The sequence below is a fragment of the Ictidomys tridecemlineatus genome, chromosome 16 (genome assembly GCF_052094955.1).
Source record: "Ictidomys tridecemlineatus isolate mIctTri1 chromosome 16, mIctTri1.hap1, whole genome shotgun sequence".
Classification (NCBI taxonomy): domain Eukaryota; kingdom Metazoa; phylum Chordata; class Mammalia; order Rodentia; family Sciuridae; genus Ictidomys; species Ictidomys tridecemlineatus.
This window is the reverse complement of record NC_135492.1, coordinates 38521374-38726605: the sequence shown is the minus strand read 5'-3', so window position 1 is coordinate 38726605 and position 205232 is coordinate 38521374. Positions and strand designations below refer to the sequence as shown.

General features: G+C 44.5%; 1 protein-coding gene, 1 long non-coding RNA gene and 1 other non-coding gene across 14 annotated transcripts; 1 reads left to right on the top strand and 2 right to left on the bottom strand.

The window, feature by feature from the left end:
* Positions 1-11664: 11664 nt before the first annotated feature.
* On the bottom strand, positions 11665-175967 carry Tmcc1 (transmembrane and coiled-coil domain family 1). 10 transcript variants are annotated; one of them, XM_078033424.1, is made up of 7 exons: positions 175848-175967; positions 164431-164679; positions 135551-135606; positions 131294-131980; positions 30070-31004; positions 17049-17184; positions 11665-15428 (listed from the first exon to the last, which is right to left on the bottom strand). In XM_078033424.1, exons 4-7 carry the CDS (start codon positions 131855-131857, stop codon positions 15114-15116), a joined length of 1950 nt encoding a protein of 649 aa, XP_077889550.1. In that variant the 5' UTR covers positions 131858-131980; positions 135551-135606; positions 164431-164679; positions 175848-175967; the 3' UTR covers positions 11665-15113. The 10 variants fall into 10 exon arrangements, with proteins under 10 accessions (XP_077889550.1, XP_077889554.1, XP_077889551.1 ...); XM_078033428.1 differs by having other exon boundaries at positions 131294-131556; XM_078033425.1 differs by having other exon boundaries at positions 164431-164682; positions 175848-175961.
* On the bottom strand, positions 151466-151537 carry Trnaa-agc (transfer RNA alanine (anticodon AGC)). The gene has a single exon. It is a non-coding gene; the product is annotated as a tRNA-Ala (tRNA).
* Positions 175968-176155: 188 nt separating the features above from the next.
* On the top strand, positions 176156-193632 carry LOC120891614 (uncharacterized). Of its 3 annotated transcripts, XR_013431305.1 has the most exons (7): positions 176156-176258; positions 177505-177691; positions 178354-178453; positions 182422-182552; positions 188226-188340; positions 189674-189743; positions 193416-193632. It is a non-coding gene; the product is annotated as an uncharacterized LOC120891614 (long non-coding RNA). The 3 variants fall into 3 exon arrangements; XR_013431303.1 differs by lacking the exons at positions 188226-188340; positions 189674-189743; XR_013431304.1 differs by lacking the exons at positions 188226-188340; positions 189674-189743 and having other exon boundaries at positions 177505-177695.
* Positions 193633-205232: the final 11600 nt, after the last annotated feature.

The window sequence follows — 205232 nt, the reverse complement described above, 5'->3', positions numbered from 1 at the left end:
TAGGTTTAATCCCCAGTCCCCAAAAAAAGGGGACCCTCCAGTCGTTCTTCCGTCCTCCCTGGTTTCCTTGGTGAACTCCTATGCATCCCCCAGAACCCAGTCCAGAGGGTCCTGCTTCTCCCCCGGCCTCCGCGCCCAAGCTAAGCCACGGTGCAGGGCCGAGCGCCAAGCACAGCTCTTCCTCCTTCCCTCCCCCTGCCCCCTTGTGGAGCCTTAGCTGAGCACCTACTGTGTGCCAGGGACTGGGGATAGCAGAGTGGTCCCACAGAGGCACGGGCCCTGGCCTCAGCCCACCTCAGGGGACACATTCTTAAATGACTCCGATCATTACATCACAGCAAAGGACCATGAGGGGTGAAACGAGGTCATTCTAGAACTTTCTCACTGCTGGACTTTGAACCCTTGAGGGGACTTTTGAGCTGAGATCTGCAGAGTGCGGAGAACTTGGGCAGGTGGAGAAAGGTGGAGGGAGGCTCCAGAAGGGGATCTTCCAGTCTTGGGCTTCACTGGCCTTGGATGGTCTAGCCTGGAACCCTGGATGGTCTGGCCTTGAATCATGGATGGTCTAGCCTGGAACCCTGGATGGTCTAGCCTGGAACCCTGGATGGTCTAGCCTTGAACCCAGGATGGTCTGGCCTTGAACCATGGATGGTCTAGCCTTGAAACATGGATGGTCTAGCCTGGAACCCTGGATGGTCTAGCCTCTAACCCTGGATGGTCTAGCCTCGGACCTTAGATGGTCCAGCCTCTGACCTCAGGTGTTCTCCTCTGCTCCTGGATGGTCCAGCCTCTGTCCTTGGGTGGTCCGGCTCTGGCCCCTGGGCAGCGTGGCTCAGGGTGTTCCTCAGGGACTTTTGAGTGACACCGTCCTCCTTACTCAAGAGCAGAGTCTCGGGATGAGCCACCCCTCGGCCTGGACTTCCCCCCGAGACTTCCCCGTCCTTACTGAGGACTGAGTGGAAAAGGCCCAGAAGTCTCCTGGCCTGCGGTCGGGGCCATCAGAGCCCTGGGCTCTCCGCCCACCTTGCCCCTGTGCCCTCCCAGGGCCGCCTGACCCCCTCCATCCAGGCTCCCGCGCCAGCCGGCAGGGAGGTCTGGGCCCTTTAGGGGGACGCCCACGTCCCCCATGTCACAGTGCAGAGCACGGAGGCTGCGGGGCCAGAGGGATCTGGGTTCGAATGCAGCGCTGCCCTCTCCTCCCTGTGGGGACTTGGGCGCAGCCTTCTCCCGGGAGCATCGATGTGTCCATCTGCATAATGGGCAGAAGCTGCTCCTGTGGGGTTGACAGGAGCCTGGTCACCCCGGGGCTCCCCTGGGCACACGGCAGAAGGCCGTCACCCACAGGTGGAAAGACCTGGTGGCATAAGAGCCGCTGATGCTCAGGAGCTTCCGGGGGCCGGGCCCTGTGGAGAGCCTGCCGAGGGTCCAGGTGGACCCCAGCAGCCGAGCGGGCGGCCCTTTCCAGGATCCCCACTTTACAGACAGGAGAGCTGAGGCTCGGCCAGTTGGTTGTCCAGGTCACAGGAGTCAATGGCTCTGGCCGGGCTCTGTCACAGGCTGTTGGTGACAACTGTGAGTGACCCAGAGCCCCTCCCAGGGGACAGGGCATGAGGGGACCCAGTTGGGGGGAGGAGCTGTGAGCAAGACAGTCACCCAGGGCCCCCTCTACCCCAGCAGCCAACACCGGCCACCCCCACCCTGGGGAGGCCACCGTAGGGGTGGAGGCCGGCCGTCTGTCCGGCCGTCCATGCAGGGGAGCTATTTCCAGGTCCCGGAAACAGGAAGGGCCCGGCCACCACCCAGGGCAGCAGGAAGGACAGGAAGGGGATGGGGGGACCCTCCTGGGCCACCGGCAGCGGGGGGGGGGGGGCACGGAAGCCGCTGAGGTCAGCGCAGATGGGCCGCCTGGCCATTGTCCTCTGCACCTGGGGCCTGTCAGGAGGTGGGGACACCAATCCGGGCCCTTCCATGGGCTGCGGCTGCGCTTATCACATCGGCTCCTCCCGTGAGCAGAGTCTCCCTGGCCCCATTTTATAGAGCACCAAAGAGAGGCCTGGAGGTGACCGCCAGGGTGTGGGGCTGGTGTCCAGGGCCCAGGCTTCTGGTTCCAGTTCCAGCTCTTATCTGCAGGGTCACACTAAGGTCAACGGTGGGCTCCGGGGCTCCAGGGCGCACGCCTGTCATCCCAGCAGTTCGGGAGGCTGAGGCAGGAGGATTGAAAGTTGGAGGCCAGCCTCAGCCTCTAAATAAAATCTAAAAAAGGGCTGGGGACGGGGCTCAGGGGTTAAGTGCCCCCAAGTTCAACCTCTGGTACCAAAAACCGAATAGCCCCAGGGTCTCTGAGGCTGGAAAGGGCCCTCTAGCTGCTAAGGGACCCTGTTTCTCCCTGTGCCACCCCCTGGGGCTCCTGGGCCCCCAGGATGGCACAGCTGGGAGCACCCCTCTGAGGTAGGGGCCAGGGCAGCCGCGGGCACATGTGTCAGAGGCAGGAGGTGGCCGGGCGCTCTCACTTCCTCCCTGGACCCGTGTCACCCCACCCCTGATCCTCCAGTCTCACTTCCGCCCCTTCCAGAGCCGCTGCCCTCCTCCAGGAAGCACCTGGGATTGGACGGGCCACACCAGGAGGGGGGTTCAGGGGGTCCCAGAGGTTTTATGAGGGGACACTCAGTCTGCCTTGGCCCAGCCCCCACTGGTGACCTCCCTAAAGCCCCTAGAGGAACAGACTCTCAGCCCCATCTGGCAGGTGAGGGGGACGGGCAGGCTCAGAGAAGCCCTTTGGAAAAATATATTTTGAGACAGGGTCTCAGTGGCTGAGGCTGGCCTCCAACTCTCGATCCTCCTGCCTCAGCCTCCTGAGCAGCTGGGATGACAGGCAGGCACCGATTTGGACCTGGGAAGCCCAGGCCTGAGCTGGACCCTTTGGACCTCTGGTTCCCACCTAAGGCTGGACCTGGTGTGGCCCAGGAGGGCCGGAGAGGTGAAGTGAGGTGGCTCTTAGAGCCTCTTAAATGCTTCCGCCAGAGCAGGATCTACAGCACTTGGAGTCCCCTCTGCCCATAATTCACTTCCTTTTGCAGGGCCATCTGCCCTACCCGGTTGGGAATCGGCTGGGAGAAGTGGGGGGTGAGCTATTTTTAGAACGCACGGTGGAGCTGGTGGGAGAGGATTTATGGGCAGGGGCTCTGCTCCCAGCCTCCTGGGGTCCTGGAGGTTCCCAACAGGACAGGCCACTGCCTGGGCACCCACCCCAGCTCCTGCCTCTGCTGAGCCAGGCCAGCCCTCTGCTTGTGCTGTGGCTGCTACCGAGTGCTGTGATCAGTCTCATTTTGCAAAGAAGAAAACAGGATCAGAGAGGCACACTCACTGCCTAAGGTCACACAGCCAGGAGTTTTTCCAGCCCTGGAGGCCCCACCCATCATTTTTCCCAGGTCATGGTGCCTGGGCTCCTTCCCTTCCCGCCCACGGCCTCCCCCTCTGTGGCTCCTCCAGAGGCCGGAAGGAAGCCGAGGTGGGAAGCGGCCCCTCTGTCCAGATGAGAAACTGCTTACAAGGAGGGAAAAACATCCATCCCATTGTCTCGCCTGCAGGCTTCGCCCCCAAAACAAAAACAACATCACACTCCAGCTGGGAGGGCGTCCGGGCGGCTCTGCACCATGTGGAACCTTCCAGCTCCCCGTCCTGCCTTGGTGCAGGGCTCCGTCCTGGGTGCAGTGCCCGACCCTCTTCCATGCTGTGCTGGTCCCAGCTCTGGACTTGACCCGGTGCAGCGTGAGATCAGTATCCAGGAAAGAGACTTGGAGGGACCTGCCACAGGCCATGAGGGCCCAGGCCTAGGCTGTGGCAAGGGCGATGATTAGAATACCCAGGTGCAACCAAGAATGGGGCCTTGCACATGCCCCGTGAATCCTAGCAACTGGGGAGGCTGAGGCAGGAGGATTGCAATTTGTGGAGGCCAGCCTCAGCCACTTAGCGAGACCCTAAGCAACTTAGTGAGACCCTGTCTCTAAAACGTAAAAAAAAAAAGGGCTGGGGATGGGGCTCCGTGGTTATAAAGGGCAGGTAGAGTCTGGACACTCCTAACCTAGAGGTCCCCAAAGGGCCTCTACTTGACCCCCCCAATTTTTTCCCTCACCCCCCCTCACAGAATCCCTGCTCTTGGTGGCAGGCCCCGGTGTGGACCAGGACAGGCCTGCCCACCCCCGTGCCAGGGCCCTGGGTGTCCCGTTCTTCCCACTTCCCTGCAGGGTGACCTCAGCAGACCCTGGTTGGGCTTTTCCCAGAGCCCAGGCCGGAAGCGCAGGTCTGAAGTGTTTGTTCAGGCCGCGGCCGGGCTCCGCGCAGGCGAGGCGGAAACAGCCCAAGCTGTTTGTCCAAGTGGGGGTCAGGCCTGTCCCTCCGGAAAAAGGAGGAAGGGCGGTGGGGGGGGGGGGCAGAAGGCCCGAGTCAGCAGCCCAGGGCCCGCTCTGCACCTCGCCTCCCCCCACCAGGAGGCCCAAGGCATACAGTAGGTGCCTACTGAAGGAATGATGGTTAAAGAGCAGCTGTCACCTCCTCAGACAGGGGCTCAGGAGTAGTCCCCGTCCCCCAGCCTCCTGTCTCCTCTGATGGATCCTTCTAGAACCTTCTCCCAGCCTCCTGTCTCCTCTGATGGATCCTTCTAGAACCTTCTCCCAGCCTCCTGTCTCCTCTGATGGATCCTTCTAGAACCTTCTCCCAGCCTCCTCTCTCCTCTGATGGATCCTTCTAGAACCTTCTCCCAGCCTCCTGTCTCCTCTGATGGATCCTTCTAGAACCCTGCGGCTGGCTCCCTGCTCCCTCGCTACCCCGAGCCAAGCCCATGGTCTCCCCAGTGCCAGCCTGCCCCTGTGGCCTGTCCTTCCCACAGCCCTGGGGGGGCCTACGGAGGTCACCACCCGCTCCTGCTCCTGGGGGCTCCTAGCACATAGTAGGTGCCCCAGAAAGATCTGCTGAGGGCAGACACCGGGCCCTTCCTGCCATCAGAATCTCGGGGCCCCTGTGGGGCCCCTGCAGGCCTCTGCACCTCACTTCCTGGGATCCTTCTAGAGGCTCCTTGTCGGGGACGGAGGCTGGGTGTCAGCCAGCAGGACGCAGCTCAAGGCTCAGCGCCCTCACTGTTGACTTGGGGACGCAGCGCAAGGGCCTCCCTCCTGGGGGCACAGGAAGATTGGCGCCTGCTCAGTCATGGGGCTGGGGGGTGGGTCTCTGGACACTTGCCTTTTAAATGTTTAAATTAACAAATATATTTTGGGGTACGAGGGGTGGAGCCTACGGTCACTCCAACACTCAGGCGCATCGCCAGTCTTTTGTAGTTTTTCTTTTTTGGTTTTGAGACACTGTCTCTCTAAATGGCAGAAGCTGGCCTTGAACTTGCGATCCTCCAGCCTTGGCCTCCAGAGTTGCTGGGATTACAGGCGGGCACCACTGCCCCCTGCTGGCGGGGAAGGGACTTGCCTTTCCATTTGTTGGCAGTTCCCCAGCCCCTGAAATTAGTAAGACCAACACCAGGTACTGGGCAGGACATGGGGGGACCGGACTCCTATACAGGGCTGCTGCAGGGAGGTGGGCTGAATGGTATTGTCACTCTGCAAAACGGTTGATCGGTTCCTTTCCTTTTTCTAAAGTCCAACATACGGCTGGGGGCGAAGCTCAGGAGAGGAGCAGCTTGTCCAGCATGTGGGGGGTCTCTGGGTTCCTAGTGACGCAGGCCTGTAATCCCAGTGATCTGGGAGACTAAGGCAGGAGGACTGATTGTCCATTGGAGGCCAGCCTCAGCAACTTGGCAAGATCCTGTTTCAAAGAAATAAATCTTAAAAAATTAAAATAATAATTTGTTTTAAAAAGGCTGGGCAGGTCACTCAGTGGTAAAGCACCTCTGGGTTCAATTCCTTGCCCTTGATCAAAAATACATAAATAAATAAATAAAAAGAAAGAAAGAAAAATTTTAAAAAAGATCCCACATAGACTTATACAACCCAACAATCCTATAGCGAGGTGTGACAATGAACGCCCAGATTCATAAACAACCTGTACCTGAAGGTGGGTCTCGGGGTACTCATAAGCTGGAGACGACATGACCCTTGCAATGGACGTGTCCCCTACCACCCACGACAAGACCCAGGTGTGGATGAGCCAGGCTGGGTGGGCCATGTTGCGCAGAGTCAGGGCCTCCCCGCAGGATACCCCACACCCTTTACCATCCTCAGGACAAGTGACTGATCTGTTGACAAGTGACCGATCTGGTTGCTAGCGGCTGGGGCTGGGGACAGGGATGGACAGGCCAAGGGACACCAGGGCATCTTCTGGGGGCCTTGGGAAGGGCGTCCAGGGCCTCAGGTGCAAAACTTCATCAGACTTCAAATTTCAGGCCTGTCCGTGTCCCTCCATGACAATGGCACTTCGGCCCCCAAACACAGAAGTTTTGGAGACGCCCCCGCCCGTCCCCGCGCGGCCCAGCCGGTGCCGCACCAGTTCCTGCACCAGGCGCCCGTGTCGCCAGGACAGCGGGTGTGGGGGACGCTGCGTGGCCAGGGGCGACCCAGGGAGGGCACCCGAGCCGGGGTCCAGGCTCCCAGACCCTCTGGCCGCCCGCCCAGGCCGAGGGAGGCCGGAAGCCGGGTGGGGACCGCTGGGCGGAGGTCGCGAGCCGGACGATTGTTCGCTCGCCCGCCGGCCCCGCCCCTGCCCCGCCCACCACATCGACGCCCCGCCCCGCCCACCCAGTGCCTCGATGCCCCGCCCCCCGTGGTCTCTACGCCCCACCCCGCCCCTTGCATCGACGCCCCGCCTCCGCCCCTGCCCCGCCCACCCAGTGCCTCGATGCCCCGCCCCCCGTGGTCTCTACGCCCCACCCCGCCCCTTGCATCGACGCCCCGCCCCTCCCCGCCCATTGTCTCGACGCCCCGCCCTCGCCCCGCCCGTCGTCTCTACGCCCCGCCCCTCCCACTGCCCCCTGGGAGCCTCTGCAAGTCTGAGTGGGGTCTAATCCCGCGTCCCGGGGCGGCTCCGAGGGTTGTGGCGGGTGGCACGCCACACGCTGTCACCGAGGTCCTCCGCCAGCGCGTCCCCCTCCCTGCTTGGAAGCGGGACGACAGCGGCGGGCGGAGCACGGGCTGCGGGTCCTCAGCCTCGGGGTCCCCGTTCTGGGGACGCTCCCGCTCCCTGAGCTCCCGGAGCCCGCGCTCCGCTCCGCGGGGTAGTGGCCGGGTCCCCCGCGCTCCTTTTCCGACCGTGCATGACGTAGGCACGCTGTCCCCAGAGGGCAGGGCCACCTTTAGCCTTCCCCACCCTCATTGGACACCCTTGGACTCTTGAGCGCCTCGGGGACCACGCTCCCTCGCGGATGGTTCCCTGGGAGCAAAGCGGGGGACTAAAGGATTTAGGGACAAACATTCCCGCCCTTGCGCAAGCACGCGCGCTGTCAGCTGTCATTGGGGACACGCGGGGAAACCAGAGAACTGGGAGTCCCTGGCGGCTAGTGACTGTTCGTTTGCATAGAAAGGGGGGACGGGGCGGGGGAGGGGGCTGATGGCTCCCGGGGAGGTGACACCAGCGGGAACCCAGGACCAAGAGGAAGCCCTGGAGCGAGGATGTACTTGGTGGGTGGCGGGGCGCGGGGTTCCGAAGGTGAGATCGGAGGTGACATTAGGGAGCCCAGACTGTAGGGAAGTTGCGGGATTTGAGTCGCATCCAAGGAGGAGCAGGGGGAGGGGGATGGGCCGGCTGTTTGTAGAGAAAAAAGGGAGTCAGGGAGGCTTTAGGGCCTCAGTTTCCCCGGTTGCACAAAGCGTCAGGGTTGACACTGGCACATTGTGGCTCCTGTGAAGGCGACTTCGCCCGGTTTGCATGAGACGTGGGCTCGCAGCGGTTCACAGGGGCAGCCAGACCTCAGCACGAGGGGGACTCGAACCCGCACCCGGAGGGACGCCCAGGGCGGGAGGCTCCTATGGGCAGGTGAGAGGCGCCCGGAGCCCAGTCCAATTGGGCGCAGGGTTTGAGGTCGGGGACGCGCAGGGTGCGCTCACCGAAATTGCCACCAGAGGGCGACAGAGACCAGGTTTTCTTTCCGTTGGCCATCATTTCAACAAGGACAGGACACTTGTGAGAACTGAACCCCGAGCCCCTGGTCCCCTCCTCTATTCAGATGCACCAGGTTTTAACTCTCTGCTCCCCACATCCGCCTGCGAGTTCACGCCTCCCTCCAAGCCCTGGAGGGAGAGGTGCAGAGGCCACGCCCCTTGAACCCTAAACCTCTCACAGGATTTCCCAAGAATAAGGACATTCTATGGCTCAGTCACTGCAGAATTCTCAAAATCAGGAGATCTGACCATGATGCAGTACTTACTCCTTACTCACATGTCACCAACTGTCCCCTGAGGGTTTTTTGTTTTTTTGGAACTGGGGATTGAACCCAGGGACACTTAACCACTGAGCCACGTCCCCAGCCCTTTTTATTTTTTATTTGGAGACAGGGTCTTGCTAAGTTGCTTAGGGCCTTGCTAAATTGCTGAGTCTGGCCTCCAACTTGCAGTCCTCCTGTCTCAGCCTCCCAAATTGCCAGGATTACAGGCACGTGCCACCGCGCCCAGCAAGAACAAATTTGTAGACACACGTTCCTGGCCTGAACTAGGTTAGGCTGAAAAGGGGATTATTTAGAAGTGGGCTGTTTTTCCCCATCACATGGTGGGGCATGTGTGTGGTGGCCACAGGGGAGCTGCCATAGCCCCGTGCTGTGGTGTGTGCTACTGCTCACCCTCTCACTTGCCTGGGGACCTTTTGCAGGGGCCAGCACTGGCCATGACCTCTCTCTGGTCCCAGGTTCTATAGCACAAGACTGAGAACGCAGAGGCTCCCAGGCAGACAGTGCCTCAGTTAGGGGAGGCATGGTCCTGGGAGGGAAGGGTGGTCCCTTACACTCCCCCATCAGCCAGGTCGCCTGGAGGCGAGTGACAAAGCCCGACTCAAACTAGCTTTGGCAATGGAGACAACTGGCGCGGTGGCGCAGGCCTGTAATTCCTGCGACTTGGGAGGCTGAGGAAGGAGGATTGCAAGTTGGAGACCAGCCTTGGCAATTTAGCGAGGCCCTGAACAACTTAGCAAGATCCTGTCTCAAAATCAAAAATAAAAAGGGCTGGGGAGGTGGGAGGTGGCTCCGTGGTGACGCGACCCTGGGTTCAATCCCCAGTACTGGACCCAGGGCTGCTGCCCTGCGGAGCTGGACTGGTTTATGGGGAACCTGACTCTCCCCTGGCCTGCCCCCCCCCCCCCCCGCCCCAGTGCCTTCAGGCAGGAAGGTGATCTCCTAGCTCCCAAGACAGGTAGCAGGAGTCGGATGGGCTGACTTGGATCAGGTACCCATTCTTTTTCCTTTCCTCCTGTCCTTCGGTCCTCTCTTTCCTTTTTGTGGTGCTGGGGATGGGACCCAGGACCTCACATGTGCCAGGCAGGTGCTCTGCCCCTGAGCTACACCCCAGCCCCAAGCTTCAGCTTTCACAAACGACACACTCTATGAAAATCAATCATCTAGGGGCTGTTGGGTATTTTATTTAGAGACAGGGTCTCACTGAGTGGCTTAGGACCTCCCTAAGTTGCTGAGGTTGGCCTCAAACTCATGATCCTCCTGCCTCAGCCTCCCGAGCTGTTGGGATTACAGGCGTGCCCCACCGCACCTGGTTTAAAGGGGTCGTAAAGGATATTGAGCCATATGGTAGTTCAAATCTTGCTAAGTTGCTTAGGGCATTGCTAAATTGCTGGCTGGCCTCCAATTTACGATCCTCCTCCCTTACCTCAGCCTCCTGAGTCACTGGGATTACGGCCGTGCTCCCTGTGCCCAGAGACATCTTGATGGGTTCTGAGTTTTGACCAGTCGAGTACAACTCACAAATTTCATGAAGAATAGAGAGGGGAGTTTGCCCAATTATTGTCTTAAGGTTCTAGTTCAAGTGGCATACGTCCACACTATGGTTGTTTTAGATCATGGAATGCTTTATGCAGTGGGAACACCAATGTACTCAGCGTCGTGTGGACAGTCATACCTTTGCTTCAAATCCCTCCCCCAGCTCCCTTCTGGCTCCCGGATCCTGGTGGGGTCTGCCTAGATCTCAACTACAGATGGCCCCCTGTCCTGTCTGATGCGGAGCCCTTCAAGTGTGCATGGCTCTTCACCGAGGGGACCAATACTTTATTGTTGGAGGAGAACTTTGGTGATTTTACAGCCAGGACATGGAGAGTCCAGAAAAAGGTGATTGACCTTCTCAAGGTCAAAAAAGGGCCTGGTACCCACTCTGCAAGTGGTGGACCAATAAGCTGGACCTTAAGTCCCCGAAACTCACTTCCTGTTCAGCAAAATAAAACAGCAGAAATAGCATGAGTTGGAGAGTCAAATTCAGCCAAGTTCAAATCCCGACTTTGCCATTTACTAATGAAATGTTGTGTCTGTAGGAAAAAATCCAAACCACCGAGTCTAGCTTTTCTTTTCCATTTGCAAAATGAAATTATACCACCTCAGCCAGGTGTGGTGGCACATGCTTGTAATCCCAGGGTCTCCGGAGGCTCAGGCAGGAGGATTGCAAGTTTGAGGTCAGACTCAGCAATTTAGGGAGGCCCTAAGCAACTCAGCAAGATTGTCTCTAAGTAAAAAAGAAAAACAGAGCTGGGGATGTGGCTCAGCGGGTAAGTGCCCCTAGGTCCAATTCTTGGTATTAAAAAAAAGGAAATTGGGAGTAGAAATCAGCATATTAATGCACATATTATCTAGTCCATTAGTGTCCACTCTGTCCCCCAGGGCCTGGGTGTCCTGCGGCTGCGTACCTGCAGGGCATTCTGTGACATGCTGATTTGCTTATTTTCTAGTTCCCCAAACCAACTCCAAGGCCAGGGCTGGCCCAAAGTCTGGCTCCTGGGCCTGTGCTGGGGCAGGATGGCAGATGTGGTGTGTCCTGACGTCAGCTGAGTGACACGGGGCCTGTTCTCAGGGAATCCTTCGTCTATAGACATTAATAACTGGGATCACCGTGAAGCATTTCCCTCTGGCCAGGTGCTGGGCGGTACACGGTGGTTTCAGTTAACCCTCACAACCTTGTCTTGAGGTGGAGTGGTTATTCTGATTCATGTTTTCATCATGGTTTACTGTACCTGTACTAGTCTTTTTTTTTTTTTTTTAAGTACTGGGGATTGAACCCTGCGGTGCTCAACCTCTGAGCTTCATCCCCAAACCTTATTTATTTAGAGATGGGGTCTTGCTACATGGCTGAGGCTGGCCTCTACCTTGTGATCCTCCTACCTCAGCCTCCTTGTAGCTAGCCTTATAGGGGTGCACCATGGGGCCAGGGTCTTTAAAGTTTTTAGCGGGTGAAAAGCAGACACTCTTCACTTTTGGGGTTTCTCTGTGTGCCCATTATTTATGGCTCAACTCTAGGCTAGGATGTTGACCCGTGTGGCCTATGTATGAAGCCTCTTGCAATTGCACAATGCACAACCTGCTGATCTGTGCATGGCAGCCTGGCAACACACATAGAATCTCTCTCTCTCACACACACACACACACTCTCTCTCTCCAATGTATACGCTAGTGGAAAGTCTTCAGATTGGCGCATCTGCTGCTGGACACCTGAAAGGCTGAAAACAAACCCAAGTCCAACCACCAGGTTAATAGCTGAGGTCTTTATTTCCGTTTGTATGTACAGTAAAAGTCCTGCTGCCCATCAGCAGCGGCCACACACAACATAAATCTCTCTCAACACATTAGCAGCTTAAGATCTATCAACTACAGTGTTAAAGTTCACGCGTTCACAAGTGTCATTTCTGTAACTTTTCAGTTCGTGCAAGTGAGTTTTTATTCTTACACACTTGGAGAAAACACGCTTACAGTCAGTCTAGTAGTCCAGCCCTACTGAGGGTGTCACCTGGCACACACGACACACAGCGCCAATGTCCACTCTCAGAGCCACACTCAAATCCCCAGGTTTCCTGTGGGCGGGAGGGCAGGGGCGTGGGAGCCGGGGCTTGGCCTTGGGGACCCGAGGGTTTGGTTTGGTTTTGGATGCATAGAATTCGGCATTTTCCCTGCTTCCTACTGTACCTCGGAGGGACGTGAAATTGGAAACACAACCAAATGCAGTGGGGACCACGTGGAAATGAGCTCACTGGAGGAGGACATGGCTGGTGAGGAGGGCTGCACCCCTGGTTCTGCTTGGCACCAGATTTGGACCCCAAGGGGGACAAGGGAGTGAGTGGGAGGACCCCAGTCAGTGGCCCAGATAAAATTCAGCCTCTTTTTGCATCTTAAGGAGCCAGGGGGTTCTGGAAAGACTTCCTCGCCAGGATGCACACAGGGTAACGGGTGATGGAGACTGGAGCCCACAGCCCTTGGATGGTGACACACGGGGGGAATCGTGGTCCTCCCGCAGCCTGAACCGAGTCACCCAGGCGAAGGTGGCCAGGCCCAGCAGGGACACAGAACTCAGGAATGGTCCATTTCAAAGAAAACGCACGCGGAGTCACTGAAGTGAGAGCGAGTCCTATAGAGAACAGTTAAGGGTGAGGTTCTAGAAGGGCTGGGGACACACCAGGGGACCTAGGAACGGCCACCCGGAGAGGAAACTGAAGGCAACAGGGGTGGTCAGCGTGGAGCACAGGCGGGCACCAACACATGGGTGGCTGCCGGGCGCGAGGGATGCACAGGGCGGCGGGAAGGCTTGGCGAGCCGTCAGGACACAGGGGACAGGAAGGCACAATCGCACCTGCCCTGAACTGCGGTGGAAGGGGAGTGGGCCTGTCCGGGGCAGCTCTGGGCCTTCCGTCGATAGGAACCGTCCCAAAGGCAAATGGGAACAACGTCAACCCGCGCGTCACAGTGCAGATCTCTGGAGCCACTAAGCAGCCGGAGACTCCAAGTTTGTCAGAAAAACTCCTGGGTTTCCGCGAGGGCATTTCTGGATTTTTCTTTTTGACTAACTCTGTAAGGCTCTCTTCTCTTCTCTGAGCGATGAAGCTACAGCAGCCTGTCAAGGTCACGGTGTCCTTTGGCACTCCTGCTCAAGTCGCTGCAGTGTTTCAGGCAAAGGTGACATGTTAAGGGTCTAGGCTTGGGGGCGATTTGTTTTTGGCATGAATGTGAATTGGTTCTGATGGTTTCTATTTCTTACAAAAGAAAACTCGCCCCCGTGGTCCCTGCGCTGGGGGCTCATGCTGAGGGAGGCGCACTACAATCATCTGGGGTTGGGGTGCGACTGGTACCTGAGTTATAGTATCAGTGGGTCCTGGAGACCGCCAGCTGACGGGGCAGGCCGCCTGGCCACAGCAAAAGAAGGCCAGGGCGGGCCCCGGCGCCACCCTTTCCCGCAGACAGGGCAACGCTGATGTGGTTCCAGAAGCAGCTCCTGGCGTGGGGACAGGCAAAGCGGGCTCTGCTCTCTCTCCAGGGTGTGGCCCAGGCCCCGAGCAGCACCTGGGCGCACAGACGGGGGGACGAGAGGGAATGGCATTGGGGACCGGCACTGCGCCAAGACGAACCAGGCTCTCCAGGCGAGCTCCGAGTCCAGGTCCCACCAGGGTGACGAGTGTCTCCAAAAGTCCACTGAGCACAGTTTGTGAAGACGTCAGTGTCGATGAAGAGGAAGCCGGCGACGGTGACACCCGAGACGTGGGTCCCCCAACCTGACGGTCCCTGGCTGCTGCGTGGAAGCCCCTTCAGCAGGTCCTCTGAGGCAGGCAGAATAAAGCTTTGAAATCCAGGGAGCCGGGCGAGGAGCAGACAGAGGACGCACGTCACTTTGGTTTCGGCCATCGGGGGTGTGACAATAAATTAAGGAAACACAAGGAATCGCTGTGACTCTCCATTTTTCCTAACTGACAGCCCCAGCTCAAGGTCACTGGGTGAATACTTCTTGGGGCCAAACAGTCCCCGCTGTAGCACGTGCTCTGGGGACACGGCCTCCCTGCCCCTGCGCACTCCCCACCTTGCTGAGCCGGGGACGAGTGGGGAGGGGTTGGCAGGACCCCACGAAGCAGCCGCCACAGCGGGGCGTTGAGGATACGTGTCAAGACAGGGCCTGGTCCCCAGCGAGTCCCCTCCTCACGCTGTGTCAGGACAAGAGGGAGCAGCACATTTAAATAGCCACACGTCTCCATTTAAAAACATCACTTCTTTATTTTAAAGGAAAAATAAAAGCCCCTCCCAACCCCCTTCCAAAAAAACCCAATAATAATAATAACAATAATAAAAAATCCTATTAGAAACCATAAGGAAGCACTGAGAGTTGGAGTAGTACATTCTTCAAGTATGCTGTTCGGGTGTTTTATTTTTAAGGTGGTAACTACGCACACACACACACGCGCACACACGCGCACACACACATATTAAAAACAAAAAAACAAAAACAAAAAAAACCCAACAACCTTAAAAGTGCGGCCAAGGGATTTTGCTGGAAATGACGGGTTTCGAGGATCTCCAGGGCTGCTTCATGACACTGCAGGAGGACTGGGCGGTGACCCTGTGGCACGAGGCTCTCACTTCTGTCTCCCAGCAACGAGAGGGGACCAGGTCCAGGAGTGACGGGGCTCCAGGGTGAGCGTGAATGGCCAACTGGGTGACAGTGCCAGGGAGGTCCACGTGCTCTTCCACGGATGAGGAAACGCCACCCTGAATCCAAAAACTCACACATGGAATGTGGCAGGTTTCACAGTAGAGTCCCCGGGCGGGCGGCAGGGCGGGAGGTGGCGCCCCGGGGCAGGCGAGGGGCTGTCGGTCTTTCTGCCAACTGGGTGTCGCGTCTGTTTAGTGGGTTAGTGAGTCCTTCAGGCCGCAGCTGAGATGCCCTTGGGTGCTCCGGTGGTGGCTGTGTTAGAGGACGGGGAGGATCTGCATCCCAAGGAAAATCATGCTACATAAAAATGATCCAAGATTTTCGCCCAAAAAACTTCTTGGATAAAATCTAAAAAATACTATTGCAATTGCGTCTCTTGAAGAAAAAAACATTATTCTAAATGTAAACAGATTCACTCGACTCTTGCTGTGGGGGCGACTGGAGCAGGTGAGCTGTCCCGCCCGCTCGCCCGCTGGCCGCCGTGTGCGCTCGAGAGGGCGCGGCCCAGCATCACCTGGGGGACGAGAAGAAGCGCTCCATGTAGCCCAGGAGGGCGTCCCAGTGCTTCCAGAGGAAGGCCACCAGGACCACGAGGAATAAAGTGCTGAACGTCCTGTTGCGCGTCTTCATGAGGGGGACCACGCAGTTGGCCACCGTGGACACGAAGACCAGGAGCACGGCCATGACGGCCAGCAGGATGTTGATGAGCTTGCCCAGCAGGTTCCGCGCCGTGGCGCTCTCCAGCCCCTCCAGCTGCACCACCTGCTGCTGCTGCTGCTGCAGCTCCATCTTGGAGATGCGGGTCTGGCAGGCCTCCAGCGCCTCCTGAGGGCCAAACAGGGACGTTAGTGCTGCTCCAGGCGGGAGTCGACACCCCTGGGCCAGCCCATGCATCCTGGGAGAAAAGACCATGGGCCCAGCTCCCCACCCAGTGGCCATCCCTCCCTCCACGGTCCCCCGGGACAGGGTCCCCTGGACAGTGGCCATGCTTGCCTTAATATGGTCTGCAGTATTTTAACGGCAAGACCTCAAATACAGGCTCTCTTTGAAGCATTAACTCAGCTGTAAACTCAGTGACTCGGACTCGGGAGGCAGAGGCAGGAGGATCTCAAGTTGGAGGCAGGCCTTAGGAACTTGGCAAGACCCCGCCCCTTCTTTTCTGGTACTGGGGACTGAACTAGAGGGTCTCCACCCGAGGCGCCCCCAGCCCTCTCTCTTCTCTTCTAAGACAGGATCTTGCTAAGTGGGTGAGGCTGGCCTTGAACTTGTGATCCTCTTGCCTCAGCCTCCCAAGGCCACCCAAGGCTACCTGGTTTCTGAATCAAGTCAGTGTCTGATTTCAGCCCAGAGGAACTGTGACCTGCCCTGATGGCTTTACACAGCCCTTCTGGGTTGATCTCTGTGTCACACGCTAGACAAACGTTAAAGTGATCTGTTCTCCTCAACACCAAGACCTTTGCCCTGAGTGTTTATGGTCTGCCAAGCATCCAGGGGACAGGGTCGATTTCCCTAGCCGTGGAGACACATCTTACAAAGCTGTGGCCTTGGGCTTTTCTGATCTTGGTTTCTTCTTTTTTTGGCACTAGGGATTGAACCTAGAGATACTTTACCACTGAGCTACATCTCGGGTCCTTTTTATTATAAGACGGGACCTCATTAAGTTGCTGAAGCTGGCTTCAAACTTGTAACCTCCTGTCCCAGCCTCCCGAGTCCCTGGGATTACAAGCGTGTGACACACAGCCTGCTCTGGCCTTGCTTTGATGGCTCTTGATCTGCCTGTGAGGCTCGGGCAGCTTTAGGCTGAAGCCAGCTAGAGGTGGAGCAGATCTGCCCAGTCCAGACCACCTTGAGGGGGAAAAACCCTAAAACGCAAGTAGAATTCCGGGTCCTGGAGAAAAACGCACCTGGGCAAGCTGTGGGGACATTCTTGGGCCCTGAGGCAGCTGTACCCCAGTTTCCCAGGCCACCTCCCTTCTCTAGACAAGCTTCTTTGAAGAGGCTTTCACCATGTGGCATCTGGTTCCCTGGGAAATACTCTCTACACAAATAAGGAAAAATCCCATCTTCTGTTCCTCCATGGAATACAGCAGCTCTTCACCTCCAACTCCTGCCTCAGGGGCTTCTGCCCAGCTGCGTGGCACATGTCTGCAGGAGTTCGCTCTGGACCTGGGAGCTAGGACAGGGCCCTCCTTCTCAGGGTGCAGAAGCCAGGCTGGGTGGCCCTCGCATGTGACAGAGCAGCAACCGACGGACGGAAGGCTCTGGTCTCCCATACAGAGCCTCCTGGGAGCCCAGGCACACTTCCACGACCCCGAGCAGTCTGCACCCCAAATGGCCCAGACCCGAGGGGCGCCTGGCCCGGAAGGGCGGGTGTACTGCAGCGGCAGGAGCTGCTCTGCACGCTCCAGCTGTCGCCCCGTCCTGTTCCGCCCTCCTGGCGCTCACCTGGATGTCCCGCGCCCGCTCGTAGGACTGGTACGCAATCTTCTCTTCCATACTGGCCAATTCCTGCTTCAAGTTCAAAATTTCGTTCTGGTGCAGTTCTGTCAGGTCATTTAGCTGCTCTTCCAACCGTTCACACCTGACAAGGGCAGAGAGGGAGAGTTTTATGCCTCCTGCAGCGAAAAATTTACATGCAATCCCCTGATGCATTCTGCAAGGGAAGAAAATAAACCCCTAAGAAACCAAGTGGCCGGGGGCATCGGGGCATGCCGGGTGCAGCTCCAGGCCTCAGCTTGTCATAGGCCAAGTCACACAGCAGCACCGCTTTCTAGGGTTTTCTTGGCGCACAACATTGCGGCCATCAGTCGCCAGGGTGGGCACAGCTGGGGACCTGAGGTGGAGCAGCACGTGGGAGGAGCATGATGGAGCCCGTGAGAACCCTCACCAGAGACCGGCAGCACCTGAGTGGAAGAGGACCTGCCAGCAGCCACCAGCGCCTGTCCCAGCACAGCCGCTCACCACCTGGGGGTCCGCCACTCAGGGCCCGAGGCCGGCCCCTCAGCAGCGCTGGGACATGGCATGATGTGTGGGAAGCAGGACAGCGCTTGCCCAGGAGGAAAAGTAAGACCAGCGGGTGACGGGGCAGACTGGCTGGAGGCCCGTGGGGCTGGACGGTCGGGGGGCTTCCTTCCTGTTCAGCAACGAGGGCGACGCTGAGTGACTGCGAAGCCTGCGGGTGAAGGGGGTTAGAGGTGTGGAGGGGAGGGGACCAGGCAGAAGTTCCCAGGACGGAAGCGCCTTAGCACGCGTGAGGGACAGGCAACAGGCCAGAGCGGAGGCGCTTAGCGAGGCCCAGGGAGGATGGAGACGGGCAGGTCCCCTGGGAGTCGGGGTGATTTTGCCCACGCTCTTCCCCAGCACTTAGGCGCACACAGGAAGGGTCCCTCCACACCAGGACGACCTGGGCAGGGAGTCTAAGAACCCACAGGATTAGGACAGGTTTACAGGACGGGATCAGAGATTCCAGGTGGGAAAAGAACATGGTCAAGGGCTGCAGGCAGCGATGCACAGAGTCACTAGAACAGTGATGGTGTCACATCCCACAAGGTGGGCAGAGCCGGGCGTGGTGGCGTATACCTGTCATCCCAGTCACTTGGGAGGCTGAGGCAGGAGGATTGCAAGTTGGAGGCCAGTCTCAGCAACTCAGCGAGGCCCTTCTCACAATAAAACATAATAAAAAGGGCTGGGGCTGGGCAGATTGTGGAATAGACAGTAAACGGGTCACAACGCAGATTACAGAGTGACGGGGGGGGGGGGTGTCACATGATGCTCACAGAAGAAAACCAGTAAGGAGTACACAGTGGGGTGGGCGGTGTGCGGAGGCCCAGGAGCCAAGGGGCTCAGTGGGTAAAAGGGCTAAAAACCACTTAAAGACACTGGAAAATGGTGAGAGAAAGGGAAGAAGAAATGTGCCCCCAGTTTCTGGTGACTAGGATGGAATCCACCGTGTTGGTCAGGGGGCAGTGGGGGGCTCACCCCACAGGGCAGCATCTACCACACCAAGGCAGCCCAGGGCTCTGCCTATGAACCTGGGGACTTCCAACTAAACAGGCACAGGCGCCCCACAATCGCCCCCTTTGAAAAGTCTTCACCAACTGTTTGCCCTTTAATAATGAGATAATAATGGCTCCGTCCTGAACTCAGTCCTTCTCCAAGAAACCAGGAGTAAAACCACTGAAGATCACTATCCAACCCTGTTCGCTGTGCTACTGAACTTAGATGTCCTCTACAGGCGCTGGGAGGTGGGACAGCGGCTGTGTGAGTGGCCACCAGCTGTAGGCTGACCACAGTGGCCCCTGGGCCACCTCTGGCACATGCTCCCTGGGCTGCTGCCTCAACTTCTTGGCCCTCAACCTGTGCGGTCTTGCAGGCTTGTCAGGGCCGCTGTGGAAGAGCCCGTCCACCTCTTCCCCTGGACAGGCGAGGAATCAAGGCTCCAAGAAGCGCCAGAGGACACCCAGCCGGGGAGCAGGGATTTGGATCTCCATCTGCTTGACTTTTAAAACCCAAGGTTTAAAAAAAAAAAACTGTTTCTGGTGCGATGGACGGAAGCCAGGGCGTGTGGTGGCAAGGCAGCCAAGACGGGCCCCCACCTGCTGCTGGGGGATCGTAGAATGGTGCCTCTGCTTTGGAAGGGTTTGGTGGCTCCTCAGAGAAGCAGAGTCCCCAAGGCCAGAGAAGCCGAGACTCATTTCGCACCCGGGGCCTTCCCACTGCACACGGCTCAGGGGCAGGAGGCACTGCCGTCCCCTCCCCTTGTCACCAGACCTTCTATAAGGTGCAGCGAAACCTGTCACGCAGCAAGGGCAGCTCCAGCACCCAGGCCGGGAGTGCTCTCTGGTAGCAGCTGCTGAGCGCGGCCTTGGCCTTGGCGTTAGCCACCTGGCCCCTGTGTCCACGCCCCAGATAAAGACCACACAACAGAAGGCAGCTTGTCCCCAAAGAGCAGGAGATCAAAGCAATCAGCAGCGTGGGTTCAGGACAGCATACAGTGCTCTACCCCCAGCGCTTCTGTTTTTTTGACACAGGGTGTCACCTGGTTGCTGAGGCTGGCCTTGAATTTGTCATCTTCTGCCTCAGCCTCCCGAGTCGCGGGGATTACAGGTGTGTGCCACCGTGTCCAGCTTCAAGATGACCTTGACATGACTCGGGAGGCTGAGGCAGGAGGGTCTGGAGCCACACACGCGTGTGTTTAATCAAGACACACAGGGGCTGCGGCTAGGGCTGGGGCTGAGCGGTAGAGAGCTCGTCTCCCACGTGGGAGGCCCTGGGTTCGATTCTCGGCAGCACATATAAATAAACGAATGACAGAAAGGTCCCACAACTAAACCACCAAAAGGCATCAGCTGACTAGATGTTCATTCTGTGAGGACAGGAAGTTACTACACCTTGATGAATTCAGGTGTCAAAAGTCACGGAGGTGAAGTAGTGGCTCCTAGGGACTGAGGGTCACAATTAAAAGTAGGTTTTAGTTCAGTTTTAGAAAGAAGAACTAATACTTGTGACTAAGACAATTAAAAAAAAAACTATCTTAAAGAAAATGAGACCTCGCTGCTGGAGGAATTCCAGGGGAGACTGCCTGTCGGGGTATTGTGGAAACACTGTTTATTGAAGGAGATCTAACCGATCCTGGGGAATGATCCCAGGTCTCCGGCATCTAGACAAGACTCTGCTACTGACTTCCTTCCCCGTCCTCTCCCGTCCTGGGACAGGGTCGCGCTAGTTGCCCAGGCTGACCCGGAACTCGGGATCCTCCTGCCTCAGCCTCCTGAGCAGCTAGGATTATTCAGATCTTTTCTGCCCCTAAACTGTGAAGAGTCTTTCTAGTTAAGGAACTTGTTTTTAATCTTTTGAACATTAAGTGCTGGCGCTATATTTCTCTCCACAACATTAATTTCAACAACTCCAAAGGAGGCAGGGAGACACATGAAATAGTGATAATGTATCATCTGCAGAATGGGAGTGAAACATCAGGATTTATTTGGCAGCATGGTGGTATGGACTGGTGATGAATATATATGGATCAGAAAGTACTTGTTTCCAAGACTCTTGAACCTCACAGAGAGGTCAATAATGAGTCAAAGGCTCTGGGAGCCATTCTCAGAGTGGGTTTGCTTTGCCCATGTCGTATCCAAAGCCTCCTGGTCTTGACTGCGTCCACTCCCGTTTCTATCAGCACCAGGTGGAGAATCTGCTCAGTGCACGTTTTGGATTCAAGCTCCAGCTCTGCATCTCACCAGCAGGGGACCTGTTCCTCTGCAAAGAGGAAATCCCTAGTCCATAGGGCAGCTGTGACAATGGGTAACAGAAGTCATGGGGCTGGGCAGAGATGGCTGTGGGGGTCAGCCGTGTGACCACGAGCACACGTCTGGTCTCATTTTTCTCTTTTGGAATTGTTGGAGAAACACCAGTCGGTACGTAGAAGGCCTTCTCCTTCCCGGTGGTGAGATTAGGAGGTGACTGACTAATGTGAAAGGCAGGAAGGGGACAGGGGAAACTGGTCACTTCCCTGGTCTCCAGTGGGGATCCACGCAGAGTGACCTGGTTGTGAAGGAATGGCCTCACCAGCCATCCCCAGAAGCTCCGTGTCTTGGGCAGTGACCTGCCCTGCCTACTCCCTGCTCCCGGGAGGGGTCCTCCGTTTTGCCCTGGTCTGCTCCCCAGGGCCCCTGCCAGCCTGGGCTGAGGGCCATCCTCCCAGCTCTCTCCCCATTGTCCCTGGTGAGGTCCTTTAAGGAGGCTGCCTGTTGGTCCCTGATGCTCTCTGGCTCCGCTCTTTCCACTTCTGGCTTGCTTCCTTCTCTCAGCCTCCATTTCTTCTGCTATCTCCATGATCTCAATTTTACGTGTTTTGGAATTTTCACGGTTTTCAGCATATTTTTGTCTGTTCTTTTTTTTTTTTTTGGTGACATCACACAATTGGGTCTGGTGGACACATCTCTGTCCTTCCAAGGGCAACAAGCCCTTCTCATAGCTTGCTCTGTCAGGAAGGCAAAGCACAGGCTGGCACCTGGTCCCTGAGGTCCCCTGGCTTGGGCTGGCCATACAATTCAACAAGTCGCCCTCCCCGGCCCATGTCAAGGTTGCCTTCACCTGGATGAAACTGTCTTACCTGTGTTCCTCTCATGGTGTGTGTGTGTGTGTGTGTGTGTATTTGTGTGTAAGAGAGACACAAGGGTCTCCAGTCAATTCTACCCTGATCTTTAAGACTGGGAAAGAGCCGAGTGGCCACTGTTAATCCTCCCCACGCCCTTGTAGAAAATACAGTCCTTCAGAGATGGAGCCATTTACTCACAAATGCTCCGTAAATTACTGGCAGGATCTCCTGAAGCCGAGCGCCTTCCCAAGTGGGGAGTGGTGTCTACTATTAGCCAGTAGTTAAATAGCAGAGCAGGGCTGGGGTAAGTGGGGTGAGCTCAATTTCCCAGCAAATGAAACAAGCAAATTACGAGGCTCGCCCAGGTGGTAACAGAGCCGTGGGACCCAGGGGGAAGCAGGACCCACGATGGTCGCGGTCACAGAGGACCCGTCCTCCTTAGTGCACCAACTGACAACCACCAGCAGCTAGTTCCTTCTTCCAAGTTGAAAGGATTACCGGGGGATCGTGGGCTTTCTGTCTTTCTTTACATTCATGTTTTAGCTGTCGGCTGACACAGTACCTCTATTTTCTTACGTGGTGCTGAGGACGGAACCCAGTGCCTCCCGCATGCTAGGCGAGCGCTCTGCCAGCCCCAGCCCAGCCCGGGAATGCGGCCTTCAGCTGTTACAGTGCAGACGACACCCATTAGACACCCATTACAGCCCCCAGACGGCTGGGCTGGCCTCCCCTCCTGAGCACCCCCAATCGGCAGGAAACACCAGGGAGGAAGCAGAGGGGGCCACTTGGCTGGAGGCTTTTGTATAAGATGATGAACAAAGAGCTTGGCGACATGCCCTGTGTCTTGGAATGCAGACCTGGGCTGGCTCAGCCCCTGAGGACCTCACTGCCTGTCCTTACAAACACTTTCCCTCGCTGTCCAGCGGCCTGGGAAGACGGTTCCCCAGCTCTTTCCACCAGCAGCCTGGGCACGCGCGGCCTGAACCAGCCCCCGGGTGGTTCTGTCACCCACCTGGGAAGCTCTGGCCTGCAAGGAGGCTAGCAGAGGGCCCAATACAAACAGGTGGAGTTTTGGGTGGAGGAGTGCGTGTGGGGGAGGAATTGGGGTCCAGCCCAATCCACTCAATCATCATAAGCACCAAGACATCAAAACACCAGCCCCAGGAACCACCGTGATGACCACCCTCCCTGCCCAGGGCTTTTCATGTGCAGCGTCTGCCTCCGAGGAACGCACCTTTATGAAGCTGCTTCTCCTCCAGTCCTTGCCCTCCGCCCTCCTCCGTGGGAGGCACTTTAGTTTTATAAGAAAGAAACAGGAGGCCCAGAAAGACCAGCGACTCCGGGTGAGCGAGTGAGGCCCAGTCAAGATCTGAACCGTGGGCTCAGGCCTGGCTCTGGATTTGCTTTCCTGTCAATCCTATTGATCAAATGCAAAACCTAACAGCAAAGAAAGCACCACCCTGCGCTCCTGGCCCCTCCCAGCACCTCCATGGCTGACTCTGCCCCTGTCCCTTGGTCACTGGCCGGCGGGCGGTCATCCTCTGTCTGATTCTAAAATGGAGACACCAGGTACCTTGGGAGTTCAGAGGAAGAACATCGCCATCTTTTATTAAATATTAACAACAAACCAAAAACGTAGGGGGGAAAAGAGAAGGGAAATAATTGTGTGCAGCCATCCACAAGAACTCCCCCTTCAGGATGAGACCCCTGTTCTCTGGACCTGCAAGGTGTGATGGGGTGGGCTGGCACATGCTGGTCAGGAATAAAACTAGCCCGAGATTACTAAGCTCATTTTTAGGATTTTTAGTCAGGGATCCTAATTCATCACGACCCAAATGAAGGAGACCTAAATATGGCCTGAGCTTAACTATTAGCAAACTAAAAAAGACTTATTAACATCTCACTTTTTAGAGAAAGTAGGTCATAGCGTATTTGGGCAGATGAGACCCATACTAAAAGCAAAACCTGACCCACTAAGGACGACACCATCCAGATTTGGTTGGAGGACAACAATCCACAGATGAATAGTGATCTTGCAAAAGTGTTCTGGTCACTGGATTGGTCAACCCAGCAGCAACCTTCCTTGATCAAAGATAGGCCAGGGCACTTCTGGGCTGAATTCCTGATGAATGAGAAAGTGGGTGAGGGCACCGCTGGGAACCAGCCAGCCTCTCCCGCAGGCCTGTCTGGGTGTGGCTCGGGGTCCGGTGCCACCCTGAGAGCCTCTGGTGCTTCCCTAGTTGGGCAACAGGTCACTGGGGCAGATGGCAGAAGCAACTTGTGGAGCAGGTACTGAGACAAACAGGAAGAACCAGGTCCCCGGCCGACACCCCCAGGTACCTCGGGAGCAGATTGCCGCTTCCTATCTACATGGAACCTTCTAGTAAGCACCCTGCCTTGGAGCTGCATCCCCAGCCCCAGATTTTGTATTTCCCCAGAAAACGAGGCACGGGAGGAGGCATTTGCTGAGCTCCTACTCTATTTTTCCACCCGTTTTCCGGTGCTGGGGATTGGATCCAGGGCTTCTTACACACCACACAGGATTCCATCCGACTAGCTCCAGCCCCTGCGCTCCTGCTCAAAGCCAGTACCTACGAGACGCTTCCATACATATGATCTCATTTAACAAGCTCCACAACCCTGTTCAACAATATCACCACCTTGTTGTTCACCGAGGCTCAGATGAATTACGGGACCCACTCAAGGCCACATGGGCTCAGGTGGTGTCAGAACCAGCAAGTCCGTTCAAGCCTGTCCAGCCCAATGAATTAGTGGGGGTCACAAATTTATCTTCTCCCTCCTCCCTCCTCTATTAGCTCTTTGGTGGCTAAGTTGGGAAGAGCTAACCCATACTATAGTAAACTTTTGCAAGATCATCATTCCTCTCTCTCTCTCTCTCTTTTTAACACAATGCCTTCATTTTTATGTGGTGCTGAGTATTGAACCCGGGTCCCTCCCGCGGTAGGCGAGTGCTCTACCGCTGAGCCACGATCCCAGCCCTACAAGTCTCTTTACAGGAGGTCCTACCCTGCAAAAGAACGTCTCCCTTATTTAGTTTTAGAGACACAGTCTCCTTAAGATGCCCAGGCTGGCCTTGAATTTGTGATCCTCCTGCTGCCTTGACCTCCTGAGTGGCTGGGATTACAGGTGTGTCCCCCACACACACGACAAGTGCATCTCTTAGGGAATTTTTTCAATATTTCATATTCTGTTTCTATTTCTAAATTATTGCCTAAATCTAGCCTACAACATAGTCTTTACTGACTCTCAGATCCATTTTCAGTTGACAGGCACTAACACTCTCAATAAGAGGGGCTAAAATAGCCATGTAACTACATCTCTCTGGTTTGCGTCCCATGATGCCAAAGTCACGTAAAATCACGTTTGACCACACTCCTCTCTTGCGTCCAACTCCTCTGGCCAGTGCTTGGCTAGGCTAGCACGGTCCCCACCTGTTCTACTGTGTGAGATGACCGCTCGTGGCGACTGCTTTCTTCCAAAGTTTTGCTTTTGTGACTCAGAGCAGTTTAAAATATCCCTGGGCGGAATACAAACACTCTCAGAAGCCGATTTCCAAGGAACAACAATCCCCTTAAAACACAAGCTTCCACAGTGACGCTGCTGCTCGTGAGCACTGGGAGGGTTTGCAGCCCGACTGTCCACGGCACTGCCCCGGATGGCAGGAACCACGGATCCCCTCAGGAAAGCCCTGGCGTCCCCCAGATCTTATTTTTAGTGCATTTCCCACGGCTGACCCTTTCCTTCGGGGACTCTATTAGTTACGCCACACCCCTGCGGGAACACACCTGGTCCTTGGATTTTAGCAGCAAATTAAGTACACGTGAAGCAGTGTCACGGTGTGACCCAGAGAGTCACTTTCTGTTCCTGGGTGTCAGTGTACTCGTCTTAAATTAGATTAAAATAGATATTTGAAGTCCCTTTCACCTCTGGAGGACTACAAACCCAGATGCCACTAATCAGCATGAGACAGCGCTTCACGGGGACGAAGGGACTGGCTGGACGGGAACAACCTGAAGTCAGCACGGACCTCATCACCCCAAACCTCGTCTCCCACCTCTGTCCAGTGTGCGCTCTCTCGCGTCTGTGAGAGCCAGAGCAAAGCTCGCAGACTAGGAGCCTGGCCCTGGCCAGAAGGGCTGAGGTGGTCTCAGGCCCAGCTCTGCTATGACGGCTTCCTGGCCTAAGTGTAGTCAGTCCTGGCACAAATTATGTGGGGAGACCACACACGCATGCACGCACATGCACGCGGTCCTCCACAGGCCTCGATGCTTCCGAGTACTCGAGAGTGAAGCAGATGGTCTTGGCAGTCATCTTGCCTGGTGCTACAGTGACGTACAGAGTAATGGAGGCACCCTGAGAGAGGGGCATTCCTGAGGAAGGATGTGGAAAACGGGAGTGGTGACTGCAGTAGGCATTTCTTTCTTCTTCTTCTTCTTCTGTGGCTGGGGATGGAGCTCAGGGCCCTCTGCGCATCAGGCAGCTGCTCTTCCTGAGCTATGTCCCAGCCCTGCGGGGGGTGGTGCTTTCCGATCCCCTGCACGGCTACGCTGCTTGAAAACCTTCTGGGAGCCTGCACACTTCACAGAATTTTAAGGAATATGTTTAAAACAGCGACTCAACTTTGAGTCAACACACATTTGACCTGGGAGAGACCAATACCCACGGCCCATGCAATGGGTGCTTCTGAGAACGAGGTGAGTCTTTCAACTACACAGAGTTCAGGGTTGAGCCCGAAACAACACCTGTCCTGCACTAGAAAGAGCACTGCAGTCAGAGTCAGGAAAAACTGCGCTTAAAGTGCGGCTTCACTACTCACTACCAGGTGGCCCATGGCTGATGTTGGCCTGAAGTTTCTCGTCTGAACTGGAGACAGGACGATGCACACCAGGACTGTTGTGAGGATGGACCTTTGCGTCTAAAGCCTCCAGGCCAGAGAGGTGGCCATGCCTGTAGTCCTGGGGACTTGGGAGCCTGAGGCAGGAGGATCCCAAGTTCGAGGCCAGCCTGGGCACCTGAATCAGGCCCTCAGCAACCTAACGAGACTGTGTCTCAAGAGAAAACATAACAAGGGCTGAAGATTTAGTTCAGTGCACCTCAGAGCACCCAAGGGTTTAAAACCAAACCAAAAAACCAGTATCTGGCATCATGCAGACCCGGGGGTTTGGTAATGTTATTAGTGACACTGTCACCACTGCTCTCACCAAACAACGAGCAGCAACACTGTGCATGGCCTCCCTTGTCAACTCAGATATTAGTTTTAAATTTTTTTTTGTAGTTGTAGATGGACAGCATGCCTTTATTTTATTTATTTATTTTTATGTGGTGCTGAGGATGGACCCCAGTACCTCATACATGCTAGGCAAGCGGTCTGCCACTGAGCTACAGCCCCAGTCCCAGATATTAGTTACGTACAAAACAAACAAACAAAAAACCCCCAACCAACCAACCAACCAAAAAAACAAACAAAGAAATAAACAAAAAAACCTACAGCATAGAAAGAAGCTTTTAAATGGCTCTATGGGCTAGGGATGTAACTTAGTGGGAGAGGATGTAGCCTGCCAGAGACCCAAATTCCAGGCCCAGCACTGCAAAAAAAAAAAAAAAAAAAAAAAAAAAAAAAAAAAAAAGGCAAAGAAATCTGGAGTATCTACATGGCCAAATGTGCATCCAATGGTCTTGGTCACACAAGAGTCCACTAAGTTTACCCTTAGTCTACCTCCTCGCTAGACAAAAGGAGAGCATGCGACAGAGCAGTCACAGGGCCAGTAGGCTGGAGCAAAGCCCTAGCTTTGATCCCCAGCACTCAGGGAAGAGGAAAAAATAAGAGAGAGACAGACACACACACACACACACACACACACACACACACACACACACACACACACACACACACACACGCGCGCGCACCCCCCACACTCACGGGGCCCGAGGAGGGAGGAGGAATTGCTGCAGACAGCCAAGAGTGAAGGAGAAATGGGAAGGGGAAGACACAAACTGTCAAAGTTGACGGATGAACTCAGAAGCCTAGGGTCATGTCTCATCTTCTGCAGACAAAGCCCACTAGCTCCGAGTGAGTCCCTCTGGGCAGGAAGCTGCTGTTCTAAGCTATTTTCATTGAGTTAGGTTCAGTGTATTTTGTCAAAAGGAGGCAGAGAGACTCTCCAAGAGCCTAAAATGTGGAAAGTTTTGGTGCTTAAAATAGGTTTCAGTGTGTGTGTGTGGGGAGAGGATCTCACTTATGTGAAACTACTCAAAGACCAACAAAGTTAGCAAATATATTCACTGTCAGAGACACTGAACAAACAAACAAATAAATCTAGTAATAATAAAAAAAGACACATGGGGCTGGGGTTGTGGATCAGTGGTGGAGCCTCACCTAGCATGTGCAAGGCACTGGGTTCGATCCTCAGCACCACATAAATACATAAAAATCAATAAATTAAATAAAGGTATTGTGTCCAACTACAACTAAAGAAAATTAAAAACAAAATAAAAGAGTCATTTACCTTCTACAGAGAACCCAAAGTGCAATGCAGTAAAAGCACTGCTCACACCTCCCACGTGAGGTGACAACGAGGAGCTCAAGTGCTGTTCTTGTCTGATTTATTTTAAATGGATACAAGCTAGTCCCTGGGAAACGTGGGGTATTTCCTCTGATTCTGTGACCCACATGGGATTTGAAGACAACAAGCTCTAGATGAATCGGAGGAGTCGGAACACTGCAATGTTTTGCTCTCCATTCAGAACAGGAGTGAAAGCAGGCAGTGTTTGTTAAGCCAATGGCCGAGCAATGCCAGGCAGAGGCTGGGTGGCAGCAGTTCCTGGCTGACATCATGAACGCCGTGGGTCAGGTGTTGAGCAACGTGTCTCACATAATTTCATTTAAATGTCACAATAATCTTGCGCAGGATCGTTGTTATTATTTCTATGTTAGAGATGAGGAAACCAAGACTTAGAGATGTTAGGAAACTTGCTGGTTTTCAGAGTTAGTAAGCAACCAGACTGGACCTGAACCTGGGACTTGGGTCCGAGTGTTCCAGAGTCCCGCCAAGCACTGGGATTGCTCACTACTTTACACATAAGTCCTCAGTGTATAAAGCACATGTGAAGCACTAAAATGAAAATAGCAACCTGTGCTCATGTTTAGAACTTTCTTTCCTCTACACACTTTTCTTCTCCCTTGAAGCCTTAAGTTGGAATTGAAGAAGAGTACAGCAGAGAGGCAGGGTTGACGCACTGTTACCATCTGAAAGAGCTTGTGGCTTTCACTCTCAGGGCCACTGACACAAGCCAACAATTTATTTCAGGCCCAAAGATTGTTTCATAAAAGTAAACTTTCAAAAACATCACTTTTATTTTTAAGAGGTGAAAGGGACCCTCAGAGATGGCTTGTTGAACCTCTGCTTTTATAGCAGAAGTACTCAGGGTTCCTTGAGTTAGTCCCCGTCACAGACCAAAACCCAGGTCCTTGGCTGAGCTGCAGGTCTGTGGCTCCCCCAAGGCCGGTCCTCAGCCTGCATCATGAGGTGGCCTGGGAGGATCTGAATGAGGACTCTGGGGGGACATTCTTTCTTTCTGCATGTGAAGAAAAGAAGGGAAAAGGACAGACACTTGCAGAAGCTGAGAGTCACCTAATAGAAATACTTAGTAGAATATAAAGCCCCCAAACATGCCTCGCTTGAGGCACAGCTCAGTGGCAGCATGTGTGGCTCCCAGGAGACCCTGGGACCAGTCCCCGGCCTGGTGGTGGGGCCATGGGGAAGAAACAGGCTTCTACCTTTGGCACCGATGATGCCTCAAGGCGTTCAGTCCTTTGGGACGCCCCACTGTGGAGCCACTGCATGTCTAAGTCTCCTCCCCTTCAAACATCTGCCAATTCATAATAGAAGCCACAGAAACCTATCTGGTCTGTTTTCAGTGTGATCTTTCTAACCAATTGCCCAGCTAATGTGCAAGGCCAAACACCCACAGGGTTCTCTGGTGGCTTGTACTTTGGTCCTGGAGTTCTGTCAACTAAGAGCTTTTGAATTCAATGGAGCTTTGGGGACCCAGTGTGGTTCTAGGATAGCAAGTAAACAGATGGACTGCCCCGGGGAGCGTGGGCTGCACTCTGAAGTCTTAAACAGGAATGGAAGACTGTGGCTCTGTCACCTGGCTGAGCGCTTCATCAGCGTGTGATCTGGGGACTCACTGACCCGCACTGGCTCTGTTTCACTGGCTGCGAAACCTGAACCTAATTCAGATGTCATACGACACACCTAACTGCTCTGGGCACTCTAGAGGAAGACAAAGCAAGGGCAGGGGCCACCCCCAAACAATTTAGGATTTTAATGTCCCACGACTCACCTATACCGTTCCTCCTGCAAGGTCTGCATTATTAGGGAATAGTCCCTCTGATAATGTTCCTTGAGGGTCTCAAAGGATTCCTCCAGTCTGGCCTGGGTATCCCGGATCTCCTGGATCTCGTGGAGTAGTGCATCAAATCCTGAGCTCTGCATGTCCAAGGTATTGGTTTTGGAGCTGGAAGCTCCTACAGCGAGGCCCCCCGTGGTGCTGTTGGCTCCCACTGAGCCTGAAGTGGCACTAGAACAATCTTCCTCGCTACCATATTTTGGGCTTGACTGGAAGTTCGAAATCACCCCCAGAGCCTTCCCCGCCTCGTCCACCTGCCCTTCCTCTAAAGAGTCCTTCAGGTTGGGGATGTTGTCGGCACTGCCAAATTTGTTCCGAATCAGCGACGCGATCTCCCTGGGTTTCGAGACCACGGCTCCTGCTGCCGAGTGGGTGGCCTGGGAGAAGCTGGACAATCCCCCTTTGACGCTGTCCACCACACCTTCGCTGAAGCCCGTCACCTTTGCTCCCACGTCCTTCAGACCCTGGTGCATGTCCCTGAAGACATCCTTGGGCTGCCGGGGGATCCCATTCTGCTCCACTTCCCGGAGCTTCCGGTGGTAGTGCTCGAGCTTCTTCTGCAGCTGGAGGATGGTCTGGGCGGACTTCTGGTTCTTCTTCTCGAAGACCTGCTTGATGCGGGCCGCCTGCTGCTTGTCGGCGCTGTTGGCCAACTTCAGGTACTCGGCCACGTTGTCGTCCCGGGCCGTCTGCGCGATCTTGATCTGCTCCGTGAGCTTCAGGATCTTCTGCTGCAGGTGAGCGATGGCAGCCTTCGTGCGCTGAGGGTCTGGAATGCCATCCACAGAGTCTGGGTGGATGCTGCCATCGGCGCTGGAGGCCACCGCACTGGACGTCTGCGCGAGGCTGCTTACTTCCAACCGCTCGATCTGCACACAAAAGCAAGAGGTGCACGTTAGAAGGAGCCCGAGAGGACCACCGGGCCAGGATGAATGGCCCAAAGCGTGCTGAAGCTTCACCGGCTCTCAGCTCCCAGCACAGAGAGCCAACCCATGCCCTCAGCAGCCTGCCCTGCTCCTGGGTACTGCCACACTCCGCTCAGCCACACAGACACAGTCTAGGAAAAAAAGACCTGCGCAGGCTGTAAACTGGGAGTATTTTTTTTTTGCTAGAGAATGCATCACAGTCTCTTTAAATAGCAAAGCTCCCTAAGTGGGTTAAGGCATGAATTAACTCACATTCTGTATGCAGAGTTTTGTTCAGAAGCACATTAGTGTACGACAGGGTACATCTGCTTTTCAACTTAATGGTAGGAAAACCACTGCAGCGTTTACACATCACTGTCACTCTGACCCATGCTTACACACTAGGGCTACTTGAAAATGCTGGAAACAACGGGTGTGTTAGGGCTGGGAAGGCAGGTCAGCAGAAGAGAACTGGCCCAGTGGGCAGAGCCCTGGGTTCCATCCCCAGCACGGCCTGGAGTGGGGTAGCATGGTGTATATATATAAATATTAAACTTTTTAATTATAATGTCTTCTTCTTTTTCTTATTTCCTCCCAGCAGTGGGGGAAGTGAACCCAGAGCCTTGCATATACTAGGCGCACACTCTGTCACTGAGCTACATTCCCACTCCTTTTTATTTTGTACTTCTAAACTTTATTTCATGGTACAGGGGGTTTAACCCAGGGCTGTTCTACCACTGCGCTACATTCTTAGCCCCCCTTTATATTTTTATTTTGAGACAGGGTCTTGCTAAATTGCTGAGGTGGTCTTGATTTGCAATCCTCCTGCTTCAGCCTCCTGGGGGCTGGGATTATAGGCGTGGGCTGCCAGCTTCCCGTGTCTTGGTGTCTTTTTATCTATGTCATGTTGAGGGTGAGGAGATCATTTTCGACTCCAATGAGGACATTGAATTGGTAGCTAGAGGCGAGCAGAGGTGAAGAGGAAGGCTCTGCTGAAAGTGGCAAAGGTGACTGTTACCAAATCACAAGTGCTGGGGATGAACCTGGTCACAATAACAGGAACGCCCAGGGACTGGGGCAGAAAGAGGTAAGGAGTCAACAGATCAAGGACTAAGGTCAGGTCTTCTGAAACTCACATTATTAAAGCTTTAGCTAGTCAAAGTTTTTGTTAGGCAGGTGCTCCAAGGCTCACCCTCTATCCTTTCTTGTATGGGTGAGAACCACTCAAAGGAACTCAAGGATAAAAAAAATTACCCCAAACTGCTCAGATTAAAAACTCAAGGCTAGTGCTCAGTGGTAAAGTGCTCCTGGATTCAATCCCTAGTCAAAAAAAAAAAAAAAAAAAAAAAAAAGTGTCCCAGCGCGTGGCTTGTGGTGGTGGATTAGAGCAGGGCACAAAGGAAAAGGCCTTAGAATCTGCTCTCTGCTGAGCACCGACAGAGTGAATAATGAAACCACCATCTCAAGGTGATGAACATTAACGGAACACATCAAATTACACATTCACCATCGTGGAGACAGACTAACATCATATCCTTTTTCTCTGGTTCCCATTAAAAATCTGCCTTTGCAGCAATCTGCTAGAAATAACTGCACAGAGGTTCCCCTGCTATACTGTCAGGATAATCATACACAAAATCCAAACACTCACAAAATGTCAACAATTCAGCCTAGAGAGGCATCCTCTTTTTTTTTGTGGTACCAGGAGCTGAACTCAGAGATGCTTACCACGAAGCCCCATCCCCAGCCCTTTTCTGTGTTTTATTGAGACGGGGTCTCACTGAGTTGCTGAACCTGCCACAGTTGGGAGGGGACACTGAGTAACCCGTGGCTCCTGGCTCCAGGTTCCTTATGGCGGGTTAGCTTCCCTTGGCAGCGAGCACCTTGTGTGCTGCAGGCTGTGCGAGGGAGGTCACCTGCGGCTTCCAGCAGCCCAAGTAGGACAGGGTCACACTAAAGACAGCCCAGTTGGTTTCCTTAGTTACTTTGTGGAGATTCCACATCTGCAATTTAATTATTTCATGTAAAATGGGCTCACTTTTAACAAGCAATTAGTTTATTAAAAGTTATTGTGATGGCTTGTATGCTCTATTTTTCTCTTAAGGTTCTCTGACACTGCAGCAAATGTTAATTCACATGTTGTGTGATTATTAAAGTAGCAGTGGTCCCGTCTGGAGCGTGCACTTCCTCCTTAAGGACCTGGTTCAGAAAGGGAAGTGCCTGCCTCTTGTGCCTGGGCTCGGGCTTCCCTCCTGCTCTGTGCCCACTCTTCCCCGTCTCCCTCTCACCCTCCCTTTCCTACCACTCCTACACCACTTCTCCACTTCTCCTCCTCTTCAAAACTAGAACCTGCCACACGCTCCAGATGGGAACAATGGTTCCGACTTAGTTTTGAGTGAAAGTCATCAAATGAAAAGTCTTTTTTTTTTTTTTTAAATGGCGTCTGTAGGCACACTGGGTTGTCCACGTACAACAAGCAAAATTCGATCGCTAACGCACTCCAACCTGACAATGAAGTTGTAAATGTGAAAAGCAAAATTAAAAACATTTCAAAGCCTGTACTCAAAAGAAGGGAGGAGTGTGTGTGTGTGTGTGTGTGTGCATATTGGTTGGTAGAAGTGGAACCCAGGGCCTTACTCATTAGGCAAGGGCTCTACTTCTGACATTCAGTCCCAGGATTTTCTTAAAAATATATGAAAAGTCACAAATCTGAAAAGGAGGTGACTGAGCGGGCTCCTTGAGGCGTGGCAGTGATGCACGCGTGGACTTTGGCATGAAGCGCACAGGTTCAAATCCTGACATCACCACTAGCTGCACAACTGGGTAAGTCGCTTGACCTCTGAACCCATTCCAGCTGTAAGTGGAGACAATGCTGGCTTCAGAAGACGTGTGAAGAGGAGATGAGTTGATAAACAGCAAAGTGTCAGAACTGTCCGTGCGCAGAGCACATTACATTGCTATTTTTGTAACGTGTGAGTATTCTTTTTAAAGATTCACATATAGACTCCCTTCCCAGCTCTCTCTGACTTCAGGCAGAACAAGGCAGATACAGGTTCTACCAGGAGCCCCGTCACTCAGCCCTACCCTGGGAGCAGGACAGTCCCCTGTGCACACAGCGCTGTGGCCCGCACCTGGCTGGCTGGCCGAACCCTCCCCAGCCTGCAAGCCACACTGTTGCCTCTAATTTACAAACAACCTGACTGCCAAGTGCCTCCCACCTCCAGTGATTGCAGAGAAGGGGAGGACAGTGACAGTGCCCCCTACTCAAGTCTTTTCTGATGGTCTCCGGGGGAGTGCATCTCTGATTATCCTGTGTCCTAAGAGCGGCCACGGGACTCGGGCAGCCACCATTCTGCTCTGCGGCCGTAACCAGCACACAGTGTCGCCTCCTCTGCATTTTTGACTCTTACTGTCAAGAACTCATTTGCCAGACTTTAATGACCTATTAACCGGTATGAATGAACTGGTTACAGAATAAATTTAAAAAGACCCAAGAGAAATTTTAAGCAGCACATCCAGGGCACAGCAGAACCATTGCAGCTGCACACAGAGCGCCTCTCACTGCAGCCTGCTTCCGCTAGGTGGACAGAAGGGTCAGCACCACAGGGCCCAGATGGACGGTCATGGTCAAGGAAAGGCGGTGGAAGCAGCGCTGGCCACAGCCAAGGGTCTGGGCTCACACTGGGCCTTACCAGACCATGTGTCTCTCTGGTCCCCTGCTTGTTCTCTTGGAGCCCGTCTCCCATGTGTATGACAGGTCCACGATCTTTTCATGAGATATTAAACATGTCCAATCAGGGGCTGGGGATGTGGCTCTGCAGGGAAGTGACTGCCTGGGAAGTAGCAGGTCCTGGGTTGGACCTCAGCCACCGCCAAAACAACACCAGCAGCAACAATGACGACAACAACAAAAATGGATCACGCCCGACACACTCAGTGCAGTCACAGGAGGGGACTGTCCAGGATCAGGTCCCTGCAAGAGGCCCAACAGACCAGGCTAGAAATCAAAATGGAGTCCCTCATGCTAAAGTTCCATGTCACCAGGCTGAGACTAAACTGCTGTTTGACTTTTCATCATGATTGGAGGTGACAACCCAATTTCCCAAACAGGTCACTTTCAATTGGCTTAAGAAGGAAGTTTCGGGGCTGGGGATGTGGCTCAAGCGGTAGCGCGCTCGCCTGGCATGCGTGCGGCCCGGGTTCGATCCTCAGCACCACAAACAAACAAAGATGTTGTGTCCGCCGAGAACTAAAGAATAAATGTTAAAATTATCTCTCTCTTAAAAAAAAAAAAAAAAGAAGAAGGAAGTTTCCAGGGCCAGGGCTGGGACTTAGCGGCAGAGCGCTTGCCAAGCATGCACAAGGCCCTGGGTTTGATCCTCAGCACCACACACAAAAAAAAACTTTAAAAATAAATAAATAAATAAATAAAGGTATTGTGTCCATCTACAACTAAAAATATATATATTAAAAAAAAGTTTCCTCTGCTTTAATCCTTGTACAAAAAAGGTAACCTAAACTAAGCTGATGTTAACAAATCAGTTATTTTTCTATTGCTCTGTCTTCCTGTCCCTGTTTTACAATGAAGTAACTTTGAATTGACCAACTCACTTTTTTTTGAAACATTTACTTGTTACTTGTGGGTGGATACAACGCCTTTACTTTATTTTTTATGTGCTGAGGATCAAGCCCAGTGTCTCCTGCAGGCTGGGCGAGTGCTCTTCCTCTGGGCCCCAGCCCCAGTCCTCACTTTTTGTTTTCTATTTCTTCAACTTTCTTCTGTCTGTCAAAACCTCTTCTGCTTAACTCACTGAAGCACTTATTCTAGTTTAGGGAATGAAGTGCTGTTTGATGACAGACCTGAAAATAAAGCCGGTTAAGATCATTAAACCACTGGTGTGGGGCACATGGGTGTGAGACTAGCTACTAAGGAGGCTGAGGCAGAAGGAGCAAGTTTGAGGCCAGCCTGGGCCACTTAGTGAGACCTGGCCTCAGTGGTCAAGCGCTTGCCTAGCATGCACTGGTTGAATCTGCAGGACCCAGGGGCAGGAAAAATATGATCACCAAACTAAGCTCTTGTAATGTTTTTGTCCTTTGACCACCCTCCCCCACCAACACACACACGAAAAACAAAGCTGACCTTCTTCTATCACTTAACCAGGCTGGCAGGTTCATGACCCAAAACCCAAGTACAGACTCATAACTATGAAAGATGAAGAAATCCCGACTTCACATCACTGTCCTCAATGGAAACCTGTGCTATCTACAGGATCTCAGCTCTTTTCAGAAATCTCATGTTCCACACACTAAATAATTCCTGAGACCAGTATCATCTCCACATACCTCTCGATGACCACCCTTCAGCAAGCTTCCTTTACAAGAAGAGCCTGAGACCCCCAAAGTGTGTGTCCCTCGAGACAGCATTCCACAGTCTCCCTTGTAGGCACCTCTGCTTTCCTATTACACATGTCCACGCCACTGACGGACGCGTCCTTACGTCATTTCTATAATGTTTTTCAAGGACCCCACTTGTCCTGAGTTGAGGTCCCCCTCTCTGGGAGATCTTGGATCTCCTCTGGTGACAGGATTACAGGCGTGCGCCACCACACCTGGCAGAATATCTGTCTTCCTCTTGGTCACTGTGTTCACCCGTCTCCACTGTTGCACTGTAGGGTGGCGTATCTGTCCCTGTCATTGATCAGAGCAATTTGCTGAGAACGTTCTCTTGTGTGCAATTGTGACTTGTAGTTTGCTGAGCTGGTACTGCACTGTGAACAGGCGGTGATCTCAAAAGGAGGGGATTACTAGAAAATAAAAGTGGACTAAGTTCTATTAGCCTCCAGACAGAAAGCTTTTCCCTAAACATTCCAGACTTTTCCACTTGAAGCAAAAAAAATCAAGATTCTGCTTAACGTCCAAAACCAGAGATTTATTCAATTGTCACAAAAACTTTCATTCACTTGATAAATAAATGTTGCGTAGACTGTGATGTTTCTTTTAAAAAAAATTTTTAAAGTCATAGGTGGACACAATATCTTTGTTTTATTTACTTATTTTTAATGTGGTGCTGAGATCAAACCCAGCGCCTCACACGTGCTGGGTGAGCGCTCTACTGCTGAGCCACAACCCCAGCCCCTGTAATGTTTCCTAAAAGATCCAGAAATCACTTTTTCACATTTTTATATAGAACTCTGGTCACAGGGAACCTTGCTGCATGGAGAAGTATCTGGGTCAACAGAGAAAAGTGGACCATGTAAGCCAGCAGGGCTCCTGCTAGACTCCCCTCCATCTAGGTTATGTGAGTGTTCTGGATAGAATTTCGCTTAGAAAAGGAGAAAATGAAACAAAGTTTCATTTTATGAAAATGACTTAATTATGTTTATGACTTAATTCCTAAAAGTTTCCAAAGGCAGTGATACACAAACAGTCCTGGTGACAACGACTCTGGTCACTTCTGAACGTGACACCACTACTGAGAGCCTCCCCAGCCCCTTTCTCTTCCCTACTAACAGCACTTTTCAGGTCCACCTTCCATAAAGAACAGAGTTTAGGATCATGTCATGGTGACACTGCATATGGGTGAAGAGCAGAGGGCACGTTCTTCTCCCCAGATTCCAGCTAGATCTGTGAGTTAGTTTTTAAAAACATTTAAGAAAGAATTTTTAGGGATTGAACCCAGAACCTCACACATAGTAGGTGCTCGACACAGAACTAGGTCCCCAACGCTTTTTTGTTTTATTTTGAGACAGGCTCTCGATAAGTCACCCTGACTGGCCTCCAACTCCTGATCCTCCAACGTCAGCCTCCTGAGTCACTGTGCAGGTGTGCACGTTCACACCTGGCTGGTGTGTTCGCTTTATAGCTAAAGATCTTATCACATGCCTTAGCCAAGTGACAAAGCAGCTGTGTGTGTGTGTGTGTGTGTGTAGGTGGAGGTGTGTGTGTGTGGTTTGTGGTGTGGTTCTTCTGAGGTGCTGCTGTCTGGCTCCCCCAGCCCTGTCCACGCAGTGCCTTGGTCAGGCGAGGGCATGGTCTCCTTTCCTCTTGTGGCTGATTCCTTGGTCAGCCCTCAAGGCTCAGTGAAGTGTAACTTCTTCCAGGAAAACCTTCCCTGACAACGTCCCTCTGCCAGGTGACCTCGCCTTCCCTTTATCTTCCCACATGCCTAGACACACATCTCCATCACTGTTTTGACCACATTATATTGAAACGGTTGCTTGGGTGTCTTGCCTCTATTTTGACTTGCGTTTCTGAGGACAGGGATTATGTCACATTCATCTTCGCCACCGTGAAGCTCGCACCACGCCTGGTATACAGAAGACCCCCAGTGAGTGTCTGTTTGGTATAAACACTTGTCGGTCCCCCCCTGCTCAACCTGGCCCTGCTAGACCTCACAGCTCACGCAGCACTCAGCCTGCATTCTGCAAGTGGTATCTAGTTTTTGCAAGAAAAAAAAAAATTTCCAATAAATGGTTCTTCCAAGGCTGCCAAGGAAAAATAACTGATTGGGTTGAATACCAGTTTAAATTATTAAAATCTTATCCAGTCCAATTCTTCCAACCCAAATGCAAAGTACCCATTAGAGCCAGGGCCAGCGCTGGGAACTGCCTTGTCACACGAGGGCAGGCTTCTGGGTGTGCGTGAAACAGGCTTCACCAAGGGCCAGCACTGCCGGGTGGACTTCAGGCTGCTGTCTGGACTTAATGGATCCATATAAGCCTGAGCACATGAACTTTCTCATTTGAAAAAAAAAAAAAATCCCCCTGTGTACAGGGTGTACGATAGGCAGGGAGACAGAAAACATATAAAATGATATTCTAGTACTTCTGCTAGTACTAGTGAGGATGTAGGCAGACAATACCACGTTAGTTTGCCAGGTGCTATTTTAAAGTACAGACTCTGAGCTAGGAAGAAACCTACTAGATCTTCCAGCTTAAAAATGTATCTTACAGATGACTAACAGACTTAAGTCTCTCCACGACAACTAATAGAAAAAGCAGGTGCATACTGAAGACGCGCACAGGAGCAGTGTTTCACCACACGGGCTGGGTGCGGTGGGGTTCATCAGCTGGCCTGTGCCACTAGAAGTATCCAGGAAGACTTCCTGCCTGCATGTTAAGAATGCCACAGGACACTAATGGAGAGCTGGAATGATGATCCAAGTTTCCTTCAAACCATAGAGTTTTAAACTTTTGTTTCAAAAGAATAGAGACACCCTGGCAACATTGTTAAAAAATCATTTTCACATTCAGATTGAAGTGTATGACTATTCTGAAGCACACGAATCTGTTAACCGAGGTTAAAACTAAAAATGATTTTCTGAAGTCAGGTGCAGTGGCACATTTTGTAATCCCAGCTACTCAAGAGGCTGAGAAAAGAGGATTTTAAATTTGAGGTTAGCCTGGGCAGCTTAGTAAGATCCTGTCTCAAAACAAAAATGTAAAAAAGGGTTGGAGACGTGGCAGTGGGAGAGCACTTGCTTAGGATGCACAAGGCCCTGGTTCAATCCCTAGCACCAAACCCCAAACCAACCCAACCTCCACCACCAACACAGAGCACTATGTGCTAACTAACAGGAGACGACACAAACAGGCTTTCACAGCACACACCAATCTAACTGCAAAACTGACACCCATGAGTGTCACCTATGTGTCACTGACATCAGTGAGTTAGTTACTTCTTGCTACAAGCATAGTACCTTTACAACTCAAAAGTCCTTAACCAAAAGATTTCTCAGTGTTACCTTGATGTTATTTACTTCAAGTAATTTTGATAAAACAAAACTCTAAAGTAATGACAAAATCTGAAAAAGGCCAAGTGCAATCTGATTTTTTTTGAACATTTGATATTCCAATGTATCATGAGAATCTAGAATGTAAGGTCCACACAGGGAGATACCTATGTGTTTTGTTCACTTTTGTTTAATAACTAAAACTGTGTGTGGCACTTAGTAGTTGCTCAAATATCAGTTGGAGACTCCCTGATATGGTTTCCAGGCTTCAATTCCCAACGCTCTAATGGCTACCCACATGCATCTCTTCCTGCTCCTCCTCTGACAAACCCAATCTGTGTGTCTCTGAGCATCTCCTTCTCCTCCCCCTAGCCCTCCAAAATGGGCTGGTCTTTTTTATTTTTTCCTTCCTGGTGTTGGATTTGGAACCTAGGGGCCCTCTACCACTAAGCCAACTCTTTGAGACAGAGTCTTGCTAAGTTGCTGAGGCTGGCCTTGAATTTGCAGTCCCTCCTGTGTCAGCCTCCCCTGTTACTGGGATCATAAGGGAGCACCACTTCCTATAAACCTGTTATAACCTTTTTCCCTTCAAATAACTGTAGGTAAAATCATGTTCCTGTCCTTTTCCCTTACCAAGCAGGTTTCAGGTCTGCTGGTTGCCCTTGTATAAACACTGCCTGTCAGTTCTCCTGCCCCCTATTCCAGGTCTCTTCCACCACGGTCACAGGACTACCTCAACTGCCTCCTTTTCCAGTCTGCCTAACGTCACAGTCTGTGAACGTTCCAAGGGTAGATTTCTCATTTTTTTTTTTTCTAACTTAGTGTCCCCAGTACCTAGTACATAGCTGTTAAGTAAACATCTGCTGAATGAACAGATTCTCAGTAATTTCCTCCATACAGGTGAAAATTGCATTTCCCAGTGTTACCTTGGCTTTTATGAGACTATCAATAACCTTCCAGTGTCTCTTACTTTGACATTCAATTATTTCCCTTAAAAAGCAAACCAAGAGGGGCTGGGGCTGGGGCTCAGCGGCAGAGCGCTTGCCTAGCATGTCTGAGGCACTGGGTTCATCCTCAGCAACACATAGGAATAAATAAAAAATAAAGGTATACCAACAACTTAAAAAAAAAAAAAAGGCAAACCAAGGTGATTTTGAGCCAGGGTCTTGCTAAATTGCTGAGGCTGGCCTTGAACTTGAGATCCTCTTCCTCCTCAGCCTCTAGAGTCGCTGGCACGACAGATATGTGCCACCATGCCCGGCCCCATCCATCCCCTTTGGGTGGGCGACGTGTTGCTACCCTGGATCTGAACTGCATACTGGACTTTATTCCAGGGACATCACTGAAGGTTTCCCACGGTAACAGTCAGGCTCCACTGGAATCTAAACTTACAGATCCAATAGGCTGCCTGATTATATCAAAATGTGCACGTCCAAAACCAGTCAACGTGATCCTTCTTCTAACTCTCACCTTATGTCAGGAAAAGCAATCCCTATTTATCAAGTTATACAAGTCAAAACCAAACCAAAGCCCAAAACATATTCTTGACATCTTCTGCATTCTACCCATGGCCTATCCAACAGCTAATTATCCCTTTTGCTCTCCAAATTCCTATCAATCTCTACGGCCACCTCCCTAAAGTGGTGGCATCCTCATGCTCTCTCTTCTGGCCACTCAGGTGGACTGGTCTACCTGCATTCACTTAGGTTCCCTCTGAAGCTGGAGGGGGAATCAGGGTCCTAAGTCACTCAGTGCTTGAACTCTTTTAGGAAGTGGCTTCCTACAAGGTTTAAAATAAAGAACAAGGATCTGAACAAGGTCTAGGAAACCCCACGTTTGGGCCCTGGATCTCTCTCTCTCTCGGGCTGCTTCTGCTTCTGCTGCTTTTTTTTTTTGTGGTGCTGGGGATGGAGCTTCGTGTTTATGATCCAGTTACTTCCCCTCCTGAGCCACACTGGCCACAGTCAGGTGCCGGTGCTCATCCCTCTGCCCACATCAGTGCCTACTTGTCCTTTCTTCCCTGCGCTGCCAGCCATTTGCTAGGTGCTGGGTGTGAGCTGACGGACAAACCAAGCCTCTGCCTCCATGAGGCTCATGGCTGAGTGACACAAAGTGGCAGAAAAAGCAGGGCTTCTTTCAATGGCACCTTCACTGCAGGCACAGGCGACATGGAGCCCCACCATTATGTACAGCTATATGCCCCAGTAAGAAGCGTGGGATGAGGAGAGAGCACAGAGGGGGAGGGGCGGCTCTGAACGGAGCCCTCAGAGACACAAGAGGAAGCGGGTCCTTCAAGCAGCTGCAAATGAGGAAAAGCTTTATGACTGTGGGCTTCCTGTGCCCAGAGAAGGAATCTGGGATTCTATCACAGTGAAGATGAAAATAAAGAAGGCGGCCATTCAGAAAGACAAGGAGAAAGGAGTCATTTATGGGCTGCTTCTTAGAATTTACTTGGTGAAAGGTTAAGACCATGTTACCAAAAAGGCTTATGGAAGCAGAGAGGGATCTGGGAGTGCGCAGGAGGGGGCCTCGGGCCTCCTAACCTGGCGGGCGCTGGAGTACACCCAGGGCGGGGGACCAGCTTACGTAACCAGTGAGTCAGCAGAGTCAGGTGTCAATGGAGCGCTCCAGATGGGAGGTGGGCTAATGGCAGGGTCATGGTCACGCACCTTTCAGAAACGCTTGCCTACATGAGGATCAGGAAAAGCCAACCACCTGGTCACCAAGACCCAAGAAACAGGACCCCACTGAAAGCAGACCAGAACAGGTGATTCTGGAAGGATTTCACTCGTCTGCAGAAAGGCATTTTTGTAACTTGCAATAAAGCACTTGGCACAGTTTCCAAAATCCAGACTCCCAGTTCTGCCGAGAGCAAAACCCAGATTGTTAAAAAGAAAGCCTCCCCATCTTCCCTGGAGTCTATAAATATTTCAGGGCTATTTTCTACAACCATGTTTCCCCTCCTGAAGGCTGTTAGGTACCAACAGCAACAGAAACAGGTCTCCCAGTGACAGAACTGGGTCTGGCAAAGAAAAAGACACAATGGAGAACACAAGAGGGGTTCAATGACAGCAGAGGGAAAAGACAGACCCATGACAACCACCCGACACCCTGGAGCCATGGCAATGCGCCCCCCGCACACCAGCAAGCGGCTCTCCCCAAATGGGCGCCTCCCATCCCGCCGCCTCCCCATGCCCGGGCTCCAGCCTACGCTGCTGCAGGGGCAATGCCAATGTGAGCAGGAGGCGGGAGCTGCTTTTCCTTCTCCACCTCAGGCCAGAGGCAAAGCTGCGAAAGGGGTAATTAAGACTCTACAGAGGAGAAAAGGCGCCTGCTCGCCAGCATTCTTTGCCTTGGAAACTCCTAGCTTCTGCCTGACATCGAGAGAACTTGAGGACTCTCTGAAGGTCACAACTTGAAGGTGCAGAAATAACGTCTTCCTTTCCGGCTCTCTCGGCCGTCTTTTCCCATCAAACCCAATTCTGCACACTGCCTTGGTTATTATTAAGATGCAAATTCTATGAAGCTGCTATATAGAAGTCAAAAAGCAAGCAAGCAAGACATCAGCACACAGGGATCTTACCCAAGCCCGTCAGGCAGTCTGCGGACTCTGCTCGCCACCCAGCTCGCCCTGCATGGTGCGCTGCCAGCCAGCTCGGGTGGTGACAACAAATCCCAGCGGCTCCTGGCTAGAAGCTCCTTCCATTTGTTCCAGCCTCCAGACTGCAGAGGAGCCGTGGCATAGTCTGTCACTGCTGCACAGGCTCCGACAATGACGCTGTAAACGAGGGCAGCTACGATGGGAACGCACCCCCTGCCCCCGCCCCCAAAAAAAAACAAGACCGTGACAGTGAAGCTTCCAGTGGATCCCTGGCCTCTCACCTTCTCAGTCTCTCAGAAGCGCCTTTCACAGACCAGGCGGGGTCACAGCAGGCGGGGACAGCCCTCCGAAGCGCCCACCAAGGCCTGGCCTTCCTACAAGCTCGGCTTCTGCCTCTCCATCAGCTCCTGGAGCTCTCTACATCTGGGCGCCGGGGAGGGCTCTGCTGAGTGAACACAGAGCCTCTGCCAACAGGCATCTGTGTGTGTGTGTGTGTGTGTGTGTGTGTGTGTGTGAGAGTGAGTGCGCGCACGCAGGCACAGTTTGCGGGGAGCTGCTCATGCAAATGAACAGTATGACTCTGGGAACGAGATCACAGACACTGTCTTCCTCTCTCCTCCAGCTGGGAGCATCGTTTATAAAAGACAAAAGCTCCCAATGGTTGGATTTAAAGCTGCAGGGCACGTATTCCACACCCACATTTGTCTTCTGGTTTGCATTAGATAAGGATGGGATCCAAATGGATTTAAAATGTTCTATGTAACATAAAACCATTTAGGTAGCTTGTTCAAAAACTACAAAGAAAAAGCCATCCACCCATGTTCTGACCCAAGGATCAGGATAGCTCCAGGACAGACTTCCAGGTTTTCCAAAGGTGTCTTCTCTCACTTTTCATCTCAGGTTCATAAAATCATTTAAATGAATATTAAGTAAGAGTAAGAAAATTGGACAAGAAACAGAAAACTCAGTATGAGAATCTAACTCACTACAAAGGGGAAAATACTTGTTATGAAAAGCAATGGTTCCCCAAATTATTCTTCTATCTCTAAAGGCACAGAATTCTGATCTGGACTTTGCAGAACTCTTACTGAGTAAATATTTATTTCAACAAAAACCCCAATCTAATCCTACCATCATCAAAACTAGCCACTGTAGCTGGATGAGGTGGCACACGACTGTAATCCCAGTGACTCAGGAGGCTGAAGCAGGAGGATCACATATTTGAGGCCAGCCTCAGCAAGTTTGCAAGACCCTCATCAACTTGAAGAGACCCTGTTTCAAAATAAAAAATAAAATGACTGAGAATGTAGCTCAGTGGTAAAATGCCCCAAAGTATTTTCTGTTGTTAAAAAATCAATAGTTCTTGTGATTTAAATTTGAAGGCTCCTGTAAGAATCCTATTTTTTTTTTCTACTTCTCTCAAAAATCATTTTGTAAAGCCGGGCATGGTGGTGCACGCTTGTAGCCGCAGTGACTCTCGAGGCTGAGGAGGGAGAATCACGAGTTCAAAGCCACCCTCTGCAACAGTGAGGCCCTAAGCAACTCAGTGAGACTCTATCTCTAAAAATACAAAATAGGGCTGGGAATGGGGTTCAGTGCTCGAGCAGCCTTGAGTTGAATCCCTGGGTACCCCCAATCCCCCCCAAATTACTTTGCGGGCCAGGTGCAGTGGTGTACATCTGTAATCCCAGCTACTTGGGAGGCTGCGGCAGGAGGGTGACAAGTTTGAGCCAGGCCTGGGCAACTTGGTGAGACCTTGTCTCAAAAAAGGTGGGGTGGGGACAGGCATGTACTTCAGTGATACAGTGTTTGCTTAGCAGGCAAGCCCCTGGGTTCAATCTCAGCACAGGGGTGGGGGGGGGGTGGGTTGGGGATCTTTTGATAGGAGCTTTCAAATGGGCCCTGAACTACTACTAATAAAACCCAGTACATAACTACTTTCTTCCTAATTGCATAGCTGAATGTTGGGGGATTTTATCTTCTCCCGGGGTAAGTACAATATTTAATCTTTTTAAAGGTTAACGTTTGTTATAACTCTAAGTAAAACTGGTACTGCTCATAGGTGTCTCAGTGCTCTGTCCCTTGCTAGACGTGCAGGACTACATTTCCCAGAGCTCCTGCAGTTAGGCAGGTCATGTGACTAGTCCTGACCAATGGGTTATGACAGCATTGCAACTGCTAATGTGAGGCGCTTCTGTCCTTTCTTTCCTTGCCACTGAGACCACTGTGGCATGTGTTGACACAGGTAGCAGAGACCCAGGGTGCCCTGGTGGGATGAGCCACCATATGGAGGACAGCTGCTTTGGAGAGGTCCCTGGGCTGAAAGAGGAATCTTTGCATGATAAATGTTCACTGTCTATTTATATGAATGTCATGATTTTATCATTTAAAAGGTAACCAACCCCTTCAGCAGGTTTAGGAGTTATATGGAGACATCAATGGATTTGTTGGAGAGAACCAAGTAAACAGAATTGCCAGAGAAGTCCCCATGACAGGCTGCTCTCACTGCCACCGTCTCCTTGACCCCAAAGTACATGCCAGTTCATCTTGGCTGACTCTCTGGTTCTCTAGATTTTTTCCTCTTGCGGATCTTGTTTTTCTTTTTGATTATGCTCCTTGATGACAGTACTGACTGAGAATTTGGTTTTTACAGTCTGACATCTATGTAGAATGACAGACACCTTGTTTCTGCCAGGCATGATATATAATGCTTTATTGTCATAATGATGAAAAAACCCAATAGTTTCTCACCCATGATCCTACCCTAAGCAAGGGCCTGAATCTCCTTTATTAATTATTTCAACTGTGTACTCTCTAGGACTGAATCCCAATTATAGAGGGGAAAAACCTTCTAGGGTGATTTTTTTTAAAAAAACTTTGTTTATTTATTTTTATATGCTGCTGAGGATTGAACCCAGTGCCTCTCACTTGCTGGGCCAGCGCTCCACCCCTGAGCCACACCCCAGCCTCTCAGAGTACTTTTATACCTAATGCTTTTGGGATTTCCCAATGTGTCTTTGGAAGTGCACAAAAAAATTTACACTACTAAAGAGAATTGCTAGAAATAATATATGCTCAAAACAATGATGTTTTCTTGGTGTGGTCCACATTTCTTAATCAGATTCATTTTTCCCTTGGATAATTTTGCACAAAATATGTTAATATACAGGAATTATGCACACACACATATGATGTTATTGGATGGACCTGGAGTTTTATCAATACCTTTGCTTTTTTTACCCAAGGGTAAAAGATTTTAAATTCTTACAAAATAATAGAGAACTTTACTCCATCCCATCCTGATGATATCAGTTTCTGTAATAAATCCATCTATATTATCAGCTATAGTTTCTGTTCCACTCTGCTGAAGGCTCTGCCAGCCAGTCTGTGTCCCCTATAACTCTCCCACTGCGTTCTGAGCTTCAGGGGTCTGAACTACAAACCCAGTGGAAAACTGCATAGGACAAAAAAGAACAGTCTGAGAGTCATGGAAAGAGCTGTGCCCTCAGCCACTGCTACTCCACAGAACAGAATCTTGGGCACTTGCTTCTGAGCTGACGTTGCTCAGACAACTTTTAGTCTGCACTGGGTCAGGGTTTGCATGATGCTTGTTAGTGGAGGAGCAGGTGTTCCATGAAGGCAGACTGTTCACCAAGAGAACTGACGAGATAGGAGCGAATAACCTAATGAGGGAATGACTGTGGTTACTGTTCAGAATCTTTTAATGTTACCTTAATGATTTATTCTTCGGTGGCTATACGAGGAAGTTCTTTCTCTTTCTCCTTAAATTACTTTTAGTGTGCGATACTGCCTTGTTTAATTATTCTTTTCAGATGCTTGACATCTTCAACTTCAATTAAGCATGACAATATCTTTAGGAAAGGAATCAATGAAGAGGATGACCAGGACAGCCACTATCTTGAAGCAAATCATCAGAGACCCTGTTCTAGGTTGACATTTCCTCCACATCACTAATCTTTTCATTCATTCTTTCACTCATTCAGTTATGAATAATTGTAAATTATTTTCCCTGAAGATATCATAAAAAATTGTTCAATGCACTGTGGAAATCCAGATACCCTGTCTTCAGAGTACTTCTCATCCACCAGCACAGTAACCCTGCTCATCCTTTTTTTTTTTTTTCAGAGTAGAAATTAGAAGTTTATTAAAGGACAGCAGAAAAGACTTCTCCCAGAGGAAGAAGGGGACCCAAGAGATGGAATCCCCCTGCTCATCCTTAAAGAGGCACCAACTATGCGCACAAGCAGGTCAGGACTGATGAAGAAGATAACTGAATCAAATGAGGAAACTCTTTGTAGAGGACATCAAGACCAGAGAATGCATGCAGTTTATGATGCAAGTATCTAAGAACCATCCAAAAACGTATCACTTCGGGGCTGGGGTTATAGCTCAGCGGTAGAGCGCTGGTCTTGCACTTGTGAGGTACTGGGTTCGATCCTCAGCACCACATAAAAATTAAATAAGTAAAATAAAGATATTGTGTCCATCTTTTAAAAAAATCTTAAAAACATGTATGACTTCATTTTTTAAAAAGTCTTTGCTTTTGTGTTAATGTATATTCATAGACATGATATTCATTTGAATATCCTAAAATCTAGAGTTCAGGAGAGGTTATCTGTAAACAGGACCTTATCTTGCATATGAGAAAATAAAAGCTCAGGCATGTTAACTGATTTCCCCAAGTTACTATCTAGCTGTGGCAGGGTTGGAACTAGAGAAGCCAGGTTCCTCCAGCTGCATCTCTCACTAATATCACACCTCACTGGAGAGTAAGTGAGGCCCTAGAGAAAACACAATCTTCAGTCCTTGCCTCCAGGGGGAATATGCTCACTCTGATTGGTCAGAGCCACAACCACTTGATCAGTGAGAACCAACAAGGTCTGCCTTACTCTAATCTTGTTTCATACCTGAAAGCATCTGAGAAGAGTTCTTTAGATCTGCTGACTTTTTGGAGGTGTCAACAGCTGCCAAGTACAAGTCCTGCAGTAGGCTTGATTCAACCCCCCCACCCCTACTTGCAGTAGGCTTGATTCAACCCCCCACCCCTACTTGGTTCCAAACTTCAGAGGTAATTTGGCATAGAATTCACTCAGTGGAGAACAGCAATGAACCTAGTGACTAAGCAATTTGCTGCAAGAAAAACAGGCAAAAATGGGATTGTTTCATTAAAGACTCATAAAACTTGGCAAAATGTATTTGATAAAATGTGTGCAGGATAAATGTCAGTGTGACCACCTAAAATGTAAAGGCAGCGTTAGTTTAGGAAATGCATAATAAAGTTCTGCCTTCCTTTGGTGCTTTCTCAACTTTTTGACCTGGTTCTATTTTCCAAAAGAAAAGTGAGCTTCTAGAAATTAAAGAATCATCTGAAGTAACATCATGGTAAACTTCCCTTAGACCACCTACTTCCCATTTCATTCTCACACACTGACCCTTTAATCCTTGTAGACTTTACCTTTTTTATTTGTGTGTGACACTGGGGACTGAATGCGCCCCTGTGCTACATCCCCAGCCCTTTTTATTTTGAGACATGATCTCACTAAATTGCCCAGACTGGCCCTGAAGTTAAGATCCTCCTGCATCAGCCTCCTGAGTTGATGACTTGCAACACCAAACTGGCTTAGGCTTCTTAATTTTTTAAAAATTAAAACAAACAAAAACCTTAACAGCTTCCTACTATGGCCCACTCTGTTCCTAACAGTTCTTGCATGAGGATCATCTCAGAGCATTGGATCTTCCATTCGGAACACCTCGTCCTCAATGGCAGCTATTAACAGAATAAATAAAAAGCCTTTATTTCTGGGGGTGGCGGGGGAGACTTCCTGTGAACTCATTGATAATTGTAAAACAGGACAACATGGAACACAGCTCCTCATTAGGGGAGGAAGACAGCACCACTTTTGAGAGAAGGGTTAGGGTAATGTCAAAGAGAGTGGTTACTGAACTTCCCTGGGCCATCGAAACAAATTCTTCCCATTTTATTTTTAATTCTTTTTCTTTTTTTGGTACTGGGGCATGAACATCAGAGTGCTTTACCTCTGAGCCACCCCTCCGGCCCTTTTCATTTTTATTTTGGGATAGGGTCTCACTAAGTTGCTTAGGCCTCACTAAGTTGCCCAAGCTGACCTTCTGATCCTCTCGCCAGCCTCCTGAATTGCTGGGATTATAGGCTTGTGACACTGCATCTGGCCCATTTTAAAATTATAGACAATACTGAAATTTTTCTGTGTGTGTGTGTGTGTGTGTGTTTTGGGTGGGTGCTGGGGACTGTACCCTGGGCCCCACCCGACATGCTAAGCAAGCACTTTACCACGAAGCTACAATGCACTTCCATACTTCTGTATCTCTTGGGGAACTTCTGTGGGTATACTGACTGTAAATTTCTAGCCGTGTTTCAGAGATGGAAACGACCAACTTGCTTTTCCAAAAGATTATGGCAATTTGCACCACTACCAACAGTGCCAGAATACTGCCAGCTTTACCACGTGTCAAACTTTTGTATTTTCATGAATCTGATAATTAAAGTGATACCTTATTTTTACTTATCATTTGCATTCCTTAAATTGTGGGTAAACTTTTTGGAGAGGGGTCTGGGGACCGAGCCACATACTAGTCTTTTCTTTAAAAAAATAAACAAAAACATTTTTTTTTTAAAGTTGTAAATGGACACAATGCCTTTATTCATTTCTTTTGATGTGGTGCTGAGGATTGATCGTACCCAGTGCCTCACATGTGCTAGTCAAGCACTCCAGTACTGAGCCCCGGCCCCAGCCCCAGCCCCTTTTCTTTTGTATTTTGAGACAGGGTCTCGCTAACTTGCCCAGGCTGGCCTCAAACTTATGATCTTCTGCCTCACTGGGATTGGAGGGAAGTGTCCAAACACACCCAGCAAATTATGGGTAATTGTAACCACCTTCTGATGTGTAATTTGATCATAAATATTTCCTCTTCTGTCAGCACCTCTGGACCCCTAAAAAGGAAATCTTTTATGAAGTTGCAATCAGGGTGCAAATAAAAGGTGGTCAGACAACAGATGATCTGCATGAGGTGTTGGTGGAATTGAAACAGAAAACCAAAACAGTAACAAAATGAGACGCTCCACTCCCAGAAATAACTCCCTATAAACTTTGTCATGTCTCTGGAAATTGAACCCAGGATGCTGAACCAGTGAGCCTCATTGCCAGCCTTTTAAAATTCTGAGACAGGGTCTCCCTTAGCTGCTGAGGCTGGTCTGGAATCCGCAGTTCTCACTGGGATTGCAGGTGTGTGCCACCGTGCCCAGCCTCTGAAGACTTTTCCTCACAAATTTCCACTAAGAACATGAATACTATCTTCCCTCCAAGAATCAGCCCAAACAATTTGCATTTTCTACTTATTCTCTGGTTGCAAGCAAGCACTACGCTTTTTACTAAAAGCAAAGGAGGGGCTGGGCTGTAGCTCAGCAGCAGAACGCTGGCCTAGCATGTGTGAGGCCCTGGGTTCCATCCTCAGCACCACGTAAAAGTAAACAAATAAAATAAAGGCATGCTGTCCATCTACAACTACTAAAAAAAGAAAAAAGAAAGGAAGGAAGAAAGAAAGAAAGAAAAGCAAATGAGACTAAAGCACACATTCTAACCATATTTCCTGGGATTACACATGTCAAAATTTCCTATTTTAAGTATCTGAAAACTAGTCCTGGGTGGTTTGGCAAATGGATTTTACATTGGAAAACAGGCTCTAGGTACATCTGACTGGTGGGGACGCTGCACTGTGGGTGCTGAGATGCACATGCAGCTCCCGCCCACCCACTTCTGCCACCCTCCCTTCTCCTTCTCGCCCTTACATACGGGGGCTAGGTCTGCAAGCACGCCCAGGACAGTTATGCGAACAAAGGAATTATTTCTGAGCCTCTCTCTTTCTTTCTTTTTTTTAAACATTTATTTGTTGAAAGCCAATAAGTCCCCCACCCCCGCAGGGCCTCACATGTGCTAGGCAAGTGCCTGACCGACCGCTGAGCCACATCCCAACCCCTTCTCTGTCTTTTCTGAAGAAAGAAATGGATCAGCTTTCCTTTCTGATGCATTACCTCCTGAGCCTAGGAGGGTCAGGTCTGCCATCTTGGTTCCGTTTCCTACGCTAGGCAGTGCCCCATTTCCCTCTCTTGATTTCAGGAAAGCCCATAAAAATTGTCTGAACTCATCGTTTCCCCATTCCTTTCTTCCTAATCTCAAACATGGTCAAGTGGCTTTTCTAATTAGTCCATGTGGAGGTGGCCAGTCGTCACCACATTACTGGCTGCCAGATAGGAACTTGGGAATAGAGAGAGACTCAGTTCTCAAAGGACGCGTCCCTGAGCCACTGAAATGTGGGACACCCCCAAGAACAAGTGCAACTCCCGGGCCACACGCTTCTGGCCCGCCCCCCTGCCCTGTGGCCCTGAAACATGAGGGGTGCAGGGGAAACTGGCGGGAAGCCTGCAGCTCTACCTGCTCCACATCTGGACCCCAGCACTGTCCCTCTCACAGGCTGCTGCCTCCTTCTCTGGAGCTGGCCCACCTTGTCCCCTGAGTGCGTGTTGCTTGCTCTACCCACAAAGGCGTCCCTCTGGAGACTCTTCCAATCTCCCTTCAACTTCTATCCACCTTCTCAAACACACCTCTGTCTAGGCCTCTGACTGGCAGGTGCTCAATGAAATTCTTTCCTTCAATGCCAAGAATCTGGCTGGTCCTGAGTCGAAGTCCCCTCTTCTCTGGGCGCTTCGCTCCTCAGTCCGTGCCTTGGAGACACCTCTTCTCCCCTGACAATTCCAAAGACGAGTTCTTGGAAGCTCATGCAGATCCCAGCCCCTTCCAAGTCCCCCCGTCTCTTGGAGCTCAGCCAGGCTTCTCTTTGGTCACCAACATGGCGCCCGTGCTCCGCCCTGCTCCTATACAACCTGTTCTTGGTATTCCAGCTTGCACAATCTTTTAAAAACCCAAGTCAAATCATGTCACACCTCTGCTTAAAATTCTTCAATGAATTTTTTACAGTCAAAGACAAAGTGCGCCCTTAAAGATGGCCTTCAAGGGCATGCCACACCTGGCCGTAGGTATACAGGGTGAGAGCCAGATTCATCCCACCTAGTAATTCCTTATAATTCTCACTCTCCCTTTCCTTTCATCAAGAGGTAGAATCTATCTGTCCCTCCTGGGATGGGAGACTGGCTTGACCATGGATTGCTTTGGCCAAATGAAATGTGAGCCCCTGAGATGCAGCAGAGGCCTGGGCAGTGCTTTCTACGTTGGGGTGGCCGCTCTTGCTGGCCAAGCCCTTCGGCCCACTTCCACTTCAGCTCAGGACAATGTGTCCCTCAGCTGCTCACAGAGGAAGACGCCCAGTGACATCAGTGCCAACAGCTAGCTGTGGGGAAGGGAGGCCACGTTAGACACCAGTAGTCCCACCACAGCCCCCACGGCGTAGCGACCCAGGGCAGGACCAGCAGGAGGGTCACCTGGCTGAGCTTGGCCCAACTGTAGGACTTGCAGAGTTGTAAGCAGATAAAAGTCGTCTTAAGTGACTGGACCTTGGGGTGGTTTGTTCCCTGGCAGTAGCTACTGAGCCACCCTGCTCCCTATAATCCCTCCCCTTGGTTCTGTGGTCACAGCAACCACTGGGAATACTCCTGTCTTGGCTCTGGCTGAACTTCTGCCCGGAGGTCGCTCCTCCTTGAATGACTCACCTGCTCACTTTTGAAGCCTTTGACGAGGCTCAAACTTTCCCCATTTAAAAGGGTGTCTGTCTGTCCCCAGCCCGCCTAGTCCCTCAGCTGCTTGCCTGACCTCCTCTAACCCGCTACGTGGCCCACTTACTAGGTTCATGACTTGTTGTCATCTCTCCCAACCAGAATGTGACTAATTTTCTTTCTTCCTTTTTACTTTGAGGTGCTGGGGATCATACGCATGCGAGGCAGGTGCCTTGTCACTCACTTATTTCCTCCTAACTAGGATGACTGTTTTCTGAAGATAAATCCCAAGTCCATCTAAACCCCTAAACCGCAGATACAGCAAATCCTCAGTAATTATTTGTTGAATGAACAAATTACTGGCTTGCAACCTTCAAGTTCAGACAGGATATACTGCAGCTGACATTTAATAATTTCTGGTATGAATTAAAATAATTGGTGACAAGTGTTTTTAAGCTTTAAGTCACAGTCCTTTTAATTTTTTTTACTTGTAGATGCACACAATATCTCTCTATTTTATTCACTTATTTTTATGTGGTGCTGAGGATCCAACCCAGTGGCTCACACATGCGAGACAAGTGCTTAACCACTGAGCCCCAGCCCCTAAGTCTCAGTTCTTGACCTTTGTTCTCTCTAGCATTCTTAAGGGACATGTACACTCTCATTGGCTCACTGATTGTATTTTTATTTTTGTGCCAGTGATTGAACCCAGGGATGCTTAACTATTGAGCTGCACCCTAGCCCTTTAAAAAAATTATAATTTTAAAATTTTGAGGCAGGGTATAAGTTGCTTAGTGTCTTATTAAGTTGCTGAGATTATAGGAGGGCGCCCTGCACCAGGGGCTCACTGATTTTCAAGAGATGATGAGAGGCACCTTGAACAGGGAACACCAACCGGAAACGGTCCTTTCCTCCCGCAGTGCTGTGTGCTAGTCACCACCTCCCAAATCACTGCTCCAGCTATTTCTTTTGAACCATATACAGTTAAAACTTCTACAAAACAGGGGCTGGGGCTGAGCGGTAGTGTGCTCGCCTAGGCACTGGGTTCGAACCTTAGCGCCACATAAAAATAAAAGAGATATTGTGTCCAACTACAGCTAAAAACAATTTAAAAATTTCTACAAAATAATGTGGAACAATTGCATTGTTCTTGCGGGATCTGACCGTTAAGTGGCATTAGGAGACCCATGGAATGACGGGATTGAGGGCAAGCTGTAGTTTGAAGGTTTACATGTGAAGGAAGGTTTTTTCTTTTGTGTCTTCCAAAAGTTCACGTTAATACAGTAACAGTCCAATGTAGATTAACTTTTTTAAAAAATAATTTTTAGATGTTGATAGACCTTTATTTCATTTATTTATACGCAGTGCTGAGAATCGAACCCAGTGCCTCAAACGTGCTAGGCAAGCGCTCTACCACTGAGCCACAATCCCAGCCCAGATTAATTTATTTTGAAAGCAGAGCATCAATATGAGACCAAGTGATTACACATGTATGTCCTAAATTGCCACCTTACACTTTAAGCATTTGTATAGAAAACTCTGATAATACGCAAGGAATGCTCCGGAGTGTCGGTATTATACAAATGGCTTTAACATAAACGTAAAGATGTGTGGTCCTGCAGGATTACTGAGAATGGAAAACGAAAATTATTCATTTTTAGAATTGGACCTCGGGGAATATTATAATCTTTTATATTAAAACATAGATGAGTTCAACAAATACAGTGAGTTCTACAGAATTCTGTTTAAAACACTTCCTTTACTTCCTTGAGCTGGCTACATTTTTCCCCTCAAGTCTACCTTCAAAATGTTACTCTGTTCTTTAGAAACCAATGTTCACAAAGCTTGTTGCAACCTCATGCAAGAAGGTGGGACATCATCCCCATCTAGAGCCACAAGGAGAACGTCAGATGCAGGAGGCAAGTACGTCATTTCAGAACACTGTTATCATCATTTCAATGAGAATAATTTAACTGAGTTGATTGTTGGAAGCAAGGAACCAGTTTAACCTAAAATTGTTCACTCAGCTTTAGAAAACTCTCTACTCTGGTAAATTAATTCAACCACTGGATACAAGAAAACCTGAGGCAGGAGGATTCAAGTTCAAAGCTGGCCTCTGCTACTTAGCAAGCTAAGCTAAGCAACTTACTGAGACCCTACCTCAAAACAAAGAAACAAAATTGTCTGGGGATGTAGCTTGGTGGTAAAGCACCCCTGTTAAGTCCCTAGAACCAATAAATAAATACAAAGGAAGGAAGGAAGGAGGGAGGGAAAGGAAGGTTGGAGATGGCACTCAGTGATAGTGTCCCTGGGTTCAATCCCCAGTACCACAAAAAAAAATTTTAAAGGGATTAAGTTATGTATTATGGTCCCCGTTCCCCAGTGTCACTAATGAAGAAAAAGAAAAAGGATGACTTTTCTTGGTGTTCATGGGATTGCCTCTCAATCTTTCCTTCTGACCATCACATCCACCCTGAGGAAGCACTCTTCATAAAGCAAGAGACGTAAACTGACCTTTCTAACTTCAGGGCCAACAGAGATGTGCCAGGGTTCTTGAATCCAAGATTCAGAACAAACAGAAAAAACAGGATACAGAGCAGAGGCACAAATCTGTTAACAGAGCTGGCATTTAAATGATCAAGCAGAAGGCCTAAGAGTAATTCAATATCAAACATCACAGTGACAAATCTAGATCTCAAATCCGACTGCTCAGTGACAAACAGTATTAATGCTCACTAACTTTGAAAACCTATAAAGAATCTGTTTATTTAGCAGATAATCTCTTAGTACCTATGTATCATTTATGGAACCAACTGAAAAATCCAGGTAAGATCAAGCCCCTGGCAATGCCTCTCCTGCGCGTGGGTGAAACGTGAGCCCTGGGTGTTGGGTAAAGCCGGATCATCTTCCCACCCAGCCGTGTCTCAGGCCTGCTCGGCTGATCTGAAGACACAAATTTAGCACTGAGACTTGTGCATGCTGCTTTAAAACTCACAAAACCATCAAGTCCTTGGGGGGAAATACTTTGAAAACAAGAGGCTGAGTGATAAGAACCTTTTTAGAAAAAAAAAAAAAAAGGGAGAAATATTTTCAAGGGGCTTTAACCCAAATTCTTATTTGTTCTGCATGCCTGGCACCGTCCAGTTTAACCCTAGCCTCTCCCAAACTGCCAAAGGCAGAGGACACTTCTATTCACTGAAGGAAACACTCCGGGGAGGGGGGGGGATCAGGACACTCGAGCATGGTCTGAGCATGCCCATACGGCTAGTGTGCCCTTTGCATTCTGCTCCAACAGCAGTGAGAAAAACGAACAATGAGGAATCAGACCACACCATGCTCCATGGGCCGGACCTTACTGTCTTAAAATAGCTCATGCACCTGGCTGAGATCTGCTGCTGAAAACGCCGAGTTCCAGCAGCCTGGGTCACTCCCTGACAGTCTGTCAACCAGCCCCCGCTAAAAGCTGTAGAAGGATAGGAAGAGGGTTTGAAAAAGAAAAAGACAGATACACACACATATACAACATACGGTTTCCGAGGAGAGTGAGGGTTCCATGCTTGTGAGGGAGAAGGAAGAGGATTATGCCGAATAACCCTCAGGTTTCTCCCAGATTTGAACATGCTGTGCTGTGGCATGAGGTCAGCAGAGACTGACTGCAGCCCTGTGAGGCTGGATTCCACCCTGACAAAGCAGTATCACTGTAATATGAAGCAGGAGGACCCAGGGCATGTTGGCAGCTGTACAGAATGGCCGTTCTAGAAAGTATTGGCAATTCCAAAACAAGAGATCTCGGCCGTCACATGAGATAATCTTCAGCCCAGTTAAGCAATGAGCAACAAAACCACTTTGAATCCCAAACCTAAGCAGCTCAAAATATTAAAAGGTAGGAAAAAAAAAAAAAACAAACTTTTCTCCTTGAACCAATTTGTGCCTGGGGGAAATGAACAGGAAGTGGGAGATGTGAAGGCCTTGGTTAATTGGATTTGTATCACAAACAATACGCTGATTCTGATCAGGGAGGAGGGGGGTGTGGCCTTCTGCTCCTGGACACTGTGACCTAGTTGAGGAGCCCCAAATCTTCTCTGTGACTTTCCTGTGCATAAGGGAGAATATTCTGAAAGCATATTTCTGGCAATGCACGTATTCCAGGACTGAAGGTGTGCTGAAAGCGCATTCCCACACACCCCAAAGGCAGACCTCACACCCAGCACCTGTTTCTAGTTCATCAAGAATGGATCCAAGCACCTTAGAAACACTTCCCCCAAAGGAGAGGGACACTAGCAGATCTAGAGCAGGAAGGGAGCCGCAGACGGAAGTTCTACCAAGAGAAAATGGGACAATACACAGACACCCTTTTATGTTTTGTGGTCTCCCTGATATCATGTAAGGTCTATTCTAGACAAAAGTGACCTGTAGACTTTTAGCAAATAAAAGCTAGAAATAGAAGAAAATGTAGGACAATGAGATAAAACACAAACCGCACCAACGGGAAGGCAAACCAAAGAACAGCCCATGGTTCAGTAAGAGCTCGCGCTGAAGGAAGTTGTTGTCTAATAAACTGAGACTTAGGTCATGATGATGTTTGAAAAAAAAAAATTTTTTTTTGAAAACTCTCATTACTTAGATCCAAACTCTGAGGTGTGTCACAAAAGGATCCTGATGATCGGTCCTGGTCTACCTTCCCCGTTTCATCTCCCTCCATGAACACTGTATTCCAGATGCTCAACCACCATTCTACCATGTGACAGGCAGAACAGTGGAAAAACAGAGAGGTGGTGACTTGCCCAGAGTCACCTGGCAGAGTAGGGCTGAGATTTGAAGACACAGCAACACCAACTCTTATCTATTCACACTCTTGTCTATCACACAGTTGGGTCTTTATAGGAATCAGTGGAGACAGAGGCACCAAAGATCAGAAAAGGAGTAAAGTGCCAGGCGGGGTGGCGTACACCCGAAGTCCCTCCCAGCTACTCAGGACCCCTTCAGATTGGGAGTCCAAGGCCAGCCTGGGCAGCACAGCGAGGCACTGTCTCAACCAATCAGAGAGAGGACATGTACCACTGTGGACGGGTGAAGAGCAGAAAAGAAAGAGGTAGAACTTGAGCTGAGCTGTTCATTCCCACATGTGAGGCCACTGCTCTAGGCTCTGGAGACACAGCCCAGAACAAACAATTCCAGCTACGGAAGGCAGAACCTGTCTTCATTAAAGACATAACATGGCACCTAATTTGTGTGTGTGTGTGTGTGTGTGTGTGTGTGTGTGTGTGCGCACAGGACCTCACATGTGCTAAGCACACAATCCACCTTTGAGATACACCACCTGCTGCAGCATTGAACTTTTTTAAGTCTAAGAAACCCAAAACATCCCCAAACAGAAAAAAATGGTTACTGAGTAGTTTCAGATAATGTAGCTTTAAAATTCCAGGTTATCAGTTTCTCACATTCTTAAATTTTGCTTTAGGTCACTTTATAGAGTTTTCTGAAAGAGTCATCTAGTTCACAATGGACTTTTGTGTTACAACCAGACTATCAAAGGAATATTGATTCCTCGGTCAGAATGCACTGAGAACAGTGCCCAGAGAGATGGTTATTACCCATGGAAAAGGAACAATCGCATACTTTTTTTGAGTTCTGAGCTTGCTTTCTGTGGTCTGGGGAAGTGAACCCAGGACCTCACACACACACTAGGCAAGCACTTTACCACACAGCGAAACACCCACCCTTTTTATTTTGAGACAAGGTCTTGCTAAATTGCCTAGGCTAACCTTGAACTTGCAACCCTCCTGCTGCCTCAGACTCGGGAGAAGCTGGAATTACATGTGTGCACCACTGCATCCGGCCTGAGCTTCTTTCTCAGTGATATTTTACCACAAGGGCCACAGAAGTCTGTGAAGGCAAGACAACGTTTTCCTGGTGATGGGTTTTAATCCACTGCCAAAGGCAGGAGACATGAACCAGCATTTTGCTTTCTCCTGTGAACAAGGACAGAAACAGAAGGGGGCATTTGACAATCACAGAAATCTGTGCAGGCAGATAAGACCCAGGACTCCACAGCTGCAGACTTCAGACCAAAGTGAACAGGTGTCCTGGAGCTCACCAGTCACACTTCACCTGTGGAGAGGTGGGACTACTGAAAGGACAGCACTGTGTCACTCCCTCTAACCCTCCTCAAAGTCCAACACGAAGCTTTCTGAAGGGGAGTGGTTCTGGATTAATTTATTCAATGGGGCTAACCTATGGGCCAGACACTGCTCTGGGGGGCATTTAGAGCTCCATCCACATAAGAGAACAGGTGTTTGCCCTCTGGTGACTGTCGCCGAGATCATCTGTTTGTTAACACCACCGTTTCGTGACATTTTTTAAAACCTCACATCTCGACAGCCCTGCCTCACCCTCTGCATGCTCCTGCAGCCTGGAATATTTCGTTGTGCTTTGCTTTTTGTAGTTTGCATTCTGCAAGTGAGAATTACGTTGACTCTGCTTTCTTCAAGCTACACATCTTCATCAGAAATTCTAATATCCAGAGCCTCCTGGGAATGCTAAGAATCACTGTTCAACTGGACACCTCACTGCCACCTCACTGCCACCGGAAGCCCAGAGCTCTGAGAGGGAGCGGAGGACACAGCCGTGGTGCTGGTCGTCCAGACTCCGCCTTCTCCAGCCCCACCTGAGTCTTCCCCACTTTGCTCTGTGGTCCCCTCCCAGAAATCTTGTTCTGACAAGATTCCATCCATGTCACACCAATCTGGTCTCTTAGGTCACCACTGCCTAAAGACAAAGGAATGAAGAATTGACCCAAACCCCCCAATTCCTCCATCTATACCATGTACTTGGTTTGCAGACAGGTTTCTGGTTCGGTATTCCTGCCTTGTGCCTTCACTATGTAAATCCTGGTGGCTGTTTTGGGACAAATGACCTCTTTGGATGGTATCTGACTGCGTGACCAGTAAGGTTTCTTTCCAACCCCAGAATTAATTCTGAGACTGTGTCAATGCTCTGAGAGCTCGTTTTGGAAACCCTTTCCTTAGAATGAGAATAAAATAAATGGTGGGAAGAATTTTGGGGGAAACAGATCAGGCACACAAAGAACGAAGTCAGGGAGGTTTCACTTTTTAAGTGTAATTAAAAATCCTTATAAAGCTGTTTATGATCATCAAAGCTTTCAGAAAAATATATTTTCACTACATTTAAAACGATCATGGTTTCTCTCTTTTTGCAATAGCAGGCAGTCTTTAATTTCTCCTTCTTAGAAACTACAGTTTTTGCGGAAGCCATACAGTTTCGCAGCATCTGAAGGAAAGCTATGTTACAACAAAATAAAAAACAAAAGCACTCACCATCCGTGAGGCAGTAATCTACAAGTCCCCAGGGAGTTCAAACTCCAGTGGAGAAGCCTGGTGCAGTCCCCTTCCCACAGGGACTCTTCTCTTGGTCATGTGACTAGCCAGAGCAAATAGGGCATTATCAAGAATGATGCCCACAGAGACCGGGGGAGCACCTGGAAACTGTGGGCTGTTCTTGAACACTCCAAAGAACCCAGCCGCCCTGCTCCCAGAAAGCCTAGCAAGCCATGTATAGAGTGATAACAGCAGGTGAAACAAGGTCTCTGGCCAAAAGCCACAGCTCAGTTTTGAGTCAGCAAAGAAAAGAAACCGCTAGCATTAGCTGGGTGCGTTGGTGCGCACCTACAGTTCCAGCCACTGGGGAGGCTGAGGCTGGAGGCCTGGTTCAGTCCAGGAGTCCAAGGCCATCCTGAGCAATACACTGAGACCCTGTCTCAACAACAGACAGAAAGGGGATGGGGAGGGGAGGAAGGGGAAGGGAAGGGAGGAAAGGGAAGAAGGGAGGGAGGGAGGGAAGGGGAGAAACTGCTAGCAGTTTGTGAGAAGGTTTTACAGTGAGTCTGAAAATCTAGGCAGAATAATTATTCCCTTGACTTTATTCTCCTTTTCCAACATGGTTTGGCTATTCTAGTTGTTCTGCCTTTCCATGTACATTTGAGAATACCCTTGTCTGTAGCTACAAAGTCCTGCTGAGATTTCTCATTGGAATTTTGTTAAGTATGTGGATCAACTGGGTAAAAATGATATCTTAACTACGCCGACTCTTCTAGTTCCTGAATATAACCTATCTATCTATGTATTCATTCATCCATTCATCCATTCACTATCTCCCGATTTATTTAGGTCTTCTTTAACTTCCTTCATCAGTGTTTTACAATTTCTACACACAGATCCACACATGATTTTTCAATTTATACCTAAATATTTTTCACTTGTTGCTTTTATAAATGGTACTTGGGGGAGGGGGTTCTAATTATTAATTATAAGAATATAGAAACTTGTTTGTGTGCATCGGCACTTAATCTTGCAAACCTACTAAACTCATCTAGTCCTTCTAGGAGCTTCTGATGGACTCCTTGGTTTTCTACACAATTAGGTAACCTGGAAATGGGGGCAGCTTCACTTCTTCCTTTCCCATCTGTATGCCTTTTACTTCTTTGCCCTGCCTTACTGTACTGACAATAACTGATAATGTTGAACAGGAGAATGGTGAACAGTGCTGAGTAGAAATGGTCACACAAGACAGTCGTACCCTATTCCCCAAAAGAATGAAAACATTAAGTATGAAGTTAGAGATAATCTTTTTTATATTGTTGTTGTTGTTAGATGCATTTAACAAGTTCAAGAGTTTCCTTCTATTCTAGTTTGTGGACAAGTTTTCAGAGTAGAAAGCTGTCACTGTTATGTGTCTTGGTACGACTGGTCCTTTTATCCTAATGCCGTGCCTTTACACCTGCTAATTTTCTTTACTCTGAAGTCTACTTAGATATTAGCAGAAGATACTCCAGTCTTCTTTTGATTAGTGTTTCCATGGTTTAACTTTTTTTATCTTTGTAATCTTATGTGTATTATTTATCTGAAGTGGATCTTTTAAAACAAACATAGAATCAGATTTTTTTCCCCCAAATTCGTTCTGATAACTTCTATCATTTACTTGGTGTGCTTATAACCATTTTTTTAAAGACAGGGTCCCCCTACGTTGCCCAGGCTGGCCCTGAACTCCCCCTGCCTGCGGCCTTCAGGTGGCTGCGACTCAGGCATGTAGCTCCCCGCTTAGCTCACACCACCTGTAGTTAGTGGACACTACTGATATGTTTGGACTTGATATATTAAGGGCTTCCATTTAATTGTTTTCTATTCTGTTTTTCTTTTCATTATTTCTCCCTCCTTTCCTGACTTCTTCTGGACTATTTGATCATTTTTAGTATTTCATTGAATATCTGTTTCTGACTTTTTGTTCAGTTTTACTAAGTAGCTGCCCTAGGTATCAAGATATTTATGTATCGCATTTCACGGCAACTTAGAGTCGATATTTCACTGCCTCAACTTGACCACCATCACAGGTTCTTTCACATTCCTCTCTCTGTGTTATTTCTAATTACACTGAAACTCCCATCCTCTAATGTTATAATTATTTTGAGGGAAGAACAAGAGTACTGTGTGTTATATTCAGGCAGATATCAATCATTTCTGTTGTTGTGTCTTCAATGCAGATGCTCCAAATTTTCTTTCAGTTCCAACAACTTCCTTTTAGTTTTGCTTCATCTGAGAATGTCTTGGCTTCAACCCTGTTGATTAAGGGTATTTCTGCTGGATATAAAATTGTGAGTTGACATTTCCACCCCCTCCCCAGCACATCACATCTTGATTTCACTCCTCCTGGCCCTAACAATTTCTGATGAGAAGTCTGCAGTCATCTGGAGGCTTGTTGCCCTTCTCTGCTTTCAAATATTCACCTTTAGTTTCCGTGTTGCTATAATTTTACTTTCGTGTGTCTGTGTGGGGTTTCTTGGTCTTTATCCTGGTTTAAGATTTTTTGAGTCTCCAGTTAGAAGCTTCCAGGCATTATTTCTTCAAGTCAGTTTCCTACAGTACTATTTCTCTTCTCTGTCGCTATGAGGGCTTGGATGTTATACCTTCTGTCACTGTCTCACAGGTCCAAGTTTCTCCCTTCCCCCTCAAGTTTTCTCCCAGACTGGAGAGTCTCTCCTCATCTGTCTTCATGCTCACCCACTCTCTCCACCATCTTCACTCTACTGCTCATCTCCCCCAGTGAAAGTTTTTCAGTTATATTTTTCAGTTGAAAAATTCCTATTTAGTTCTTTATGTCTTTCCTGAGAGTGTCCATTCTTTCTGTTTATTTCAGGAGTTTCGCCCTTACTTGTTGGAACATTTTATAACAGTGATGCTAACCTCTGTCCAATAAGCCAACATCCGTGTTCTCTTGGCATTGGTGTCTTCTGGGTTTTTCCATGTGAGTCAATTTTCCTACCCCCCACCCCACATAGGCCAAGAAGTATTTTTAAATTGTATCCTGAACATTTTGATTATTGTTACGAGATTTCTAGATCATCTTAAACTCCCAAAGAGAAAGTTGGCATTTCTACCTCAATGTGCATTAATCAACCTACTTGTCCTCTGGCTGGAACTTGTGACCAATCTTCTGTAGACAGCAGTTCCACTATCAGTTAAGATTTCAAAGTCTCTGCGCCCCACACATGCACCACACCCAGTGGCCAGCATGGGGCCTGGCAGTGGTTTAGGGCACATCTCATTTGTCAAAGTCCAGTTTTGTGATTTCAGGGTCACACTTCTGCATCACAACGCACAGGTAAGCCCAGGAGTTCATAATAAAGTTGAAGACTTTACTTCCCAAAGCTTCCCCAGTACTTTCCAGGTAAATGGGGCTGCCCTTCCTCATTACCTGGGCAGAAAGCTGGTATCTTATTTATGCTGCTGTCAGCCACAGAATCTATGATCGTCCCTGTTGGGAGGCAAGCAGGTGAAGGGGAGGGGATGTGGGGAGGAAGCAACTGGGGATCATTCCACCTCTTAGGATCACAGCTGCACTGATCACACACAATAGTTTCCTGCCCTGGAAATTTTAGGATCCTGCTAGATTCAACCCGCTGCCATGATAGGATTGCTTGAGTTTCACAGTGCAAGAAAGCAAACAGAAAAAATAAACAATAATTCCTCTACTTTCTCTGAGTATTATAATAATTCCTTCCATTCCTTCAGCCAGAATTTAGGATTTCTCCTAGAGTTCTCTATATTAATGCCCACTTCTGGGCTTTATGCTGTGTGGAGTTTAGGCCTGGGAATGAGAAAGAGGAGAAAATGAAGAATTCAACCCTGGTTCAGAAGGACTTCAAACTCTTCTTTCCCAGTCTACCTTTCAGAGTCCTCAAACAGCTGCTGTCTGCCAGGTGCTCTAGCTGAATGCAGTGGAAGACACTGGGTGAGCTGTTCGCTCCAGGACTAGAACCTTACCCACTCCGTTTTACACTCTTGTTGTTACACAGCAACAGGCAACGACCTGACTCAAGAAGCCACCATGCAGTGCACGTGAAATAACCCATTTTCTATATCTGTTCTGCAGGAAGGTCCCCAGATCTAACTCTAAGATAGCTGTGACCAGTTCCATGGCAGACCAGTCTCTGCTTTCTTATCTTGGCCCCCCCAAAAACAGATTCCTTATTGGAGTAATCGAAACAACAGCAGTGAAAACCATAGAGGACACTCACTTAGTCGATGGAGGGTCACTCTGCCGTCAGGTATAATGTGCTGGGAAGAGTTCTGACATCTCATTCTCTCATGCCCTGACTGCCTGACCATCAGTCAGAAGAGCTAAGAGAATCAGGGAGACAAATGCAAGGATAGGATAAAACTGGAAAGTGAAAATATCCTATGGGAAAAATTTCCCTCCAAGTTATTCTTGTATAGAATTCCCAAAAGAAGGGTTATTATGCCCTTGAAAATACAGCGTTTCACCAGCAAGCAGCATTTCATTCGGAATCGTCTGCGAATCTGTTTGTGTAGTTAAACACTCATTTTTCCTAAGGGAAAAATCGAGAGATGTCAATCAGCTCCTCTGGCTTTTATGAGCTTTGCCCAACAGAAGCAAATCACTAAGAAGCAGCTAACTGTGTGGATACCATTTCACACCTTCAGGGAGGAAAATATTGGAAGTGTTTGTGAAGATGAGTCAGCAGGAACTGTCCCGACACTAGTGATGGGAGTTTACACTGGTACAGTCACGAGGGACGGCAGCCTGGCAGTGTGTGGTTAACTGAAGATGACTATGCACGCAACCCTGCGATTCCATCCCCAGGTACAAATACAAAACTAGCTCTCACGTGTCACCATCAGGAGACCATATTGCTGAAAACAGCCTGTGTACCCCTAACACGATTCTCAGTCCAGAACTGTGGCTTATTCATAAAAGAGAACAATGCATAATAGTTACAATAAATAAAGCAGAGCTGTACGTATCAATGTAATTAAATTTCAAGACCATGATGCATGAAAAACAGTTGAATGTTCTATATACATTGAGAGATTTATATAAAATGGTAAAAGAATACTGTATAAACAATTGAAAACCATGTACTATATATTATTTTTGTAGTACAACCATGTATACATTATGTACTGTAACCACACACTATATATTATTATAGATATGCGGATGGTCATGTTTGCATAAAGACATTTCAGTTAACAAAGGACTGCATACACATCAGTCACCCCTAAGATTATAATGGAGGTGAGGTCACTTGCCATTGCCTAGTGACACTGATCTGACTGAGGTGCTATGGCGCAACACACTTCAGATGGGTTCATGGTGATGCGGGTACTAACAAAAATACTGCACTACCACGTGTATAAAAGTAGAGCACATATAATTAGGTGTAGCACATGCTACCTGAGAATAAATGACTATGTAGTCTCTATGCTATATATTTTTTTTAATTGTCAGGGCATACTTCTACCCCCTTTTTTTTTTTGTTAACTATAACATAGCCTCCGGGAGACCTTCAGGAGGTATTCCAGAAAACCATCTTGCTCTGTGAGCGTTATCTTCCAGTGAGACAAAATGTGGAAGACAGGGACACTGATGATCCCAACCCTATCCAGGCCTAGGCTAATGTTTGTGCCTTAGTTTTGTTTTGTTTTTAATACTTTTAGTTGTAGATGACTTTATATTTATTTTTCTATGAGGTGCTGAGGATTGAACTCAGAGCCTCACATGTGCTCTAACACCGAGCCACAACCCAGCCCTGTGCCTTAGTTTTTAACAAAAAAGTTTTAAAATAAATATCTTAACAATAGGAAAGACATATATATATAAAATGTCCAGAAACAAAAATATTTTTGTCCAGCTGTAAAACATGGGATTTTTTTTTCTTTGTGGTGTTGGGAGTCAAACCCAGGGCCCCCACGCCTGCCAGGCAAACACTATACCACTGAGCTGTACCCCCAGACCACGTGTTTGTGTTTTAAACTAAGTATATAAAAGAATCAGAAATTTAAATATTAAAATATTAATAGAGTCAGAAAAAATGTTAAGACGTGTAGGGCCACCTAAGTATGCAGTGATGACAAAGTCTGCAGTCGTGGACAGAATGTCCCCAGTCTTCTCGCTCACTCACCACCCACTGACTCACCCAGAGCAACCTCCAGGCCCATGCGCACCCACACGGGTGTACGATTTTGATTTTTTTATGGTGTATTTGCACTCTAGCTTTTCTATGTTTAGATATAGAAACACTACTGTGTTCACTTGTTTATAGTCTTCAGTGTAGTAACACTCTGCTCAGGACTGTGGCCTAGGACCCACAAACTGTACAGCACATTACCCGGGTGCACCGCAGGCTGGGTTTGTGTGAGTACACACTGCAATGATCACACATTGACAAAAGTTGCATTTTTTAGACTGGATCCCTGTTGCTAAGTGACACATGATGTGTATACGAAATAACTATATAAACACATACGTGTTAATGAAACTACTAAATTCAGGACAGTACTTGTTTGTAGAGATGGGGAGCAGGTTGAGGAATAATACACAAACATAAACCCTATCTAAAGCAAAAACGCTAAGTTTGAAAGGGCTTGGTATCAGTCCTTGAGTGTTTGCTGGAAGAATAATATTCTGAATAAAAGAATAAAATTCTGACAGTGGTTTAGCTATACGCCCAGACATGCACAGCTCAACCAGCAGAAGTGAGTCATACCTGACACTATACACTGCTGCACTCTACATGTTGGCGACCTCCCTCCCCAAGTAACACACTGGAACTTACACCCAATGTTTTATTATTAAGTGGAGGGGGGCTTGGGGAAGTGATTAAGTCACAGGATAACTGCACTTCAAAAAGTTCAATGAACTCTCTTCTCTTTCTGCCACATGAACACAAAAAGCAATGAGGCATCATCTATGAGGGACAGCCCCTCACCAGACAGTGAATCTCTGGTACTGTCACCTTGGACTTCCCAGGATCCAGAACATGGAGAACTGAGAAAAAAATTTCTGCTACAGTATTTTATTATAGCAGCCCCACCGCCTGAGCCACACCAAAATATTTCAGCATGTATTTCCAAACCTGAAGGTCATTTTCTTAAATAACTACAATATCATTCATTATCATAACTAGGGTAATTTTCTAATACCATATATCATCCATTGATATGAAAAAGTTCAAGATATACAACTGCCAGATGTCAGAGATTACAGGTTCAACAATCACTGACTGAAGGTACATATGGGACGTGTGGACTCGATCACTCACAGCATTTTGCTGTCACCAAGGGCCTAAGCCCTTAAACTGGGAATGTTTTGGTGTGCAATTCATATATTTCAGGGCAGGAAAAACTATATAATAAACTCCAGAACTATTGTTTCTTAAAATAAAGTTTTCAGCTTTCACATGTGGTTCTTAGTCCTAAAACACTGTATGTTTCAAAAAATCCATCTCTGCTCAGGTGCTGCATTAACATACTAAGGCCTGCAGCGACTCTTCATATACCACTGCACAATTCTGTTGCACTACCAGTTACTAATTCATAGCCTACCTCCAAAAATGATTTAAAATGACTAGTACAATTTATATGATTTTTGAAAACGTAATAAAAATTATAATTAAAGAATAAAGATACAAGTATTGGAAGATAGGGAGACAGATAACTGAACTAGAAATTTCAAATAACATTAGTTACTGTAATTAGACACTCGATTTTTCTGACGACCAAAGCAAAAATGGAGATATGATGGTTTTGTTGTATTTTTTTTCATTAGTTCTTAAAAACCGCTTAAGAATTAATCAGCATATTTGAACAAAGAAACTTGTACACAAATTTGTATGTTAAAAAAACTATTACATTTGTTAACAATGATTTTATAAAAGCTAGAAAAATATCCTTCATAGATGATCCTTATATACATCTGTATTAAAAAAAAAAAACCAAAAAACAAACAAACAAACAAAACAAGGGCTTATAATACAATCACAGTTCACTGAATGAGTTTCTATGTTACCTAAAGGAAGAGAGGTTAGGTGGGTAGCTTTCTGGCAATCTGACTTGATACTGAGAGAAAGTTTGAGGAACAGACAGACAATATGTCCCTCTGCATAATGTTGTCCAATGACAGGGACTGCACCCAGGTTTTAACTGAATTTGGTTTGCACACAGCACAAGTGTGTGCTCATTAGTGAGTGGTTTGCCAATCATCTCATAACCTCCATGTAGGAAGAGACTAAGAACACACCCCATAAACACACACCATTTTAATTTCCCTTCACTCCAAACAGGTTCAGTGTCCTGTTGCAGAAGGAAACGAACAAAGGAAGGATTTTTGAAACCTATGCAGACTAATTTGAGATCTCCTGATCTTAAAATCCACAGGAGAGAGGTAACCTAGTGTAAGAATCACACTGCACTCATCACATTAGACACACAGGTAAACGCATGAGTGCACATGCAAAATTAGCATGTGGTATCTGCTTCCTCTCAAATAATATTTCTCAACTCAACTGTCCTTTCTTCCTCTCAGCCCTACCTTTTTCTAAGAAGCAGAGCAGTGCATATGAAAACAGCTCAGGTCTCTGTGATCTGAGACTTCTTTATCTCATCCTCAAGTGCTTAGGATGGCCTCAAACTGAGCAGGGTTCAATGGATACGAGCTGACTCCCCTATTCCATGCTTGTATCTCAGATGTGTTCTCCTAGACACCAATCAACAAGGATTTCTATGCAGATATTCAAAGTTTGCTGATGAAAATTAGAGTTCAAAGTTCTCTGTGTCCTCTGTGCCAGGTGACGACATCTCCAACAGCTAGACATCAAAAAGAAGCATATCCAAATGCCTGATAACTCAGCAGCAGCAACAGCAGAGTAACAAATAAAGAGAGAAAGAATGAACTTTGTACTGGTTGTCAAAAACGCAAGGGCGCAGGACAGACCAATGAAGAAATACTGATGTGTGCTTTTTCTTTTTTTTTCTTTTTTTTTTTTTTTAGGTGGGTGGTAGGGGCTAATGAGGATTGAACCCAGGGGCCCTCAACCACTGAGCCCCATCCCCACCCCTATTTTGTATGCTATTCAGAGACAGGGTCTCCCTGAGTTGCTCAGGGCCTCACTTTTGCTGAGGCTGGCTTTGAACTCACGATCCTCCCACCTCAGCCCCCCAAGCCCCTGGGATGACAGGTGAGCGTCACCGTCCCGACTCCGTGCTCTTTTCTTGCACACACTCTTTTCCTATACGACATCGAGGCTTATATTCCCAAATACTGGTTCTCAGCTCAAGAGAATTCCCAACCTCAGGGAGAAGTATGCAGAGACCCACATACACTGTGCACATGTAAGTATCTAAGTTAACTAAAAAGGAAAATGAAGAGTATCAATAAAAAATTACTCCCAGGCTGAATCGATTTAAAAAATACATGTGTAAAAAGAAATGCACAAGGGCCCCAAGACCAGAGCTTCAGCACGAGTACTGAACAGGTGCTTAGATCCACGATTCCTGCAAATCCACCACAGGCCTTTAATGGCAGGGTGAGAAGGGTCTTCAAAGAGTATGGCCATACAATCCCCAAACAAGACCTCTTCTTAGCTCAGAGCCTCCCTTCTCCAGAGGGGAGCAGAGTGACAAATAAAGAAATAAAGAATGAACTTTGCACTAGTTGTCAAAAATGCAAGGGCAGAGGACAGACCCAGGCTGTTGTCAGTCCCCAGTACTCACCTGGGCTTCCCACTGTGCGCTCATTACCTTGTGGGTCTTCCTCTTCCCTCTCAGTTGAAGACTCCGAGACAGAAGTCTCAATGACTCCAGCGCACACGGATAAACCACTGTATGACTGGGCTCCAGAACACCCTGCTCTTCTGGGATTTACAGGCTAATCAATGGGATGGGACATACCTTTGACCTCATGACCACGTGACACCGTTCCACCTGACCTCTGAGGTCACCACTCTCAGGACACATCACCCTTCTAGAATTACAACTTTTTTTCTGGGTGGAGCTGGAGATCAAACTCAGGGCCTGGGCATACCAGGCAGGCACTGTACCACTGAGTGACATCCCCTGCCACGCCATAGATCTAATCTGTCTAATAATTTCAATCTCTTTGCTAATATCCCATTCCCTCCTGGCTCTCTACCCACCAGGACAAACTGTCTTTCAAGTCAAAGTCATGGTGACATAAAGAAATCAGGCAGAGGGCTGAAGATGTGGCTCAAGTGGTAGCGCGCTCGCCTGGCATGCGCATGGCGCTGGGTCCGATCCTCAGCACCACATAAAAATAAAATAAAAAGATGTTGTGTCCACCGAAAACTAAAAATAAATATTAAAAAAAAATTCTCTCTCTCTCTCTTTAAAAAAAAGAAATCAGGCAGAACTGGATTAATCATTGCTCTATTGACTGGTAATGGTACAACTTTCATAACCATGGAACACTCGTTTATTATCAAAGGGAGTAGACACGTGTATCTGCTGGCCACTGCCACCACCAGTCACCGGATACAGTCCCCACTGGCATTCCAGGGGAACTGGTTCTAATACCCTCCTTGGATGCCAAAATCCGTGGCTGCTCAAGTCCCTTTTATTAAACAGCACAGCATCTGCACAGAACCTATGCACATCCTCCCATCCACGTTTTAAGTCATCTCTAGATCACCTGCAACACCTGACAAAACAGAAGTGCTATGTGATTAACTGCCACACTGTATTGTTTAGGAAATAATAACAAGAAGAAAAAAGAAAGGTCTGTACTGTTCAGTACTGATACAATGGTTCTTCCCTGAGTATTTTTAATCCACAGTTGGTTGGATCCAGAGGCGTGGATGCAGCGGGGCCGGCTCTCATTTCCAAGTTTCAGGCACAGTAATCCCTCCTGTGTGTATGACTCTACAAAAGGCTTCTGAAGTAATTAATTCCATATCATTTTCATTTTACCAAAAAGAGGGGCTGAGGCTTGTGCATGATCCTCATCTGGCAGGGCCTAGGGAGATGTCAGCTGCTGCTCTCGAGGCCCGGGGCTTACTCAAGGCCATGTGCCTGCTGTGGGTTGGGACTGGAACCACAGACTCCTGACACTCCACTCACCTCTTCCACTACAGCTTCACTCTCTCATTCCACATTCCGCTCCTCTTTGGAAGATGCCTCATCTACTACTTGTGGCTTCCACCATCAGCCACTGGCAAATGCCTCTTTGGCCTAAAGATCTCATCCTGACCTCACTCTCTTCACATCGCTTACTCAGAAGCCTACTAGAATGTTCTCATTAACATCTCTCCCTTAAAAATAATGCTTAAGAGTCACCTCTCTTGTCAAGACAACTTATGGGGAAAAGAATGACAGTCTTTTTAAAATATGATGCTGGAACAACTTGCTACCAACATGCAGAAGAACAAGGCTGGACCCCGCCTCACACTACAGACCCAAACTGACCAGACCTAACATTAGAGCCTACATTAAAACATGAATGTCCTTGGGACCTTGCATTAGGCAATGGCTTCTTGGATATGATACTAAAAACATAAATGACAAAAGAAAAAGCACATAAGATGAGATTAAAATTTTGATTTCTCAAAAACAATACTTTGGAAAATGAACAGATGCCCACAGAATGGGGACTAAATCTTGTGAATTTTATGTCTGATAAGGGACTTAGAGACAAAATATATACAGACCTGTTACAACTCAGTATTCAAAAGACAATCCAATTAAAAAATGGGAAAAGGGCCTGAATAGACATTTCTCTAAATAAGATACAGAAATGGCCAAGAAACACTTAAAAATATGATCAACCTCATCATTAGCCACCGAAGAAAGTAAATCAAAGTCAAAGTGTGAGGGCTGAGGGTACAGCTCAGGAGTAGAGCACTAGCCTGGCAGGTGAGGAAGGGGTTCCACCCCATCCCCATCCCCACCCCAGGAGGTGATGCTACCACGTGACACTAGGATGGCTGGAACAAAAGACAGAGACAGACGGGTCCTCAAATGATCCACTGGGAAGGAAGAGTCACCATGGGATCCAGAGTTCCAAGTGCAGACCCAAGGGAAGCGAAGCCTGAGCTGCACAAACCTACATCCACACATTCACAGCAGCATTCACTGTGACCGAAATAAATGTCCATCAACTGGCAAATGGATAAGTAAGGTGTGAGCCACCCATGATTCCATTTACCTAAACGTCCAGAACAGGCAAATCTGTACAGAAACCAGGTTAGCAGTTGTCTACAGCTAAGGGGGACAGAGAGGCCAGTGGTGGGTAAAGAATATGGGGTTTCTTTTTGGGGTCACAGAAATGTTCTAAAATTCACTGTTGATGATTGTACAACTCTGTAGGCGAACTAAAAGCCATGGATGTATACTTTCAATGGATGATGACAGGTGTATTATATTACAAAACACTACTAAAAAAAAACAAAACAAAACAACAACAACAAAAAAAACACAAAACATCCTTTATGAAGCATTTCCTAGTAGGACTTGCTCTTTCCCCAGCCACCAACTCTTAAGATCAACAAGCTTTAATGCAGAGCTGTAGCTAGTTGATTTGAGGAGAATGGAACATATTTTTTAAAAAGAGTCCTAGCCTTGAAGAGAAGAAAACAGATCCAAAACTAGTTTGGACACCAACTACCTATACAGCCAAGTCCCACCAAGCCTTGGTTCCCTCGTGTTTGAGCTCCTTCCTTGGCTAAATCAAGTCTTGGGAGATAGTGTAATCTGTGCAACTCTGAACTTCGCAATGAGTTGGGAATTCTAGGGGATTGGGATGAGGAAAGAATTCAATGTTCTCACAAGAGACTTCTTCAGGAAAGTGCCACCGTACTCCATGGTGCTTTGCTAAATCTGGAAGATAAGCAGATGCTCCTCTATGTGCAAAATCTTAAATCGTGAAGCAAGAAGACAGCTGCCGTCGCATAACACAAATAGCGAGGCAGACTATGTGTGAGTGGAATAAGAATTAGAAATATTTATGACACTATTTTACTACTATGTACCATGGGATAAAGAAAGGCCTCCTCACCCTCAACAGTGAGTTTATTAAAAGCCCTACCGATCCCCACTAGAAGAGCAGAGGTCATTTGTGTGCCAGGCGCTTCATACACGTTACTTCCTTCAAACTTCAAACACTCTGCAACTTACTTACTGTTGTGTTCATTTTTAAAGAAGATGGAGGCCGAGGGAAGGCAAGTCATCTGCTCACCTTCCAATGTGCTTCCAGCTGGCTTCTGGGGTCCCCACAGGGGACTGCCTCAGAGGACAAGTCAAATGCCAGGGACATGCTTGATTCTAGATCTTAACCTGTATGTTCCAAAGAAAGCGGACGACCTGGCCAGTTTCATTTTTGTTCCACTCTTTTGAACCACACTGTGACAGCCGCTCATCAATACCAGAGGCTGGTCACCACTGTATGACACTCACATGGTGTCTGTCACCTCCCAAGCGTCTGTCACCACTCCAGCTCACCCTTCTCCATCCTGCTGTCCACCCACACCCTCTGGCCTCGAAAGCCCAGCTGTTTGCCCACGTGGAGCTCTCTCGGGGCACCCTTTGTGGCAATTCTCTTCCTCTTTCCAACTCCCATGGCGTTTCTTGAGTAACAGTGAACCGCCCACCCTGAGCCAGGCGTCCCGGTGGGCTCAGAGTTACTCAGGATTTCTTCACTGCACAGCTGCGGGCCAAGGGGTTCGTCCTATGCATGTTACAGCCTGTGTATAAAAACTGCCCAACAGGCTAACAAGCCTGCAAAAAGCTCTTTTCTGCTAAAGAAAAAAATCTTGGGCTGCAGATGTAGCTTGGTGGTAAAGGGAGACAGATGGCTTAGCACAGGCGAGGTCCTGGGTTGGATCCTCAGGCCTGAAAAGGGGAAAAAGAGCTGGGGGAGGGGGGGTAGGGATCAGAGAAGGAACAACACTTGACTGGTACTTAAAAAAACTAAAGTTAACTGAGGGTGAAAGGCCTTCTTGGGTTCAGTTTATGAACTCCAAGAAAAACAATCTGCCTGCCATTTATTAATTTATTCTCAATTTGAGTTTTAAAAAATATCTCCACTGTTTCACAAAATGTAAATCAAAGCTTTTCTTGCATCTTTGGTAGATTTCCCAAGTTGCACTTATTTTTAAAAAACAACTATATTAGGAATAATATCTAATGAAGATGTCCACAGTAAAAAGCATCTTACAGAATCCAAAAATTCCAAAAAGTACTAAAAGAATCTCTGAACTCATCCAAGTTTTCAGATATTGACCAATACTGTGTTCCATGGACCAAAATCAGATGCAAAATGAATGCTTACACTGCTGATAAGACATGAACCTTACAATTTCACATTATAACTTTAATGCTGGCACCACATGGGTGTTTAGAGATCAAAGAGTTTTGCTAGCAATTTCAGGGGAAAATGTAGGAAAGGGCCTCAGAGGCTGAGCATGACTTTTTAGGAAATCCAGGTTTTTTTTTTTTTTTTTTTGGTCCCCTGTCCCTCTGTACTGTGAACTGAACCCAGGGGCTTGCTCATACTAGGCAAGTGCTCTACCACTGAGCTACACCCCCACCTCTTCTAATTTTTTTTTTTAAACACTTGAGCCAGGGAATAAGTTGCTGAGGTTGACCTTGAACTTGGGATCCTCCTACTTTAGACTTCTGAGTAGCTGGGATTACAGGTGTGCACCAATATACCCAGCAAAAATCAGTATTTAAAAATTTTATCTTCAACAGTTTCTAAAGAAAATAAATGTACAAGTATGTACTATTCTTCCTTATCATCATCAAGGTTGCCAATCACACATATTTAATACATGATCTTAGTATATATTACTGTATAAAAAGAATATATGTGTAGTTGATATGATTCTAACAGTCCCTGATGTATTACTACTTTCCTCAACTCAAAGATTAAGCTGGGAGGACAAGAAACTTGCACAAGTTAACATAACTGATAGGTAATAAAGAATTAGAAACTAGGTTTTCCAGCTTCTAAGGCCTACCTGAGCTTTCAATTATGATAACTTTGGTTAGTCATTTAGACTGCAGAAAGAATCTTCATTACTGCACAAAAGGACAAAACTCACATTTCAGAAAGTCCAAAAGACTTCTCCAGCATTCCACAATAATAAAGAGAGTAGGGCTGGGGTTGTGGCTCAGCGGTAGAGCGCTCGCCTGGCACATGCAAGGCCCTGGGTTCGATCCTCAGCACCACATAAAAATACATAAATAAAACAAAGGTATTACTAAAAATTAAATATTTTTTAAAAATAAAGAGTAAAATTTCTTAGGAAATGTGCAATGCATGAGCGTATGCCCAACAAAATTAAACTAGATTTCAAGGTACCAGCTACTATTGCTGCAGGTATTGCAATCCAGTAGGAAGATTCTTTTATTCAAGTGCACAAAACCCCCAAATAAACCACCACCCTCATCACCATCACCAACATTAAAAACAGAAAAGTTTCCTTATAGTTTTAAACATGCATTCACATTTTTTGAAACTCACTCTTTGTCTCTGTGGCTTGTATGAGGAGATTACAAAACATTTTGTTGTCATGTCCTCAGCCACCCTGCTCCTTCTGCTCCTTCTCCTGAGGATGCATAGTCAAACACAGACGGCTTTCTCAGCCACAGGACTGGGCTGAGCTCGGGACATTTCTAAGCCTAGTTGTTCTCACAAGAATCCCTGCCTTCAGAGCAAAAGCCCTGATGGGAAACACTGTGCGTCTACAGCCATGGAGCGTGGCCCCTAGGGCAACGTTGCCAGACATTCTGGATCCTAAGGGTTTTGGTTTCCCCAGCTCACACCCGCCCTGTTTCAGTGACACAAAGTGTGTCCTTGCTACCAAAAGGAGAGCGGCAGGAGACTGACTAGACATGGATGGACTCTTCTTCCTCCCTCCCTCCCTTCAAAAACTATTCACATTTTTTTGGAAACAGGCACATTCACGAATACTGTATGGTATCAAGTGTCACCAAACCTGGTTCTAAAGCTTTGATCCTGCTACTGGACTGTCTGAGCCCATTCACCCGAATCCTCCGCCTCACTGTGCCTGTGTGTAGTAGATGTTTTTCCATACGGCCTGGGGAGACTTAAATAAGGGAATCCCATAAAACACTGCGGGCTTTCTTATTCTTCTTAACTTATTTGTTGCAGTGCTGGGGGCGGAACTGCAAGAGCTGCCACCCTGGGCTGCACCCTAGTTCCAGCACTGCGGGCACTGTTTAAAGAGGTGAGAGGCTGGGCTTGTGGCTCAGTGTCAAGCACTCGTCTTGCATGTGGAAGGCACCGGGTTCCATCCTCAGCACCACATAAAAATCAAATAAAGGCACTGTATCCATTGACAACTAAAAAATATATATATATTAAAAAAAGAAGGTGAACCAAAATTAAGTACATGATCACTAATTTTAAAATTAGAGCAAGTCATCCTAGTTTTGTAATTCTCTACATTCCTTCTCCTAATCTTTTTGAGGGCTGAGGGGCAAGGTTCTGCTGTGATCAATTTTATGTTACTAGCAACTGGCACAATGCCCCAAATACAGCAGGTATGAGGCTGGAGAGAACAGTCTGGAGGAGCAGAAGGAACCCCGGCACCTCACATGGCCTCCTGTTAGCTTGGAAATGTTGGGTGGGGTCTTCAATTTCAGTTTGTTTCCTCACCAGAACAAAAGGAAGAGTGACTTTGCGTCACTGATGAGATACTGAAATAGACCACTGCGTGAGTGCACTCTTTTCTCTTGCAGGCATGTAAAAGGCATTCAATAAAATGCTGATTCCTGACATATTTGAATACTCATCTAAACTCTACATTTCATTCTGCAATACGTGCTCCATTAACGTGGCTGCAGAGGGATTTCTAAAAATGAACTCAGACTCTGTTACAGACTCCTCTTTAAAATACCTATTCATTTGTGAAGTTCATAAAAAAATATTCCTGCTCCAGGAAATTTTTTATGTGATTCTAGGAAATCCATGAACCCAAAGTTAATATACCGTATGTGACCTTTTCCTCTGGACACCAGGAAGCTCAGGGCTGAAACGAATCCACCGTCATCCATGAGTTCCTCATGGTCTAGAGATCTATGTTCTTCCTGTCCTTTTTTATTTTTAAAAGTTCTATTGTATGCTTAAAAGAATTTCTGTCTATGGGAGGCCAATCCAGAAGATTTAATTTTAGATTTTATAACATTCAATTTATAAAGCTGAAAATTTAGAAATCAGTTTTTCCTGAAGCTTCTAGGATTGGCTTGTAAACCATATGGTTCTTTTCAAAGCTCAGCAAACTTTGGCAACCCTTTTAAGGGTATGTACATAATATTTGGTTCCATTTATAAACTTATATTCCTTTCTTTTAAGCTACGTTAAGCTTTATTTTATTCTAGTATTGAAAAATGATTTTTAAATTATTTAAATAACTTGAAATATTAAACAATTTTTGAAACTACAATATTCCCACCAATACCACAGGTTCAGTATAACTTTCTTCCTTTCCATATTTGAAACTTCCTTCTCTGATCACAGAGAGCAACTTGGCTCCCCTTGTCCCCAACACACTAATCCACGTAGCTTGTCAACCCCCTCCCTCCCTGTGTGACCAGTCTTCCACCGATGCAGCGGTCTCCTCTTGTGGCGTATGCCCTGCTCACCGGCTCAGGCTGACCCCTTCCCAGGCTGTCCAGCTACACAAACCCACTCCCGATACCTTGGGGCTGACGCATCCAGTACGAGCCTGTGTCCACCACTGCATCCCATCCTGCTCCTGAGTAGACAGGCCCTGCTTCTCTCCTGTAATGACTTTGGGGAACCCTGCAGACTCAATGCAACCAGGGAGAGGCCTTGAAAATACCTGGGAGGAGAACTAGAAGAAAAATTGAAACCATTTTCCCACCAGATGAGATCTGGAATAGCATTATTTTGAATAACGAGGGAAACATGCCCCTATCTGACACTAAGATGAGCAAGCAGGGCCATGATGGGGTAGGAACCCGTCAGCACCTGTCCAAGGTCTGGAGTTGTTCAGGGCAAGGGTCCGGATGGTGGCAATTTCCAAGTGGACCCTGTCAGTAGGGAGGGGGAGCTGGGCTAAAGTGTGGGGACACCAGGTGGTCTGCTGACAAGTCCATGGCCCGCTGCTGTACCTGTCTCAGGTGCCCTTCTGCTCGTATGCTTCTGGTGAGGGATTTGCATCATTTTTTTGTTCTGGTGAGCTTGGTCAATTAAAAAGCCTGATTTCTATGATCTGGGGCTGATACGCCCGTGCATCCGTGTGCCTCTGATTTCATTTGGTGAGCTCACAGGTGGTCATTTTTTATTAGCACGATGAATGTCTTTATCATTTTGTGCCTTATGATTGTGCTGCGTAGCTGGAGATTATATTCTGATAAACTCTGTGTGCCTAACATGTTGGTGGTTACTGGGCTACCACCTCATTCTGCCTGAGCACTTGCACTCAAGATGCAGTAGCTCAAAGCTACTCCTCAAAATGGAGGAACGCAAGGCCAGGCACAGCTGGGAAACTGCTGTCCTACCAAACACGCAGCAACTCAGAGCAGGGCACAGTCCCTTCTCCACACAGAGATAAGCCAAAGGCACAGGCAAGAATGAACTTTGTGATGCCAGATCAGAGCTGGAGATGGCAAATGAATGTCTAAAGAGATGCTTAGCTTAACAGTTGTACAGCTGGACGCAGAAACACTGAGGTGAACGGAGACATGTTTAGTGTACCGACTGCTGGTCCACTTAGCCTGGTGCCCTCCTGGTCCATGCATTCGCAGCATGTGCCAGGATTTACTTCCCGTTAAGACGAGGTAATAAGCCAGGTGTGGTGGAGCACACCTGAAAGCCCCACATTTGGGCAGTCTGAGGCAGGAGGATCAAAAGTTTGAGGTTGACCTCGGCAATGTCCCATGCAACTGGGCAAAACTTTCAAAACAAAAAATAAGGCAGGCCAGGGCCAGCATAAAGTACTTCTGGGTTCAATCCTCAGTCCAAAACAAAACGATAAAGTCATAGTCCATTTTATCTACGTGCGTAATAGCAACGGACACCTGGGCTGCGTCCATCTTGATTACTGTGAGCAATGCTGGATTGTGTGGTTAAAAACAAAGTTAAAACAAATTTATTTCTTGAAAATACTAGGTACCCCATGCTCGTCACATTATTCTTCCATAACCAGCTCTAAGCTCCAATCGACTTGACACATATCAACCCCTAAAATCACTGTCTCAACTCTTACACTTGTGAAAATTTAATGCCATTTTTGAGATTTTTGTTCTTACATTGTATGCTTTCTCAACAATTTCACTTGAAGATTGCAGAAATAATATTCCTGTGTCTGTCTGTCTCCTTTCTCATTTTAGTGTTGGGGACTAAATTTAGGGCCTTGGGTATGCGAAGCACCCCCTCTACCACTAACCTATACTCCAAAGTAATTTCACCACTGGATTCTTAGGTAAAGAAGTGACTCCATTAACAGATGAAAGAGTCAGTTACTGGTAGAATGAGATTAATCTGTGTATGTGTATATGGTGGGGATTTAACCCAGGAGTATTTGCCACTGAGCTATATAATTCCTCCAGCCCTTTTTATTTTGAGACAAGGGCTCATTCAGCTGCCTAGGATGGTCTCGAACTTGTGATCCTCCTGCCTCAGCCTTCTGAGGAGCTGGATTAACAGGCCCGCCCCCACCATGCCTAACAAAACCTTCACAGTTACAGAGAACTGTGATACGACAGGAACTATGCTCAGAATACAGTAACATCCTTGGCCTCTAAGAGCTTATACTTTAATGGAAGAGAAAGATATTATAATACACAGCAACAGGTAGCAAATGCATGTCTACGATTTCATAATGAGGCCATTATGCTAAGTGAAATAGTCTGATACAGATAAACACAAAATACTGCAGAATTATAGAGGAGGAATATAAGTTGAGACAAGGTAAGAGGGATGGAAGTAGAGGTGAGAAGTAGGGACGCATGCTCAGTGTGCAGGAGGTGCTTCAATTACTCTCAGCAGCACTAAAAGTGGGGCTAGGCAGGTAGGTAGGTAGGTGTGTGTGAGTCAGAGCAAGCCATTTCCTGAAGCAGCAACACAGAGAAATATTACTAACCCACTGAAATTCTGGAATTCTGGACCACTGGTAGGTTTAACAACAAATCCAACTAGCCACAGCTATTTACACTGACAATTATACAAGAATTTGTTTTCTAGGAATCAACTTGTACCTTATGAAGATCTTAATAACATTTCTGCCTTAGTAATTAAGCTTTCCTTGTCTGCTTCTAAAATACAAATTTTAAAGATGATTGACAGTGGCAGAGCACTTGCCCAGAATACTTGAGGTGAGACTGAACCTCAGTTTTGAGAAGAAAAAATTTTAAAAGGATGTTTTATAGTAAGACATTAAAATGAGGATAAGAAGACATGAACTATGTAAAATGAACTGGACAAATAATTTATAAACAGACTACGGTATTACAGGACTTGCTAAAATTTGATCTGAAGTTCAAGTCAAATTCTTCCTGGTACACAAAACAAAAATCTAATGCTCTATTTGCATTGTTTCTCACATAAAAACTAATTAATCCCCCCCCCACTTTTTCATTTGTTTTTTTTAACTGGGGATTGAACCTAGGGGCACTTAACCCCTGAGCCAAATCCCCAGCCCTTTATATATTTTGTTTAGAGAAAGGGTCTTGTTGAGTTGCTTAGGGCCTCACTAAGTTGCTTAGGCTGGCCTCTAACTTGTGATCCTCCTGCCTCAGCCTCCTAGCCGCTGGGATTATAGGCATGTGCAACCATACCAGGCTAACAAATTCTTTTAAAATTGGATTGCTTTTTTCCTTCTATTATATGTTTATATCTCCATTGTGTTTCCACATCTGGAAAACATCACTACTGAGCTTCTACTGCTGGTCACTGAAAAGCAAGACAACTTCATGATTTGCTAAGTCTCAAAATAAAAATGACAACACGTGCTCTCTTCACACTTTTTAAACAAGACTGTCATAGTCTTAAATGGAACCAAAGCTTTCCTTTATGCATCTGCTGATATTCCACACAGGGCCATGGCGGTTTCCCCACTGCTACCATATATTTAAGCACCTCCTTTCATTTTCATTATGAAAACAATGATATAACTTCTCACTTCCTAATAATGATGATGATATATTAGATAGGTGAAGAAGTATGATACAATCAAGCAGATTGCAATCAATACAGTAATAGCTTCTAAGATTTTAGAAGAAAAGTTTATTGACTCAATCTGTTTTATTTTTATTTTTTAGTTGTAGTTGGACACAATACCTTTATTTATTTATTTATTTTTAGGTGGTGCTGAGGATCAATCCCAGGTCCCCACACATGCTAGGCGAGCACTCTACTGCTGATCCACAACCCCAGCCCCCTCATCCTTTTTTTAAGCGTATTTTTTTTAGTTACAGATGGAAACATTATCTTTATTTGTTTACTTTTAGATCAGCAAGCTTTATTCAGTAGCGGAATCAATTCGTGGAATCTGGAGTGGCTCATTTTCAGGGTAGAAAATGGTCGTTACCTTTATTTTTATTTATTCATTTTTATGTGATGCTGAGGATGGAACCCAGTGCCTCACACTTGCTAGGCAAGTGCTCTACCACTGAGCCACTACCCCAGCCCCTGAGTCTAAGCCCTTTATATAAATGATATCTAAAAAGATGCCTGTTGAGTTTAGAATAACTATGAGTGGTGAATAAAATCTAATTGTCATAATCTGGTAATTAGCAGCACAGACTGAAAGACAGCTGTCTTCCAGGTGGCTGAGAACTTGAAGAGAAATAGATGGTCTCTATGGCAGAGCAACCTCCACCCCAGGTCAGGTGGCCCTCAGGATTCCAGGGGGTTCAGCTTGTGAAGCTGAATTCTATTCTTTGTGACTTTGGTCATCATCCAACTAATTACCTTAATTCAATTGTCTGAAAATAGGAAGAAACCAGGATTTTGTGGGAGGGAGGGAGGAAAGAAGGGAATGAGGGAGAAGTGCAAGGAAGCAATGGAGGAGACTAGTTGGTCCACCGCTGCAGGAGATTCCGAGGCATTTTGTTGGACTCAGGTTCAAGCCCAGTCAAGGCCAAACGTGGACTAGTGATCTTAGAAAATCTGCAGAAGGGTTAACCGCCCCCCATCAGGAGTAAACCTAAAGGCTGAAAGTGAAGACGGGCTGTGCCAACGACTGAAATGAGGAGCAAAGGAGAACAGGCAGTGCACCAGCTCGGCGGGCCTAAGAACAGACCAGGGAGCATCCTGATGTGCCAGGGTCCAGGCCAGGACGCTTGCTTCTGAGCACGACACTCATCTTTTCATCCACATACAGTCGTTCCAATATTTTGAACGTGCTGTTTGTGAAGCTCTGTGCCAGCACGAACAGAGGATGCACAACACGATCCTGATGCTGAAAAAGCTACGCAGAAACTGAACCCTGGTGCAAGGAAACGCAGACTTTATCAGCAGGAAGCCTGGCATGTAACATGTGATTGACACATGCCAACCACGGTTCCGAAAAATTCAAGTGGTTTAGGGCATGTAACAATGTTCACTATTTAAACAGATCTTACAAGTGCTTTTGTAAACAGCCTCATGGTTTTGTGCAGAGTCACAGCTGGGCAACCCTCATCACTGTCAACTTTGGTACGTTTTTATCCCTTAGCCACCCCCCTCCTCCCCATGCCTCCCTGCCCACACACCCTCTATGGACTTTCTGTCCCTGTGGACTGGCCCGTCCAGGGTGTTTCATATAAAGAGAATCACCTAACGTGTGGCCCTTTGCATCTGCTTTCTGTTTTTAAGGTTCACCCGTGACGCAGCACGCATGAGCGCGCGCCTGAATGCGCTATTCAAAGCGAAAAAATCTTTTGTAAAGCAAATAATCATTCCTTGGCTCAAATAAATATATATTTCAGTTTACTTGAGGTGTGTTACAATGGATAGTAGGCCACAGGTCTCCCTTCTAATCCTGTATGATGTTTCATTGCAAAACAAAATAAGACCCCAAATCCAAACAACTTCTGAAAGTTGTTTTTACCAATGTCCACCTACCTAGACATAAGCACCTTAAGGTGTCCCTGAGAGAGGAGTACCTAGTAGAAATGACCTCAGCAACTAGATCTAGGGACTTTGTTTTCATTTACTGTAAATCCCACTGATCAGATGTGTTTGTTTCCCTCTCCTATTGTCCTCTGCCCTGAGAATTAAAACCATTCATTCTTTGTCTAACTCAAAAATACAGTTTGGAGACTCAATTGTAAAGAAAAACAAAGATCTAAGCTGTACATCAGAGTCCCACGTGAAATCAATACAGCCTTCAAGAGAAAATGAGGATAAAATATGACACTGGTATTTATTTAGTTCAAAGTATTTTTCTTCTCACATTCCATGGAGGCAGGACTTGCTCATCTATAAAATCAAGGGGTGGGTTACATAATCTTCCTCAAGGCTGCGCCCAATTTATTCTGGTGTCTGCACAGCCCTGTTTACAGGAGCACGATTCACAACAGCCAAGCTGTGGAACCAGCAGTGTGGCGGCCCTCAACAGACGAAAGGATACAAAAAGAGGGAAATATATACACAATGGGGTTGTATCCAGTCATAAAAAATTAAATCATGTCATTCGTAGGAAAATGGATGGAGCTTGAGAACATTATGTTGAGCAAAATGAGCCAAACACAGTAAGCCAAGGGTGGCCATATTTTCTCTCCTGTGTGGTATGGAAGTAGAGAGGGAAAGGGAAAAGGGGTGTGGGGTGGGGGTGGAGACCTCATGAAAATGGAAGGGAGATGAGCAGAGTGGAGGAAAAGGACCAGGGGGACGGGGGAGGGGGGGACGGTGACATTGGCCCAAGGATCCTGCTGTGTCGTGTGCAGGTACAATATGGAGCCACAAATCCCACCACTATGTACAACTGTGATGCACCAATAAAAAATGTGGAAAAACTAAAGTACCTCAGGTTACATCTCCTACACGAGGTTCTTACACTGGAATCTGTGTAAGAAACGATATGAATCTTGGATGTTCTACATTTTTACTCTTAGTTGGGGATAAAAGTTAACCAAGATAATTATTAAAGCTCACTTCTTTCTCACGGGACTAGGCTGTGTGGACTGCAAGGGACAAAAATATTTTTTAAATGCTCTTTGTTTCTCATCATGAACTTGCTCGGGATCAAAAGCAACAGAATATTTTCTTTACCTTTTTCCTTTAGTAATTTAAGATATCTGTACAAAGTTATAATAACCAAAGGATCATTTCGGCCGAGATACTCTCAATTTTTCATTTTGTCGCATGTCATAAATTCAAGTGGCCAGCTTTGCCCTGCATTTTTTGGTACAAAATGGAACTTTTATTTCCCTTTATTATTATTAAAGGGGAACATGTTGTCCTTGGCAAGCAAACAATTTTTTTCTGAGATTGATAACTATTTGGGGCTCTCAGGGATTCTGTAATTATCTTGGGTCCAATTAAAACCAAAGAGCAAAAATTCAAATTGAAGATGTATTTACTGAGGCATTCAGAAAAGAGGTCTGATACAATATTTAAAACATCATCAAAACTCTCCTGAGCTGTGGATTTTAACTCTACAACTTCATCCACCCATTGTGCCTGGAGACTGAGAATTTCCTCACACCTCACTCAGGAGGCACAATGTGAACTGGGGTTCAGGGACACGCACAGGCTTTGCCAGTACGATCTGCGCACGTGAAGAAAAGGCTGAGCACGGTTAGGATGAAGCTCAAGTTAAATGTCTGGTCCCCCAAACAGTCATAACTGCCTCTCTAACAAAAACTAAAGAGATGGGGGAAAAATTATACGGGCATTGCCTGGGGGAGATTAAGCTGATCATTTCAAAGAGAATATGTGAGGCACTACAAGGTGGCAGCATTTGATACTGGGTTAAGAATGTGTAAAATGTGGATAAGGAGACTGCAGGAGAGCAGGATTGGGAAGGGAAAAGAAGAATAAAATGGTCCAGGCTGGAAGAAAAACCTGGAGTGAAAAACAAAGCAAACACCTCTGGAGCACTAAGGAGCAAGGAGCACCTGGGCGTGGGTGGCTGGGCCGAGTTATCAAGGGCCCGACACCAAGCTGGGCTTGAATGCAGTAAACAAAGAGAGCCGTGTTCTGCGTGGCAGGAGATGGACTATGGGAGACAGAGTTTAGAAAGATCTGGGTGGTGCGTGGGCAGAGCAGGTGTGTGGAAAGCAAACCTGAACCTAGTGGGAGCAGTTGAAAACCCACTATAATTGTCTGAACTAGGCTGGTGGCAACAGGAAGGGACAGACAAGAACATGCAGACATAAAAAGAAGTGAATACAAGTGGCCTCTAAACACGAGAAGATCTCACCGCTCACAATAAAACATACAAATTAAAATTATAGGGGCTGGGGATGTGGCTCAAGCGGTAGCGCGCTCGCCTGGCATGCGTGTGGCCCAGGTTCGATCCTCAGCACCACGTACAAACAAAGGTGTCCGCCAAAAACTAAAAAATAAATATTAAAACTCTCTTTAAAAAAAATTATATTAAGACACCAAGTTATAATGCCCTCTACATAAGAGGCATTTCCAAAAATTGTTGGTGGGAATGTAAAATACTACTACCCCCTGAGATAGAAATATTGCAGAGTCTAGCAAAGCCACTCACAACTGAACCCAAAGACTCTGGCATAAGCCAACTATACCAGGTGTATTTGCGAAAGCAACAGCCTGTGGACAAATCAAATGTCCAAAAGGAGGTGTGCTGCAACAAGCGATGTTTCAAATTAAATTTGAAATTAAAAAAAAAAAAAACAAAAAACCTGAATGTGAAAAGTGAGATGGAAAAAAAAGCCCAATCAACATCGAGTTGGCAAATTAACACAGGGAAGAGAAGCACTGCTCTCAGTTGTCCTGTTAGCACAACACAGTGGCCCGGGCACGCTCAGTGCTCCAAATGCTCCCTAAATCTATCTCCACTAAAGGGAACCGAGGCTTCTTGAAGGAACATCTTGACTCTAGGCCTGGAGAAGCAAAAATATAAGCATTAACATGGCGGTTGCTACAGTTACATAAACACTGCTGGGGTCGTGTCAAAAAGACTCGTGGGTCATTTCCAAGAATAACACTGTTCAGGGCACTGACCAGTTGGTCATTTGTCAGAGGTATCGGATTATGGCCTATGTATACTGAAATTCTTCCTATAAACATGTCAGAGCTCGAATGCCCACTATGTCCTGAGGGTTCCAGGATCACACTCCTGTTCTTAACAGCTCACCTTCATGACATATAAATGAGGCCCCTGGACGTCAGAGGTGCACTGATGAACATGGAGCAGACCATCTCTAGCTTCAAGAAGTTTTAGTCTAGTGGAAAATGCAGGCCATTCAAAATATGCCCTAGTGCCATGGGGTAAGGAACAGCGCCAGGGGAACACAAAGGACACAACCAGAGCTCCCGGGTCAGAACAACACCTGGACAGAGACCCAGAGGACACTGGAAAACTTTGCCCGCTGGCTTGTGATTGAAGTGGAGGGTGGAGAGTGGGCATGAGAGAGGGAGGAGGAAGAAGACCGAGTGCAGAAACAGCTCCCACCACTCACTGAGGGCAAGGCGGGGGCGAGTGTGGGGAGCAGGCACGACCAGGTCATAGGAAGGGAGGGTGACAGATCACATCACGGGGTCTCAGGACTATCCGTGGGGAGTCAGTGGAGAATCGCCAGCAGAGAAAACGCTGTTATTAAAGCCATCTGCAGAATCCACAATGGATCAGCCAGGGGGAGGGTGCGGGAGGTGAGGGGACCAGGTGGAAGTCGGCCACAGTGATCAGGATGGGACACTAGGTGAGGTGGCTCTTCAGGATGAGAGCACACGGCAGCAGAGCCATTCACCCCAGGGTCAGGGGCAACAGGGGAAGGACAAGAGATCAGGGCCTTGCAGTCCCTGTGAGGAGATGCCCAGCAACCTGACGCCCTCTGCTAGGCCCCCCTCCCAACAGCACTGAGCTGGGGACCAGGCCTTGACACCTGGCTTTTGGGGACATTCCTGATCCTACTCAACAACAAAAATGGAGGGCTGCTGCTGAGTGGTAGAGCACTTGCCTAGCACGTGCGAGGTCCTGGGTTCCATCCTCAGCACCACATAATACATAAAATAAAGGTATGTGTCCAACCACATCTAAAAAATATTAAAAAAGAAAAATGGTAAAGTGTGTTTGGGGGAAGAAAGGGAGGGAGGACGGATGTAGTCAGAGGCCCCCTAGAAGAGATGCCACACAGCCAAGTGTCTGTGTCCCCTCATTTCCACATTTAATCGGTTGCAAACCCTGTCAAGCTCCCCACACAAACACGTCTGCTTCTCTTCCTCTCTACTGTCACCTCCCTACTGCAGAATGTCATCGTTTCCCTCCAGTCCTCATACAAAGAGTCATCTTTTCAAAATATGGGTCAGTCAGATCATGCTACTCCCTACTGAAGCCCAGGAAGGTGTTCTTAATGAATTTTAACATGAATTGAAGTACCTCTCGGAGCCCCAACCCCACAGGAGGAGTATTCTGTCATCAACTGCTCTCACCAATCACGGCCCCTCGATTGGGTGGGTCTTGGCACGACGAACCTGCTGCACCTGCCGTCCCTCTGAACACACCTCACCTTCCTGCTTTTTTACCTTCGGATTTTAACTCAAACATCACTTCATCAGAGAGTCTTTCCCTGACCACTCTCTGTCACATTAACCCAATCCACTGTCTTGTTTGTTCCCCACCAGCTTCTTCAGCACAGAAACCCCAAGTATCTTCTTCACTGCGACACTCTGCATAATGATGTTGAGTTGATCTTCAATAAATGTTTGCTGACGACTTAAATAAATGGTAAAATATGTAGAACAAATAAAGCTCAGCTTGTGAGACAGACCGTGGCATCTTGATGCGGGCATCTTGCACACGTGAATGGCAAATGACACCTCTTAGATACTGCCTGGGGGAAATGCAGAGAGTGAGCAAGGGTCTACAACAAGAGCCCCAAGGACTGTGAACACCTCAAAAATGAACAGAATGGGGGGGGGCAAAAAAGAAGGGCCAGAGAAAACAGTTAACCACACAGAAGTTGCAAAGTACTGGAAGCTACAGGAGTATTCAAGGCTGCTCAGCATTAGGGAAAAGCATGTCGCCATGAAGTCAGACACATATTCAATCAATAGTGATTGCCATGTGCCGGGAACTATGCCAGCAGCTGGAATATGATATGAAACCATAAAAAAGGGAAAGACTATTTAGATAATGGTACAATCTTAACTAAAAAGAATTCAAAAACAATTTTTAAATGGTACAATCTTCTCTAAGTGTAACTTCTCTAAGTCTCAACGTGAACCTTAATTTTCATAACTGCTAGGAGGATTGAATGAGATCTTGTGCACCAAGTGCCGAGTACAACATCTGTAATACAACAGGTGCCCAATAAATTACGGCTACCACTGAAAAGGTGATCTTCCCTTCCCTGAGGAAAAAATAGCACAAAACACCAGCACGGTACAGAGATTTACAGTGATCTTCCTAGGGCAGTAATGTGAGCTGAAGATCCAAAGCTCTTCCAAGAAAAAAAGAACACGAAAACAAGCCCAGCGAGGGTTCTTCATGAAGCAACGATAGAGAGCTCTCCTCCAAGATTCCAGTTTTAGCAAATGGATGAAAACATTTAAGTGACTTAAAAGTAGGTCACCAGGGGCTGGGCTTGTGGCTCAGCGGTAGAGAGCTCACCTAGTATGCGCAGGGCCCTGAGTTCGATCCTCAACACCACATAAATAAATAGATGAATAGATAGATAAATAAACAAACAAATCGAAGGTATTAAAAAAGGGAGGGGGGAAGGTCACCAAACCCAGGCTAGTGGCACACACCTGAAATTCCAGCTACTCAGGAGGCTGGGCCTCAAGATGGAGGCCAGCCTCCGAAACATAGTGACCCTCCATTTTCAAAAATAAGTAAGTTGCCAGACTCACTTCGGTGCAGGCAATTTAGTTTCCAGGAAACTCCTGGGTATGGCTGAGGGAGGACTCCGTACTTTCCCCTCCAAACACAACATCCTTGGGCTTTGCTTATTCCAGAACAAGACCTCTTGACTGTCCTAAAACTACACAGGTTAGAAGAAGGTTAGAAGAAAAGAATACAGCACCACAGACTCTCATTTTTCTGGAGCTCTTCCTTTGTTACATCATATCCTCTGGCTGTCCCTTGGTGGGAACCAAGAGGCTTGGCGTTTTGAAGTCAACAACAACAACAAACTGAGCTGAAAACAAGATTCCTCAGCAACCCTGGGCTAGAGGAGAATGCCAGAATGTGTCCTGTTCAGACCTAACTGGGAACACAAGGGTGAAGCCCCGCTGGCCAATGGGAACCCTTAGCCCGCATGCCTGGTGATCCAGCCCAGCCCCTGCGCCGCCCTCCCACAGCACACACTGCTCCCTATTGATTGCCCTCTGCTTTGGTTTGGGCCTGAACTCTGGCCATCGAGGCTCCAGTGGTATCTTCCGGCCAAAAGAAAATTATTTTCCTTGCTTCTCTTTGTTCCTCTCTAACAAACTGCTGGTTCTTCTGTACAGACAATGTGGGCAGCAGGGCTAGAGGCCTCATGCCAGTCATACATGCTTAGCAAGCAAAAAGTAAACAAGACACATTCTTCTAAGCTGAAAAGTTCTACAAAGCAAACTACAGCGTTTAGAATGCTGAAAATTCCCAGAGAGCAGTCCATTTCCTACAGTATATTAATAGACCAGGGTATACATTAAGAAAAAAAATTTAAACCCAGAGCAAAATTTTCCTTTTAACATTAAGGCCAAAAGAATATGAAATGGGAAGGCAAGAGACAGGATTCTGGGTTTTTTTGGGGGGCTGGGGGTACTTGGGATTGTCCTTTACCACAAAGCCACATCCCCAGCACTTTTTATTTTTTGTTTTGGGACAAGGTCTCTAAGTTGCTGAGGTTGGTCTTGAACTTTCAATCCTCCTGCCTCACCTCTGAGTCACTGGGATCACAAGTGTGCGCCATGATCCTGGCTTTCGTGACCTACTTTTTAAGTCACTTAAATGCTTGGGTGCATTTGCTAAAACTAGAATCTTGGAGGAGATGCCCAGCAAGAGGCACGGTTACTAATCAATTGTTGTTTGTGCTGTTGTTTCCTCACTGCTTTAAAAAAAAAAAAAAAAAAAGGCTCATGATGCTTTTTCCTTTCCTGCTGTAAGTATAGATTGGATTTCATAATTCCTGTAGGGCAGCATAATTGCTGGAAGTATGCTATTCTCCCAAGGTAAAATACTCTCATGAAAGAAACAATCAATAGAGGCTAGGTCCATCCAAACTGGGTTTTTTGTTGTTGTTGTTGTTCTTGTGTGTGTGTGTTTGTGTGTGGTGGTGGTGGTGGTGGTGGTGGTGGTGGTGGATCATTAGAGACTCTGGCCTCAAACAACTCTACCTTGATTTGCCAGTTCATTCAGAATTCAGTGACTGCAAGCAGAAGCACCGTGTCCTCCAGAATCACATACAGAGGCTCCCTGGCAGCAGCAAATCAACTTGTGCAAGTGCTCTCAGCAATGAGGAGGTTCAGAAAACCAAAACCAACCTGATTTCCAAACCCCCTGGTTACATTTCCCTCCTAAGACACCCAGACACTGTTGCAAAACTAAACCATCTCTTATATTTAAACATTTCATCTTCCCACAGGGTTAAAGCCAAGGAATTTAATCTGAAGATATTTTTTCTAATAAATTATAATATAAAAGTCTTCCGAGTCCTTAGCGATCTGAAATTCTCTTTTTCCAGGTTGTACCCTTGTCACCTGCATTCACTGCGTCATCAAGACTCTCTTTCCCATTTGACATCCTATTTTAAAGATGGAAATGAGTACCATTTATTGGACGTTTCATTTACACAACAGTTGGTCCTTTAGTATCATGGTAAATATTCTCAAAGTGGTAATTTAGTAATTAAAAGTTAATCAAAGAAGTACTCAAAATGTCTGTGCTAAAGATTTGCCTCTTGGCATCTTTTTAGGCCTGAGCAGATCAAGTGACCTTGATGGCCAAATCAAAAACAGGAAACATGAAGATGTACCTTTCCAAGTAAAGTGCCAAGCACACCAACAACCGGCATCTTGAAGACACCTGGAACAAAGTGACCCTTTCCCACTTCTGGCTTCACTAGGATCTTGAATTAAGCACTTCATCTTGCTGGTAGTATTAGAGGAGATGATACCATTGTGTCACTTTTATTCCTTGCTGTCACGCTGGGAAAGTTTATTCAATGTTATTTCTGGTATTGAAACAATTCTGATTGGCTTTCGCTCCCTCGCGCTGTTCCAGCCGTCTTTTTCGCTTCCAAACTGCTCAAAGAGGTGCCCACACTAGTTACTCCACGTCCCCACCCACGCTCCCCCTTCTCATCACTAGGACATTACCTAGTGTCCATCTGCTCTACTGAAATCTTACTTCTAAGACTTAATGCTTTGCCAACATAGTAGGAAAAATGGTAAATCAAAATGGTCAGCACAGAATTTAGGTTCCAGATCTCAATTTGATGTTTATAAGATGTGGGAACATGAGCATCTCATTCCATACCTCTGAGTGTCACTTTCCTCGGTGGTAAAATGAATGGCTTAGAAGACGATCTTTGGGGTCTCTTCCTTTACTGAACCTGCGGCAACTACATTCAACCAGTTTTTGTTTCTACTTCCTCTTTGCCATGTGACATTAATCGCCACCTTCACTGTATTTACTCAAAACCCTTCCATCAAGAGTTTGATTACTAAAGGGGGAAGAGGGGAAGGGAGAGGGCAAGGGGTAAGGAAGACAGTGAAAGGAGATGGACGTCCCTACTCTAAGTGCATGTGTGCAGACACGAATGGTGTGACTCGACTTTGTGTGCAACCAGAGACACGAAAAATTGTGCTCTGTATGTGTGTAATATGAATTGTAATGCATTCTGCTGTCAGGTATAACAAACTAGAATAAATAAATAAATTTTTAAAAAAAGAGAGTTCAACTATTGTCCGTAAGCTAGTGTCACCATTCCAAATCCCAAATTCTCTATTTCCATACACAAAAATCTCTCTATTTAGCCATTCTACCTTCACCAAAGACAGAATATAATCAAACTCGAACTCTGGGGCTATGTTGCCAACAAATTAACCTTCAGCTCACCCCAAATCTATTTCCTTAACAATTGATTCCTTATTACTCAAGAGTTTTGGCTTCAAATACAAACCTACAGACTTCCTTCTTTTGGTGTGACATCTCATTTTCATTAAATTCTGTTGGTCTTCCTTCTAAGTAACTGTTACATTCCTTTTTAAAACTTCATTATTCTAAAACCCTACTACTTGTCCTCTCAACCGTACTCTGTTCACTCCCCACACATCCAGGATTCTCTCACACCGTCCATTATGGTAGCCAATAAATACAGGGGACTTTTTAAATTAAAGTTAATTAAAATTAAATAAAATTATAAACAGTTCCTCGGCACTAGCCAGCACAAAACAGATACATTCTTAGTCCCCTAGAAAGTTCTACTGGCAGGGCTGGGGCTGGGGCTGAGTGGTAGAGCGCTCTCCGAGCACATGTATGGCCCTGGGTTCGAGCCTCAGCACCATATTAAAATAAATAAACAAAATAAAAGTATTGTGCCCATCGACAACCAAAAACAATATTTTTAAAAGTAAAGAATGAAAGTTCTACTGGAAGGCTCTGTAGTCTTACAAAAAAAACCTCTGAGTACACCATTTGAACCACAAGTTTTCTTCTATTCAAGAACATGGCTGGTTTTCTAACACTCATCTAAACTACCACAGCATCTTTATTCAAGCATCCAGGCTTGGCTCCCTCGAACACCTTCACACATTTTTCTTTGCCAGCATATACTATGGTCAGGCTGCTTTCCCTGATCACGTAGGACAGCACATAAATAAACAATGTGCACAACACAGGTCCTGGGGAACAGCAGAGAATAAAACAGACGGGGTTCCTCCTTGTTCCTTCTCCTGTGGCTGGCCCTCTGCACACCGCAGGTTCCCCTAGTGTACTTTCCCCTCTCCAAGCTCCCGGGGACCTGTATGCAGCCCACGGAGACAGTACACAGCTCAACAGAACTTAGGGTTTCTCTTCTTTCATGCTGTCTCCCAGCTAGAACCTCAACTGCTGAAGCAAGCTGGTGACAAACAGCCAGGGTCGGGCTAGAGTAGAACTCCTGGGGAGATCACACGGAGAATGGCAGAGAGTGTCCTCTGGACAGACAGACAGACGTACAGGGTGTTAGAGGCCACGCAGGACTGGGCGGGAGAAGGCAGCGCTGGAGGGCTTCCGTCACAGGGTAATACCACTGTCTTAAGTTCTATGCATGTCACTCTGGCTCCTATGTGAAGGATAAATGTGGGGCAAGAATGGTTGCTGGGAGACAAGGAGACTCAATGAAGGTGGTGAGAAAGAGCCATATCATCTTGGAGACGTTTAAGAAGTGGTGCCAAGAGGATCTGCATATATCTTGCAAATAAGAAAGAGGTATTTTGACTCAAAAGATTTTGGACAAGGGAGGTGCAATTAACTGAAAACCCAAAAGAAGGAGAGGATATCAGGAGCTTAAGTCAGTCTTGGACATATTAAGTTCTCAATGTCTATCAGACATCCTAAGAGAGATAAGTAGGTAAATAAACACACACTCTAGAATTCAAGGGAAGAGCAAGACTGGAAATATTCATTTGAGGACTGTCAACATACGTGTGGCATTTAAGACTGGATGGCATCACCAAGAAAGTAGTAAACTGGACTGAGCCTGGACAAAGCAATATGAATTAATTTTGACCACGTTTGCTTTGGTGACCTGTTTAAAAAATACCTGACAGTTACAAAAAACGTGGTCAAACCATTACCCTATATTTAAGAGTTAAATGCCATGCCAAGTATATTCACAGCCATTGTCTCACTTGCTCCTATGGGCAAGCAGCACTATGTCATTTTAAGAAGAAGGGCTGGGGCAAAGAGAAACTGATTTGTCTAAAATCAGACAGAACAACTCGAGACTTCTACTTTGGGTTCTTCTCATCACACCAAAAAGACGAATTTAGAAATGCAGACACCTGTAACTAATTTATTGCCGTTTCTGATATTCAGACTTGTCTGACATCTGGGAAAAAAGATAACATTAGCAGAGACCATGATATTTATCTTTCAGAAAGATTGAACTGATATTTATTTGGGGTCTACCATGTGCCTGGGCCTTATCAAACATGATACCACTCACTGTGCAGCAAATAAAAGCTGGATTAGAAGTAGTGGAGGGGGCAATCATATGGGAGGAGATGCGGCGGAGGAAATGGAAGACTAGCCAATTCTGTAATTATTGTTTGTCAAATTCATTTATAAATTTATTTTTTCATTTTTTTAGCAATTATTATTTTTAAGCACTTATTTGGTACCAGATACTGTTCTATGTTCCTGGATACAGAAGTAACTAAAATAGACAAAATTCCTTATCATAAAGTATATATACACTAGGGGAGGGGAGTGCAGACAAAAATGAAAGAAAAATATATACTATGTCACAGAATGAAAAACACACTGGAGGAGGAAAGGAAAGAAACTGGGCTGAGAGATAAGAAGATGGAGAAAGACGTGTGTGGGGGACTGGTTTTGTTGTTTTAAAGAGAACAGCCAGTCAGCACCTCCTGAAGAGGTGACATCTAGGCTGAGACCTGAAAGAAGGGGGAGAGTGACCCATGCAGGTATCTGGGGGCGACGCTTTCCAGGCAGAGGGGAGGACAAGGAGCAAGGACTAGCGGCAAATGTGGTACATTTAATAACAGCAAGGACCGAATGTACCCACCTTGGCAGGAGTAAAGAAGAGCAGTTGGAAGCAAAGCAAAAGTTCACCTTTGTGTGTGTGTGTGTGTGTGTGTGTGTGTGTGTGTGTGTGTGCGCGCGTGTGTGTGGTGCTGGGGACTGGACCCAGGTCCCTGTGCGTGCAAGGCAAGCACTCTACCAACTGAGCTCTATCCCCAGCCCATTTTAATGTAACTTTCTCCCCCCTACTTGCATGTTCTAAGTTCTCTCCAACTTGAAGAGTCTGCACAGAATTAATATTATATACTTTAAATTTTTCTCAAAGTCCCAGTGGTTGGGTGTTATCCAAATACAGGGACCAACAACATGATCTCATAAGAATCAAATGCAAATAACCAGTCACCACTCCTGAATCTACTGGGTCAGGTTTCCAGTAGTGTCCAGAGAGAACTTGTTAAAGGAGGCCTATCTTTATATCTACTTTCCTAGGTCTCAATGCTCACAGTACAACATACTACACAGAAAAGGGGACGTTACAGTTTGTATAACTTTTGATGCATCATCTTCAAATGCTTAGAAAACAGCAAAAAAAAAACAGTAGACAAGTATATCAGGCCTTCCAGTTAAAGCTCCACACACTAAGGAGCAATGAGAGGCAACCTATATGTTATGCAGAACTCCATTCCCTCCACTGAGGACATTCAGCTTGAGAACCTATTACCTTAAATACTCTACAGAATTAGAAACTCACTCTCAGATTAGGTTTTGGAAGGCTATTCCCATTAGAACATCTTCAAAAGAACAGACATGAAACACGGCATGCTCCTCTCAACCAAACCCTACCTAGTGATCTTGCCACCTTCCTGGACAATTTCCTGCCTGCCCTTCACCTCTCAGTGATTTGCAAAGCCAAGGATTCCTCTGGGATTAGACACCAGAATGGGAGGCTTTCTCAAACACCTTCCAAACGGCTGCTGTAATCCAAGTCACATTCTTGAGAAATCCTGGGAGTTATAGGGAAAGTTGGGAACCCTGTTGGGAATTCCTCTACAGGGTTTTGTAAGCTCCCTCCAGGTTCAAAAGAACCTCCTCCCAATGCACTCTCCCCCCTTCCAAATTCATGTCATTTGCTATTAATTTCACAGAAAGAAAAAGCTTGCTTTAAACTTTTTATCTGTTTTATATTCTCAGATATTATCAACTTTTCCTTCAGATTTGGAGCAGCCAGCTCTCAGAAGGCACATAAGTTCCAACATACCATCGGAGGAAGAAAATTTTGTTTTATATGAGGTGAATTTCAACTTCAAAGAATGGCTCTTTTCATAAAGAAACTTCATCTTGCAACTCGGCAGGCTGAGGCAGGAGGATTGCAAGTTCAAGTCCAGGCTCAGCAACTTGGCCAGGCCCTGTCTCAAATTAAGAAATAAAAAGGGCCAAGGATGTGTAGCTCAGGAGGAAAGCAATCCTGGTTCAATCCCCAGCATGAAAAAAAAAAAAAAAAAGAAAGAAAGAAAAAAAGGGAACTTCAAATTTTCTTTTGAGAGAATGAGATAGAAGGAATGTGTCTAGTAAGCATATTGTGAGTTTGCCTTCTAATCTCAGAATCAATTATCCAGAGCCGGCTAGACACTAACCACTAAACCCACCCACTAAAATCATGAATTTATTTATTTACTTTCACCAACTACCACCACATAAGATTAGGTCCCTCCGACAGAAAGCTGGATGTCTTCTTGGGTGTTTGCTATGGAGAGTCACTGAGTGTGTGGGGAGCCCCGGGGTGTGCGTGTGTGGGGGTTGTGGGGGGTAGGGAGCACGAAACAGAGCATCAGCAAATACATCACTAAGGTGTCCTAGATAATGCTTTTCAGGTGAAGAGAAACCTTCACAGGTCAGATGACTTGTCCCAAGCCACATAGCCAGCCATGTTTTACTTAATTTCAGTCACAAAACCTTTGGGGAAAAAATTTATTAGTGGTGAGAAGGGAAGCCACAGAGTACTTTCTATTCTGCGGGCTACCTTTGGATTACAGACACAGCTGGGTTGAAGATGGAATCTTCTCAAACACTACACTTCCAATGAAGAAAGGTGAAGTGAATGTTTCTTATGGAGCAAATGATGGAACAAACTGAAACTTAAAGATTTCTGGTGCTGCCAAAGGCAAGTTCTATTTGTGTTGCTTTCTTCTTATTCTGCATAGTTGACAGTAGACTTATGTTAGAATTCCTCGTATACAGCAGACACTGAGTCCCACCTCAGCCCAGAGTGTCCAAGAGAGCAAATTCTTTTTTTCCCATTCTCATGTAAGCCAAAATGATTCAAGAAAAAAAAAAAATCAAACTATTTTATACTATTAACTATTACATGTAGCTTCAGTAGAAAGATAAAACAAATAAAATGTGTTCCTACATTTATCTACAATTCAAAAAAATGTGCTTTCAGAACAGTAATTTAACCAAAATAAATTCATTCAAAAAAATCTGTTAAAGAGTTAGTGATTCTAGATCACAAATACATGTGTAACACACAAAGGTTATCTTCAATCTGATTAACGTGCATGGTCGTGGCAAAGTTCTAAACCCAGAGAATATCACCTTTCAACACTGACCTCTAAGTAAACTATTGGCAACGGTTTTCTCTTAAGAATTATAAGTCTGGGGCTGGGGATCTAGTTCAATTGGTAGAGTGCTTGCCTCGAATGCACAAGGCCCTGGGTTCAAACCCCAGCCTCCCACCCCACAGAATTATTAGTCTGAAATTTTACTTCTGCAAGTCTCCCTCAATCCCAAGTTTCTCAGATGCTCTTCTCAAAGGCAATCACTATACCTTCCCAGAGACAGTTTATGTGCATACAAAAAACTCCACGTAAGACTGAATGAAAAATTATGTGTGTATTCTCAAGCAGTTTTTAAAAACACTCACATCTTTTAAATAATACCAGTAGAAAGACAGAATAATAAAAATACCATCACTTTAAGTTCTCAAAATAATACAGTCCTTATAGTTTTCAAAGCACTTCCAAATGTATCTGCTCATTGATTTTCAAAACTAACATAAGACTCATTTAACATATCAATAGCTCTTGAAAAAACAATCCTCAAATCAACTAGCTGTGTACTTAAACAACAAAAACAAACAAAAATGGGGCACACTTTCAAGGTGTTTCAACTATCTTCTCAAGGGGAACATGTTCTTCTACATGGTCAATCACTTACTATTATTAGCAGTATTTAAAAATTTTAATCCAGGGTCGCTATCACAAAAGCATTTCAGAATGATAGCATACACATTCCTAAATTTAAGTCTCTTTATTTTAGTATATTAATTCCCAATGCGTCTACAGAGGAAGGCCATCCTCTGTTACCACCATAGGCAGAACATATGGAATCGATTCTACAGGAGTCACATTTGATGTAAGAGAAGAAACTCGTCAGTCTTCCTATTTTGGTTTTGTGACATATGGAATGGTCCTATCATGCTGATGGTCCTTGAAGAGTCAAGACAATTAGAACATGATTTTAGTTTCTCAAAACCAAGTTGATTAACAGGGAGACATTGTTATGTAAGATAAAATTGCAGAACATTACATTTCCAAGTATGAAGCTAGCTAACATATAGAGACACTGAAAATTAATTTAAAAAAGCACAAAAAGAAATAATGTATGTTCTTCCGTTATTTAAAGGCATCCATCCATTAGTGACTCCCTATCTATGTGTATTTGGGTTTTGTTTTATTTTCCTTTGTTTATATGCAACACTAGGGATCGAACCCAGGGGTACTCTGCCACTGAGCTACATTCTTAGCCTTTGCCGTTTTTATTTTGAGACAGGCTCTCACCGAGTTGCATAGGCTGGTCTTGCATTTGTGATCCTCCTGCGTTAGCTACCCAAGTACTGAGATTCCAGGTGTTCGCCACCCACCCAATTGGGGTTAGGAATGATCTAGAACACACTATTTTACTGTATGTTCATAGTGTCCATCACTGAAGGGGCTCAACACATTTTCGTAAGTTGCAGTAAAACGTACTTAGTATAAAATTTGTCATTTAGTCACCAAATACTGTTAAATGACCCTATTTAATCTACTTCAAACGGAAATAAGAAATATTCCCCCGCGCCCCAAAAAAAGAAAGAAAGAAATCCCTACTTTCTTTTGATGAAGACACAGTCACAGGAAGATTAAGTCAGTCATATAAATCAGCACAGGTCATAAATCCAAAAGAAATCAGGTGGGTATTCTAAAGAAACTACTTCTGAAAAACAGGGTTTGATCAAAAATATAAATTATTATCAACATTTCTCTAATTCTCAAGTTTCTTTGGCTGATATCAGACTGACACCAAATAACAGTACACTGAGCAATGTGGAAAGGGCAAAGATAAGCTTGACAAATCTAGATTAGAGGATTTCAACAGATCAACGGCCAATGGGAGGAGCTGATCTCCCAACTCTTACTTTTCAGCCATTACTCTCTTTACAGGCCAACCCATGAAACAGTGATGTGGTTTTTATTTTCTCTGTTTTCTCACCAAATGAAAAATTTGAACAGAACAAAAAGAACTCTCAAATGGAATGAGAAAAATGTTGAATGACTGAAAAAGAATCATGGCTGTCATTGACTATTCCAGAAATAAACGCGAAACCCAAACTGAGTTAACTATTCATATCCATGTGTAGAAAATGAAGTTTAGGGTATTACCTTAAAATAAATGGACAGCATGTTTTTATGATGCTATAAAGTGAAGGAAATGGATGTTACATTTGTTCATGGATCCATAAACAACAGTGGAGGGACAGACAGAAACAGGGCTTACCCATGGAAGCAGGGGTGTGGAATGCATGAAAAGAAATGGCTAGAAGATTTCAGTTATTCAATTTTTATTTTGGGGAGGGGGCACTGAAGATTGAACCCTGGGGCTCTTTACCACTGAGCTACATTCCCAGTCCTTAAGTTGCAGAAGGTCTGAGTTACTGAGGCTGGCCTTGAACTTGTGACCTGATTCCTGTTTCCTGAGTTGCTGGGATGACGACATTACATGATGTCATCTCAACATGTACATGGTGCATTACAAGTGTGTGCCACCCTGCCCAGTTAGATCTTTACTTTTTGAAACGTGGAAATAATTACCATTCAAAAGTGAAGTAAAATAGCATTTTACTGAAATCATTCATCTTAAAAAAGTTTTTTTCACAAAGACTTTTATCATTAACTTTTTTGAAATTCCTGGAAAAGAGGGAATTCAACTGATTCCTTTTACCCATAAAAAATTTTAGAGAAAATTCTCCTTTGATCAGAAAGCAAAAGAAGTAAAAAAGACTTTCTGAATGTCTAACCCTCTGCTTTTCATCTCTTAACATTACTACAGAAACTCACGAGTAAAATTTTTCTCCTTCCTATGAAAAAAAATTTTAAACGCAGCACTGTTTAGAGGTTCTTATAAATACAGGCAGTTAAACTTCAACTTGTATTTAATTACTTCACATTTACTATGGCTTTATTAATTCAAATTGATATTTCTCTGGCCAATGAAAACAACTTTATTTGAGGGAAACACTTTATTAAGTTTGGTGAGTTCAAACTCTATTGCGTATATAGTTCAGCTCCGTGGGAAAGGGCTGCTCTAGGGTGTTGCCCAAGTCACTTATTATACTGTTTTCTGTAAACCTGGCTCAACATGTGGAGAAATACCAGAGACCATGGCGGTGAGAAGGACCAGCATGGTGGAGATTGCAGGCGGCCATTCATGGGGAAGCTGAACCCGGGTCTGCAGTGAGATCTGTCTGAACTCATGCTGATGGAAGGCAGATGACTTGACTTCTCTGAAACTCAATTTCTTGAGTAACAAATCAAAGTGGATACCACCCACCTCAAGGTTTGCCGGAGAATTAAACGAAATGTCCCTACTCACAGGTTCTAGACTGTTTTGGCTGGCTCACACAAGAGATGGAGGGCAGGAAGAAAAAGCTTTCCTTAGTGAATCTTTCTGAAGTACCAGAAGAGAGGTACCAAAGAACATAATCTGAACAGGCAATGAAACTGAAGAGCTGTTCTGAGAGGTACTAGAGTCCATCAAAGAGAACAGGTGACCATCTCTGTTAAAAACTGAAGATTTTGACTTCACCTGTGTCTTAATTTACTTCCTCTTTCTTAGTTCAGATGTCAATGACCACCAGCCTGCAGCAATCATTTCAGTACTACAGGGGGAATGTCCAGGGTAAGTTAAGGATAGCGACATCAAAGTTAAAAAGCATATAAGGTAGATAGTGGGTAAAAGTCACTGCAGACTTTACAAATAAGTTCTTTCAGAAAATTTCTAACAGAATCTAAAGATGATCACATCAACACTTCTTTTTATTAAAATAGGAAATTGATATCAAAACTCTGAGATTGGGCTAGGGATGTGGCTTGGTGGCAGAACACTTGCCCAACATGTGCAAAGGCCCTGTGCTTGATCCCTAGCACTAAAAAACAAATTCTGGGATCATCTTAAGAAAATCTTTTTCTTGTGGCACATTATTATTATTATTATGCTGGGAATTGAAGCCGGGGCCTTGTGCATGAGAGGGAAACACTCCACCAACTTAGCTATATCCCTAGCCCTTGTGACAGATTATTTCTTATCAGCAAAAATACTTGTTACTAAAGTTGGAACCGTATGAAACTGTCACTATGCAACTCTTTTGATCTGTGAAAAACCAGTTGCATTTTGTCCTCAATGTATGCCAAGAATATCACATAATGGGGTATAACAGGTTCTCTGCTCTTGGGTAACCTATGGGTTCAGTTGAAAAGATGGAATGAAAGTACGGTTTTTATTTTTTAAATCTCAGCATATCAACAACTTACTGACATAACTATTCAGTTTCTCCTTCGTATTCAAGTGCCTTACAGGTTGAAGCAATTCAAAGTATCTTTCAGTTCACTACTGAACATATCATATGTCAAGGGCACTTGACAGAAAACAAAATTCCTTACATTTGGTCCCAACCATCTATTATAGGACCCATAAATCATGTTAAAATAGGGGAGAGGGTTTTAGAGAAAGGAATGAAATGAGTTACTTTCTTGAGTGTTTTTTATATAATGTACCTTTTATTTCTTTGTATTATAGGGAGAATGTGCTCCTGCTCTCATTCTACACACAAGCCTTCTTTCTGTAAATCGCTGTCACACGTACAGTCACTAACGAAAAAGAGCACAGTTAAAAGAGTATTTGGGAGAGGAGTATTGTTAGGAAAACACCTAGAATACAGTAACTTCTAGTCACTATTATCCTGGCTCTCAACGATCAGACATTCTAGGGCAGGAATGTCCCTGCCCTAAGAATCTCTAACAGCTTCTGCTTTTTAAATGTACTGAACATTTGAAAATACATGTGTTAGAGAACATGGGGCCACAAAAATGATCCTCTGCATTGTTTAGAAGTCTGGGGGTTTCCCGGGCCACTCCCTTGGACCTGGCATAGCAGGGAAGAAAAATATATTTTAATATTCTCAAAAAGTCGCTGTTAGGCTTTGAGGTCCAGGAGAAGTTCAGCAATTTGAGACGGGGATGATGACAAACACTTTGCTCCTTTTTGCTTCAGTGCACACCCTCTCCACTGGGGTCACCTGCAAAGAGCTTAAGGCTTGCCCTTCAGATCCAGCACATTTCAGGACTTAATTCTGACCAAGAGTCAAGTAAGTAAAGAATGAATACTGATTTACTATTCAGGCTTCTTGTCTGTAGAGAATGAACTATGACAGAATTTAGCCACCAAGTGCTACATCTTTCAAACAGAGCTTTAAAGGACACCAGGGGTTATGAAATAAAGCTCAGCTCTTTCCACATCTCTTTCCACACAGGTCCCTATTGGAACTAAGGCAAGGACTCAATCCTGGATAGAGGAGAGTGGCCCCGACCACAGCCCATTCATAAAATCACCATCTCCTCTTCCAATAAGTGACTGCCATTTTTATTTTTTTATTTGAAGTTTGATTTTTATCAGATCTAAAAGAACTTTTACCCCAAAGCAGCACACGCAAAACCTGCTTTTCAATTAGAACTCTGTAAAAACTGCCTGGTGAGCGTCCTGGTAATTGCTTTTTACACACTTCTTCATTAAGTATGCAACACTCCACAGGGCCCTCATTTTAACATTTTCCTGAGGGTCTTGCTCAGGGAACTCTTTTGTGATCATTTCCCTGGTTTGTGGTGAGATCTATATGACAGCCCTGATTCTGCCCACCAAGGTCCTCTCCTCTTGGTCCATAAGCTGCTAGATTTATTGCTAATTCTATTCGTGCTTTGGACCTACAATTCTCTCCCTCACCCACACTCTTCTGGAAATTCGATGTGGGGAGCAGAGTACAACTTCATCCCAATCCACAAATGACAGCTACAGTGTTCCTAAAACCCCATCCTGGGTCGCCAGTGCAGCCAGCCTTGGAGCTTTGTGTCTGTCAGATGAAAGAACAAAAGGCAGCGCTTCCTCCCAGCCCCTCCTTAGCGCTAGAGGAAGGCAGGCTTGACAGACGGACGGAGGGACGGGGAGAAAGGAGCCCTGGCGGCCGGTGAGAGCTCCCGGCTCGGGCTCGCCCAACCGACCCACCTTGGAGAGCTGCCTCCGGAGGCTGAAACGCTGAACCATGGTCACCCCGGGATCTTCAGACAAAGCGATCCACCGAGGAAGGGCTTTCTAAAACCCGGCTTCTGGGGAGAGTCGCCGGCAGAGCATGGTGACGGCGGTCCCCGGAGTCCCAGGCATGTCCCTAGGAGTCCGGGCGAACTTGGAGGCACTTCATTGTTCTGCCGGCAGATCGGGCACCGCCGACGTGGGAACCGGCTCGGGCGGGGCGGTCCTGGAGCGGCGCCGGCTGCCGGGCTCTCCCAGCACTTCCTGTGAGTCAGCCGCGAGGGGTCCAGCCGCAAGGACCACCCCTTCCCTTCCCACCAGACCACTAGGCGAGGATGCGCCCGCCGGTGCCACCTGAGACTCGCTGGGGGCGGGACGGCCCTCCCGATCGGCGGGTGTGGACGGGGAGTGGCGCTGGGACACAGAGCCTGGCCTCCAGGAGGAGGCGACCTCCGCCCGCTCCGCTGCCCCTTCCTGGCCCTGCAGCCCAGGTGACCGCGGGGTGGACAGTGGGGAGAGGAGCCGGCCCTGCTCTAGGAAACCCCTCCCAGGCGCGGGGCGGGCGTCTGGCACCCGCGAGCCTTTCCTCGTATTCACGGGGAGGGTGCTGCCCGGCCAGGAATGTCAGGTGCCTCTCCAGCATACCCCGACGGTGACAGGGACGGTGACTGCAACGAGGGCCCAAGGGAAACATGCTGAGGTGGCCTCTAGAAGCGATTGCCCTCTCTCCTTGGAACAAAGTGATTTTTTTTAATCACCCACAAAAGGAACAACTCGGAGTGCCCGGATGCACGCGGGCGGGCAGGCGGTGGGAAAGGGCCGTGGCGGGGAGAGGCAGTGCCAGATCAGGTACCTGCCATCACTGCTCGGCCTCCTCCCTCCTCGGAGGCGGCTCCCAGCCAACCACTCGGGGGATAAAGTTGCATTTTCAGGGAATTTCCCACTCCGGGTGCTCCTCTCCACCTCGTCCAGTGTTGGTGATGGGATTTAGTAACCAACTAGGAAAACCTGGTGGCCCAGCGTCACCTGCTCCGGGGCCTCTCAGCTTCCAGGGAGCAGGACCCCACTACGGGCTTGCAGCCTTGGTTGGAATGAACCTACTAGGTGCATCGCTGTGAGGCCTTTCACGCCTATAATCGCACCGATTTCTTTAAAAAGAAAAAAATGTTTTTAGTTGTAGGTGGACACAATACCTTTATTTTATTTCTTTTTACACGTGGTGCTGAGGACTAGACCCGGGCCCCACAGGTACTAGAGCTCTCCCAGTAGGCCAAACCCCAGCCACTCCCGCTGGTTTCTTAAAATAGCCCTGAGAAATTTGTATCAATATCCTAACTCTTCCAATAAGCAAAGCACGAACCTCCAAAACCCAGATACCGTGAGAACTCCAGATAGTACTATTAATTTCTTCTTCAGGCAAGAAAAGTGAAACACAATGATCCTCTGTGCAACGACTATTTCTCAATTACACCCCTGTCACATGCCACTGGCCTCCAGTGGTAGTGAACAAATAAATAAATATGATGCACAGTTTTCTGAATTCACCTAAAAAAAGACAGTATATTTCATACCATCTTAGGAAGAGTAAAGATGCACCCATTTCCAACCACCAGGATGCCAAGGCTCAGAAAAATACTCCAGAAATGTATGTCAAACTTTCATTCTTAAAAATCTTAAACAAGGTGACTTTTGGTAAAACAAGTTTACCTTTTGTAAACTTCCAAAGCTTAAAAAAAAAACTTTCAGATCAACTACTGCCAAAAAGTAAAGTTTCCTTCATGTCTAGGGTGCGCAGTATGCAATGTAACCTAATATTTAAACTGAGAGAAATTTAATTCTAAATGGAAAGGAGATTGACAGAGGTTCTTGAGTTCATTTTTGTTTCTAGATGATAAGAGCACCAGGGTCATTTTTGTCCTGCAGAAAATGAAACAAAGTACTCTGAAATCTCCTGGGAAAGCAGGCAGGATTAATGAGATGCTGACGTAGTAATAATGAAATTCCTGATTAAAAAATACGCTATCTTAGGAATGAGGTGTTCCTAGGTAACTATCACTGCTATAAGATACTATCAAACTAATGAGAGAAAAGGAAGCAGGAAAAATGCCAAAAGACTACAGACCCAGGAACACATCAATCACGAACTGAAAAGGGTATAAATCCTTACAGTTCCAGGACTTCTGGATTAAAAATATGGCATCTGTATTCTAGTGGGAACTTACTTCTTTTTTGCCCATTAAGATAAAAGAAAGTCTCAATGCCTGGATGCAATGAATCCTGTTAAACTCATTTGTGTATGACTATAATCCAGCCACGTTTTAAAAAATGGAAAACAGAAAAGATCTTCAATAAACTAAGCTGTTAGGGGAAAAAATAATCACAATTTTAAAATCTGGTCTGTTTGGGGGAGTGTGGTCTTAGTCTTATAAAAAATAAGACTAAGAACAAAGGTTAAGGTGGGTGGCACAAGCCTAATCCCAGTAGCTCAGGAGGCTGAGGCAGGAGGATGACAAGTTCAACAACTTAGTGAGGCCCTGTCTCAAAATAAAAAGGGGTGGGAATGTGGCTCAGTGTTAGGCACCACTGGATTCAGTCCCTGGTACCAAAAATAACTAACTAATTAATTAATTAAAATGAAAAAAATAAACAGGTTCAAAAATAATAGCAGGAAGCAGAGAAATATATAACCTGGAGAAAAGTCAACAGTCTTGCAATCATTCTCCAGGACCCAAACAATGTCCTTTTTAAAGCCTGTGACCAAAAATCCACAATCCTTTATAATATGTGTGGGAACAGACCAGAACCATCCATGGGTTCTTAATCTTTTCTGAATCATACATTCTGTGTGAATTAGAGGCTGTGGACTCAGTTCCTGGATAAGCATGAAGGACACGGATGGACACAGTATTTTAGATACAATTCCAAGTGGCCCACAGACCCCATCTTAGAACCCTGCTCTAGCCATGACTAAAGAGGAGGTGAACGGCAGCCGCTGTGCAGTCTTGTCTTCACTTTTCAACATCAGTAACACTTCTTAGTAAAACTGGGAAACAGAAAAATACTTGTCTGATATTTTGGCCCCGGATCCCAGCGCCCTACTTGTCAAATAACCTGCGTCCAAAGTGGCATATGGTCTGTGTGTCACTGTGGGTTTGTCGGAAGTCTTTTAGGTTTTTCTTCATTATCATTCTAGGAAGAAAAAAATCATTCTTTTTGAAATAGCATGTTGAACCCCACACTGAAAACAATATTTATTATTTTATTAATTAAAATAATAAATATTTTTTAATTAATATTAATTAAAATTAATTTTCCTGGATGTTTGGCTATACATGTATAAATGTATTTTTTAATTGAAGATGGACTCAATACCTTTATTTTATTTGTTTGATTTATTTATTATTTTTTTTTGTATGTGGTGCTGGGGAGCGAACCCAGTGCCCCATGCATCCCAGGCAAGCACTCTACCACTGAGCCACCATCCCGGCCCTCTAAATGTATGCTTTTTTAAAATATATAGATTATTCTGTTCTGTGATTTATTTTTTTATCAAAACATAAGTTTTATAACTATATATGTACAGGTAACGTATGTTTTGTATATATTACCTGTACATATATATAAAACGTGAATATGAAGGCACACATATCATGAATATTTTGAATGAATACTTAGGAATTCCAAATAATCACCCTAATTTAGCTGCTTTTTTTGATTCAAAATACTTGTACCTCCCCTTGAAATAACTCAATTCTCAAAATCCTATACAAACACGTTTTAAAAATAAATTAATATTAAAGTTTTATACTTTTGAAGGTCAACTAATACAATCTATACTTTTACAGAGAAGGAAACTCCAGTTCAAAGAGGTTTCAAGCTTGCCCCAAATCACTATTAGAGCTGGGACTAGTATTCAAAGTGCCCAACTCTCACTACAATGCATTTCCATTACATCAGACTTCCTCCTATTTTTAATAATTTTAAATGCACTAAGAATGCTATTTAAGACAATCATGGAAAGTTTTTGGTAAACTGAATAATCATTCCTTTTTTAAAAAATTTTTTTGTAGTTGGACCGAATGCCTTTATTTCATTTGTTAATTTTTATGTGGTGCTGAGGATAGAACCCTGTGCCTCACGCATGCTAGGCAAGCACTTTGCCACTGAGCTACAGCCCCAACCCTAATCATTCCATTTTTAAAGATTAAACTTTTACACATTCAGTTATGAGTGAGTTTACTACACTTTAAGACAAGTTAGTTTCTTTCCACCTGAAATAATACAATTGAAGGTCCCTCTCTTATCTTTTTGGTGCTCAGTCTTGAAACAAAGTTATCTTAAATAAATTTTATTGATCAAACATCATTGTAGGTTTTGACCAGCTTCCTGTGATAATCTAGAAGATGTAACTGTGCAGCAGCAACTCCAATTAATCATTAAAATTATAAGAGCCTCAGAGCCTTTTGATTATGCAATACACTGTCACTTCAGAACAAGCGTTTAGGATACCAGACAAGGGGAGGTATGGAATGAAGCACCCCGTTTCATGACAGAGGTCACAGCCTAGAAAGGAAACAGAAAACTTAAGCTGTCACACAACATATAAATGGTATACCAGCAGTGATAATTGGTAGGGAAGGCCAGGTGTACTAGGGCACACTGGTAATCCCAGTGACTGGGGAAGCTGAGGCAAGAGGGTTAAAAGTTGTAGGCCAGCCTCAGCAACCCAGCAAGGCCCTAACTCAAAATAAAAAATGAAAAGGACTGGGGATGTGGCTCAGTGGTAAAGCACCCCTGGGCTGATTCCTCCATACCTCCCCCTCCCCAAAACTTAGTGGGGTCATTTATAGCACAAGGAAGGAAAGATAAACGTTGTTTGTAACAGCAGAAGTCTTAAAGTTAGAGTCTTTAAACTTACGTAGGAATTCTGCGAGGTAGGAAAGGGCAAGACCATTATGGGCAGTGGAGAAACACAAGTCAAACCACAGAGGTGTGAAAGGACCGGTCAGAAGAAAGTCCTTCCACACTAACAAGGCAGCGTGTCATGGTTACAGGATGGGAATGTAACACTAACAACATTCAGTTATTTTTCCTTTCAAAATTGCACACATTTGTAAACTACCTTTCTACAAACTGCCCACATGGAAACAAGTCACCATTAACAATTATTAATGGGACAGACTCCCTCATTCAGAAATTATGTTTTCATTAGAGTCCACCCTTAAAGCAAGGAAGAACAACTATTTCCAAAAAGAAGACTCAATAATTCTGTCAACTTTAGGGTTCCCTGTGGTGATTCAGGCCCCCTTAAATGGTAGATTTTTATTTTACAAAAACTGATTTCTTTTGGCAATCCCACAATAGGTAACATACATATAACATTTTATCAACTTGGAATTTAATTAATTTAGGTAATTATTTACCAAAGCTCAAGCAACTTTCAATACAAATAGCCCTGAAAGTAATGTCCTTAATATTAAGTAGTAAGAAGTTAAAAGAAGTTGATGATCAAAAGGTTTGAGGACCTAACAGTATTTAATTCCACAACCAATTTCAATGGTTGATTTAAAGAGCAACCAAACTCGCCAAAGTCTTCACCTTGGTGATCTGGACGTGGCTCTTCCAAGTACACTAAATTGTCTGTTTCCTTTCATAAAAGTAATGAGGTGGGCTCTCTATTTGTTTCTCCCTCACACTCAAGGTACACATTACCTTCAGTAAATGCACGGAAGGAAGCAATAGTGGGTGAGCAATAGTGAGTGAGGGAGACTCATAAGGCTTTCTTCCAGTTCCTTTGCATCCAGGGGACTCACTCACTGAACAAGGACCTTGCCTAGCCAGCCTATAAAGGTGCTTTTCAGAGCTGGAATAGCCACATCCCCCTGGATCATCTCTCATGAAGGTTTTATGGTCAAGGCATTAATTTTCTAAATACACCCTTACTTTAAACCCATTTTCTCTTATTAGATTCTCTATGAAGACCATTTCTTGAAATTACATAAATGCACATCTTAAGAGTTCATCAATGAATCTGTTCACGTGTGTGTCTGTGTGTGTGTGTGTGTGTGTGTGTATGTACAAATAAACGCTTCTTTTGCTCATCATCTTTGCAATCCACATATTGTAAATAAGTTGTTACTGCTATGTAATCACCATGGATGAATATTTCATTCAGTAAATGAAACGAACCCAGACGAACATACAAATTCACTGCTTGGTACACACGTACTGCTATACATAAACAAACGTGAAGATGTAGAACATTTATTTCCATATGAAAATACAGAATATCTCCAGTTCCAGAGAGTTCCTAAACTTCTTATTGCTCTCTCCTGTCCCCTAAAGGTAACCACATACTTAAAATTCACAAAGAACCTCTTGTGTCTGACTCCTTTTACACATCTTATCTTTGCCCAGGCTGACCTCAAACTTGCAATCCTCCCCCTCAGCCTCTGGAGCTGCTGGATTACAGGCGAACACCACTAAGCCTGGCTCTTCAGTTATCTTTTTAAGTTTCTTAGAACTTTCCTTTGTACTCTCAGACAAAGCTGTTTCTCAGATCTTTTAAAGTCAGTTCTGTTCCTCTTCTCATTTCCTCTATGTATTCTTCCATGTATTTATGGAATGCTAGTCTCCTTGACTATTAGCATTGTTCTCCACACAAATTTAGTGCATTGCTATTTCACCTTTCAGCGTGACTAACCATTCATTCCATTAGTGTTTACTATGTGCCTACTGAGTGCCAGATGACTGACATGATTATTGTTTACTATGTAGCAAAGAATAGCAGGATTATATATATGAAAAATTTAACAACTATCAAATCCAGGCCCTAAAAATATCTACAGGGAGTTCAAGAGCTGGTCTCCACTTTCTTGCAATAGACACTTCCCACTACTCTGACCTAAACTCCAAGACCTCAGCTCAGGTTCTGTTCCTTCTCTATCAGCCTCACCAACACCTTTCCTGACTTGACCCATCGATTCTTTCTTACTACACTCTGTTGTAATTTGCTGCCTACATCTGATCATCAGAATTGTAGGTTCCTTTGGGACAGAAACCCAGCAGAATCAAACCTGCATATTTTATTTATTTATTTTTGGTGCTGGGGATTGAACCCAGAGCCTTATGCATGCAAGGCAAGCCCTCTACCAACTGAGCTAAATCCTCAGCCCAAACTGGTATATTTAAATGAATGGCTTAAAAATACAAAGAAGTGTTCAATGGTTCTATACAACTTAAATAATTTCTGACACCCTGAATTTCTTTCTCTCTCCCTCATCCACCTACCCTTATTTGCAAAATTTGTTCCACTTGCTCTTCTTTTCCATTGCAAGGATTAATTTTTATTAGATTTTTGTCATTTATTTCCCATTTGTAAATAAGTCTTTATCATTTAACACTTTCCAGTAAGATATGTTCCTTATAAGAATTAAGAGAATACACTGAATATAAATAAGATTAAATTTATTCATAATAATCATGTAGAAATAACCACCACTAGAATTTTCATAAACTTCCATTTGGGCTTTTTTGTTTAGTTTTAATCATATAAATAAATTATAAAAGTTAGTTACTATAACCACTGTTATCAAAATATCCTTTGTTTACTATGAATTTGTATAATTGTATATGCATAAGATTATAGGGTATTATTTGTAGGTGAGTTTAATTTGTATTATAAACCAACTAAAGTCAATATACTATCTGCAACCTCATTTGTAAGAGGGGTGGAGTTTGCAGAAATATTGGTCACAGGACACAAAATTTCAGTTAGATAAGAGGAATTAACTTCAAGGGATCTGTTATACAACATGGTAACTAAAAATAAATAAACAATGTATCATTGAATTACTAAAAATACTAAGAGTAAATTTTAAATGTTCTTACAAAAATGATAACTATTTGAGAGGATTCGCTTTAGCTATTCCATAATGTCTATTTTGCATCATGATGTACAAGATAAATATGTACAATGCTGTCAATTAAATTATAAAATGCTTAAACCATAAAATTTCAATTATTTAAAATTTTTCTTTCAACACATACGTAGTCTACACTATTTGCTTTACATACATATTTTAAAAATGCTGCAAAGTATTTTGTGGTGTAGACAGAATAGTTTATGTAGCCACTCTCTTGATGAGACTTAGATTATTTCCACATTTCTGCTAATACAAACAGCACTGCCTGAGCATGCTTGCTTTGCACAGTGAGTCTTTCTCCAGGGTAGATACTAAGATAGGATCCACACTCAAGGTCCAGTCCACATTCATTTTCTCTAGCAGCAAGCCCAACCTCTTCAGCTCCTTGTCATTTCTGTTACTTAATTCGCAACACAGTCTCTGGAAACCTGATCCATGTGCAGTGAGTTCTTGTGCTACTACATTTGCTACATAACCCCAACTATTCAGGAAACTGGACCACAAGTTATGCCCGGGAAACTTAGCAAGACCCCACTCAAAAGAAACAAAAATTAAAAAGAACTGGTGGTGTAGCTCAATGGTGGAGCACTTGTCTAGCATGCAGGAGGCCCTGGGTTCAATCCTCAGCTGCACCCATGGGTGCGCACGCATGGCACTTTGAAGGACTGCCTTTTTTTTTCTTATCTCAATTGCACAGTGACTTACACATACTAGACGTTCAATAAATATGTGTAGAATGCTGGGCAATCCTTAAAAGAAAATATAGTCTCGTCTTATGGGATTAATGTTACTATTTATTTCTTTATCGCAATGGAAAAGATCCCATCAACAATTGTTGGGATATATCAATGCTTTAGACTTAGTTTCGTTTGTATATAAAGTACAAAATCAAATGCCATACTCAAGTTTAAAGTATTGATTCTCTTTTACTTACAAGTATTATACAAAGAAATAAATTATCTTTCCAGATATGGTGGCACATGCCTGTAATCCCAGCCATTCAGGAGGCTGAGGGAGGAGGATCTTGAGTTCAAAGCCAGCCTCAGCAACAGTGAGGCCCTAAGCAACTCAGTGAGACCCTGTCTCTGAATAAAAGACAAAATAGGGCTGGGGATGTGCTCAGTGGTTGTGTGCCTAAGTTCAATTTCTGGTACTCACCCCCCCCCCAAAAAAAAAAGAAAGAAAGAAATAAGTTATCTGGCAAAATTTTGTGCTTTAAAAAGTTCTGCAAGGTAGAGTGAGACATGGTGACTAGGAAGCTATAGATACAGGCCCTCCTTCCTCCAGGGAGAGGAGCTCAAAACAAAATACAGACGACAGAATCAGCTAGGACACTGTGAAACCAAGATGGTAGCCAAGCCAAAAGAGCAGGGAAATGCACAGCATTTGGTGTGGCTGTTCATACCTCCCCTCAACACAACACAGCACTGAACCGCCGCCCAGCGGGATCAGAACACACTATCCCAACACGCCACAGTGGCATTTTAGAAAGAAAACCACCAAACCACCAAGCAGGAAGCTCTCTCCAACCTCCTGCCACCCTTCTCCACTGAAGCTGGTCTTAAAACCTAAGGACTCTTCTTCTGACCTTCCACTGAAGCACGTCCTAAAACCCAACGTGAGTCCCCAGACGTTATATGAGAAACAGCCTTCTCTCTGAAGATGAAGGGTCCCAGAATGAATCTCAAGAAACAGGCCTTGCTGAGCTTCCTCTAGTTCAGCACTCTCACATCATACTCTGTCAATCCTACTTCTCTACAACGAGCAATGTCTTAATAAAAACCAAGTAAAAAATACACAAACTGAATCATTTTCTATGGGTTTTCATTTCCTCGTGAGGGTCCCCATGTCAGATAAAACTTACATTAAATAAATCTGTACGCTTTTCTCTTATTCTTCTACTTCTTTTCCCTCTCTTATTACTGCTTCACTGTACCAGGGCCGCTTCCTTGACATGTGAATAGAAGTATGGACGAGCCTTCCACATCCCAGCTCACCTAAGGCTCAAGTAAAACCAACCAACCACAAGACCATGTGGTTCCTGCATCTGAGGTATCTAAAGCAGGCAGTCAGAGAAAGGTGAATGGCAGTTAGCATGGGCTGGAGGAGAGGGGAAGGGGGAGTTTTATGATCACTTTAGAGTTTCAGATTTGAAGGTGAAAAAGTTCTGGAGATGTGTTTTACATGTGAATACACTTAACATTACCACACTGGACACTTAATGTTTATGATGGTTAAGTTTTATGTTAAATGTTTGTTATGAGAGTAAAAAAGGGATAATCAATGCATTTCTGTCCATTTTCAGGTGCGCTCCATGACTTGTACTTTAAATTTTGTTTCCCTAATCTCTCTCTTTTTCTTGCACTTGGACACGCAGTTCAACAAGTTGGGATTTTGTTTGTTTTGTACCAGGATTGAACTCAAGGACGCTTAACCATTGAGCCAAATCCTTAGTTCCATTTTATTTTTTGAGACAGGGCCTCACTAAATTGCAGAGGCTGGCTTTGAACTTGCAGTCCTCCTACCTCAGCCTCCCGAGCTGCTGGGATTACAGGTGTGCACCACCATGCCCGAATCAACAACAGATCTTTTTCAGCAGGGTGTGGTGGCACACACTTGGGAAGCTGAGACAGGAAGATCTCAAAGTCAAAGCCAGCCTGGGTAAACTTAGCAAGACTCTCTCTCAAAGTCAAATAAAAAGGCTGGGGATATAGTTCAGTTGCAGAATGATCTGGATTCAATCCCCCATCCTGCAACAACAATAGACCTTTTCCCAGAAAAATAATCTTCTCTAAGTAGTAATTGGGTGTTTTCTCTACAAAGACGTGCAGAGTTTTGACACAGCAATGCAGAGCTTTATAGATTCAGGGAAAAAAAAAAAAAAAAGACTTATTGTCAAGAACTAAAACCTACTCCTTTCTGATTTGTTCTTTGCAATATCTTAGTCCTTTTAGTCACATAATGTTAAAAATGATTCTTTAAAAACAATCAACTTCTTAGTCTTCATCTAAATTCCATTTCTCATACTTGGCATTTTAAAAAGGATTAAGAATTTCATTTTTTAAAAATCTACAACATTAAGTGAGATGACTCTGTCTGGGATTCTTCTCTCAGGGGGTTCCCTTCACAATCGTTTGCAAGCCCCAGAGCATGGAGGAAAGGGCCCTGCAGGTAGAAGGCGTGGTGGGGAAATGAGCAAGCAGCAGCCAATTCACACCTACACTACAGTCCTGAGGTTGGGACTTATAAGGTACCAGGGCTGCTCTAAAAACAGGACCCTGAGGTGGGCCTGGAAACAGGAGGACTGGTTAAAAGTATTTATAATGAACAGTTAGACCAACAGATCATTCTCCTAACACATGATGGTGAGCTTCCATTTTTTTTTTTTTTAATCTAGTGGGACTCAAACAATAAACCAGAAGGACTTGAGACCAGGCTGGGGTGAGGGATCATCCTGAGGAGCTGTAGGATTAAACCAATAGATAGAAATTGCAGTCCTCTCCCCCTGGTCTCTAGAACAGCCAGCCAGGCTTATCACCCAACGCTATCTACCCAAAGGCAAGGGTCTCAACAATTTCTCTAGAAAAATTGACTAGAGAAAAAAACCTACAAATACTAATAATTGGGAGGCCCTCAATAAACTGCTCTTTACTTTTTAATGCTCTTCAGTAAAATCTATCAACCCGTAAGTCTTCACAAAGAGAATTCCCCACCATGTTAATGTTGCTCGAATGTTAGGAGAAAGCCAGGGTTAACCAAATATCTCAGAAAAGTCTATAACGTAAAAAAGAGACTAACACCTCCAGAGGGGGCGAAAAAAGAAAGAAGTAAAAGAAAACAACCTCAGACAAAAGAAAACAAATCCATAAAATAACAAGAAGATGCTGCAAAAAATAAGTAGATAACAACAAAAAGAAAAATCACTCAGGAAATTTAAAATTATTGCAGAAATATTTAGTAAAGTACTGGAAAATAAGTTTTATGGGAAGTCTCAGAAATTAGAACAGAAAACAAAATTTTCTTAAAAAAAAAACACTAAAGGGTAAGTCAGGGGCATAACCTCTGACTGTCAAAAAGAGAAAAGAAATATAGGTGTAGGAAGGAATTAAATAAACAATATAAACAAACTATAGCTATGTGCAATGACATGGATCAATCTTAGGAACATTTCTTTGCATAAAAAGCAAACCCTAAAATACTACACTAACTATAAGACCATTTTACAAAACCCCCAAACAGGTATAACTGAACAATAGTTTGTTTAGTGCCCAACACATATGTAATTAATTCTTCTTTTTTTTCCCCAAAGTCAGGGCCATGAAACACGAAGTTTACAACAGTAGGAAAATCACACATGCAGCAGAGTTCAGCAATATTCCCATTCTTAGGTTGTGTGGCAGCTCACAGGTAGTTCATTACTGGGTCACAGCTTACATACATTCATTTTTATGTGAACAAAATATTACATGATAAAACATTTAAAATATGGAATCACAAAGACTAACAAGTAAGTTTTCTAAAACAAATGCTTCCAGATCAAGAAACCTGCAAGTTCCTAGCCTCACAAATGCCCCGAAGACCCACAAGGAGGTACATCATTATAAAACCTCAGGACAATAGAGGAAGACTTTTTAAATTCCAGGGAGTAAAAGAGGCGATGGTAAGAGGATCAAGGATGAGAAAAGCAGCAGATTTTTCAACAGCAATCCCAGAAGCAGGGATGATTCACAGGCACATAGAATGTTTCACACTATTAATGTTTCCTACTATTGAAAAGGAAATACCATTTTTGAATTCTTGGTTTCAACAATTCACTGAGAGACTGAGGAGGAGGCTGCGGATCTGAGACATTCATTTCTTACTGTCAATTGTTCCTATAGTCTAAGCCTTGTCAATAGTCTAAGGTCACAATTCAGTCTTCCTTTGTCAGAAGGCTTTTCAGAGCTTCCAGCTGTGGTTTTAAAATGGTGCTAGGACAATACAGAATTGTGAAGCCAGAGACAGTGAATGACACAGACACAAACTGACAGAAAGGAAAAAAATCACCAGGGAATAAATCTTAAAGGAAGGAGAAAAAGACAGTACTTAATAAAAAATACATGCTTAAAATATTCAAACTTATACAACAAAAGAATGGCTTTTGACATGTTCCACAATGAACATCAAAGCCTTTTACAGGTGAATCATTATAAAACCTCAGGCCAGGTTCAAGGATATTTAATTCTTTATTTTTTTAACCTTATTTTTAAATTAATCCCACCAAAATAGTAAAAAAAAATTAATGCTATGCATTAAAGACAGATGTGAAAAACGGTTATACTTAAATAACCCTAAATATACTAAATAAATCAATAAAATAAAAATGAGAATTGATTTTATTGATTTATTTAGGAAAACACTAGAAATACAAATACTCATAGTTATGAAAAATTTAAAAGTCCAAGTTGTCTTAGATATCTGTACCAATATACAGATCTCTGGACCTTAATACAACAAAAAGGCATACAGAATCATAAGCCAAAAATAAGGGACACACATCATAACTAGTACATCGATCCACAGTAGGTAATTTATATTCTGGCTACGAACCTAGCTGAGCTATAATCTGATCATAAAACCTCACTTCCCGTTCTCACCAAGCTGACAAAAGAAACAGCCTCCATTCCCCCTTCACTTAGAGGAACTTCAGTTTCCCCTGGGCCTTATGCCCTCCAGGCCAACCCTCTCCATTTCACAAGAGTTCATTCTGCCTGGTATAGCAAATGATGTAAGACAGCCCACGACACACAGGGAATATGGAAAACGCAAGTTCATTACAGATATGACTTGTCAAAAAAAAAAAGAAAAGAAAAGAAATGGTTTGTCATAAAGAATCACATCGACATAACAAAGTTGGGTAGTCTTTTTCTGTTTGGGGGGTTTGTTTCTGTTTGCATCATTATAAAGGACAACAGGTTCCAAGGAATACAAAACCTTGAGTGTTGCTCTTTGGCCTAGACAATCTATAATTGTTAAAAATATACTGTTGGAAAGTTTTGTTTTAATATTTTTAGTTGTAGATGGACACAATACCTTTATTTCATTTATTTATCTTTCTGTGGCGCTGAGGATCAAACCCAGTGCCTCACGCACGAAAGGCAAGCGCTGTACACTGAGCTCCAGTCCCAGCCCAACTGCTGGAAAGTTTTAAGACAAAAACAAGCTTCCCTTTCACTGGCGGTCTAGCCAACACCTTGCTCAGAGCGTCACAGGAGGTCGCCTTCAGCAACTCTGATGCACTACTCCACTATGATGCTTCTTATAGAAATGCTCAGAAGCAGATTAGAATCAGGACTCTTTTTTCCCCCACTTTTAGGTGGTTCATTTTGAACAGTACACACACTTTGTAACTGGCATATTATAATTGTACTTAACAGTGGTGATCATCATGCCACCTTTGATCCATGTCATTCCATTCCCTCCTATAATCCACTTGCTCTATCCTACTAACTGCTTCTACTTTATTCATTCTTTTTAAAAAAATGTATTTTTAGTCATAGACCGATACAATATCTTTATTTTATTTACTTATTTTCATGTGGTGCTGAGGGTTGAGCCCAGGGCCTCATGCATGCTGGGCACATGCTCTGCCAATGAGCCCCAGCCCAGCCCTATTCTATGCTTACTGCAGTGCTGCAGAGATGGAGATCTTAACAAACCTTCTAAAGGAAGACGACCTATCCATTAAAAAAAGAAAATCTCAAGTTTTGTTGATGCTTAAGGATCTGACACTCAGATTTGCTGATGCAGAAGAGCTTCACGCTTCTATGTTAATAACAAGAAAGAACAGGGCATTACCTAAACCAGCAAAGAGGAAACCAACCAACGGAGAAACTCCAGCCAGTCCTCTGCAGCATGGGAGGCGCACCCACGGCTCGCGGCAGTCCTCTGCTGATGCCTGGAGTCTCCTTTTAAGAGCCCCACTTCCAAAACTTACCCTGGAAACCTATACATTTATAACTGGTTCACCTGGCCTGCCAGGTTTCACAAAACAACTGCCCATGGGTGGCGGGGAAGGGGCTAGAAAAAGAAAAAAGAAGGTGGGGAGGAGTGTGCTCAAGTTTTTGTTTTTAAGGTGATAACAATTTGAGCTTAAAAAGATGAACTGCAGATTATTCTTAATGAAACAGTACCTGCGTGCGTTAGAACTTATTTATATATCATCTGGGATGCTCTACACTGCAATCATCCATTCTAAATCTGTTCCCGAGTCTCCCTCCCGCCATGCATCATGAAGCAGGTTAAGTGACAAAGCCTAATGCTGAACTATACTTATGTATTTATCATCCTACGTGGTCAGGCTGTATGTAAGAAGCATTAAAACTTTTTCCTATGCAGACATGGCTTGAAGATCTGAGGCCATCGAATTTCTAAACAAGACAATAAGAGTTCTGAGCAGATCTGAATGAAGAAGTCAATTTCCCAGCACACTCCTGAGGCAGACCTTCACCCACAGCCTGACTCTCCAACAGTGTTATACTCATCCTGTGAATCCCCACAGTCACAGAAACTCAAAGGAATCTGGCTTAGTCCAACTCTGAGTTGTGGCTGTGTGGCTCCTTGGCCTCTGCTTACTCATCTTTGAGCTGGTGACCTCTCCAGTACAGATCACCTCAACTGAAACAGTTCTGATGTAAATTCTGTTCTTGTGTTACTGTCATATCCTAAGTCAAACATAAATGATTTTTATATTATCCAAAAATTCCTCAGGGAGAAGCTACTCCTTTTATCTTGGTCTAAATACACACCCAAGAGTATATTGCAAGGCAATCAATGGGTTACGGGAAGAAAACATTACAATTTCCATTTATATTTTTTATTTCTATCTCTGTGTTACGTGATGTACATAGTATGCAGGAACGATTATACATGTATAATTTATAACTAAACAGACACATGCTCAAAGAAGCAGATGAACAATATAATTTAGAAGCCATTAGTTTAAATGAATAGATAATGTCCTTTCCTTTATGTTTTGGAATATCAGGTCACAGGGGTCACATGTATGACTAAGGATCCTCAGTAAACATTAAATATTCATCATCAGTGCACCATCCACCATGCACAAGTAAACATTTAGCATGAGAAATAAATAGCACTCATATAATCTTCCAAAATGTCAAAATAATAAAAAATTTTCTTGGTAAAAGTTCACAGCAACTTAAGAGTAACAGATTATTCTGCTCTCCTTTAAGCTTACACTGCACGATGAGGCTTTTAATAATCTATAATCATGTGCACACACATCCCCACCCAGAGAACAGAGACTTGTGAAGAGATCTTTCATTATCCCTCTAAACCAAGAATTAAACCTGCTTTGATTGGATTTATCTACATTTAAAGGTCTAAGCTGGATTCCTCAGAATATTATGCAGTGGAAATGAAAAGAAGATATAGTCCATTTCAATTAATATTTAAAATATAATATTCTTACCTAGAATTAGCTTTTCAAGATATTAACATTTAGGTCATATCAAAAATTCTGTCCCAGGGGCTGGGATTGAAGCTCAGTGGCAGAATGCTTGCCTGGCATGTGTGAAGCTCTGGGTTTGATCCTCAGCACCACATATAAATAAATAAATAAAGGTCAATCGAATGTATATATATATATATAATATATACACATTCTATCCAAATGTTTTAACAAGGATACAGGAAACGCTTAAGAGTTTTTAAAGAAAATACTCATGTTGTCATAAGTCATATTCTAAAAAGAAAGCAAAGAATGGAAGAATGAGCCAGTGTGGTGGCACATGCCTATAATCTCAACGACTTGTGAGTCCCTAAGCAACTCAGTGAGACCCTGTCTCAAAATAAAAAATAGAATATGCTGAGGATGCAGCTTGATGGTAAAGCACTTCTAGGGTTGATCCTCAGGACAAAAAAAAAAAAAAATTGAAGAATAAAAAGCTTTGGAAAGCTGCCATATCTAGAATCTTTAAAAAGTAAACACACTTAAATCAGGTTTCCAAGGCAAACTGTCAACTTTCTACTACTTAGAACCCAAACAACTTACTGAAAGCTTTCAAGTTATTTACTAACTTCGAAGTTCTGGATTTAGACCAACATTTGTTAAGAATTGGTCTCATACTCTGGTTAGTAATTCAAAACAAGATTTTTTTGTGATCATATTAAGATTAACCAATAAAACTGTTTTGTTTCATTTTTTTTAAGAAATTTCTTTTAAAGTAACACTGCAGAACTATTGGCCAAGTTCATCACAGAACACTCTCAGCAGCACCAGAATGTACCAGCAGAGGGCCTGCAGCATTCATGATTACTGAAGTTTCTTAAAAACAGCTTTCCCAAGTTCCAGGGAACCAACAACTGATCAAGGCTGTAGCTCAAAAATTAAATACGGGAATTTCCGTATAAAACAATTCATGCCCATAATTCATCCATTAAAAAAACCCAATATTCAAATGTCAAAACTTTCGACTCTACGTTGCAGGATCAAATTCTTTCTAAGAAGAAAGCACCAGTTCTTTAGAATACTATTTTTTTGAAAAATCTGTATGAACTTTTTAAAGATCAGGAAACCATCAGCTCTCAAAGTATAATGGGGAAGCAATATTTACTATTATTATCCTAAAAGAAATAAATGCTTAGAATAATTCTTCCTTTGAGGCTCCTAGAGACTGTCATCCACTCTGTGACTTGTGAGAGGCTGCAGTTTCTATTGAGTTGGGGAAGAGCAAAGGATGATGGGAGGGAGAGGAAAGGGAAGAGAGAGAGAAGGAAAAAAAAGAGGGGGGAGGAAAGAGGTGAAGGAGAGAACAAGGAGAAAAAAGAACCTTCCTTGGTTTTCAGAGATCATAAATTAATAAAGACAAATTTTTGATGGTAAAAAAAAGGAGCAGTAATTAAAAAGCAAAAGCACCTGTATTGGCTTCTTAAAAAGAGGCACACAGTTCTTTAGAGTCAAGGCTCAGCTCAGCTGCTGTTACCCCTGCACCCAGATCTGGCCAATTCATTTTCTGTCAGATACCACAGTTTAAGAATAATGAAGGGCTGGGCGAGTTGACAGATCAATTTAACTAAGCACTCAAAACTGTGATGTGAAAAAATTTCCCAGCATTCACTGAAGCAGCACATTCCCTAAACTGGCCATTCAGAGAATACTAGCATGACCCCTTCACAAAGGTAAGATCAACACTGGTGAAGCACTCTGTACTTTTCATGGACTCAGGGGTTCTTAGTGAACTGCTGAAACCACCAACTATAATGTGACTACAACAATCTACGTGATGTGGAGTTTTCTGTTAGAAGCCAGGGAAGATCCAAATACTTCAGGCTCCAAGAACCACAGTGTCTCTTACCCTAAGAGATGTTTTAAGCTGTTTTTAAGTCGGCCTTCCCCTTGAGCTGTCTACACCAGGCCTTGCAGCTGGCTGCTGGACTATTCTTGGTAAGACCCACAGAATCCAGTACAAACTTCTGACCAACTGTGTGAACAGAACATGTCCCCTCATTCCAACCTCATTTCAGTTTCTTATGGTAATACTTCACAGTGTATCTGTCTGCAGTGAGGATTCACTCTTATGTCCCCACCACTTAGAAATGCCTGGGTCAACAGATATTTGTTAAGGTGAAGACAATATATCACAAGCACTAGGAATTATTAGCCTGCCAAACAGACTATCCAGGAGAGATGCACTGCAAAGAGAATTCATACCTACAGCAGCAACTCGGCAAGACTCTGTCTCAAAAAAAGGGGTTGGTGGTGGCTAGGATGGGGCTCTCTGGTAAAGCAACCCTGGTCTGATCCCCAGTACCAAAAAAAAAAAAAAAAAAAAAGACCCAGCTTAAGATGCTAGATGTGTCTAACAGAGTCGGGAGCAGAATAGGCTGTCTGGGACACCTAAAAGACCACACAGCCCCTTGAGGAGAACATCACACAATTGAGTTGATGGAGCAATTCCTCCCCACCTAAGATTTTGTGGTAATGAAAAGCTCGAAAGGAAAAGTGGAATTTCCTTAGGATGGTGCTCCCTCCCTCTTATCTAACTTCCAGATGGTCAGCAACACAGCAGGGGTGAGATGGGGGGACAGAATAAAACATATTCACTGCTACGAACAACCACATTACCCACTAGTAACAGTGTGAGCCAAGGCAAACCAACCAACCACCACTCACTTGCTACTTATAAGCACTGTTTGGAAGTTAGACAGTGGTGACACTTCCAGCAATTGCATCATGATCATTCGGGGAAAGCAATGGGAAATTTACCTTTTTATCTAAATTTCTACTGTAAGAGTTCATCATCAGGCCTCAAACCTGCTTCAATTCATGAAGACCAACTTTTTTCTTTTGATTTAGGAAAATTAGTTGGCAGGCTACCAATTCTTTGGCAAACTAGATCCTTTTGTAACCACCAATGCTTTCTGACTTCAGCTTATACTTCCCACACTGAAGTGCAGGAGAACCAGCAAAGGACTAGAATCAGCCATGGTCTCCGGCAAGCTGAACATTTTCCCTAAGACTTAATCATCTGTTTAAAAAAAAAAAAAAAACTACCAATGATATGGAAAAAGAGTCTCAATTACCACATGATTCATCAAAATTCAGTTAAGGCTGGTTTCTTGGTGACTTAAGGCAAGAAGATAACAGAGGGATGGTTCTTACCTTCATTTACCTTTCTTAATTCTCCAACATTATACAATGGTTCATGTGAGACCTTAATAATGGGCTTTCTCCATAAATAAAATTATGGCATTTGCAGGTAAATGGATGGAATTGGAGAATATCATGCTAAGCAAAGTAAGCCAGTCCCAAAAAACCAAAGGTCAAATGGTTTCTTTGATATGAAGATGCAGACTCATAATGGCAATTGGGGGGCAGGGGACATGGGAGGAATGGAGGAACTTTAGACAGGGCAAAGGGGAAGGGGTGTGGGCTAGATACGTGTATTACTGTACACACGGGACAACTCTGCATCACGTACAAAGTTGTGCTCCACTTGTGTAACAATGAACAGAAATGCATTCTGCTGTCATGTGTAACTAACTAGAACAAATAAAAACAATGGGCTTTCTTTTCTACCCCAGCTCAATCTCAAAATGCAGAAAGAGCTCCATGAAGACTGGTTATTAAACTGACCACCTCACTAAATAAAAACGTTGCTTTATTAGACACTGTAAATTACTTGTTCATTATTATTTCATTTAAACATACTAAAGTACAGAATCTTATTGCCCATATTTTAATAAACTATTAAATATAACCAGGAAATCATTACATTATTTTATTTTTATTGCTACCCATCTGAAAAAGATGAGTGTTCAAAAATAATAACATTAGAAACCAAAAAAGGGGTAATGATAAAAATCACTCTGCCAGTGCCCTTAGATTTCTGCCTTTGTTCAAACAAATTGATCTAGTAACTAATTTTTGAAAAAAAAGGAAAAACTATTTGACAGATTTGATACTTTCCAACTTCTGACATATCCATTAGGGTAAAGAAGCAAGAATGCTGAACAGGGATGTGGAGGAGCCCAGGGACATGGTCCTGGCATTCCTCATAATAGCCATGTGACCTCTGGCAGGTTTTCACACTCCATAAGGTGAGGAGTCCAATTAGGGTTTGAAGACACAACAGCTCTTAGCTCATCATTTGGCAACAACCAGTGACCTATTGACTAAAAGTCAGAAGTGTTGCAAGGGACTCATTTTGCAACCCAAGGTTGTTAAATTCTGGGTTTCCACATTATTACAATTTTGAAATCTGAGCTATGGCTTCTAATCCCAGTAAGAATTTTGGGGGGAAGGGTGGGGGCAGGGCAGCGCCGGGGACTGAACCCAGCAGCATTTTACCACTGAACTAGATCCCCAGTTCTTTTTATTTTGAGACAGATCTTGCTAAATTACTAAAGCTAGCCTCCACCCTGCCACCCTGCCTTAGCCTTCCAAATCGCTAGGATTACCAGTAAGATGTTACAATGATACAATAAGATGTATTTGGTCAGTTCTTAAATATTTGACTTCATCTTTAGTTGGAGATGTGAATATTTTTGTACTACATCTACACCAAGAAGCCCTTGCTTTTTTTGAGTTTTTTCTTTCACAATACCTTTATTTGATTTATTTACTTTTTTGTGGTGCTGAGGATCGAACCCAGTGCCTCACACATGCTAAGCAAGAGCTCTACCACTAAGCCACAACCCCAGTCCCCTTTGCTAATCTTCCATCAGATTTTTTAAATTAAACATCTATTTATTGAAAAACGATTCTATTGAGCAGAGTGGAGCACACCTATAATCCCAGCAATTCAGAAGGCTGAGGCAGGAGAATGGGAAGTTCAAGAACAGTCTCAGCAATTTAGCAAGACCCTGTCATAAAAGAAAAAAGAAAAAAGAACAGGGAATGTAGTTCAGTGGTAAAGTACCCCTGGGTTCTATCCTCAGTACCAAAAAAGTATATCAATAAAATGATTGTAATGTTGTGAACAACCAATAAAAAAAAAAAATGATTCTACCTAGGATTCTACTTAAATGTTTTCAAAGTTTATTTACAAAATGAGAGACTCAAATTAATGAATAATGTGTATTAATTGTGACCCTGAAATATCAAAGTTCAAAAGTAAAATCTACTCTGCTTATATGACCAAGAGGATCAGGTCATGATGATGTAATATCAAAACAAGTCATTAGTCAACTCTAAACAAATACTTAACTAAGTTCAATTTTGTGTTAACTTGCCAAAGTTGCCTATCTTTCTTGAGATAAAATGCTGTACTGTCATTTCAGAAGAAAAACTAATCTGTTCCAGCAATACCTTATATAACATGATATGATCTTGATCTGTCCCTTTGTCTGAGTCTATGAAGGAGGACCTTGCATCTGTGTTTTGGACATTGGGTGCCGAAATTCTCCTCCTGACTCTTAAGATTCAAAGATACTAATAAAGTACCCAACTCTCTGGGGTACAGATGGGGAGGCAGAAAGTGGGTCGCCTGCTATTTTCCTTTATGGGTCTCATTACCCTAAAGCCTGTGCCTGTTCTGTAGGACAAAGGAAAGTAGGTTAGATTTCATTTAAAAAAGTGAACTCTACTTTTTATTATGTTAAGTCTTCAACATAAATTCTGCTGCTTCTGAACAGAAGGAATGCAACTCAAATTTGAAAACAAAACATTTAAAGAAACATCCCTGTTAAACTTTATATAACAAATTTATCAAGGTCAAGAATAGGACATCTGTATCTTCACTTCCACTCATTAAACCACCATATTTAACCTTGAAATAGATCATCAAGGATAATCAAAAAATGGTGGGGGCAGGTGGGATGTAGCCATATACTTCTGGCTCCAAGGGTCAATAAACCTATGTAAGTCACCTGCTATGACAATCAAGCTTTGGAAAGAACAATTAAAAAGCCAAAATATTTTCATTTCCAACTCAAGGCTACTTTTCCAGTCCCATGTTATTATCAACTGCCTGTAAGAGATTCCCTCAACAGTGTTGGTAACTCCACTGACACTAAGTAAGTAAAAAAGTGAGCTCTCTATTGGGTTTCATCAACACAATTTTTTGACTATTTCGTGGAAAACCAACACTATTTTTTTTACTGGTTCTCCCAAGCAAATCTTGGGATTAAAATTTTCTGTTTGTTTTAACCTTTGATTTCCTATATGCTTTTCTATTATCTATTCTATTTATTTCCACAGTAACCAATTCGATATTTACAAGAACACCTGCTACCTTATCTTAGTCACTTAGCCTTTATCCTAATGATCTCCTGTATAGGTTACTTCTCAAAATATCATCCACAATTAAGGTCCAGTCAGGACGGTCACCCCTCACTTCCACCTACCAGTGCTTGGCCTAGGGCACCATCTGGTGGTCAGCAACAGGAATTATCTTTTTTCTTGACACCTTATCCTCTTGGAAGTAAGCACAGCTCGCTTTCTGGTTTTGCTCATAGCTCAACTAATTCAATCACAGAAATTTCTTTATTTGAACACACACAGTCCTGTCCTCTTTATACTCCAGTTACTAGCCACACACTACCAAAAAATTCTTTTTCTTTGTCCATATTTTAAGTTATCCAAAACAAGTCTCTAATGTAGCCTATTAAAGATAAATATGCCTATGAAGAGGAAAATAATGTAGTGAGCTCTAAAGTGATGTCTTTTTTAAAAAAAGTCACTTCCAACCTTCCCTTTAGAAGATCAAGTTTGGATCTACTGTCTCATTTTTCCCTCTAAATCTTTTCTATCTCAAAATTTATGACAAAAATATTGCATTCATTCTTAGTATTTTATAAAACAAGAGGTATTTTTTAATAGTGCCTTCCTGTAATCCAAGTACCTTGGGAGGCTGAGGCAAGAGGATCAAAAGTTCAAGGCCAGCCTCAGCTATTTAGTAAGGCCCTGTCTTAAAAGGGGGAGGTAGGGGGGGAAAGCAGTTGGGAATGTAGCTAAGTGGTACAGTGCCCTTGGACTCATCATCGCCAGTACCCCTCCCCACAAAGGAGCAATTTAAATGGCATCAATTTATACTGTTTACTATGTAGTTACTATTGCAATAGTGGCATAGTTACAATATTTCAACTAGGTTTTGGAGGAATGCACCTTTTGGACTAAACTGGAAATCTACAAACCATTTCTAACACTGAAATTCAGAACGACTTCTCCCACAGAAATGAACAACTGAGTACGTTTTATAAGTTGACAGATTCTATGCTACATGACAATGACTTCTCAGTAAAGTTGTCTGGTACCTTAGATGGGTTTTTCCCATTTTATTCTGTCTTCAACATAGTAAATTTCCATCTTAAGCAGTTATTTTTTAAAAATTTGGTGTGTGTGTGTGTGTGTGTGTGTGAGAGAGAGAGAGAGAGAGAGAGAGAGGGGGAATGAGAATGAACCCAGGGGCAATTCTACCTCTGAGCTACATCCCCAGCCTTTTTTTTTTTTTTTTTTTGAGAAAGAGAGAGAGTTTTTTAATATTTATTTTTTAGTTTTCGGCAGATACAACATCTTTTTATGTGGTGCTGAGGTTCGAACCCGGGCCGTATGCATGCCAGGCGAGCGTGCTACCGTTTAAGCCACATCCCCAGCCCCAGCCTATTTTATTTTTGAGACAAGGTCTCTTTAAGTGGCTGAAGCTGGTCTTGAACTTGAGATCCTCATGCCTCAGTCTCCCAAGTCACCAGGATTACAGAAGTGCGCCTCTGTGCCTAGCTAATATATTTTTTAACATGTGATCCCTCTGCCTTAAAAAAATCTCAGTATTTCCTATTTTCAGTCAAATCATCAAAATTTAGTTTCACATTCATATTCCTAAATAAAAAACCTCTTCCCTAAACTGAAATTTGAAAAATAAGCTATATATAATTATATATTTTCCTAACTTATCTCTTATTGCTTCCCCTAAGTGTCTGGCTAACCCTTGTCAACCGGCAGACCCCAGGGTTCTCTATGTGGGAGAGACACACAACTAATTGCCATGCATGGTCCTAGCTCTCCAGAGACTCACAACTGGGGTGTTGTGTTGTTGTTTGCATCTCAACTATTTTTGAAGCCTAATTATTTGCTTATATTGTGTCATTATATAATGGGAAAGATCTGTACTGACTGGAAAGATCTGTACTGAAGATCTGTCGTCTGACATGCTGTCCAGTGCACCTTTTCCACACAGCCCTAGACTGAGCTCTTCTTGGGCCTTCTACCATCTTAATTTCAATAACATCTGATCCATGTTGTTCTCTACTGAAGCTTTTTACTTGCTGAGAATGGACTAAAAGTATGTTGCAGGCACTGGTTAACTCAGTTCTCCAGGTGGGCTCGCACAGCCTCAGGCCACAATCAACTGCCTCAGCCCTAGACAATCAGTTCCCCCTGCTTGCTGTCTGGATTTTAACTTTCTGTGCATGCCATGAAAAAAATGGGAAATACAGTAAGTTTAATTTATAGTATTTTCAGATGAGAAACAACATTAAATATTATTTACTGAAATGACCTCATCTTGAAACTGAAGGAAATGAAACCTAGAGAGTTTAATTTTCTTAAGGTCACATGGATACTTAATTACAGAAGTAACTGGAATCTAAAACCACAAGCTCCTGACTTCTGAGCTTCGTTACATTATATCATGCTGCTTCTCAAACTGCCACTTTATGTAATTCCTGCCTCCTTAACAAGATGGTAAGGTCTCTGAGCATGATAACATGACAGAAATCTCTCATCCTCAAATTGCTAATCCAAACTACAAATACTGAAGAGACAGTTATTGGTAGAATAAAGTCTTTGTTATAAAGAAATTTAATGAAACTGACAGGGCAGAAATCTGTGTGAACAGTATAAATATTTGTGTGTTATCATGCATGTACTTGTAGAGACTGAAAAAAGGAACAAATTACCCTGAGAGGAAGGGTGACAACTTAACATGATGACAGCTACAGATAGATAAGCACATGAAGTGAAGAGTCTTAATGCTCAAACCACAAGAGAGGTTTAAATACTATTTACAGATCAAATTCTTATTAGTAAGAGCTGTCCCAAGTGGCGCTCCTTACTCATCTGGCACACACATGACTTTTGGGTCTGTGTTCGTCTGTTTTCAGTACCGTGCATTTTTTGAGACAGGGTCTTGCTAAGTTGCTTAGGACCTCGCTAAATTGCTGAGGTTGGGCCTCGAATTTGCAATTCTCCTGCCTCAGCCTCCTGAGCTGCTGAGATTACAGGCATGTGCCAGGGCATGTGGCCTGACTTATGATCTTGAAGTGCAGTATCATCCTCTCATTTTAGTGCTGAGAAAAAAACAATTTCAATACCATTTCTTTATAGTGCAGGTCTCTGGGAGATGCTCATGTGCCCTTCCTTCTGCCTGGCATGCTCTTTCCCCAGACACCTGAGTGGCTTGGTTTGCTCCCTCACATCCTTCGGGTCTTGGTCATGGATGGCACTCTCAGTGACATTCAACCTGACCATTCTACTTTACAGTTCTCATCTTTCTTTACAACTCTTGTACTCTGTATTTTACTTACATGTTTTATTCAAATCTTCCCCTTCTACACAGTAAACTCCATAAAAGGCAAAGATTTTTATCTGTTTTACTCATTCACATGTTGAGTACCTAACACAGGAGCCAGCAAGCATGGCCTGTAAGCCCAGGTAACATCCACTGGCTAAGCCAGGCAGGCTCATTCACACACCCGACAGCACGCAGCTGGGCTGCTGCACAGAGTTGAAAACATTTACTGTTTAAAGGAAGGTCTGCAGATCTCTGACCTCAAACAATCGTAGGCCAAACAATAAGTACTTATGGATTGAATATATGAACAAATGACACTGGGGATAAACCTTTTGATCCGCTGTGTTTTATTAAAAAAAAAAAAATTAACAAAAGAGCATGTAAAATTCAGAATCACCACGCAGGTTTCAGCATGATCAACCTGGCTTCCACTCTTAGTCATACACTGCTCATCAATTCACTTTAGGGAAATCCTATTCAGGAACTTCAAAAATCTGTCACCCTATGATTTCTTCTGCTGTGATGTCTCTACCTGCCTTTTTGGAGGGTGGGGGAGCGCTGGGGACTAAACCCAGGACCTTGCACATGCTGGAAAGCACTGGATCACTGTGCTACATCCACAGTCCCAACTGCTCTAAAACTCTGGTTTCAGTCATCACCATCTCTTGCCAAGACTATCACAGACTCCTTACTGCTCTCCTGGCTCCCACCCCGACCTGCTGCAAGTCTGTCCACACCGTAACCAGAGAGATGCCTTTAGAAATATGAGTCAGACCACACCCTCTCATGCTCAGAGTCCTCAATGGCTCCCCATCTCACTGGGCATACAAAGGCCTCACTAACCCTACAAAGCCCTACCTGTGACCCCCCTGGCCTCGTCTCTTATGACTGCACACAAGGCTCTCCCACACCAGCCTCCTTACTATTCCTTGACAACTCAGGCAGTCCCGCCCTCGGGCTGCTTCACCTGCCTGGAGCGCTAGTGCCCAGTCGCCACATCTCTGCAGGTCTTCCCTCAAGTGTCCTCTTCTCAGTGAGGCCCACACTCCTCATCTCTCCTCCTATTCTATTTCTTCTCCACAGTGCTGATCACACAATCCACCTCCTCTCCCTGGGGCACGCTGTCTCCCCCAATACAAAGCAAGCCGCAGGGCAGAAACCTTTGTTGTGTCTCTTGATGTCCCCTAACTACCTGGACCATCACCTCGTACACAGCAGGTATTAATAAGTACTAGTGAATGACTGATGAAAGCTTACCCCATTTCAAAAACCCATCCATGCGCAGTTTCCAATTAGACCTCCCGTCTTGCTGTCCTACGTCTATTTTCCACTAACCCAAAGTCAAGTACACTCAGGCACCAGGAGGCGGCTTTCCCCACAATGGATATGCCAGAAAATCAACCAACACCTGTCTTAAGGCTGTGCACACACACCCAAGTCTACAAGAAAAAGGAAACCTGGAGGACTCACCCGCTCCACGGATGCCTCGTCTCCCGGGAGACACGCCGCAGCCGCACAAGCGATCTCCATCATGGCGGAGCTGGTGGGAGCATCGGTCGTGGAGGAAGACCTGGGTCGGCCTACCTGCAGAACAGCGGTCATCTCCTGGCCAGACTTCCTGTTGATCTGCGGACTTCCTTTCGGGGCCTCTGGCTTGCCCCGCCTACTGTGCAAGCTCGTTCCTCTCTTCATCTTGGGTGGCACGCGGATCTGCTGCAGAACCCGATTCAGAGCTGTGGGGTGGGTGGGGACACCGTCAATCTCTGCACATGCGTTCTGGCTCTCCAGATCCACCTCGGGTTCTGGATCAGTCTGAATCTGCTGCACATCATGTGGAGACACTGATGACCTCCTGCGCTGGTGCTGGAAGAGATGCTTCAAGCCTTGGCCAATCACATTAATGTTCTCCAAAGCATTGTGGGTCATTTTAGATAACTTTTGTTCAGATTCTGTCTGCTTTCTGGCCTCAGCATCTTGGGATTTGCCTCCAGGATCAGGGTCCTCATATAACTGTTCACTGCCCGAAGGCTCCATCAGGAGACTTAATAAGCTTATTTGCAAACTCAAGAAATTTTAAACACACCAAGACTGTCAAATTAGGTAGGCATTTGCTTCAACAGCGACTATGCATGCAGCTGTGAGACGGAGGCTTCATGCCTATCTAATGTTAAGAAAGAAAGAAAGAAAGAAAAAGAAAAGAACCTTATATCATAAGTTCATGCAGAAACTCCAGTGTTAAAACAAAGAAAAACATGCCATTAACCAAACAAAGAGGCACTATCATCAAGCAATCTTTAATCAAAAGATTAAAAGATAGTTTTCTAGATAGTGAATAATGACTATTTTCTAGAAAGAGGGGGAAAAGCCCAGAACAAATACACAGGAAATGAAAACAGCAACATTTTAAAAAAATGTTTCAATATGTGAAGAATCCCACAGCAGATTCACCATCTTGGAAGAGACACAGTAGTAGCTGACAGAACAGTGGCTGTTTAGGAGATTAAGACAAAAGCTGTCCAAAGCTTATTCTGGATGCAACAATTTAATTCCTGTCATTCAAAACTACAGTTAATTATCCACATGCTGAAACTCAGGAAATTCAAAGAATAATAGTGAGAAGTGAATAGCCAAGTCTAAGATCCGTGGATTGCAATGGCATACAAGAATCTGTTGTTACCATTCATTCATCAAGCTCACTGGTAATCAGAGGTGACAGGCTTGCTCTTTTGAGAGGACAACAGGAATAAAAATCTTATAGGCTGAAGTCTCTGCTGAAGCACAAACGACTTTTCTGGCACCGTGTGGACAAACAGGCCAGACAGAAACAGTCTTCAGAGAGACTAGAGCTTTGCCCAGTAGCAGCTTTCAAGAAAGGAGACTCAAAGACAATCCCCTTCTCAACAGTACCATGCCCGACAGAGGCGTCCTGTGTATCTACACAAATTCAAAGGCAAAGACGTCACACAGTAACTGGACATGATGGAAGGACAGAAAAGGAGAGGTCAAACAGCAACCATACACCAGTGTTAGATGCAGGAAGTTAAAAGGAAGCACAAACCAAGAGGGGTCAAGTCAGCATCATTGCCATGGTTACTGAGATCACATGCTGAAGGGGATTGGGGGGAGGGATGAGATTTCTCCTTAGTAAAAAGTGTTTATTTATTTTTTTATTGAGTTTGTAAAAATATACAATTGCATAAACTCGCAGAAGCTGCTGGTGAGGCCAAAACATGACACAGGAAGTTCTTTATACCCAGATTTTCTCTCAACCTTTGGTTCAGAAATCTTTTAAGCTGTCTACATTCCCAAGTACTAAGTCATACCAATGAAGCAGTGTGCGGATCACATTTTGGGGACACGCAGACACCTTTTCCCCAAGTGGCTCTCTAGGAGCTCTAAATTAGCTGGATGTCAGGGTTTGCTGCGAATGAATTCAAACTCTCTAGAGGTTTCTTCCTAGTGACTACTCAGAAGACCTTCTTGGCCTATTGCAAGGACACTGTCACGGGGACTCCACTGTCCCTGTTCATTCATGCCCATTTCCTCATCCTCTCAGGAGCACAAACAGGGCGACAGTGTTAAAGACACTGGTCTCTCACCTGTACCTTCCTGCTTTCTAAATACCATAAAATTTTTTGCATCTTAAAAAAAAAAAAAAGCAAATGCAGAACAGCAATAATAGGAAATTTCACTGCCTTTTGCTCAAATTCTTTGAGGTGCCACTGAAATCTTGCCATCCTCCTGTGGCCTCTGATCCTTTCCCTGATTGCCTATTTGCCTTTTCTCTGTCCCTTTGGGACAGCCCAGAAAGAACCCCTTAACTCTTAATTAGATTAATGAATGTCCTGGGCTCTGGTGCACTTTTTTGGGTGGGGTCCTTTTGGGCAGAAGTTTTGCCCATAATGTATGTATTTAATTATCTTCCCCTTCCTTGGAGTTTGTCTGGCAGACTAGTAGTTATTGAATTATTTGTAATCTCCTGAGAGGAAAAGGCTGTGGAGCCAAGATAATCCAGTAAAGTGGACACCAACTAATCTCTCTGTACAGTGGCCACCTAGACTCTAAAAAGATGGCAGGACGTCAGAGCTGCAGGCTGACAGTGAAGACGTGGCCTGGTCCTCCCTTATTTGCGCTGCATTAACTAATATGACAACTCACTTTTTTGTTGTTACTGTTGTAAGTAAATTGTATAAAGTAAATTTATCCCCTGAGATTAAAGGAAAACATGAATAAAAGAATGTCAAGGTTGGGGCTGGGGATGTGGCTCAAGCGGTAGCGCGCTCGCCTGGCATGCGTGCGGCCCGGGTTCGATCCTCAGCACCACATACCAACAAAGATGTTGTGTCCGCCGAGAACTAAAAAATAAAAATATTAAAAATTCTCTCTCTCTCTCTCTCTCTCTTTAAAAAAAAAAAAAAGAATGTCAAGGTTAGCTGAAAAACTAAATGACCTACTTGTCTCATATATATAGGTATTAGGAAATTATTATCCAACAAATCTTTCTTTGGGCAGTGTTATAAACTAATCAAGTGACCATCTGTTTCTCTCCTATTTAAAACACGGACAATATGGTACATTTTAAATGTCACTAATTTTGTCTGAGATTTCATCACTAGCATGTGTCTATTATTTATTTTCAAATAATCTGCAATGATGACTGATGACAAGGAAATATTAGCATTCTCTGGGAAAACCTGAAGTGGCGTCAATTTCTAAGCTGAGTCTTGCAGAGCTAAGGCCTCTAAACCAAGGCTCCCTTCCCAGTTCCAAGGATTAGGTCGCAGAGTATGATGGATTTCAGGATTTCCGAAGGCATGACTTATCTTAATGTTATTAACGCACCTTAATGAGCTCTAAGCATTAAATTACCAGATAAAAATTTGGAAAAACAACCTATAACTTTTATTATAAAATGTCATCTGGTACTTACACTTGTAGCTATAATCTGCATTACTGCTGTGCTATCAGCACCAACAAGAATCATGGCCACCGTTTTGAAGGTTCCTTAAATTTTCTATACAAAAAGCCTTTAGGGACCCTTTCAATATATGCCAAATATTAAGGAAAGTCAAAAGTTATTAGCAGAACCACATGCAATGATAATAGTGTAATAATTATGGCAATAGAACTGCTGATATTGTAAGAATGCAAGCATGAAAGAAATTCAATAACCTCAAAGTTTTTTAGTGCTTCCCTATTTTCTTCTGAGTTTATAAAACTCCCCAATTATCTGTATTAGATCCCGGCTCAAGTTCAACTGTGCAAAGCCAACTGTAGTTTTAAAAAGAGGGAAACAGGAAATGATGGCTCCTCCTTTATTCACTGAGACTCTCTAAAAAATGAAGTTCTTTTAAGTAAACCACAGGAAGTGGAAAAGGGGGAAAAGAAACAAAGCAATGTGAGAGAAAGGGGTGAAGAGGAAAGAGTGAAAGTTGGGAACAGACGAGGCAATAGCAGCTATCGTTGACCAGGCTCTTCAGATAATTTTGTTAAACTCTTAGAATATCCAACAATTAATCTTCCCACCACAGTTTTACTAAAAACATACCAAGCTGTTAGTTAACAGGAAACAAGTTACTTTGAACCAATATAAGTGAAAAGGTCGTTACAAATGTTTTGGAGGGTGCTCCACCAACCACCCCCATTACACACCAACGACCTTTGTCTTTTTATTCTACTTTTCCTTTCCAAGTGAACTGCACTGACTAGAACAGACTCAATACTTGCCTTCATCACTCTTCCTCAAGCACTTCCAGGTTGTACAGGAATCCTGTCAGGAAAAGCTGAAAAACAAGCATTAAGAATTATTTTTTTTCCGCATTTTTTTATTGGGGTATTATAGTGGTACATAATGGTGGTGTTGGGGTTTGTTTTTACATATTCATACATGCACACAATAAAGCAGGAAGAATTACAAAGTGAGAAACTCACGAGGAAACTGACCTATTACAGAAAAAAAATTAAAGAACATACAACAAAAATGTTAATGGTCCTTATCTTGCACTGGTAAAAAGAAGTAGGGTCATTTTTTGCTAGTGCTACTCGGTATTTTCTAATTTTTCAAAAATATAATCAAGAAAAAATGAGTTTTCAGGGGGCACAGTACTGCATGCCTATAATCCCAATGACTCAGGAGGCTGAGGCAGGAGGCTCATAAATTTGAGGCCAGACACAGCAACTCAATTTGAGGCCCTTAGCAACCTGGCAAGACTCTGTCTCCAAACAAAAAATAAAAAGGGCTGGGGATGTGGCTCAGTAATAAAGTGCCACTGGTATCCCCCCTAAAAAAACATTTTGGAAAAAAAAAAAAGATTATTAATCTGTGAGCACATAAAAAAGAAAAAGTGACCAATGTTGTAGTTTGCACTGAATATTTTTACACTATCATAACTGTACAAGAAATGGACATTCTACTAGCTCTAGCCTTAAAGTAACATGCAATACAAAATAAGTATACAGAAATACAACTCAGATTTTTTTCAAGCAGCTTCTAACACTGTATCTGTGATTTTTATTTTAAGGCAATTTTTAAAATCTATATTTAAAAAAAGAATATGAAAAACAGACAAACAAACAAAAACCTTACATATACAAGTGAGAATCAAAAGGCACCAAAATTGAACTTTCTTGGCAAACTAGTTTCTAACAGCACAGTTCGGTGCTGAAGTGTGGGGAGGACAGTGATTATCATCAGAAGTCGGAAGATCAGTTAGGACTGGATGTGTCAGGGACAGCTTGATGAAAGAGGAGGCTGTAACTGAGCTCTGAAGGCTGAGGGGACAGACGATGAAGCAGCAGGATGTGGGCCAAGACGTCCAGCCAGAAAGTGAAACACACAATATGTCTGGGGCCAGTGGAGAGGCCACAGGACCTACTGGGGGTGCCCAGTTTATAATAGAGGAAATAAAATTCAATGGGTAAGGCTGGAAAGTTAAAGGAGGGCTTTAAATGTCAGAATAATTATCTGACAGCCTGCATATGTCAGGCAATAAAATGCACCAAGGCAACCAGCGCCTTACCTCCAGCCCTCACACACCCTGCCGGAGGAGGGTAAGGTCACTACCCCCAATTCACAGCGGAGACTCTTAAGGCCAAAAGAGGTCCAGTGATGAAAAACTTTACTTAATATCATAGACAATCAAGAGCTGCTATAAGATTTTGAGGCTATAAGGGTGTTTTAGGACTAATAATCCGATGGCATGGGAGAGATGCAAGAAGGGGGAAAGGCCATCAACAGAGAAATTAGGTAAGAGAATTAATAACAACTTAGAAAAAGGTGATGAGGATGAGCTAAACCCAGAGATATGGCTGGGAGTGGGTGATTAGAAGGCAAATGGAAAGGAGTCAACGTGCAAAAGGTACAGAGGAGCCAATGGGAGCTCCCGCATCACCCTGATGCAAGTTTTTAAAAGATTAGATAAAACTGATCATGTTATACACAAGATATTCGTACTTATCAGATAGAGAGTTACTTAGCAAAGCAACCATCCATTTGGGCCTCCTGTGTCTGACTTCAACAGTAAAAACACCAGGCAGACTTCACTAGCTCAAAACCCCCGCAACTGTTCTCTTCAGCAAGCCTCCTGGGCTCCCTACGCCTGGTGAGGGCTTCTTCCCCCACCCAGTCTCACAGACAGACCTAGCTCCTGAGACCTACAGGAGCTCAAGGATCATGCTGGTGTGTTGCTTGTTTTAATATTTCTCCACCATTTCCCCCTCCTGGCCCAAGAGTTCACAACTATAAAATTTCATTTTTCTGTTCTCTCACCTCTCACAAGCCAGGATAAAATGGAAAAATTTTAATTACATAACAAAGCTTATCTATCTTCCCTTAGATTCCTTTGAAATCCCTTTTCCTAAAGTCCTTAGTAAACATCCTCTTATGACCAGTGTTTCTTATTCATGGTGTATTTTCATGCTGTCAAATTTTTTTTCTTTTCAGAGATGATTTATAAATCAGTCCAATCCTTTTAGACCTTCTTGTAGGTTTTTTTTTTTTAATTTTTAAGTGACAGAGGCTTTCATCTGTCAGCACATGGATAGTTTACACTAAAAAATTATCCAGCTTAACTTGTCCCAACCCAGAGAGAAAGATACTGCTTCTGACATCATCAGAGATGTAAATAATGAAATTAGTATATATTACCATAGTTTTTAAAAGTTAGTACATACTGAATATACGTGCTCAGACTATTTCATCCTGAAGGTGACCGATTATTATATTACCCCAGAGGGAGAACTACTACACTAACAGAAAGGAAAAACAGAATTTAAATACTGTTTTTTTTTTCACATCCAAATAAATATTAGGAGAAAAAGCAAGATCATAGAACAAGTAAAATGCATAAATCATAACACTATGTCAGACAAATTCAAATATACTAATTAAATGCAACTGGTGCAAAAGACAAAAATTATACTAAATGAAAAGAACAAGGATAATGCTTAAAATATAACCAGAGAAAATAGCAAAAAGTAAAAAGTATAGGAAAAAAAATCATACAAACTAAAAGAAAGCTGTTCTAGCTATAATACTCAAAGCCGCAAGAGAGAGATAACTCACAGGATTCAAAGTATAATTCATCAGGAAAATATCGTTTCAAATTAGTTATGTATGTAATAAAATCACTCCAATTATACAAAGCAACACTTAGAGATTTGCAAAGACAAATTTAAAAACTCCATAGTCATGGGAAAGTTTTTTTAACAATTCTCAGTAATTAATAGATCATGATCAATAAACTGGACCTAAATAGACATTAACATAAAACACAGCACCCAACAACTGTAGAATAAATGCGCTTTGAAGCACAATGAGATCATTTACAAAAATTGACCATATGCTGAACCCTGGGGCGAGTCTCACAGATCGATGAGAGGCTGAAAGGCTGGAGTGCGCTCTCTGGCCACAAGGTGGATCTCTAAGGCTCAGCCAGGGGCAGGAGGCACATTTTTCTCCCTGTTTTCTTTTTTTCCTGTTTTCTTCTGTCTTAGCCTTTTCAGGAGGGAAGGGACAAGGCTAAGGCTGAAAAGACACCTAAGAGCTTCCTCTCTGACCAAAGGAAACAGTCCTAGGAGTACCCAGGCATCCATCCCATGCAGTTAGGAAGAAGAACCAGAGACCCTGACAAACTGTTGCAGACTAAATGTGGGCTGGCATCTGAGTCAGCCCTGGGGCTGCAATCGGGAGGAGTGTCCATTCTTTGTGGACTTTTCCCTCCAGAAACCTGAAAAGGCTCTCTGGGGCAGGGGACAGGAGGGAGAAAGCCTCTCTCCAGCCCTGCGGAGCCTGGGGAAGGAAGAGCAGCCAATGTCAGGCCATTCCAGACGCACTTCCCCCATCTCCCCCATCTTCCCCATCTCCCCCGTGGAACAAAACGGTTAATCTGCAGAGAGAGATTAACCATGGCCAGCACTTGCGCTGGGAGAATTCCACTAGAGCACCAGGAAGGGGAAGGAGGCCCACACCTTATCTTTACCCACGTCCACTCTCTCCCTGAAGTTACACCCACCTCAGTGTGCGGGGAAGGCTGCAGAGACAGGCTGAGCACACCTAGTGAACTGCCATTAGGGGAAAAGAAAGCAGGTGAAGGGCACGGGGTCTTGTGAAGGCCACACCCCAAGATCCAGTGCTCCCACAAATCTGATGCTTGATCAGAAGTCACAGAGCTCCTGTCACCCTCACTACCAGGAACAATCTTGAACAATGGGAGACAGTGGGAGAGTGCAAGAGACCGACCCCCTCTGAGAAACAGCCTACCAGGAAAACTCAGAGACAAGGAACAAGGTATTACTAGGGAAATCTGAAGCCTCTGGTCCCCATGGCAACAACAAATGTCAACTCCAGTAACCATAGTGATAATAAACATCAAACACAGCAGAATCCCTGAATAGATCAACACAGATCCCCACCCTAAAGGACTAGGAGAAGGCAACAGTCAAATGTATCCATTTTAAATGCCAACCTCAGTTTCTCCTATTGCATACAAAACATACACCTTTCGACAAAAACATCCTGAAGCCTTCTAAAGGCAGTAGTAAAAACACCCTGAAGAGACAAGGTAATCAGCAGAGCCAGAGTCACACATGACAAGTTCTGACGCCATCAGGAATTTAAAGCATGATGGATAATCAAAGACTCTAATGGAAAAGACAGACAGCACGTGAGACCAGACGGGTAATTTCAAAGAGAAACGGAAACCATAAGGAAGAGTGCGGTGGAAACGCTAGAAATAAGAACACAGTAACAGATCACACATGCCTTCCATAGATAATTATATAGATACGGAAAGAGCAGACTTGAAACAACTGGAAAAAGATCCAGTGAACTTCAAAACAGTCTAGTAAAAATAATCCAAGCTGAGGACTCAAGGGGAAGACAAATTTTCCTACTTGGAGGACATCCAAAAGCTATGGGAAAATAAACACTGCTACATACACATACTTAGAAGTTCAGGAGAGAACGGAACGAAAGAAATAGCCAAATGGCCAAGAGCTTCACAAAATTAGTAAACTCCAAATTTAGAAACTCTGAAAACACTGAACAGGATAAATACCCAAAAAACAAGACCAGACATCATGTTCAAGTCGTCAAAGGCAAAGAGAAAAATCCTAAAGGCAGCCAGAGAAGGGAAAATGTCTTACATACACAGGAACGGTGACCAAGCCCACAAAGTCCCCTTAGAAACTTCACAAGTGAGCCATGGACTGAGGAATTTCAAGTGCAGAAAGAAAACAACTGCCCATCCCATATTCCACACCCGGTGGAAATACCCCTCAGGAGGAAGCAGAAATACAAACGCTTCCCCAAAAAAAAACGAGAACCAAGAACCTACTGTCAGCAAATCCTCCCCTGCAGGAGGACTAGAGCAAGCTCCTCAGGCAGGAGCGGGGAGGCTAGAGCTGGGTTCCACCAAAGAAGAATCAATGGAGGGAAAGCATCATCTGTTATTTTTCAGATTTTGAAGTGCTCTAAATGACAGCTGCTGAAAGCAGGAGCAATGTACCGGTGCCTATAAAGCAAGAAAGGGATGTCCATCAACAGGAGGCGAGGGAAGAGGCAAGAAATGGGAGCACTCCAGCCACACTCCACATGTGACAGGGTAAAACACTGCTGGAAGGTAAACTCAAAGTTTGTTTAAGAATATATCCTGTAAACCCTAAGACCGTCAACCACTAAAAAACTTTTTTAAAAGGAATGTCAATAATAAGGGAAGAGTTGATAGAATTTTTTAAAAGTTCAGTTTGCACCAGAAAATGTGAAAGAAAAAAGAAACGAGTGCAGCACCAACAACAAGAAGACGAGCAGGAGGTAGGTTTCCATCTACCTATGTTAATAGTCACTGTTAAGTGTGAGCAGACTAAACAAACCAGTGAAAAACCAGACTGTCAGGGTGGATGGAGAAGAAAAGCCAAGCTAAGTTCAAGAAGCCCACTAAATATAAAGATTTAGGTAGGAAAAAAAAGGAGAAAAATATAGCACACAAACACTGATCAAAAGAAAGCTGGTATAGCCAAATTAATTGTAAAGATGATTTCAGAAGAAGAAATGCAAAGAGGGGCATGACACAATGATGAAGAAGTCACTTCTCCAAACAGATGGAACACTCCTGGATCTTGAGTGTCCCCCAAAAGTCATATGTTAAAGATTTGGTTCTCAGCTTATGATATTGAGGGGTGGGGAGACTCGTGTGTGTGTGTGTGTGTGTGTGTGTGTGTGTGTGTGTGTGTGTGTGTAAACTTTATGAGATGAGGCCTATCTATAGGGAAGTTCCAGGTTCCTAGGGGCATGCCCTCAAAGGGGACCTTTGGACCCCAGTCTCTTCCTCTTTTTCTTTTTCACAGCAGGACCTGAAGCTGAGTACCGGGGCTCTGCCTGAGGTGGCTGACCATGGTGTGCTATGTTGCTAAAGCTTCAAAGCAACGAGGCCAACTGATCAAGGACTGATTTCCAAAATAAGACTTTTCTCTTTATAAGCTGATTTACCTCAGGTATTTGTTACAGTACTGTGAAGCTGAGTAACCCAACCAAGTTCTAAACACTTATGAACCTGAAACCAAAGATTCAAACTACATGAGGCAAAAACTGGAAGGATCTTAGGCTGGGTTGTAGCTCAGTGGCAGAGCACCTGCATAGCATGTGTGAGGCACTGGGTTAAATTCTCAGCACCTCATAAAAATAAGTAAAATAAAGGTCCACTGACAACTAAAAAATATTAAAAACAAACAAACAAACAAAAAAAAAACGGAAAGATCTGGTAAGACAAGTCCACAATTCCTGGGACAGACTTCCAAGGCTTGTCTCTTAGTAATTGATAAAACAAATGGACAGAAAATCAGGAAGGAGCTAGCCCTTGCTAGGCAAACATTCCCCACTAGGCTACATCCCCAACCCTTTATTTCACACCTAGAAATACAGCTGAGACTCAGTGAAGATGGTGTTTTCCTTAAGACAGTGAACCTCATAAACTTAGTTTTGCCCGATCAACATTTTTTTAAAATGGGCTTCTAGATGGTAACAGTCAACAAATACAAAGGATTAGTGACACGAATGGATGACAATATTTTATACATGTAGTGATGGGGACAGACAGACATGAGTGGTGGGAAAATGAGACTGAAAAAAAAATTCAGAAAGGATACAGGTGGCCTCAACAGTTGAGCACTATCACCCAATTTAATCAAGGTGACGTTTGTAGGGCACACCATGGAACAACAGTTGAATATACATTCTCTTCAAGTGCACATGGAATATTCACAAAGACATGCCAGATTTAGATCAATAAAAATGACCCTTAAAATTCAAAAAATAGATGTGATACAGAGTATATTCTTAGACCATAATGGAACTGAACCAAAACCAACAGCAAAAGTTACTGGAGAAGCCCTCCCCCCACACAAATATTTGAATATTAAACAATATACTTCTATATAACTATAACTCATAGTTACAAGAGGAAGTCTAAGGCTGGGGCTGGGTCTGGGGCTCAGTGGTAGAGCGCTCGCCTCACACATATGAGGCCCTGGGTTTGATCCTCAGCACCACATAAAAATAAATAAAATAAAGGTATTGTGTCCATCTACAACTAAAAAAAAAAAAAAAAAAGAGGAAGTCTAAAGAAAAGTTTTAAAATAGTTGCAAGAAAATGAAAACAGAACATACCAAATTTATGCAATGCATCCAAAACAAGGATTAAAGGAGAATTTATAGTTTTAAACACATATATTAGGAAAGGAGATCTGAAATCAATAACCAAAGTTTCTACCTTAGGAAACTGGGGAGAATAAATTAAACCTATATCAAACAGAAGGAAGGAAATAATAAGAATTTAAGCATAATGAATAAAACTGACAACAGAAACAAAATGGAGACAATTTGATGAAAGCAAAAGTTAATTTTTGAAAAATAATAAACTTCTAGTCAGGCCAACCAAGAAATAGACAACAAATAGATATAGATTATCAGTATCAAGAATCAAAGAGAGGAAACAGTAGCAAAGATACAACAAAAATCAAAAAGACAATAAGCCAGGTGCAGTGGCACACACCTGTAATACCAGCCACTGAGGAGGCTGAGGCAGGAGGATCATGAATCCAAAGCCAGACTCAGTAATGTAACAAGGCCTTATCTCAAAAAATAAAACAGGCTAGAGATGTGGATCGGTGGATGAACACCCCTGGTTTCAGTCTCTGGTACCAAAGAGAGAGAGAGAGAGAGAGAGAGAGAGAGAGAGAGAGAGAGAGACACACACACACACACACACACACACACACACATTCAGAGATACCGTAAACACCTGTCTGACCCTAAATAGTGAAATACACCAATTCTTTAAAAGATGACACAAACTACAAACACCATGGGAAAATACATATCTAAATAAAACAAAGTGAATTTATTGTTCCAAGTCTTCCAAAGAGGAAAACTCCAGACCCCCAGATGCTTTTACTGATTAATTCTATCAATCATTTAAAGAAGAAACAGCAATTCTACAGTCTCTTTCAGGAAAGAGGTGGGAACATTTCCCAACTAATTTTGTGCAACCAATATTACTGTTACATCAACACAAAAGTTAAAAAAATTAAGAAGAAAACTACACACCAACAACTTAATGAACTTATATGCAAAAAACTTAATGAATTATTAGCAAACCAAACACTGCCACTATATTAAAAAAATGAGACAGTAAATCAAGACCAAGTAGGGTTTACCTCAGAGACGCAGGACTAGTTCAACATTCCAAAATCAATCACTGTAACTCACCACATTAACAGGCTAAACAAAAAAAAAATCGAAGGATCACAACAACACAAAAAAAGCATCAACTAAATCCAACATGAATTTATGATAAAATAATTCCCTCAACTAAACCCAACATTGAACTACGATAGTCTCAACATATTAAGAACACACAGGAACTCCCTTAAAAGGCATTTAGGAGAAATCTACACAATCTAGAAAAATAATATTCTAAACAGAAACAACACTGCCATGATTTTAGGAGTAAATGAAGATTCAAGAATAAACATGAAGAAGGTGGAGGGGAAACAATTAAAATGTTTGAAGCCTACAAATCCTATGTATATGGAAAAAATTCCAGCAATACACGTTTTTAAACACTTTTTACTTTTAACCTTCATTTTCAGAAATCCACAAATTAAATCCACGGTTTGCAATAGAAGGTTCGCCTGGCCCTCCCTGCCTCCTCCTTCCTCTCACCATTCCTGAGGGTTTCCACAACCTCTCAGGTCCTTCTTCCTGAGCCTCGGGCTTCCTGCCCATTTTGCTGTAAGGACCTCCATCTTTTGATCTGTAACCCAAAATTGTCTCTAGGCAGCTGACCGAACTGAATTCTTTATTTAAGCTTTCTGATTTAAGTCCTGAACTAGTGAAAAAGAGAAGCTCTTAACCCTCAAAGTAACTCTTTCTCTGGTACAATCTGGTAAAATCTGTGTAAGGGGCCAGAAAAAAAAGAGAGGCGTGTCTTCCAAATATTTGTAAGTACAACCAAAAGGACTTGGGGGGTGGTGTTTTCATTTCAAACTAAGAATAAAAACCTGTAAGATTTCCCCTGCAGCAGTCCTTACCCCCCCAAGCATATGTAAAAGAAACTTGATACACACACACACACACACACACACACACACACATATGTATACACACCTAAAGCTACTTTTATCGTTACACATATCAACCAATGCTTTGAGACAATGAAAATTTTATCATACTGTTTTACAAGAGCCTTCCATCAAAAGGACTATAAATTGAAATTCCTGTTAACCTTGATTAACACAGGAATTAAGGAATAGAATAAATAACTGAGCCAACTAAAGACAATTCCTATTAAAAATCAATGAAAATACAGGAAAGGCCAAAATAGATTCTGCATATTTTCCTGTAGAATTTACATTTTAAACCTTGAAGAGTTTGTCTCTTAAAAATCTTAATTTCAGTCAAGTAGTTTGTCTTCCACATATGAGCCAGGAGACATTAAAAAATATGTAACGCTAACCAACTGGGCATGATGGTGCATGCCTGTAATCCCAGCTACTTAGGAGACTGAGGCAGGAGGATCATCAAAAGTTCAAGGCCAGCCTCAGAAACCTAGTGAGACTCCCTTCTCAAAGTAAAAAATAAAAAGGGCTGGGGATGTGGCTCAGTGATTAAAGCATCCCGAGGTTCAATCCCTGGTACCCGCCCCTCGGCCAAAAAAAATTCCTAATTTCAAATATCTTATATCATCAAGAACTCACCATTTGTCATTTGAAACAGGAAAAAGAATACTCATAATAAACACGTTACACTTCAACATACCTTCAGTATGTGAAATTCTGTACAAACAGCCCCAGAGCTTACCTTAAATTTGTGTGTACAGTAAATGAACGAATGTGAAGTTACAGAACTAAAACAGCCATGTTTCTCATATTTTAAAAAAGTCTCCAATTTATGTTTTCTCCTTCACTGTAGAGGTCATATGAGATGGTTTCAAGGGTAACACATACTTTATGCTTTGCTACACTGAAAATTTATTCAACAGTTCTATTCTCGAAGTCATTATTTCTTCTAATGCTTCTGCTTTATAAAGGGCGACATTTTTCCAGCCGCCTAAGGGATTCCTGATTTAGCCACAGCCTTTCCCACCCCAGCCCTTCACTCTCCACTCTTTCTCTTGACCTCTGTTTTACAAAACGCCACTGATAAAGTGCACAGATAAGAAACCCAAGAACTGAGACAGAAATGAGGAAGATGTAATCGAGCCCAGCAGACATTCACTGCTTGGAAGAATGTTCTCTCTTCAGTCATGAGTACCATTTTATTAAACTTCTTTGGGTTGACTGTACTCTCGACGTGACCAGAGAGAGCGTCACAAAAGCAGTGACTACAGAGAGCACACAGGCACAGCGCCTCGGCTCAAAAAGATGCTGAACAAGTGTCTTAGGAATGAACAAACCAGCAAACACGAGAATATAAAGTAAGTCGGTGTAGCACTAAGGTGCCAAAGAGGGTCAAATACACTAGCAGTATTTGATAATTCAGAGATTCATTTCATAGGCTGTAATTTATTTAAATATTCTATTTATTCCTGATTATTATTATTTTTGTTTAAGTCATATGCTCATGATGGGCTTAGAAATCTATTGTGTTGTCTAGTAATGGTTCTCCTAACCAAGAAAAACACTTCAAAAACGTGTGTGTATTTCACTGAACAGTGCCCCGCAATTCTCCAATAAGAGGTTAGGGTATTTATGCACCTTTATCTTCTCCGGGACCAATGAACACTTGAGGGAACCTTTTTATTAAGTCCTGGAAATGGCTGATTTATTAACAAACAAGAAACTCAAAGTGGCTAAGAGCTTAAGCTTCCAAGTAAGACAATTACTAAAATTGTTTATGAGCTGTGTATCTCTGGGCAAGGTCTTAGATGCCGAGCCTCAGTTTCCTCGTTTGTAAAATGGCAACAAGATGCACTTCCTCAAGTTGTGAAAATTAAATCAGAGAACGCACAGAACATATTTCAACGGTTCCTGGAAAGAACAGTAGCAATAAGAAGAAGGAAAGAAAAAAGGGGTAAAATATGGAAGCACAAAGCTATCTCTTTCTTGTAACAACGACCTTCACCCTCTCCCAGCATCTCTCCCAATCACCGAAAAAAGTGTGTATATTAGAAATACCTAGACAGGGCTGGGGCTGGGACTCAGTGATAGAGCGCTCGTCTAGCATGTGAGAGGCCCTGGGTTCGATCCTCAGCACCACATAAAAATAAATAAAATAAAGGTATTGTGTCCAACTACTTCTAAAAAATAAATATTAAAAAAAAGAAAAAGAAATACCTAGACAGGATGACCAGGAAACTACAAGCCAATCAAGTATTGTAAGTTTCTAACATACAGCATAACCATTCTATTTCCATAATTTTTATGATATTTTAACTTCTAAGACCTTCACCAGATAAATTTAAATTCAGGCAATTAATTCGCTTTTTAATTTAACATAATATTTACACGTTCAGTGAACTGTGGAGGTCAGTCCCCAAGAATGTTCAGGCAAACAGGAACAAAGTTGTCATTGGCAAATGTGGTGGGACATTCTAAATGTTCAAAACATTATTACTGCAAAATACAACTGTCATTTAAAATATAAAATATAAAATGTCAGAATTTTAGCTCCAAAACCTTAGTATTTATCCAAATAAGCATTTTTACCCTATTAACTTGGTTTGTAGCAACATTATCCAAAGGCACCAAACTCTATCCAACTTTGTTAGAATTAAAAACATAACATCTGCAAGAAACTAAAAACTATAACAGAAAAAACACACACTAATAAGAACTCCGAAGATAAATTTATTACATGATAATAAGCATTATATTTGAAAGCATGATTGATTCTACCACCCTGCTGGTTCTTGTACAGTTTTGTACCTGTTTAACATATGTAATTTGGTGAATTTACATACATGATCATAAAATGAACATTTCCAAGACTCCCAAAAGTTTCCTCAAGCCCCTTAGCAACCCAGACCAATTTTACCATCATCCCCTGAAATGCTTAATCATCTATTTACTAACATTATAGATTAGTTTGCATTTTCTAGACTTTAACTAAGTGACATCATAATGTATACTTTTCTTAAGTCTGGCTTCCTTCTTTAAGCTTAAATGTCAAAATCCAAACATGATACTGAGAGTACTATTCTTTTCTTTTTATAACTAAGTAGTATTTCACTGTATAGATACATCAAAATTTATCCATACACTTATTGATGGGCATGTAGGCTATTTGGGGCTGTAACAAAGCTACTATGAACATTTGTGTACAAGTCTTTGGACATATGCTTTGGTTTCTTATCTTGGATAAATACTTAGAAATGGACTGGATGAGTCATATGGCAGGTTTACATTTAAGTTTGGGAGGTGGGGACTGGATTTAACCCAAGGGTAATTTACTACTGAGCTACATGCCCAGGTCTTTTTATATTTTATTTTGAGACAAGGTCTAAGTTGCTTGGGACCTCACTAAATTGCTGAAGCTGGCCTTGAACTTCCAATCCTCCTGCCTCAGCCTGGGATTACAGACATGCACCACCACACCAGCTACACTGAAATTTTAATGAAACTGCCCAGCTGTCTTCCATTTAACCTTCCCACCAGCTATGTATGAGAATTCCAGAAGATGATCCTCATTCTTGCCAAATGTCAACCAATTCTTTTAATTACAGCCATTCCAGAGAGTACACAGAAGTATCTTATTATGATTTAAATTTAATATCCTTAATGACTTATGAAGTCTTTTTGGGTGCTTATTTGACATCCACTTATATTCTCTGATGAGTTTTCTATTAAAGTTTTTTTTACCTCCTTTTAATGGGGTAATCTGTCTTCTTATTCTTGAATTGCACAAGTTATATATTCTGGACACACATCCTCTGCCAGGTACATGCACAAGACAAAGGAGACTTTTCATTTTGTTAACGGTGCCTTTTGAAGACCAGAGTGTTTAATTTTGATCAAACACAATTCAGTGATACACCCACACACATTCATATTCATTCTCATTCTCTCTCTCTTTTTTTCTCCATGCATTCTAGGTCTTCAGAATTCTTTGCCTCGTCCAAGGTCACTAAGATTTTCTTCTGTATTTTCTACTACAAGTTTCTGGGGTTACCTCTAGGTCTATGTTCATTCATTTGAGGTTAGTCTCTATGTACAGTGTTAGGAAAGAGTTGAGGTTTTGTTGTGTACACGAATCTCTATACACCATTTGTGGAACAGAGTGGCTATTCACAGAAAAACAACTTCATTTCTATTCTATTCAATCCTTTCTTAAAAGAAGTCCCTGCTTAGTGTCTATGGGCGGTCATTAAAAACACTGCATTGCATACATGCTCTACTTCTTGGCCTTCTTCCTTCAAATAACTGCAAAACTCTACTCCTAGATAACGCCCCTGCCCCTACCCATCTCTCTCTCTCTCCCTCCCTCTCCCTCTCCCTCTCTCCATGTATGTTTATATAGATGTATAGATAAATATTATGCATTTTTGTGAACTCCAAGTATATGTGTGTGCACATCCATTAGAAAGAATTACATTTAAGGCAAGACTGTACATTCTATTAACATACTTTTATTTACACACCTGCCTTTCTTGAAGATGTCACAAAATCTTGAACCAAGTTTAAAAATGTGGAAGGATACTACCTCATGCTACATACTCTGCTCAAAAAATGAAATGCCCTATTCTTTCGTCTGTCCTTTCTCCTAATTCTACAAATGTCTGTATTAGACTGTATTAGAGATAACACATTACACTATTTTAACTAAGTCAACAGAAATTATAAAAGAATGCTACTTTTGTCCGCTAGGCTTTACTAATACTGAAAAGAGGAGAGTTTCTTCCACATTTAAGGCTGGGGGTGTACCTCAGTGGTAAAGCACATGTTTTAGCAGGTGGGAGACCCTAGCTTTAAAAATCATAGTATGTATTTTTAAGCCCAGACCTAAGACCTAATACTTAATTTCACATTCTGTCTTCCTATCAGAGTCCCTTCTGTGAAATAACTTGCCTCCACAACATTGGCATTTGTTCCAAAGGCTTAATTACTGGACAACATTCACAGAAGATGAAACCAGTGGACTTCAGATCTGTTTGACACTGGTGTTTCTGTTCCCCCCTGAGCAACCGAGACGAGTTTTTCAAACAATACTCATAGTGCATTCACTCCCAGGATCACTACTCAGAAGCATATAAATAAATCAGTGCACACAGAGTGAGAGCCATCCAAATATGTTCTGACAGATCCAGGCCAACCAATTGCAAAGCTTCCGAGCACGCACGCCCCACAGGCCTATGTGGTACCAGCCTTTGGCTCCAGCGTATGTTCCCTTCCTTCCTGTAAGCCTGGTTTTAGCTTTTGAGGAAAGAAAAATAAAGCTGTCATTTGAGTGGCCTCAAACTTCCACAAAGTAAAAAGACTTACATAAACCCCATTAAACAACCCTACGCTCAGCAAGCACGCAAGCAACTCAATTATGAGAGACAGAACAACAAAAACTCCATGGATAGCTGGCCCTTCACACCTGCAGGTCCACATCTGCAGACCCAACCAGCCTCAGAGCAAAGCATCCAAAGGAGAACAGTCCAAAGTTCACAGTCTGCAGGAATCCCTACAGACATTTTTCTTGTCACTATTCCTTTCACAATACAGTACAACTACTATTTACATAGTATTTACACTTTATTAGGTATTGTATACAATCCAGAGATGAATTAAATTAATAAAGGTATATGTACATTTTAAGCAAATACTATGCCATTTTGTACTTGAGCATATGCAGATTTTTAAAAATATTTATTTATTTATTTATTAGGCATAGATAGACACAAGACAATGCCTTTATTTTTATGTGGTGCTGAGGATCGAACCCGGGTCCTGCGCGTGCTAGGCCAGCACTCTACTGCTGAGCCACAATCCCAGCCCCCACATGCAGATTTTGACACGGGGGAGGAGCCTGGAATCAAGGCCTCACAGACAGATAGGAACAAGTGTAACCGCTTTCTTTTTCTGGTGTGAGGGATCAGAAAATCCCCAGCTCATGCTACGAACACACCCGTCTATCACTAAGCTAACCCCCAGCCCTGTATTTTCATATTTTTAAGAATCAAAAGAATAAGAAAATATTCAGATATGCTTTAATCCAAGTATAAACCAGCTACCACCTTACATAATTACAAATACCATAAAAAATAAATAAACAGAAGATAACTTGTCAAGTATGTGGAGAAATTAGGACCTTTGTAACCTGTTGATCAGAATATAAACTGGTAGAGCCACTGTTAAAAATAGTATGACAGTTTCTCAAGAGATTAAAAATAGAATTAGCATATGATCCAGAAATTCTACTTCCAGGAATATACCCCCAAAGAACTGAAAGCAGAGTCTGCATGTCCATACCAAAATTATTCACGATAGCTAAAATATTAGCAACTCAAATGTCCATCAATGTATGAAAGGGCGAACAGAATGTGGTATAAAAAGACAATGGAATGCAGTCCATTGATAAAGGAAAGAGAATTCTTTATTTTTTTAATATTTATTTCTTAGTTGTAGTTGGACACAATACCTTTATTCCATTCATTTATTTTTATGTGGTGCTGAGGATCGAACCCAGGGCCCTGCGCATGCTAGGCGAATGCTCTACCACTGAGCCACAACCCAAACCCAAGGAAAGAGAATTCTGCAACACGCTTCAACATAAATGAGCCTTGAAGACATTTTACTAAGTGAACTAAGCCACACACAAACATTGTCTAAAACTCCACTAACACGAGATGCTGAGAACAGTTAAAATCATAGACAAGAAAGCAGAATGGCAGTTGTCCAGGACTAGAGAAAGGGAGGATGGGAGTCACTGTTTAATGGATTTAGGGTTTCCGTTTTCCAAGACCAAGAGAGCAACACATGGGGACGGTGGTGACGGCTGGACAATGTTATGAGTGTATTTAACACCACTGAACAGCACACTGAAAGCGGTAAAGATGGCAGATTTTTACTATGCAATGCTACCACCATTTTTAAAAATGGAAAAAAAAGTTAAGAAAATTATAAACCATCTAACAAGAGAACACAGCTCATTTCTGTCTGCTCTACCAGATCCTATAGGACAAGGTATCACATCGGTTTTGGCTCTGATTTACCCTCAGTGTCTAGGGGGCTCAATAAAAATGTACTATGCCCAAGAATCCTCCAACATGGTCCAGATAGCCTACACTAAAGTTCAGCTGCTAGGGGCTGGAGCTGGAGCTCCGTGGTGGAGCGAGTGTCCCTGAGCTCAGTTCGCGACATTCCAGAAGGTGACTGCCAGCAAACACGAAACGCTCAACACCAGGCCATGCTCCCTGGTCGTGATCGTAGTGAGGATCATGTTTTGATTCCTTGAACAGGATCCCTTTAGCTGCCATATGAAATTTATTTACAAAAGGCCTTCATTTGATTGTGTCCTACTTACATGAAGAAATTATCAAAAACTCAAACTTCACTGAATAATCTAAAAATAAAGCAATCTCAATCTGTTTGACTGCAGTCTTCATAACACAATAACTAGTATTTTTTATTATCTCCTTGTCAAGTCCCCATGTAAAGACAAAACCCCCATTTGTCTTGAAATCGGAACCTCTTCAACTTATCCTGTAATGTAAGTCGATCAAAAAATAACATTTAAAGAAATTAAAATCTTTAGACACTTAAAAAGTAAGTTAAAAGGGTGGTGGTGGGGGGAGCTCAGTGGGAAAAGGAGAAGAAACCAGGGCAATGTTTGGATGAAAACCCTGTTCCACCACACAAAACAAGACGGACATCTTCCCCATGAGTTCTGGCAAGGTCAATTCGCAGCCTTATTCACAAAATTCTTGGATAGCTTCCGTGGCCTAAAAAACCCCCTCGCTATTTCACAGCGCTATTCTAAAGCCCGAGTATGGATATAGTTGCTCAGGGGAATTGCCTATTTTGATGGTAAACAAAGTTTTTTCAATGGTATCTGAACAATTCTAACACATAAAAACGGTGGCTGCTGGAATTCATGACAATGTAAAAAGGAATAAAAACCTTAAAATCCTATTATAAACAGAAGCTGTACTGTCACCATTACTAACAATTTAGGGAAAAAATAAATCTCCAGAGAAATGACAACTAAAGAGCAAGAAACCATCTCTTCATCTTCCCGCTTAACTCAATCATCAAAGTTGTCTCTTCAAACAAGGTCGATGAAACACTGCCACAGCAAACAAGCTAGAACAACTAATTTTATTCTTCTGAGAATAACCACATATGAAAATAATGTCAACGCACAGAGCTTTCATTTAATGATTTTTTTCCTACATAAATTTTTCTTAAGTTTTCTGTCATTAACACCACTTATACATACTAAAAGAATGAACAAAGAATAAGAGAATATTGGTGATCTCATATTGATAGCAGGGGTGTAAAAGGATAAAGCTGATCTGGAGAAGTGTGGCAGTTTCTTATAAAATTAGATATTCAGTTGCCATACATCGCAGTAACTGATGATCTTAGAAACAATCTTAAACAAGCTTAAAGATATGCATATCTGCAAAAACTTTTTATTTCTTCCCAACTATCAAAGCAATAATATGACTTACACAAACATGGTAGCTGGTAAACTGACAGAAAAATAACCTGAGGCAAATAAATATAGAAGTAATCTAAGAACAAAACAATCTTGTAGTCCACGGCTAATTTCTATTAAGGTCCTGATTTCTCCATAGTTTCATTTCCCTCATTTTGCCATAAACCCTGCATGCAATATTTTCAATATTCTACTCTAATACATTTAAACCTTTGATAAGGAGAAAAAGGTGATGTGTCAAAGTCACAGTTCCTGGTCACTGTAGCCATGTTTTGAAAAACAATACAGAGATACAATACCTTTTAACTGTTTTTCTCAAAAGTAATTTGACACTGTCTTCCTCCCATTGCTTGCCTGAAAAAGGAACTTTCCATTAATCACAAGCACACCATAGTCTAGCACCCATGATTTGAGGATACAGGGCAGTTTGCCTCCCTATGCCAGTAAAACTGCGTGATTTTTAATTTCTCAATCACCAATGACAACTGAAAAAAACAATGTCTGAGGCATTAACAAAAACACTTGATGACATAAAACAAAGCAGGAAATAATCACCAATAGTTGATTTAATTGATGACTATCTAATAATCTTAAAAAATACATATGCTAAACAGCTGAACATTTCCCACCCATTTACCTTCATTAAGAAGGAACAGGTTCAAAAAAAAAGCAGTATGCACACTACCATCCACATCAAATACATGTATAAAGGCAGTATGCACCTGAGACTACAACCTACACATGTATCAAAATGACACTGGTTATTGCTGAAAATTATGAGAAATGATAGCTTTCTGATTAATATTTATCCGAGCCTTTTCCAATATTTTCTTTCTTTTTGGGGTGGGGTGGGGTGGGGGATACTGGGGACTGAACTCCGGGGCACTAGACTACTGAGCCCCATCTCCAGCCCTATTGTGTATTTTATTAGAGACAGGGTCTCACTGAGTTGCTTAGCACCTCGCCTTTGCTGAAGTTGGCTTTGAACTCGCAATCCTCCTGCCTCAGCCTCCCGAGCTGCTAGGATTACAAGCATGTGCCACCACACCCAGGCTTTCCTAAATTTTCTATAACAAATATATTATTACTTTACTTATTTAATTTTGGTTTTTTAGCACAGTACTGGGGATTGAACCCAGGGGCACCCTACAACTGAGCTACATCTCCAGCCCTTAATGTTTTTTATTTTGAGACAGGGTCTAAGTTGCCCAGGCTGAACTTGAACTTGCGATCCTTCTCCCAAGTAGGCCAGCAATAACATGTTACTACTTTTATATCAAAAAGAAAATAAATCACTTTTTAAAAACTTTAATCTATTGAACTAGGAATGTGTAGACTATCTAGAACTCAAAACAGTTTTTCCAACCACCTATATGTAGTCAATCCTTAGCACCACAAAAATAAAGAAATAAAATAAAGGTACTGTGTCCAACTACAAAAAAGAATTAAAAGAAAAAGATAATTAGGAAAACCTAATTTAATAAAAAGAATCTGAATAAACATTTCTCCAAAAATATGCAAATGGCTAATATAATCCTTTAAAAACTGCTCATCTGCTAGTCTTTAGGGAAATGCAAATGAAAACCACACCCATTTCACATCCACTAGAATAGTTAAGTCAAAATATAACAAAGGTAAAGGTACAGTGGCCCAAGCACTTTGGCAGTCTGGCAGATGCTCACAATGCTCAACAAGAGGCACCCTAAGACTCGGCAATTCCACTGCTGGAGACATGTGTGTGCCTGGAAACTTGCACATAAGTGTTCACAGCAGCATTATTCCTAACAACCAAAAAGTGGAATCAAACTAAATGTAGATCAACTGATAAATGTACAGACAAAATGTGGCATATGCACAGAATGGAATATTATTTGGCAACAACAACAACAAAAAAAAATTCTGATGCATGCTACAAAATGGATAAACCTTAAAAATATGCAAATTGAAAAAAGCCAATAACAGAAGACTTCACAATGCATGATTCCGATTATATGATGTATCCAGAGCAGGCAAATCCCAGAAAAAGAAAAAAAAGATTAGTGTTTATTCAAGACTAGGGTGAGAGAAAATTGGAAATGACTATTCAATGCATACAGGGTTTCTTTTAGGATTGATGAAAATATACTGAAATTAGATATTAGCTAAAATGCTGTGTTCTTATTTATAAAAGATGAGTTTATTTTCACCCAGAACTAACTGTGAATGCAAAAGAAGTTCTCAAGTTCATGCTCCCTCTAAAAACTATTACAGTGCCACCTTGGGCTTCCTTCTATAGTTTTGCTAAAGTATCCTGCAGTGCTATACATTTCTGTTATTCTTGCACTTCTTAAAATAAGCATATATTATGTTTTTAACTAGGTGCAATAAGGATGGCTACCCCAGTACCCAACAGGGGTGGAAATAAAGGAAGAAAGCTCAGACTATAAACTCTACAAGGAAATAATGTCTTATTTTTCACTACATCCCTAGTATCCTGTACAGTGCCTCATAGATAAAAGGGGCTCAACAGATGAGTCAGAATAAAACAAAGTAAACGTGTGAACAAAGAAACATTCTAAAGTCTCAGTAAAAAATATTTGAGAAGTTAAAAAAAAGAGGAAGAAATCAAAGATGATTCCAAATTTTATGTACTGGTTAAGTGAATGATGAGGCATTGAAGAAGATAAGCAAAACCTGAGGAGGCAGAAGTACATGGGCATGCAGAGATGGGAGATAAAACAGAGAGAGAAAGGGAGGGAGAGAGAGAAAGGGAGAGAGGGAGAGGGGTGAGAGCTATCCAGCAGGCAGTAGGATGGTAGGCAAAAGATGCAGATTTGGGAGTCAGCCATACAAAGCTTATATAAGAGATCGCAGCTACCACACACCATATTTTAAGGACACTCACTGCTCTTAATCAACAGCAGAATAGGAGATGCAGATCAAATTGGAATGCACTCACTATTCTGGATGACTTCACATCCTAGCCTGACCTTTACCCCACCGATTTCTAAATTTAGATTATGAAATAAATACACTCTATGCTTCAGAGTCTTCCGCCTTTCATCTGCTTCCTAATGGTACACCGAGGCCACAGCTGTATTCTGTAGTTTCACTATTTGCTACAGACAGAATTCTTGGCTCCCACATACAGGAAAGACAGAAATTCAATACATTAGCATTATCTGCAATAAAGACATAAAGCGCACATACTGGTTTTATTGACTATGAACTGGCAAATTATCATAAAGTAGTTTGTCACATGCTGATTTTTTTTTAAAGTTCCAGTTTGAAACTTGAAAGACTTTTGAAAAAACAGATATCTTAAGAGAGCAATCATTTCCTTTTCTGAAGTTTTCTGCTTCTGTTTTGTAGTGGGGTCTGGCTGTATTGCTGAGGCTGGGCTTGAACTCCTGGACTCCAGGACCCCTCACCTAGCTGGGACTGCAGGTGTGCACCTCCACACCTAACTGAGACAGAAATTTTTCTTCACAGCATTTTCACAGATGTATATTCTCAGCATATGACACAATTTTTTTAATATATTTCTTTCACACAATTTCAGGATTAGAACATCTTGACACTTCCACCGTCCTCACCTGCATAAGCCCACCGATGAATAAAAAAAAAAAAATCAAATGAGAAAAACCATTCTATAAGAAAGAAAGAAAGCCAGCCCTCCTTTGTTTCAACTCTCCTTCTCAGTTCAGATTTTAAACTGACCTTACTCAGTATCTTCAAAAGGTCAAGGATGAGTTAGGCTCATTTTGTAGATGCAGTGTAAGATGAGTCTGTCTCTGTGCTGTCGTTCATGCTGATTTTCATATGAACGATGTCATCCCTTTTCTCCAACATATGTTTGAACAAATGTAAATACAGGCCACGGATCAACACCTTTCTACCCACCTCAGTATTCACCAGGTCTCCTTTTTTTGCATTTCCATCATACAAACCATGTGGCCTCTAATAGTTATTCTTAATGGTTTCCTCTTTCCTTGCTGGAATGTAAGGTTCTTGAAGACTAGTGACATGTCAAATCCCAACTTCCTAACAAAACTGAGCAGGGTTGGCATCAGTAAATACTCCCTCAATGGCAGGTCTAAAGCTGCATCCTTGATGAGGCTTCCTAACCCTCCTTTGCCTCCACACCACAGTTGGGCTCAGGAAACAATACCTCAAAATATGCAGTTTTCAACTGGGTGTGGTGGCACATGCCTGTAATCCCAGAGGCAAGGTCAAAGCCAGCCTGAGCAACTTGGCGGGACCCAATCTCAAAATTTAAAAAAATGAAAAGGGTTAAGGAAGTGGCTCAAGGGTTAACAGCCCCTGGGTTCAATCCCTAGTATTGAGAGAGAAAGAGAGAGAGAGAGAGAGAGAGAGAGAGAGAGAGAGAATGAGAATGCATGCTGCACACACACTGCTTCAGACTTCATGCTGAGACCACCAGCAGAAAAAGAGAAAGCAAGGGTAGGCTTTCTCTGGAGGTCTACTTAAAAACTGGATCCACCAAAGAACACAACTGCCTCCAGTCTTCTTACTGAAATGTCACTGAGCAAGGAAGGTTAAAGTCAGACCACAGAAGAGGAGACTAAAATTCAAACACCACACCTATAGCCCAGAGGAACTTGATCCCAAGTCACAGTCTGTCCTGCAGGTTCATTCTGTATCCAAAAACCACGATCTACCCTCTAAAATAGCCCAGCTACCTCTCCTCTGTGAAGATGAGGGTACCCATCAGCCTCCCCCGTCAGCTATCTATCCCTTTATTTGGTGGCTCCTCTGCACACTGCACGTGCACGCTGCTCACTGGTTAATCTGCCTACTGTCCATTTGTTTCAGCAGACTCAACTGAGCCTTCAGGAGGAGGAATTGCTCTCCAGGATACCAGAAAAAAAAAAGTATAGTATGCAGCTTTCTTTGAACTAGCGGATATTAGACTTAGAAGAATGTTAACAATGAGACTCTCAACAGTGACATCAATTTTAAGTCTAAAGGCATTAAATAATCTGGGGAAGGGGTCCTCTCCTCCTTTTTAATGGTTGTCTCTTTTTAGGGTGCAGCAAAGAAAATCCTAACTACCAAAACATGGAGGAAAAGTTATTTCTGCAAGGTGGAAACAAAACAACTGTATTTCACAATATTTGAGAGCATGCTAATTCTCTAAGTAATAGAGAAAAAAATCAAGCAAATGTGAAATAAAACCAGATTCAACATTGGACAATCATAATGCTATACTTCTTCAGAATACTTACAATCACTGTCAAATATGAAATGTAAAAACATAGGAAAATACATGAAAAATGTGAAAAGTTTTGCTCAACTGGCCAGATTTTTCTAAACCTGTCTTAAGAAAAACTTTTTTCAAATAATAGTCTTTCTCATGGCCATGAACCATCTGCACAAGGTACTGTTTAAGCATATAGGGGAAAAAATTCAGCCTCTGAAACTTCCACTCTATCCTGTCTGGGCAGGTGCTAAGAAATCTACTTGTTTTCTAAATATCTGGCCTGAAACTGGTACAGATAGAAAATGTAAAGCTATTCTTCAAGAGCAAATAAAGAACAAAGAGCTAAGCTAATAACAGGCCACACAGGGTAAGTAATTTCACAACACTTCCCAAGTCAACCTATCTGATGATGACTCTGCACTTGCTTGTTTTCAACAGAGTGACTTAAAGGCCACAGGAAAGGCACATTTTTAAAAATAAGAATAAGAATGATCTGAGTCACTGAATCAGAGTAAAACAGGATTCCAGTGATTTTCGAAATAAGAAATGGATTTCCATTTGGTCACACAGGTAGACCATACAAAGACTAGAAGAGACACTTGAAACTCTTAGCAGAGCAAAATGTTTATTGAATGCCTAATAAGTGCCAAGAACTCTGCTAGGTACTAGGTGAGACTAGAGCTTGCTCTTGTACACTGGATATTTTAAAACATTTAAAGCCAGGGAGTGTAGCTCATGCCTCTAATCCTATTACTCAACAGGATCATCACAAGTTCCAGGACAGCCTGGGCATCACAACAAGACCCTGTCTCAAATATTAAAAGGGCTGGAGGGGCTGGGGTTGGAGCTCGTTGGTAAAGCATTTGCCTAATGTGTGTGAGGCACTGGGTTCCATCCTCAGCACCACATATAAATAAATAAAATAAAGGTCCATTGACAACTAAAAAAAATATTAAAAAGTGGGGGCGTGGGGGCGGGAGTAGATACAGCCTAGTGATACAGCACCTCCCTAGCATACACAAGGCCCTATGATTGATTCCCAGTAAAATACACACATTCACAGATTAAAATATTAATTTAAGGCTTATACCATAAGGAAACTCCTGTATTTGAACAAGACAATGTATATCTCTCTCACTCAGCATATTAAAACAGGCAGATGGAGGAAGAGGGACCTGTACCAGCAGGAAAGACTTTAGAAATTCCAAAGAATTCATCTTTCTCCTCTTTTGACTATGGAAATTCACATACTGTTTACCATGAAAGAGATTAAGAGCCAGGCATGGTGGTTCACGCCTGTAATCCCAGCTGAAGACCCTAGGTTCAATCCCTAGTATCACAGAAAAGAAAAGACTAAGACCATCAAAAGGGATTTCAACCCAAATTTCATGACCCAATAGTTTAAGAAAAATGAGCCTCGTTCCTGTCAGAAAAGTGATCTGTTTTTGTCACATCACACTGCAGAATCAGCTCCGTCACAGGATTAGAGTACAGCCATCTGAGGACAAAAGTCTAAGCAAAAAGAAACAATACTGGATACTGGAATTTGATAAAGACTCTCACACCTTTCTTCTAAGGATCTCAGAGACAAATGTTATTTACATTACCAACAATCCAAGCAGTGGCGCCATGACCAAATAAAGGACCTATCAATGGCCTACAGAAATTCAACACTGAAGTTCTCCCCCCAGCCCTCTGGCCTAAAAGCAAGATCCAGTTTTAAGTAATAGTAGTGTGGTTTAAGAAAAATTTGGTTTTCCCCCTTGGGTTCCTGGCACACAGCTCCTAAAAACCCTTGGTATTTCATCAGTGATAGAACCATCTTGTTATTCAGGTTCCTTTTGACCACACTGAGTTCACACTGATGAAGTGACTCTAGGTAGACCTCCAGATAGCTTCAGAATGGGGGTGGTTGCCAAGAGAGCTAACCTGAGACTGGACAGTTGTCCTGAACCTTTAACCCCTGGAGAAGGGAGAGGAGCTGGAGATGACTAATGATGGGGTCTGAGAGCTTCTGAGCTGGTGAACACAAGGGTGAGGGGCACATAGAAGCGCTGCATCCCACCCACGCCCTGCCCGGGCTCTCTTTTCTTGAGTTATACCCTCGATAGTAAATCAGTAAACATTAAGCAAAGTGTTTCCCAGAGTTCTAGGAGTCCTTCTAGTCGATTATGAACCTCAGGGAAAGTATGGGAACCCCTGAATCTGCAACCAAGGTGGACAGAAGTGTGGGTGGCCAGGGACTAGTTACTGGCATCTAAAGTTTGTGGGACTCAGCCCTTTAACTTGTGAGATCTGAGATCAACTACAGGCAGACAGTGTCAGAACTAAATGGAATTGCTGGACACCTAGCAGGGTGCTGGACAGCTGAAGAACCTGGTCATGGTGCAGAAGAAACACACAAGCAGCAACTTCCAGTTTATGTTTATAAAGCTCAAAGACACAGCAGATTTGCTGATATAACCAACCTCCCAGCTTACCTTGCTGCAATGTATAAACAGAAAAAGAGAAAAATGTAAGCAATGCTGTCCGAATACTTGCTACCAAAAAGAATTGGCATTAATTTTATGTCGTCTACGTGCCAGGCATTAAGTTAGCATAAATTATATGGAGTGTACAAAACTCTGGGACGTAGATATTGTCCGCAAGAGCAGAAGGAAAATTAAATCTCATAAATTTCCCACTGCACACAGCAAACAGCAGTAACTGGAAACTAAATCTAGTTGTTTTTTTTTTTTTCTTTTTTTTGTGGTGCTGGGGATTGAACCCAAGGCCTTGTGCGTGTGAGGCAAGCGCTTTACCAACTGAGCCCTATCCCCAGCCCCTAAACCTAGTTATAATACACAAATCCCTGCCACCTTCCACTATTTTTCTTTTTTAAACAGTCCTGGGGATCGAACCCGGTGTGTCATTAAGCTACAACCCCAGCCCTTTTCATTTTCAATTCTGAGACAGTTCTCCCCAAGTAGCCCAGACTCCCTTGAATTTCCTGCCTCTGCCTCCCCAGTAGCTGGGATTACAGGTGTGCACCACATACCTGGCTTTCCACCTTCTACATGATACTCTGTATTATGTAGTGTAAAATTATAAACTCTAACATTCTTTGAAGAAAACATGTCCCCAGGACATCTTTAAGAGTCTTGAAAGACTGTCTCTAACTCTGCACATGACCTGTAGTAGTGTCCCCAGGCTACTTTTACTTCCTTTCAAAATTTCTTTTGTGGTTAAACGTGCATGATGTAAAATCTATTATCTTAACCACTGCTAAGCTTAAAGTGCAGTCCCGTCAAGTCCACTCATAATCTTGTGCAGCCATCGGCCATCGTTACCATTCATTTCCAGAAAGACCTCTTCCCTCCAAACCTGTTTTTCTTTCAGTCTTTCCCATCTCAACAAGTAGCAACCACATACTCCAAGATCTGCCCCAACTCCACTTTCTTTCACAGCACCTATTCAATCTACCCATGAAACCTGTTGACTACACTTGAAAACTATCAGACTATGTTGTTACCACAGTCACTGATACCTTCTAGTGAAACCTGCAGTCTTTTTTTTTGGGGGGGGGGGGAGACTAAGGATTAAACAAGGAGCACTTTAACTACTGAGCCCCATTCCCAGCCCTATTTTGTATTTTATCTAGAGACAGAGTCTCCCTGAGTTGGTTAGCGCCTCACTGTTGCTGAGGATGGCTTTGAACTCGCAATCCTCTTTCCTCAGCCTCCTGAGCTGCTGGGATGACAGGTGTGCGCTCCCTGGTGCAAACTGTCATTTTTTTCTTTCAATTATAATAACAAACTCCTAAGTGGTCCTCCTGCTTTTGCCTTTGCATCTAACCACCAGTTCGATGACCACCAACACAGCAGTCATAGGAGGGATGATGTCAAATTGGAAATCAGACCATGTCGTCCAACTACCCCAAACCTCCAAAGACTTCCCATTTACTCAGGGTAAAAGCTCAAGTCTCACAAAGCAACAGCAGCCTCAGCAGCACCAGGGAGCTTATTGGAAATGCGCTCCCCTTCACCTCAGACCTATGAAATCAGAATCTAAATTAAAGGAGGATCTCCAAGGTAATTCACGAGCATGCTAAAGTTTAAAAGCCTTTCAATATGGCACCACAAAAGAAAGCAGCCACCCTCACCCCACCCTAGTCATCCCTCAGCCACATTTCAGCCTCAGGGCCTTGACACTTGCCATTCGCCTTGTCCAGAGGGCTCTTTATATCTGTGTGACTCACTCCCTCACCTCTGCTAAGCCTATACTCAAATGTCATCTGTGAGGCCTGTGCCACCTATAATCACTTGATTCCCTCAACAGAACCTTTTCCTGCTCTTACTTTTCTCACTAGACCTTGTCATAAATTTTAAAACTGGCAGGGATGGAGGCAGTTTTTAATCCCGATGACTCAGGAGGCTGAGACAGAAAGATCACAAGTTCAAGGCCAGCATAAGCAATTTAAAACAAATGTTTCCGGTTGGGGCTGGGGCTCAGTGGTAGAGCGCCTGCCTCGGGCCTGGGTTAGATCCTCAGCACCAGTAAAAACAAACAAATAGACTTTTTAAAAAAAGTTTACAAGCTGCATTGTTACATTTAATCTTTACCTTATTTACTCTATGTCCCTATATAACATACAATATAAGCTCTACAGAAGCAAAGAATTTTGTCAGTACCCAGAACACAATGACCATTCAAAAGTTGTCAAATACACAAAATAATAAAACAAATGAGTTTCCTCTTCAAAGCAGTGTCTGCTAGACCTTCATAAATGGTTCCTTATTAAAAAGGTGCCTTTTCTTAACATCACATTCAACAAATCCACTCTTCAAACTACAGTACACTTGAGCACCTATTCGGTAAAAACTTAAGCACTAGAAAAACTTCTGTGCACCCATGATTAAGAATGGAGATTTAGCAGTCTGCTTCAAGACTGCAGCAGGCTTATACCATCAGAAAGGCGACAGGAAGAAAGCTGAGGCTTTGTGTGAAAAGAACAGACAAGCCTACAGCTCCACAATGCAGCAACGATCCTTCCTATTGATGACATTTTCTCACTTGATTCTTTTTTTTTAAATATATACAATAACTTTAATTAATTCTCTTATTTTTATGTGGTGCTGAGGATCGAACCCAGGGCCTTGCCCATGCTAGATGAGCACTCTACTGCTGAGCCACAACCCCAGCCCCTCACTTGATTCTTAACAACCCTACGAGACACATAAAACAAGTAACAATTTGCCCATTTTAGAGGTTAGAAAACAAATATATAATTGAATTCTCAAAGCATGGCAGTAATAATGTCAAAACTGAAGTCTGAAGACTCTCAATTTTTAGTTCACAATCAACATTATCACACTTCCTCATGCAAATTATGCAAATGAAACTGAACCAAACCATAAAATCATATATCCTTCTATTATGCTGTAGATACGACTTTTGCCCAAACCATTGAAGTTTATGCAGAATGAGAATAAAGTTCATCAAAGTCAGAATCTCAACTTAAGGAATTAAGATTCAAACTGCTTCCTGTTACTTCTAAGTCTAATCCAGTGTTGAATAACATTCAGCAAGAATGTTAAGAAATGAGCTAATATAGCGTATATGGTCAAAAAAAGTTCTTGTTTAGCTATAGAAAAAAAATGAAAATGGGAGAAAGGAAATTGTCACAGTGACTGAAAGAGAGGAAGGTGTCATGGCTGGGTCATTATTTTGTACTTCTGTCAGTGCCTCACTGATGTGATTTTTGCAGAAGAAAAAAAGACATACCTCCTCAAAATCCCAGCAATATCTTTCCTTTCTTTGCATAGATGAGGATGAACAGTTGTAATCAAAAATGTTTCCCAAAAAAGTTCTTTTTAAAAAAGACATAGAAATAGAAGATCCATACAAAAAGAGATCCAATCTGGGAGGATGGACTCTGTCTTCTAAATCTTGTGACCAAGAGCAGCTGTTCACCAAGTGTCAACATCTGAAGGAAGTACTAACTGTGGGTGTGTCTTCTCCAGAGGGGAACACCTGCTGGGACAGAGGGGCAAGAGAAGGAGAAAGAAATTCTACTGAATGCAAATGACTGGCTGATAAACAATTACCAATTTTCAGGCTGCAAAATTTTTCAACTTAATATTAGCCAACATTAAAAGATCACAGCGGCAATACAAAGAGCCAAGTCAGCTGGCACTGGGGGGGTTATCAATGACAGCAACAACCAAAGGGATATTTCAGAAGGTAATCCAACTCTCTGGTTACTAACAAATAAGCATGATGGTAAATAAAATATGAAAATCTGTTTCATGTTTTTTATAGCAAGATGATAGTTGTATCCCACAAACAAACAAGCATAGGTACATGTAGGTAGTCTGCCAAGCAGACCAAGCATTCTGGTACTTTAAAAATAAACAGTGAACAAATACTAATGGGAATGACTATGTCAGCAGAAAAGGTAGCCTAATCATGCCAATAAATGCATATGTGGGTTTGGCAGAGAAACAACATGGAAACTGAGGGACATCAAAGATAATTTAACACACAGAGTGGTTTGGGGCACCTTTATTGGAGATCGTATAGAACTAGAAATCTGTTCTATTTTGGCAACAAATTCCGTTAATTTCTTGATATCTACCACATCACTGCACTTCTAGAAAACTCCAGATTGCAGAATATGCCTAGTAGGCTGAAGTTAAATACAGTGCATGGGGTTAACGCAGAAGAGAAGTAAATGTAAAGACACAGCAAGAGAAACTAAGCAAAATGAAACTGAGAAAACCACAGGACAGGAGAAAAAGAGCAGAGCACCCTTGAGCTATGGGATGATCTCCAGCAGGAGATGTATAACTGGAATGAGAGAAATAATAACCAAAGATTTTCCAAATTTGATGAAAACTGTAAGATCACAGATTCAAAAAGCTCAATACACACCAATGTCAAAATAAAACATGTGCAAAGAGCTAAAACTTCACCAAAGCACATGAAAATCAAATTACTTAAAATCAGAGACAAGGAAAAATCTTAAAAGGAGCCAGAAGAAAATGGAATGGGAGAAATTTCAAAATCGTATATGTAAATAGTGATTTATATCCAAAGAACCCTTAAAACTCAACAATGACAACAAAAAGCAAACAATTTGACTCAAAAACAGAAAACCAGGCTGGATGTTAATCAGTGGGAAAGTAAGAATCTAGCACGTGTGAGGCCTGGGGTTCAATTGCCATCACTGAAAAACACACACACACACACACACACACACACACACACACACACACACACACAGACACACAGGACCTGAACTGACATTTCTAACACAGAAGATACAAGAATGGCCAATAAATACATAAAAAGATGCTCAAAACCTCCAACAGAGAAATGCAAATCAGAATTATAATGCAAATCAAAACCACCTCATATCAATTAGGATGGTTACTATAAAAAAATATAAATATGTGTGTATTGGTGAGGATGTGAAGAAACCGGATACCCTTGTGAACTATTGGTGGGAAGGTACAATGGTAAAATCTCTGTGGGAAACTATACTGCAGTTTCTCAAAAAAAAATTGAATGTAATTCAATCCCCAGCATCAAAACAGAAAAAGAAAATATACATGTATGCACATGCGTACACACACACAAACAGAATTATTACATGATCCAACAATTCCACTCTGGTTACATACCCAAAGACTGAAAGCAGGGTCTTTAAGAGATACTTGCATACTCGTGTTCACAGAAGCATTACTCCTAACAGCTAAAATAAGGAAGCAACCCAAGCATTCATCCTGAATGAATGGATATGAATGGATAAGCAAATGTATATGTGGAATATATATATATATGTGGAATATACATATATGTATATGTGGAATATATATATAATGGAATATTATTCAGTCTTAAAAGGAAAAAAATTTTTATACATGCCACAACATGAATGAACCCTGAGTACATTATGTACATTATTTTGTCACAAACACTGTCTGATTCCTCTTATATGAAGTACGTAGAGTAGTCACATTCACAGGTAAATGCCAGGAGCTGAGAGATGGGAATTGGGCTATTAGAGTTTATTAGGTACCAAGTTTTAACTCTGCAAGATGAAAGAGTTCTGGGAGTGGATATAAGAATGGCTACAACATTAAGAGTGTACTTCATGCCAATGAACTGTATGCTTGAAAATGGTTAATATAACAGATTTTACATCATGTGCATTTAACTACAAAAAAAAAATCTTTGAAAGGAAAATAAAAGTAGCCCAAGGAAAACAATCACACATCATGAACACAGGAAGAAACAGTAAACCCAGTGACGGCAGACTTCTCAGAAACCATGAAGAGCAGATGCAGATCAACATCGTTAAAGTGCTAAAAAAATAAATCCATCAACCTAGAATTCTATACCCAATGAACATAGTGCCTACAAATGAAGGCAAATTAAACACGCCTTCAGAAATGCAAGCTAAAAGGATTCATCACCAGCAAACCTGCATTACAAGAAGTCCTCTGGGCTGGGGTTGTGGCTCAGTGGTAGAGTGCTCGCCTAGAACATGTGAGGCACTGGGTTCAATCCTTAACACCACATAAAAAGAAATAAATAACATAAAGGTATTGAGTCCATCTACAACTAAAAAAAAGTAATATCACACAGAAACCTGAAACTACACAAAAGAATGAAGAGTCCTGGAAATGATAAATACACACACACACACACACACACACACACGCACACACACACACACGCACACACACACACACACACACAGAGACAGGGATTTTTATTATAATGACACATTATTACAAAAAATAGCACTTTGAAGAATTTTCACAAACCAACTGCAGTGAAGCACACTTGTAATCCCATCAACTCAGGAGGCTGAGGCAGGAGGATCACAAGCCTGGGCAATTTAGCAAGGCCCTGTCTCAAAATAAAATAAAAAGGGCTACAGATCTGGGTCAGTGGTAGTTCAATTCCAAGTACTGCAAAAAGAAAAAAAATTACAATAAACTATCTGCCAATATGCCCATCTTCCAAAATTCAAAATATTGTGATTAATGGAACTCATTTACCATCACACTTTGCTATAAATTAGAATCAATATCATTCCTTTTTTAGAAGGAGGAGCTCTATGAGCTGGGGATGTCGCTCAGTGCTCTAGCACTTGCCCAGCATGCTCAAGGGCCTGGGCTCAATTGCTGCAGCACCTTATTAAAAAAAAAAAAAAAAAAAAAAAAAAGCTCTAAGGTACAAGCTAGCTACTTGTCTGAATAGAGTCCATTTTTTGAAGAAATAAAATTAAAACTAAAATCTTCTTTAGCCATCCCCACATTCTATTATACAGGCACTGGTCTGACACGCCTCGGAAGGGACTGCCTACAGAACTGGGCATGATGGCACATGCCTGTGATCCCAGCTACCGGGGAACTGAGGCAGGAGGATCTTGGATTGGAGGCCTGCCTGGGAAATAAAGTGAGACCCTCATCTAAAAAAAGATTAAAAAAAAAAAGAAAAAGAAAAGAAAAAAACTGAAGGGGTTGCCTATAGAGAAATTCCTTTAGAGCAAGTGTGGTGGTGGTCAATATATAATCTACCTAGTTTTCAGTGTCTCCAGGGAACCCAGAAGTCACTTAGAAATGAGTTACAAGGATAGCAAAGAATGTTCCCTGTTTTGAAGTCTGAAAAACAACATTAAGTTTCAATGAATTGGTCAGGATGCCCCAAACTGGCAAGAGGAGAAAACTTTTGCCAAGTCTTCCTGAAGAAAATGAATTTGTCAAAGCAAAAGCTTCAAAATGAAGCTTCAGGGTCAGAGGCTGAAACAGGAAAAGAAAAACAACAATATTTGACACTATTATAGTTCAAACACCAGGGGAAATGTGGTTAGTGAGAATAAAATCACTGTAATACAATATCCCTGATGCCAAACAGATTACAGGATGGGAATCCTGCCTACTATCCCTCTGAATACATAATGAGAAATACAATTCCTACAGTGAAATTCCTTAAGACCATTAACAACCTTTTTTTTTTCTTTTCTTTTCTTTTTCGTCCTGGTACTGGAGACTGAACTCAGGAACTTTACCACTGAACTACATCCCAAGCCTCTTAGATTTTTGAGACAGGGTTTCTGTATGTGCTGGTTGGGCTGGGGCTGTGGCTCAGTGGTAGAGCACTTACCTAGCTTGTGTGAGGCACTGGGTTCGATTCTCAGCATCACATATAAATAAACAAAGTCCACTGACAACTAAAAAAAAATAATTAAAAAAAAAAAAAAAAAAAGCCTGCCCTAGTTGGCAACTCAAACTTATGATCCTCCTGTGGTAGCCTGAGGAGCTGGGATCACAGGCATGTGCCACCACACCCAGCTTCACCAGTAGATCTTATTTACAACTTCTTGTGAGAGATCATTTGCTATTTTCAGAGAGAAAACTGAGTGATACATAATTCAGGATGTTTCTGTGACAGAATTCCAGAGGAAGTCTACCTACTGTTACCTCATCTGAACCAAAATTCTCCATTCTATAAAATGGGAGTCAAGACAACAAGAAAACTACGTGAATTCAGTAGTCACTGAATACCATGTCAGGGAGAAGTAGCAATCTTCCAGCATTTTACCCCAAGTCAAAACACTGGGTAACATTCCACTTTATAAGACAACAAATTTATCCTAAGAAATACACAGGTTACATGTGCAGGAGAATTGACAACATATGTTCAAACAAAGTACACAACAATGTTCAGGGCAGATTTGTTTGGTTTTTTTTTTAAGGTACTGGGAATTGAACCGAGGGGCAATTTACCACTGAATTACATCCCTAGACCTTTATTTTGAGATAGGAATAGGGCCTTCAACCTGTGATCCTCCTGCCTCAGCCTCCTGAGTCCTGGGATGACAGGTATGGCCACCATACTCAGCTCCAAATGTTAGTATTTGTATTTCCCACTACTTGAAAAAATGCCTTGCTAGTTTAAAAAAGAAAGAAGGAAGGAAAACACTTAAAATTTTTAACATAGTTATTCTAGAAAAGGCAAAACTATAGAGATAATAAACAGATCAGCGAATGGCTGCCAACAGCTGTTGTGGGAGAAGCAAACAGGTGTGACCCAAATCTTTTTAGTGCTGTGAAACTACTCTGTAATGGTGAATGTGAGCTACTGAAAGGCTATCAAAAGTTAAAGAACTTGATAGCATAAAAAGTAAACCTAAGGGCTGGGGTTATGGCTCAGCGGTACAGCGCTCACCTAGCACGTGCGAGGCCCTAGGTTCGATCCTCAGCACCACATAAAAATAAATAAACAAAATAAATGTATTGTGTACAACTAAAAGACAAATAAAAAATAAAAAAAATAAACCTAAATGAATGCAAACCCTTAAGGAATTAGAAAGTATGGGCATCTCAACATGGAGTACAGAACCAGACAGAAGCATCTCAGTCAGTCAGGCATGATGATGCAGGCCATCCAGCAACTCTAGATCGCAAGTTCCAGGCCAGCCTGGGCAATTTAACCAGACTCCATCTCAAAACAAAAAGGGCTGAGGATGTAGTTCAGAGGTAGAGTGCCCCTGGATTTAATTCTCAGTACCACCACCAACACACACACACAAACACACACACACACACCACACATACACACACACACACAATCAAAATCTTTCACAACTACATGACACAGACTCAGGAAGAAGCAAGAAGAACAAGTGCTGTCCTAAGAAAGACTGGAGGTGCTGGGGCTCAGGAGTAGCACACTTGCCTGGTATGTGTAAGGCACTGGGTTCAATTCTCAGCACTGCATAAAAATTAATAAAGTAAAGGTTGATCAACAACTATTAAAAAAAGGAAAGAACGAAAGAAAGAAAGAAAGACTGAAAATGAGCAGTGTCTGTGAGACCAAAGGCAAAAGGAACTATCCAGGAGCACTGTATTATTCTAGCTGAGAAAGTCGTTTCCCAGACTCCACAGTAGGTGAACACTGGAATTGAAGAATTAAGTCAGTGCATGCACAGTGCGAGCCAGGTTTCTCACTGTGAAGCCAGAAGTGAATTGTCCATGTGGCAATTAAGAGTTGGAGACATCATGAACTCATGCTTAGCTTCATATCAATGTAGACAGTAACATACACAAATATCTATAGATACATGAAATTAAAAGGTGAATATGCACACACATAGCTCCTTCATCTGTCACCTGAAGACAGCCTAGAAGCAATTACACTCTGGTAGCAACAAGCACACCCAACACCCAGACCCTGCCTTCTAATACCACTCTCCAATAAAATCAATCAGGATTCCTTGGAGAAATGACTGATTATAGGACTGGAGCAGAGAATATGCAAAATGAACCCAGAAGCATCTTACACTGACAAGAGAGTAACCCAAAACACACACACAATGACTGAGTATGTCACAAAGAAGAGACAAGTGGCCAAAGATAGAACAATCTGAACAACAAAATTTTTGTAGAAGCTAGGGATGGTGGTGCACATCTAGGAGGCTGAGGCAGGAGGATCTTAAATTAAAGGCCAGCCTCAGCAACTTACCAAGACCCTGTCTCAAAATACAAAATAAAAATAACAGAGGATGTAGTTCAGTGGCAGAGCATTCTGAGTTCAATCTCTGGTACTGGGGGTAAGGAAAGAGGGACCCACAGTGCCAAGGGAAGTCTGGGAAACTTTCACAAACAAGAGGAATTAAAGAAATATGACTGTGAAAACGTACTCTGGATGGGATGGGATCCTAGAATGGAAAAAGGACATTAGGGAAAAACTAGAAATATGAATAAAGCATGGACTTAGTAATAATGCATCAATATTGGTTCATTGTGATAAATGAACCACATTGATATGTTTTTAAAAAGGGGGAAACTGGGTGCAAGGTAGACAGGAATTCTCACTGGTGATCTTCATAACATTTCTGTAAATCTAACACTGTTCTAAAAACATTTGTTCTTAATGTTTATTTTTTAAAATGAAATACACATGATGGACTATATACTTATAATTTCACTTAGTGCACCTAGGACACAAATGATGCTAAAATATGATCTCTGCCTTGCAGTCTCACTGTGAGTAGACAGATACTCATGAAAGATACAGAAATAAGAAAATAGTAAATGAGAAGTATAGTTAAAAGCATATTAGAAACACAGAGGAGGAAAAGAGTTGTGAAGGAAGGCTTCAAGGATGAAAGAAAACTTGAGTTTGTACCTTAAAATGTACTGCAGGGTACCAAAGTAAAAAAGAAGATAAACAGGTACACTCCTAAGGACAACCAGAAGGGAGATAAGAAAAAGTTAAAAGAGGTTTAATTTAAAAATTTAGACCTGAAAAATAAAGCCTTAAATGAGGGACATAATAGCAATGTTCAAATACTTTAAGGGTCACATGGTTAAAAAATGGTTACATCATATACCCATTTAACTTACAAGCTGACCTCTGGTGAAATGTGCCCACATTCAAGGACAAAGAAAGTGACAGCTGTTCATTACAGCCACAACAGGAAATGCCAATATGGAAAGATAGGAAGCAGGTGGCCAAGTTCTTCTCCACAACTTTTCAAAGGATGGTGCATATGTGAACCCAATAAAGCAAAAATCTAGATTCAGATCCTGCAAACAGGCTAGCAGCTACACTGTATGTGCCACATCCTTTCCTATATATTAGCTTGTTTAAGATTCACAGTACATCTATAAACATTAATGTAGTAAAGGTTTAATGTAAAAAGAGAATTTGATGCTGCATGGAAGCAGGAACATATTAGAATTCTTCTCTATCCCTCACTCTCTGAAGAGCAAATAGTTTATAGGCCTAGATATCTACGTAACTAATTCCCCTTGTTCCTTCCTTTGGTAGAGTGCAGTGTCTCTCTCTCAGGCTTTAGTGTGCATAAAAACTATACAGGAGCTGGGTGCAGTGGTGCAGGGCTGTAATCCCAGCAACTTGGGAGGCTGAGACAGGAGGATCACAGCTTCAAGGGGAGCCTCAGAAACTCAGTGAGACTCTATGCAACTTAACAAGACTCTTAGTTAAAATAACAAGAATGGGGGATATAGTTCAATGGGTTCAATCTCTAGTACCAAACAAAACCACAAAAAACAAACAAAACAAAGTAAACGCTTTATACAGTTATAAACACAAAAACACGCACACTATTTGAGCAATTTAAGAAATTTTCAAGTACAGTTTTCACCTTAAGTGATTTTTGCCTTGCCCCATGCACTAATTTGAGGACCTAATCCTGGAATGAAGCACCACTCCACTGCAGGCTTACTTGAGACAGGAAAGTCAAATCCTACAAGAAAAATATTCTAACAATTAAGTCTAAAATGAATTTTCTGTCAGAAAAGGTGTTCAGAGACTGAAAAATCACAAAGAACATTTTAGGAAAGAAGAACTGGGTGAGAAGATCTCTTTCAAGTCCTGAATTCTAGAAAAGGGTAGAATTTAAAATCCAATAAGAGGAAAGCAACAAAATAAAAGGCAAGAATGACTGTTATGTGGGGGGGGGGAAGCTCAATACTGGGGAACACAGGCACTCATTTCTACAGGTAGAGAAGCTCTTCCATCTTTCAGAGGACTACTCACACCCGTCTGCCGATGAGGCCTCCCTCACTTAGCAACCCTTCCCCACCCCACCCCCAGTCACTCACTAGTCACACAGGCTTGTTTAATTTCCTTCAGAGCTTCTATCCGGGGTCAGTAAACTTTTTCTATAAAAGGCCAGACTTACATGCAGGCCAAATCAGCTTGTTCCATGTGTTTGAATGGCCTGTAAGCTAAGAATAGTTTTACATATTTAAGAGGTTGGGGGAGATTGTTTAAATGAATATTTCATGATGTGAAAATTACATGAAATTCAAATTTTGTTGTCCAAATTTAATTGGAAAATAGGCATGCTAATTTTTCTACTGTCTAGGCTGCCTCTGCACTCAAAGTTGAACTGCTGCAACAGAAGTTGTATGGTCCACCAAGCCTAAAATATTGACTTTTTTGACTTTACAAAAGTACTGGTTGCTGGGTATATTATTATCTGAGGTGGTCTTCTCTATTTGCTTTTCTATTCCTCATTCTCTCAGAGACATAGAATAAAGCACAGTGAGGGCAGAGACCCTTGTCTGTTTTGTTCCCATCCTGAAGCTCAATTCTTAGAAAAAAATTCTGGAACAAAGTAAGGATTCAATAAATATTTGATGAAAAAAATTAATAAATGGCTTATGGACCTGAAAAGTTTAAACTTCTACCAAGCCTAAGGTATAATGTGTCACCACATATTATATGAAGTCTTCAATCATCATAGGTTTTAGGCTGTGAACAAACTCTTAAAGAAAATGGGAAATATTCTAGTAGAGAGAGAAATAAAGTAATAATGTTAGTCACCAGCTAGTCCAGGACAGGGGGATTCTTCAGGAAATTGTAGACTACAAAGTTGCTCATGAAAGGTCCTCTGAATTAGAGCAAGGTGCCAAACCACTGTCAGCTGACTGGGCTCCTGTTTATCTTAAGATGCAAATACTTAAGAAATCACATCTCCTAAACATAGTACAGAGCATCAACACCATGCCACATCTTAATAAATGCTCATAATTATAGCAGATCCAGATCACACTTGCTAATGAATTTCTGATATCTAAATTTTTCTATGCTGCTGATCAGCATCTATTCTGTAAGCAGTTGAAAACTCTTTAGAAAATTAAAAGGTTACCGCCCACAGACCAGAAGCAGCTTTTTAATCTTTCTATACTAGCCAGAGAGTGGGTGTGTAATTTCAAAAAAAAAAAAATACAAGCCAACTCTGTTGGTGCAGGACCAGGTACTGTTGAGTTCAAATCCCACCTATAAGCATTGTTTGTTATGTGACACTAGTACAACTACCACCTACTTACAATTTGAGTCTCAATCTTCTGATCTATACAAATGGAGGGGAAAAAAAATGTACCCACCTCCTGGAGGAATTTTATGTCATTAACATTTTTCACAAGATTCTTTCCTTCAGGCTTTGGGATAATTACTATTCACAGGTCCTTCAAAAAGATAAGGGTTTGGCTTGAGCAATCACTTCCAAAAATTTAAGAGAATGTACCTATTAAAGTCTGTACAAATCCAACTTTTTTTTTTTTAAAGTAGCCTACTGTTTTTTCAAGACCTGGAATGGTTTAGCTTTTTTTTTTTTTTAACAGTAAACTAAAAAAAAATAATCATCATCATAAAGATGCTTAGGGCACAGGTACCTCTGAAGAGTAAGTCAGACTTCTAGAATCACTTTGGATGGGAGGCCAGGGTCCACTTCTCTAACAAGTCAGGATGGAGGCAGCCTGCAAGCACAAGCTAGGATCTACCAAGCCTCAGGCAGAATGTGTCACCAAAGCAAAAGACAATTGGCCAAATGACTCAAGTGGCCAAATGCCTCTAGAGGAACTTGGCCACAGAAGCACATGGGGGATCCTCACCATCCATGCTGTTCAGGGATGAATCCACCCAGCCCCTGGACCACCAGCACACACACCTTCCCTTAGGCTGCAGAAGCAGGGATTTGCAAGCCACAGAGGGATCTCTGGCCTTTAGGGGGGGAGGTGTGACTCACTTCTTCGCCCCCTTCCCTCTTTCTAAAAAAGGGGTTCACAAAGGGCACCCCCGGGGCCAAACCCAACCAGCCGGGACCCTCACCCCACCTCGCACCACCCCGTGCTCCCCAGGACGACGGGCTCCCTCCTCCCCGACAAAACAAGTTCCAAATCAAAACAAAAGGCACAGAACTGGTTTCAGGTGGCAACGGCCTGAGCCCTGGTGGCCAACTTCTGGAGACCCAGGCGACCCACGGCTCAGACCCCCCGCCCCCAAGGGAGCCGGCTCCCGACCGCTCCGTCCTCGGGCCTCGGCCCCAGTCCTCCCGGCCCCTGCCTCACCTCAGCCCCGGGGCTCAGGAAGGGGGTGCGGTGAGGGGTGGGCGAGGGAGCCCCGGGGTCGACCTGACAGGACCCCGAGCCGAGGACCGAAACCAGGCCCAGGGGTCGAGCCCTAGGCCCGGGGCTTCGGCGCGAACCGGGGCGACCGAGGGTCTGAGCCGCGCCAGGCCGCGAGCGGGAGGCCGGGCCCGCAGCAGCGGCGGCGGCCCCGGGCCCCGCTCCCGCACCGCACTCTTCCCCCCACCCGGCCGAGGGGCCGCCCGTGAGGGGACCGCGGCCGCGACGGGGGCGCTCACTCACCGGCGGGGAGGGGAGGAGCAGCCGGCGTCTCCGCCAGCGCCGTCGCTCGAGCTCAAGCGCCGGCTCCTGCCGCTGCAGCCGCCGCGCCGGGTCCATCCCCCCCAACCACCCCCCTCCCGGCCCTCCCCCCGCGCCGCTGCCGCCGCCGCCGCCGCCGCCGCCGCCTTCACCCCGGCGCGGGAGCGCGAACCGGCGCGAGGGAGCGAGAGCGCGCGCGCCACCGCCACCACCGCCGCCGCCCACAACCTCCGCCCCCGGCCGACGGCGCCTGCGCGGAGGCGCGCGCACGCCGCGAGGGGGCGGAGCCGAGGGCTATATAAGCCGACGCCCCACCCACCCTGGTCCGCCCACCCACGCGGTGCCTGGCCGACTCCGCCCGGCGGCCGCAGGTGTGTCGCGGAGCGGTTCCAGGTGAGCGTCTCCCGACCTAAAGCTGCGGGAACCGAGCTCCTGAGGGAGAACCCCATTTCTGGAGAACGACGCCCCTTGAGCAGCGCAGTTTTGCGCGGATTTCTGGGTGACGCTCCGGCTCCCGCGCTTCTGCTCCCTACCTTAGTCGCGAAGGCCTTCCTTCCGCCTAGCGGGCTGCTGGGAAAAGGGCAAAGGCTGTTATTTTACATCAGATATAAGAACTTAACTGCTGAAGAAATCGCAAGCAGCCAGCACCAGCCCGTCCTTTGATTTTTTTTTTTTATTTTACTTGATTTATCTGTAGGTGTTGCCCAGGATCGAACCCTGTGCCTCTGTGTGCTAGGCAGGCGCTCTACCCCAGAGCCACAACCCCAGCCCAGCCCCTCCTTTTATTATTCCCAATTTCCCCAATTCATTTTTTTTTTTAGGTCATCACTTAAAGGTTTCTTCCATGTTAGAGGAGCTGGGAGTACAGTGTGCGGGTGTCAGGGAGTCCTTGGCCTCTTGAAACCTTGAGAGCCGATGGAGAAGGAAAACGTGCATGGGGGAATCAGATAAAATTAAATTTGAAATTAGTAATCACTCCCCTGAGAGATCCGTGGTGCTGGAAGAACCTTTATGGGGGAGACTAATTGAGAAGGATGGAGCTACAATCCAAAAGCCGAACGGGAAGGGCTAACTTGGTGGGAGGGTGGACAGTATCAACATTGGCAGAAGAGGTTTTGAAAGACGACCCCCCACCACCACCAATGTGGAGCAGACTCAGTGTAGGAAGAAGTAAGTGATTTGGGATTTTGAGAGTTTGAGGAACCCTTTGAGGATTTTTCCAGCATGGTCACAGGGAGTGTAACTTGATCGTTACATCTCTTTTTAAATGATTGCTCAGCAGTGTGGGGGTGTTAAATGGTCTCAGAGTTGGGGCAGGGAGGCCAGTTAGCCAGCCACAGGGTGTGTCATCAAGGCAAGAGAGGAGGGCGACAGTAGGGAAGAACTCTATTTAGCAAGTAAAATGGACAGGCTTATGGATGAATGGTGAAGGAGTGAAGGTAGGTAGCAAGATTGACTCCAAGTTGAAGGTCATAGGAGATTCATTTATAGATTCCAGAAGCATCGAAGGACACCCCTGAGAAAAGTGACCTGAAATGATTGATCAATCTAAATGTAAAAGCCAAAACTATTAATTTTTAGAAGAAAACACAGGAAAAAAGATCTGTGACTTCGAGATGGGCAAATTTTTTTTTTCTAGCAAACAAAAAGCATGAACCCTAAATGAAATGATTGACAGATTGAGTTTTTTCAAATTGAAGTTTTGCTCCTGGAAGAACACTATTAAGAAAAGGAATCCAGAGCCTGGCCCGGTGACCCATACCTATGTCATCCCAGCTACCTGAGAGGCTAGAAGCAAGAGGACTGCACATTTGAGGCCAGCCTGGGCAAGTTAGCAACACCTTGTCTCAAATAAACCAGTTAATGAAAGGGCTGGGGATGTAGCTCAATATTAAAACACCCCTGGGACCAATCCTCAGGACTGAAAGAAAAAAAAAAGGCCAATTGGGGGCGGGGGCGATGTAGAAGAGGGGAGGACCAGGAAGAGCACATAGATTTTAAACATGGGAAATTTGGGTTGGGGGTCTAGGTCATTGGTACCACACCTCCTTACCATCCCAGCACCAAAAATACATGAGGGGGGGCAGGGCGGGGAGTATGCCCATGCTGTTTTGAAAACATTATCTAAATTGTTCTGATTTGGGTGAGGCAATATTTAGCCTTCAGACATTTACTAATTAATTTTAAGCATATGAAAACTGGAACATTATTTGGCAAAATTTGGTATCATCAAATTAGAATATTTATGCAGAAAACAAACATCACCAAAAAACGAGTACATTTTGTTACTCGGGTTGATATACAAAGCCCATTATAGTAATTAAAATGTTAACAGATTCTGTCAAATACTTTGGACTAAAGTAAGAAACGGTAAAATTGCTCTTTATTTTAGATGAAGGTATCTAATGCTTGATATGAGCCACTTAGCCTCATATAATAATTATGGTTAGTGATAAAGATTGCTAAACTCTTTTTTTTTTTTAAATAGGAAAAGACATCTGGGGCTGGGATTGTGGCTCAGCGGTAGAGCGCTCGCCTAGCATGCGCGGGTCCCTGGGTTCGATCCTCAGCACCACATAAAAATAAAGGTATTGTGTCCAACTACAACTAAAAATAATTTTAAAATTTTAAAAATAGGAAAAGATATTCAACAAAGATTTACTGGTTAAAAAAAACGTGAAAAAATGCTCTATGAAATTATCCAAATGATGTTGTGTGCATTTTAAATATGTGACAACATGTCCCACTATTATGTATAACTATAATGCAACAATAAAATTATTTTGTTTAAATAAATCAGGAGGCATTAGAGAAGAATAGCTTTACCTTAGATTAGGTAGAGGGAAGTGAGGGGAGGGAAGGGGATATGGGGATAGGAAAGATAGAAGAATGAAACAGACATTATTACTTTATATGTGACTGCATGACCAATGTGATTCTACAACATATACATTCAGAAAAATGAGAAATTATATCTTATCTATGTATTAGCATACAAAGTGTATAAATGCATTCAACTGTCATGTATAACTAATTAAAACAAAAAAAAGTTAATAAAGGGGCTGGGGTTATGGCTCAGTGGTAGAGTGCTCATCTAGCACATGTGAGGCACTGGGTTTGATCCTCAGCACCACATAAAAATGAAATAAAGATATTATGTCCACCTACAACTAAAAAAATATATTAAAAATAATAAAAAATTATTTTGTTTAATGTTCAACATCAAGAATCCCAAGGGAAATGTAATTGAAACCTTAGAAAGATAGCAGGAAAATTTAAAGGGCTGGGCTGGGGTTGTGGCTCAGTGATAGTGCTTGCCTAGCACATGTGAGGCAATAGGTTCAACCCTCAGCACCGCATAAAAATAAATCAACAAAATAAAGGCATTGTGTCCATCTACTACTAAGACAAAAAAAATTTTTTTTTTAATTTAAAAGGCTAAAATTAAAGATGGACCAGACTATGTACTGGCAGGGGTGTAGAATTGGAAACTCACATACCCTGCTAGTGGAAAAACAAAAAGGAACAACTGTTTTAATCACAGTTTAGCAGTTTCTCTAAAAATTAAACATTTGGCCAGGCATGAGGGCACACACTTGTAATCTCAGTGACTCTGGAGGCTGAGATAGGAGGTTCACAAGTTGGAGGTCAGCCTTAGCAACTTAACAAGACTATCAGCAGGTAAAGCACCCCTGGATTCAATCCCCAATACCAAAAAGCCAACAAACAAATAAATTAAACATTCAACTACCCTGTGACTTGGACACTACCATCTGAATTCTTAACAAGAAAAAGGAAACAATAATAAGAGAAAATATATGTTCAACATGAGCTTTATTTGCAACAAAAACTAACACAAATGTTCAAAATCTGATGAATGAATAAATAGTGGTATGTCCACAGGATAGAATACATTTAGCAATAAAAAGAATGATATACTTACATAAACTTTGTTGATTAATCTCAAAATAATTACAGAGCATGAAGAAAACCAGAAAAAAAAAGGAAACATTTTAAGGATTCTAATCATACAAAATTATATAAAGCACAAAACATCTATTGTAAAGAAAAATGAATGTATAATCTCTCTTCTGGGAAGAGAGATTATAAGGCATGGTGGGACATCCTTCTTATCCCAGTTTGTGAGGCCAGGAAGAGCACTCGAAGCTAGCCTCAGCAACTTAGCAAGGCCCTAAGTAATTTAGTGAGACCCTGTCTCAAAAATAAAAATAAAAAGGACTGCGGATGTGGCTCAGTGGTTAGTGCCCCTGGTACAAAAAAGAAAAAAAAAAAAACTATTGTTAAGCATGAGATGAGAAAATTGAATTGGAACTATCATGCCAGCAAAAATTCAATTACAAAGAGTATGCAGTCCTCTTTGTTATGACAATATTAATAAAGGATACAGATTGTAAAATACCATCCAAAATTCGACTTTCAAATCTCTCAGCTGGTTAGCTTTGTACTGGCTGGGTATGACGCTTTATGTAAATCTGATGATTAAGTCAAATGATGCACAAAAAGAATTCCGTGTACCAAAAAAAAAAAAAATTAAACATGCATAATGATCTCAAAAATCTCAGAGTAAGACATTCTCAAGGGGAAAAAAAAATCTTGGGCTTGGTGATGCGCCCCTGTAATCCTAGCTCCTCAGGAGGCTGAGTTAGGAGGATTGTAAGTTTGAGGCCAGCCTCACCAACGTAGAGGGATCCTGTGTCAATATAAAAACTAAAGAGGACTGGGGACTCGGTGACAGAGCACTCCTAGGTTCAATCTCCAATATGGCCAAAAAAGAAAATTCTTGAAGAAAAACTAATGATGCTTACAAAAAATAGATTACTGGGGCTGGGGTTGTGGTTCAGTGGTTAGAGCACTTGTCTAGCACATGGGCGGCACTGGGTTCCATCCTCAGCACCACATAAAAATAAATAAATGAAATAAAGGTATTGTGTCCATCTTCAACTAAAAAAAATTTTAAATAGATTACTGATTTTAAATGTCTTGACTTTCATTTCACTCTCCCTATGATAGAAAACACTAGAAAAATATTTCAGTTGCAACTCTATTATCCCACCTATGAAAAAAACTAAATTTTCAAATCAATTTCTTCTTTATCTACATTAAAAACTGCAATGTAATTTTTTTTTGTGTGTGTGGTGCTAGGAATTCAATGCTGGGCAAGTCCTCTACTACTGAGATATATCCCCAGCTCCTACATTATCATTTTTAAAATAAATTACAGGAGCTGGCAATGTAGCTCGGTGGTAGAGCACATTCTTGACATGCAAAAGGTCCTGGATTCAATCCCCAGCAGCCCCATCCCAATCTCACAAAATAGTTTACAATAATGAAAGAAACTAAGGCCTTTTTCTTTCCTGGTCTTCTAATGTAAAACTTCACTATTCCCAGCATGAGCTCTAAGCCGGGTATGGAGGCGCACAACTGTGATTCCAGCTATTCAGGAGGTTGAAGCAGGAGGATTGCAAGTTTGAGGCCAGCCTCAGCAACTCAGCAAGGCCCTAAGCAACTCAGCAAGACCTTGTCTCAAAAAAAAAAAAAAAAAAAAACCAACAAAAAAACCCACAATGTGGTTCCAGGACCAGCAACATTAGCATCATCTAGAAATGGGGCAAACTCTCGGTCCCCTTCCAGATCGGCTTCAAAGTCTCCCGGGACATAACTTGGTAGCTGAGTGCTTTCATGGTGTGTGTGAGGCTCTGGGGTTCCAACCCCAGCACTGCAAGAAAAAAGATAGGCAGGCAGAAAGAAAGGAAGGATGGAGAAATGTAGCTTCACAAAATTCAAATGCAGTAGAAACTAATTAAGATTTAGAGTGACCAAAAAAGACTGTTATATCTACTGACCATGATACAGAGAACGCAGTGACTCAGGAGGCTGAGGCAGGAGGATCAAAAGTTCAAGGTCAGCCTCAGCAGCTTAGTGAAATCCTAAGCAACTTAGCAAGACCCTGTCTCAAAATAAAAAATTAAAAAGGTCTGGGGATGTGGCTCAGTTAAAGAACCCCTGGGTTCAATCTCCAGTACCCAGACCCAAAGAATTTATTTCCATGTCAGCAAGACAAATAACTGTTAGATAACAAATCATCATATGCTAAGTGACTTCTAATTTCTAATTATTTTACTAGTTTCTCTCTCTCACCCCAGGGCCTTTGCTTCAGCTGTTTTCTGGTTGTGTACAACTTTCTCTCCAACAGAGGTGACCTTTTGGTTCTCAGCTTAAATGTCATTTCATTGGGGAAGTCTTCCTTCACCCCACAGCAAAGGTCAACTTCTCCCATGATGCATTTTCAAAACATCCTGAACTTCTGTTTTCTTATCCCCATAAGCATGAAACTTCCCCTTAAATCTCTTCCTTCTTCTCTGGACAGTGAACTCCTTGAGTGCAGGGACTTTATCTCTGCCATTCTGAATCCCACCAACCCTTCATATACCTTTAGGGGTTCCATAAATATTCTTGAAATTAATAAATGCACAAATGAAAATTTTGTTCTTTAAGACAAGGTCTTATTTTTTATTTTTTTATTTTATTTTTTAAGACAAGGTCTCGCCATTTTGCTGAGGCTGGCCTCGAACTTGTGATCCTCCTGCCTCAGCCTCCTGATTCACAGAAATTACAGGCCTGTGTCACAGCACCGAGCAGATGAGACCGCCTGCCTCTCAGGCACAGGTATGAATTGGAATGGATGATTTGTCTTCCAATAACTCTGCCACTCCACATCTAGGTCTCAAGTAAGTTACTTCAATGCTTTCTACCCGAGTTCTTTTATTTGTACTTACCTCAAAGGTAAACTACAAGCAGTAAGTGAATATATACATGTAAAGGACTTGGATATCTATTGTTGCAAGAGTATCATGCAGATCAAGAGTATTGGGGACAATATTAGATTTGGCAGCACACACTTATAATGCCAGCTACTCAAGAGACTGAGGCAGGAAGATCACAATTTCCAGACCAGCCTGGGCAACTTAACAAGACTCTGTCTAACTAAAATAAAATAAGGGTGGTGATGTAGCTCAGTGATAGAGCACTTACCTAACCCTCAGGAAGCCCTGGATCCATTCCCCAGTATTGAATAAAAAGCGGGGGGACCCTCAATATTTTTTTGAGTGGGAGAAACTAGACACAAAGTGTGATTCCATGAAGTTCAAGGACAGGCAGAACTCACAAATGAGAACCGGGTTTGATGGCACAGACCTGTAATCCCAGCAGCTCAGGAGGTTGAGGCAGGAGGATCGCAATTCGAGGCCAGCCTCAGCAACTTAGCCAGGACCTGTCTCAAAATAAAACATAAAAAGGGCTGGAGATGTGGCTCAGTGATTAAGCACCGCTGGGCTCAGTCCCCAGTACCACCACAACACCACCAAACTACCAGGAAGATGGAGGTAGATCAGATTAGTAAGGAGTGACTGGAAAGAGTCCAAAGAAGTCTTGGGTGCTGAAAACGTTCTGTGTGTTGACGTGCATCGTGGTTATACAGCCCAATGCATACATATAAATGCATCTTAAATACATGTGCATGCTGGTGTGGTGATACACACCTACACCCAGAAACCCAGGTACTCAGGAGGCTGAGGCAGGAGGATAAGGCATCTTATTGAGACCCTGTCTCAAAATTTAAAAATAAAAAACATAAAAAAGGCCAGGGTTTGTAGCTCAGTGGTAGAGCACCCCTGAATTTCATCCCCTGTACTGCAAAATAGATGATTAATTTTAAAAAATAAAATTTGTGCACTTTGGACAGGGGATGCGGCTTGGTAGTAGAGCACTTTACTAGGCCCTAGTTTCCATTTCTAGCACTGGAAAAAAAATTATATAAAGTACACAAATCTTTTTTTGAGGGGTATGGGGGTGGCATGCTGGGAATCCAGCCAAAGGCCTCAGAGGTGCTAGGCATCACTCTACCACTGAGCTATACCCACAGCGGTACTGTATGCAATTTATATCTCATTAAAAAAAATTTTTTTTTGGTAACTGGGTGCAGTGGCAAACACCTGTCATCCCTGCAGCTCAGGAGGCTGAGGCAGGAGGATCACGAGTTTAAAGCCAGCCTCAGCAATGGCAAGGAGCTAAGCAACTCAGTGAGACCCTGTCTCTAAATAAAGAGATTGTGTCCATATACAACTAAAAAGATATTAAACAATTTTTTTTTTGAGAAAAGAAATGGATCAAGAGCACTCTCTTTCTGTTGGCATTGAGAAGACTCGTCAGCCTCCCCCCAGCACCTCAGAGGGGAACCTAATGTGGTTCAAGCCCCTCCCCTTGTTCCTGCTGATACCCATAAACCACAGCTTCCTGCCACTGACCTGACCTTCACCTGAGACAAGGAGGCCGTGTACATGTCCCAGGAGGCCCAGCAGGGTAGATGGGGACAGGAACACAGATGGCCTTATTCATAACCTAAAGACCAGTGTCCTCCATGTGAATCAGAGCCGATGGACTGAGGACCCTGCCAGTCAGCAGGAGGGGAACAGAGCCCCAGTAGTGGCCTTGCTGGGGATCATCATCTCAGCTATATTGGCCTATTTTATTTTCAAGTGGTAGAAATGCAAAGCGATATGCTTCCAGGAAAAAAGAGCGACTTATTGGAAGGAGATTGATGTGTGTAGGAAAGGTAAGGGTCTCAGCCACCTGTGCTTCTAGGACATTCTCTCTGTTTCTGGTCTACATAAACCCCTAAAACCACAGAACCCCATCCCCAGCCCTATCTTGTATTTTATTAGAGACAGGGTCTCGCTGAGTTGCTTAGTGCCTCGCTGTTGCTGAGGTTGGCTTTGAACTTGCAATCCTCCTGCCTCAGCCTCCCGAGCTGCTGGGATTACAAGCAAGAGCCACCATGCTGGACTTAACTCTTCATTCTTTGTGTAGGCTTTATTCTTTCAATTCAGGAAGAACCCTGAAAGAAGAACTCAGCGTTAGGTTGTTGGAGGGAGCTACTCCTGAGAGCTGTAGTAGTTAGTTTTCAGTTAGGAGACCCCTATAGCTTTATGCGGGCTCTTACTTGCCTGGTGCAGGGGAGAATTTAGCTTTATTCCAAAACTCCGGTTTCAGGAGAAAATTGTTGGGTGAGCTACAACATTGGGGGGCGTGGCCTGCCATTTGCTGGTGCAAGGCTGAAGAATGTGGACCATGGCCTAGAGCTGCAACAGGGGGTGGTGTGGCCCATGAGACCTGCAGTGCTGGAGGGTGTGGCCAGATGTTAACAGCTGCAACACTTGAGCAGGAAGAGGCCTGCAACTTCACACAGACTCCACGTGTCACTACAAGCCGGGAAATCAACTTTTAGTAGCCCCCCCCCATAAGCCTCAATGCTGAATGAACAAAATGTCAAAGGTGACCTTGAAACCAAAGTTTGGAGAGACTGTTGGCAGCTGAGGAGTCCCTGAATTCTGATCAGTGGGATGTGCATAAGGTTCCAAGACTCTGAAGCTGAGAACTTGGGCAGTTCTTCATTCATTCATTCCTGGTTCTGAATTTGAAGAATGAAATTCTTGGGTAAAAATGAGTGAGTGTAGTAGATTTATTAAAAAACAAGTCCAGCATGGTGGTGAATGCCTGTCATCCCAGCAACTCGGGAGGCTGAGGCAGGAGGATCGAGAGTTCAAAGCCAGCCTCAGCAATAGCGAGGCCCTAAGCAACTCAGTGAGACCCTGTCTCTAAATAAAACACAAAATAGGGCTGGGATGTGGCTCAGTGGTCGAGTGCCCTGAGTTCAATCCCTGGTACCAAATAAAGAAATAAATAAGGAACATTTGAACCTCAAGTGCAAGTGGGGAGCTGCAGAGCTGATTTTCTCCCATTGAGAGTGCTACTCTGGGGTTTTATGTACCACTTTTATCATAGCTGTTGGTTCCAACTCCGATTTGGGTTTGGAAGACTAATAATCCTGTTAGCCCTGTCCAGATTTGCCTTCCATTTTCTCCCTGCTTAGGGGAAATGAGAGATTGAAACAATTGAATTGCATGTATTTGGTGGAGGCTGTGGAGCTGCATTGCTGCACAGAGAGCACTTGAAAGGACTCCACGGTTGCTCCAAAATTATGCTAATTCGGATTTGGAAATGTACAAATGCTGTTGGTTGATGAGTCCCAGCTTAGGTCTGCCCCACTTCCATTTTCTCCTAGCTGATGAGGAAGGCGGGTGGGGTCTTCAGACAGGGATTTCTGCAGCAGACTGAGCCATGCAAATATGTCACCAAAGAAGAGTGACATCCCCAAGGAAGGTCAGATAGAAAATAAGCCGATAGAAACATGTTCTGCATCATGTCATTGTGGAATTGCAAATTATAACAAGATAGCTCCTACGTACCTATCACAATGACCAAAACCCAACACGGGCAACACCAAATAGCAACATGGATAGAGAGCTGCAGGAACTGTCGTTCATTGCTGGTGGGAATGCAAAATGACTCAGCCGCTTGGGAAGGCCGCTGGGCAACTTCTTTCAAAAAGAAACCTTCTCTGATCATCTGATCATCAAATGCACTCCTCAGCACATTCCCAAAGGAGTTGAGAACCTGCTCCCACAGAAAAACCTGCACAGATACTTAGAACAACCCCATGAATTGGCAGAACTTGACCCAGAGAGCTTAGAGAAGAATAAAGGGTGGTGCATTCCGACAATGGAATATTTATTATTCAGCACCAAAAAAGAAATCAGCTCCAAGGAAAGACAAGGAGGAGACTTGAATGGATATGATGAAGGAAGCCAATTTGAAAAGGCTATGATCATGATTCCAAGTATAAGACCTTCTGGCAAAGACAAAATTTTGAAGGCAGTAACAGGGAGGGCTCTCCCACTGCCAAGTCACACAGCTGATCTACTTGTCCCTGCTGAGAAGTAGCAGCAGAGCTATGGAGCCGGGTAGCAGTGGCCAGAGTGCGTTGGAGCATCTGGATGCCTGGAGCCCGTCACAAAGCCATTGCAGGCCTGAGGCATGGCGAACCAGCGCCCAGGCAAGCCAAGGAGCGCCAACCTGTCACCTGGGCACTGTACGGACGCCTGCTACAGAGGCCTGCTCCATGCAGTGCTACAGACCAAGCCAAGACCTCAAGCTCCTGCCTTCTGACCTGGGGTCACACAGAGGGAGTGGGGCTAGATGAGGAAGATTCCAAAAATCTGGACCAATAGCGTTAGTAGGTTTCCAAACTCTAATTAGCACAAGTCCGAACCAGTCCTACTGGTGCTTTTTGCAAGCCCTAATTACCGTGAGTTTGGACGAACAGCCACATGACAGTAGATTTTGCATTTTACAGGCAGGTGACAATCTGCAGAAGCCAGATCACTTCTGCATACCAGCAATGTCACAACTGTGTCACTGTGTCCCGCAGGCAATACTGTCTAAATATGCAGGTATTTGACCAGCTACACCTACCGGTCTTGCAACTCCCTTTAGAACATGGGATAATTCAAGTGAAGCAAAATTCCCCGCTTCTGATGGTGGGCTAAGGTTCCAAGACTGAATTCTACCAGGACTTGAGCTCTTGCTTGGAGACCATGTTTTCATAGGAGACCAAAACCAAGAAGCAAGGCCAAGTTCTTCCATCACAAAACTCAATCTCCCAAAAACCTGCCTTACCCACCCAAGCAGCTCCATGTAGGGGTTTATATAGCCCCTGGCTCACTGCTATTGGCCCAAACTTATGCTAATTAGGGTTTGGAAACCTGCTAACGCTATTGGTCCAAGATTTGGCAATCATGCTCAGCTATTGGTCAACTCTCAAGTCACGACCTCGCTTCCCGTCTGCCCCACTCCCTCTGTGTGGCCCCAGGTCAGGAAGCAGGAGCCTGAGATCTTGGTTTGGTCTGTAGCGCTGCGTGGAGCCGGCTTCTGCAGCAGGCGTCTAAACAGTGCACAGGGCTGGGGCCCAAGGATGACAGGTTGGCACTTCTTGGCTTGCCTGGGTGCTGGTTCTTGGTACCTCAGGCCTGAGGTGCCTGTGTGGCAGGATCCACGCAGCCAGGCTCTCCCACCCACATGGCCATGGCCCCCACTCCACTCCCTACCATAGCTTCTCGCCTCCAGCCGTGGCACTACCACTGAGCTACCTCCACATATTTTTCTTTTCTTTATTTTTGGTACTGGAGACGGAACTCGGGCTCATTTCACCACTGAGCCACATCCCCAGCCATTTTAATGTTCTATTTTGAGACAATGTCTCCCTAAGTTACTGAGGCTGACCTCCAACTTGCAATCCTCCTGTCTCAGCCTCCTGGGCCGCTGGGGTTACAGATGCAAGCCCCTGCACCCTGTGGGCTAGTGCATTTTTGAAGTGAGTTATCTTTTTACATTTAAGCTTTAAAATGATACTTTGGGATATGCACTATTATCACTGTTTTTCAGATGAGAAAACTGAAGTTCAGATATTCCCCAAGCACCCCCCCACACACACATAATGCCAAAGACCATCCAAAGGACTCAACCTCTCCCTTCCTGACCTGCCAGGAGGAATCGGAAGGTGGGTAGAACTGAATGGAAGTCAGGACTCCAGAGCTGACCAGTAGCCTTAGTAGGCTGCCAAAAATTTGGACCAATAGTGTCAGTACATTTCCAAACCCTAATTAGCATAAGTTTGGACCAATAGCAGTGAACCAGGGGCTATATAAACCACTAGACTCAAAGATTCATAGTAGGGCTTCTATACAGTGCCTAGCATGGATTTTGTGAGGGTGATTTCTCCGTGTTGATCGGCTTGACGGGACCTTGGTTCCCTTGGGGTTTTAGATATTTTTTTTCTTAAGGGTTAAGGGTTTTACTATGTGGCCCAGGTTGACCTTTTATCCTGGGCTTCAGAGATTCTCCTGCCTCAGCCTTCTGAGCAGCTGAGATGAAGGGCAAGGGTTTTGCTCCCCAGCTCCTTGTCCAGGTCTAATAAATATACCCTGACACCATAATTGTATTATTTGGAATGGGTTCATCACCCTAAAAATCTCATATGAGTTTTGCCTGTTCACTTCTTGCTTCCTGGATGCATGGTACAACTTCTCTTCCTTCTGAAACCAAAGGGGAGGTATATATCTGTATTTATAGATGGACACAATACCTGTATTTATTTTTATGTGGTGCTGAGATCAAACCCAGTGCCTCACAAGAGCCAGGCAAGTGCTCTAGCCCTGAGCCACAATCCCAGCCCAGAAACAAGTTTTGATGTGAAACTTGGCTTCACAGAAGATACAACCTTAAGTGTTCACTCTGGACTCTGGGTGATTTTGATGTCCTGGTGTAGGCTCATTCCTGTAACAGATGGGCCACTCCAGGGGACTGTGTGACAGAAGGGGAGGTGGTTTATGGTCTGGGAGCAAGAAGAATGTGGGGAATTTCTTCTTTCTGCTCAGTTTTACTATGAAACGAAACTAAAACTGCTTTCAAAAATTAATACCGAGCATGTCTGTAATCTCTGTGATGCAGGAGGCTGAGGCTTGAGGATCGTAAGGTCAAAGCCAGCCTCGACAATTTAGTGAGGCCCTAAGCAACTCAGTGAGATGTTGTCTCTAAATAAAAAATAAAAAGGGCTGGGGATGGGGCTCTGTGGTCAAGTGCCCTGAGTTCAATCTCTGGTGAAAGTAAGAAAGAAAGAGAGAGAGAGAAAAAGAAAGAATTAAAAATAAGTATATGCTAATAAAAAATACATTAGCTCATGACTGATACATAACATATTCAGTAACTGCTAGTTTTTATGATTATTATATTTATGTAACACATCCTAATCAGCTCTGATATGCTATGGTCCCATGATGGTAAATGAGAGAATGTAATAATTTTTTTTAAATATTTATTCATTTATTTTTCAGTTTTCGGCGGACACAACATTTTTGTTGGTATGTGGTACTGAGGATCGAACCCGGGCCGCACGCATGCCAGGTGAGCGTGCTACCGCTTGAGCCACATCCCCAGCCCCAGAATGTAATAATTTTTAAAAATCATAAAAATATGCCCCATTCCTATTTTATTTTAAACCCCTAGGCTTAAATCACCTTAGACCAATGGAAAAAGAGTACCTTAAGAAATCAAGGTAGTTGAAACTGCATGGCTTGAATTCTGACCTGTCACTTACAAGCTGTGTGACCTGGGGCAAATTCTTAAGTCTCTCTGTGCCTTGGGGTTGTTTTTTGCTCCCCTCTTTTCAAATGAATGGTTTTATACCACTCTCACAGGAATGTTGTGTGGATTCAATGTGTTAAAGTACATAAGACAGGAACAGGCACATAGCAAGCATTTTTTCATTTGCTGATACTATTTTAGATACATACAGACTGAGGCACAGAGACATTAGGTCACTTGCCCAGGGTCACACAGCTGGGAAATGGCAGGTTAGGGTTAAACCTCAGATACTCTTCTGAGGACAGACAGACAGGTGTGTACGCAATTACAGAGGAACTAAGTGCTAAGAAAGAGCTTAGATCTGTGACAACTCTTAAGAGAACTTTGTGCATGTCTGAGGGTTTGGAAGACTTTCAGGATCAGAGGGTGCCTAACCAGTGGCTTAAAAGATGAGCCATGTGACCAGGAGAGAGCAAGAATCATAGCAAATAACCGGGGATGAGGTAGAACAGTGGAGAACAGCCAATCATTCAGGGTGGATGCATCATGGAAAGCAACCTGGGGCTGGGCGTGGTGGCGCACATCTGTAATCCCAGCAGCTCAGGAGGCTGAGGCAGGAGGATCTTGAGCTAATCTCACAATTTGAGTCCCTGAGCAAGTTAGCGAGACCTTGTCTCAAAATAAAATATAAAAAACGGCTGGGGATGTGGCTCAGTGGTTAAGGGCCCCCTGGATTTAATTCCTGGTACCAAAGAACAAATTTAAAAAAGAAAGAAATTAAACTGGGATGTGATAGCAGCCTTAGTTTATCATAAATCATGGGGGCCCAAGGGACACTTTACCCCCTGAAAGTGTGGTTTTCAAGCCTTCTCAATAGACAGACAGGTCCTCCTTTGTCCTTCTTTATTTTTAATTTTGAGATAGGGTCTCATTAAGTTGCTTAGGGCCTCTCTGAATTGCTGAGGCTAGCCTCCTGTCCCAGCCTCCCTAGTCACTGGGATTACAGGCACACGCCACCGTGTTCAGCGTCAGGTAAAATCTTACAATGATTCCTAGAACTCAGGCAAAAGCAGAGAAGCTTTAGGTGACAGGGAGATGTGCTTCAGACACTCCCCCACCTCCAGCTTTCCTGCCACCCCCTCACATCCATGTAGAACCCCAAAGAATACCCTTTGAGAAGATCCGACCCCATCTCCCATCCCTTAGTTTCACAAAGGAAGAAACAGGCCACAGGGAAGCGAATGGCCACACCACCCCTGGTGATAAGAGCCAGGACTTGGGATGCCCAACCAGGAGTCTTCTGGCTTTATTCTCTTTGGAAGTTTGTTTCTGTGTGTGTGAGAGAGAAATAAGGGCTTTTTTTTTGGTACTAGGGGTTGAACCCAGGGGTGCTCAACCACTGAGCCACCTCCCCAGCCCTATTTTGAATTTTATTTAGAATCAGGGTTTCACTGAGTTGCTTAGTGCCTCGCTGCTGCTGAGGCTGGCCTCCAACCTGTGATCCTCCTGTCTCAGCCTCCCAAGCTGCTGGGATTACAGGCGTGCTCCACCACGCAGGGCGAGATCAGGGTTTTTGAAGGCTGTTGGGGGAGAGGAGAAAGGCAGGCAGGATAATAAGAAAACCTGTCTTCTTGGAATGGGGGTGTCCCCAGCTGTACACACGGGAGGCCATGAAACATGACCCCAGAGAAAGCGCTCATCTCTGCACCTTGGATCAGACTGTCCTTCCGCATCCCACCCCCGGCCTCTAATTGAGGGGAATGAAAGTTCCCAGGAGGGAGGGAGGGAAGCCCGAGGGACAGGTGTCCTGCTGGCGAAGGGTTGATGTGAGCCAACCTGGCAGCTCAGGGTATTTTTAGGCCTCTGTGCTCACCCCTGCCCCTGGGCTGGAGGCAGATTAGACAGAAACGCAACCCAAGCGGAGGTCAGTTGGGAAAGAAAGACTGAGAAAAACCCCAGTTTTGATCCAGGAGGGGGGCTGAGGAACCTGGGGAGGGCCCTGTCCTGGGGGATGTCACCAAGGACAGAGAATATTCCAGAAAAAAAAGTGTCTGTATTGAACGTGTACAGATTCTCTTTGCCTTGCCATTCCTGCCCTAAAAAATGTTGTATAACAGCTGCCAACAGAGCATTGATATTGCATTAGGTGTTACAGGTCAACTAGGGAGGATTTAAAGTCTATAGGAGGCCAGGCACCGTGGCGTGGGCCGGTAATCCCAGGGATATGAGAGGCTGAGGCAGGAGGATTGCAAGTTCGAGGCCAGCCTCAGCAATTTCGTGAGGCCCTCAGGAATTCAGGGCAACCCTGACTCAAAATATTAAAAGGACTGGGGATGTGGCTCGGTGGTAAAGCAGCCCTGGGTTCAGTCCCTGGTACCAACACACACACACACACACACACACACACACACACACAGCTGGATGGGTTCTATACAAAGACTGTGCCATTTTATATAAGGGACGTGAGATCAGGGATCTTGATATCCTAGGTATCCTAGGAGGGTCCTGGGCCCAATCCCTACTGGATACAGGATACCAAGGAATGACAATACCTCATTTGGGGCTGGAGATTTCTTATCAAACTCATGCATCTGGATTATTTCTCACCACCACCACCTAGAACCTCAAATGGGCCCCCAGCCTAATTTGGCTATTATACTCTTATTCTTTGCTACCAGCTATTGAAGCAGGGGTGCCTATCCATCACTATTGAGCTACATACCCAGCCCTTTTCACTTTGAGACAGGGTGTATCCAAATTGCTGAGACTGGCCTCCCATTTACAATCCTCCTGCCTCAGCCTCCTGAATCACTGGGATTACAGGCATGTGCCATTGCACCTGGCTTTAGCTTTTTTTATTTTATTTTATTTTTTAATTTTTGGACAGTGCTGGGCATGGCACATGGGGTTTCACAGATGTCAGAAAAGCACTAACTCACTGAGCTAGCCTCAACCCAGCCTTCACCACCAAACTTCTAACAGCCTCTGTAACCCACCTCCTCTGTCCATTCATACCTCTGCTTAGGTTTTTACTTATCTAAGACAACTTTCCAACCCACTTAACCCTCAAGCACCTATATTCTTTTTTAAAACGAGGTGCTAAGAATCAAGCTCAGTGAAGTCAATAGTGTTTAAGACAGATATTCAAAAAACATGGCAGCTCTTAAGAACTAACCTTAACCCTAAACCCTCAAATGTTCCAGCAACATTTGAGGGTTTAGGGTTAAACCCACCTTCTCTCAAGATTCTTAACCAGAGCGTTTGAAATATGAAATTCACAAACCGAGACCAAAACTCTCCACCCACAGGTGAGAAACCCACAGCGATATTCTTGCACCCACATCCCCAGCTAAAGGTTTATATAGCACTTGGGTCATTCCTATTGGTCCTAACTTATGCTAATTAGGGTTTGGAATCCTACTAATGCTATTGGTCAGTTCTCAACTAGAGACTTCCATTCAGAGATACCCCACTTCTATTTCCTCCCTGCAGGTCTGGAAGCAGGAGGTTGCTGTCCCGGGACAGTATGTGCTTGCAGGTCGCTGCTGCCCACCCAGGGCCACCACTCCACTGCTCCAAGGCTCTGCTGCCGCTTCGTGCAGGGCCCTGGGTTTGATCCTCAGCACCACATAAAAATAAATAAACGAAATAGAAGTATTGTATCCAACTACAAGTAATAAATAAATAAGTAAAATGCATTAGCCCACAAGATACAGTGGACTGTTTCTGTAACCCCAGCGACTCAGGAGGCTGAGGCAGGAGGATTGCAAGTTGGAGGTCAGCCTCAACCACTTAGGGAGACCTTGTCTCCAAATAAAACATTAAAATAGACAGGGATGTGGCTCAGTGGTGAAGCATCCCTGCGGTCAATTTCCAATATCAAAAGAAAAGGAAGATGCAGGGATGTGACTCAGTGGTAGTGACAAGGGTCTGTGGCGATGCACTGGCAGCAAGAAGATGGAAGTGGGGCAGACAAGAACCAAATTGGGACTTGAGAGTTGACCAATAGTTTCCAAAACTTAGCATAAATTTGGACCAATAGCATTGGTACTTTTTCCAAACCCTCATTAGCATAAGATGGGAACAATACCCCTGACCCCAAGGGCTATATAAACCCCACAGGAGGCAGGGGAGACAAAGAAACTGTGTTATCATTGTTTTTGTTTGTTTCTTTGTTTTGTTTTGTTTAGATTCCCCCCCCCCCAGTGAATATCATTATCTTGGTTTGAGGATTTCACGGTTTAAATTCTGGAGAGAAGAACCTTGGGAAGAAAATAAATTGATATTTAGCTTCTGAGGTCATCAGCAAGACTTATGCTCTGCAGATGCCTGTGACCACACAGACCCCTGACCTGCCAGCAGAAGTCAAAATCCAGTGTCATTTCCTAAGTCCTGGACTCAGTAAAACCGTGGATTCAATTCTCAGTTACCCACCCCCCCCAAAAAAAAAAGATTCAACAGTAAGTGCGTGAAAGAGACCTTGAGAATGAAGTTTTTAGATGCGACTGGCACACAGGGCCACGTTCTCCAATTCTGCTGGTGGGTGGGGTCTGCGTGAGGCTTGGAACTGTCGCCTGTCAAGGCTACACCATGTCCTCCTGTGGGGCAGCCCCCAGCTGCTCACCATCCATTTCTTCTTTCCTAATTCTCGTGTGAATTTGAAGAACGAAATCCACACTTCAGGATGAGTGAGTACAAATTTTGGAAAAAGAAACAGGATTCGAGGTGTCCTGTGCAAGAGGGCGACAGCAGGTTTTCTCCCATAGAATGTTCTAGCATGGGGCTGCTGGTCTACACTTATGCTATTGAAGGTTTGGAAAAGTAATAATGCTCTTGTTAGCCCTGAATCCCATTCAGATTTACCTTACTTCTCTTTTCTCCCTGTTTAGGGGACACGAGGGATTTAAGTCTAAATTGCACATCTCTGGAGGTGTCGGGGTGCTGCGGATCTAGAGCACTGCATGGAGTGTAGTTCTCGGAAAAGGGACTAATATTGGCCTTAAACTATGCTAATTAGGGTTTGAAAAATGACCAATGGGATTGTTCCATTTTATGCTAATTAGGGCTTGGAAACGCACTAGCGCTATTGGTCCCATTTTATGCTAATTAGAGCTTAGAAACGCACTAGCGCTATTGGTCAACCACCTAGGCTCCACCCTCATGCAAATCAAGAAGGGAAAGGTTCAGGTCTTCAGATAGGGCTGCAGCCTTGCCTGGACCCTAACCTGGCTTCTCAGGGCGACTGGTTGGCTCACTACTCAGGCCAGCCACCCCTGTATGGCGGGTTCACGCAGCTTGGCAGCCACAGAGCCATGTCACCAGGGCCTCATGCTAGGCAAGCGCTGTCCCACTGAGCCACATCCCTGGTACCCTACATACCTTCACTGGTACAGATGAGCATCCTGGGGTTCAGAGAGAGACAGATTTACCTGCCTGCGACCAGAAACAGCACGGGGCAGCTGCAGAGAACTCACTTTGCCCTTCCACACCTGGCCATTTCTCTACAGGGTCTGACAGTCCCTCCAGGCTACAGGACCCTGGGTACTTCCCTTCTGAAATAGTCCCCAAAGTTACCTGGGCCCCAGCTTCTCACAACTACTAAGGTCACCCACTTGCCATGAGAGCTGTTGTCCCCAAGCAATTATTAATAGGGCCTCCTCCCCTTCCCAGAAGTGTCCTGTGTCTGGGACAAATTGCTTGGCCACCCGCTTCCTCACCCTCCCCTGGCCAATGGCTGTGGGGAACCTCTCAAGCTGTGTCTCCTTTCCTTCTTCCAAGTCACCCGAGTCCAGGTCGGAGTTCTTTCACGATTTTTCTGAACACCCGAGAGAAAAAAAAGAAAAAGTGAAATGCGGTCAGCAGATATCTCTACACCGGCCATGTCCCTTCCCTGGGGGCAGGGCCTGCTGGTTCCTTCTGTCCACTTCATAGGACATGCTCCCAGAAATGGGCTGACATTGAATGCAAAGCTGTTTTTTTCCTTCTAGAAGGGAGCTTCTGCTTAATCCCAGGTAAGAGAACACCCTAGAAAATGTTTTCCCAATTAAAAAAAAATAAGGTAGGCCTGGAAGGATACCTCAGGTGACATGAAGATAAGTTGGGGCTGGAGATGTGGCTCAGGAGTAGAGCACATGCCTAGCAGGCGTGGGGGGCTGGGTTCTCTGCTATACATAGAGAAAATAAAATGGGTTGGACTTGAGAAGAGATTTTTATTATTTTTAGGTACTGGGGATTGAACCCAGGGCACTGAACCACAAGCCACATCCCTAGCCATTTTATATATATATATGTTTTTGAGTCAGGGTCTCACCAAGTTGCTTAGGGCCTCAATAAGTTGCTAAGGCTGGCCTTTGAATTTGCAGTCCTCCTGCCTCAGCCTCCTAAATCGCTGGGATAACAGGCTTGTGCCACCACGCCTGGCTTCAGTATGACTTGTGTATATAACTGGGGAGAGGTGACTCTGGAGACAAACCCCCCACCCCAACTCTGGCTCTGGTCTTTTCTTCCCCCCTCTTCGATACTCTGTGAGCCACACATTTACTGCTTGCTGGTGACACTCTGCTCAGCTGATTTTTCTCTCTGATCCTGGCCCTTCGGGTGCTCCTCTGGAGCATGACCAGGCCAGGCCCTGCCAGGGCCACATCTGAGCTATAGGAAATCCTCTTATGTGCGCATGTGCAGCTCTGCTGACCTTGGGGGTGGAGCTTCAGGCTCTCTGAGCCTCCTCTCTCTTGGGTTTGCTGAGATGAGAGTGAGTCCAGTGACCTCCATCCTGCAAGGAGCCCATAGACCAGATATAGTCTCCACCAGATACAGCCCCCCCCACCACCAACCTTGGAGTTCCTGGCCTCCAGAACTGTCAGAAACAAATCTCCATGCTTTATAAGTTTCCCCGTCTCTGGTATTCTGTTACAGCAATGCAAAATGATGCAAGAGACAGGGTCCAGTCCCTTTCTGGTCAGCAGATGCTGGGACACTTCATCTCATCCCTTCTGTGGGACCAGGACTATACAAAGGCAGGGGACAGCAGCATCTGTCTTGCCTACCACTAGATCTCATCACAGTGGTGACCAATAAAGCTCAGGTGACTGAATAGGAATTTTAGGCTGTGGCCAGGCTCTGGGGTGGGCTGGGGTTCCCCACCTGAGTGCTCAGCAGTCCCCTGTGATGTCCTTATGACAGCCATAGAACCAGTGTCCCTGTTTGCTCATATAATAAGGGATCTGTCCTGTTCAGCTCTCTCCCCAAGCTCATGAGTCAAGGGCTGGTCCCTGCCACAAAGCAGCTTCGGAGCCGCAGAGTGTCACCTGGATGGGTCTGAACGTGGGTGACAAGCATCTCCCAGGGCCCCGGAGCCACACAGGCATGGGGACCATTGCTGGGGCCAGCCAAGGTACATCGACCTGTTACCCAACCTGGAATTTACCTTATCCTTTTGTTTGTTGATGTTTACTGCTTCCAGACTCCTCTGATATAGCATGAAACCTATCCGGGTCGCAGTTCAATGCATGTCACCTAACGTGCGGACCAAGTAGGTGCTCAACGAATAACTTAACCACTAGCATTAACTGACAGGAAAGGAGATACCGGGCTCTCCCTCCTCTTTGCAAGGCCTGGAGGTGGTATTCACAGGGTTTCCAAATTAAGATTCTAGAACTGCTTCTGTATCCTTCAAATGGTCCAATTTGAGGTTCTGAGGCCACAATCTAGGCGCAGGGTTTGCGCGATTTGTGGCTCTCCAGCGACACCTGGTGGCCATACTTAGATCTACATCTTTAAGAAAACCCTATTTTTGAAGTCTCAAACTAGGATGGACATAGAGGAGGGGAAATTGAAAAGGTGAAACGGTGGCCATCGGGGGTTCTGGGGAAAGCAACTCGGTGGTAAAAGAGGAAACCTAAGCGGATGCGATGGTGCATGCCTGTCATCCCAGCAGCTCAGGAGGCTGAGGCAGGAGGATCACAGTTCAAGGCCAGCCTCAGCAACAGCAAGGTAGGTGCTAAGCAAGTCATTGAGACCCTGTCTCTAAATAAAATGCAAAATAGGGCTGGGTTGTGGCTCAGTGATTGAGTGCCCCTGAGTTCAATACCTGGTACAAACAAAACAAAACAAAACAAAAAAACTAGAAACCTTTCTTTTTCCTGTGCCTATTTTTAAATTTCTCTTTTCTTTCTCCGCCTCCTCCTCTACCTCTTCCTTCTCCTCCTCCTTGGACACTGGGGATGGAACCCAGGGGTGCTCTACCCCATCCCTTTCTACTATTTATTTTGAGATAAGGTCTCAACAGGTGGTAGAGGCTGGCCACAGACTTTCGATCCTCCTGCCTCAGCCTCCTCAGTCGATAGGATGACAGGTGTGCACCATCATGCACTACTGAGATTAGGTTCTAACAACATTGCACAGACCAAACGATATCTGTCCATGTGGTAAGTTTGGTCCAGAAGCCACTTGTGCAGGACACCTGGTGAGCACGGGACATGCAAATCCACCTTCCCAACCCTGCTTCAGACCCAGCCAGCCATCCCCTGCTGGTGACAGAGTAGCTCCTCCTCCCCTCTTCTTATATTCTTTGTAAAATGGGGGACTTACTTCAGAAACTCCAAAGTGGCTCTTATTTTCCTTCCAAATCTGGCCCCAGATATATATATATATTTTTTTAACCTGCAGAGTAGGATATGAACTTTGAATTCATGGCAAATCTGTAAAAACCAGGAAACTTAGCATCTAAGACTGGGAACACTTCCCGGGGGGAGAAGTGAGACCCAATCTCTAAATAAAATACAAAATAGGGCTGGGGATGGGGCTGCGTGGTCCAGTGCCCCTAGATTCAGTCACCAGGTTTGTGCAATACTGATTTTTACCACCAGAGGGAAGCAGAGCTGCAAAGTTGACCTGGGTCTAAAGGGCCTGGGAGGTTCCTCTCCCAGGAACTTGGCTGGGGAAGGGTCAGGAAGCAGAAGGGCCCAGGAAGGCTGGGAACCGTGCCTGACCCTGGGAGACACAACTAGAGGAGGGGCAGCGAAGGTTTATAGAGAAGGAAATTCTGGAGCCAGGCCCCAGCCTCTCCAATAGCTGGGACTTCAGGTGCTTGCTATCACATCTGCTTGATGGTGATTATCTCTTTTTGCTTTGCTTATTAAATGTAACTGAGTTTTTTTTAAATTAAAGTGTCCATTCTGACCCAGACCTCTGATATGCCTTGCCTAAATACCTGCAGCCTGAACGCATTCATTCAAAAAGAAATTAGCGTCTGGATGTGGTGGTGCATATCTGAAATCCCAGCTGCTCAGGAGGCTGAGGTAGGAGGATCGTGAGTTGGAGGCCAGCCTCAGCAACTGCAGAAGGCCAGCTGCAGGACAATGGCCACGTGCATCTTAATTTGAGCCACCAGGAACCAGTCTGCAGCCAAGAGGGACAGGATTAGCTTTGCCCTTTATAAGGCCGCTTTGGCCACTGTGGAGGGACAGAGGAGACAGAGAGGCCACCAAGGGGCCACGGAGGCCTTAAGGTAAGAAGCGTGGGGTTGACTTGGAGGAGCTCTTCCTGCCCTTGATCGTCTCAACGTGAGCTTTTGGGGGACACCTCCCATCCAGACCATAACACCCACAATCCCGTTTACTGCTTAGCCCCAAGAGACATCTGTGGCACTGCAATTTCCAAGGTGTCCACAGAGACATCTCCCCCTCCACGTTCTCTTCATGTGAGGTGACAGTGATTGGTCTCCCTGGAGAGGTGGGGTCTCTGCTTCCTTCCCTAGAATCAGTGTGGCCATGTGACTGTGGCACAAGGAGTGCTATGTGACTTGTGAGCCCCAATCACCCAACATGCACAGCCTCCACCTGTTTCTCTAGGGACACTAGCTCTTGGAGCTCAGCCTCCATGCTGTGAGGAAGCTCAAGTGTCTCTCAAAAGGACCTAAGGTTTGGCCACCAGCCTGTGCTGCTAGTGGGAGATGGTGAAACCTTTGGGAAGTGGGACTAATGGAAAGAAGCGAGGTCATTGGGGACATGTCCTTGAAAGAGATATTGCGTTCCTTGTCCCTTCCTGTCTCTTTGACTTCTCAGCCACCATGAGGTGAGCAGACATTTCTCCAGTGAGCTCTTGCCATTATTCTCACCATACGCCCAAAGAGATGGGGGCCAATCCATCAGGGATGCAAACCTCTGAAGCTGTGAGTGAAAACAAACCTTTTGTCTTTTTAAGTTGATTATCTCAGGTATTTTATTACAGTAGCAGAGAGCAGACTAATACATTATTAGGCCATATGGATAGATCACGGGTGGGTTTTCCAGTCAACACCTTCACCTGGGGTCTCAGGTGATGACCAGGTTTGTGAGTAAAGAAGCCTTTGAACTAAAGCTTTTGGGTGGCAACAAGAGGAGTGACCCTGAACAAGAACCACCTTGCCAAACCCACTCAACCAAACCCACTCGGGAGATAACAGTAAAAACACCATTGCTGCTTCTGTTCAGTCTAATAATAACAATCTTGTCCAGAGGAAGAAACAGTGTCCATAGTGATAGGTGCGGTGCAGAAAAATAAAACCAAACAAGGGGTGGGGGGGGGCGGGCACTGGTATTTCGGTTCAGGGGGTCAAAGGAGGCATCTCTGGTGGTGATATTGAGGATGAATGGAAAATCAGTTCCCCAGATTTCCAATAGAGCTGACCTTGAGGCTCATTGGATGGACTTGGGTCATGTGCCTATCCCTGAGCCAATCAGCGTATGGGTGGCTAAAGTGGAGCATTCTGATTGGTCAGACCTGGGTCCTGAACCCACCCCAGAACCAGGAGGCGGGAGAACTCAGGCTGGGGCTTCTTCTACTCAGAGCCCATTTCTGGGGGAAAGGAAAGGCTTGGAGGATCCCAGCTCCCCGGAGTCGTCCCACATATGGTGACATGGCCCCATGTCAGGAGTCCCTATCACCAGGACTCTGTATCAGTTTGCTAGGGCAGCCGTACTAGGGTGGAGGGAGGTTCTCCCCTCTGGATTTCCTAGAAGAGTGGGCAGCAGTTCTTGGCTCTCCTGGGCTTAGAGATGAATCCTCGGAACCTCCGAGCCCAACAGCACGTGGCCATCTCCACCTCCATCTCTGTGTCTCTTAATTTTTTTTTTTAAATTCTGAGACAGGTCCTCACTAAGTTGCTCAGGGCCTCGCTAAACTGCTGAGGCTGGCCTCCAACTCACGATCCTCCTGCCTCAGCCTCCCACGCTGCTGGGATGACAGGCGTGCACCGTGTGCCTGGCTGGGCCAGCCTTTGGTATCCATATTTCAGATGACCATTGTTTGAGGGTTGTCCCCTGTTGGGAGGACAGTTGGGGTGAGGTGGCCCCGAGGGACCAGAGACAATTCTCAGCAGAAGGGGGACATCTGTGGTCTTTAGCAGCAGCATTCACAGCAGCTGGGGGAACGACAGTCCATCAGAGGGGACCTGGGGGGACAGGCAAGCAGGCGGACAGGCAAGTTCTTTCAATTCCTTACGCCTCGGTTTCCCCATTTGGGGATTTGGGAAGTGCCTGCATTAGGAACAGCTATGAATTAATACAATTTATTAATATCATTATTCATATCAATATAATTAATGTATTTCATATTTTTCAAATGCTACCCATGGGTAGTGGGAAGCGTTAGCTATTATTAATCACCCTTTGTCCCATCCTGGGAATGAAAGACCTTCTGGGCTGGCCACTGGGCATCCTTCCTGACCAACTTCAAATAAACCCAGAAAAAAGAACGAACCCAGTCTTCAGGGACCGTTTCCCAATTGGGGAAACTGAGGCCCGGCCCAGCGCTGACTCCCGGGGTCAGACAGAACCAGACTTGAACCTCAGCTGTGTGACCTTGGGCCAAGAGCGCTGCCTCTCTGGGACTCAGTTTCCCTGGTCTGTAAAATGGGTCACCATGGCAGCTCCAGTTAGACCTTAAAGGACGCTCTCAGAATGAACATGGTTAGTTTTTTGTGTCTTGACCAATGTTATCCTGAAAGATGGACGCATAGGTGGCCGCTGGGGAGGGAGGGGACACGTTTCAGCTCAGGCTCCTCAGACACCCGGGCCTCTCTCCTAGAGCCGGCCTCCACTGTGCGGCCTCCCATGTCCGTAGAGGCCCCTGTGGGGGTCTGGGCTGAGGTCCCACCAGGAGATCAATACCCAGGCACTGACGCGTCTGCCTCCAGCCCCACCGAGTGGCTTAATTGTATAGAGCCGGTGCTGTCGCCAGGTCCTCGAGCGTCACAGCCCGGTGGTGACAGCCGTGCTTGGCGGAGAGGTACATTGATTAGGGAGACAGCTTTTATCTGGGCTTCCAGAGGGACCGGGGACGGGAGCGCAGCGGCCAGGCTGTTGACAGTGACAGCCCGCCGTCGTGTAGGGCTTTGAAGATAACCACTGAGGTCACCCTGGGAAAGCAGCGCCGGCCGGGGTCACTTTCCTCCACCCCCCACTTTCCAAGGGGGGGGCCGTCAAAGCCCAGAGAAGTCCTGGAACTAGGTCAAGTTCACTCCCGTTCACTGACCCGTCTTCAGGGATCCTTTCCCAGTTGGGGAAACCGAGGCTCAGCCCAGAGCTTACTCACGGAGTCAGACAGAAGTGGACCTTGGCCCCTGCCCTGTGTCACCTTTCAGTGATAAGGACATTCACCCACAGCCCTTTTTTATTTATTTATTTTTATTTTTTTTATTTTTGAGACAGGCTTTTGTTACATTGCCCAGCCTGACCTTGAACTTGAGATCCTCCTGCCTCAGCCTCCTGAGTGGCTGGGATGACAGGTGAGCCCTGGACTCGGGGACAATGATGTGGAAAGGGTGAGGTTGCTGAAAATAGCAGCTTTCAGGATCTCGGAATGACCCGAGCCAGGTGTGGGTGGTGCTAGGTCCCTCTGCAAACCTACTTTATTTTACTTCAACTCTCTGGTGCAGGGTTGAATATCTCCGTTTTATAAATGGACCCGCTAGGCTGTGGTGTGGGGGGGCAAAGGTCCTTGACCAAGGTCACACAGGTGATCAAGGAAGACTTTACTTCTTTTTTGCAAAATCTGGGTTTGTCAGCCAGCACGGTGGCGCCATGCCTGTACTCCCAGAGACTCGGGAGGCTGAGGCAGGAGGATTGCAAGTTCGAGGCCAGCCTCAGCAAATTAGCAAGAGCCCGTTTCAAAAGAATAATAAAAGAATAATAAAAAGGTCTTGGGGTACAACTCTGGTGGAGTGCCCCTGGGTTCAATCCCCAGTACCACAACCAAAAAAAAATCTGGGCCCATCTCAGGACCTCTGTGCACTTTTAACTCATCCCTGGGTCTTTCCGAGTTCCCACGTGCACAGACTGGAACTGAGAACCGGGGCAGGACCAGAAAGGAATGGGACATGGTGATCACTGACCAGGAGATGTCAGACACCTGCTCCAGCCCTGGGGCAGAATTTTCCTTCAGATCCTTTCTTCCCAGTGGGGCACAGACCACCTGCAACCCAATGACTGGGGTGTGCGTTCAGGAGGCCTGGGGTGGGGCCATATATTTAACGAATCATTCAATTAATTCATTCATTTTGTACCAGAGATTACACCCAGGGGCACTTAACCACTGAGCCACATCCCCAGGCCTTTTTATTTTTTCGTCTTATGACAAGGTCCTGATAAGTTGCTCAGGACCTCGCTAAGTTGCTGAGTCTGGCCTCCAACTTGCGATCCTCTAGCCTCAGCCTCCTGACCACTGGGATTACAGGCGTGCACCACTGCACCCTGCCGGGGTCTGCATTTAATAAGCATGCCAGGGGAAGCTGAGGCACAGCCTCCCAGGTTATATGAAATTAGACTCTGCCCTGCTCGCTCTTAATTAAAATGTCTCTGGAAGATGCATGTGCCAAGATAGTCACAATGAATCCCACTATTATGCTTAATTAAAATGCACCAATTAAGAAATTAATTTTGAAAAGTCTTAGGAAGAGAACACTATAATATCCAAAGTTTCAAGAAAGTTATTTTAGTCATTTAACAGATTGCTACAAAACAGATTGCTATAGAATTAAAGACGTTTTAAAAATCATTAAAGTAGGGGCTGGGGTTGGAGCTCAGTGGTAGAGTGCTCACCTAGCATGCATGAGGCACTGGGTTTGATCCTCAGACCACATAAATGTAAAATAAAGATACTGTGTCCACCTAAAACTAAGAAACAAAATAAATATTAAAAAAATTATTAAAGTAAATCGGGCATGGTGGCTCATGCCTGCGATCCCAGCTACCTGGGAGGCTGAGGCAGGAGGATGGCAAGTTCGAGGCCAGCCTCACCAACTTTGTGAGACCCTGTCTCCAAATAAAATGAAAAGGGCAGGGGCTGTCGCTCAGTGGTCGAGGGCTTGCCTAGCGTGTGCAAGGTCCTGGGTCCGATCCCCAGGACCCCCACGTGCAACACACACTCACGCACATAAGTAATTCATGTTCTTGTTAAGCCTTCAGACAGCGTGGGACGCTGAAGGACTGTAATACCTTTCAGCTCTTCTGCCCATTCGACATCCTAAAATGGTCCCAAGACAACCACCCTGGCCTGGTTGCTACTCTGAGCCACCCTGGAGGCTCAGAAGGGAGGCCAGCTTAAGCTCAGGAGTTCAAGGCCAGCTGGGGCAACCTAGTGAGACGGCATCTTATGTCTGAATCCTGATTTTCCAAACTTTGTCTGAGTCCAGCTAGAGCCAAAAGCACTTAGAGCAACCATGGCAAAATTCACATCCCTGGGCTTCCACCCAGAAATGGAGCCAAGTCTGTATTTTCTTTCTTTTTTTTTTTTTTAATTAAATTAATTTAATTTTTTAGTACCAGGGATTGAACCCAGGGGCACTTAACCACTGAGCCACATCCCCAGCCCTTTGTTATATATATATATTTTTTTTAGAGACAAGGTCTCACTGAGTCGCTGAGGGCCTTACTAAGTTGCTGAGGCTGGCCTCCACCTTGCGATCCTCCTGCCTCAGCCTCCCGACCCGCTAGGATTACAGGCGTGCACCACGGCGCCCGGCTACAGTTCAGTCGGGGAAGCAGAGGCTCAGAGACAGGAGGAGGCTCACCCTGCTGCGTGTGTTTCTCCCAGGGAGGAAACTGAGCCCCAGCTGGTGCCTAACCCAGTTCACGGCAGCCGCCTCCCCGAGCCTGGCAGCCCCCCCAGCCTCTCCCCTCCTTTCTAAGATGTGCGCTCACCCCAGCTCCCACCTCCAGACCTTCCAAGTTGTTTTCATTATGTTTTATTAGTCAAGTGGAACATTAATTAAATCTGAGAATAATAGACCCAGAGACCAAAAAAAAAAAAAATTGTAAAGACCAAGGAAGA

Bases quoted from the DNA above. Each gene is read 5' to 3' on its own strand.
- Tmcc1 (XM_078033424.1), bottom strand. From the start codon at position 131,857: ATGGAGCCTTCGGGCAGTGAACAGTTATATGAGGACCCTGATCCTGGA. The intron at 17,185-30,069 runs GTGAGTCGTGGG...TGCCCTTGTCAG, and splicing joins TTGCAGGAGGAACGGTATAG to GTGTGAACGGTTGGAAGAGC. The intron at 15,429-17,048 runs GTGAGCGCCAGG...TTTGGCCCTCAG, and splicing joins AGCGGGCGCGGGACATCCAG to GAGGCGCTGGAGGCCTGCCA.